General features: G+C 40.0%; 5 protein-coding genes and 2 long non-coding RNA genes across 8 annotated transcripts; 4 read left to right on the top strand and 3 right to left on the bottom strand.

Moving 5' to 3' along the window:
- The first annotated feature begins 11472 nt into the window (after positions 1 to 11472).
- Positions 11473 to 49067, top strand: LOC119891411. Its single transcript, XR_005442432.1, has 4 exons — positions 11473 to 11800; positions 33117 to 33164; positions 48042 to 48095; positions 48739 to 49067. It is a non-coding gene; the product is annotated as an uncharacterized LOC119891411 (long non-coding RNA).
- Positions 49068 to 72644: 23577 nt separating this feature from the next.
- Positions 72645 to 73749, bottom strand: LOC119891410. The gene is made up of 2 exons (XR_005442431.1): positions 73168 to 73749; positions 72645 to 72939 (listed from the first exon to the last, which is right to left on the bottom strand). It is a non-coding gene; the product is annotated as an uncharacterized LOC119891410 (long non-coding RNA).
- Positions 73750 to 113624: 39875 nt separating this feature from the next.
- On the top strand, positions 113625 to 117469 carry LOC119891409. Its single transcript, XM_038703040.1, has 3 exons — positions 113625 to 113762; positions 115144 to 115797; positions 116536 to 117469. The coding sequence occupies exons 1-3, from the start codon at positions 113714 to 113716 to the stop codon at positions 117033 to 117035; spliced, it is 1203 nt and encodes a 400-aa protein (XP_038558968.1). The 5' UTR covers positions 113625 to 113713; the 3' UTR covers positions 117036 to 117469.
- A 3965-nt stretch (positions 117470 to 121434) lies between these two features.
- rasgef1ba (RasGEF domain family, member 1Ba) lies at positions 121435 to 153337 on the top strand. The gene is made up of 14 exons (XM_038703039.1): positions 121435 to 121748; positions 129953 to 130135; positions 130473 to 130595; positions 130776 to 130913; positions 136805 to 137020; positions 138630 to 138704; positions 139653 to 139748; positions 140101 to 140203; positions 142124 to 142203; positions 143775 to 143870; positions 146923 to 147018; positions 147606 to 147729; positions 149158 to 149230; positions 151714 to 153337. The coding sequence occupies exons 2-14, from the start codon at positions 129959 to 129961 to the stop codon at positions 151736 to 151738; spliced, it is 1422 nt and encodes a 473-aa protein (XP_038558967.1). The 5' UTR covers positions 121435 to 121748; positions 129953 to 129958; the 3' UTR covers positions 151739 to 153337.
- A 4113-nt stretch (positions 153338 to 157450) lies between these two features.
- Positions 157451 to 191565, top strand: prkg2 (protein kinase cGMP-dependent 2). The gene is given in 20 exon segments (XM_038704055.1): positions 157451 to 157586; positions 158407 to 158938; positions 164763 to 164929; positions 170726 to 170839; positions 172634 to 172739; positions 173726 to 173789; positions 178286 to 178363; positions 181030 to 181124; positions 181737 to 181805; positions 182386 to 182484; positions 182629 to 182779; positions 184012 to 184148; positions 185282 to 185371; positions 185651 to 185792; positions 187547 to 187710; positions 187899 to 188021; positions 188323 to 188385; positions 188762 to 188828; positions 189345 to 189394; positions 189396 to 191565. Coding segments are annotated over 20 exon segments (2424 nt in total). The 5' UTR covers positions 157451 to 157519; the 3' UTR covers positions 189442 to 191565.
- A 1224-nt stretch (positions 191566 to 192789) lies between these two features.
- Positions 192790 to 200610, bottom strand: bmp3 (bone morphogenetic protein 3). Its single transcript, XM_038704057.1, has 3 exons — positions 199874 to 200610; positions 197655 to 198580; positions 192790 to 195771 (listed from the first exon to the last, which is right to left on the bottom strand). Exons 1-3 carry the CDS (start codon positions 200145 to 200147, stop codon positions 195580 to 195582), a joined length of 1392 nt encoding a protein of 463 aa, XP_038559985.1. The 5' UTR covers positions 200148 to 200610; the 3' UTR covers positions 192790 to 195579.
- A 1734-nt stretch (positions 200611 to 202344) lies between these two features.
- Positions 202345 to 283550, bottom strand: cfap299 (cilia and flagella associated protein 299). 2 transcript variants are annotated; one of them, XM_038704724.1, is made up of 6 exons: positions 283405 to 283550; positions 280602 to 280744; positions 264151 to 264241; positions 221434 to 221576; positions 207705 to 207834; positions 202345 to 205346 (listed from the first exon to the last, which is right to left on the bottom strand). In XM_038704724.1, the coding sequence occupies exons 1-6, from the start codon at positions 283510 to 283512 to the stop codon at positions 205254 to 205256; spliced, it is 708 nt and encodes a 235-aa protein (XP_038560652.1). In that variant the 5' UTR covers positions 283513 to 283550; the 3' UTR covers positions 202345 to 205253. The 2 variants fall into 2 exon arrangements, with proteins under 2 accessions (XP_038560652.1, XP_038560653.1); XM_038704725.1 differs by lacking the exon at positions 202345 to 205346 and adding an exon at positions 216641 to 216776 and having other exon boundaries at positions 207752 to 207834.
- Between the last annotated feature and the right edge of the window lie 4808 nt (positions 283551 to 288358).

Raw genomic sequence — 288358 nt, 5'->3', positions numbered from 1 at the left:
TTTCTTCTCTGTTTGATTTCATTATGCGCACAAAAAAAGAACTAAAGAAAATCATTCTATAATAACTGCAATCAAATAGATTATTTTTTACATGTTTTATGTATGTGTAAAAGCTGATTCATTAATATTTAAATTAACACTTCACCAAGTGTAAAGAACCCCCTAGAGGTGTAAAGTATACATACAAATATCTAGGCTATTTTCACATATTTTGGTGTCTAAATAGTAAGAACAAAAAGTCTTTGGAATCTGTGCAGTAGACGACTGCAGTGACTCCTTAGGGGGCAATTGTGCCCGTCAAAATTATGTCCACAAAAAATTCCTCTTTATGTCACTGACAATCTCAGACTGTTAAAAGAGGTATCTGACGACATTATGAAAAGGATCCCTTCGAGTGACTGCGGGTTTAACAAGAAACTGAATTCTCGCTCTGAAATCTCGTGAGAGGCGAGTTCTTGCAGTAAGACGACTGTGGAAAAATGAGTCAGAGTTGGAGAGGAGTACTGTTGGGAAAGTCTTGCTAGCAGTTTCTCTACGTACACAACAAACTCCCCTCCCTCATTTCTACCGGTAGAAAAAAAGTATAATCACCCTTCATGCAAAAATATGATAAAAATATTGGCATTAGCCTTTAAATATTAACATTGGTGTTCATATTTGAGACATGGTTGTCAAAATAAGTTTTAAAAGCAATGTGTAAAATAAGCAATACACCTTGACATGAATAACAGAACAAGCAACTAAATAAACAAATGCTTAGGGAGGGCAGTTGAATGTACATTATAGAGAATGGAAGATAAATGAGAGCCTCAGCCAGCTTTGCGTTTATTTGTACAGTCACATCAGGTTACAGTGAAGATGAGTGTGTCTCTGTTCTCATTTGCACAGTGGGCACTGCAGGGCTATAAAACCACAGGCAATGCAGTATCAACACATTTCACACCGTGTAATTAACACACACGTGCTCACCAGGCTACTCACCAGTGAAAAATAAAGCTCCTCAGTCTGGCATTAGAGAGACTTCATGATCTCATCATTTGTGTTCGTAGACCAAATCTGATTCTGAAATAGCCTGGATCTTTCCCCTGGAGGAGTCTAAAAAAGCTTGATTCAAATCCGTGTTTTATCTCATTGTACTTAAACAACAATACAAGTCTAAATCAATGCTAGCGGCCTTGTGGGGTTGGACACAATTTCAAAATCAATCAGTTCATGTCAATGCAATTGCTGCAACCAGTGAATTCGCTCTTAGAGGAAAAGTCAATTTGGATGAAGCTTTCCTGTGAAGTTTAACTTTGGTTAACTTTGACACACAAATTTACGGTGCTGACCAGTTGTATGTAGGCTGTGTTGAACCTTTGTGGGGATGGAGAAGCATCGTGTCCTAAATGGAGGAAGCTATACTTTCGCACCATTAAGGTTTACAAATTGCTGCAGCCTGGTCTACGTTTACTGTAGCTTGAAATTCTTGTAATGCTGTGGTTTGAGATAATGTCTTATAGAAACCTCAGACTTTTGTAGTTGGCTAACAAAAAAAAAGCTATTAAAATGGAGGAATCAAACCATGCTTTCAAATGTGTCTATGCTTGCTTACTTGTTATCCAAAGTTTAAGTGGAAAGCTTCACCTAAACCACCTTCACCATTTATAGTATTTGTTTCCACTCTCTAAACATGGATTGAACGCTCAAATTTGGTCTCTGCACCTGGATGTTATTTGAGAGGGAGCTCACCAGAGATGGATAAAAGAAAATAACACAAACACAGAGGCAATTCAAAATGGTTTACAGAGGTAAAGAAAATCACTAAAATGATATTTAAAAAAATCAATCAACCCTAGGATGGTCATACTGAATTTAGTGGAGAAACACTTGCTTTGAAGTGAACTCAAAACATGTCTTAAACACATTTACTGTATTTTTACGTCAGCATAAAAGCACACTGGGGTGGAAAAACTGTCAAAGAGAATTCTCTGGCGGGCCAAGTCAAGTGTATTTCCAGCAAACACATACATTCACTTGCACACACACACACACACACACACACACGTAAATCCCTCTATCCCAGCAGGGGGCCGTGCTCTGAAGCTGTGTAGATCATGTAGATTCCCTGCTCCCCAAGCTGTAACAACATATGGAGCTGTGTTTGCCAGCCAACATGGAGCATGTCATTAAACGACATTATTAAAATCTAGTACAACAGCGGGGTGTCAATGAGAGGCTTGGCTGACGCAGGCTGAATGCTTCATTAATTATGTTTTTTTTGTCGACAATTTGTTTCATAGGAAGCGCATGCTGTCAGTTTGGCATTTTTGTGTTAGAGGTTAGATAATGAATATGGTTTCTTCATCTCAAAATTGACTAATTAGGTTTTGGGGTGTGGGAGGTTCATATGTGTGTGTTTGTCTGCTGTAATGTGGTTCAGTTGGGGCAGCAGGTGGAACAGCAGGTAGTCACATCAAAGTCATTTGTGTCACTCTAATGCAAACATGCCAAACCTACATGGTGATCCAATGGTTTGAGATACTAATGCTGATACTAATTGCAGGTTTGATCCCCACAACAGCTACATTACCAAGTCGTGCTGATGTGTCCTTGAGCAAGACAAAAAGCTATACATGTGTAACAAGATAAAACCCACCTAAATCAAATCAACTTGACAAACAATACACTAAAAAAAAATATTCATTGGATGAACATGATTTTATCATTCCACCTATATTCCATCTAAACAAACCAAGTTAAGTCAACCAACCTTTATCATGTTATTTGAACACAAAATAGATGTGTTGGTTAAACATAATATTAATATTTCCATTAAACTCATTTGCATCTTTTTTGAGTTACATGTTCGTTCTTAGTTCATTTAGTGAAATCACTTTGAGTGTATTCTACATTGCTTAAACACTTCAGTTGAACAAAATTCAACCTTGATATATCAACTCATATAGGGTTTATCAGTTTTAGTAGTGCCAGTGTTATTGAATGAACTGATGTCAATCTTGCTGGTTTAATTAGGGTTGTTTTCATTCCTAGAACAGGAATGTATTGTGTATGACCAAACATGCATACAAAAACACAACATGCAAATCCATTTTACATTTTTATTTATGCAACCTTTTGCCTGTATTACATACAATTCAATTGTAGCAATTGGCTACTGACTAACTGGAAACAATTTACCAGTTAACAATGCAATGTTCGCCGATACCATTGGAACGGCCTCCGATACTGCCTAAAAGCTGGTATTGGTGAGTACTGGAGTTTATGCACAGATCCAACACCATGTAATTTAGCCAAGAAAGAAAATTTACTTTAAAGTAGTTTTAAAAAACAAGTCCTTTTACACATACTGTCAAACTTGATAAAAGGTTAGGCTTTCATTGTTTGTATCACAAGAAGTTTCACCTGAGCCAAAATTGGTGGGATTTTATGTTAAAGTTTGAAGCATGTAAAACATTTTATCAAAATATTACTAGTAAACATCCTTAAACAATCCAACACTAGTAAACATTATACAACCTCTCAGTATTTGTGAATGACTGTCATTTTAAGTTTTGACAGTCTGCATACATTGAGCAAACTAAAAGTCCTGTAGCAAAAATAAATTAATTAACAAAAAATTGCTTTGGAAAAGCTCTGCCCATCTAGATTGATGAGAATCTTCTGCATCACTTCAAAAGTACATTTAGGTGTCATGGGTAGCTCAGGTTCAGACAGTATATTAGTCCAAATAACAAAGCACAGGCATCCCTAATGTTTCCAAACTCGCCGGGGACCTCCACACCTTCAACCAGGACACCGATGTCCTCTGGGTCTTCTCCAGCACACAGTTTTCTCCATGGAAGCGCTGGCCTCGAGGTCTGTGTTCTGTGGGATGTAATAGGCTGAATGTTTTGTGCGTGCTTGAATATGAAGATACATACATGCATACACAAATTAAAACACTTGATTATAATTAGTTTATACAAAGTCATTTCTGAAAAAACACCAATTAATTTTACACACTGCACCTTCTCCTCTGATTTTATCATATCAAGTAGATATATCGATATACTCACCTCTCGATTTACGATACGATACGATTCTCACAATTTTCTTTAACAAAAAAAATAAAATAACAGACTCAAATATTCCTATATTTATATAAATTGTGCAAAACAAGAGATGTGTACTCTTACCAAAATACTATCCAGTCTCGTGTCACGGATCCAAGAGACAGAACCGTGACACACACGCTCATTGGACTGTTGAGCCCTCATTAGACAGTGCAACTGTGGCGGTGGCAGCCGGCGGGCTCGGTAGCAGTGTATATCGTATTTGTATTGAAAGTATGTTATTGTAGGTAATTTTCCACCTTATTTAAGTGTTTATTTACTACTTGAATCTGCTCCTCTCCTCTTCTCTTCTCCCCACTCCCTCTCTCTCTCTCTCTCACACACACACACACACACACACACACACACAAACAATTGAACTGAGAAATGTCTCTCAAGGGCCAAATAACTATTATTTATAACTCACCAGGTTAAATTGCATACATTTATGTTTAAAAATATGTAATACTTATGTGTAGATGAAGGATGACAAACGATGCACCTGCAGCATGTGTTTGTCAGCACAGACTCCACTTTTCTCGCCTCCCATTAATTTCTATGGGAGCAGCCGTGCAATGCATTCTGGTAGTGTCGCGGGGACTTTGGAGAAGTGGGGCGTCGAGTTGAATTGGTTGAATCCAGCCAACTTATTGCAAATGAGGAGCGGTCGGCTAGGCTCGCTGCCTCTAAACAAATGACTCAAATCTTTTAAACTGAACTTTGTCGATCTGAAAAGAAGACAGATTCAGCCACTGTATGGCCTATACCTCGCCTAAAATGTTTTCAGAAACAAGTTTCGGTGGACTATTTTCGTAGAATACGAGATCGTATTTCGAATGAGCTGCCATTATGGTCAGTTTTGAAATTCGGGAGCAGCCAGCCCCAAGTGATACATTCATCCAGTCTGCTGCCTGTCAAGGGCGTGGCGCATGCGCAATAGCTGACAGTACACGCAGTCGTTGTTTTGATTAATCTACTTCTCATTTGATTGATATGTATGTTTATAATTCATCTGGATCTGGGAACAATATGAATTTTCTCATCTGAAGCCCCTATTGTCAGAACAACACATAATCAGCAGCATAATGTTGCTTGAAACTTGCATGGCAAGTTATCTAACAAAGCTGGACAGCAGCCGATGCAAAAACAATCACAGCAACGTTACCCATGTCCAAGTATGTTATCTAGTAAGTTTGCAACTTGAGATTTATAGCTAGTGACTAAACCTTTGGCTGTGAAACCTCTGGCTGATTATATTGTTTTTGCTTCTTCTCATAGCTTGCTTGCTGAAGATTTTTGTTGATGCCATAAAGCACTACGCTGTTGATGATAAAAATCCTGCCCAGGAGGGGCATTGATAGAGAAGTCATTCACCCTATTACAAGTCAGAGTACCATCAAAATGACGAAGCTGTTATTTTAAGATAAAAATACAACAAATGTTGCTTTAACCATTTAAATTTTTCTGATCTACAAGGATGGATTCTTGCTTCTTTTGAGACAGATTTTTTGGATTCATCTGTTGATTTTCCTCAGTGGATGAACTGAAATGACCGGACCACTTCAGGTTAGATTCCCTTTGTCTGTTCTATTTGTAGAAGGATCCTGACTATTCAGTCCCTCAGGGAACATCTTCCGTTTCGTGTCCAGTGCTGAAAAGATTTATATGTTGCGTTAAATTAAGATAGAGTCTCCCTGCATGTGTACAGTATGTATGTGTTGAGTGGGTAGTAATCAATGTTGACACGTCTGTTAGAGTCATTTGGCTCAGTGTTAATAGTCATTTATGGGTGGAGGAGATTCCCTCTAGATAGATGTGATAAATGGAGGCCATTACAGGTCCAGCAATTACTGCAGGGTTAAGGATCCAGAAACACTAACACACTGCAGAGGGTGTAAAGAAAGCATGCATGAAGTGAGACAAAAATCTTAATCACAAGTCAATTTAATTGGAAAAAATGCTTGCACTAATTGTCCTGCAATTTGTCTTGGGGACACTGGTGCAGTGGTTTTGACAATTAAGCCTGTGGCAGACTTGGTACAAGGAGAACAGAACCTCATTACACCTATAAAGGGTCATTACAAGAAATACAAGTGGACAGACACATTGTGCACTACAGTACCCTGCAGCTCTGTGCACTGAAGAAATGTTTTCCAGTATGAAAAGTTGTACATAAAGGAGTTCTAGTAGATGTTTAGGATAAAAGCAGTTACATGCAATAGATGAGGACATGAGGACACATGCTGTATTTTTCAACACGAAACATCAGTCTGTACAAATTTGAATTTGAGAGAGTCTGAATATTTGGGTGCTTTACAGCTGTTTTTGCTAATTTGTGAGAACTCTGGATTTCTTAATTCCTTCCTAGAAAAAAAGACTACACAAGGAAAGCAAAGCATTCTTGTACTTTCAGGATAAAACCCCCAAGCATTCACAAAAACATGAAAAGCAGACAATACTTTGCCTTTTGAGAAGCTGTTTCTTCATGTAAGTATTCAGTCTGCTTCTGTCACAGTTTGCTAAACAGCATTGTGTACAATTGTGCATTGTGCACTGTGTGCCCTGTGTAGAGTTGATATCACCAGCAAGCTAGTTTTAACACTAGCTACACCCCAACATAAGCTTTTTTGGGAACTAAAGGCTTTAAAAAAAAAAAACTGGTGGTGCTTGGATGATACAGTTCAAACACCAAAGAGGAAGGGTGACGGTTTGAACCAGATTGACAACATTGCAACCACTTGAAAGTGTAGTCTGTGTGGAGACATCACACCATCACTCCTCATTAGATAATCAAAAATGTATGAATTATCATGTGGTTGTCAATCACGTCCTCTTAGAATAAAAAGAACTGGGAATGCTGCCTGGAGTTCGCATGACGTTTTCTCCTATAATTGAGCTGCTGCCTGGCTGTGGAAAGTACCGTTTATATTCTCATTTTGAGAAGGGGGCAGGCAATGTAAGATTCGTCCTCTCTCTGCTCCTTTTTGATCATAGAATGTGTATTTTGTTGTTTCATGTATACACATAGCTAAGGGTTTGTGTGTAGTTTAAATTCAAGAGAGAGAATGAATGAAAAATTAATTAGGAATAAATAGGAATTTACTGTTGCTGTCTTTGGCTTGTCAGAAAAACACCATCAAGAGTCTACAGTAGAGTATCCAATCTGTGTATATGTTACGCCATTTCACTTTTGGTATTGTCACACTATCCAGCGGCTGTTCATGGAGGACAGTGTTCACCTACTGTAATATGTCGACAGCACAATCTACACGGTATTCATTTCTCAAAAATGTACCTTGTTCAAGCTCACTATACACAAACACCTTGGTATGCAATCTGCCTTTCTTTCTCTCCTCACACTTTCCCTCTTCAAACTTCAAGATCCCCCATCTACCTCCTCTGTCCCTGTCTATATCAATGTCCCTTTTGGTGCAAGAGAGGAGAGGTGCCAGTGTTTTATTCACTTAAATCTATTCAGTTTGACATCATGCAGCCTGATCTTTGACCTCTCTGCTTCTGACAAGAAACATGTATGAATCCCTCGTTGCAGGGGAGACAAACAGAAAATCCTTGATAGATAGGAGAGAGAGAAACGTGGGGAGAGGTGTGGAGAGTTGTCGGGAATAAAGGGAAAATGTTTGACAGAATAAGAGCATACCTGGGGGAGCATGAGCGGCTTATGAACAGACGCCTGCTGCATGTCAGAGTAGTGTTCGTTGCTGAAAGATCAGCAGCAAATTGCAAAAGAAGGTTAGGCAAGGTCATGTAGATTTGAAAATAAGATATTTTTTCATAAAAAAGAGGTTTGAGTTGAAATGAATCAACACTGAAGTATGGTGGCCCTGAAGTGCAAACCACTACAGCAATTCGCCACAGTTTAGTTTGTAATAATAATAATAATGCTAGAATTTCCAAGGTCATCGGAAGATATAAAGGACTGGCTAGAAACCAGAGGATATGCAACTTTTGTAATCACAACCGTCTGGGAGACCAGTATCATTTTTAGTTTGATTGTAAGAATGTAAGCATATGAATTTCAGAGAAAGGTATCTGCCAAAGTATTATGTAAGGGACTATGTATAAGGTAACTTTATGGCTGAAAATAGACAAACCGAAAGTTATTTGCAAACTGGGTTTCTTTCTGAGGTATGTTCTTCCTTGCTGTTTTTGTTTACCAAGCAGTATGCCGTCACTATGTCTTTTTGTTATTTGTTATGGCGTGTTTGTGCTCCACACCATATGAGTATGGTCCTGAGCAAATAAATAAATTAAAAGAAAATGTATCAAATTTGAACCAAATGGTTTACAAGTTTTTAAATTAACTATTGAAATAATCATGGAGGCTGTAAATATTAATTCCAAAAAGGATGTTTTTGCATTTCATAAACCCCAACCAAACTCATCTATCTCCTCCCGAGGCATCCTGACTCCTGACATCCTGGGGCAAAAACAAAAGCTGTAAATGAATCATGGGTTTTTGATGAATATTATGAAAACATCTTGAATTTAACAACAGGAGACAAATATATGCATCACCGTTTCACATTATAACAGTCAATTTATAAAAAATAACAATTTAATAAGATGCAAACATGGAAAGAGAATATTAAAAACACACTGGTGTTCACAGCAATACCTCCTGATCCTCCTGTGATCTTCAGAACCCAGCCAGGTGTCCTGTGAGCCCATGAATATTCAATAAAATCTACTCAGCCCCTATAGTGACAGTTTAATTTGCTCATTGTTCACGCTGGATAGACTGATTTTACCATTGTTAGTGATAGATAGCCAGACCGATTACAATGGGAAACCACAGCATAGAAAAATGTTTAAAAAATCCTCAGTTGATAGATGAAAGACATAAAAATGTAAATCATAGATTGTTTTGACTCTGCTGTGGCAGTTTGACCTATTTGCTGATGGCAACACTGATAAAACACTACATACGCTTATGTCCAAATACATGTAGACGCCCAGACAATGTGGACTAATATTCAAAAAAACATTGGTATTAAAGGGATAGTAAGTGATTATAATCCAATACACTTTTTGTTTAATTAATAAAATTCTTCATCACAATTTGCTAACTCTCTCTCTTGTGTGTGCTCTGAAAATAAATCTGGTTTTCCTACATAGCCATAGCTCTGTAAATGGAAAACAAAGGAAGTGATGTGGACCTTCCCCACAATATTGTTCCAGCCAATCAACAGTTGGCCTTAATGCTCATGCACAGGAGTGAAATGGGCAGGGGGGCAGTGGGAGAGAGTTCTATACATGGGCACATTCGAATGCACTGTAAAGAAGGAGACATGGCTGAGAAACAGCCAAAGACAAAAAAGGTCTCAGAATTCGTGACTGGATGGTGAACTGATATTCCTGATTGGATAGTCAAATGACATGTTAATCAGAGCATCCCCATTGGTTATTCAGTAGAACATGTCAAATGTGGGACAAAAGTACTTGTAACTGTAGGTTTTTTTGTACATGTAGAATTGATCTGTACCGTAAACTTTGGGTTTTTCTAATATTGTTATACACATTCAAACATTTCCACACAGCTACAAAACATTTTCACAAGTACAAAACTTTTCCACACATTCAAACATTTGAATGTACAAGTACAAATTTTGACGAGCACAAAACTTTTCCAAACAGCTACAATACATTTGGGACAGTATTTATTCCATATATGACCAGGCTACGGTGTAAGCGCTTCAACGCTGGAGAAACCAAAGCAATTTTAAATTTGGAGGGCGGAGCCTCTGAGGTAGCACTGAAGGGATGGGTTCATTTGTTTGGCAGTTGAGTTCAAATATTAACAATCCTTCTGCAGAATCACCTACTCTCCCTTTAACATGCCACTCTTAAAGACTCGGACACACTCGCATTTAAACAGTTCAATTGTGCAAGGTAAAGGTAAGATATTTGGCAAGGTACATCTGTGCAAATTGTTCATGTCAGGTTTAACTTTGGTGAACTCTAACAAGAAAATTCGCACTGCTGACTATAGCAAACCCTTTTTACACAATGTTGACCTTTCAGGGAATGGGAGAGCTGGAGAGTGCAAAACAGAGTAGCTCAACCCTGTATGTATGATTTGCAGACAGTTGTGTCGACAGACATGTCTTTTTAATAAACTGTGTGTATGTGTGTCTGTGTGTAAACAACACAGTATAGAGAAAAAAAAGAAGCTATGTGACTGAGTAGCACTAGCACATTAGCTCGCCATCAGCAGTAGTAGTAGGGGAGACAGAGTATGGTTGTAACACTTTTTATTTCAGCAAATAAAACTCACTGAAATTTTTAGTTAAATGACTCTAACTTTTATACAAAGTACCCACATTTGTTCACTACAAATGGCACCAATTCAACCCTCTACAAGAATGTCACAGACCTTGTGAGTTGATGTCAAATGCATTGTGTTCCCTTGTTACAACCTACCCCAAAACCAGGGTAGGTTGTAACACATGCTGGGATAAGTTGTAACAATAAGACAAAACGAGCAAAAATAAATGATATGCTTCAAAAACAGGTAGTGATATAAAAGGAATGGACCAATGTTTCTCTCTTAGTCTGATGACTCATGCTTATATATGTGTATGTAAATACTGTATATCTAGCCTATAGAATAAACTTTCTTAACAGTATACCTAATAAATACTACTACAATGTACATAATTAAAGAACATCTTTGGACAGCCTTAGGTCTAAAAAAAAAGAGGTGTGTGTCTGTGTGTATCAATGTGTGTAAGAACTAATAATACTGTAATAAATACTCTTAATCAGAGTCACAGTCAGTGCTTTAAGTGGGCCGGTACTCACCGGTACGCAGTACCAGCACTTCTATGTTTTACTCCCTACACTTCCATCTCCACCAGCGGAGATGGGGTATGGAAAAAATCGAGTGCCGATACATACGCCAACAAGTCTTGGTGACACCAAGCACAATCTATTTCTGTAAATTAAATTGTTATTTACAGCTACAAGCCGTTTGTCTAACGTTAGTGTCAAAACTTTCTTCAAACAGCCAGGAAATAATATGATTATTAATATTAAATAATATTAAATAAGCCTATTAAATATTAAAATGCGTTTATCCTGGGCTAGTTTGTGGTCAAATTTTACATTGTTGAGTCTAAAAATACTGGTTTTAGTCTCTCAAAAAGTGTAACACATAATGAATTTGAGGTTTAAATGCTGGGGGGATTTCAGGTGCAGGATTACCTTCCATTTCATCTGTGAAAGTGGGGAACCCCGTAGATGAAAACCAACTGACAGCTCGTTGGACCGCCCACACCCCCTCTGCCCGGCCCCACCTGCGTGTGTCCACACCGCTGCTGAAGGCGAGACCATTCGCGGACGGAGGATTTTGCGAGCGAGACCCAAAGGCTGTAAACTGCACATCCAGCGGCTGCCCTGCGCTCGGCTGGGCGGTATTTTGGCCAGCGGCACATCTCTGCCTTCTCTCCGGTGTTTCGGCAGCTGGAGGAGAAGAAAGGAGGGATGCGCGCACGGTCCTTGAACGCCACAAAGAAGTTAACGAGGCTGACAGAAAGAGGACCCTCCTGTTGATTCAGCTCTTCTTTTTACCCCATCACATTTCAGGAGTATTTCAGGAACACACTTCTCACCTCTATATGGCAAAGTTCCTGGCTGAATTACTGGGATGCACACTTCCAGACAAGGGCACCCCACCTTTGTTCGAGGTAAGGATGCTTTAAAATATACTTCCTATTCCTCTAATGTTATATTGAGTTTTCATTTATTAAAAGGTAGGCTACAGGCTGCCTGTTCATGCATTCTCTATGGCAACAGGAGGCTGAGGCTTTGTTAATCAATATGATTGACAGTTGCTATGCTATAAAGCACTTCATTAACAGTGATCCCTGCGGGTTCAGCTTTTATAATGCTGCTGCTACAGCGCTCTGCTGTCTGTCTGCGCACTCACCGTTTCATACGGTGACAAGATGTTTATCCAGCGTGCTGCAGGCTGCGGATTATTGCGCATTATTTGCGTCTTTACGCTCAGGGAAAATCACTATACTTTCCCTAAAATATCCGCTTATGGTTTATCTCTGGTGCTCATAATGAGTTTGTAATGACCTTGTCTTACTCTGTGGTGTTTTTGTTTTTTTATTTTCTAAGTCGCTATATTGTTATCATAGTGTTTTTTCCCCGTGATATTTGCAGAGGATCCAGCCAAAAATATTTACGATTTTAAACACCATGGTGATCGCTGTAAGTCGAGCTGCATGTGGTGCCAGAAAGCGGTGTCTCGTAAGAAATGGCTGACACTCAAATGCTGCTCCTATTTGGGTCAGTGTGCCACACACTGTGCCACACACTGTTCCACAGACACACACACAACACACACACACAAACTACACTTGTTCTGTGCTTCCTTCTCTGTGCCTGAGGACTGTTCACATAGCTTAAACTCTACAAGAATTAATGGATACATCTGCTGTGAAATAACTGGGTTTTACTAGAAACTGTATTTTAGAACTTTTGCCCCCTTTTAGATGGTTCTCTGTAGGACTGTCATGTCAAATAATTGTACACTGAACCAAAACTGAATTGGGCTAGTTGTTTAATAGATTAGTGAATTGACAAAACATTAATCAATAAGTATCCAACGTAGGTTAAAATCAAGGGCAACTGGACTTGGTTGAAGATACTGGAAGACGTTTCGTCCCTCATCCAAAGGACTTCTTCAGTTCTGACTGACTGGCAGGGAAACTCAGCTATTTAATCTCAGTGGGGTCGTTGGTCCGGGTCATCGATACCGCTGGTTCGATAGTGTTCCTTGTTGCTGTGACGACAGTCGTTACAGTCGTTAAGACTACCTGTGGCCAAGACTGAACGACCATCGCTGGCATCTTCACCTGAGGCCAATAGGTTATGTTTGTTGAGTTTCCTGGGAAGTGATGAAAGGACAGCATTGTAAGTGGGGGATAAGTGGTGGCGTAGACCCCCTCCTCTGTTCAATGACGGCTTCTCAGCCCTGGTGTAGATGACTTCCTTGACACCTCTTTCAAACCATCCATCTTCTCTGTCTATCTTCTCTGAGGTTAAATAGCTGAGTTTCCCTGCCAGTCAGTCAGAACTGAAGAAGTCCTTTGGATAAGGGACGAAACGTCTTCCAGTATCTTCAACCAAGTCCAGTTGCCCTTGATTTTAACCTTCGTTGGATAACTATGACCTGGATGACTGAGAATCTTCATAGACATTAATCAATAAGACTTTTTATAGTGAATTAATTAAATATCAATAATATGCTGGTCACTGTCAAATTTGATTTCCGAAGTAGAGGTGTTCAGTACACGTACAGTACAAATGAATCTTGAACGGATTCACTTACTGACACACGTACTGATGTGCATTTGAAGGTGATGCGACCACTTTGCCTCATAAAAGTGAACAAATTACATAGTCAGTGACTGTGAATCTTTGAACTGAACTGAACAAATTGATTCGAATCAGCAGGGTCATTTGTGATTTTCACCCTCTGGGTGTTTAAAAATTGGTGAGAGAAGTAATTGGCATTTGCTGTTGTTTTATTGACTAAATAATGAATTGATCAAACAGTTTTAGATTTATTCTCATCATATACACACACCAACCGTAATCCACAACCACCACAGGATTGTTAATCCGTCAGGCATCATCTCAATCTGGCTAACACACACAGTGTGTATTAAAATCATCCCAGAAATGTGTCAGAGAGGATCATCATAGTAACTTCTGGGAAAACGAAATGATGACTTGCTCTATCTGGCTTTACAGGGGACAAAGATTAGATTCAGTCCATTATATAAAGCCTTGTTTCCAATTCCATCTTAAACCATGAATCTACTGTATTGAATAGGTGCACTGCTGACTGAACACGGCACATCTTTAGTGCTAAACAAGCAAAAAGCCCAGTAAAAGTAGCAGATTTTTTGGCATACAAACATTTCGTAGAAACAAATCTGTTTTTAGAGACAGAAACTATGTCATCAATTTCTGTTTGTTTTTATCTTAAATATAAGTATCAGGACTATACTATATTAAATAATATTGCTTATAAATGCATGAAGTGTCCCAGACCACAATGTTATACAAAAATGATGTTTGTTTGAGGGCTACATCTCATAATATTTGCTTTCTCCTTTCTGACCCCTTGCCTTTTTCAATTGTCTATAAACTTAAGCTCCACCCATTAAGGTTTAACCCAAACTTTGCCTTTTGGCCTTTTGAGAAACTTCAGTATAAACAAAACTTGAGCTTTAAATGCCAGCTTACCAAGAAGAACAGGAGCTATGGCCACTACAGGTTTTCAAAAAGAGCAGAAGCTCTAGGCTGATAACACAAAAAGGCACAGAGGCTGAGTGTAGAGAATGTCATTATGAATATCATGTAGGCGACTCATAGGATTCAAACTGCACCTCTACAAAGTAAAAACACTCCCAATTCTACTCAGTGTAATTGTAAGCTGGTTGAAGCAAAGAATAATTGTGTAAAGGAGAGAAGACATACATCCACAGCAGTGGTGACGATTATTCAGTGGTTCCCAAAGTGGCTTCAGTGGCCATGCTCAGACAAACCGCTCATTTATTTGAATGGAGCCAGGTTGTCGATGTATTGGGGCTGCCTTCACAAAAACGCAACATTGGCAAAACAGTTGAACCTGACTCAACTTTCGATGCAACCCAGTCCTCAGGCAAGACATGGTGTTGGCCAATCAATTACATACAAGAGCGCATTTGTTGTGGATTACTTTGTAACTTAAACAGCATAGGTCTATATACCTCTGTTTCTGTTAACCCCTTGACGCCGATTGTCGCAATTCGCATCACACCTTTTCCTTGCAGACTGCAAGCCAAGATAGCACATGGATTTCCCAATGCCTGTTGGTGCATATTCGATACGTACCTGGGAACCTTTTGCAAGCCCTGGTTTCTCATTTATGCCTGTTGTTGCTAATTTGCATCATACCTACACATACCTGAATTTATATCTTTTCTATGTTCTAAAGACAAATTAACAATCTTCACTTAATTTAACATCAGCTTGAAAGCAAATGAACACAAATCATTTTAAATTCAGGCGTTATGGGGTTAACTTTGTGCTCATTGATATGAAATATACGGTAATTGCCATGATAACTTGTAAAATCCTGTGTATCGTGTCTCTTGATGTATTATAACACCAAGTGTTTTGCCGTCTGAAAGTCCTTCGAATTCTGTTACTCAAACTGGACTTCCTGGATTATATTTTATGTTGTCCCGGAAGATGAAACAACATTGCACCACCAATACAGCACTGTTCGCCCGCTTCAGAGGTCCTTGAGCTAAATTGAGTGATATATACAGTCCAGGAAAAAGTACCTAGATTTCTGCATAAATTGTTCATAAATTGTGATCTGATCTCCATCTAAGTCGAGGGTTCACATACTTTTTCCTTGGAAGGTATATTTACTTTTTATTTACAGGGGCATCACAGAGGAATTACACATGAGGAACAGTTTACTTGTCATGTTGGGTAATATTTGATATGTGAAAACAAGACTTATTTCTGAATCATCAACATTAAGGCGTAACCTCTGTTTGGGGATTACAAAGGTCTAAGCTCCATAATTCTGAGAGCCTATGCCACAAATAATGATATTTTCAAAATAAGGGTTTTAATTATGTCCATGTAGTATCCAGTGATGGTGTTCCTGTTCGGGGAAGTTTCTCTTTTGTTATCCAGCCTAAGTTTATCCAGACGCAGTACACTACTCACTTGTGTTTTATATAACGGTCTTCTTTCTTAAGCTTAAAGGAAATGTTAAATCCTTATTTTAAATGTGCATTTATGACCAAACCTTATAAAATGATGTTAATTTATTCACAAATTAGCTTTCACTTCCATTAAATTAACTATAATCAAGCTGCAGCTGTTGCAAGATAAACACATGTTGTTTAATACGGCTGACTGTGGTGTTTTGTTTAGAATGCAGTTTAACTCTATTAACTGTGAATCAGCAAATGTGTCCCCTGGCAGGCACTTTTTTAAAGTCTACAAATGAGAAATTGGAGTCTTTTTAAGGGGAAAAAACTCCAGTAACAAGGGTTTATTTGCATTTTTCTTTCACTTTATCATTTCTGAATCAAAACCATCACACCTGTGTTGATAAATATGTGTTCTTATGACAACACTAAAGTGGAAGTTTTTCTTTTAAGTGCAAATGGCACATTGTACTTTAAAATGAAAGTTTTGTTTCATCAAAGTCATTTTTCTTTCATTCATTTTCCAACTTTGCCCTGTATCTATCTCCCCTCCCTCTCTCTCTCTCTTCTTCCTTGCACTTTGCGACATTTCTTCTTTCAGGCTTTTTCTCTCGTCATTCACTCACACACTGTCTGTTACTGCTGCTAGGCCTCCCACCTGTCTCCTCTCTCTTTATTCTCTGCAGCCTTTAAGTGAGGCTTTGTTCATGGTAGGGTACTTGTTTTTCAAGCAGTATGTGGTTTTTAAAGGGCAAAGAAAAAGATTAACATCACTGTACTCTCAAGGCCTGTCTGTGCGTCTGAAAAGATGCAGATTCAGAGAAGTTTTCAGGGGAGAAAAGTTACATAAAAATACATCAAAGTTGGGGAGCTGGATTGGGACATCAGAGAAAAAGTTACACTGCAAGAATACTAAAGTATATGGTGCACAAGCAGGTATTGTGCACCAATATGCTGTTCCCTGTGTTTATTCATTCAGTAGAACCCACAGAAATTTGTTTTTGTGTTTGTGCACTTACTCGTATGCAAGTGCACACACACACTGTACACACTATTACACACACACACACACACATTTAAACACATAAACAAAGACATTCAACTTCTCTCACACATCTGACGTCACTAAACTGTCAAATATATAATGAAGACAAGGATGTCCAGTGCAACAAATGCCAATGCTACATTTGTTGAGATTAATTTGTGTGGATTTGTTTGTGATGTTTAAAAATATGCTTTTGTAATTATTTATGACAAATCAAGGCTGCAAAAGCATGTTGTTGAATATGAATCAAGTGGTTATGGGTGGAAAATAGGGGACAGTAGTTGCTAGAATATCATTTGTACTTAAACATACTTTATGACACATGATCTTTCACATTGCCATAGAAATACAGATGTCTAGATTGAGGTACAGATATTTTTACGTACTAAAAAAGGGTGTCTCAATCTTTATAATAAGTTGAAAAATATTCTTTTCTTTTCTTCTCTTTTCATGACGCATATTCCTCACCACAAGGGGACCTTTACTACAGTAAACCTGTTCAGCACAAGGTTCAATTGATCTGTCATTTTAAACCAAAGGCTAAAAAACCCCTTACATATTCAATCATAGTCATGAGACATTGACACAAAGTTAATTATGAAAACGGTAGCTTTACTGCACAATAAAATTGTCTGATGTTGGTTCAAAGCCAACACCTATGTGATGTATGTGAAGCCAGAAATATCTTACCACAGTAGCCGTTTGTACTTCAAGGCTATGTGTGACTCATGTTAGAGTAAAAAGAATCCTTTGATGCATCAGTACTGCAGGTTTTTTTCGCTGGTTTCATGTAATGTTTGTGGTCTGGTATTTTAAGCCTGCATTTGGGCAGTGAGAAATATTTACTTTATATTAAAAAGCGCTCCTACAATTTTGTCACATATTTACAGTGAATGGAAGAGTGTTATACAACCCAGTACAGCAACATCAAGAACTCTTTATGTGTAAGTTTCATGAGATCATTTCAAGACTACGGTATGAACTGAGGCTGCTCCTCATCTCTGCTGCAGGCTAGCGGCTCACAGCTACATTAGCTGCTACTAGCATAACATACCTGAATCTCCGACCAAACTGTTGGTGGTCGAATTGCCTTGTGGGTAATGTGATAGTAAGGTTTTGACATAGAGAAGAATGCGTGCAATAAAAAAACATGATATCATTGGTTCTGCTGCATACAATGATGGAAAAGTCTTAAGTACAGTAGGATGACCAGATGTCCCCGTTTTCCGGGGACAGTCCCCGGTTTTGGTGGCCTGTCCCCGTCTGGAGCTGTCCCTGGAAATGTCATTTTTAACTGTGTGTTAATCATAGACTTTATAAGGTGTTAACAGACCTGAAATTGTACGTGGACGGAAAGACTGGACAGCAGAGCAAACAGGTGCCGTGCTGAAAAGTGATATTCCGCTCAAAACCGATTGCCGTCTGCGGGAGCGCGCGTAGCATGTTAAAGCTGGATCGTCGAGTCTCTTGACATCTACAGCTGCTTTTATCTGGATGAAACAGACATTACGTGCAAATAAACATCAATTTGGTATGGTATAGCAAAGGTATGTCTTTGTGATAGTTAAATGTTTCTTTTAATAGAATAAAGCTGTGGCCAAATAAGTGTTTGCAGTCTATAGCGTAACCAGGTACCAACCAATCCAGTCCTTTTTACCTGTTGAAATACCTTTAAATGACCAATACAACCCATAAAATGCAGTATTCCACTTGCCAGAAAGTGACTAATTTACTGAAAGGTAGATTCTGCCTCAAAATGACTTGATTTCATTCACAAGAGTTATATTTGACACATTATAAAACCAAAATTGTCACCCTTTTTAATTTCATATATAACAAATTACATTTTTTAATGACATACTGACCACCAAACTAAAAATGTCCCCGGATTTAATTTGAGAAATCTGGTCACCTTAAAGTACAGAACAAGCCAAATGGTTTTTGTGTTCTGCATACCTGCATTCAGTGTTTCATCTGGCTATCCTTTTCACCCTGAATGGTCTGCTAACTTGAGAGACACTACACTTCTGCTTCACATTATTAGTTAACTTCTGCTCTACCAATAGTCATGCTATTGGTGCAGAGTGGTACGCAACACTGTACACATGTTACATGTTACAGCATGCAAGACAGGACACTAATGTTAAATTATAGTAAAAGAACAACTACTGTGCAGTGTAGTGTGGTTCTTATATTGTGTTTGGGGAGATGTGGTATATAATGTTGCTTTTCTACCTGCATTTTTAACCAAAATTTATACTGTATTGATTTAGTTTCACTCAAGAGCAGTGTTGGGGTAGTTACTCAAAAAAGGTAATAAACACATTACTAGTTTCTTTTTTTAAAGTAATGACTTACTTTACTAGATTAATCACTGCTGAAAGTCACTAGTTACACTACAAGTTACATTACCTTTGGATTACTACAAAATCTGCCAAATAACAATATAAAGTTACACCTCATATGTGCCCAGATCAACACAAATCCTTATTATAATGAGGACATACGCAGGATCTCTCTTTAATGGTATTTAATAGGCTACTACAAAGCTGACAAAAAAGTTGTGAACATTTGTCAAAAGAAGAACAAGGCTACTGTACTATAATGCTTAAAATTTTAATTGGACATTTCATTGGAAACATTTATTTTTTAAATAATGAATTTCATTACAAAAAAACACAACTTAAGGCTGCCTTCCAACCATCTAGTGCAAATTTTAATTTGTAAATAAGACACTGGCCCTCATCGCAGTATCAGATGATGGTGAGACTTCAAAGGAAAAACATAGCATATGAAATGTAATTTGAACTCTGCATTTAACAGACCAAACCCACACAATAAACTTACTGTAGCTCACTAGCCGAACTATGGCTTTAAATTAGATTTTTCCCGGTTATCAAGAAGTGGTTAAACCTCATGGGCAGGAGTCTCTCAGATCGTTTGTCAGACAACCTGTTCCTCCTTGGAGTCAGCACAAGACTGGCCAGGCTAATGAGCCTCGCCACAGGTGCACTAGAGGGTATTGCTGTCTTTTTGCAAAACCAGTACGCAAATAACGCGATGATTTAGTTATTAGCAACTGTAATGTGATTTACTCAAGTTATCAACAGTAATGCATTACATTACTTTGTTACAGACCAAAGTAGTTTGATTACAGTAACAGTTCCTAACCCCAACACAGAGCAACTGAAATTGTAATTTCGGAGTTAAAAGCTTATAGAATATCTGTTAAAATGTATATCCTGTAGTTTTCAATGCAACTTCATCGCAGCTGCTCTACAGTATTTCACATCCGCACGGTGGTCATTAACTACTGATCACAAACAAATGTACAGATGAGAAAAAGGGTGAAACCAGAATTTCCTACTGTGTTTGAAGCATCTAAGAAACATGTAAAACGTAGGTATGGTGATGTTTAATTCATGCTGTATGTGTAAACAGGGCTGTATGAGTGTGTGCACAATATGTATTTTTACATTGATATATGAGTATACAATTGTGGTTTACACTGCGCGTGTGTGTGTTTGCTCTGTGTTGAACTTCCATTCAGATGAGTGTCAATCGCCGTTTTATGTCAAGTGTATTTGAGAAAAACAGTCTGTTAGGTGCAAATGTTTGCAGGCTTTCAAGTTTTTGTTTCGTTTTTTTGTGTGAGAGGGAGGAGGAGGAGGAAGAGTGAGAGAGGGAAAGTGTTTGGCAAGCAGAAAAGAAAGCCAAAGAAGAAAGCGGCTGAGGTAATGTTGCAAAAAAATTTTTTTTAAAGCTTCTGTCACTATGACAACCATTGAAATCACTGAATGCAGCAAAAACGCTGCACAGCTTCTCGGAGAACAGTAGATGACAGTGAGTCAATGTTTCCTCATCAGTTGACTGGTGAAACCTTTCACATTTTAACCATACAGCTAGAATACTTAACTTTTAGAATACTTTCATGTGTACCAATTCTCACTTCAGACCTTGAAGCAAACTTTTGTAGAGAAGATTTTACAGTCAAGTTGATTTTAAAAGTTGAACTGTTTGAGATGACAACTGCCAAAGAGAAAGGAAATGAAATCTGTAACGATAATACCAAGTTGTCCAGACAGAGAATTTGAATTAAGTTGACTAAAAGGAGAAGAACATATTTGCAGTTGTTGCTTCCTCCTGAATGTCACGGCCTATGAAATGCAGATACTGGGAAAGTAAATATCTGTATGTTCAAAAGAAAGACAGAGGAAACTAAACCTGTGAATGCCTGTCAAGATTTATAGTTTAGATCAGATCATTTTACACCAGGTGTTTCTTGGTCCAGTAAAACTCCTCAAAATGCCTCCTGTATATGTCTTCTCTAGGACAGTCTTTACATCAGCATGTTCAGCATACAGCTTTGGACTGACACACTAATCATTGTGAGATGGTTATGCAGTGTGATAAAGCTTGCACATTAATGATCATTACAAGAAACCGAAAATGATATTTTCATGTGGTAGCTCAACAAATATTATGGTACAAAGTCATCCAAAGTAATGCGAGCTATATATATGTTATAGATAAAATCACAAGCTTGTCTCCTTGGGCTTTATGATATCCTTAGACCGTCAATATGGATAGTCTATAATCTCCAGTAGAAGAAGAACAGTCAGTGCATATACATCGCTTCAGGGGTCACAAGTTGAATTGCTTTATTTTCAGGTGTTGCAGATTAAAAACTGTTGAGCTTTTCTGCTATAAATCAACATAGACAGACACTCCAGTATGGAGTGAGGCAGAGATCATGTTTTACTGTAGTTCCTCTGTGTTACTGAGTAGGAGATCATCCCGCGAAGTCGATCTATCACACTGACAGCTCCATATGTGTAAAATTGATGCTTTATGTATAGAGCATATAGGGATGAGAGGAACAAGTGAAGTCATTTTGTCAGCAAAGAGGAGAGTAAAGAAACAAAAGATATATAAATCACAAGTAAGACAAGTAATTAGTTTGAGTCTTGAAATTAATTCACTTAATTGTGTCCAGAATTGCTACTGCAGCTCAGATGTGTATTTGGTGTGGAGAAAAGGTCTGTGTGCGATGTCTGCTTGTCTACAGTGTATTTTACAGCTGCAGCTGTCTCACCTATCATGGAATGTGTGAAAAGAAAATAGGTCTCTGTGGGTTTGTGACCAGGAGATCTAAAAAAGGTCAAAAAGAACAGTACAATCCACCATGTAATGATAAATACAGGCATCTGCATTCACACAGCACAATTAAACACAGAAGATTGGGATTATCTACTACTAGTAGTTGTTTTTTTCTTTAACAAGGCATGTTGGATGGATTAATTATATTTGGTGATTTTTCTAATTGAACTAATTTAAATTTGTATTTTATGTGTAAATTGAGGTCAACAAGCTAACTAACTGGACTCTTCAATGAGGATAAATCGGACTGAAAAGAGCTGTGTGTTAGCTTAAACAAATGACTCTGTGGTTGAAAATCTCTAAGAAACCGCCTGTCCTCACTGAAAACTGGCTGTTGGTGTGTCCTTGAGCAACACAGTTGGACTACATAGGGCCAAACAGCACAACTTGGATTTGTAGGTAAGATGGACTTGTGATTTTCCTGTATGTGAGCCTGTTTAATTAGGACCAAAGTGACTGGTCTAAGCCACGGCAGTAGCAGAGGAGAGTTATCTTGAGTGCGGAGTCAATCAAACCTAACTGCTAATCAGGGAGTTTTTTTCTGCCCTGGCAGAGGAACGACTGTGTTGATGAAACTGTTATCAGAGCCTCCTTTCCCTTCATGACAAACAGCTGTGCTTCCTCTAAATGTGCCAAACACAAGAGCGACCAGCTTTCCCATTATCCACAGCTATTTGTGATCAATTATCAACCTCCACGGCTGAATGATGAAGCCCATCCGGTGGTCTCTCAAGATACAGTTTTACTAAGAACTAGATACCAGCTCCAAGAAGACTGTACAGAAATCAACAAAAACCCAACTTTCATAAAAGGACTAACTCTTCTCCAAAAACTACGTTTTCAAAGGCTGATTTGACGTCTTTTACTGTAAGTCTTGGAAGCAATTTTGAAAATTATTGTTTAGTGAAAGTTTCAAGAGAAGTGTATTTTGGGACATGATTGGCTTGATTGGCAGGTGTCTCAGGCTGTCCCGCTGGCCAACCTCAGCCTCAGACACGAGTCACCGTCTTACCCAGATTTGGATTTTCAAACTGGAGAAACAAAGATAGTAGCAAGCGGTAAATGCAGGTTCCACCACAAAAACATAAAAACAAAAGTGAACCCAAGTCATTTCTGAGAGATGTTCTCAGAGGGTCTTCATAGCTGAACCTTCATGAAATACCTTCTTGTAGTGTTGTCACAATAGGTCATGATTGGGAAAAAAATACTTATGTGGGGGATTTTGTTTGAATACGGGCTTCCACAGTACTCACGTAGTTCTGTCTTTGTGTATGTATATGTGATGATGAACATACTCTACATTTTGTGGTAGTGACTGAGATGCTGTTGGGGCTTCTTGTTAGTATGAATGTACTCATATCAAAATTGTTGTCCATGTATTTATCCTGTAGTAGTTTAACCACAAGGGGGCGACGCACAGCATGTAATCAGGTGCAGCTCACTGGTTAATTGTCAGCATGTGGTCCAGGAGTGAGTGGTGATGGACTAGGATTTTTCCAGTGACTCCAGAGAGGAAATGGACATTCAAAGTCCTGTGGCATTACCTTATTATTGATCCTGTAAAGACATTGTGAAAAGAGGATCTCTTCATATGACGACAGGTAGTGTATTATTGTGGTATTTATGTTACACATTTCTCCTGAGTTTAAGTTGCAGCATCAGCTGTAGGGTTAATATCCCAGATTTTGATTGAAAACACTGAATATGCTACTTATACAGCATATTAGCATCTGTATCCCTTCGACATTTGGATGGATTAAGAAATTAATGAAGCTCTTGGCACTTTAAACTACTATATATACACGATGCTGTCAAAACTCTAGTCCTTAGTCAGTCCCTTTTATCATATCTGTTTAAACATGGCAGGGGAGTGGATAAGGAGACAAGGAAAGGAAGGGAGGGGCAGAGGGAAGGAAACAAACACTGGGAGTCATCGAGGGGTGCAGGAGTTTCACACGGCAGTTTGGGGCGTCACCAGCTATCAGCCACTGTGTGAGCAGTCTGTTACTGCTGCTGGTCACTGGGTAGCTGAGGGTTCAGTGCCTTGCTCAACAGCATGGTTTTTGACCCTTCTTCAGGGGAAGGTCGACTAAATGTCATCTTCATTGTGGAATTTATCAGGGACTCTCCAGTCACTGTGTGTTCCCTTTATTTGTTGGTTTTTCATTTTCCATTTAATTTCTCCTCAAAACTTGTTGTAAATCAACGTAAATGAAGATGAAGTACAGATAAATAAAATATACATCTTGAATACTTGAATGATTCATTACATACATTTTCAATTCCATTTCTTTGTGTAGTGTAAGTTGTCTTGTATGTATGTGTGCAACATTTTTAATGAAGTGTTTTTGTATAATATAGTGTATAGTCAGTTTAGATGCATAGATTTGAGTAATGGAATTGTTACAGAGCATCCTGGCTTCACAACAGTACAAACTTAATAAGGAATCAATAAATGGCATGATAAGTCAAAACTTATCGTTGTTTATTTAGAATATTTTATTGTAATACAACAAACAAAATAAAACCCCTCCCTCAAACAAAGAAGAGTTGAATCTCCCTCAGTTGTCCCCTCCAGCTCCCTTACAGTCAAGATGGCAGCGAAGATAACAGAGTGGATCATAAAATATCAGGTATGGAATTAAACCCCAGATACTCCAGTTCAAGATCAAACTTTTTTGTGGATGTCAGTTTTTGAGCCAATACGAAGACCAAAGTCTGGCCTTCCCTGGTCATTGTGTCACTGACAGTAACTTATTCCCTTACACCTTTACCATCACAACTAAGTGCCTAAACTTAACCTTAACCTAATTCTAGCCCTAAAACCAAGTCTTAGCTCTCAAACAACCCTTTAAACTTGTGGGGTCCAGCATTTTAGTCCCACAAAGCTGTCAGACCCCACAGGTATAGTGGGCTTCTGCCTTTTGGACTGCGTCACGCACACATGCATAGACACACACACACACACACACACACACGACCAAGCACATAAATCATCTTACAGTAACAGAAACTTGACAGCTGCTTTGAGTTTGCTTTGATGTTTTTAATCAGGTCTGTAGCTCAAGAAAAGTAAAGTTGGTGGAATGAAAAAGACAGACAAAGTGCCATATGCTCAAAATACTATGTAAAGATGGTGGGAACATCTACATTGGTCAATAGTTACACTGTAAACATTAGGTGACTTGAGTGAGGCAGATTTCATTTTGGAGGAAACTCTGGTATATTTCTGTTCCAGCACAGCATGCATTTTAACTGTGCAAATATGCTTTTGGCTGCTGTTTGATTCAAGGAGACTCATTCACATGAATAGCAATGAGATATTCTGGATGCGCTCTGCATTCAGGGAGAGGGTACCCCCTGCCATTCATATGCACACAACAGCATCTCATACACACAGGCTCATTGGCAGTCACGCACACATACATACACAATCATTTGCCCATCATATGCACACACACACTTCTACATGGCCACAATAACAGAGGGGGGTCCCCTTGTCAATATGTGCGTGTTAATAGCAGATCCACTCTCAGTACAGACAATCAGAATGTTTGCAGACAGTGAATTTTTTTGCAGAGTGAGAGGAGTGTCAGCAAAAACAACAAAAATACAAATTCTCTTGTGACCCTGCACACACTCTGCAACCAGTTACAACAGATCACAACGCTCACAGCTGTGGACATTCAGAGTTTTAGACTGGAGGTGATTTTCTGACGTTTATTTGCGCTAACAAGCATTGACCAAACAGTACAACCTAGTCCAAACATGCCTTTCTTGGCAGGAGTAGAGGGTTTTAGTACTGGACAGCTCCCAGGTGTGGATGTGAGAGACTGTCTCGTCTGCAGGTGAGGTGTGATGCTACTGGTGAAGACCATGGAGCGCCATCAACTCTCATGGAACAGGAAAAGCCTAAAAAATGTAAGGCTATGAGAAAGTGCTTTATTAAATCAGTGCAAGGAACTCACGGAGGAAGCAAGTTATGGCACAGTTATGAGTTCTTCCATTTGTGCTGTATAACAGGTCACATGACTGTAGTACCTGATTTGAAAAGAAGAAGGATGAGGAGGGGGTCACGGGCAGCAAACTGCAATATGTATGATATTCAAGGATGTATGCAAGATTTACAAATGTCAAGAACATATGTCTTTTTTTTTTACTCCAGATTGTCAAGAGAAATCTTTCTGGGGTCTAAACTTGACATTCTTGAATTAAGAGAGCCCGTTAGTCAAACGAGTACTACAGCATTTTGTTCCCCCCACTAAACAGTATGACCTTGACAGTGGCTACATCTGTTTCAATTCACACACCCAACAACACTGACTTGATCCCCTTTGTCTAATTGTGTCAGTAAACCCACGTGACCACCAGCGCTGACGTTAATGCTGTTAGTCAACAACCCCGTTAAGAGGTCACTAAGTTCACCATCAACACCCACGGGATGGCTGTGACCCTGCTGACGAATCCTACCTCATTACTACGACTAATGCACCGAGGTCCCATGTGACCTTTATACACACATCCACACGCTCTCACTCTGCGGCTGACCTTCCACAGCAGGCGAGCACATTTCCTGATGAGTGTGTGACCCACTGAACGGGCTCACCTGCAGGGGTGAGGGGGTTCAGCAGTGAGGAGTCACCAAGGTCGCAGCCCATTCGGACAGTTTAGCAGAGTAGAGTGGCTGAGTCAAGATGAAGGACATTAACTTAGCAAGATGTCTATGAAGATTCTCAGTCATCCAGGTCGTAGTTATCCAATGAAGGTTAAAATCAAGGGCAACTGGACTTGGTTGAAGATACTGGAAGACGTTTCGTCCCTCATCCAAAGGACTTCTTCAGTTCTGAACTGAAACGTCTTCCAGTATCTTCAACCAAGTCCAGTTGCCCTTGATTTTAACCTTCGTTGGATGACATTAACTTAATTTTATCCACTGTTGGTTCCCAGACAAACTGCTGAATTGGATAATAAATCTAAAATAAATGTAAAATAATAAATGTAATGGAGCCAGACAGAAGATGTTATGTAACAGTCCACAGTGCACACAATAACACAATAACAATATCAATTTTAAACCCACATGGTGGTGTTTTTTTCTTTTCTTTTACAAATGTACAATCATAATATTCCTCAATGCATTAATGTGTGGTCTTAAAATATACCTACAATATAAGCCACTTGAGAAGCCAAACGTGGAGGAAGAGGTTATCCTACTATACCTGTTCAAGCTTAAATTAATTTATCAAAAAAATCACAGATATTTCACTGCATCCATTCTAATCAACCACTGCTCATTACCAAACATAAGAGATACTAGATAAATAAACACATCATAGGCATCATAAAAATAATAATAAGTAATAATAATAACAAGTAAGTGATAAAAGATCTGGTAAAAGGGGAACCATAAAAATAACAGCATAAATGTTTTTTAAATTAAAGTTGATTTACAAAATTGTTTTTTGTCTATCAAAGACAACAAGAGAAAAAGGCAGATGTTTTCACCTCTGTTAACTGGTTGTTTATTTGTCTGTGACCAACATCAAAAAACTAAGGGCACATTCACGCTCCCCAAAGAGAAAGAAACCAATCGATTTCAGTGATGCTGTGATCTTCCCTCCACTTTTCACTTTTGTGATGAGCATGTCCCCTCACCTGACTGTCATAGAGACCAAAAAATTGGTGTGCACATTCACAGGAAGAAATGCATTGGTTTGGGTGACTATGTGACCTTTACTGCAAGGCCACCATGAGGCCAAACTCTGGCTACCCTGTTCTATCATGCATCCACTAGATCTAACGGGGAAGGTTATTGAGCCTTGATGTTGTTTTCTCTGGTCTGCTCGTTGCTTTGACATTAAATAGTCAGATGAACAAGACCAACCTTGTGCGGGCATTTATCACAGAAATTTTACTTCGCCACTGTAAACAAATCAATCACTTTTCATTTCTGTTGGAATTAATTAATTTTGTCGATTTAATTGCTGCCGTGACTCAGCCTTTCTCCCATCTGTAGTATATCAGTAAGTCGGTGGTTTTTCCTTTTGCTGGAGGACACACATCAGGACACACATAACAAAGAAGACAGACTAAGACAGCCAGAAGCATCTGAACGATGAGTCAGTATATGGAACAATATGTCTGTTTAACTTGTAAATAATTTTTACTTTACATTACACAAAGGCAAAATAGATGTAAAAGGATTGGAGAGGCACAACCCTTGGTCCTTGGTCAGGTTGTGAACCATTCATCTAATCATCTGTTGTGACCTGGCTGACAATGCTCAACTTTTGTCACTGGATATTTCAACACTATCTGCCATTCACTGTTTAGCAGTAACCAAGCAACAAAGTGTCTTTTTATAATATCTTTAACAAACACTACCACCCTCTTTTATCTGTCTCTTGTTCTGCCTGTGATTCATTTCCTTCTTGATAAACAGTATCTTGTGTGTGATCAGACTGAAAGCTATTTTCCTTCACATTTGATTTGAATCTTCCAAAATGAACTGCTGCCGACAGGTGACAAAAAACCCATAAGATGCATGAGATGTCTGAAACTAAAATGTCAGAACCAAAATGTCCCCATGTGCTTGTGATCTGATGGAAAAGACACAAGGCGATTCTCTCTGTCTCACACCCCAGTTCTCATTTTCCTCGCCCATATCTTCCTATCAGAGATACTTTCACTCATAGCCACCGTGACTCTCTCCTCTCCGCAGTGTAATATTCCTCTAAAGGTCACAGCAATTGTCTGCTGGAGTAAAACAAGAACAAAAGTGATGAAACCAAGGATGAAACACTTCACACTTTTGTTTTGACGACAGAACAATCTGATCTTCTCTGTCTGACTTGTTCTCATATGTAGCTCGTTAAGTGTAGAGACTGCTCTGCTCGGTTACATCAGTAAAGTAAAAGTGTGTAATAGAGAAGAGAGCTTCAGACAGTATCATAAGTTATTGATGATATGATTGCTCTTTGATTTCTTTAGAAAATGAAGAAGATAATGGAACATTGTTAGTGAGTAGAGGTTAGAAAAGTACGTTTGCGACAGGAAGGTCAGCGACCATACCTGGGAGCAAATGCTCAAAAGAAATATGGATCTTGTATATCTTGAGATATGTGCATTTGATTCATAGTGAACCAAGCCATGTTTGTTCAGTAATGATATTACATACTGTGATGTATAATCATGGATTATCTGTGATTTTATTTCTGTATATTCAGCACTGTCAAAATTTCTGTGCAAATTACCTCCCACATTTTAATGAAGGCGGAGATCCCATGATGAAACTAATATTGTGCAAATCAAATTTGAGCTTTAATTTGTTCTTTGACATGGGATATATTTTGATGTATTGCTTTAAATTGTCTTCAAGTTAGATGTAAAAGTCTTTTTAAGTAAATGTGTGTGTGTGTGTGTGCATGTGTGTGTGCTCATATTGAGGGCTCAGAGTTGTCTCAATGTGAAAATCAATAAGCGCTTAAGGTGAATATTTTGTTTATTCATGAAAACGTTCTCTAGGTCTTTGAGCCTAATCCTTTTTGAAATGAATTGTGTGCAATTCTGTCCAAGTTTAAAAAACAAGGATGACGTTGGAGGCCCGAAAACCTAAAAAGCAGGAATGCATGTAACAATTGTACATATGTATGGCTCAGTAACGAGCACTGTGTATAATTTTCATTGTTATAATGTGATTGTTTTCTTATTAAGTGTGAATGAACAACACCATACATTACACTGTAACTACTGATGTGTTGACCCCACATCTCATCATTTGCTTGGATTTCATTGTTGAAGTTGCCAAATTCAACTGTACAGTTAAGTGCATGTGGCTGTGGGAATATTGGTTTCAGAATTTACCCAGAAGTCCAGTTCTTTCACTTATTTCCCACCTTTTTGTGCCTCCAGAAATTATTTAAACAGAGTTAATCAAAGTTAATCAAACTCCATCTAAAACGCTTTCAGCTTGAGCAGATACATCTTTGCCTCAATTTTTTGTCAATTTGTTAATTTCATTTATTTTGTGTACATAAATATAGCATATAAGAAGTAGAGTATTAGTAGTAGTAGAGTATTTTTACTGTCTGCTACCAAACAAAATCAGGGAGTGAATCCCCTCATGAGGAGATGATGAGGATGCAGTGTGAGGGAGGAAATTCTAACTGTGAGTTTGTGTGGTTATGTACAGCAGGTGTGTGCCTGCATGAATGAGAATATACACAAGCAGTGTGTGTGTGTGTGTGTGTTTTTGCGTTGACACATGTGGCTAAATGCATTTGCAAAAATTTTTTGAATCTCATTATTTTCCTTTGATGAAGGTGATTTACATACATGCGACATTTTACTACTCTCACTAAAGATAAGAGAAACTTTGAATACAACACTTTAGCTCCCATGTGTCCTATATATATTAAATAATCATTTTAATATATTAAAATGACATGGTGTTTAATTGTTTCTGTCCATTACAGTTGTAGAAATCAGAAAAGTCCAAGAACATGTTTCAACTTTTCATGAAAGAACCCATCCCTGAGATAATCCACAGAGTTACAGAAAGCTAGTAGAAAATTTGTCAGGCTCTTTGTATCAAAGGTAAATAGATCTTTTCCCCCAGTTTTCCCATCAATCACCTCTGGGATAAATAAATCCATCCGGCCATCGACTCGTCACCTGAAACCTGCTGCATTGGTGTACAGCAGAAATGTGTGCAGCATATGACCACCTGCTCAACAGTCACCCCAATCTCACACCTACTCTCCCTCATGCCCCCAAAAATCTCCAGATGGTGCAGCTCGTAAAATAAAAGCTGGCTTCCTCCTGAAGGTTTACTGCTGCTGCCTGCTTTCTTTCTTTCTGGATCAAATAATATCTTTGTTGGGGTAGAAGGGGTGTGTGTGTGTGTGTGCATGTGTTTTTTTTGCTTATGGTTGTGTTGTGGGTTAGAAAAGTCTTAACATCAAATCATCTACAGTTTGTGTGTAATTCCGTGTATGTGTGTGTGTGAGTAAAGAAAAAGCAAGAATCTCTCCATCAAACAATGTCTTTGCTTAACTAGAAGATGTGCGTGTGTGTTTGCATGTGTGCATGTATGCGTGCACGTACGCTTGTTTGAGTCTGTGTGTGTGTGTGTGTGTGCTGCATGTAAAAATCTTCGAATCTCTAGATCAAATAATGTCTTTGCCAGTGTTCAAAGTGTGTGTGTGTTCGCGTCTGGGTGTGTGTATGTGTGTGTGTTTCTCCCCGTGTGGGAATTCATTACCATTCTGAGTTTTTCTCTTTGTAAATAACCCCTTTGGGGGCTTCGTGTTGAGCCTTTTAAAAACTCATTAGGATTCGTTGTTAAGTCGTCTCCGATGTGAAAAATCTTAACATGTACATCTTTAAATACCCCTAATGGCTCCATTCGTCTTAGTGATCGCAGTTTAAATGCAGCCATTTACATTTGGCCTTTGCAACATTTAGGTCGTGGTAATGCAACAATACAGCTCGGAATGAGGGCAACCAGGAGGGAATCAAGCTCATTATCCATTGTTATAAGGGCAAAAAAGTCTTTTTACTTCTCTCTTCTCAGATGTTATTTTATTTTCTTGATACTTTTTTATCATAAAATCAAAAGCATTCATTTCGTTAGATCTCTTGTCACGATAATGAAGGTCTGGCCTCATTATAACTGGTGAAAGCTGAAGCCAGTCTCAAAGTATGTGAAGCTGCAGTGCCACCACAATAAAAATGTTCATTTTTAAAGCAATTTTCAAAACCTATTTGCTTTAAACAAAACAAACAATTAAAAACAAAGCTACAGGTATGAAGTCAATAAGACAGAAACCAGACACTATAACAACAGACGAGCTACTGGAGGCCACATTGGTGAAAAAGGGATTACTGGTTCTGATAGAAAGGTATCAGAACATTGCAGTTTGTTGTGTATGGGGCTGCATAGCCACAGACCAGACAGGTTGCCCATGCTGATCCTTGTCCACTGCTGAAAGCACCTACAACGAGCATGTGAGTTGATCAGAACTGGACCATAGCGCAATGGAAGAAAGTGGCCTGGTCTGAGGAATCACATCTTCTTTTACATCACAAGGACGGCCGGCTGCGTGTGTGTCACTTACCTGGCGAATACATGGCACCAGGAAGCACTATGGGAAGAAGGCAAGCCGGGTTCATGAATGGTTGGAGGAACTACAACAAAGAGTTGAATATGAGGGGGTGTTGACTTGGCCTCCAAAATTCCCTGATCTCTCCAATCGAGCATCAGTGGGATGTGCTGGACGAACAAGTCCAATCCATGGAGGCCCCACCTCTTAACTTCCAGGACATAAGAGATCCGCTGCTAACGTCTTGCTGCCAGATAAAACAGCACAACTTCAGAGGTCTAGTGGAGTCCAGGTCTTGACAGGTCAGGGCTGTTTTACCTGCACAATATTGGGCAGGTGTTCATAATGTTATCGCTGATCGGTGTAACGAAACATCTTTAGTTCTTTTAAATGTGTCTCACTGATGCTGTTATTCAGCATTATAGAGAGATGTGTTTTGGGGTGAATTTGATCACTTTAACTACGTCTCAGTCTATCACAGACATCCATAATGGTTATACCCTGGCTTCAGTACTTCACCCAAAAATAGATTTGCAGGTTTAAGTAGGTGGCTAAACTAACTTTAACCTACTTTAGGCTGCTATGGTTAAGCTGAATTCATCGGGGCTTTTAAAACAGGCTGGTTCCTCTGCTTCAAGGCATCACAACCACCAGTATAGACTGAAATCACAATTTTCACTACATAATTTACTTTTTTGTTGTTGTTTTGTTTCATGCTCAGCCCAGGGTGTGTAAACTCACACAAGTGAGTGAAGTGCATCCCTAATAATTGCTTAATGGTGATAGAACTGTCTCTAAGTATTTTATTATAAAGAGTACTTTCTAGACCTACTCTAAATGAAAAGTCTCCTAAGATAATTTCTGTTAGGATTTGGCGCTATATAAATGAAACTGAATTGAAGTACAATAAAATATTATCTTAAATAAAATATCTTTCTTTGTTTCCCCTTCCTCTGTGCAGTGTCGGAGCCAGCCTCATCTCAGACTGAGGCCTTCCTCCAAACAGCGGGTAGGTAAACACTTGAGACCTTGTTTCTGCTGTGTGTCTCTGTGTCCTCCACGCTGCAGGAACAGGATGTTCGCACACACAGCCGACTGTACAAAAAATCCCACATTTGGCTCACTGTACACAAAACAGTGTGTGCTGATAACTTTGCTCAAAACATGATAACTGTGATCAAGCAGACTGGAAAGTCTGTGTTGCTGCAACATTAGAGGATGTACATGCAGCTAATGTTGTGTGTTCAGATGTGATTTAACACTGCGTCACACCTCTTTATACATGAAGTTGGGTGGAGCCTTGCTTGGAGTTAGGTGAGGTCACCAAACTCATTGTAACCAATGAGAATGACAAAGGTAGAAGTTAATCTAAGGTGACCTCTTTGCACTCTACTGAATCTTATATGTTATTTATCTTCTCTGGTGATACAAAACGTTCAAGAACAAGAATAATTAATCATTATAAAAATTAGGGACAGGTAGAAATACAACGAAAAACAACGTATTATTAAAGTGTATTACTACCATCTACTTTTTAGAAGAATGCAGTTTTTGTCCAAATTAATGTATGTTAATGAAGCCTTTTAAAATGCAACACTGGAGCTAAATATCTGCTAGGGCCAATAAAACATTTAGGTGTTTATGAACTCATCACTAAAATGGCTATATTTGGTTATCAAACTCGTACTCAGACAAAATCTGACCAAACAGAAGACTGTTGGCAAGAAGGCACCTGTTATGTAAGATGGCTCTCTGTCAACCACATACTGAGGTGTGAATCAGAAAGTGTGTGTGTAGAAGGTTAGCAGGGACAGTGGGCAACTGCTGAACATCTTTGAAGGTGGCACATACATTTACACACACACACACACACACACACACACACACACACACACACACACACACACACACTCTTTCCACTCAGGACTGAGCACTGGAGGCCACTGCTTTGATCTTCTCTCTCTGTTTGACTGCCATCCTCCCTCCTTTCTCTTCTTACCCTTTATTGTTCAATGTCATCTTCTTTATGGTATCATATAACTATATTCAGAAAACCTTCATTAGCACAAAAACATCATTATATACTTGCAAACCATTTCTAATGCATCTGTACATAGTAGCTTTGACCAAATTAACCAGGCAAATGAGTCATTAGATCCGTACAACCAACAACATTAATGGGCTAATCCCCCCCTGTTCTTCTTTCTGTGTCTCCTGGCTAATCACAGGCTGTCTGAGAATGCAGCCAAACACATCTTTCATCTCACACTCTCCCTTAATTCCCTTTGTCAGTGTAGTGAGTATTAAACAAACCCGAATGAGTCTGTAATCCGGCGGTTTGTGTTTCACTGAGTGGCACTGTGAGGTTGGTGGGCATTGAGGGTTCGGAGGTGTTCGTTTGCAGTTACCTCATTCATGATCAAAGCAGAGGAAAGACACCCTGCGTTGATCATTTGAGAAGCATGGGGTCTGCGCTGGGCTTTTTTTTTTCTCTGGCTTGGTCTGCTGAAAGCCCATGAGTGCTCACGACACAGGGAGACAGGAGAGGATTCTTTAATGCTGGTGTTCCTGTGTCAAGTAACCATTCTGAATAGATGCTGATAGTGCACTCCTGCCTGTAAGTCGTACCTCCACTGTATCAACTGTGTGAAGATAAGATAAGCTAAGATCTACTTTTAATAATCCCCTGCAGGGGAAATTTGAGAACAGTATTACGTAGATGTATAAATAATATAAACACTGTATAGACACTATAAACAATCAATATACAATACCAATAATAATAATAATAAATTATAATAATAATGTAAAATCTGATACAGTCTTGTTAATTAAAGTCTTGTGATTTTCTACATGTTTCGATGTAACCAGACCTTGTTCTATTAATAGTGGATGAGCAGATACTGTGTCTTCTTCTGCTGTCCCATAGACCATCGTTGTGGTCTGTGGGACAGCACAACTCAGTGAGCCACACTGTTACACTTCAATCATATCTGCTTGTCTTCACTAAATATTACTGCTCCTCAAAAGGTTAGGCCTACGTCTAAAGCTAGTAAGCAACCCTGGATAAATGACAGCATTCGCAGCCTAAAAAGGGAATGCAGGAAAGCAGAGCTCAGATGGAAAAAATCCAGTCTCAAAGTCCATTACCTCAGTCTGAAGGATTTATTAATTAACTACAATAACATGGTTAAGGATGCGAGAACACACTATTTTTCTGAACTCATTACTACACATAAACACAATCCCAGGTTTCTGTTTAAGACTGTGGATCAGCTGGTAAACCCAACCCCTCCTTGTGCCTCAGTTGGAAGTAATGATGACTGTGAATTGTTTTTATCTTATTTTACCAATAAGGTGGTGTCAATCAGAGCCTCTATTACCCCCACGGCCTCTTACTCAGAGGTCCCTCACCAGCAACAAGAGAGTTTTAACCAGTTTTTTCCCATCGACTTGTCTGAGCTTTTAAAAACAGTATCACAAATGAGGTTTTTTAGGAAGTACCACAGCACTGAGACTGCCCTGCTTAAAGTCACCAATGACCTTTTAATGTCTGCTGATGAAGGCATGTGCTCAGTCCTGGTACTCCTGGACCTTAGCGCTGCTTTTGACACCATTGATCACAACATCATGTTAGACAGACTGAGGCACTGGGTGGGGATCTCTGGTACTGCCCTAGAATGGTTTTCATCCTACCTGTCAAATAGGAAGTTTTGCGTGTCTGTAAACAACTATGTCTCTTCGTTCTGTCCAGTTAAATATGGTGTGCCTCAGGGGTCGGTCTTAGGACCCATTTTGTTTTCCTTGTATCTGCTTCCCCTTGGACATATTACCCATAAACATGGTATTTCTTTTCATATTTATGCTGATGACACACAAATGTACTTGCCCGTCAGATCCACAGACCCTGGAATGCTGAGTTCACTTACCGACTGCCTTTGTGAAGTTAAAAAATGGATGTCAAATAATTTCCTCCAGCTGAACTCAGACAAAACAGAAATCCCGGTCATTGGGTCCCAGCAGATGGCAGATGGTTCCCTAGTAAATCACATTAAGCTTGTGGCAAAGAACCTTGGTGTCTGGTTTGATAGTAATTTAAATTTCGAGCAGCACACCACAAAGCTTGTTCAATCATGTTTTTGTCAACTTAGAAATATAGCAGAAATTCGATCTATGTTAACTTTTAAGGACACCGAGATCATTTTACACACCTTCATCTCATCACGCCTGGATTATTGCAACAGCCTTTTCACTTGTTTAACCCAAAAATCTACTGATCGACTCCAGACTGTCCAGAACTCAGCTGCCAGGCTTTTAACCAGAACAAAGAAATATGACCACATTACTCCTATTTTAGCTTCATTACACTGGCTCCCAGTATGTTTTAGAATTGACTTTAAAATTATATTGATCACTTTTAAAGCTCTTCATGGCCTCTCGCGTTATATTTCTGACCTTATAGTCCCATAAACACCAGCACGTACCTTGAGATCCTCGGGCAGAGGTCTGTTGTCTGTTCCAGAGTCTCGACTGAAAACTAAAGGGGACAGAGCGTTTGCTGTCAGGGCCCCGAGGCTCTGGAACAGCCTGCCCGAGGAAATCATCTCGGCCGAGTCAGTGAACTCTTTTAAGTCCCTTCTTAAAACATACTTTTATAGGAGAGCCTTTCCAGATCTTATTTGACTTTATTTTATCCCTTTTATTTTATTCTATTTTACTTATTTTATATTTATCTTAAATGTGTATTTTGGTCTTTTCAATGTTTTCTTGCTTGTATTGTTGGCTTTCCACTTGTTGAAGCACTTTGTAACTTGTTTTTGAAAAGTGCTCTACAAATAAAGATTATTATTATTATTATTATTATTATTACACTGGGTGACATTACATTGAACATCCACACTGTAGTTTAAATCAATCCCACATACACCATCCTGCTGCTATAAATGCTTAGAGCACAAAATGTAGATTAATCTGCTACTGAAAATAGTCCTCCCAGAAGTGCACTATATATTACTGAAAACTGTTCAGTGCCCAGCTGTTTTTTTTTTTTTTTGTATTTCTACACATAGCTCATATGCCATGCCATACAAGCATTTTTGTATTTATTTTAACATGTCTTCATACCTAAACAGAGAGAATAGGCTGTTTGCCAATAACCCCCAAAATGTCATATATGACCATTGGAAAGTACCAGCAACAGGCGTACCACTCTATCGTCGTCGTCATAACAATAAACACATGGGTACATGTTGGGAAAAGATCATGATTGTAATTTAACTTACGCAACTTCAAATAACTCAACACTGACTTTTGGTTTCACACAGGACACAAACCTCAATCCACCCTTGCCTCCTCCATATAAGGATTTTGTTGCTCTTTAAACCACCTCACCTGACTTCTTGTAATAAGTTACTTTTTACTTAGTACTCCTCCTCCCTAATAAGTAAAGTAATACTATTACTTTACTTATTACTGGGTATTAACAGTAACTAGTTATGTTTCTCATTTTGTTAAGACATTACTTTCACCTCCCCTCCCACCACCACTTTACTGGAACAAAACAGAAAACACTGCAGTCTCTCAGACCAGATGTTGCTTTACAGTATAGGCTATAGAAATATTAAAAAACAAAGCAAGTGACGACAATGTTCTTTGCCTCTTAGACTGTGACACAATAATGGCAAAACTTACAACTGTGGAAAGAATGCTTTCTCCTTCGTTCTCCATTCTTCCTTTAGCTTTTTGGCAAACCGCTGACTTGAATCATATAATTAGGTATCTGTCGAGAGCCTGTGATATTCTGAACTATGTTGAGCAGCTCATAAAAGTATGTTTTTAATATTTAAACTAAAAATCAATACATTCTTAGATCTTGCAAAAAGAGACCAAATGGAAGCACAGATCAAAGAAGATAGCTTTACCCTGTTCTATCCATGAAATTGACATTGCTTAGCTTTAATGTATATTTGCATATACTGTATATGCAGGGTATGTTATACTGCAGGCATTAGGTTTAGTTCATAAGCCATAAAACCGATATTTGAATTGACAGGAACAAGAACTTCAAAAGAGACGAATATGAGCTCTAGAGAGGACGCAGAAAGAAAACTGTAGAACTTCATTAAAAGGCCTCAGGCCAAGGCAGAGTGAAATAATAAATGTAGCTGTCAAACATTGGTGAAGGCAAAATACAAAACAAAACTAATTATATTACTCAATTATGACTCAATATGAAGATTAACCACATACAAACAACTAAATGAATGGATAAAAAATAAAGACAGAAAATAAATAATTGGCCCATTAAAAGTAGATAAATAAAACAAAAATTGATAGAGATCATCATATAATCTGTAAAAGATAGTTTAAGCCAAGGCCTTGATTCACATTGTGCATTGTGAAATCAGGGATCACAAGTGGGAATTGCTCAATATTTGGAGTTAGCTGGACACAAAGGAAAACAGAGTGTTTGTGTGAGTTTGGTTTAGCACAGAAATGAAGTGCAGGTTTGACATTTCAGGTGTTATATAATCTTTAGAAGTTAACCTTTCCATGATAGATTGAGTTAGTGGATATAGAACGGCTACTGTTCAGCTCTCTAGACTGATGGCTTCATGCCTGTTAGGAAACTCTCCAGGCGATAAACACAGACCAGCGGAGGAGGACAAACCGTTACAAACCCTGCTGACCACAAGTCAGCAGATATAGAAAACATTTCATGGGAAAATATCATTTTTCACACCAATGTCCTGGGATGATTTCACAAGAAACCTCCTCTGGTTCAGGCTGTAGTATTTATCAGAAAGGGACACGTGATCAAGACATTTACAGTAGTCGTATAATGGTGTCCACATTTCTAAATGTGTGTATTTTAATGTGACTAAAGCAGCACTAGACACCTCTGGATTATAACTAGTGCTCATTATTTTCCATTTTTGTTTAAAAAAATCCATATGGTGGCAAAACATTCTAGTTTCTAGATATATTGTTTTCTTTTAATTATTTGGAGGGACTCTGGGTGACTTGCAGCATAATTGTCTGTCCATCTTTAAAGTCTTTCACCCATGGTTTACTCATGCAGGTGTTTTTCTTTATTACGCCTGATTAGACCTCTTCAGGACTGTATGCATGTGTGCAAATGGCGCTTGGCTGACATCTGCGTCACTCTCCTGTTAGGACAGTAATGAACAGAGTGAGACACTTTTGCTCCTTGTCATTCCAAGTTAACTTTGTAGCATGTCTACATTGTTTTAATAAATTTATGAGAATTAATACCAAATTCTGAATTTTAATGTTCTGAAAATATTAATTTATAAATCTCTCGAGGGGCACCACCCAATATTTCGTTCGCTCAGGGTCTCGGGACTCCCTGAGTATGGCTAATAATTAGACAATTATTCACTAGTGATCAGTTAGTTAACAATCGCTCAATTATCTTAAATCAGTCAGTCAGTCTCATATCAAAGGGGTAAATTCTCATGGCATGTCTTGGAGACAGGCAATACAGACACAATTCCTTGATTACAGCAGAGTTTATTAACTAACTAAGGTGATATAAAAATGTGGTTAAATACATTAAAGAAATAAACAATGGCTAAACAATGAGAAGGTGGAGTTCTATTGTGGGGAGGATTTGACTCATACGGCAGCTAATGAACACAATTAGATGAAAACTTAAATTAAATTAAATTTGTCAAGGATTAAATATACTGGACTAATGGGACATCACTGATCACAGAATGCAGGGTTTTTGTACTTACTGCGTGTCGCTTCTCCCAGCCGGGTGCTGGTCAACAGCCTCACACTGGCAGAGATCCCTGCGTTCTTGGTTAGGACAGCTTAAAACCGTCGGCCAGCCGCTTTCTCTGCCAGGGAATTGCTCCGGAGGTCCGTCTTTTGTCGGCTTATTGAAGAAACTTGCAGTGGGGGCCAACCCTGGCTCGGGTCAGATGTTTGGTCGTCCTTTGTTACTGCTGGCGGGACCACTTGGAGTGTGGTTAGCTCGACGAATAAAGCTTAAAAAGGAAAGAACTTGGTCGTTCTTCAGTTAAACTAGTGTAACTTAATGGACTGATAACTTTTAACAAAACAAAACCAAAGAAAATAAAACGCTAGTTGCTGAAACGAGGGAAAGCTGAGGTTGCGGCACTTCACGTGTGTTGCTTGAAACGAACAAAGGACCTTCGTTGCGCCGGGCCCGAACTCTTAGGGCGTTGCCAGGAGAGGGGGCACGATGGCCACGTGCCGAAGCGCAGTTGGAGAGCCAGGAACAAACAGAGGACAAGAGAGCGAACAAGCGCGTGTGTGGCTGTTTTGTCTGTTGGGGCGTGGTTCCCAGAGGGCAGTCCTTTGTTCCCCTGAGGGAGGGCTTGTCTTCGGTGTGCCTGAGAGACTGTGTTCTTAACTTTCAATATGGCTAAGCGAAAATCTATTTGCGCGTATTTTAATCAAATATCTTCCCACAATCAAACCTTAATTGCCAAATGGTTATACCGTTCTTAGTTTAAGCACTTGATAAAAGGAAAACAATTGTCAGTAGTTCAACTTTGTTCAACATTTCAGACGCTGGCATGTAATACTTACTTTGTCCACTTGGGGGAGCTCAGGTTACATGAGGATAGCTCTGATTAATCCTAACACAATTTTCTCAGGAGCTTGGGAATTTAGTCATTTTTAACCTTAAATTTGAGCTGGAAAATTAATCGAGTATAGGATGACATTTCTTTATCATCATTTCTAAAGGAAGTGTCAGAAAGTATTGTGAACAAAGCATTGGTTACAAATAAAATGAATAAAGTCAGGTGACCTTGCTGAAAATTACAACACTGCAAAATTAACTTATTTAGATTCTTTTCAAAAATAGCAACAACAACAACATGGGAACATAACTACTAAAATGGAATAGGGAGATCTAGTTGAGTGAGTACTCTGTTTACACAAAGGAATTTAGGGCTGTCCCTGGGTGCCCTGGAGTTCCTCACACCTGGGCGTGATGAGGAGAATGTCCTTTAATGTGAGGTAATTAAACAAAGAGCAAGGATAGTTGCCATGGTTATGTGTGGGGGGGCAGTTTAGGGTTTCCTGCCCTCTCTTACGAGAGTTTTGATAGGCTTTTCATGAGAACGCTAATCTCTGGTCAGTGTTCCTTTGTCATTTTAACAGTCAGGCACCGAGGCTTATCACGGCTGCTGCCAAAGTTGACCACTTTTATGATCAGACGGCCCAGAAACAGCACTTAGGGAGAGAAACCTTTCACCTCTTCTTTGGAGTCGCTTCGGCTGTCTGTTGAGTTGATATCTCACCCCTCCTTTTCTTTCTCCTAGGGAGAGAGAAAGAATTTGGAGTAGTCCAAATTTATTTGATATAAAATGCACAAATCCACACTGTTGGTTCACAACAACTTCGACCTGCAAAATTGCAAGATTCATATTTCATCTTTGTCCAGCAACTTTGAGAGAGAGGATGGGATTGACTTGTCACTCAGAAAGTATTTGTTTATAATTTTGTTGATACATTGATGCTGTTTGGCTGCAGTGTGTGCAAGGACACTGACAGATGATAATAGCAACAAAGTGATAAAAATAGACAAAAAAAAAAAAGATGTATGCTTCTCAAGTTTTGGAATGCTGTTTGTAGTCTGCTAGCTTTGGAGCATGTAATGTGTACAACCGTTGTCATATTATTTCCTTACCCACCTGCATTTTGCCACAGCGCACAAGTAAGGCTGCATTTAGAGCGACATTAGCCTCACGTGAAAAGCACTGCCCCATCATTCATTTGAATGGAGTTAGTCTGTTGATGCAACGTACCTGCCGACACAAAAGGATCTGGCAAAAAAACGTAGTGGTTACGGTAGATAACAGTATAACATAAACGGCAAATTTCTACTGTTTATCCTCGGATTGTTGCTGCAACAGATAAAGTCACTGTCACCATGGATGCTTTTCACTGTGCTAAAATCCTCTAAATCTAAAGGTAAACATTCATGATACAGCCAATAGTAGTTTTTTTGTGTGTAAATTAATAAAGGCACTTGTTGTTGTTTCCAGGACATATCAACTGGTCATTGACTGCATTGGTTGACCCCCTTTTCCATCTCAATTGACAAATCTGCTTCCTACAAGGCTTTCTGCAAAGGCCTAATTCCATTTTAATTTCCTCCCAGACCTGCAGTACGCGTGCCATCTCCGCATTAAAGCCAACAAGATTATTTTCCAATTTAAACATTGTGTAGTCAGCTTTGTTTTCATTTTATAGCACAAGGTAAACACTTTCTGTTGTGATTATGTTTCCTCTGAGTCTGCCGCGAGTTATTTCAGACTGGGCCCGTAGAGGGCATTTAGAGTCGATGCAGAGAGAACAGGGACACTTATTAATTAGATTGTGATTTAAACAGGAAAAGACGTGCCTTGACAAATTTTTGTTTTGCACTAAGGAGCACCATGCTGTATTTGTGTTAGTTAAGCTAAGTTAACTTTTCATTCCATTCATTCAGTTGTTTTAAATTATATTGTGAATTGATTTAAAGTGTGTTGATTGAAAAAAAAGTGAATTATCTTTATTCATCTTTGACTGAAATCAGCATTTCAATATATCATTTTAAAAATAAGAAGACAATATCTTGATCTGTTCTTTTTTGAACAATCTGTAAGATATGATGGATTTCTGTTGTATTTTGATTAAATCGTGTCCATAAAGTCTTTTAAATTGGAATGAGAGTTTAGAGAACCAGCCTACATGGCAATTGAAACATACAGTAGTTGATCTCTGACTGATGAAAATGACACAACTGTCTATAAATACACAATCACTCAGCAGCAGTGCGGCCTGATTCACTCATGACCTGGTTCATGGTGAATGACGGGCCGAGTCACATGTTCCAGAAGTCTTTTCAAACTAGGGCAGGGGCAGCTGTCCAGAAATTACATAAACAGCATCACATGACACCCTCTCAAGACATGTGGGCAGCATATTGTACAGATAAGGCGAAAGTTATCTGACATCTCAGGATTCCATGCACTGCAAAAAAATGGCAGTACTAAAGTTGAAGAACACTGGCCTGGAAATTGCTTTGAGATCGGATGAAGATTACAATTCATTCAGACGCAGCATAAATGGAGCCAAAGAGATAGTATATAGTATTTGGGGATTAAGATGGTGTTTTGTCCTATGTACTCTTGACCTAATCTGTGCCGGCACGGGCTGCCCGTCTTTTTTTTTTTAGATGGTTGTTGTTACGTAAGCTGAAATTCCTTTGTAGTGGATGGTCCTCCAGACATTTAACTAAATCTGTACTGAACGGCTTGGCTTCCATTCTTATACAACACCTGACTGAACACTGTAACTTTTTATGTATAATATAGCCGTTGGAGCAGCTGATAACAGAGTAGCTCATTAAACATTTGGCTACTATTTAAAATTTTAAATCAGAATTGAAGAAACCTGACTGAAATATCATGTCATACACCAGCAACTTACTTACCACAAGCAAGCAATAGAAACAATGAAAACAGTTGGTCAGTAGACTAGCATTGAAGAATTCAGTCTGAACTCAAGGGGCTTTGGTCATATGCAGGTTAGAAGACCTCTTAATCCAAATTTCAACATTAGAGCCCAACCGATGCCGATTTAGATATCTGAGGATTTTAAAATCTGATATGCCGATATATCAGCTCATATTCTTTTTCCCCCTTCCTTTTAGAAACACATAACATAAACAAAGATTATCCCTAACATTTGTTCTTATTAAACCTCACCAAGATAACAACATGCTAAACAAAAGTACAACAAAATTTTGGATAAATACGTGTTAAAACTACAAAAAAAGATTTAAAGAACATCCATTATAAACTATGGAAGACTACTACTAATGAACATTAAAGGAAGCAGTGTATGTAGTCTATTGTGTGACGCTGCCAGAAACTGTAAATAAAAAAATACTAATGTACTACTACTAGTACTAACAATACCACATATTACTCATGTCATTACAATTATCTTACATTATAATGATAAACAGGGCTGTCCTGCAATATTTTTTTGTCGCGCAGTAGGTATTACCTTGCACATAATCTGCCACAATGACTATTTTCAATGTAGCATATTCACATCTAGTTTATCCCATCACCAGCACTCTTTAATTTATGAGAAACCATTTCTCGCCAACCATCTATGACACAGTGACCCAGAAGAAACGCTGCTCTTGAATGCATCTAATACTACATGACTGTCTACAGGAAGGACTTACAGTAAGCCATGCTAGATACTTGTTGAAGTGATGAACTAGGGAGAAATTATGTGACTGTTCACTAGAACTGCCCCATGTCTCAGAAATAGATCTATAATCAAGTCTGTCAGCAACGTAGCCTCCAACACTCAACTACTGTAACATTAATACTACTAGGACCCAGGAGGAAGCCGGGAGAGGGCAATTTAAAAAAGGAGGGTTATCAAGTAATGTTTTCAAGAGAGGAGAAGTGATGGGGGCTATATTTATTATTATTTAAGTCATGTATTTAACGTGACGAATGACCAACTCACCGCTAACACAGCCCTCGCGGTTGTTGGTGCATGCTCTGGTAGACCCCGGTCGGCTGATTCTTTTGTTTTGTGGTGCAGGTAGATAAAGCCAGATTGCCAATTAGACATAGTGTATGTGGACAATAGAATGCAACTTGACTTTGCAGGACTAATCATTTAGGATGAAGAGGAGTGGTCAGTGGGGTCAGAGGCTATGGGTTTCCATTTGGTTGTAAACATGAAAATCCAACTTTACGGGTTCACCTCGAATTCAGGACACGTCCCTGTCATCAAGATAATGATGCTGAGTTTATGTCACATGTCATAGATCAGAGGTCTCCCGGCGGTCATCTTCTTTCAGCAGCTTTGTGGTTGTAAGATGTCACAGGTCAAAGGTCACAGGTAGTAGTACTGCTTTGAGGGCCACGTCCCAAAAGCAATCATCTTATGACTGAAAAGGAAAGTGATGAGCTTCACGGCGGATGGTCTAAAGGGTTCCTGCTAAGGTTTGTGTTGTTCACTCTTGGTGTGTTTATTGCTTCCTCATGACATCTTTTCTTTGTCTCTCCCCGTTTTACTTTCTTTCTCTCAATCTCTTTCTCACTTCTCCACCTTAGACGACTTTGACAATAAAAATTGTCAGCAGTAATACTGGTGTGGAAATGGCCAGGGATGATATGCTTTGCTCTTCCAAATAACCCACCGGGTTGGATGTTTCCATTCGTTTAACTCACAGTCCATGTACCCAGAGTATGGGACTCTTTGGAAATATCACAATATCACCTTTTTTATAGAAAGTCATTACTTCTGGCTGTGAGGGCTGGCTTTGTGATGCAGAGTAGAATTGAATCAGTCCAAACATTTTATTACTGCACAAATTGTACAAAATCCAGGGAAATATTTTGTAACAATAACATTAGCTTTGCTAATTACTGCATGCGGTTTGATGTGATGTTCTGAGGACAGACATTGGATGGTGGCACAGAAACACTAGCTCTGTAACCGTGTTAATGAATTTAGCACTTAAATAGGATTACTTCATATTCAGGATGTTTATGGATGCCCTGCCAATGGCTGCAGTCCGAAAAAATAACCATGTGACTTTTCTTTCAACAGCCCTCACTGCTTCCTCCTCATAATTCCTAAAAAGCACACTGAATAGATGACCTTTACCACAATCTGTTCTTTCTTTTCAATTAGTCTCTGCACTACCCCATAAATTATTCATGGAACTCAGCCAGCGCTTGTATTAATAACTAATAAGGATAAGTGAGGGAACAGCTAGTATGCTGGCACAGCACAGGGTCAAAAAGGTCTGAGATTACACTGGTCACGCCAAGACAAAATGTCCACTCCCAACGCAAGAGGCCATCTGATAAAGAGCAAAAATGGACCAGTTCTGTGGGTATTATCCAACCAGCTTGTAATTTATATTGGTCATTACGTGCCTTTTGGTTTTGGGAATTATTCCTGCCAGCATGGTCTGCTGCAGTTCTGTATAAAGGCTCATGTAGGCTGCCTTGTACAGTGAAATGAGGCTGTATTCAGAATTTTTGAAATATTAGTTGATCTCTTGAGCCTAGATAATGCAAACGGCTTGCAACCTCCAGGATTTAATCAGTTAAAACCATGATTCGCTGATATGGTTTAAGAGGATTTCCTCTATACATTATTATAGCATCACACAAATCATTTCCTGAGAAGAATTTTCCTTTTTTTCTCTCAGCATCATACGTTTGACTCTATTATTCAGTAAAAATATCTTTAGGTCAATTCTTCTGCAGAAGCATGGTGACACGCAAACAAATGCATGTATGTACACACCTACACTAAACCCAACGCACACTCACACAATGCTACCTCTACTAAAAGGAGAATAAATACAACATCTTGTGTGGCAACATCAAATTGGCCTTTCCCATTGATTTCCTGTTTCTGTGTCACAGAGAAACAGGTTGGCTAACAGGCCTGAGTTATGCAACAGCATGCAGCTGTAGGCTTTTACCCATAAATCCCTGCCAGTGCTCAACTTGAGGAGATTAAAGTTGAGCAAATGCCCACCCTGACAGCAGACGATGGAAGTGGGTGCTGCAGGGTCATTTTCAGTTATTTTTCACTCTGCTGGAAAAGAGAGCGGAGATGGGAAAGTTTACTTTTGCGTGTGGACTTCTTCCTACTCAGGGAAAGGTGGTGTTAGGATTTTGTGTCCTTAAGATGTACAAAAAGAAGAATGTACCTTTTTATTCTGATTAATTTGTAAAACTCAAGAGTTGTGGATGCTAATCACAAGTGAGCTGAATCAGGAGTCTGTGAAATGGCTTTTGTTTGTGCTCCATTATTCCTCCATGCAAAGAGAAAGGAAATATTTGTTTATTGTCTCATCTCTTTGCCTCTGAATTCAGGGACAAATACTGTTAATTAAATGCTTGGTTCGGAGAGCCTGCCTTGTTTCTTTTAATCCAGTTATGTCTGTGCGTGTAGAGACTATATGTGTGGAGAAACACCCTGCGATCTGGCTGGTATACGTCTCTTTGTTCAGTGTCGGGTCAACGTCTGACTTGCAAAGGGAAGCAGTTATTTCTGCTCTGTCGGCTCTTTCTGTGTTTAAACTTCAACTAATTAGCCTGTACGTGCCGCCCACTTTCAGGTCCACATTAAACGTAGATGACTACCATTACTCTCGGCAAAGGCACCTGTCCCGCCGTAATAAATTTGGATTTTTTATTAGTGTCATTATTTTGCTCTAGCTAAAATGCCCACAGCTCAGCAGGATTCTGCTCGGTTGCTGCCTCGTGCCAAAAGATTTATTTGTTTTACCTTGTTGGATCAGTTTTGTCCGACAGACTTGTCTGAGACAAGAGCGTTTTCTTGCTCTGCTTCAGCTCCACCAGGCCTCCACCTTGAAGATTTTCTCATCAAAAAACCTCATTAAATGGAGATGCATAAACATACTTCAGACTGTCTGTAAAAGTCCACAGTCCTCTATGGAAAGTTGGATCTAGTTTGTAAAATTAAAAGGCACATGGACTTGCTGTATTTTCCCTCTCAGCCACAAAACTTCTATAGTATCAAAACTCAAAAGCCACTTCAGAAATCTGCGTGTTGTATTACAGAACCTAAGTCCAGGTTTAATTACTAATAATTGATTTGAAGGCTGTTTGAAGAAAAAGCAAGCATGCTCAGTTAACTTTCCTTGGAAAATCAATAACTGTGTGAATTTTCCTGCCACAGTGCATAAAATGAGCGCATCATACCTGATGTGTGAGAGGTTGAAAGTGTTGCTGATGAAAACCAATGATTGATGATTTCTTACCATGTTTTTGGTGTGTGCATGAAAGTAACAGAACCTTCTTTTTCCTCTCTTCAGTCCACAATTTTTGGGACATTAACCAGTGAGCGAGCACTGTTTGACAACAGACTGGTGAGTCACCTCTATATGAACTTTTTTTTAACTGAATTCAACAAATTCAGGACACTTGAGTTTTGAGGGTGTAAGGGTGGAGTTGGTTTTAATTGAAAAACAGCAAGTAATGGGGAATTTTAATTACCTAACATTCCTGAGGATAAACATTCCCCAAAGCAGCAACAGATGTCTGTGTTATTGTGTGTGTGGTTGTGTGTGTCCATGTGCTTTATTGTTTTCAGAGCTGAGTTTACCCTATTAATATGGTTAAGTGAGAGTTTTTGTTCATAGTAATACATTTTTAAAATAATGTCCTCTCTTTTAAGCACCATTCAAGCATTTTCCTTTGTGACAGATGGCGTAAATCTTGTCTCTTTTTTGACGATACGAAGACTTCCTTGGTCTCTCTGTTGTTGTGTAATGCAAATGGCGATCGCAGACGCCACAGAAAGCCAATTAACCAGCAACAAAGGAAATTATTAAGCTGCCCGGTTGTTTGCCCGGCTAGATCTATCGGAGGAGGGGAGTCTGTGGTGGGTCTGTGCCAACTGGCACAAGACTTATTTAATTACTTAGCCCTGCGGCACTGCATGAATAAGGCAGATTTATGGATTCATCCATTTCCCATTTATAAAAGTGTCCCTTCATGCTCTGTCTACAGGCCTCTACCTTTTCTTCAGTCTGGTAATGAACTGAAGCAGGTGGGTGGGCGGTCCAGTGATTCACAGGTACAATATGCATTGGAGAGCCTGATCCTGAAAGACTGTTTAAACCCTTTGAGAGTGTGAAGAGACAAAACTGGTCCAAAGCCAGAAAGGGATTATTGATGTTTGGCATTGGATGGAATGAGTCCAAGTGTTTCAGCTGCTCTGACGAACAAAGTCTGGCACTTCAGTCTTCATTAAGATTACTATTGTTAATGTGGTGAAAGATGTGAACCTGAAAGCCTCTGCTGATACAAGTTCAACAGATAAAGACATCTTTTCTCAGGTTAAACCAATATGTGTGACTGACAATTGCTTTTCAAGAGAAACAATCTGCCTCTCAATGTTTCCTCACTCACATGAGTATAATCAGCAGTTTCTGTGCAAAACATGTAGTGAGACCTACCTTGCTTTTGCCCTTTGTTTTTTTTTTAAAGGTTCAGTGTGTAATATTTAGGAGGATCTATTGACAGTATATTTTCAGTGGTGTATAAACCTTACATAATGAACTATTATGTTTTTATTACTTTAGAATGAGTAATTTCTATCTACATACACTGCGGGTTCCCTTACAAGCAAGTCGTTGCGCCGCCATGTTTCCTCAGTAGCCCAAACGGGCAAAAGTCTCTACAGAGCGCGTTTTGTCACTACATTGAATACGTACGAAGAAGAGAAACAATAACAAGAAGTAATGTTAGTAGTGATTTCCCATCTTGGTAAATGGGACCATCTGAGGAGCATGTGAATGCACCGTGAGCCACTGATTGCAATTCGGAAACCTCACCAGTAGATGCCACTAAAACTTACATACAGAACCCATAAGACATATACCTGAAGAATTGGCATACAGTATAGATGAAAAATCACCATTATGTGTGTTTCTCAATTGATCTTAAATGGAGATATAAGCCTGATTACACCAACACAAGACAATATCTAAATGTGTTAGCTAGTATTTTCTGTTCATGTATTCAGACAAGACATGTCAATCCAATTCCAGTTCTGTTTCTTGCAGAAATACATGCTCTAACTGCCATTTAACTAGGCCTTTTTAAAAGACATTTTTCTGCACTGTACACATACAGAATTTAGTAGGATATTCAGCAAAAACAGAACTCTATTTTCATTTTTAGATTGGCTGAGAGATTAACGAGCACAGCAACATATTTTGTCCTATGTCGGTCTGTGTAATTTAAGACTTGTCCATTTTTGAGGGATGCAAGTTCCACTCCTGTGTTTGGAGAATTTTGGCCCACTCCTGTGTTTGGAAAATTTATACACTACTGGCACAAAAAATAAGACACAATGTGCTCAACTCATGATTAAATCTTGAAGACTGGGTGCTAGATCCTTAATCTAGTAGTAATAAAAAAGAGAGAAACTAGGACAGCACTCCAAATCAAATTGGATTTCTGTCCTAGTTTTTCTCTTTTTATTACACTACTGGCACAAAATACCTTTTCAGAAAAGAATCCCAAATATATCACTACAATAATAATCTATAATTAAATAATTTCCTGTTTATTTGATTCCTAACGTTGGTGGCATGTTCATGATTTTGTTCAAAAACCAAATCTAAGCCCTAAAATAAATAATATACATTGTGGGGACCAGTTTTTTGTCCTCCATAATTGATACAAGTACATAAAGTCATTTATTTAAGAAGGAAAAGTAATTTTATCTAAGTAAATCCAGCCTATTTTGTGGTGAAAGCAAATCAAGATGGTCTCAAACGTGTGAAAGTGAAATGGCATAAAAAAGGCTAGAATATCCCTTTCACTCTTCACCCCACTCTTCATATGTGCACCCATTGGGGTGTCACAAATCAGACGTTTTACATGCTCATACCACCATATTGGATAATGTCAGGCGTTTGCTGGTTTGAGTCTTGCAGATAATGAGTACTATGCTAACATTATGCAAACCACATTATCACCACAAACACCACAGTGGGATTAATCTCATAATGAAGCCAGAATTGTGCCTAAATCCTAATTGTTTTTTCCCAACCTTATAGACATTGTACTCATCATTATTTATTAGATGATCATGTAACTGTTTTTGACTCTGATCATGTACCTCTACCATTGAACTAAGAAGTGTAACAAGGAGCACAGACAGAGGTTTTCTACACATTGTGTTCAGACTTGAGATGCACATATGCACAAAGTAAATCACAACAACGTCTAAAATGGACCCTGAGAAAAGTCTTTGATGCCACTGCCATTAACTTATGTAATTTAATGACAGATAAGTTACTGCAGTCATTTGTGCTTTGATTTTAATTAAAGATGAATAAACAGATGAATATAGCATTAAAAGGCTTATAGTGGATCACATTTATTATTTCAGATAAGAAGATCTACACCATTCCTGTGTCTGTGCTTGAAGTATGAAGCCAGAACCTGGGGACGATTAGCCTAGCTTAGTGTAAAAACTGGAAGCATGGGGAAAGTGCTGTCCAAAGTTCAGAACATACCTATGAACAACTCTAAAACTCTGTATCTTAGTACACTAACATAAATGTAAAAATGTCTCTTTGTGGTTTTAGACAGAGATACATGCTGGAACTACTTCTTGGCAACCAACAGACGGACACAGTGAGTTTCCAGAATCTCGTGTCAATGTGAGGTTGCCATGCAGCCAGTGAAGACGCTGCACAGAAGTGCCGGGCAAATGGATAAACTATTGTTTGTCAAAACTAGTGAAAGCCCATAACTTCCTCTAAAATCACAGATTCAATTTAACATTTTTGATTGTGGATGGATTAAACAAATGAGAGTCGGTAGATTTTTTTTATCTTGGACAGAGACAGGCTAGCTGTTTGCCCCTGCTGCCAGTCTTTATGCTAAGCTAAGTTAATTGCCTCCTAGCTCTAGCCACATACTAAACATGCAGACATAAAAGTGGTTGTCAGTTTTCTCATGTAACTTGCAAAAAGAAAGTAGTAAGTACATGGCACATGAATGATGTGTGATTTTAAAATCCAGGGTGGTTGCATAAGCCTGATATAAGGGCAATGGTTATGTAAACGTATTTCTCAAAAAAATCAGAAGCCAAGGTATGTTCCTTCAGAGGCCTGATCTTCCTCCAACATCAGCAACCCACTGCTGGGAACGTGGATGTGAGCCAAAACCAGAGTGCTGAATTTTTCCTCCTCGTCCATTTGTGTCTGTGTAAGACAGTTGGATGCAGGAATGAGCCAAGAACGCTCACAGAGTGTTTATTAAAGTACAGTCAGCTAAAGTGATGGACCCAAGATGCTGGACCTCGACCTACATCAGCCATGGTTACAACAAACAAACACAGCCTGTGTTTACATAAAGCCCAATAAAACTGTATCGGGGTTAGTTTATGGCTAATTCCAACGCCATGACCTTATATAAACACCTCGGTGAAGTAATTGATTGTGACCCAGTCAGACTGAAACATCTCTCAATTCCTTTCATCTAGGTAAAGTAGATTTTTTATTAATTTAATTATTGACCTAAATTGGCTCGAAAGATTCAGTGTGTTTTTAAGTTTTAGTTTCTGCATCAGTATATTTTTGCTGGCCGTTTTTAAATAAACGCTTGTCCTACAATTCCAGGCACACGTTTGTGTCCATCCATACTGCATTAAAATATATTAGCAGCTCCGACTCACTTTGTCAACAGAGCATCAAGTTGCAAGCGCAACATTGACTTATTATCAAAGTATAAAAGTATGGCTAACTTGTTAAGCCCTGGATATACTTCCTGTTTTACAATGCGTAGGCGTAGATAGGCATAGGCATCGCAAACGGCATTGTTCACATACTTTCCTGCGTACTTTGCGTGTACCGGATTATCTTCCTTGACAACCTCCAAATTTGCACATTGTAAACAAACTAAACATAGCGACACTGGAGAAGGTTTTGATTTTAATGAGACATCATAACGATCTCTGTAATTGCGGATTAGCTCCAGGAGTTTTATTGTAAACATCCTGCCATAAATCTTCCTTTTTAAAGTCTGCTGCTGACCTCCTTCTTCTTTTGCGTTTAATGGCGTTTGGCAAACCAACTGCTATCGCCACCACCTGGCCTGGTCTGTGGAGGAGTAGATTGCTGCTGACCTGCCGGTCAGATTGACATTCTGCCCCCATGTTCATGTGCTGATTGCATCTCGCGGACGCGTAGCGTTAAGTTCTGGAGACGTGCCCAACCTACACTCCAGTGGAACGCAGGATAGGCATGGCAGCCATCTTGCTTACTTGTATACTTGCTTTTAACTACGCAGACGTGTAGTTAAAAGCAAGTATATCCAGAGCTTTAGCGTTTTATACATCCAGCAGACACAGAGCAATATTAGCATTCATTTGGGGTTGTGTTTCTCGTTCATTCATTTGGAGAGGTGTTTAATGTTAGTCTAATATTTACTCTGCTTTTAGCTCTGTTTTGGTCTCTACCAGCTCCTGTGGGAAACATCAGACTCTGACGCAGATGCTAAATGCTCCAGTATGTTCCCCAGCAATATCACTGAAAAAACAAAACAATGAGCTGCAAGATGCTGAAAGGGGGAAACTGCAGCGTTAGTGATCATTCTTTGGGTTTGTCAAACCGAGTGACTCCTTAGTCATTTCATCCATTGTTAAGATATACATTTTAGAGCAGCTTTAAATGCAGACTGATTTGAAAAGTCTGATCTGCGTTATCGCAGGAATAAACAATAACAAAAATGAATTCAGACTTAATGTTAACTATGAGGCATTATACAACTTGAAGATTTTTCAATATGTTTCAGAACATGTGGAAACCGATGGATGCCTGAAACAATGGACAAAATAACAATGGATTTTCTAAATCACAGGATTATGGTTTGCAATATGGTAAATTGTGATATAAACAGGAAAAAGTAAAATAATCAGAATCTGGTTTATTGCCTAGTAGCTTTACACATACAAGGAATTTGGTTTGGTATATGGTAACACTAGACATACCAGTAATAATTAGAAAATTTAAAAAAAATATAAAACATGTACTGTAAGTCAAGATTCATAAATAGAAAATAGAAAGTTGACAATAATGATGAAATATAAAAATAATAAGTAATACGTATTTAACTTGTATGATCCTTATATTCTCTTGGTCTGAAAAATGGACGAGCAGCATGTAGGAAGGCAGCTGTCTATAAACTGCAAACTTTTGACACGTCACATGACATTTTAGTCACATTGTACATGTAATCCTGTTAGATCCCACATTTGATAAGTACCATTTGGAGGACAGATTATTCCAAGCACCATACAGTACCATGAGATATTTTAACATTGGTTGTCCCACAGAGAATTAAACTCCTGACCCAGGCTGTGTTAGTGACTGGGCTCCATATGGCTTTGTTAAATTAATTATATTAATGGCAGATGTTCATAAATATAGTGTGATGTCATCTAGTTTGCCTGGAATCCCCAGAGTTGCTCCACAGCGTAGTGTGATTACATGTTATCACCCACTTTGTCAATTAATATATTATTAAAAATGTTTCCAGACTAGACCAGCCATGTTTTTCATTTCATGTCATTAATCGCATCACTTTAGTGCCTCTCTATTACCCAAGCAGCAACCTCCGGGTAAGAAAAGTGAAGCCAATGTGCAAGTGCCTTAAACCTGCGTTCTTTCTTGTGGCCAGCAGGGAGCGACTCTACTGGTTGCAAAAAGATATCTGATTGCATTGGATTCTGACACAACGACTTTACTTCTCCCTTGATTTAGTACCTCAGTAAAAATTGTCTTAATGAGTTTATGGTCTCACTCACTAGTTTCAATACAGCGTGATGTTTATTTTGTAAATTATGGTCCCATTTAAAGTAAAACAGATGAAAAAGCAGGGGATGCTTTAGGGCGTGGCTACCTTGTGATTGACAAGTGCTACCACGGCGACCTGTCAGTCAGAATAGAGGCGAATCGTATCCACTGAACTGTGTAAATTTAATTAGCCATGAACTTGTTTTTGGGGACTGTCTGTGTTTTCGTCTAAGAACTTTAACACTTTCAGAGTGTGTTTTCACCTCATGAAAGTCTGCCTAAAAATTACTTGTTAGTGGTTAGTTGCACTATTAACTTACTAATCAAGCTAGATAGCTCTATCCTTTGGTCCAAATATGGTTACTTCTGGTTCCAAAAAAAACAAGATGGTGATATTTACTGCAAATGAAAGCATTCAACTGCAATTAAATCTTACCTTCCCTATTTCAGGTGGGCCATGATTGGCGAGATGCATTGCTGTAACGCAACGCAGATGAATAAAAAGGACATGGTTCTACTTTCCAGTCTCAAGAAGCAATTCAAGTCCAAGTAGCTAAGCTTCACAAGGCAAAGCTGTGTGCTGAACATGTTACAAATGTGAGTCAGTTATGGTTGGCAGTTGCTGCTTGTAGAGCATTTAAGGTGCAAATGTTTGCACATAGCACCGTACCCTGTTTATTAAATATGGCCTGAAATGCTATGCAAATACCAAAAAAGTTGCCTTGCCTACATACAATACATAAACAAGCCTCTTGTTAGCAAATATTAAGTACTCCAAATGACGAAATGTGCGACCATAAGCAGGACAAAGTCTGTTCCTCCCAAAATCTCTTAAATAAATAAATGTGTTTTATGATGTGAAAACACTATAAGCTTTGGTTAGGTTTATGTACAAAAACAACTTGGTTAGGTTTAGGAAAAGAACATGGTTTGGTTTAAAATAACTACATAGTTAAGTTTTTGGAAACATTGTGGTTTTGGTTCAAATTCGTCATCATGGTTACAATAAAAAACATTTGGTTAAAGTTGGAGAAATCAACCTGTCAGATGGAAACAGGAAACAAACTGTTAAAGCCAGATGTTGAGCTCCTCCCTTTGTTGACTTCTGGGACAATATCACCTTCCTTTTTCCTTTGCTCCTGATTACAGCCTCTAGAGGACTTTGTCGCATGAGGGTAAATTAGTGCATTTGCTGAAATGACTGATGCTGTTATTGTTCTTCGGAGAGCAGTCTCAGAAAATAAGTTCTCCTGCCTCCTACGTGTTGCTTTCTCCTCTTGGTTTTCAAGTCAGAGCTCAGCCTTTATGAAAGCTTTGACTTTGCCTTGTTTCTGTTTTCTGACAATCTGCAATTAATTAAATCAAGACCAACCACAGACCGGTTGCACAACCACCTGCTGCTGCCATTAAGCCTTGTGTGTGTGTGTGATCTCTGGTAACCTTCTTTTGGCATTAGACTGGACAATGTCACACACATACACACACGCCTTCAGATGTTACATAACCTTGTCATGGCAGGCTGCTCGTCTCGCCACGCGGACACATTAATGAACACTGAGCCACAGGGATGAAATTAGCTGGCTGGCTAGCAGTGGGAATATCGGGTGCATGTGTTTGGATGTGTTTATGTTGAACAGTTAGCTACTTGCAAGCACGTCTCAGGGCCTGCTGGTCTTGTGATCATTAGTCATGGGCCCAACATTGGCCTCGAGCAGGGCTTGTGCTCCTTTTTAATGTGTGTGTGTGTGTTCCCTCTGTGCTCATTTAATACCTGGTATTCAATGACATGCTGTATTATCCTCCACATGCCTGTACTTTGAACTAAGGGAAGGAAATGTCTGTCACATTTTGTAGACACAAGTTCACTCACATGCATGCAGTCACATGCACACACACACGTTCATCTCTGCTTTAAGTGGTGACTCTTCCTTCGTCCGGCTGAATATGATGATGTCTCCTTTAAAAGATCATTGCATTACCACTGATGATTTAATCCAGCTCGCTGATGACAATTATTAGTATCAGCTAATGAGGAAATATCTAAAGTTAGTGGACTTCATAAACTGCAAACATGAACGTCATTTCCGAGTTGTTTAGAGAACACCCAGCTTCTTTGAATAAAATACCCAAATACCTCAAATTAATCCATATTTCTCACTAAAGATGTCCAGCAATAAATCGGGGAAACTAGTGTTCAACACCAAATAACTCAACTTTAACAGAATATTCCCTATAATTGTGTGCATGCCTGTGTGTTTCACATCTAAAATGGAAAAAAGCCATGAAAAACTCAATCTCCCCCTCCGATATTTGCCGCAAACCTGCTGCCCAGTAGAGAGATTAGGGTGATCTTCCTCTGGGAATATTTGTCTTGTGGCTTGACAACTTGGTTGCTTTGATGCAAAGCTTGAGGTGGATATTTTGGCCTTAACACCTCACATCGCTTCCTTCCATTTGACTTCCTGGTTTGAAAACAAAAGAGTCTTATCTTTGACCAAACATCTGCAGATGGCAACCTGTGATACCAATGAAGGTACAACCAAATACATGTAAGAAGGGGATTCAATCATAGTCTGATTATTGCTAGTTGTTTTTACCTTGTAAGAATACTTTAAATTCTGGAACAGGTACAAACAACTAAGCAGTGAGCAGTGATCAGAGAGGAGTGGCCCTCTGTGTGGCAAATGATTTACCATATATAACAAACCTCACAAACTTGACCAATGGTAATTCACCTCACTTCCTGTGTGAGAGAGGGTCCAAATTACTGCATTTTATAATATTCAGATTTGCACTTCCCTGCCTCCCCTCCCCCTCTCCAAATCCAGTAATCCAAGAGGAAATGAAATTGGCTTAGTGACTTTCCGACCTGTCTGGGGAGGGAACGCCACACAGAACTGCTGTGAACAGTTTAAGCTGATTAACCCCAATAAGGAGGGTTATCTTATTAAAGGTTGACTTTAGAAACTATACGCAGGTTGGCTCTGTGAATATGAGTGAATACAGAGAGTTCATTAATAAATGTTGGCTCAACAAAGCTTGTGTAACTTTCTGCTCAGGCCAAATTTTAGAAATATCTGATAGGATTTTATGGTAGACACATTTTTAACTTTCTACTTTTATCAGTTATTTGTGCTGCACAGTTTGTACAGATGAGCAGCAGCACATTTATGAGGAATACATGTTTTTTGCAAAGTTGAAAGTAGTTGAAATTGCATTAAGCAGAATTTTTATGTAAAATTGCAACAGACTCGCTGCCAACTGAGATGCCATAGATTTGTCATATTTAGCTATGGTGTTCGGCCCACATTAAGTCACCACCACTACTTACGTGCTGCCTTATGTTTGTACCCTGGACATAAACAATTTGCCACAATACCAGATTTGTGTACTTTGATAATCATTGAAATTGATGCCAGCATCAAGAACGTCTAATTATAGGCAGTCGCGGTACAGTGGTAGAAACAGTGAGGGTAATGAGTTTAGGCAGTGATCCGTAAGTGCTCATGTTAGTTCTCGGCTGTTATGGGAGGAAACGCCAAGCTCCCCCTCCTGGTTCTTTCAACAATCAAAGCATGCCATTAAATATGTTGGTTTTATCTGAATCCCGGCTGTATGTGAGATTACAATATGCAAAAGTTTTTTGTGTCTTTGAATGTGCCTGTTTGTTTGATGTATTTCCTGCAGTGTTCTATAATAAAAGCCTGGCTCAAGTTGTAATAAAAGAAAAATGTAAGACAAAAGAAGTATGTAGTATAACTGAAAGGAAAATGCCAAAAGAATTACTGCAGGGTATTCCTACAGGGTATATGCGACTTTGACTAAAATATTTGCAGTTTCTTGTTATAATGTGAAACAATATCCTGTTTTTAACATTATCCTTTTAATATCCTGTCAAGATTTTCCTGTTATGAAAGATTTTTCTCATTATTACTAAATTCTGTTTGAACAAGAAACTTTTCCCTTTAACTTCATAACACTTGATCATGTTATATCACAAAAAAATCTCATTATTATACAAATTTAACAGATCCCGTACATTTCTACAGTGCTGTCTCATTAAAGGGGCCATGTGTAATTTTCAGTGGCGGTGAAGTTTAAAAACGCGACTACTACCTTTCCAAGTTTGTGCTTGTGCACCGTGGTGGTCCTGAAAATCCAGGGTTAACCCTGAAGTTACCCCACTAAGCTCAAATCCTGCTTCATGGTACAGGCCTCTGGCTACCCCTGTCTTGCATCACTATTGGTTTTAGGAACGAATCGTTCCATATTTGCTTTGTACCGTGACATCATTTTATGCAGGCTATAATCGACACTTTGACATAGTACACAGGGAAGTAATATGGATTGCATTAGCCGGTGAATATAGCTTTTTGCAACAGATAACGTAAGAAACTGGTCGGCGTTAGCCAGCAAGCTGATGTTATCCAACAATTTGTCCAATAGGATGAAAGCAAACTATGGCTGGGTTTTTTTATCCCAAAAAAAAAAGGAGGTCTCTCTATGACTCTCTCCGTGACTCAAACACCTTTCCGATGTTGACCGTGTTTTTTTCATTCTTGTTTGGCCTGATGGACTCCAGCACATAAAAGTATTTTTTAGATTTTCATTCATACGTGGAGATTGTGTTGGAGTCTATGTTGTGCTGGGTGCCGGTCGTTTTTTGGTGTTAGAGGAGTCCATTACGCATGAATATCACAGACTACGTAAGCCAATGGAGTTTACTAAAAATCCAACTCATTTTCTTCACATAGGAAGCATCATAAAGGCTATTACAACCCATTCACAAAAAAATATTTATTTTATTGTAAAACTACATATGGCCCCTTTAAAACAAGAAGTTATTTCACAGCAAAATACAAGTTTGTATGTTGTTACAGCAACAAAATGCTGAATAATGTGGCATGTACCTGGCCTGGAGGCAATTTAGTGTGGTACTTGAGATTCCGGGTAAGTTTTTTTTAATTAATTGAAATTATACTATTAGTTAACTGGTAGCATACAGATCATAGTTTGTGTTAAACAAACGTTAGCTCACTTTCATTAACAATGTCATCGTAATGTTTAGCTAGTTAGCATTACAAAGGACACAAGTCTCACAACTGTCAGATTTTTAGACTTAAAGCTGATTGTCAAAATGTCCCAGACTCATCCTAAATTAAGCCTTGAACTGACCATCATCCAGGGACCATCTGTTGGTAATGTTACTCCTCATGATTTCTCCTCTTTCTGAGGGTCCTATGTACAAGTATTCCTGTTTTCCTGTGTACAGGGTACTATTTGAGAGCTGCCTCTCACCCTCAATCACAGCCAGAGCAAGTGCCCCTGCCTGTCTATTTATCTATCTCTATACATACAAATCTGTTGGTTTACAACACAGCAAAATAACGGTTAGACTAAGGACAGATGATTCTGTGGTTGACTAGCAACAATTAAAAAAAAAAAAGGAACCACACTGCTCTTTTGTTTAATTGTAGGCTTTAACAAAAAAGTGTGCCACGTTTCTGCAAACCTCTATCTGATCGGGCCTTGCCAAAAATGCAAATAACAACAAAAGGAAACAAGTAGAAAAAGAGACCGTGTGTGACATACAGGCATATCAATTTATATGTACAGTATATAAAAATATATATTTCACTGTAGTTTCTACAGTTTTGCAGCCCTGCAGTCGCAATGTCTTTGTTTCTCTCTATCCAAAATGTCCATTACTATCAAAAGCAGTAAAAATAACGTGTGAAGCCCGGGGTGAAGAGGACAGCTCCTCTTATCATGTGCCAACACAAAGCCTCAAAAATCATTTATGTGTTTTAAATGTATGCATTAAATATGCTGTAGGCTGCACTGTGCATGCATCAGCTATTAGGCAAATGGCATTTCAGATCAAATAAGAAGCAGTTTGTCTTTGTGTGCCATTGTATTGTAATGAGACACAAATCATAATGTTGGCTTCAAAGAAGGGCATTTTCTCTGTTAATATTAAGGGGGCGGAGGGGGTGGGTCATGTTTTATTCATGATAAATCCTGGCCTGTGGCAAGTAAAGGCATTTTATTCAGTAAAGTGAGATTACATTTGTTAAGTCATTTGTTAAATTGTACAACAGGATAAGGCTGTGTAAATTTGCACGCTCTGGCTGGCACAACTGATGTGGTTGTTGGCAAAACTAAAATGTTAATCTGTTTTTGAGAAAAAAAAAAACTGAGCTACTTCACCACTGAACAAATATAAAAAGCCAAATATTATGTTCCAGTCATTAAAAAGGTAACCACTGCAGATGTCATAGTTTGTGTTTATGGTGAAATGGTAATGCATCATGGTATTTCTATGACGCCACCGAAACATATTATTTTGACATTAAACAGTAGTGTTTCTTAGCGAGTTACTCAACTGTATAAGTAGATCTTCTACATTAGATGTACTGTATGTGCATATATTATCCAAAACTTTATCCTCTAAACTATAATGATCACACAGCTGCCAAATTGCTTCTTTCAGAGTTCCCAGAGGTGTGGCCATTGTTTATTTATTTAATTTTCTTTTTTGGCAGCTCTGCAAAATGCCATCCAGGCTGCTGTCATTGATTTTAAAAGGTCAAGTGCACAGTTGTTTGCAGAGGCGTAATAAGGGCGATTGTTTTCAGTTCTCTGATCTAAAGGGCCGCATTGTAAAGCTGCCAGATAATTAATGACTAAGTAATTAGCAGGTTTATTGTTTGTGTTCATGTCACTGCAGGTTGACTGTTCCTTTTTCTCTGTGTTTTGATTGACGGGGCATTTTACAGGGGAAGGGTGCAGAATCATTTGCAAACCAAATCTACAGATCTGTGAGTTTTAATGAGATGGAGGAGCTGCAGAGTTATTTCTACATTTGTGGTGGTGTAAGACACAAATTGTAAGCCATATGTGAAGAAAAGGTGCCTTTAAACCTAGTGTAAAAAGTAATTTAAGTAATAATAAGCATTGTAATATATTTCTATATATTGTAATATATTATTATTGAAATAATATTTCTCTACTTATTTTACCTTGATGACATGTAAGAGGTGTGCTGGTTCTCAGTCTGTAGATCTTCATCTAACTGCTCTCTTGACTGTTCCATCTTTCCAATGTGAAAATTAAACATGATCCCCAGATGAAAATGACCATCTCTTGTTTTGGAGGCCCGTTGTTAGCGATCAGTGGTAGACAGCACTCAGCTCACTGACAAATGCTTTTCATTTCTTGTGGCTGATTTACAATAAAAGCCATGGTGTTTTGCCATTTGAACACAGTACTAGCAGCAATAAATGTTGCTTGTATTAGCAGTGACTTACCATTGTCCACAGCTGTAGAAGAGATAACGAACAGTGAGGCCTTCTGTCTATTAGATAACATTACGAACAATAATGTTTAAGGACATTGTGTATAATTTCCTGTGAATCCCCTGTGATTGTGTATATAATTTGAATTTATTGTGGGAAAGGCAGACTCGACCAATAACAATGAAATATACTGAATATAGAGGTAATTACTGAATGTAAATACATTGAATGTAAGACAAAAAATCTGGTTTAGAAAAACCTCAAGAATTATAACTCACTTAGAAATGTGGACCTGTTTCATACTCAAAACCTTTTACTCTGTCATTAAAACAAATTAAGACAAGCAGACTAGAATGCGTTATAATCCTCATCTGTTTTATTACTAAAAGTGGATTACTTAAAAAGAAGTCCAGCATAGACTGGTGGAATGTTTTTTATCCAACTCAACTATGCTATTAAAATACTTACTTAAAATGTTTTATCGAGTTTTCCTAGATATAATCACTCAGATGTCAGAGTCTCAGGTGGATTCTGACTCCTCCAGCTTCACCCTCTTCTTCTTCATCTTCCTCTAACTAACTGGTGTCTGAATTATTTTTCTTCTCCGGCTTTTCCTCAGAGTGTTTGATCTTCTCCAGTGGCACAACATTCGGTAAATCATGCAGGGAGTGTCCTTGTCCAGGCCTTTGGTCTTGTCCTTTTGCTTTTTTATGAGCTTAGTGAGTTCAATTCGGATGCCCTGACTGACCTCCTCCTCAGCCTGAAGCTTAGAGAGCAGCTCCTGGATGGTTGAGGTCTGTTTATTCAGTTTGTCTTTCAGGTCCTCCAACTCTTTGGAGAATGACTTCTCCTTCTCAGAGGTGTTTTTCTTCAGGCTCTGGCTCTACTGCTCCATTGGCTGAAGTTGAGCATCCTTCCCAGCCCTCAGATGCTTTATGACCTCCAGCTTCTCTAGCTCCAATTCTGCTTTGTCCTGAATCTCTTTCTCAAGCTGTTTCTGAAGGCTGTCGCTCTTTTTTCTTTCAGCCTTGAGCTCAGTTTTATACCTCAGGTTGATCTGGTATGAAACTTTCAGCTGCTCAAGGTCTTGCTGAGGAGCTTTATTTTTCTCTTTTTCATCCTGGAGCTCTGCTGAGAACCTTTTGTAGCTGATCATGCGAGCAACTTTGAGCTCCTTAAATTCTTTTCGAATCACCCCTGCTGTCCTCTGTTTTACTTTTGAAGGAGATTATTTCTCATCCTCTCCACTTGTTTCTCCAGAGAGAATATTTGGATCATCTGTTTCAGGTTGGTGGCAAGCTGCTTCACCTTCTCCTCCTGACAAGCACCACGGTTTTCAGCAGTTTGCAGCTGAGCCTCCAGCACCTCCACCTGCTTTTTGAGAGCCTCCTTTTCCTACTCACAGTCTTTCAACCATCGGACTAATCTGTAAGGGCCCTCGGGCCACCTGCTGTTCCCCTTCGAGGGAACTTGCACTGCGTCGGTGACAACACTATGGGAACGCCTCTGAGTTTGACAGGGCTGAATCATGAATGAAACTACTCCAATCCTATTGGTGTTGCTAGAACGGTAGCGTGTGACGGCGTAACTGGAGGCATATATAAGCACACTGGCACACAGGACACCTCAGCTTTTTTCTATTCAGCAGGCACTCTGAGTATGTTTGAAAGCTCCAAGAAAATTGTTGTCTTTCCTGGAAGTCCTTACGAAGCAGAAGAGACCATGTCTGGTAATCAGTTCCGACAATGTGTTTTTCCATGCCCACGCTACATCACGGCTGGGGATACTCGAGATGTGTGTTTCCTGTCTGGGGATGTCGCACGCCCAGACAGCTCTCTAGGGGGCTGCCTGCGGCCATTGTGAGGCCCTGTCCCTGAGGGTGCTGAGGTTTCGTGCGGCTCTCTTTTCGGAAGACGTTCAGATGCGCTCTCCCCGTTGCTCAGGCCCCACGGTCGCTGAGGCGACATGGGGATCGCAGCGTGATATCTCCAAGGGCGTCGGGACGGCTGAGGCCTTTTCCCGGTCCTCGTCCCTCTTCCCTGTTCGGGAGCCCGTTTCTCGGCTTCTCCCGCCCGAGGTATGAGTCCGGAGAGGTTCGCACAATCTGATTCTGAGGAGTTAGATGTGTTTAGCATCATAGAGGATTACTTCCGGGAGCTGGGCCGACGTCATCAGTCTGCACCCAGCTATGATGAACTATTGGAGGTGGTGACGCGGGCTGTGGCAAAGTTCAATATTGATTGGCCACAGGCGGTGCAGGAGTCAAGGGCCGGCAGTAAACTAAATGAGCGTTTTCTGCAGCACCGCGTGCCGCCCCCGCGCCGTTCCTTGCCATTCTTTCCTGATTTGCACAATGAGCACACTATGGCCATCCTGCAGGCTGAAGGACTGTGACCAAGGGTGGGCCCCTCTGAGGAGGATATAGCCGAGCTTCGTAGAGCTACGGATTTAGCGCTTCGAGTCACTAAGGAGACTGCCCGTTCCATGCCGCTTCATGGCAGCATTGGTGGCCACAGAGCGCCATTTTTGGCTCAACCTCTCGGGCATCCAGGAGAAGGAAAAGGCCTCCTTGATGCTCCCCTCACGTCTACTGGCCTGTTTGGTGAGGCAGTGGACACTGTTGTCAGCAGGTTCCAACACCTGGCAGGAGCATCATTTCTTGTGGCACATAAATTGCCTGGAAATGTTGGCAGTATTTGGAGCTCTGAAGAGTTTTCTGCCCGCCCTCCGCGGTTGCCACGTCCTTGTCAAGACCGACAATACGGCAGTGGTGGCCTATTTGAATCACCAGGGGGGTCTGCGCTCGCGCCCGTTATGCAAACTGGTGCATCAGATCCTCCTGTGGTCCCAGCAGAGACTGCTGTCCCTCAGAGCAATGTATATCCCTGGGACCCAGAATCAGGGAGCAGACCTGCTGTCGAGACAGGGGCTAAGGCCCGGGGAATGGAGACGCCACCCCGAGGTGGTGGAGTTATTGTGCAAAAGGTTCAGCCCTATAGACGTGGACTTGTTTGCGTCTCAAGAGACTACGCACTTTCCACTGTGGTTCTCCCTCTCGCCCCCAGCCCTGCTAGGGCTAGATGCCATGGTGCAGATGTGGCCGAGGCTGCGTCTGTATGCTTTTCCCTGAGTTGCTCTGCTCCCGGGGGTTCTGGAGCGGGTCCGTCAGGACGGTGTCAGCCTACTGCTCGTAGCGCTGTTTTGGCCGACCCAAGTGTGGTTCTCGGACATAATATCGCTCCGGGAGGGCCTGCCCTTGTAGGTCCCTCTGGGGAGAAACCTGCTATCCCAGGCGGAGGGCCGGGTCTTTCAACCGTGCCCCACCTTCTGGCAGCTGTGGGTCTATGTACAGCCTGGAGTGGAATGTGTTTGCCACCTGGTGTGGAGAACGGGTGGTGGACCCAGTTATCTTCCCGGTGTTTATGGTACTGGAGTTCCTCCAGGACCGTTTCTCTGCTGGCCTTTCCTCATTCACGCTTAAGGTGTATGTGGCTGCCATTGCAGCGTTCCACTGCCATTGCCTCTGGGGAGGCTTCCACTGGTTGTGCGCTTCCTCCGTGGAGCCCGGAGGATGAGACCCGTGACTCATTCCACAGTTCCCACTTGGGACCTGGCAGTGGTTCTCGAAGCGTTGGCTGGGGCCCCCTTCGAACCCCTGGAGTCGGCTGAGGCCAAGCACCTGACCCTTAAGATGGCCTTTCTCCTCGCTATCACCTCTCTGAGGAGGGTGGGGGATCTCCAGGCACTTTCGGTTTCTCCTCGATGCCTGGAGTTTGCCCCAGGGAGGGTCAGAGCCATCCTGCACCCCTGTCCAGGCTATGTCCCTAAGGTTCCGTCCAGTTTGGCACGGTCCACGGTGCTGCAGGCGTTTCATCCCCCACCTCATGTGACGGCAGAGGACGGGAGACTTCATCTGCTCTGCCCTGTCAGAGCGCTGAGTATTTACACTCTGAGGTCTTCCCAGTGGAGGAAGGCAGACCAGTTGCTGGTGTGTTTCGGGTCCCCCAAAGCTGGGATCCCAGCTTCTAAACACACGATCAGCCACTGGATCGTTCAGACTATTTCCCTGGCCTATCAGGTGTGCAGTTTACCTTCACCTATGGCCGTGAGGGCGCACTCTACTAGAGGCATGGCGGCCTCTACAGCCTTCCTCTCCGGGGATTCGATCCAGGATTTGTGTGAGGCAGCTGGCTGGGCCACTCCTCACACTTTCATCCGGTTTTACAGTCTGGACCTTCCTTCTGCACCTGGCACCCGTGCGCTCTCCTCTTAGTCGTGCCTACGGGTTACTGCATGCTGGGGGCAGGCGGTGGTTTCGGCGCGGCCTAGTGGGTATCTCGTTCCCATAGTGTCGTCACCGACGCAGTTTGAGTTACGAATGTAACCCTTGTTCCCCGAGAAGGGGAACGAGACACTGCGTCAGTCCGCCACACCTCACCCCGCCTGGAGTGCCTTGCTTCATAGCAAAGAGCTGATGTGTCCTGTGTGCTGGCGTGCTTATATACGCCTCCAGTTACGCCGTCACACGCTAATGTTCTAGCATCACCAATAGGATTGGAGTAGTTTCATTCATGATTCAGCCCTGCCACGCCCAGAGGCGTTCTCATAGTGTCGTCACCGACGCAGTGTCTCGTTCCCCTTCTCGTGGAACAAGGGTTACATATGTAACCCGAGACGTTCTCCATTTTTAGTAGATCTTCCTAATTTCTAGTGTTGATACTGTAGCCTGTGGAATTAGATGCCACACAGGACACAATTACTTCAGGGGTTCTTGTAGCTCCAGGTTTCTTTTAAAAAAATTTTTATTTGAATTTTCTCATTTCGATTTTTGGAAAGTTAGCAAAAACTAAACACTGAACTATCATATTGGCCCGTTACTGTAACCAGCCAAGTTTGTTCAGTGTTATTTCGGAGGCGTCTCTTATGACAGCCATTAGAGACGCAAGACGGCGTGCTGATGTCACACACTGCTGTAAGTGCTGCCCTATAAGGCTGTTCGAAATCAAAGTTAAACATGGTCCCTGGCACCTATTTCCAGGAAATACGCCTAAAATAACATACCCAAAATAAATCAGTAATATCTCCTCAACCATTAGGCCTAGATGCATAATTCTGGTCACCTTTGAAAGGTGACCAGAATTATGCCTGGAGATCCCCTGCCCAGCTAAGGAATTTAAATCCATTGTACATTAACATATTTATTTTACCATTACAGACTACATGGAGATGCGATACAGATAAAAATTATATTTTCATCCTCGCCTGGTAAAAAAAGCTATATTTTAATGCAATAAACCATCAAAACCATCATATGATATATTATAATGCACCTGAATATCTTCTAAATACACCTGGAATACAACTGTAACTGTAAATTTGATGAAAAGAAACTGATATACAACAGTTATTACACAATCTTTCAAAAATATACCTAGCGATTTTCCATGTTTTGGAAAATCAGAAAGAAAAGAAAATCAATATACATGACAAAAAGCACTCCCATGCTTTACAGGTGACAGCTTGAGAACAGAACACCCTACTGGGCTCTTTCTCTTCGTAGTGAAGAGACGAATCGATTGATATCTTGCATGCATGTCTGTAGCTCCTACAGGTTGCCAGCAGAGGCCGATAAAGACCGCCTCCGCCAAAGCAAACTCTTCTTCTCTACTTCAATCTCTACGACAGAAACGAAATTTACCGGCTAAGCCGACCTCACCAAGATGGTGGACTGCCAGATGGTCTCTGTTGACACAAAGGACCGCTGTTTTAGGACGGAAAAAAGCTGGGACAACTTGAACAGCTAAAACAGCGAACAGCGTTTACGTCCCTGGTATCGGGTCGGTCCGTTACCAATTTTAACCCAGAAATCTATTGATCGACTCCAGACTGTCCAGAACTCAGCTGCCAGGCTTTTAACCTTGAGATCCTCGGGCAGAGGTCTGTTGTCTGTTCCAGAGTCTCGACTGAAAACTAAAGGGGACAGAGCGTTTGCTGTCAGGGCCCCGAGGCTCTGGAACAGCCTGCCCGAGGAAATCAGGTCGGCTGAGTCAGTGAACTCTTTTAAGTCCCTTCTTAAAACATACTTTTATAGGAGAGCCTTTCCCGATCTTATGTGACTTTATTTTATCCCTTTTATTTTATTGTATTTTACTAATTTTATATTTATCTTAAACATGTATTTTAGTCTTTTCAATGTTTTCATCTTTTTTTTTTATCTTGTATTGTTTTGTATTATTGTCTCTTGGGTATTATTGTCTTTACACTTGTTAAAGCAATTTGTAACTTTTTTTTGAAAAGTGCTCTACAAATAAAGATTGTTATTATTATTATTATTATTAACAGAGATGCCTTCACTTGAAAGATATGCCTTCTGAGGCAGCTGTCTATTACGGTACCGAGGCAGCGAGGCAACTGCCTTCTGTTTAGAACACAGCCATAGTTGCAGCAAATAAACAACAACTTGTCTGTTTTTTTAAGTGTGTTGAGAGCCTGGCTTGCTGTTTTCCCCTGCCTCTAGTCTTTATGCTAAGATAAGCTAATTGCCTGCAGGTTCTAGCCCCCATGCACAGCAGTGGTCGACCAATATGGGTTTATCAATGGTCGATGCTGAAATTTAGAGAGGAGGGCAGCCGGTAGCCGATGTATAATGCCGAAATCAAAAGAAAGAAAAGTCATGTATAATTGCATTATTACGTGCAGAATATATGTACATGGTTATCTTAATTACATGTTGTTTTGAATGGAATTTTTTATTAATTAATGAGCTAGAAAAATACACTGAGTGTGGATTTCAGAACGTGACTGGTGTTTAAGGGAGAGTGGGGCACAGTTCTGTCAGAAGTGACGTCATTTAACTGCATTACTTTCTTCAGTATAACAAAATATATTAGCTAATAATGGTCTTAGATTAGATTTGCTGTCATTTAGGATGGGAGAAAGTTGGTAATATTTACAAAAGACAATGGTGACTGATGAAATTTACTACACCAAACATTGATCATGCTGCTTGTAGCTGTGTCTGCAGACAGTTTTTGTATATCGGCAGTTTTAGTAGCCTAAACTTAATCAAACGGCATTAAAAGTAGAGGAACATGTTAGTTGACAGCCAATATTTTGTGCCAAACATATACATCAGCTATTTACATTAGTATGGGACTTGTTTGTATCTGTACGCCCTCTCTTACTACACAAACTCATCTGCACTTATTTATTTAAAGTCATTCAGACCCGTTCATGGTGATCCAGATGTTTTTGGCACTCGACTCCATTAATATTCATATGACCTCCGGCTGAACTCTATTTCTTTAAATATTCCAGAGCAAGAAAAATATATTTATTTGCAGCTTTGGAGGGAAACTGCACATCCTAGTGACATAAACGATAACGGTCTTGTGGTTCGACACCAGGAAAGAACTGACATATTTCTTCTCACTGCAAGTATTCAAAGGAGCTTGATGTTTTGGCTGAGAGTTAAAAGAGTGGAAGCCACAGCATTGGACCAAAGTCAAACCTGTTAAAGTAGCGTGAAAACACATTAAAGATGAACTTATGAACCTTTACGTGATTCACATTTGTTTTTTATGATAAATCATTCATCAAAGATATTTAAATTATATAGACTAAAAATGTTAAGTAAGTTGAGTAATGATTACTAACATGTTCCCTAGTCATCATACAAAGGCTAGGCTAACTGTTGCTGACATGCATGAGTTACGTCACTGTCGGTACATGCAGATTTTAAATGCGGCTATTAACCCTTCTTCTCTCCTAAGTTAGGGCATAAACTCAACACTAGAGGCTGAGTAACTGCTAGTTAGATTTTAACAAAAACAGTAACCAAAATTGGATGCACCGTGGTTAATGTTGGGTATGTACTAAATGGAGTTCCAAAGTCTTTGAACATCTACAGATAGTCTTCAAAATGCATGTAAAATAGAGTCAATTTGAACCTAGACGAATTTTCAACTGCAAATCACCACAATCTTTATTAATGGGTTGGACTGTGACTTTACATTCACAGATATTTGAGTAAACTGTCTTATCTGTTTGATTCATAATTTCATCTTCAGTTATTGCCACCTGCATTTTGTCCCCATCAGCTAAATAAATCCAATGCAACATACAGAAGGATATCAGCACTTTATTAAACAATGGATGTGCTTCACTGAATCAAATGTAATAGTGTTAAATCATTAGTCCTTCCTCCTCTACAGTTTTTTAAGATAATTGAAATTGTAGTAAACCGACAGTGTGGATTTGTGCAGTTTATATTAAATAAGTTGGAGACTCAACTCCTCTTTTCTCTCCCAGAGAGATTGAGGAGAGGGGTTGAGACCAATCAGTCTTTGTTTTGTGCCACGACATCGATTTTTCCCTCGTTTAACAGCAACTTTACTTGTTTTTATTTTCTTTCTTTTGTTTGTTAAAAGTTCATTAAGTTACACTAGTTAATTCAAGAACGACCAAGTTCTTTTTTTTTAAGCTTTATACATCGAGCTAAGCCCACGGAGGTCGGACACCGCCAGGTGGCCTGCCAGTAGTAACAAAGGACAACTTAAACCTGACCCGAAACAGGGCTGGGAAGGCCCCCACTGCAAGTTTCTTCAATAAGCCTCCCCGAGACGGACCCCGGAGCAAAAAGCGACTGGCCGGCGGCTTGAAGCTGTCCTAAACGAGAACGCACGGACTCTGCCAGTGTGAGGCCGTTTACCAGCAACCCGCGGGGAGAAACACAAGCAGTAAGACCAAACAAAGCATTCTGTGGTCAGGGATGTCCCATAGTGCTAATATTGTCTCCTAAACTCATAGCTTACATTCATTAGTTCTCCTCTGCCGTATGAGTCAAATCCTCCCACAATCGAACCTCCATTCTCATTGTTTAGCCATTGTTTATTTCTCTGATGTATTTAACCACCTTTTTATCACCTTAGTTAGTTAATAAATTCTCTGTAATCAAGGAATTGTGTGTATTGTCTACTTCTAAGTACCTGCCAAGAGAATTTACACAATTATTTTCTGAATATTAAAATTCATAATTGGTTATTAATTCTCATAAATGTATTAAAATTCATACGTAGTTTAGACATGCTACAAAATGGTCCGTGTTAATATGAATTCATATTTCTAGCACCACTGGATTAAAATGGAGACTTCGCTCTTTATTTACTCATTGCCATGGTGAATTGTAGTTTTCTTTTCATTCCCAACTTACTTTTACTTATTCACAAACTTCCTTCAGATGCCTTCAGATCTCCAACCCTAGTCATCTTTCGTTCATCTAATGTCCCTACACCATCACAGTACTGTGATACATCATTTTTCACCTACTACCTCTATGATCCCAAAGAGGTGATAAAGCAGCTAAACTCCTCCACCTGCACCTGCACCTGCACCTCCACAATTTCTTTTCAAAGAACCCCTTAGACCCATCTATGATAAGCAACTACAGACCAATCTCCAATATCCTTTTTCCTAGTAAAATATTTGAAAAGGATGTCTACAAACAACTGCATAATTACCTATCCCTCCACAATCTATACGATGTGTATCTGGCTTCAGAACCAACCGCAGCACTGAAACAGCTTTGAAGCAGTCAGTGAAAACCTTCTATCCTAGTATTTCTAGAATGGACTGCAGCCTTAGATACTGTCAACCACAGCATTTTAATCAGTAAACTAGAAAATTAATTTGGGCAATGTGGCCGTGTCTTAAAGAGGCTCTCTTCCTATCTAACTGGCAGGACATTCTCTGTGTCTCTTGACAACTTTTAAACTGGCAATTATGACATTTTCTTTGAGGTCCCACAAGGCTCAGTTGTGTATTTCACTTTCACATGATATCCTCAGCCCCAGTAATGACCTTGACAACTGTATCAGTGACATCAAGTACTGGATGATCAAAAACTTTAAGGCTGAGACCCTGTTGGAGAAAACCATATTACCATTATGACCTTACTGCTGTTTACATTCTCCCTGACACAAATTTAAAAAAAGCACTGGACAATTACTTCCTGGGTGTATATGTGTATGTATATTTGTAAAGTAATAACTGTATAGGCCATGTTTTATGTTACCATATTCAAATGTATATCTAACTATCTGTTATGTTCTGTGTGCGTAGCATAAGGAGACTACAAACTTTCCTGCCCTATGGAATTTGGAGTCCAGGTTTTGTCAATAGTGCCAGTTCAGATCAATGTAAATGGGGGAAGAACTGGACTGTGTTAAATATATAATGTTGCTTCTTAAACTGCAAAACTTGGAAATTAGATGGTCATGGCTCAGAAGGTAAATATTTATATCTTACAAATAGTTTTTGAAAGACTTGTTTTCAGGATGAAAAAATGACGTCAAATAAACGTGTGCAGGTCAGGCCTTGTGAGATGACGTCGCTGTCTCTTTCTGTCATTACCTGGTGTAGGAAGATTCTATACATAATTGAAGAACACTGATTTTAACATTTTATTATCGTAAAATTGGAAGTATAATGAAATGTTATGCCTATTTCCACTTTTATTTCGCTGCCTCTACAAATTAGCAAAGACAGCAGAACAAATGACAAACTACATAATCATAACTAAAAGCCAAATTAGCCCTAATATCTTTCTAATTTCAGCAGCACCCACCACTAGAAGCAAATAAGGTATAGCCATAGACTGGGTATAGCACAACACTTGATCATAGAAACTGTGCAAGTCCATAGGCTGTATGATCCTGTATACTAGTTAAGATAACAGTACTAAAGGAAATTCAGGTGCAACAGCAGCAATTATATATGGTGAAAATAAAAGACAAGCAGCTTCTCCTGTCAGGCTGCACCTCTGTGGTATTTAATGCATAATATAATGAGCAAAATAAAACACGGTAATTATAGATCACATAGAAACTTTGCAAGATAAAATACAAGCCTTTCAATGAAGAGTAAATTATGGCTAAGTGAGAGATATAAGTCCTGAGTGGATCCAGAGGTTACTGAATCAGCTGTAGCTGTAATTTCCAACTTGTTGTGTGACCCAGTGGACAGGGACTCTGCTGCAGATGGCTGATCCAAAGCTGTGACACCAAGTGGTCCTTCATGTCCAGGTGAAACATCTTTGTCTGCAGGGGGGGAGGACAAGTCAGTGGGGAAAAACAGTTTAGCTTGCGTTAACCTCAAACACCTCTAGAGTAGACTTTAGGCCCTAATATGCAGCTGAGCAGGAGCCAGGAGACTGAGCATGGGGCAATAACAAACACAGGGACAGACGGGAACACTCGAAACACAATGAAGTGAAAGAACAAAAGGAGACACTATAGGAAAACACTGATGACAATCGCATTAATCACCATTCACTCCCTGGTCAATGACATCGGCAGTGATGAAGGTAGTGTCCTCTGTTTCTGATTAGCGGATGTCTATCAGGCCTCAACGTTACATCCATATGTGTGTAGTAATAATACCATACTAGGTCTGCCGGCTGAGACTTTATAGCTGCGCTGTTATGTTTTTCAGAGCACACAAACACTGTAAACACACACCTGTCACCTGCCCAGCATGGTGCTATTACCCAGAAACACAGCTTCTTCACCTTATCTTTACAGTTTATACACACAGCCCTCAGCGGGGTTAATAGCTGCATTTAAAACCTGCATGTACCAACAGTAACGTAACTCATGCAGTCAGCAACAGTTAGCCTAATACAGCTAACTTGGTAATGTTATCATATCTTATCTGCTGTACTGTCCGCTGCTTTCTCGTCAGATGGATAGCATTCCTTTCACTGTTGACTTTGTTTGTGAGGCCACATGGATAGAAATGCTGTACACTTTTAGTTATGGTAATATAAATGATAGTCCTCTCTCCAGCCCTGCTCACTTCCTCTGCTTGCTTTCATGGCAGTGTGCTGGCAGTCAGAGCTCCCCCTGCAGTCCATAAAGTGCCTCTGCGCCTCAGCCCTTCCAAACCCTCCCTGCAGCCTCTGGGACACGCCTCCTCATTTGCATACACGACTCAATCCTCAATCCCCAAATCCCCAATCCTCAATCCCCAAAACCCCAAAACCCCAATCCTAAATCCCCAAATCCCCAAATCCCCAATCCTAAATGGCTAAATGACTAAATGCCCTATCCTAAATACAAAATGCCCAATCCTAAATGGCTAAATGACTAAATGCCCTATCCTAAATACCAAATCCCCAATCTTAAATGGCTAAATGACTAAATGCCCAATCCTAAATACCAAAATCATTTTCGACTTCGACTTTTAGTTTTTTTAAACTTTTCATAATTCCCTATATAACAGACACTTAATAGTTTAGTCTGCCGTGAGCAGTAAATTGAGATTACAGACATTTATGAACCATCGTCATTTTGTATCATCACTTTTAATTATATTCCCTTAGATGCTCCATGGTATACAAACATGGAAATTAGTTTCTTTGACATATTCTGCAAATCTTTTGTTATTGGAATGGAAAGACATCATCACCGTCATTATTTCAGACATTTTGTTACGAAATCCTTCCGTTATCTCACCATGTAGAGCATTTGCAGCAGCTGAAGCTTGCATGCCAGTGGACACTTGCATACCACTGGTAGTTGTACTTTGGCCTCAGGATTACATGGGCATCCTTTGTGCAGCGCACCTACTCTTTCCCCACTAACCTCAGTGAAAGTGGAGCCTGCTGCATAGGAATGTATAGAAACACTGGCTCTTAACAAGAGAGATGGCCATTTAAAAATTATTTATGGATTTTTAATGCAAGGTTTATCAAGCAAAATAGCTGGATAAAAGAGGGTAACTAAAACTCAATATAAATCCAGCTTTCCTTGATTTTAACCTTCCTTGGATAACTGGAAATGACCTGATGACTAAGAATCTTCACAGAGCATTTTGGGATGATCACCCTCAGAATGGTATGGGAGTATGAAAGGATAGCCAGGAAAATTGCAGACTACAGAAACCACCTACGTTTAAACCTGAGATGCTGACAACATAGACTACATCTAGGCTCCGTGGAGAAAGGACACAGAGCTGGAATGATCCTGGAGAATACCAGCTACTGAAGAGAGTGAGACAGATCCACTTAACCACTGAAGCCTTGAGTAAAGCGTTTGACAGCTAACTCCACAAACTGGAAACACATCTGCCCAGTGCAGTACTAGAAAAGGTCACTGATTTCATCACAGCTATCTCAACACGCCAAAAGCAAGGAAAGTCCAGGGCCGCCAACTTTTCAATTTAGTTTGCGAGATTCGGTATTAGAGGTTAGTTAAATTTAGGCCTTCTGTGTCATATCCCAGGGGTCATCACAATTTAATCCTGCATGCACATCCACATGTATGTGTAGATGAAAAGCCAAGTCAATAATCATGGTCAGATCAGTGTGATCCAGATACATCCCAACCACCAGACATGATAGCCTTAATTTTGACCAACCTAACCATGTATTGGGGACTCTTCCCCCCAGAATCTATGTGCCAAACCAGAGACTGTGTTTCTTTTAATTCTAGGGAATGTATGTAATATTATAGGCTATTTCATATTAAGCAAACGCATAGGTTTTACTTTAGCAAAATTTTAGCATTAAACACTTAATTTTCTGCATTCTGGTGAAATTGTCGGCACCAATTCCTGCCTTTTCTACATCAGTTTATGGTGGAAATAATTTTATTATATCAACAGAAACACAAAACTCAGGCAGCAGGCGACAATTTAAAATATAAAATAACCAGAATATAATTCAGTGGGTGAATGGCTTTCAAGCATTCTGTATTTCTTTTTCTTTCATGATTTAGTCTTCCCTCCCCTTTGTCTTTGTTTGGGGAAGTAACCTCTTTAAATGTGGCACCTTTTCACCTCATGGATAAATGAATTCATTTTAATTCAGCTGAAAACTCCTGGACTGCTGTTCATTATTTGCTCTGCTGATATGATAGAATCCCAGACAGACAGACACAGAACCCGTTTGGGACTGTTTAGATGAGACCTGTGCAAAATGAAACTAACTGAAAACACTTCAAATCCTCACATGTTAACTTCAGCAGCTCTGTGCAGCTCACATTCCCAACAGAGCAAAGCTGTGCTTCAGATTGTATATAATTGCAAAACTCTTTCAGCTACGTTACCCGATCACAAACTGTCTGCCACTCACTGTGCGAGAGCGGGCTCGCATGATTCCTGTCACAGTGTCCGCTGGTGTTGCATCAGCTGGGTGGAGTGTCATCCCGCAAAATCGACGCTTTATAGGCTACATTAGTTTTTCCATTGCATGGGAAAATTGTTGTATGGCGTGAGGGCGTGTGAAAAGTGTCAATTGCGTGACTCTCGTGCTCAATGCGTGAGAGTTGGCAGCTCTGGACAGACCCGGCTTTCCAAAATCTACAGTCACAAGCCGGCAACACTGAGAAAACAGAAGAACTTACCTGGAGTGCAAAAGAAAGATAATTCCACACTGCATGAAACAAACAACAGTCAGATAGGGAACTTACCCAACTTGAGCACAACATCATTGCCAAAGGATTAAACTTTCACACCACAGCAGCTACCTATAGTGGACCTTAAAACAACAATGTCCAGTTGCCCTCGGATTTGCTGCCATAATTTTTGAACAGGCATGATGACTGAGAATTCCCATGATGCATGGTGGTGAAGTGAGTTTTGTTCAGATTTGCTAAGTTTCCTATTAGTTTGAAATACAAAATTTACTTTGTGATTAATGTTTTTTAAAACATATCTGCTTAGAATATAGTGTTTTTTGTTGGTAGGCTATTTGTCATTCTTGTGGTGGTTTACCATTGAAACCAGGAGTGAAGTACCTGTTTCATTTGATAAGAATGGCTGCACTGTTTAGTTTTTTTGACAGTAGTTGTTACTTACATGCAATTGTCTTGTCGTGTCCGCAAGCAACTGACAGAACATTTGCGGCCCAAGTAACGAGGCCCCTATCCAGCCGGGGCCCTGGGTCGGAATTTGTTCCGTTTAGGTTTAAAAAATATTTACGTTAGGACCGTGTGTTGCGTTTTATTGAATGTCAGTTGCTTTGTACAACTTTTGACACATTTGTGCTGATAACTCATGTAGTTTTCTCCAGTGTAAGGACGTGAAAGCAAGTCTTATGCAACACACATGTAACAGAAACAGACACATCAGATAACCAATATTATTGTCTTTATGTTATGGAGTAAAGGACACATGAAAAGTTGAATATCTGTGAAATTCCATTCAGTGAGGACATCAGCAAAAATATTTTGAACTTTCCAAGGAGGAGGGAATACCTTGAGGTCTGTCCTTACAGTTAGATATCAACATATCATCTTCAGTTAACATCAGAAACTGCTTTGACGATAACATTCCTGACCCTCGTCTGCCAGAATGTCCTCAGTAAACTTATAAACAAAAGATAACTGAAACAGTTATTCGTTGGAATATATTCATGAAATGTCTTCTAATGTAGTCTGTGTCATGAGTAGCTTCTTCTTTACAGGCTTATGTTGGTTGATTTTTTATTTTATTTTATAAAGACACACAAGGCAGAAGAATTGGTTTCCAGGGTTACTTTTGTAAAATAAGGACATCATAGAAGTGGTGGAAAAACATAGATAGAACTGGAAGGGATTTAGTCATTTCCCAAACCTCTAATAAGTCCCTTAGGTGGACTGTGGCGAGAAAAGTGCACTGTCCACAGCAGAATGAATAATGTAGGGGTTTGTGCATGTGTGTCTGCAACCCACCACACAATAATGATAATTGACCAATTAGGAGGTGGGGAGAAGCTTAAACACCTGGGGCTTATCCAGAAAGTTGAAACATTACGAAATAATCAGAGAGAAACAAGGCAAACATCCAATCAACATTTTTTTTTTGTCAGGTCATCAATAATGTCACGATGTTCCCCACTATCACATATTTTCAACATGATATGACATGACATGAACATAACTGCTGAGTGAGCCCTCTGCTGTGCAAGGAAACAAAGGTTTAGCTCTGCCATGAATTGTGTCAATTCCATGCAGCAAATGAGCAATAAAAACTGACCATCCTGCAAGGGATTATGGGATACCGAAGGGTGCACTTCTCAGCAAGGAGCCTTTTACCTGGTGTGACATAGTCAATCTCGAACTCGAGTTTATGGGAAATGTATTTTCTTTTTTCTTTTTGATAGAAATGAATACTAACAATCCCACTAGGGGTTCGACAGTAGCAGCCAATCATTTCAGCTGTGTTGACATTTTAAAAGAAACACACAGTCACGTTGTGCTTACTTCACTGTAGCAGTTAATGATGAAATGCCTTGCTCAGGGGCACCAGTGCAGCAATAGTTAATGACAGAGACGAGAAGGTTTCTGATTCACTTTCTCCCTCCCTGGTTTGAGCTGGTCAGGGATTTAAATTGGTGACCTTCCAGCCTTTAGTCCTGACTGACAGCCTCTAAGCCCTGTGCTGACACCACTATTGTCAGACTGCACTTTGATCCCGCTGAGCCAATAGCACATTCATGAATAAAGCAGAACCTGCCTTCCAATACTAAAATGTCTGTGGCACTGAGTGTTTTTATCAATAGTCTAGAGCAGGTACACTGTTTTCTTTCTTTAATCTGAGTTTACTGTACTTTTTTTGTCATACCTTGTATTGCAAAGACTTAAATTCAGCTTCTAAAAGTTTTATACTACTCTGTGCTGTAATGCTTTTCTGTTTTCTTTTCGGTAATGTTTCTACGATTCAGAGTACTTTATAATTTTGTGTATTTGGTCACAAAGAGATTGAAATCAGCACTCTCAGTCAGAGATAACATCTTATCAATTGTGGTGCTTCTGATTACTTCTACTGCAAATGATCTATAGTTGTTTTACATAAAGGATGCGTAAAGCCTTGGTGTGGGGCTAGTGGGTGCCCTCTGAGCTTGACTACCATTCTTGTCAACTGGCTAAAAAAAACAATCAAAAGTGGTCAAATATACAGAATAAAAACCTGTGTTTTCGGGGCCAGTGACTGTAATCTTCATCTCCTTTGGGATTTGGCTTCAAAGTGATGCCTCTTTTTTGGCCCCTTGATCACATCATGTGATATGTAATAATTATACATACAGTATAACATTACTTGACAACTAGCTAATATAAAATATTTTGCAAATGGGAAGAAGTTTTGGTTTTATATGAAGCCCAAACAGGACATAATGTCTTTGGATGCCTTTGTAAATTGAACAGTTCTAATCTTCTTAGCCCGAAAGTACTTTTTTAGAAGGAAGGATAGACGTTCAATTTTCAATTCAATTCAATTTTATTTATATAGCGCCAAATCACAACAACAGTTATCTCACAGTGCTTTTCATAAAAGAGCAGGTCTAGACCGTACTCTGATGTTATTTACAGAAACCCAACAATTCCCACCAAGAGCAAGCACTAGGCGACAGAGGCAAAGAAAAACTTCCTTTTAAGAGGCAGAAACCTCGAGCAGAACCATGGCTCAGGATGGGCGGCCATCTGCCTCGACCGGTTGGGGGTGAAGGGGAGAGAGAGAGAGAGAGAGAGCGAGAGAGGGCAAGAGAGAGAGAGATAGAGAGGAACAGAAAGAAAGAGGGCAGGAGAGGAACAGAGAGAAAGAGAGAGAGGGATGGAAGGAGAGAGAGGGGAGGGAGGCAGCCTACACAATATACACACAGAGATACAGACAGTAAAGGTGATGTTGCTGTAGACTAAATGAAAAATGGTACAGCTATTTAGTATACTACAAGTAGTGTTTATTATTATAAGTAGTGTTAATGATAATAATCACAATGTTAATGATTATAACAACAATAATAACAATACGACTAGTAACAATAGTTGTTGTAGCAGAGGGTGTCGAGCAGGAACACGGGGGCAGCAGGTGACTCGCAACCTCAGATCCAGACTCCACAGCTCCAGAGCCAGAAACACCTGCAGGAAGTGATAGGAGGAGAGAGGAGAGGGACGAGAAAGCACAAGACTACCGGAAAGGGGAGAAGTTGAGTTAGTAACATGCAATAATGGGATGAGGTTGCATACAGAGGGAGAGAAAGTAGAGGAGAGAGGAGCTCAGTGCATCATGGGAAATCCCCCGGCAGTCTAGGCCTATAGCAGCATAACTAAGGGATGGTTCAGGACTCACCTCACCTGAGCCAGCCCTAACTATAAGCTTTATCAAAGAGGAAAGTCTTAAGCCTACTCTTAAATGTGGAGATGGTGTCTGCCTCCTGAACCCAAACTGGAACGTGGTTCCACAGGAGAGGAGCTTGATAGCTGAAAGCTCTGGTTCCCATTCTACTTTTGGAGACTCTAGGAACCACAAGTAACCCTGCATTCTGGGAGCGCAGTGCTCTGGTGGGGCAGTAAGGCACTATGAGCTCTTTAAGATAAGATGGTGCCTGATCATTAAGAGCTTTGTAGGTAAGAAGAATGATTTTAAATTCTATTCTGGATTTTACTGGAAGCCAATCAGAGAAGCTAAAACAGGAGAAATATGATCTCTTTTCCTGCTTCCTGTCAGAACACGTGCTGCAGCATTCTGGATCAGCTGAAGAGTCTTAATGGACTTTTTTGAGCAGCCTGATAATAAAGAATTGCAGTAATCCAGCCTAGAAGTAACAAATGCATGGACTAGTTTTTCTGCATCATTTTTCAGGATGTTCCTGATTTTCGCAATATTACGTAGGTGAAAAAAGGCGGTCCTTGAAATTTGCTTAATGTGAGGCTTAAACGACATGTACTGATGAAAGATAACTCCAAGATTCCTCACAGTGGTGCTGGAGGCCAGGGCGATGCCATCAAGAGAAACTATATCTTTAGATAATGCGTCATGGAGGTGCTTAGGCCCCAGAACAATAACTTCAGTTTTATCTGAGTTTAACATTAGAAAATTACAGGTCATCCAGGTTTTAACATCCTGAAGGCACATTTGAAGTTTAGCTAACTGATGAGTTTCATCTGGCTTGATCGATAGATATAACGTAACGAGTATCATCTGCATAACAATGAATGTTTATGGAATATTTCCTGATAATATTGCCTAAAGGAAGCATATATAAAGTGAACAGGATTGGTCCGAGGACAGATCCTTGAGGAACTCCATGACTAACTTTGGCGTGCATGGAGGACTCATCATTAACATGTACAAACTGAAATCGATCTCACAAATAGGACTTCAACCAGCTTAAAGCGGTTCCTTTAATGCCAATGAAATGTTCCAGTCTCTGCAATAGGACCAGATGGTCAATGGTATCAAATGCAGCACTAAGATCTAATAAAACCAGTACAGAGACAAGTCCTTTGTCTGATGCAATAAGGAGGTCGTTAGTAATTTTCACCAGTGCTGTCTCTGTGCTATGATGAGCTCTAAATCCTGACTGAAAATCCTCAAATAAACTATTGCTTTGTAGAAAGTCATACAGCTGTTTAGCAACTGCTTTCTCCAGGACCTTAGAGAGAAATGGAAGGTTAGATATAGGTCTATAGTTGGCTAAAACATCTGGATCAAGTTTGGGCTTTTTCAGAAGAGGTTTAATTACAGCTACTTTAAAGTACTGCGGCCTGTTGATAAAGATAGATTGATCATATCTAGTATAGAAGTGCTAACTAAGGGTAAAACTTCTTTAAGTAGCCTAGTCGGGATGGGGTCTAAGAGGCAGGATGATGGTTTAGATGAAGAAATTATTGAAGTTAGTTGGTAAAGATTGAGAGAAGCAAAGCAGTCTAAACATATATCTGGTTTTACAGCTGTTTCTAAGGTTCCTGAGTTTAGAGATAAGTCTTGCCAGTTGAGGGCAGGTCTTGGTGAATTTTGTTTCTTATAGTTAGAATTTTATCATTAAAGAAGCTGATGAAGTCGTAACTACTAAGAGCTACGGGAATACTTGGCTCAATAGAGCTGTGACTCTCTGTCAGCCTGGCTACAGTGCTGAAAAGAAACCTGGGGTTGTTCCTATTTTCCTCTATTAATGACAAGTAGTACCCTGCTCTGGCATTACGGAGGGCCTTCCTATAAGTTTTAAGACTATCTTGCCAAATTAAATGAGAATTTTCCAGTTTGGTGGAACGCCAATTCCTCTCAAGTTTCCGCGATATTTGCTTTAATTTGTGAGTTTCAGTATTATACCATGGAGCTGAATGTCTTTCTTTTATTATTTTCTTTTTTGAGAGGTTCAGAGTCGAATGTCATTCACAGTGAGCTTGCAGCACTATCAACAAGATGATCGATTTGGGAGGGACTGAAATTAGCATAGGAGTCCTCCGTTACTTTGTTACTTGATAATGAATTTAGAGCTGATGGAATCGCATCCTTAAATTTAGCTACAGCACTATCAGACAGACATCTTGTATAGAAATTTTTGCCCAATGGCGTGTAGTTCAGCAATACAAACTCAAAAGTTATCAAACAGTGGTCAGATAAAGAGGGATTCTGTGGGAACACTATTAAATGTTCAATTTCAATACCATATACCAAAATAAGGTCGAGGGTGTGGTTAAAACAGTGAGTCGGTTCATGAACACTCTGAGAGAAGCCAATGGAATCTAAAAGAGAGATAAACGCACTACTGAATCTGTCATTCTCAATGTCCACATGAATATTAAAATCCCCTACAATAATAACTTTGTCCATTTTAAGGACTAAAGTTGACAAAAACTCTGCAAATTCAGATAAGAATTCAGAGTACGGACCAGGTGCTCGGTACACTGTAACGAAAAGAATTGGTTGCAGTGATTTCCAACTTGGGTGTGAAAGAGTAAGAACAAGGCTTTCAAATGAGTTATAATTTAGTTTAGGTTTAGAGCTGATTAGTAGGCTAGAGTCGATGATAGCTGCAACTCCACCTCCTCGGCCTGTGCCTTGAGGAATGTGAGTATTAATATGACTGGGAGGGGTGGATTCATTTAGGCTAACATATTCTCCATCACCCAGCCAGGTTTCAGTAAGACAAAATAAATCAATATCATAATCTGATATTAGTTCATTTACTGGTACACCTTTAGAAGAGAGAGATCTGATGTTTAAGAGTCCACATTTAATTTTCCTGTTGTTTTGCACTATTGCTCTTGTAGTTTTAATTTTTATGAGGTTTTTATGCACAGCTTTCTCCTCTGTTTACCTTTGATTTAAATTATTTCAATGGTCAAGGGGCAGACACCGTCACTATAGGATTTTCACAAAGTAACTCCTGAAATGGAGGAGCAGAGAAGTGTGTTAAACTTCGACTCTGCCTCCTGGTCTCGTTAAAGACACAGTTGTTATACTGTGGCTGTAATAAATGTCCATTGTGGGCAAAGACCAAAACAAGAAAGAAAACTAATCTAAGATTTCAGAAAAATGTTTTGAAGGACAAGCTTAAACTAAAACGGTATACTAAACTGGAACTAAACAGCAAGACTGATATCTACCTGACAACCATCCATCATGCAGTGACCCACTCTGACATGCAAACATGTCACCTAGATGTTAAGTCCCGCTTCATAACTCTGGCCTGGAAAAAGGATTACATAAACGGCTCTGGGTCATGGTGTGCAGGCCAGGTTCAAGACATCCGTTATGTAATGGGCCATTCATGGCATCCATGGATAACCAACACCCCGCGGCACTCAGAAACCTGCTCCTCACCTCTTCAGATAGTGTTTGAGACAGGATGTGATGACGTCAGAATATAATTTGTAAATTTGACTTACTGTAGGACACGTGATGTTTGGTACAGTAGATCATACTGATGATAGTTCTAGTGCTATATTTTTATTTGTTTTATTTTTTTACCTTGTACGCAGAACAAAGCAAGCCCATGTCTAATACACTTCTCTGCTCCTCCCTGACAGTGTAGGAGCACGAGGCAAGAAGAATTTATATTAGCGCCCCCCATCCCACCTGCCCAAACCTAAACAGTCTGTGACATTACCCACCGCAGTGTGTATAAAGTTCTGATGCCAAACATAAAAACCCAAGTCAATAGTCATGGTCAATAATAAGTATGATCAGCATATGCCTCCAGACATCATAGCCTAAATTGGGAGACCAAACCTAACTAGGTATTTGGGAATGTTCCCCTCATAAACTATTTATCAAACAGAGACTGTTTTCCTTCATTATAGTTAATTCATGGGGTACATAGTTTGTTGAAATACAAAAGCGTAGGTTTAATTTGAACACTGGTGGGGACAGTCAAGGGGGGGTCTGGGGGTCCTCCCCCCTTAAAATTTTAAGCATTTAATAACCACACTTTATTTCCTGCATTCTGTTGAAAATTTCTGCATCAATTTATGGTGGAAATGTCTTTATTTACATAAAAAGAAACACAAAATTCATTCCACAGGTGAAAATTCAAAATAGAAAAAATGAATAGAATATAACGCAGTAAGGCTTTCAGGCATTCTGTGGCTATTGCCTTTAAATATGTTTTCTCCTCAACTTTTCTCATTCAATAAAATCCCTGCTGAGTCAGCACACATTATTTAGTTTTCCCTCCTCTATTATGTCTTAATTTTGGGGAAGTAAGCTCTAAATGTGCAGACCTGGCACCTTTTCACCTCAATGGCAAATTTATTAAATTCAATAATAATTATTTTAATATTTGTTAAACCCCTTGATTGCTCCTGCTTTTCAGCAGGTTTTCTGCTGCTGTTCAAAACTTTCTGCACAATCAGAATCTCTCCCACATTTGTGTTCGTCATATTTGTAATATCACGAAACTAATGTCTTCATTAAATTAGAGTTCATAATATTTAGTATATCATTTTTTTAAAATATTTCCCCGCCCTATAGCTACTCAGTGCATTAGCCTGCGTTCCGCTGATACAGTCAGACCGTCTTACAGAAACAGAACTGGATGAGACAAGCAGGTGAAAAAACAGAAATCTCACCACAAATGTTAAATTCAGCAGCTCAGACAAAGTGCAGCTCACGGTCCCAAACAGAGCAAGTTTGCAACACAGTTATTACACTTATATATTGCAAAACTACCAGCTACGTTACTACTCTGTCACAATCTGGCTGCGACTCAGCTGCTCACAGCGCGAGTTGAGTGCACTTTGTTGCCATCACGGCGTACACTGGTGTCGCATCCGCTGGGTGGAGTTAATTTGGGCCAAGTCGAAAACCGTCTCTTGTGGCGCCCCCTGACATTTTGCGCCCTAGGCAACCGCCTATGCTGCCTATGCCACGGGCTGGCCCTGCCTGTACTGTGCCACTCAAGGAAGAAACAATGGTGCTAAGCTAACAGCAACTCTTGCTTACTTCCAGTGGATTTGAACAAATTGCACATCACGTTGTCATGTTTACCACTTCTCATGCCACCGCTTCTTGTGTCAGTACTCTCAAGTAGTCCTAATTAACAACCATTGTGCTAATGTGCAACCTACCACTTTTTCCATCATTTCATTATGGTTGCTTGTGTAATCATGACAGATGAACATGACATATGAAAAAAGAGATATTGGGCTATATAAATAAAAATTGACTTAAAGATAAAGTTTGAGATAGTGTAGAAATATCTTTCTTTGTTTATTCATGATTGTGTCATTGCTCACATTAGCTACCTACTGTAATTCTTTTCAGCCAGATACTGCTGGAAATGTTAAACATTAGGTTGCATCTGTGTTGTTTTCTCAGTCCGTCATAAAGAGCAGCCAAACAGATCTTTTAATCAGATCTAATTTTATAAAATGATCATGACTTTAAAATTGTACTCGGATACAGGCTTCACGCGAATCCCCTTTTTCTGCAGAATCCATCCTCATATTAAATGTTTCCACTGCACTCTCAGCTTGAAACTGCTAGTAGAATTACTAAAGCTGCAGTAGGCCAATAGAGGATTTAATACCTTGCTCAAGGGCAACTTAACAGCAGTGCTGAAGGAGATAATTTTCTCTCCTTAGTTAGATGCTCCTGGCAGGTCTGACCTTCCAGTCTCCAGTCCACCTCTACCACTTTAGGCTACCACTACCCCTTCTGCAACCCTCATCCCGTTTTCTTTTGCCGGCATTGGAATTCGAGTAGTTTTTATTACAAACTCACAGCTACATATTCATAGCTTACTGTGCAAGCTCAAAATGCCATGGTTCAGCGTGTCTGGCATTTGATGCCCTGAGGCGACTGTAGCTGTTTGATCTGTAAAGGCCGCATTTGAACCTCCTGCTGTCAGCTTTAAGCACAATCATTCCACGTTGCTTTTGAAGAGCTGACCACAGCTGCTGTCCTGCCAGACGATCAGCATGCACTGTATGTGATATATACATAAGAGTAGTCTGGTTCAGGGATGACGGTGTAATGTTTATCCTGTAATGATTTTTCTAGATGGCATTTTTGCTTTCTTAACTTCTAATATAAAAGAAAAAGACTAAACAAAACTAAACCTGTTTTAATGTAATGGGGAAAAAATTAGGCAGTAATGATTACAGGAAGTGCAGCATCAGTCTTCTAGGTCTTTGATTGTTTTTAATAATGTTGCAGCAGTTTAAATAATATCTGCCAGGAGATCTACTGTATATTTCTCTGACCCAAATGTTGGGAAAATACATGCCGTCCCCATAACCCCATTCTGTCTGTCTGTGGAGGTTTTCTGACTTGCAGCTGAAATAGTGGTTTGTATGAAAATGTATACAGTAAGTTAAATAAGGGTCTACTGTTTAAATTCAAATACATTAATACCTAAAACTATATAAAAAAAAAGATCTATGAGGGGAAATTAGGTGACTTCAAACACACATAGAATATAAAATAAAAATTAATGTTTATATGCTTTTGTGACTTGACATAATGTAATTATATAAGGTGTGCAGTAGAGCACAGAAACAGGTATGTCTGCAACAAATATTTCAGAATTTGAATAAATACATTGCACTGATATATTTCCATGTTTTGCTAATAGCACCTGCTGCTAAAGTAATTTGCCTTTCAGTCTTGTGCTTTACAAATATCACTGCAGTGCTTTTATTCTTCTTACTTTAAACATGAGACAATCCTTTATTTGTCTGGTTGCACATTATTTATATTATAGTAACACTGAAACACATAAAATGCCACCCCTGGCTTCATTGACACTGAAAACACTGAAAGTCAGTTTGGTTCTCTGTTCAAAGTAAAACACACGGTTCTCTCGTTCATCTTCTATCTATCCAGGTGATGGTGACTGAGCATGTTTGCTCTTCTCTGCAAAAGCCTGCTTCACTTTCAAAAAGGAGGTGTCCAGCCCTCTACCACTGAGCAGCTGTGGAAGAATTCACTCATCCATATCCGAGCGTAACGATATACCGTGACATCAAATGCTGTGATATAAAAAATGAAGATGTGCCTCTTGGAGCTGAAAGAGGTGTCAGAAATAGGGATCAATTTGCTCGCAGACAGGAAATACAAGTGATTAGAATTGGAGACTCTGCAATTTGGCATGTTTGCTTAAAAATGCCTGAGAATGATTCATCAATGATCAAAATAGTTGCAGATTAATTTTGTCTTGATAAATAAATTGTTTTTGTTCTAATTTACTTTGTTTAAAAATCCACAGAGGTACTGCTAATGATCGTAACAAAAGCATTCACTTTTTACGTTTTTATTTTCGCATGGAAAGGAATCAAATGGATCTTTTTGTTTTTGTTTTGTTTTGTTTGTTTGGGGGGAGGGGGGGTCATTTAGACATTCAGAGCTTCTTCCTTTGTCACTCTGCATGCTTTTTTCCCAAATAATGGAACTGATTTCAAAACTTACTAGAAAGTCCACTTTCTCTTATTTCCCTGTACAACCTCCGGTTTCTGCTGCCCTCTATGCATTCAGAGATTTTGTACATTTTCTGATTGAAACATTTTAACTCCATTGGAATATTGCTTCAGTTCTACCAGATCAGTGGCACCTAATGCTGTCTACGTCTGACCATGAGAAGAATTGCTTTACAGTTTGAGCCATTGTTGTCCCTTATAGAGAGTGATGAATCTGAACCTTCTGACAGTACCACCTTAGGCGTTTCGCATGGCTCATGTGCATGCAGTCAGATTACAGCTGTGGTTTTCTGTTCGATAAAACATCATTTGCTCAATCTTTAATTCCAAAGAACTGATGTTAAGCAGGAAATACTTCTATGTGATCCCATGTCATCTTCAGTTTTCCATTTCATTCCATTTCCATCTGTGCAAAAAAGAGGGTACCAAAATGAATCAGTTAATGGACAAAACACTGTTAGTTGCTGTATTTTAAAACAATATTAGTGGATTTTATAGTGTCAAAATATGCAAACACTGCTCACAGAAAAGTAAAACGTTTTTGTTCTGTTTCTATGGATCTTCTGGACCCGTAATTCAGTAGCCAGTCCTGTGTTCTGTAACTTCCTGGCTACTCACAGTCTGATTACTTCTAAGAGTTATTAGTTTTCTTTGAGGATGACATTGAGGAGGCTGGAAAACAGGGCTGTGTCAGCGTGTGACTCCCTTACAGAACAAAAGATGAACTCTTCGTTATGCAGGGGAGGCATGGATTAGCTTTCTAGCACAGGAACCCTGTCACATAAGGTAGAAAGCAGCTCATTTACACACATTGCCACAGGCATGAGAGAGGGTATGAAGTAGACAGAGGCAGATGAGGTTAATTATTCTCCCTGCAGAGAAGCAGAAGTATCCCCTGGCTTTCGGGGAAGGGGGGGGGGGGGGGGAGGGCTTGTCAGGATGTGATTCCCTAGGGAGCAAAGAAGAGATGCTGAGAGAGTGATGAGAGAGTAAAAGTGTGACAAATACAGCAGAAACAAGAACACAGATTCTCAACTAGCAGCCTTTCGCTGCATCTTTGGAGAGTGACAGTGACATACAAAACTGTTGTTTATATTTTCATTCCAAACAAGAAATGGTAGTTCACTATTAGATATTGCAATTTTCTTTCTTTCATTCTCCCATTAGCACCAACAATAAGCATTGGCTGTTCTTCCTGGGGTCCACTTAGTTGGATGTTCTTAGTAAAATACTGACTCTTGGGTCACCAGTTTTTTTTGTACAACTGAAAATGAATTATAATATAACACGGCTCAATGTTTCCCACAGAATGACAGTGTAATGTGGTGGTGGTGTAATGTGTATGCTCTGTTGAATTTCTTCGTCAGCAGTTCCCCAAAAAACACATCTCACTTTTAGGATTTTTTTTCACCTGCGATTTCGTTCTCAGCAGGTGAGCCGTCTGTGGAGGAGGCTTGTTGTTACTGATTCAAGTCGCCAGCTGTTCAATTGGTGATTGTCTACTTTCTATGAAATTATCTGATTTCGTTTTGTTTTTTTCCCTTTGTCAGGGATGGACAGATGTGACCTGAGTTGTTTTCAACTAAGACAGTCAAGTCACAAATCTTAATAGGCAAATTGCAAGTCAGTTGCAAGTCTTTAAGGTCTCTGAATCAAATCAGTAAATTTTAATTTATATAGCACCAAATCATTGCACTTTCCATATAGAGCAGGTCTAGACTATACTCGTAATATTATTTAAAGAAAAGCAGAAGAGTAGATGATCTGATTTGCATAAACTGACTGTCTCTTCTGTTATTTCTCCATAAAGGTAAACTAATATTCTCTTGGCTTGTTTATTCATGGTGTTAAAGGTGGGTATGCAATGATAATCCAAAACATGTCTTTTTGTCAAATTCAGCCAATATCTCCTCAGAGTCCGCTGTCCATTCAGTGTGTGTACTTAAAATAAATTTGGATTTTCCACACAGCCCTGGCTCTGTAAAGGTGAAACAAACAGACAACAACTAACAAAGTGGCCCGCAACCTGCCACACAAAGATATTTGAGCCGTTCCAGACATGATCTGTGTGTCAGGCAGTGTTGGGCAGTAATGCGTTACCTTAATAATATTACTTTTATATTACTTTTCCCAGTAACTAAGTAGTGTAACTAATTACTTTTCTAAAACAGTAATGTTATTACAGTTACTAATGCAAGTAACGCTGTGTTACTCGTTACTGAATGCACCATCCTTTACATGAATCCACAACTGTGTGGCAGCTCAGCGGCACCTGACTTTGTTGTTCATGTCCGCTGAGCCAAAACTAAAGGAAGAAAGGAGAACGAGGGACAGAGGCGTTCTTTCCACCGCTGTAAGTAGCTGCTGCCATTATTGTGTCACAGTCTAAGATGCAAAGAACATTGTCTAGTGTAAACCAGCAAAAAGCTTTCAACCGCGAACATTTCTACATCTGATTTGTTGAAGCATCTGCTGAAGCAGCACAGCAACGTGAAACTTACAGAAAGAAACTCCAGTAGCTACTTTCACTGATGCTTGGACTTGTCAGGAGAGAGTGGCGTTAACGTAAAGTTTTGTAACTACTGAAGACTGCTACATGTGCAGATATACAGCTGTTTAAAAGTCGGGATTTACTTGCTTTATTTTTTTTATTTCAGCCAGTGGTGTTAAGAAACGTTAGGCTTAGGCTATATGTTTTGTAAAAACCACACTCCTTGCTGCTGTTGAATATGATATTAGTTACAAAGTTGGGAGAGACTGCTTTGTTTGGGGGTGAAGGAGGGTGGTAGTGAAAGCAGTGTTTCCCACAATTAGCCTATAATTTGGATAATTGCCAACGCTGACCGCCACTTTTTGATTTTCTATTTTGTTTTACTAGGCATAGCCTATTTAAAATCAAATTTGATTTAGTTGCACCTACTCTCTCTCTCTCTCTCTCCCTCGTGAACACCAGGGCACAAACCTGTCCAAAGTTAGACCCCCCCCACACCCCCTGACAAATTTTATATAACGTCTAACTGTTTCACTATGATTCCAAAAAAAAGAATCCGTGTATACATGAGAGAAAATGATCAGAGAAGTTTTTTTTTGCCAAACCAAGAAGCATCATATGGAGACCTGATAATGAATAGGACCCCCCTAGGTTCTCTGCGACAACAATGCATCATCATGTCTGGTCAGCGCTGCAGTCTGCTGCACAGACCTGATTAAAACAGCCAGGAAGAACAACAACTTAATTCATGGGCATGTCAGTCCCTCTCAGACTGTAAAGCAACTTCTCTTTACTCCCTTTCATAAGAAGTTTGTTCTCTTTGAGACAACTTCAGACAAACTTTCCCCACAAGGGCACAAGTATTGACTCAGCTTTCTTGGATGTGATAATTAGCCTGGAAGTTCACTCGGGCAAACAGGGTGAAGCTCTAAGTTTAGGAGGATGGGATGGTTTTCTTTAGTGTACTCCAACTTTGTGATTTAGCTTCATTTCTTTACATTAAAACCTTGTTTAACACAGACACACAGAATTCTTTATGTGGCAAGACAGATTGTGGTCTTTGAGGGGCGAGTAATCTACAAGGATCATCCTCTCTGGTCTTTCTTTGTGCTTCATCTGACGCTTATAAACTTACAAGGGATTAACCTACTGCAGTAGAACCATAGTATTGTTAAATTGTTATTGACATAAGAAAACTAGACAAAAACACTCATTACCTATAAAGTCTGAAAGTACACAGCACTGCTTTAGAGGTTTGTGAGTTTTATACTTCTATTTAGGCTTTTCTAAGTTGATGATTTCCTAGGTTGATGGTTTTCACAGCTCTAAAGTTTTTTTGTTTGATTGTTTGCTTCTGATCCACAGCTTGTTTATTAGGCCCCGTTCAGTGGTTCAAGCATGGTTTCACCTGTTCTAGACAGAAATAAAAAAAAAGCTGAGCTATTGCAAGAAAGTATTTACATGAAAACAGATTTCTCAAGAATACCTTGAGGTTGCGTTACTTATTTGTGCTTTTTCTTCTGGTGACAAAACATTGCTGTCACGTTGCCACTCATCTTGACAGGTCACCAGAAAGGCAACGTAACCACATGTTGTCACCATAGAGCTGATTAAAACACATACGTACACATGGATAAGAAGAACAACATCATAAATTAAAAAACACAAATTGTTAGAAAGAGCACCGAAAAGCAAATGAGAGTTATTGGTGCATGATTAAATATGTATTCTGCTCACATCCTCATGAATATATTGTCGTAAAGGCAGTTGAATTAAAATGCACACTGGTTCATATTTTAGCTGAAATTTCAAAAAATCTGTTTAAAGCTTGCGCATGTTAAAGAGAGTTAGATTAAACTGATATCAATCAAACAGGGGAAGCCTGGCTCTGTCCAAAGGTAAAAGCATCAGCACATTCAAAGCTACCTAATTAACATGTTATATTTAGTTTGTTCAAACTCGTAAAAAACTAAATGGTTATATATATATATTGTGTGTGTGTATGGATGGATGAAGGACCCCTATATGTCACAGGTCATACTTACTTATACAATATCTTGCTATTCTCTGCTCCCACCACTAAAGAAAATGTGTTTGCATTTTGACAAGTCAAAATATGTACTTCTCAAACAGCCTTGAAAATGATGCAAATTGCTTTTTTGACTCATCTTTTGTGCTTTTCCGTTCGTGTTGATTTTTTAAACTGGTTTTCCCAGCTTGCAGTTGCCTCCCACAGAGTCTTTTGTTGGTTGAAAACAACGGTACATCTGTGGTGAGCCTGTTTTAAAGTGGAACTTTTATGGCAGTGTTTGCTGCGTTGGATGTGTGCCAGTGTGCAGAGTGGATGCGATGAATCCAAAAATCTCGAGCCATGTTCAGCGAGGCGTGTGTTTTTATTGTGAGTGAGGAAAACACTATATTGGCAAATTTCACTGTGCATTTTGGCATGAAAAAGAATCTTCCCTACAAAGAGGAAAAAATAGAAGAACAAACAGCCTGTGTTTGTTCTATACAGTCACTGGACGGCTGATTTAGTGTTGATTTTTTAGTTGTTTTTTCTCTGACGCGGGTTCATAAAAATGTTCAAACATCAAGTGTCAGGTCACTGCATTGAACAATAGATCATATCAGTTTTTCTTCAAACAGCACGTCTGTTTTTGCAGATGTCTGTCAAATACTTGCTGATGCTGATGCTGGCTTCAGCAGGGCATTGATGAGCTCACCTGTCCTATTTTATGACATGATGTCCACCTATTTAAATGACTTGTGTTTCAAATTAAAAAGTTCAATAAGGAAGGCAATTATAATGCCATGTCATCAGATAGTGCTAATGGATCACTGTACACATGTGATGTTTATGTCAGTTTTCCTCCGTCAGATCCGTCATGTTTTGACAATTGTCAAAGCTAAAGTGTTTAAAACTGAATATACAAAGTATCAGCATTTAAAAACACACATGCGTCGAAAACCTATTGTGTGAGCATGTGAATGTACATGTCAGACAAAATACAAAAGTATGGGCGTTATTGCTGTCAGGAAGCCAGGCTTCCTCTTTAACTCCGCAAGAGACCAAGGCAAAACATAATATCACCGACCCACACAGACTGGCAACACCTAAAGTACATATGGGTTTGTACAGAGAACAGGGTGAAACAGGATGCAGATGAAGGAGGAACGAGGCAGCACATTACAGTACAGGCGGTTACATTTTGATACAGTACAGTGTGTTCTGCCGAGACAGAGTACACATTCCTCCTATAAAAAGCCCAGCAGCCCCGAGTCTCAGTGCTGGAATGTGGCCCAGTTCTGCCTCATCTGCAAGGAATACTACTGCATCTTAATAATTCAGCCCTTATTCTACATGGTCTATTTTCTGAACATGTTCAAGAATCTCCAGCAGTAAGGAAAACTTAAACATTTCATTTTAAAGTTTGAACAAACAATCAGTTGATCAGTGTGTGAACTCCGTTCCAACCCATGTCAAAATTTGCATTCTGGGTATGCTCACTGGTGGAAAATATTTCAAACTTTTCGTAAAGAAATCCAAAACATTTTCAGAGAACAGCAAGCATGTGATTAGAGAGAAAGATTTTCAGTTTCCAGATGCTTTGTTCACCTGTCCACCTACTCCTTCCCAGGTGCAACATCGTACTAAGATCGTCATCCTACAGTTCCTTTTGCTTTGCTTGTGAAACAACCGTTGACTTAAACTCCAGTAGGGCTGTCCCCGACTAAGGATTTACATAGTCGAATCAGAATTGTCAAGTCCTGCCCATAGTTGACTGATAGTCGAATCATGTGTATTTTGTGTGTGGTGATTGCGAGCTGGGATGGTTACACAAGGTAGCTCCGCTTTTCTTGACAAGCTGCAGAGCTGCAGTCTCCATTCATTGTTACACTGTAAATTACCAGCTAAACTGAGGCTTTTTGAAGACACATCTGTCTCTTTCTGTCTCTCTCACCTGTCACTCACCGATCTTGTGCAGAGTTTTGCGTGCATTCAGTGCTGCCGACAACTTCATGCACGTCATGGTTCCTCACGGGTCTATTTCAAGTAGCCGGCTATTTAAAAACGATAAAATATTCTGTGTGTGGCTCATCAACATTGATAGATATCCAAAAGTCCCACGAGGTGCGGACAACTCGGCACAACACCAGCAAAGCTGGAGCTCCGTCTCTTCAGCAAGTGTTCCTCTTCTGCAACTACATTCACGCTACGCCTACACATGCGCACCTACGACCCAGGGTTATGGTTACAATTTTGGATTTATTTACACACTTTAAAAACATTTATTGAAAGTTTTATTATTTTATTTACCGCATTAAATGTTTAAATATATATAGTAATAGGCTGTATATTAACTTATTGGGAGAAAACTGGTAGTTCTATGTAAAATCAGATGTTGAGCCCCCCCATATCGCCAAAATGGCACGATCCTCATTTCGCTGCGAAGCTTCGACTGTGAGATTGACAGTCAAATCAGGCTCCGCCCATCGAAGCATCGAATCTTCGACTATTTGGGGTCAGTCCTAAACTCCAGTATACAATTTTGCTTACTAAAAGAAACCCAACTTTTTCAAAATGATTGGATTGCATTTGAGAATGAATTCATTATTGGCAAATGACTTTTGAAAAATGTAATATAAGCTAAAATCAGTCTAAGTACACAAGTATGATGACCGTGGTTTGGCTATGTTGTGGTCGTGGAAGACCCTTATATGTTAACATTTATTTTTTTGCTAATATGAAGGTTAATCTTTTCTTGGTAAAGAAAACCAAAGTGTCACCCTTTGCTGCCCTCAGAATAGATATATATATAATATTCATTTGTAATCATACTACAGAGATTACTATGGAGAGTCTGCGCTGATGGACGCTAATTGCAAGAAATAGCTCGTCTAAGAATAGAATGAGCTCCTCTGTATTTTTATTTGCAGGGAATGTGAAATAATTTGCTAATTGTCATTAGGGAGCTGTAGATTTCCCTCCTCACTTGAATGGAGAAATGTAACCTTTAAAACGCAGAGCTATTTTTCAAAGGTTGCGCAATGCCAAATGTCAGCACCGCACATATGTCCCTTACAGAGTCCACTCAGAGGCATTCTGATGAAAAAATCTGTGTGCTGTTGTCACATGGAATTCCTGCCGAAAGCAGAGTAATTCCCTGCACAAGAAAAAAAATTCCGAATGAAGCTTCTATCCCCGGACGCTGCCTTGAAGGGTGATTTGTAAATAACACTTAAACACTCCCAGCCGTCGGACAATTATATAAGCATGAGATGGACTTGCTTTCATTTTCTCAAAGGAGTAATTTTCCCTCCCTCCTTCCTTCTGTAAATGCCACTGGCTTCTCAGGGTTGAACTGCAAGCAGCTATCAGAGGTCTTATCTGGGTGAAATGGAAATGAGCGAAGAAGAAAGAGTGACACTTCTGTTTCTAGAAGCTGATGCTAATTTTCTCACACAATTTGCTTCCCCCACCTGTATATATTCTCTAATATTAACTGCCACTAACTTTGCAGTTTCCACCTCTGTTGTAGAGATTTGGGAATGGACAGCTAGTTGCATTAACTGGCAAGTTGTCCCAGAAATAAATGTCTGTGCAGCATTAGCATTATTATAGCAAAATTAACTCAAATTTCTATATTTACTTTTGGTCAGACAAGTGACATGTTATATGTGAGTCCAGTATGTATGCTGTGCAAGCTTCCTATAGTGTTCCAAATAAACTTTTAAGGAATAGTTCAGGATTTTTGAAGTGGGGCTGTATGAGGTACTTATCCATAGTCATTTACCTGCAGTATTGTGTCCCCAGTTCGGAGAAGCAGAGAGTTGTACCAGCCGGGAAGCTAAAGCCGCGTTTCAACCTAAGGAACTAGCCTGGAACTAGGAACCTTTGGAGGAAGTCACTGCATTTCCACAGAAGGGACCAGGGTCTTGATTTTACCCCCAAAAAGTCCCTGCTTGGGGGAGTAGTACTTTCCGAAAGTACCGGTACTTTGCGGGGGTGGGGCTTGCCTTACAGTGAATTTCTGAATGAAGTAGAGGCTACTGGCTTTAAAATGAGCACGTCAGGTGTTTTTCTACGACTGCTCCTCTCTTTTCCACCATTGTTTGCAAACCAATAAATCACAATCAACAGTCAGATAGCACACAAGTCTAGCCGATGTCCGCCTGAGATCGTACGTCAACATTAAATGTATTACTCGGAAACAGCAGCCAACGTGCAGCGGTGTGATTACAGTGAACAGCTGATGGAGTTACGCTAAATACTGGGTCCGGAGTTTTTACACAGAGCCGCAGTTGGTCTCCTCCTCTCCAAAACAAGCGGAACAGCTGATTACAGCAGGTAAAAAATCACGTTCCTCCGACGCCCAGGCGACACAGACAAGTTCTGCAGCTGATCTGCAGCTCTTGTCGGCTGGAAATGTTGTAATAACCTTCCAAACTGTCGCAATGTTATTTTTGCGTTGTTCTCTCTGTGCTGGAGGTATTTTAAGAACTTGATGGCTATATCCAGTTTGTTATTAAATGTGTAACAAACTTTATTGTGGGTCTCTCCATTTTACTCCCGCACAAAAGTACAAAAGCTGTTTTAATTGTCACGCAAAGCCTATAGTTTTTCATTATATTCCAATCAAATCTGATGTTAATGTATAAAAAAATGCTCATGGATAGTTACTAAATAATGATGCCTGTGCATCGCTTTGTACGGCATATAGGCCTACGTCAGCTGGTTATTTGGCTAATCTTCACAGGTCTTTAGACCACCGTGGAAACGCACACAACAGGCAATAGGCTTTTAGATTAACCTTTTACTTCCTTGAAAAGAGATCCGAGGACTTTAAAGTCCCCGGTACTTTTGGTGGAAACGTGGCTTAAGCAATGTACTGCTGTGGGCAGGGTCAGCAGCAGCTACTAAGCAAGTGACAGCAGCGACTATGACAGCAACGACAAAATACTGTTTACTGTGGACATAAGGGGATACCTTTTCGAACCATAGTATACAGAAGAAGAACTTTTCCAGAACGACATTGAATAGGCTGAATGAGAAAGTGAGAGAACGAGGGAAAACTTCTGGGGAAACTTATAGCATACACTTAAAATGATTTTGTCAGTATGCCTTATTTTAGGTGGCTAAAACTTTTTAGTTTGCTTACCCTGTCCACAGTAGTGCATTGCTTAGCTTTGGTGCCGGTCTCTGTTTTCTCTAAACTGGGGACACGCCCACACCCAAACTATACCTTTAAATTTACATGAATCATGTCAAACACACTGAATCTGAAACAGACCCTTCCAGATGAGGTCTAAAATGCTGTCCTTCACAGAAGCCATCCGTGAAGACCACTAACCAGATAGCATCAGGTTTCTTATAACACAGAATGGCTCATGCAGATTGTTGTACATAAATTACATTTTGGGGGAAACAGGGTCAAAAACACAAATTCTAACATTAATTTCTGTAAAAGCTTGTGAGGTATCCAAAGAGGAAGGGGAGGTTTAAAAGAAAACTTAAATAGATTAAATAAAGTAAAACATGTCGAGCTGTGGTTAGTTACTCAGTTACTGAAATCATTCCTCTTGCTGCAGATACCCTATCTGTCGTATTTCTTTCACATGATTGACTGGAGTCAGATAATTCTGCCTCAGGCATAATTTTGTGATTCAGCTCTGGAGCTGAGAGGCTGGTGGTCATTTAAAGATGCAGATGGTGGATTGCTTTGAGAGTAAAACACAAAAAGTGGGCAGATGGAAAGTTAGCCTGATCAATTTGTTTATCTTGTTTGCCATTTTACACTCCCACTTTTCCTCCAGATCTTTTTTTCTTTATTCTTTTTTTATTTTTCTCACATTGTAGGCAAGCTGTTGCCTCTCTTGCTGACTGCCTCGCTGTTTTTCTCTTTATTTCTATACTCTCCTGTCTTTCTCCCTGTTTATCAACCATCTATTCAAAGGCAAGAATAAACCGCGAGTCCATCTGGACCTGTTGTGGCATGCCATTTGGTACCCTGAATGCCGGTCAGCCCTGGGCCGCCATCTGTGCCATTCTTTGTCACAGAGGTACCGCTATGGGGCATTGCCAGTGGCACACAAACATCCATCTATCCATTCGTTCATTCCTCTTCTTGTAAAAGGAAATAGCGAGACAGTCGCAGAGAGAAAAGAGCCCTAAAAGGCCTGTTCCAACTCACTGACTCGCTCTTGCTGTTACATAAAGTGTCCAAATTATGTAATCTTGGACATCTTGTCCAATCTTCCATTTTCTGTGTGTGGGTGTTTCCATCTCTCCGGGCTAGATATTAGGATGAAAGGAGGTGTAGAGAGTGTGCATCCGTCCAGCACGGACTCAGGCAGATTAGTGGGCGCTTGTTTTTCGGACAGTAGTGTTCCTCTGCAGCTGTAGCTGACAATGACAAGCCCCAAGTCTCAGTGTGGCACTTTACTGAAGGGCCTCGACCACGGGCTCTCCTCCAGATCAACAAACGAGTGCCAGTGGGTGATGAAGTGGCAAGGGTGAATGCATATGTGTGTGTGTGTGAGAGAGAAAGAGAATCCACACATGAGTTTGTGTGTTTGTTGGAGGGTGTGTTGTGTTTGAGGGAATTGCAAACCGCTGGGCCTGAGACTCATTAGCTGTGATGCCGAAAATTGCCTGCTAGGCTGCACACACACACTCATGCACACACGTGTGCACACACACACTTTTACATGGAGATGTGACCATGCTGAGAATCCCTGATTCTGCTGTTTACCCAATGTTTCCTTCTGTGCGTCACCAGATTAGTGATTCAAAGAGAAGGGAGGATCCACCAAGGAGGCCTCTGATAGCTCTGATATGTTCTGCAGTTTACGTCATGTCATTTATCAGTCTGGTAATACAAAACGGGGGTGGGTGGGGGGGTTATCTTTCTCACTTTTTTCTATTTTTTCTATTTCTTTTTTCTATTTCTCCTCTAAAGTATGGATGTAAAGAATGTCAAACACTTGAACCACATCTGGCCAGCAATAAATACTCAAACAAATGATGTATAGCGTGTCCATCTCCTCGTGTAATATTGGCTGCTACGACCCGGACAGTATGGGAGTGTTTACAGTACATTTTCAAAAGTTTGAACATGACTACACCATTTTTCAAGGGGTACTCCAATAATTTAATACAGCATTTTTGTAAAGTGGGTGGCAGTTAGGCCCCCAACTTTGGAAAACAATGTTTGAAAGCAATGACGCAGAGACCCGAATATACATGTCACATGTCGCTGATGTGTGCTGACCTTTAGTCCTGGCAACTCTATAGCATCCCCGGTTTGTAAAGCAGGCTTGCTGTCATAAATTTGTTGTCTCTAAGCCCAGGCTTAGCTTGATGACATCATCAGGAAAAGCTCCTTCAGGGCCACAGGAGACATAAAACAACTGTTTACACAGGTTGAGTAGTAAAAGAAAATTGAACTTAATGTGTAAAATTGGCAGACTGCCGCTTTTATTGATAGCCATATCAGGATTAAATGTATCAGCCCTGCCAGTCCAAATAAATAATAATAAATACTGTGCTAATAGTTGAGGGATTCTTCTTCTTCAAATATTTGCAGTACATCCTGTTTGACTTTGATATTTTATTAATCCAAACTCAAATTTATAAAATCTGCTCATCAATACATAAAGTGTTGATTGAAAAAAAGAATCTTTCACTCAGATCAGAACGCAGGATCAGCTCCATGATGGAGCTTTCATGCTATTCATCCCATCTCAGAGAAAAATGGAGCCTTCAACAACTGTCTCTCTGATAAACTGGACAACTTCAGATTCATTTAACAAGAAAATTGGAAAAGTCATTCTTGTAATGCCTGGACTGACCTTCAGTCAGCACTGACAGAAACACTCCCATCATCTGTCACCTATCAAAAACGTTTGTGTCAAGAAATTACTTCTCTCACTGTCACTTCCAACTGGATCACCTTCTCTCACAGTTTTTTTCCTCCAATATTGTCTTACTTCATGTTTTGCTTTCTCATAACTTCTGTCTTCCATGATCACTTTAGAGTCACAAGACTGCTGTCAGGCCAATGAGCCTCTGACTCTTGACAAACCTGCTCCAACCTGTAAGGTCCCAGGTAGCCAAAATGGCTTGGACCCCATAATCATGCCACATTACCACACAAAATTCCAGACCCATGATGAATGTCCAATTCTCGTAGCTCAAGAAAACATTTTTTATTAATGTATTGTACCACTTCCTATGCACCCCATATTGATTGGCCAAACAGTCTAAATCCAGCAAACCAGTTTACCAGATCCATGTACAACTTGCAATGAATGATGTGAATTAGCTTAAGTACATTTAGTTAGTTCTGGGTGCTGATGTTGGCCTAAGTGATGCTAACATTTGGATTATCAGCCAAAAGTGGTCCACTCCCAAAACAGAACCGAAACCCAAAACAAACTTGGCAGCCACATAAATGCCAGACAGGGCTGGATAAAATTTGATCCTCTGCTGTGAGAACACAGGAAAGTTTCCAGCTAAGGTGAGCCACAAATTAAGACCTGGAAAGACCTGCCTGACACAGAGGTTTTACATGTTTTTAAAATGTTTAACATATATAAATATGTATATTTATATAAGAACCTTTTGTGCATGCAAATCTGCTGTTTCTTATATATTATCTGATCCAGGGAGGGGCATCCTCTCTCTCCCTGCTGTTCTTGTGAAGGGAGGAGGGCAACAGGGAAGTAAAGGAAAAGGGGGAGGTGGGGTCGAGAGTGTGTGTGTGTGTGTGTGTGTGTGGGAGGGGGCAGTTTGTCTAGGCGGTGGCTCATTGTTTCCCTGGTTTCCTCAAGTCACTTCCCCCCACAATGCAAACATATGAAATAAACAGAGAGACACAGACAGAGTAAGACAAAGAGCGAGAGGGAGTCAGATATTCTCTGACATCAGCAATCTCTTCAGAGCAAAATATGTGCAAAATATTTGAATGGTTGCCTAGATAAGATGAAGGCCAAAGATGCTGACAAACTGTTCTTTTATTGGCACTGTACAACATCTTTAAACCTGGCCTCGACATGTATGCCCGAATTGGAGCACGTTACCGAATGTTGCAGATTTTTTTAATTTCATCATGAAATGTAACTTTTAATGTTTTTGATTTACTCCTTCAGGATTTAAAAAATAATAATTTAAATGTAAGACCCTTTAAATCTATGCTGCACTACAAAACCCCCCCACAAAAAAATGTATGGTTGTGGTTGGGAATGTTCCTTGATCCAATCAAAGGTGACTAACTAATTGGTTGACAATCACAAATGTAACTTCAAAAAAATCTCAATTTTCACATTTGAGTTGGCATCAAAAGAAGAATTAGATTTGAAACAATCAGAATCAGAAGGAGCTTTATTGCCAAGTAGTGTTTTACACATACGAGGAATTTGCTGTGGTGATAAGGAGCTACACGTAGACAAATATACAGTCAACATAAATAAATGTAGAAATATATAAATATGCAATGGAAGAACAACGTTGCAGGTATATACATGTGCATTATTTCACGAGATTAAATGAAACAGTATTTACATGTGCAGAGACATTTGTATGTAGACATTTGTATTTGTAACAAGATATAAACAATTATTTATTTCATTCTTCAGTGAAAAATGAATTCAACACCCTCTATTGTATCATTGTGTTAAACCAATAAAGGCTTCAGTGAATTCAATTGAACTCAAATGAATAAAAATGACAAAAAGGGAGAGAAAACACACACACACACACCTCAGCCTCCCAGCTGCTCAGGCTAATTACAAGCGCTCCCAGACCAGTAACCCCCATCCCTCCAGCCGAGCGCCTCTGTGTTTTTATGCAGTTAATGATATTACTGTTTGGCATCGTTGCTAGGTCTTCACCGCTCCTCTTAATGCCACTGCACCTGCTTCCTCTAACACTGCTGACGGCAGGTGAAAACATGAGTCTGGCAATCATTTATTATTGGCAGAGCAATCAGGAACTGGGCTGAATGTTTCTTATTTCTGCCCAGATGACGAGATGTAGGTGCTTTACTACAGGAACCTTCAAATGTGTCTTCTCTTGCAGACGAACCACATATGAAAATCACCAAATGCCCAAATGCTCAGATACCTCATGTATTTATATGGAAATCCATTACATGTGAAAAGTGTGTCCGGCAGAGATGCAACCCTGTCTACTATAACCTACATTTACATTTGTTTTTTCCGTAGCAGTGATTCACATTTAGTGGCAACTACAAAAGACCTCACTGCTATTGTCTTAGATACCGTTTGTGTACAAATCATTCCTCACATTTTTTAAATGACATTATTTAACCATTACTTCAGTCTTTCTCTAATGGTGACCAAATTATGTTAGTTGCCTAACCCTAATCATAAGTTTATCATATTTTAGTCATCGGCTGCAGATGTAGAAAATGAAAAGAGCTTTGCAGATATGTATCAAACAGGCATTTGGTGAATACATATTTAGGAGCTTGACTCAAAGACAAGTAGTTGTTGGCAAACTATCAACTAACAGGAATTTAAACAATTTAATTTAAATTTAATAATTTAAACAATAAACTGAATAACTAAATTAAGAAATGCTAAAACCAAAACACAGTTTACAGCCCCCTTCTTCCTGATCCTTTCAATCTAGATGATGACTTTCCAATCCCTGACTGACAACACTTTTGAACAGAGTCATTCTGAGCAGTTTTAGAGTAGAATTCAAAGTGTCTAATCTTCAGTTAAGGGTTTTTAGTCTTCACTCATGAAGTTTGTTTGAAGAACAATGCCATTCAAACTCAGGTGGTACCAAATACCCGCACCAAATGCCTGAAATAGATGTCTTTGTCCTCCAGCTATCTGATGCTGATCTGTACAAACGAGTGCGTCTGGGTGGGATAGACATTGTTCAGAGGGACAGTCTGCACACTTTGTGAGTCCAGACGGGGGTGATGACAGCTGGAGAAACGCAGACAGGCGAGCTTGGAAACAGATTTGATTCACAGACTGTCACTCTCTCCCTCGTTTTTTTAATCACTCAGTTTCAATGTCTCTCTGCAGACTACTAGCGTTAAAATGGTTTGCTCCCATACATCTCATTAACCATAAAAACACAAACCCTTTACATAGGGAGACAGAAAATATAATGCAACATTTTGAGCATTTAAATGTAGACGTAAGGGAGTGTGTCTCATTTTGAGGAGTGCATTAAGAAGGACATAGTATATGCAGGGATCTCTAATGAGAGGCAGTGCTCCAGTTAACACTGTACAACATCGTGTCAGTGGGCGAAGACACATTCAGCCACTGACATAACAGAGGTTGTGCTAAAGTATCAGCTTTCTCTCTCTAAGGCAGAAGGAGTGATCTGTTTCTTGTAATAGTGATTTCTGCCTCCCAAGGACTTGCAACACTGTAGAACCTTTAAAATTGTATTTTATTACATAAGGAAAAATATAACATCTCAGCCCCAAGTGGGCTCCTCATCAAGTACAAGTGTATTAAACTTGTGTGTCATATTTTCAATACAATTTTAATTTTATAGCCATGCTAGCAGTTCCTCGAAAGATTATAAAGCTCATTAAACAAAATTGCAGGATGAATGAAAATGAAAACAGAGCCTAACTTTTATTAAGACTGAATGTAATGCAAATGAGATGGAATGATTTCACATTTATTCCACATTAAGACTCTACGTCAACAGCGTACACAGACGTGGAAGGTAAATCACAGCAACAACCGGGTCTGAGTTGTCATACAAACAACCACACAAGGCCGCACTCCACACAGTTGGCTAGCTACAGCTGACATTACTACATTGTATGCATTAGCTGTTTGTAATGAATAAACATCAATTGTAAAAACACTCCAGCTGTCAAATTTCCACAGAAAAAACAAGCTATAAATTTGCTTCAGATCCACCACTAGTGGAGCAAAGATGTAAAATGTGTCCTGTGTGTGGCACCAGAAGAGACTCCATATGTCAAAAAGTTGTATCTTCTGCTGGCAGTGGTCGCTAGCATAGGACCTCAGACCTCAGAGTTAAGTTCTACATTGTAGACTCGTTGTTTCTGATCTGAATATATATCAGACTTTGTCGGCCTTATTCAGCCCAGGTGTTCTTTTAGCTGTTCCGTAGCATTCTGACGGGGTTACTTGAGAGCAACTAAATGTTGTTTTTCTTGTGAGCATTATTTAACTAAACACCCTGACAATCAGATAGATTTGTTGTCCCCAGGTTGGCTCTGATCTGATCTAAGATCTAAAAAAAATGAAGAAACATGGAGAGAGTAATAAGTTTTTACCCAGTGATCCAGAGCCATAAAGCCTCGTTTGAACACCAGTTTAGGCTGATTACCACCAAACCACCAAAATCCTGTGGCTTTAGTGAAATGTTCACAGTATGCCCTGTCGAAACTGCAAACTGAGATGTTAAAGTAAGTAAACAATGAGCAAAGCTTTTATTTTAGAGATGCACACAGTCACCATTATCAAACAGACTCCACTGACCTCGAAAATGCCATTGTGGTGTTCCTATAACACCTCCAGAATGCTTTACGGTAACCTTTGGCATCATTGACTCAATTCCAGCTACTACTCTATCCTCATATTAGACTTAAACTCATCCCCCCAAAAAACATTTATTCCTCCAAAATATTATTTCATTTTCTCCTGTGTTGGGTGATATTTCCAAACGGTAAATTTTTGTGCTTCTCTCCAATTCACCTCTGATGTTGTGTCACACAGCAGTCAGCGGTCCAGGGATTGAGGAGGCCATGAGAATATTCATGCTATTTTAAAATGATTTATAGAGTTAAAATTTAAACATACCAATATACTGTCTTATTTTGAAACCTTTGAAACCTTGGCCTCCTCCAAAGAATGACTGAAAAAAACTGCCACAAAGATGAAGAGAAATATCCCCACATGTACTGTTTATCATTCAGCTTGTTAACGATTGCACACTGCAAAAGTTGAGAACTGTTGCTCTGATTCTACTTAATGCTTCATGTCTTTGATCGCTACGACTGTTTGCTTCTTATACATTCAAAGCCATAGAAAAACCACTCCCACAGCCGTGGGAATGGCCCAGTTTTTACTATTATATAAGCACATTCTTGGTTCAATTGGAACCAGCAGTTCCTCCACGTGGTTTCGATCAGCTGTGCTTGGAGTATTAGGTGTTGATTGACAGTAGTGGGGGGGTTGGATGTGTGAGAGGTGGCTGTACAAGGAGGTGGGGAGGAGAGGGGTACCTTCTGTGTGGTCAGGATCAGTTTACCAGAAGATATGTGGACGCTTGTTTGCACTGTGAAAACAGTCTGAGCAGTGAAACGCCTGGCATTCCTTGGCCACCAAAAGGGGGTCGCCTCTGTGACTTAAGTGGGATGCATTCCTCGCAGTCCCTGGGATCCAAAAGCAGGGGGAGGTGGGGTCCGAGACTGGGAACTGGAGCACTGAATTTCAGGAGTTTGAGGTCTTCACAATAGCAAATTTAGATCCCTAAGTGACTGACATTTTCTAGACATCAGGAAACTTTTCACTTCATTAATACATTTATCCAAAGTGACATTTGCCCAAATTTTACTTTCCGCATCTGCTTGGCCAGGAGGGTCTAAGTGACAGACATGTTGTTATATGCCCATGTCCACAAGGACTGTAAGCTCTGACAAACACACCATGTGGGAACAAATCTGTGTATGCAGACGCGCACTGCAATAGAAACACGGCTGTGTTGGGGATCAGTGTCTTGCTCAAAAACATTTTGACATGTGGACAGAAGGAGCCGGGAATAGAACCACCATTCTAGTCATTGAAATGCTGTAAAAAAAAAAAAGAAAAGAAAAAAAAGCGGTCTAAAAACTAATGGTAGTAGTAAGTATTCTGATGTTTTCCTTAAGTAGCAATATTACAATATAAAGATACACTTTAGGGTAAAAGTCAATAAAAATTCTTCAGTTCATAGAATTATTATTATTAAATTTAGTGTTATCTTCTTGGTGTAATTTTTTCAGATAAATGTTGCCTAGTTGAGTAAAAAGCTCATTATTTCTCTCTGAGGTTCAGTGGAGGTATAAAGTGGTGTAAATGGAAACTTGTACTCAAGTACAGTACTGGAACAAATGTGCTTAGTTACAGTACTGTCCACCACTGTTTTGTTCAATCTAATCCCGGTTTTTAACCTTAATGTGTAGATGTTTAGTTAGACTGAGGGCCCGTTGTGAAATGCGGGCCACATTGTTCTTGATCCAGGACACTGAAGTATTTTTTCATTAACCTCAGTTGATGTGCTTTTTCCACCGCAGACCACTATGACAGGTCGACAGTGTGGAAACACGGCAAAGAAATCATTCATTCAGCTGTTTACATGTTCTGTCCTTTAGTCGGCCTTGTCTACACGGCACAGTGTCACACCGATCAACCCTTTGGCTTATGGACAGACCGTGGACATTTTCTTAGAGCACTGACCAACAATTACCATTTATGTAAATGATCACAGCTTTCCTTACATAAGAATGTCCTACCTTTTTTGGTTAAAAAAACAACTTTGTGGAATGTGACTTTTTGTCTGACAAGTGCAAATATGTGCAACAACAAAGAGTGGGCTATTTTTGGAGTCTTTTAATTCTTTGTTCCACTTTTAGCTTAGTTCCTGTTTGAAGCTGCTGCCCATGCAAACAAAGGAAGAAGGAATTTAAGGTGGAAATGCCCGTAGAGTTACGCAGATTTGCAGATGACTCAAAGAAGGCGTACGGGAAGTGTGGCGTGTGACTGAAAACAGTTTTACCCTTACATGCTGATAGTGTGTAGTTCTAAAGAACTCTGTGTTCACATAGCTTTCTCACAGCCAAACCTTTATTGCGCACTTCCCCAGATGGTCTCTTGCACTTCATCTCAAATTGATTTGTGTTTTTGAATATATTACAGTGGACGTGATGTTTTTCTCATATAGGCATCTGGTGCTCGTAGGAAATGTTTTGAAGCGCAGATGCTATGCCATAAGTTCGCTGTTGGTCAAAGTGGCCTCTGCAAATTGGTGGCTACTATAAAAATGCAAGCAAATTAGAGGGCGTCCAGGCAAGGGACCAAGACTTCTGTAATTCATTTGAGAGGCTGGAATAAAGCTTTGAAAAGACAGGGGCTCCCAACTCCACATCACAACAGCTCTGAAACCCACTTTTATGGCTGATAAATGACCTGCCGTGGTTCTTCCATGTGTGTTTTCAAATTTAGTGGTTCAGCATCCCACCCTGGTGCAGAGGCATATGCTTGGCAGATGCAAATCACAGCTATAGGGTGACATTTTCTGCATGGTTTGCTGTAATATCAATAGGCGATGATGAGCTTATACCACTCAAAGACATGAGATTCCCTATTTAAACATCTGAAAATGAGAGCACACATAGCCTTCAAAATGAACTTTTTTTTGTCTCTTCTTGGTTGGAAATCTTACTTCTAATTGATCACTTGAAAGGCCATGATTGTGTGGGATATATGCATTGCAAGATTAATATAAATGGGAATTCATGCCAAAAATAGCACTGTATTTAAGAAATGCAAGGGGCTTCAGTGATTTGGTCTTGTCCTGCAGATGCTGGTGAAAGGATGCATGAAGCATGATCCTCTATGTTCAGTTTGAGTAACACAAAGGGGTTAATAATACTACGAGACGGGATTTTACAACATTGGAAAGTTAAAACAGCAGGCAGCAAGCGTTTTCCCTCTGTCTCAACAATAGGCCTTTTCACAGAAGACTGTGCTGAAGTTTGCTGTGTTTCCATCAACGTTTTTTAATGCGCATTTTGAAGTATCGCATTAGAAAAGGTTGCTGGAAACGGCAAAATTCGGGGGCGGGGAATCCTTAATTTAGCAAAAAAAATTTTACGCTTGCTTAGGGTGGTTTTTGCCTGAGTCAAAAAAGAGTAAATGCAATTAATGGGAGATGGAAACACTTTTTCCAAATAAGTTCTGACGTATTGAACTTGTAACTCATGACTGTTTCTGCTGTCGGCGTCTTGCCCGGTTGTGCAGAGTTCTGCATGCCTGCCGAGAATTTCATGCACCTTGCGGCTGGTAATGCTCATTTAGGGCAGGCAGGCAAGCAAAACTCTGCATAACACCAGATATTCCCATAACGTGCGGAGACATGGCTGGCAACTTGCCTGCTTGAAACACATTTCTGAGGACCTCTCTCCATTTTTCTAAGATCAGTGGCCATCAGGTTCATGCGACTGGTTTTGTTTGGAAACCATGCGTCTTGTTTATTACAACCATGTGTAACGTCAACTGACCTAACTACGCTTGCTGTAGCCTGGTTTATTCGCTCCAGACCAGCTCATGGAAACACACAGATGTCGCAATGTCTTTTTTTTTCTTTTTTGCGACAAAAGTACGCTTAAAATTCGCATTACAATGGAAACATGGCTATTTTGACTTGCCATACTAGGAAAAACATTGAGCCGTGACAATGCTACAATGAGCCAGCATGCACAATACCAGGACCCTGAAACTGGACCTGCTAAGTGGAATTCAGTCACCATTGATTTTTTTATTTACACCTGTGCTTTTCCTACTGTATCATGTCAAGATGTCTTCTGAGAAGTGTTGAGGTGAGAAATCAACTGTGTAGATTTTGAATATTGACAGAGCTCACAGAGCCCTCTGGTTTCACAGCCACACAGGCCGCTGCAGCCAACACAGCAGAGACTCCAGTAACAACAGCAGAGGAAAACACAGCTGTAAGATTTTCATACCGCTTATCTGTCTTTACATTCTGAGTAATGTTGAAACGTTTTAACTTAACATCTGGTGTATGTGGGTCGCGTTGAACTTTACGTTGCGGCAGTTGTGTGTGGCGTTGCTACGACGACCAGCTACATTGTAGGGTACTATCTCTAGGTGAGTCAAGGCCAGATGAGCTGGTACTGGTAATGGGAAAAAAATGTCAGAACTACTTGCTTTCTGCAACTTTAAATCACAACTTGGAGGTTGACTTGAATGGCTCTCCCCACTTGGCCACTCTTAATTATGGTCTATACAACATTTACCTTAACAGCTTACCAAATATAAAAAAAACATCTGAAGGCTTTCTGTCCACTTTAAGCTTACATTTTTTCCTCACCAAATATGGTTCTTTACAAAAGTATTTCAAAAAGTCCCTAATGATTCTGGTGTTGATGTAGGTGGATTTTATATGTAAACAGTATTCATATCTATCAGCCTTACCCAATGTGCAGACATTTGTGGCTCAAAGGCACCACAAACTGCAAATTCAAAGAACTCAGCAGATATTTAGTTTCACTTGAATTTCAGAAGAAACATATAATTATATTTTCAGCAAGGACGGTGATTGGCTAGTCACATCACTGCAATGCCAGCAGCAACAATAGTCAAAGTGACTGAACTTTGCAAGCTGTGCACCAAGCCTGTTTTTATTTCAAATGGCTCAGGAATGGTTGATGCTTTCACTTATGGAATGTGGACATTGGAAATTTGCTAATAAATACTAATTAAGTAAAAAAATGTGAAAGGTGTGTGAAATTAGCCTGCAGGAGTGCTTGCTCCAGCTGACATCACTCTAGGGTCCACAAGCTGAAATAAAAGCACGGATTCCATGAATTGCTGCACTGCTCCCATGTTGAGTCTTTGTTTGTGTCTGGTGTGAAAGTTTTGCGAACCACTGATCTAAACAACACGACTGCTGCTGGTTGTCAGGAGACATGAAAGGGGGGAAAATGGAGCCACGCCAAAGAGCAGCATGCAGGCAGGGATCCTGAGCTTCCACAGTGGGATACTTCAGTTCTCCTCCAGCCTCAGCTGACGTAACCATCTCCAGCGTGTGAGTCGTCTGTACCTCATCTTACCTCGCTGTGTGCTCGCTGACCTGGTTTTCTGCACTACAAATCTCGCTGAGAAAAAATCTACAGCCTGTCTCTCTCCTTTGAGATCAGGAAAGAAGATCCAGAAGAGGAGACAGTGCATGCTCTGCAGTTATTTATTTATTGTGGTCATATATCAGAAGCCTAGCTCTTTCTTTTGGGTGTACCAGCTATTTTACAAATTTTCCACCCACTAATCTCCAAGAGAAGATAGACTAGTAATTAGAGCTTCTTCCATTCCAGAAAGATCACAGGTTTGAACCTTGTAGCACCAAATTGTTCCTGTGTCCACCAGGTATCCTTCCTTTATGCCTTTCCTGCATACACTTTGTAAGGTGCTAAGGGGTCATATAATGGTCTAAATTTAGAAAATATACAAAACTGTATGTGTATGTGTATGTGTATGATGTAATTAGGAAAAATGCATCAAGCTCTTGACCCTGACTGTCCAGGTGTGTCGTGAGTATTTTGGAAAGGATATGCCAGCTTTTGTTTGTGTTTCCGTGTGTGTGTGTGAGAGAGAGAAGTGTGTGATGCAGGTCAACGGGGAACAGCCTGGAGGCATGCATGAGTAATGAGATGAATGTCCAGTCGACTGTCTCGGCTCCCCTCTTCCTCTGTAATTACCTATGCTGTGGCATAGGCTCATTATTTGTATGTGTTAGTAGTGTAGTGCTCCCAAGCAGTCGGCGCTGTGCATTGTACTGTGAAGAACAGTAGCCTGCATGCCCAGGAAGATTGAATCTACAAAATCTGACTTTTTCAGCCCTGTGCAAAATGTTCCCAGCATATTGTGAGGGTTAGTAAAGTTGTTGATAATTACTTGTCTAAAGATTTTAAATTTCAAAATGGTTTATCCCACTTTTGTGGCCTTTCTGACCACAAATAGTCCCAATTCAGGAGCTCCAGGGACCAAAGTCAAGACTTCTTAGGAAACTATTCCTTTAGTGTATACATATTTGTGTTTCCACTACAATTGAAAAGCTATGAAGATGAGGCAAACTGGACCAATAATGGATTACAAAGCTTTGTTTGAACTGTATTATTTGAACATGAGAAGACAACAGTACATTTATTGTATTGTTTGTAATTTACTGGAAAATAAATAGAGATAGAAAGCTAAGAAAGGTCCCCAAATTACCGTTGTGCTGCTGGTACTTTTTACTTTGTAACTATGTTAAACCAGTTAGCAAGAAAAAAAGGTAAAGTTAAGGTTTTTCTTTTCCACTCTCTTTCTATCTCGCTGTATTTCTCCAACAGTTGGGAAGCAGGTTGTTCAGTGGTGATTTAAATGTTAGTAACACAGAAAATAATTCCTTTCCCAGTTCTAATAGCCAATACCAGTGACAAACAGTGCAACTTCCAGTATTACTAACTCCACCCCGATAGTGCCTGTGCCATTGGAAAGTCCCACCCCAGCAGCAGTGTCCCTAGAACCAAAACTAAAACGTGGTTCCTGTGGCTGAAAGTTCCTGGGTTCCAAAAAGGTTACTTAAGAAGAAAATCCTTAAGCGGAATTGTTTGTTGGTGGAATAAACATTTGACAGTGGACCCCATCTTCCATTACAAGAAGAGGAACTTTTCTTGTACTCTTTTATTCCCCTGTATCCTTCTACTCAACATGTGCTAATATACTCTACAACACTCCTGGAGGCTTAAAAAACCCATTGCCTTTTCTTTTCAACTCTTATTTCCTCATTGTGACATCATGTTTTATTCTCAGTTTCTGGTGCTGAGTTGAGTTTCTTCTGAAAGTTTCCATAATCTTTCAAAAAACGTCACCACCAAAATCTGTTTCTTCTTTATCTTGTCATCTAGGGCATCATTGTAATTCAGGTAAGATTTGACTCTGCAAAGTACTGTGGGAATAATAATTTAACAGAGATTTGGATGAGAAGATAATCACTTTTAACCAGACGGAAACGGCTGTCCAAACAAAATACACCTCTTCCATCTCCCAAACTGTCTTATTTACATGCAGTTTTCTTGTTAGCTAGTAAGATAGATCAGTACATTCGAGGGCTTGGTTTTATTCTGAGTTCGGTAAGTCTAACCATGAAGACAGGCAAACAAAGTAGTTGTTCATTAAACCAAATTTCAAATTGTCTGTGTTAACAACACACATTTAACGTTAATGTGATGACATTTTTATTTGCAGGACAACGCCTTTAAGAAAGCTAGGCTAGTAGTTTCCCCCCCTGATCTTGTCTTTGTGCTGAGCTATTGCTAAGCTAGGCTAAACAATATAGAAATCGATGTATTAAACACACAGAGATGAAGTTTGATCTTCTCAAGTTATTCTTGGTAAGCCAGTAATGAGAAAATAATCTAAATGTCTCCATCTCATTGCAACACAATAAGGACATGTAGAGATAATGAACTTAAAGTGTAAAAAACACAGGCGTTCTCTTTCAAGATTACTGTTAAACACATTCCAACTGACTATAAAAGAACAAAGGCTGAAAACTCAAAATGCAAATGTGACTGCTGGAGAGCAGACTGTTTCTGCATTAGCAGCACTTTAGGACTCCCCCTTGCTAATTGCTGTGTTTGTGGATGAAAGACCGACGAGGTGAACTGTTGAAATAGAAGGAGGGACACAAGAGATCCCAATGCTCTCAATAGACATCCAGAGAATGCACAAGATGACCCATTAGCACCTCACAGCCTCTGTATGAGCCGTTTCCCTGGACGGTTTCCTGCTTGGTATTCAAAGTTTAGATTGTGGTCTCTAGGGACGTGTTCACACTTAGCAGTTAAAATGCACCTTGGGTGATCTGATCGCTTGTAAATACAGGTGTGACTGAAACCAAATAACAAAACCCCCAAAAATTTCAATGAAGGTTCTGGTCAAGGGAAATTGTATTTTTGAAACAAAGACACATTTCAAAGTCATCCTGGTGCAGTGTGTGAACTGAATTCTGTCTCAGCTGGACCCCAGAACTTTCTGAATATAACTGTGTACAAGAAACTTGGTCCAAACAGAAACTTAGCAGGCATTCAGACCAAAAATAGCACTTTGTAAAAAAAAATCAAAGGGCTATGTTGGTGGCAAAATCGCTGCACACTGCACACATTAGATACTATGAATGGCTGCAGGGTAAACAGTAGAATTACATTCTTCACAATACAAAGGAATGCACGCTTGCATGTATTTGATTGCCCTATGCATTGTGTTGCCTGCTGGATGACATGGGATTGTGTTGTGGCAAAGGTTGCTCTAGATTAAACTTGTTTGCTTTACAACACTGTAGTTTTTTCCCTGAGACCTCTGGGTTGGTACCCCACTGTGCCAACTGCTGTCTCATTGAAATAAATGAGGTGGCTGCATTTATTCATGCACTGCAGTTGTCTGTCTGAAATCAGCCTTACCATGTATGCCATCAAATTAACTCAACTGCCCAAACAGTAACAAACTGATTTCAATTTATTTAATATCTGACAGTATCAGTATAGTTTTTTATCATACATGTATTATGCTGATACTCAGCACGTTATGTGTCAACACCTGATCAGAAGTTGTTTTGCTTGTTATGAAGAAACCTATCACATAAAACTAGAACACCACTGAGATAATGCTCAAAGTGTTATTTGGGTGTGCAAAATAATATTAACAGGATTTATAGACACGAAATTCGTGCAGAATGATATTTTTTGTCATAATTGTCATCACACAGCTTTTCAATTTTCTGTATTGATTTATGTAATATTGTAATATTGTAACGCTACAGACGTCACGCGCTGAACTCGGCGTCACCCGGAAGAGAGGAGTGTCGGTGTGTGTGAGGATTGTTTACATTTCCTGCTGCCCGTTAAAATGAATCCTCTGATGATCAACTCGACCAACTCCGTTTCAACGACCAAAAGTAAGTATCCCTTAAGCAAGCGACACGTTTTGTTTGCTGTTTAATAGGCAGCAGAGAGTCAGAAGCAGACAAACAGACCTGTAGCTAGGGCAGCTAACTGTTAGCCGCTAACCTTTTAGCTGTGTTTGCTACATAGAGCAGGAATGGCTTTCTAGTTTGGGTTCACTCAGTTATTAAGCTGCTGAACCATTCGTTGCTATTTGTCTTGCTTGCCCAATGACACTCTTTTGAAGCCTTCCGAATTGGTCAGTGTTATCAGGCGTACTTATTTTGAATGTATGTGAACAGCTTGGTGGCTATCCCTCAACTTTTCACCTAGTGTGGGCATACATTGTTTCTGTACCTAAAATCTGGATAACATAACATGGATTGATAGCACAATCCATGTTATGTTATTGAACTTAGTTGAAGCTTAGATCCTTACAGCTGCAAGGCATACACATCATTTACACAGGGATGTAAAATAGTTAGCCTTTATTTTACTGAATAGTTAGGCGTCATCTTAGTTTACCTGAGCTGATTTAGCAGATTAATTCTTACTAGTTTGAATCTGTTTACTTCTTTTCTTGCTAGTGAGTATAATGGGTGTCCTGAGTTACACATCTGCAGCAGCCGGCACAATTATTAAATTATATTCTCAGACCAATGGACCCACTCAGTTTGTCACGTCCATCTAGCTCAAACTTATGCCGTCTAACACAGCAAGCTGCAATGAATCATACTTTCATGAAGTTTTAATGTTCAGAACATGTTTCATGAGAGGTGGTGTTGTATTGCATCGTACTGGAAAGCGTATCTAAAATTTTTCACAATTGAGGAAGGACTAATTATTTAGGAAGTAACACTTCTCTGTATATCTTGAAATACAGTTCAACAACGGCAAAAAATTACCAAACGGCTGAATCAACACCTCTCCAAGACAGTTTCAGCAAAAATGTGAAAACATTTTAACCTCCAAGAATGAATTATTTCAGGCTGTTTGATTTAAAAAGTGCACTCAGTTTAGTACCAGCAAAAAAGTAACTCCTGCACAGTGACTCAAATTTTTCAAAATGTTGTTAAATGGACCGCAGTTTGATCATAAGTCAACACCAAATTGGATTTCAGTTTCAGAGTCAATGTTTAGGCCTTACATCGATGCTGTTTTCCAACAACCTTGCACCTACACATGATGTGCATTTAAGTAGCTTCCTTTTCTTCATAGTTTTGTGCAAAGTTTTAGATTTCTACAAAAAATCGTCTTCGGAAGGGAGCCTTTGCATTATCATATCGAGGCCCAGTGGTAAATGTTCATTTAATGCTTGTCGCAAAAATGTTGATGAACCATAACCCCAGACCACCAGCTTTAACTGTGAAGTTGTTCATGTTTCTTTATGTACAGGAAAACGAGAAGCTGAGCGCTCAGTTAACTGGACAGTGGAGGAAACTCAGGTGCTGCTGTGCGCCTGGAGTGATGAGCGCATCCAGAAGAATTTGGCAGAAAACCTTCGCAACCGCCATGTCTTCAAACACCTCTCAACCCGCATGAGTGAAATGGGTTTCTCTCGGAGTCCACACCAGTGCCGGCTTCGGGTCAAAACTCTGAAGGCTAACTATGTGAGAGCCAAACTACAGAGGAGCGTTGACGTCACGCAGCCTTGCACCTTTAAATACTTTGCTGAGATGGATGCTGTGTTGGGCCGGAGACCTGGGGGAGGAGAAGGAGGGCCCTGTTTTGTTTCTCCAGAACGGATGGCAGAGCGTCACCTTGACTCTGGTGACAGGACTGGAAGTATCCCCTCAGATTTAAATTCTAGTACAGAGATTAGTGGACACCATTTTGGTTCCTTGGAGAGGACAGGAAGACAATGTTTGAGCTCTTTAGAGGAGAGAGGAGGCCGTCAGTCTTGGCAGTTCGACTCTGAAGTCAAGTTGGAGGAGAGAGAAGAAGATTCAACAGATGAGTTTGAGTTCAGCAATACAGGATTCTCACAGCGTCTGAGAGACAGACAGCAGGAAGTTTATTTGGAATCACCCATCCATCGGGAAATTAGTGGTAAAGTACTGTGATTATTATATAAATCATTAGAGGCTAAAAATATAACCCACCAAATTAGTGTTGGATTTGACACGTGATTTTTTGTTTTGTTTCTTATGGCCTCATAATTGTGCTGTTTTGCTAATTATGATACAGACTTCCCTTATTATTATTATTGACTTATTGAAATATAAACCTTTTTTGTCCAATTGATTTTTTCATGGCAGGTATTTATTTTAATTTTATTTTAGCTTAGCTCATCTTAGCTTTTAGCAGACGACCCTAACATCAATTGTTGAAACTGTACTTGATAAGTACTTGACTTCTAATGATGTATAAACCATAAGTACACCTTGTATTTATGCCTGTGCACATTAGCCTAATTGTGAACCTGAATCATTTTTGTTTTTGACAACGCATTGCTGTAGACAACCAGATTATAACCTGACCTAATTTTTCTCAATTATTAAATTGGTTAGATAAGATGATAATCATTAGAATATGGAATATTGACTAATATTTGACAATATATAAAAATATGATTATAGTGTAGAATGTTTCATAAATGAGCAACACAAGAATCCCACCTCTGTTTCTCAATTCTGTGAACATTTTTGTCCTACATATTTTTAAAATAACATTTTCTTTTCGATAAAAATATTTTTAAGGTCAGCAACTATCGTTTCAGCACCAAATACATTCCTGTCCTGTCAGTAATAATCTCTTCCCTGTTCTGTTTTATATCCTGGGTCATAGGTACACTAGTGGAAAACAGCTTGAGCATTCCTTCCCCACATGTAGTACCTCCTCCACCTGCTCCTCCTCCTCTTACCCAATCCAGGGCCTCGCCTGTCCCTGCACCCCCAGATCCAAGCCCCAGCACCATCCCCACCTCTGGCCACCATCGCCCTGTGTCCACCTGCCTGGAACCCGACCTCAGGCGCCTGTCGGAGTGCTTCCAGCAGCTGGTGTCGGAGACCCGTTGCTTGCTGGTGCAGCTGGAGAGTCAGCGGCAGGAGCAGGCTCGCTGGCATCAGGAGCTCTTGGTCCAATGGCTGCAGAGGGAGGAGCGCCGGCAGAAGGAGACTGCTGAGAGGGAGGAAAGGAGGGAGAAAGCTCGCATGGAGCATGAGATCAGAGTCCTGGAGCTCATCACATGTCTAGCCAGAGAACACAGGTGTAAATGTGGAGGCAGCCAGACTGTAGCAGAGGCACCTACTAGTCCAAATCATACCACGAACAAAGATGGGAAGTAGGATGCGCTCACGCCAAGGATTTTTACAGTGGTTAACCCAGAGAACACTGATGCATTCAAGCTCGGGTGGAACCAAAAAAATGCACTGATAATGATTATAGCCACAGACAGCAAACCGACACATTCAGGGTGATTGGGTTAGGCCTTAACCCAGAGTGACATGGAGTGAAATTTTAATTGAACCAAATTCACGAAAAGACCCTCAATCCTGGAGTCTGTGGGTAAAAGAGGATCAATGTTGATGATGGTCAGTCACGCTCAAAGAGGTTAGAAAAGGAAAGTACAGTTGAAGTGTAAAGGAGAAGTTGTTCTTCCCTCTATTCTCTGTTACAACATCTGTCAGGGGATTTCTTAGGTGTCAGTTGGTTACCAAATGTAATAGAATTGTTTCAGGCACTTTTATATAAATAAAAAAAAAAAGATATTTTCAACCAGTTTCGGTTTTCTGCTGGAATCTGTTTGTCAACAGGGCAGCCTTTTGGTACTAATGGAAAAGTCTTTGTCTGTACCGATAGCTGTCAACATTGACACGTTGTTACAGTCTCAATAATCCAATTGACGACTTCATCACTTCTGTTAGTGTCAGTGCAACCTGGGCAATAGCGCAAGTTAACTGCTCCAATGAGAAAACAATGATGTCCCAGCTATAAACTTGACATGTACCATCTTGGCTCTTTGCTGTCATGATAACATTAGATTATTTAAAACCATTTTATACACAGAGCAACAGTCTGAAGAAGAATAGATTAGAGGACACTTTATGTTATGGCATTATTTGAATACACAGCCATTTATTTAAATAATTTATTACAAAATACATATGGTAAACAAATAAATAACTTAATGACATATTTTTGTATAAACTTACAATGTGTTGCAAGTATATGATATATTCCACAGTGTATTAGTGTAAAAATCTATTAAATTAGATATATGTGACAAATTAAATTCTTTTATGAAAATAAGACATACTGATACATGAAATATGGCCACAGCAGTATAAACATCTTGACTATAATTTCTCTCAGCATAAAAAAAAATGTTTATCATTACTCATGAGCAGGACCAGGCTGCTCCAGGGGTGGCACAATGTGGGTAAATTCCTGATGCCGATCTTCACTGCTCGGCGTTGAAGCTATATGGGGAATGTAGCACAAACTAAAAGTTTGTGTGTATTTATTTTCCCGCTGGAAGATTTCAAATCCAGCACATCAGCCTGGACGCCACACTTGCATAACAGACCTTTAGCATAGTTCTGACATTCCAGTCAGGCTGTTTCTCCAAAAGAGTAAACAACATCTGATGTCTTCAGTCACACGCATGTCAGTGAGGCGTTTTGCAGTACCATGTCTGGTCTGATTTGTGATCTTTGCTGTTAAAGCTCTAAACCCGTTAGTGCTATAAACGTTATCAAATGAGCCACACATCCACAGCACCCTGCTTTACATTCACATGTAGCGGGATCCTATTTATTAAACCTTCAAGCAGTTACCTCATGCTGATTGTTACTTGAATAGACAAACTGGATATCTTTCACTCAGCCATTCAACACAGGCTGCCCCGAAGGTAGAAGAGTGTGAACGAGTTGAATTGGAAAAGCCCCACTTCCTTTAGCTTTGGAAATGCTGAAAACAGACTGTAATCAACACTGGTCAGCCTGGTATTCTGTTATACAGACACGTTTGACACCAGACACAGGAATACTTGAAGGATGGTCGTATTCTGTTTTGGGGTTTCTTGTCATCAAATCCCATGAAAAGACTGAAACCAACAGTTAATGGATGCTACTAACAAGTATTGTTTGTGCATCCAAAGCCTGATATATCTTATTCCTTTGTGCCATAGAGCTCCTTTGTTGTCCAAATATTATAACCCAATATTAAAACCCAACAATGACCCACACCTTTGCAACAGGTGACATGTTGAACCTGTACCATTACTTTGGTTGCAGTATATGAGAAAATTGAAAGGCCAAACTTTAAGACCTGGCCATTGTTTGTAGTGTCTGCCAACTTACCTTGTGTTTGTGTCCCGCGATGTACAACACAATGACGGCAGACCTGATCTTTGTGGTCGAACTCTGTGCACTCATTTCAGCGAAAAGCTGGATTAGTGCATATACGTAAATCTGTGCTAACACCAGATTACATAATACCTCTGGATGTTGATGAGATCTGGGATGATTTCTTGTTATTTCACCAAGGCTTATTACTCTGCCCGGAAATGTGGAGAAAGTCAGCTGAGCACAAACGAACATGCAGTATGAAGAAGTCACATTTCTTTACTGTTTATAGTAACTGAACTACAATGATGTTTGGCTTAAAGAAGAGAGGAGCAGTCTATAGTTTTGTTCCATTTTCTGTTTAAAGAGAAGCAGAATAGTCAGGGAAATTGTAACCAAACTAACATAGCATTTGTGTTGCAATAAAAAATGTTTTGCAGATCTAAAAAAGTAAAAGCAGTATTTTTTGTCTCCTCTTTTTTAGGTTCCAGGAATTCATTCTTAATTCACCTACCTGGTTAAATAAAAGCTAAATAAATAAAAATGACTAAACTAATAATTACACAATGGCCATCCATAACTCAGCAGATAGAACACGGTGACCCTGCCAAGATTAGGGTTTCAGAGAGAACACAGCATCAAAGGATTTAATACAGTTGACGTTTAAATACAACTGCGTGCATGTTTTTTCATTTTTTCTTTTTAGAAAATCTATGATTCGATCCTGTTCTGAACTTTGATATAATGTGAATCAAAATTTTTCATTTTCCCCATTTGTCACCCACTTATAAGTTGTCATTAAATTATTTGGACAAACAATGAACATCAGTGTTGGTTTGAAGAACTAAACAGGTTGTTTTGTTGTGTTGGGGACAGAAGGAGACAGCGCTCTTCAGTTTCATTTTATACCACAGCCTTTTCACCAATATAAATTCTACAATTATAATTTGATTTCTTTCGGTGGTCAAGAAGCTTCTGCTTACATGACCTGAACTTAGAATGAGGCACGTAGACATACAAAAGAGAGAAAGAGGGAGAGACGGAGATGAAGAGAGGGGAGAGAAATTGGGAAAAAGGAGGGGTACAGGGGGAAGTGGGCTGTGGAGAGAGAAAGGTGAACAGAATAAATTGGGAATATTTATGGGTGAATGTGAAATTGTAATCTTGTTAGCATAGAGCCAGTTTTCCTCAGTAGTCCTTGGCAGGTCACAATTAAAACATACAACACTAAATATACAGGACACATGGCCTATATTATTGAGAATTTCATCATAATGATGGTAGTTATTGTTATTATTGTCATGTGTTTTGACTGGATTAGAGTTTTAACCACAGCAGCATGGCTCCAGGTCCGTTGGTCCACCACTGTGGTCCAGACTGAATCAACTGTTATATGCATTGCCATGAAATTTGGTATAGACAATCATGGTCTCCAGAGGATGAATCCTATTGACTTTGTGGATCCCCTGACTTTCCCTCTTGCGCCGCCATGAGGTTTGATTTTTGTGTTTTTGAGTGGAATGTCTCGAGAACTATCCAATGAATTGTTATCATATTTGGCACAGACATTCATGCCCCTCTCAGTTGATCCCTGACTTTTCATCGAGCGTTGTCATCAGGTCACAGTCTTAATTTGTCCAGTAGTTTGGTTTATGAACACCCTGCAAAACTAATGACAGTCCCATCACTTTCAGCTGTGTTCAATCCATAGTCAATTTTAGCATGCCAACACGCTGAACTAAGATGGTTAACATTATAGGGTACCCGCTATATCAGTATGCTAGTACTGTTGGCTAGTTGTAAGCATTTTAGCATTCTGATTAGCATTTAGCTCAAAGCACACAACCTGACAGAGCTGGCTGTAGACTCGTGTTTTTATCATTTCTAGGCAAGATATTTGTGTAGATGTTTCATTATAAATAAATTCAATGTGCTTCACATTATTATACACAAAAGATTAAACAAAACACAAGAAACATAAAATCCTCCTACAGACATAGGCTAAATCACAATAGCCTACAGACAGACACAGAAGTCTTACATCTGAGAAAATAATAACATATTCAATTAGCTTTTCATGCCTTATGTTTTGGTTTTGCTTTTAATTAGAGATGGTTGTTACAACCCTTCTTCTGGTATGCCTATTCCTGTATCCTAAAAAAAAAGCACACTGATTTGAGAATTGAAAGAGGAAAGATGAGAAAGATACTGATGGAAAAAAAAACACGTCATAGTGTGAGAGAAAGAGAGAGTATGGATGGAGAAGGAGAACTGAAATTGAAAACCAGAAAAGAGTGAGAGGATAAACGAGGTGGGTGGGTGTGGTGGGGGTTAGTTCTCTCCTCTGATTGGCTGCTGCCTCTCCCTCACGCTGAAGTCTTGAGGCTGGTCGCGGCTCCGGAGCTCAAACACACAGAGAAGGCGGCGGAGGAGCATCAACACAACCGGAGCTCTCATTCATTCATGCGGATTGTTCTTCTCCGAACAAACCCGCTGCTGCTGTGAAAACGACTGCTCAAGTTTACTTTCATTCATTTACGACCGCATAATGCTGCACTGATTGACCGGAGCAGGGAGGGATTCCTGGGTTTCACCGTCTCGGTTTTATATTCGCATATAAAAGGAGGAAAGTCTCGGCTGTTGAAAGGTTGTTTGGCACGTTTCGGGAAAAGGATACGACGGGAATTCGCACCTGGATTACTTCTGGTTGAGGTGAGCTGTGAGGATTTATTGTGGGAATATTTAGTAGGCTATTGTTGCCTATTTGAGGAGTTGAATTGAATGTTATGTTGTCTGTGCCCATGGAGACCCAGAGGAGCGTGTCCAAAATGCGCGCAGGTGGTGGAAAGAGCGCACTTTATTTCGGACCAGCAGACTTTTGTAAATTAACTGACCACTGACTAAATGCTCTGCGACTCTTTCCCCAATTTGACTGCGATTTTTAAGATTGCATCTTCAGTCTGTTTAAATTGAACCTTTAGGCTACTGCATGGCGAGTGCTGGCTGTGCGCATTTATTGACTATCTAAATCTTTATCCTCCACAATCAAAACAAACAAAACTAATGGATTGCCTGTTATACTGTGTAGCTGTCTTGACATTTTCCCTGAGTGACCCCTAAAATGTACTCCAATAATAGGATTTTTGGAATCAGTGTCAGTGGTGGGCTATTTTTAACCCCCACTACCTTCTGGTTAAGAGGATTCCCCCTCCCTGTGTCTCCCTTCTGCAAGACAGTGAGGGATCAGTAAAGTTAATCCCACATCTCTCCTGAATAAGGCTGGCTTGTTCCCTTTGGCTTTCCATGCCACTGCTCTGTATTACAAGTATGCATTGGGTTTTCCTTAATGTGCTGACAAGTTAAATCCGTTTATTGGTGATTTGGCAGGACTCTGGCTGGCTGACAGTGTGAGGGTGCCTCCTCTGGAAACACTTGAATGAGTTATTGTTGCTGTGGATTACATGGCTGCTACTGTATACGCTGGGGTGCTGTAGTAATGAGTGTGGCAGTCTTTGTTTGCACAAAATGCAGACAAATAGAGACTTTAGGGAAAGTGGAAGTTTCCTATCATGATATATGGGTGCTAGAAGTCACAGGAGCTTGCCATTTGGTGCAGGTGCTGATGTTATTGTAAATGAAAGGTGTGTAGTGGTTTGGGAATTAAAAGAAGTGTGCTACAGCACAGCTGTGTTTATTGCAAAACCTGGACCAGCACTGATATATTGGTGAATTTGAATAATAATTGGTGAATAATCTCACCACAAGATATTTTGTTTTTACTGGCTGTTTTGGTGATTTCGATCACGTGATTTCCATCCGCAGAAGGAGTTTTCCTGGTTCTCATAGAATTGCAAATTTTCAATTTTCCATCTTGTAGAGAGCACTTTCTGGTTGAAAAGTTAGGTGTGGTTATATGTCACTGTTGCTTCGACAGTCTCTAAAAAGCTTCTGACTACAAGTTGAAATACAGTGAATCAGGGGATTTATAACTCAGATGTAAAAAAACAAACAAAAAAACCCCAACAACTTACATTTAGCCTAGTTTCAACATAGGTGTCTAGACAACTTTTGTCCTTGCGAATTGTCAAATCGGTGCTTGCAGAGAAATCTCTGAGGTCAGGAATTTCCCAGTCCAGACACCACTTTAATGAAGCCTCAATACGCTAAGCTTAATGTTAGCCTTTTTTTTTTTTTGTTCAAAAAGTGAGGGTCTCACCTCAAACAACAAGGGTAAATTGGTCAGTTTGACATTTCCAGTATCGAATTCCAGCCTGTAATTGTTGTTAAATCTTAGCAATGTCGTTTACTTGAAGTCGTTTCTTGACGATTCAGGGGACGAATCAGAAATAGAAGCCTTGAAGGTGTTGTTTCTGCTGTGGCATCCCTCTGTGCAGGGTGATTTGGTGTCCGCAGGGGGCATTCATGTTCCTGTCAACGACTGATGACGCCAGGTGACAGAATTCTATATGAAAGCTGTGATTTTTCCCACTCGGTGCAACAGCTGCAAACATTACCCTGAGTCAAAACACAGTTGGTAATGTAACACTCATTACTGGTGTGGAATTTGTATTGTACCAAGGAAGTGCTTGGAAAAAGTCCATGTTCCTCTGTTTCCGGCCATCATAAGGTGTAAAGGAAGGTTTGGAAGGTGTCAGTTAGAATAGCATTTATCCTTTCAGTTTAGTCTGCAGCATTTTATAGCATTTGCAGACTAGGGGCTATAGTGGTGATTCCAAATAGTCCTTAATTGCTACTATTGCATGTGTAAATGCTAATCAGGCTTGTAGATGGGGATATTTTGTTACACAGAGGAGAAAAAATGTGCTTGAAAAAGCAGTAATATAGAACTGAGCATATGTGTGAACCCATTAACATCCACTTCTTTCATTTTATTTCCCCTTAAGTGTCTTTAAATTTGGACAATAATCATTTTCTCTGACACTATCAGATATTTTATGATTTGGGTGTTCTTATGAAATATTTAAAGCTAAGATTCCTATGTTTAGCTAAATTTCAGCCTTTGGAAACTCTAGAATCGCCACTAAAATTTAAAGTAAAGTTTTAACAAGTCTTAGCTGCATGGTGTGTGAGTTTGTACTGGCTGAGCCACTGGTGGGTCAGAGTGGTTGAAAAAGGTTGACAGAGCCAAAGATTTGTCTGAGGTGAGCCCTCTCTTTTCTGGTGTATGTATGTTCTTGCTCCTGTTGTGATTTTCACTGTTATGTCACTTCTTCCTCTGTGGTAATGCGTCCCACCTTTTGGTTGCAGCCCTGTAAGACAGGTGTATTTTTACTCAATATTCTTCAGCCCTTTTTAGTTTAAAGTACTTCTGAGCAGTGACCACACACCAGCTTCAAACGACACTATCAACCAGGCATCTTAACGTACACTACTTCCACTATTCCACTGCGGCCTCTTCACCCTCTTGTGCAGCCACTCAGCTATCTCTCACCCTCATTTCCTCAAGCCATGGATGAGTGAGATTCCTCATGCATTTCAGTGTTTACTCAGTGTGTGTGTGTGTGTGTGTGTGGGGGGGGGGGTGATTTACTGCTAGTCCCCCAAAGTGTCTCTGTGCCTGCACCACATTCCCCCACTGCTATAGCCTGCTTCTCTAGCTCCAGTAAAGCAAAAGCAAAACACCTTTCGACTTTTTCTCATCAGCTTTCAATTCTGTGGATACCACTTCTCAGCCACATAGCTGTTGTACATTTTAAGCTGCAACGGATGTTTATTACATCACAAATCACAAAGCTTTACTGCTTTGACCTGTGTTTCCCTCAGTGGTAGCAGGAAGATCTTAGGAATATCTCTGCAAAATAGCATCGCAAGTGTTTAAACAGTAAATGTGAGCGCCTGGCTGCTTGTGTACATCTAGTGTGCCACAGGAATGATTTTCTGTGGGTTCAGGCTTTTTCCTTTACAGCCTCTGAATTGCTGATGGGCGCTCATCACGAGCGGTCGTTAACACAGCGGGCAGGGTGGGAAGAGCCTCTATCGGCTCTTTGATAGCTTGTATTTTGAGCAAGAGAGAGACCAGTCTCCATCGTTCTCTCTCTGGGGAAGCAGCCACACCCAAACACTTGGAAACCAAATTACCTGCAAGGTTATGTCATTGATGACTCTGCAGCCTGAAGGTAATATTACGTAAATTGCAGGGTTTAATATGACATTTGCCCGGGGAGGTTTGGTGCTTTGTAAGCTGCTGCCCTTCTGTTTCAAAATTCCCCCACAGACCAAAAGAGGGAAATATTTTGACATTTCTATAACCTGTCAGTGAATGATGGCCTGTAACTAAAAATTACTTTTTTTCCTTCTCAACTCGTGTTTCACCTCCAAATGCTACAGCACATGATCAGGATAATATAAATGTGTTCGTGTGGGAGTAGGGGAGAGAGTCCCAGGCCCTCAAGACTACCACGAGACATCCTTGAGTCAGCTTTGAGACAGGCAATCATCTGAGAGGTTCACTGCCATCATGTGATAATCAGTTTTTGAGTCTTTAGCCGAAGTGGGAACGGTCTCTGAAAAACAGACAGACATTTGAATATTCTCTGTTGTTAAATCCAATCTAAGTCCCAACCAGACTCCTTTTTTACACATTGAGGCAGATGCCCCCCCCCCCCACACACACACACACACACACAACCAGCAAGGCTATAATTAAAACCATCCATCCAAGCTAAACAAAGTGGGGATGCTGTGGCATTTTATTTGTTTACATTCAGCTGCCACCCAGACTGCGGCAACGAAAAACCAACAGCAACATGGTAAGAGTTTGTTTTGGACGTGTGGTCCCCCCCCCACCCTTCCCCATTACTACTACTACTACTACTACTACTACTACTACTACTACTACTACTATACACAACACCTGAAAGCCAAATGTAAATCAGTGTCTCTGTGCTTTGTTTTTAGGATTAAGTTAATTGCTGCAGCTGGCATGTACAAAGCACAGCAGAGGAGGATAGACACTCTTGGCTTTAGTGCTGAGGTAGTGATGGTGGTGTTAGTATCCTCTTGTTGCACAAAGCTGAGAATTTGGTCTGGTTATAGCAAGAAATTGCCCTAATCTTTCAAAGTTAAGTTAAACAATTTTTAAAAATGATTCTTTATTTCAATTTAATTTTGGAATTTGGAAAGTGCCACATTAATAAAGTACATGAAACAAACATGACGCTTAGACAGCCAGGGTGTTTTAAAAAAACGTAAAACAATCCAGGACAAGCAAGAGCATCAATAAAATACCTTAAAGTACAATATGAGATTGGAAACCCTCAATACTGACCTGCCTGTGCTGATAGGTAAAAGTGCTGGCCTGATATAAGAGACTAGAGATTAGAAAAGAGGACTGAGTGCAACAACTGATCTCACTGTGTCCTCAGTCTATGTTTTTTTTTTTTTTGGAGACACAGCTTTTCTCTTCAAAGAAACCCACCTGCCCCGGGCAACATGAGAATTGTTCGCCTTTTCAAAGACATCAGAGAGGGAGAGCGCCATCACTGCTGAAGATTCAACACAACTTGTTGCAATATTATATTCTTTAAATCCAGCTCTTTCACCGTTACATGTTCTGCGATCTGAGGTTCATTTCAGCCGCACCTGTAGATGATGTGTATGTGTGGATTTGAGTAGTTTAGTTGACAGATCTGCAACATCAAAAAGTCCAAGATATCTTGAGATGAACACCAGTCCAACTAAACTTGCTGAAGTAACTGTTGCCAGGAATTAAATGAACTTGGCACCCAACTAGGGCAGCAACCAGGCACCGATCCAACTTTTTTCTTCCAATATCCAAGCTCAGGTCGACTGCTGATACAGACTCTCGATTTGATACCTGTGCTCTTGTTTCCTATATATAAAATTGGTAAACCACACTGTTATGTAAGGTAAAATAAGGCCAGGGATTGCTTAAGCTATAATGACTGATGAATTTTATAATGACACTGACAAAGACACTGTATTTAATTAATAATACAGTGGATCTGTGCATCCCTGTCTGCACCAATGTCTTTTTAAATTATTGATGAATGCATCAGTATTCCTTTTTGCTACATCAATTTGCTGTTTAGTCTACAAAATATAATATAAATAAGGAAAGGAAAATAAGGACACATTCCCCAGGCAATATCCCAGAGCATCAGATGTCCTCATCCAATTGCTTATTCTGTTTGAACAACAGTTAAAAAGCCATTGGGATTCAGTTAATAATGCTTTGAGATGGAGAAAAGCTGCAAATCTACACATTGGAGGAGATATAACCTATAAATGTTTACCTAATTAAGAAAATCTAAAATAGATTAAATAATTAAATAACTTAAAAGAGTGAAACGAGGATTCAAGTTGTTGATTTATTTTCTGGTGATGGACCAATCATTTGAGCTATACATCCAACCAAAGCAAGCTCCCCCTTTATGGTAAGAAAATCAAGCGTGGGATCTGGGAGTTAGTGGTTTAGATCCCATCTGGGAAAAGTGAATGAGACGTGTTCTCAGTCCTCGATCACCTGCTGCTGTTGATGCGCTCTTCATTTTAACCCCAGTGGTGTGTTTTCAGCTGCATTGTGGTTGTTCTTGGACGGGACTAAATAAGAAACTGCAACTAAATGAGTCTGTGGTTTAATGCTGCTAAGAAAAGAGCACTTTAGTTTGGCAAAAATTGTCAGTGGAGTAAACAAAGACCCTGAAACAGTTGCATTTTATCAGAGTATCCCTCCTTCACACCCTCCTATCAGACCTGTGATCGCTCTGTCTTTCTGTGGAGAAGCCACATGGTGCAGCAGATGCTCGGGCCGCTGTGCTCTGACTCCTCACACTTGCCTTTCTCATGGAAATGTCCATGGTTGTCTGACTGAATAATAGCGATGGTCTGTGTGTGCACATGTGCATTATGCAGCGGCATGCGTGTGAAAGTGGAAGGGTGGATGGTTTGCCTCGTGTGGGTGGAGGCTTTAAGTGAACTTATGAATAAACAGGGCTTGTTTTGGTATCTATATCGAGTTCTGTGTTCGTCCAAAAGCAAACAGAACGGTGTCTTGTGGTGAGGTTAAGCTCAAGGCATAGGCTGCGTTAGACCATAAAATGCTATTTAAGTGACATCTGTTCATTCTCTCTCCGGTCTGATCAGCAGATGTTTATCACTATGAGTTTCTTTTGTTAGCTTCCTCTGCAAACCAAAATTACATCAGCCCTGAATGTGTTTGAACTGCTCGTGTCCGAGACCCTGAGTGTGAGCAGGTGCCCTTTACACCTCCTGGCATCCCTGTATCCATCCCTGGCAGCACTGCAGTGCATCAACCGTAAAGGCTTCCTGATTCGACAGGCAGCCATGGGGTAGCATATTGCCAAGGAGGTGGGGGTGTGGAGGTTTGTGAAAAGACTCTTTGTGTTTCCCCAGCCATAAGTCCGCCTGGCATGGAATAGAACCAGAGTGCCAGGTTCAGAGGTCAGGAGGCTAGCAGAGGAAAGTGAGTGTGCGTGAGGTTCTTGTTGTTGTTCACAAGCAGGAAAATGCACCTTTGCTAAGTAGATTTTGTCAGTCCAGTAGTGCCTGGGAGCTAATTTCAGCAAACTTTAGATTAATATTAACTCTGACTTTTTGTATTAGTGTTAACGTATTTGTGTAATGTTCTATCTTCTAGCATGTACTATTGTTCTGTAAGTGAACAGCAGAAGTTACAGATGCTTGCTTCAAAACTCCAAAAAGGATACCAGAATTTCACTACAGACATCAAACAATACTTTGTTTGTTTGTTTTGTTACTTGTTTACATTGTCTCAATCTGTCTATATTGTTTGTGTTTATAGTGTGTGTATATATGTATTCTCATGTAAAATGTCTAAACACAAGCAGCCATACAGCTTTGACAAATACAATTAGCTAAATTTTTTGTAAAATCGGAAACTATCTGATCAGAGAATATGTTAACTGGGTTACAAATCTGACCAGGCACCGAAACTTTCTCTGCTTCAGTTTTCTGTTATTTACTACAATATTTTCCTGTCTGCCTTACAAAACACACAGAAGTACCATGATTATTTGGAATGTATAGATCAATGCAAAGTGGATTATGCTGCAGAAATGGTTAGTAGACGAGTTTGTATGCAGTGTTTTGATCAATGTTAACATGCCGTGAGCACCCTAGCACAGGACCACGTGGACACGTGCTCCTCCACTTGTAGCCTGCAACATGATTTGTTTAGCCTCTTTGAGACACAGGCAACGTGATCACGACATCCTGCATGGCTACAGTTTTGCCCGGAATCTCTCACAAGCTCTTACACGTTTTTCTTGTACTTTCATTTTCATGTATGCATGTTTAAACAGATATACAGAACTTTCTTTGTAATCTCTGTCATTAAATACCAGCTCTCTGTGAGTCGGAAGACCTTTCGAATGAATGAATGAATGAATTGTCCCATTAAAGACGATACACACTATTAGCCCACAGTTGTGTTTTGGCTATTACTTGCCATGGTTCTGTAGAGAAAGGCACTAATACTGGCAGGGTTACAGGTTCAATTCCCTGTAAAGCTCAGTGGGGTCAAAACGGAAAAAAATTGTCTGTCCGCTGTCTGTTGTAACGCAGATGACTTATGAACCTGCTGCTTTTCTTTTCTTTCATACTTTTTGTGTCTCAACCACAGTTTGCTTTTCAACTTTTTCAGTCAACCATTTGTACATCCAAATAAACTAAACCCAAACCCACAATGCTTAAAATGGACAGTTGAGAAGGAAGGGTGTTGACCATGTCCAAACCATTTCCCAAACAAACCTTAGCCCTTCTGTGTTTGTGTCTGTGGGCTATTTTGGATTTGTTTGGCCGCCCTGCATCAGCGTCTGCGGTGAAATATCTACCGGAGAAGGAGTTAGAGTCCTGACTGACTTTTCCTGCGTTTGTCCTCTTTCTCTTTGCAGGACAACATGCCTCAGACACCACCGTTCACGGGGCAGCTGAACTCTAGCGGCTACAACAAGAACCTGTACCAGACCAAGGAGGAAGGCTATCCCGGCCTTTTTTATCATGACAACAACCTGGTGTCCGGGTCCCTGGAGGCCCTCATTCACCACTTGGTCCCAACTGTAGACTATTATCCAGATGTGAGTATTGGTTCTTTTACATTTACTTTTTAATTTTAAATCACTGGTGGTTTCTTTTGACTCTGCAGTTTCATCAAAATAAGGAGAGAAACTGTCTGAGAGACCCTGTTTTTTGCCAAAGTTGCTTTCATTTTCTTTTTGTCTTTCTCTCTTTCTTGCGTCTCTTTCTTTCCCTGTTCAACTCCCCCTATTTGTTTTTTTTTAAATATATTGTTCGGTATTATTGCCCTAAATTAGTTTTAATCTCATGAGGTTAAAAGCCCATTTCATCTTAAATTATCAATGTGTCATCATGATGTGGTTTTTGTAGTAAACATATTTTCTTTTCTCCCGACAGAGAACGTACATATTCACGTTCCTGCTCAGCTCTCGCCTCTTTATCCACCCATATGAACTCATGTCGAAGGTGTGTCACCTGTCCATGGAGCAACAGCGGCTCAGCGATCCCCAAGCTGACAAGGTATGCACAACAAAAGATCCTTTCTTAGCTATATCAAATGTCATGCACTTTAGAAATCGGTGGAATATTGTGTTCCAACAGGACTCTTAGCTTTTAACCTAATACAAAATCTAATTAAACATCTTAGTTAAGGTTTTTCCTACTGTTTACTCAGTACTTGTGTTTATCCTGCATTGTCAGATGAGAGTCAGGAAGATTTCTCCCAAGATCCTCCAGCTGCTGACGGAGTGGACGGAAACCTTCCCATATGACTTCAGGGATGAGAGGATGATGCGGAGCCTGAAGGAGCTGACCCACAGGCTGGCCAGCGGAGATGAGGTCAGTCCTTGCTCTTTTTATTTCTTCATGCCGCTCATCATAGATGTGCAACAAAAACAGTTATTTATACGAAGTGAGTTAAGTCCCAAGTTAACTCACAAGTTAATTTAAGTGTTATCCCAAGTAGTGGAGTGCTGTTTTGTAGACCGCACATGCAGCAAAGCTACTGGCACAGGCAGATTTTTGCTGATAGCAGTGGAGGGAGGTGGAGGGGGTATCTCTGGCAACAAAGCAGTTTTTGAGGCTGGATGAGTTGAGAGAAAAGCCCTATTGTTCATAGGCTAGGTGGCTTTTTTTGTTGCGCTCTTTCCTAGGCAGCATTTGAATTGTTCCACTGCTGCTGAGATGAATGTCACTGGCTTAGCACGTCATTAGCCTCCGCGGCACTTTTTGGATAAAAGTTTTTTTAGTGGGGTAGAAATGTTTTTGTCCTGCATCCTGTTATCTTTGTTGCACATGCAGACCCTCCACTGGTAGACATTTAGATATAGAAACGAGATTAGCAGTTTACTAACAGTCAGTGCACAGCTAAGCTAATCACCTCCTAGCTCTAGCTCTGTACTTAAAGTATAGGTATCAAGAGTAGCATCAATCTTCTCATCTAACTCTCGTATATTTCTAAAATGTCAGTTTCTACACAATGTTTTCACAATTTCACATCTCATTCTGTTCCCATTGGGTTATGATGACTACACATCGCGCATTCTTTTCCCTCCATGTCACCAGTGGTAACGATGCCAATTCTTTTCTTTTTGGTCGGGACTAGGGATGTTAATGATTAATTGATTGAAAATGTGTGGAACTCTGTCTCTGTCCGAGTTAAGTGTGTGTATTTTTGGGGAGGTTGGGGGTTGGTGTTAACGATAAGGCAGCGGGGGCTTGTTAGGACTAGACAGTGATGGAAGACACAAACATCCATCTGTCCAGACAGAAGACTTCACCGCTCAACACCAGAAAAACACAACCCTCCCATCCCCGCTGTTTGTAACGCAGGTTTCTCATGACTCATCAATAGCATTATCCTGATATAATCTAGACTTTTCTCATATGACACATTTACAGCTCCCCATATCTACTCTCCCTGTGCAATCCCTGGACATGAACACATTTACTGACCAGCAGTAATACACACACTCTGTCTTTTGATGGTCACACAAACATGTTTTGATTTGACAGCAGATTGGCTGCAGTTGGCATAAACCCCCCCCCTGGCTTGAGGCAACAGGAAGCCGTTTAGTGCGTAATTGCCTGGTACTTTCCTTTGAGGTGTTATCATGCTTGGTACGTCTTAACAAAATAAGATAACACATGCCACATGCCAAAAAAAAAAAAATCCCGCTAATTGATAGCCATGCGTTTGTTACAGCTGATCAACAACAAAGTGTCTTGGTAAAGTTGATCACACTCGTTTATTCAGGTTTACTCTTTAATTTCTCTCCCATTTGTTTACTATTAATATGGCCAGGACTCCCTTTATAGGTCTCAGTAAAATAAAATGAGGTGATATTGAAAGTGATAGCACCCAAAGAGTTGTTTATCATCTCTCTGATTACATGCAGCTATGTTGTGGTAGGTAAAAGTTGAACCAGAAAGTTGGTCTAACCGCCAGATTGTGTAATCCATTTTTATTTTTACTTTCAATTTTTCTTCTAAGTAAGTCTTAGAATTTTTTTTGATAAAGGAATCTGTGTGGCTGCTCTGATTCCTATGTTGTTAGTCTCTGTTGTAGCAATATCACTGCATCCTCAGAACTCAGCAAATATTCTAATTAGTATGTTGTAATAACTGAAAGGAATAATGGCTTCTCAAAAATACCATGAGATTTCCTTAAAATCAGGGACTATCCTTAAAAATTGTGTGGGAAATCTAACTGAGCAAGATGCTGCCTTGCCTTGACACTTTCATTAACAGAAGTTGTGAGATAAAGGCATTCTCAGGAAAAATCTCTTTAGATGACCGTTATGAACACTAGATGTGTGTACTGTGTAACCTTTTTACAATACTTGAACACCCTGCAAATGTGCTGCAGTATCGTGTAAGCCACGGATGTGTGCTCATGATTAGCACTGTGACCAACAACATATTTTCAAGTGAATGGTTTTTAGGGAAGCTTTGGTGCCTCTGGTTCACAAATTGACACAAGCAAATGTTGAAGTAGTCAAGTTGTTTTATTGTTTATTCATGTATCCACAGATGATAGCCCGTGATAATAAAACATGGGACATGTCTTAGAAGAATTCCTGGAAGTAGTCTGACGATAACAGGAGGGGTTTGATCAGAACTAATTTGCATTCGTGTTTCTCATATATTCTCCGAAATCATGTTTTGAAAACAAAAGACAAATGTCTAACCATAAGCAGGTCTTGAGTTAGATTCTGATTCTTCAGAGCGTTGACCGCAGCTCTCTGGGAAAGGGTTTGAGTCCAGAATAGATGTCCTGAACATCTGGTCAACGTCGTATCCAGACCACACTCACAACATCCCAGGACCTTGATCTGTGTAGTAAGACTATCATTATGGATGTGGTTGGATATATAGAGAAGCAGCAGTCGAGAAGAAAACAAGCGCTGTGATCTTGATCTGACCTCATTTGGTTTTCTTGCGTTCCCTAAAAATGTGCAGTTTTTATTTTGCACTAGGCCTCGTACACTGAATATAAAGCAGACATTATTGGTTTTAATCCAGATGTTGCATACACAGTACCCTTTTTTTGACATGTAACCCTGCACTGTATGTTTTAAAGTTGCTCTGGGAAGTTCAATATTTTGTCTAGGTTCTGATTGCTTTATTAAAAAAAAAGGTCACAAAGGATGTAATGTTAGTAGGTCCACTCTGCTCTGAATGAACACCTAGTCCTGTTAATAGAAGAAAAGGATGAAATAAAATAATTGTTAATCAGCATGGAAAATTAGAAGACCTAACATGGACAAGGGAAGGGCAATTGGCACCATGAAAGAACACCAGCACACTAAAATATCTAACCAAGGACTGGAAAAACATAGAGTTAAAACACACAGTGCTAGAAGAGCAGTTGTTGCAGGTCCGGTTTAAATACTTTGAATAAAATACTTAAGGTAGACTCCTCGCTTCCGCTCTAAAGACTTCAGATATGAGACTTCATTTATGAAACCAAGGACTTGAGTCTGTTTTGAAAGGTGACTCTGATGACTATTTAAAGTCAGGTCTGTATTCAGAGACCTGCAAGACTTGCAGTTGACTTGACATGGACTTGTCTCAAATGGCTTAAGACCTAACCTCGACTTGGCTGGAATGACTCGCGACTTGGCAACACGGATGCTTTGGTAGATCATATAATCCTGCACAGGGCACCTTTTACTATCTGTTCATTAGTGCTGCTTGGCTAACCTGCTAAAAACAGTCAAGCCTTTTGTGTGGGTCAGGTGGTGCTCCACAGGAAGTAACCGCATTCAGCCAAGAAAAACAGGACCTCCAGTGATACGATGGCATGAGGAAACCACACGCTCAGTCATGGTGACTTGTACTGCGAAGCCGTCTGCCACCTCAGGATCACTGCCAGGGTCGGTAGCGTAGGGAACGGCATGCCCCTGCTAGGCCCCCTCTTTCGTAATGCCAAAAGGTTTGATGAACAAATGTGTCTCCCTCTGCTTTGAAATGTCAGGCATGCTGTTGTGTCCAAGATGTGTGACTATATTTATCCAACCCTGGCCCAACTGCAGCGATTTTCACTGGTGGCGTGTTTCACTGTTGTCCAACTGTGCATGAGTGTGGTCAAGCATTAGCTAAGTGTGCACAGTGTTTACACTGATGTTACAATATCTGAATGAAGCCATTTCATGTAAGTCTACTACTAATGATTATATTCAGTATATTTTAGTCTATCCATTAATTTTGGATTAATCCCATAATTGCAAATAAAGAACCCATCACATGAGGCTTTCAAATGGCTCACTTTGTCCAACCAACAGTTCCCAAAACTGAAGATAATCAATTTAACAAGAATACCTATTGGGTTAGGTTTAGGAAAATCCTCACATTTAAGAAGCTGGAACCAGGAAAAAACATCTAACTTTACTTGTTTGAAACATTAATTTGATTTGACCAGTGCTGAATTGGTTGCCTGCTGTGTCCAGGACTGGTCGTGCAGTACCAAAACGATTGGTTGGTCGGTCGATAGAAGATCAATCAACTTTTGATACTCAATTGATTATTTAAACAACTTTTCCAGCAAAAAATTTGCTCATTCCAGCTTCTCCATGTGCAGGAGCAGATATTATCCCCCCGCCCGTGTAGACTCCCACTACTATTTAAATTGTAGCTTTCCTCACCCTACAACTTTCTCTCTGTGCTGTGCTCTTGCAATCACCCCTTGCCAAAACTGCAATATCTACAGAGTCGCAGTTGATTGGCTGACTTGTGAATGTGACTGTTCATGTGCCACCACACCTATCGCTAGTTGCAGTACTCGAGACCGGTCTTGGGGCTAAGCTTGGAAAAGGAGTGTTGAATAAAGATGCTTACGTTGATTTCAGCTCTTAGTGTTTGTTTGCGGGTGTTTTAATGGGAATGTGGATCTTTCAGATCAATTTGCGAAGTTTGTCATGTTATGTGGGGAACTGGTCTTGGTCTCAGTTTGGGCAGTCTTGACTACGACGCTACCTATCGCAGCCACATCACCAACAGACCGATGCACTAGTCACTCCCTTGGGAGCGAATGCTGTTTCCAACGTAGTGATGAGAGTCCGCTCATTTTTCCCAAGTGCCTGAGCGCTGCACCGACTCATCACACTTGATCACTCTTCTAGGCACCAGGCCTCCACATCTGTTATAAGACTAGCTGTGTTTCTTCCCACCCTGCGGAACCAGAGTCATATTTGTAGAACCCAGATTCAGGAGGCTGAATTGGCAGAAAGTTCAGGGAGGAGGGATGTGGTCATGAGAAAAGGGGCCTCGTCACCCCAGATTGGGCAGCTCATGCTGGTGGTATGGAAAGAGGCCACGAACAGGATCCTTCACACATGCAGTAACACACAGTCTCCTCCACATGCACAAAATCAAACACACATGTCCTGCTTCTCTCTACAGAGCCCCTTATGTAACTCCTGTGCTAAACTGTGTCAGTGAGGGAACCATTATCTAATCATGGCCTGTTTTAAGTCCAGGGGAAGGTTCAGCCTCTTGACCTCTGGGGGGCAGGGAGCCAAGAGCCTCACTCCTCTGTTGAGCTGAGAGACCTGAATGAGCCTGGCAGGAACAGCGTAACATTGTTACCACCCAGTGCATAACCAAAAGGACGCTCTTCTACAATGTAAATATGGTAGGCGTCGCACCTTGAGGGTCGTTCTGTGGTTTGGGCTGAGAGCTGGCATCAGTTTGCAGTCAGTTCTGCTGACATGAAGTCAAGATGTGTGTTGTAAATTCCAGTGAGGTTGTTATCACTCCTTGCCACAGATGAGTGGTTAGGGATTAACCAAAAATTCCTACAGCTGAGCTAATCAAAGTGGCTGCATGCACGCTGCTGGAGATTTTAGTCAAATGGATATCACACTCCACTCTTGTTCTTGTTATCTCAGTTATAGTGTTTATTGTGTGCTCAGTCACCAAACCTAATGGAAAAGGGATGTAACTGAGCCTATCAGCAGTGTCTCCATCATGTTTCAAACCTGTACAGAGCAGGAGAACAGGAAAACAAAGCCATTTTCTAGGGTTACTCAATAACCTAAAGAGTTTGTCATGTAAAGGGAACCTTCATATGCTGGAGTTTTGTGGAACCCTTTCTGAAGATGTTCATCAAGGAATATGTTGGAGTCCCCAGTGATTGTCTTTTTGAAGTTCCTAAACATTGACATCTAGCTAAAAGATTGTATTTTTTCACCTCTTTCCACCTCTCCCCTTCCCTGTCCATCCATCAGGTTTACAGAAAGGCGGTTAGCCAGATGAGCCAAGGCCTGATCAGGAAGTTGACGGTGCTCAGCCAGTACGAGGAGGCACTGGTCAAGATCAACGCCACAGCGGCCGAGCGACTGGCTGCTCTTAAAGCGAAGCCCCAGGCGGCCATCCAGAGAGACATGCTGTCCATCTGTAACGACCCATTCACTGTCGCCCAACAGCTCACACACATAGAACTGGTGAGAACTATCCAGATGGTGTAGGCCTTTTCTATATATTTATGTTACTTTTTTAATTTAGATTTATTTTCTATTCCCTTTTTGTCAAGGACATTGATGTACAGACACCTGTAATTGAGCCAGACTTGGCCCAGAAGGCAAATTTTCATCTGCCTCATCTTAAAAATCAGTTTAAATCATGACATCATATCAATCATTTGCTGTGTATGTCAAACCAAATTAAGATGTAAATGTTATCTTCCAAAGAACAATCAAAAATCCTGCCAATGACTCACACTCATGAGCCAAAGAGAATCAATACTGGAGAGGAGAACACGTGAGAGTTGACATGTATGATGGATTCAAAATCAGTGAGGTGGTTGAGGTGAACCGTACGCCACAGCTCCTCCCACATATGACCTCTCACAGCATTGATTTTAACCAGCGGTGTTTGACCGCAGGTTTATATTCATTACATGTCAGTTTGCTATTGAAAAAACAAAACAGTCAATATGAAAAACCAGAGGCTGATCAGGGGTTTCTTCCAGGATGCAAAAGGTAAACTTTCTATTTTCACGTTTTGTGCACATTTTTAGTTTGTGCATGAAAAGAGTGCAAGCTCCAGAAATTCAGAAAGAAAAAACTTTTTATGCTTACTTGAGTTGGAAAAGTTGGCATATCAAAAAAGAGAAGACGCAATAACGGTTTGTGTAAATTTAAAATCCACCTTGGCATTTGAGTATAATTCCACTTCTTCTACTGTAGTCAAAGTATTCATGTCCTGCTGCTACTATGTTCCACCAGAAAGCCCCAAAAATGAAGTGTACTTAACCATAGTGTGAAATCCTAGATAAAACCCCCATGTGGATCAGAAGAAATTTATTCATTAAAAAAAACATGCATACTTCTTCTTCTTGGTGTGAGGCTGGAATGAAAGCCCATGATATATCAGAATTACTGGTTCTGGATTAATTATGTAATCCTCCTGAATATATCTGAATAAAAGTAGCTGATGGGGGGGGGGCACCTTTTCACATTTTCATTTGCAGAAATTTCAGAAATGTGCTTAAATGTTTTAATGGAAATTCACATATCAGTTATAGGATCCAACCATCATAGAAGGGATCTATTAAGAACCATTAAGTACCATCAGCCCTAATTAACTCTTGAATTGATTAAAGCAGGCCTTTTTTAATTTTAGCTGAACAGCAGCTCTTGTTACCACAAGTTACAACTAAAGGATAACGGTGAATACTAAAATGTAATGTTTACATGTGCCAGTAAAGAAGAGCCTTGATGTCAGTTAAACAACAAGGCTATCTAAAGAGCTAGCAAAAGCTAACACTAGCCACCTGGTGCTATGGCTATACTGCTAGCGTGCGATTTGTTGCTTATGAATTCAACTGAATTAAAGAGAAAGAACATTTACTTTTTTCTTTTAGAACTTTCAGTCTCTCTTTAAGGGGGAACCATGTCCACTCCTTTTTAGGCAACAATCATAAGTTTCCTAAAATCACCTTATGATGCCATCTTAAAGAAGGTGATGCAAAGTCTTGCAGAACAATTATCAACATTCACCCAACTAAAGATGGATGCAGGGAGTTGATTTTCCCTTTTCTTTCCTTCTCAGGAGAGACTGAGTTACATCGGACCTGAAGAATTCGTCCAGGCCTTCGTCCAGAAAGACCCTCTGGACAACGATAAGGTAACGTCTGCATTCTTTTCTAAGAATAATTTGGCAGATAAGAGAAGCATAGACAGTGGTTATGCAACCTTTCTTTTTTTTTTGCCCGAAATCCTGTGTGCAGACCTGTCTCTGTCTGGTGTGGGTTAGAAGTGAGATGGCCTAGTTTCCCGTCCAGACAGATGTTAAGTTTACACAACACAGAGACTGGCCCGCCGCACGGGTCAAAGTGAGGGCAGGGGATTGCTAGACTGTAGCGGCAGACCAAATATCCGCTCCTCACGCAAACACACACACTTAGACACACCTCACTGACAATTTCTTCAAATCATCCCAGTGTCTGGATGAGAAGGGCATACATGCACCTCATCTCCTAGCAACCCCCACTGCCAAGGGTCTGTTTTGGGGAGGGGTGTGTGTGTGTGTGTGTGTGTGGTGGGCTCTCTTGTCTGGCATTCGGCTGCTAGGCAACAGCCCTTTTTTTGGAAGCGAGATGATTTGGGGGGGTTAAGGCTGCCTTTGTGCCTTAGGCTAGCCTGCCTCGTACCCCCAACGAGCCACTTGGAAAAGATGGGAATAACTCTTTGTGTTTGCATGTTAAAATGCAATGTGTCCACTGGCGGGAAATACTACACGGGGGCAAGTGGCATAAGGCCAAAGGAATGTGTGGAATTAGATCAAGAGGAATCCACACAAAGGACAAGCATGCATAATGTGAATAACATTGTCCACCATTTCTATTGCTTTATAGAAGCGAATGAAGCGAGTGAAGTTGAGCGTGATTGGCCACACAGGTTCACTTAGCCAAGAGTTTCTTTTTTTATGGTCAGTGACTAAGGGAAGAAGAGTGAAGGAGGGAAAAAAAAAAAAAAAGAAGCAAATATCAGCATTATTTTTCCCATTCAGCACTATATATTTTTTGCTTTGCAGTTATCTTAAATGTTAATTGAAAGTCTGTTGTTGTTGCAGAGTTGCTTCAGTGATCACAAGAAGGCCAGCAACCTGGAAGCTTATGTTGAATGGTTCAACAGACTCAGTTATCTGGTGGCTACAGAAATCTGCATGGTGAGTAATGAGCATGAGGCCTGGTTCACTCTTGAATGAGAGAGTGCTTTGCAATTACCGGTTGTTGTTGTTGTTGTTGTTATTATTATTATCATCATCAAATAATTTCAATGAATAGTTAATAAAGAATAATATGTATGGTATTGGTAAATATGCTTGAAACAAAAAAACAAATGTCCCATTAAGTACAAGAAAACCTAAGAACTTTCTGCATTGTACTTTAATGATGATACACTTTTTAGAAAACAACCTGATTTCAAAAACATTTACGTGACAATTCAAGTGAGTCCTGAGGACTAAGTTTTTTTGTTTGTTTGTTTGTTTTTTTTAATGTTCCCGATGGTGTTATCAGCCTGTGAAGAAGAAGCACCGAGCCCGAGTCATCGAGTTCTTCATCGACGTGGCACGTGAATGCTTCAACATAGGCAACTTTAACTCCCTCATGGCCATCATATGTGAGTTGGTGTTTTTGTCCCCTTCCCTCTATGATAACATGGCATATGATTGTTGCCTTTATTGTATTGTCAAACAGGACAGATACTTAAAGGGATTCTTTGTATAATAATTTTGTTCTAAGGTAAGTCTTCAGTAGTTCATGCAGCTAATCGTCTTGATAGAATTTGGTCAGTTTCTCATGGCTTTCTGGCGTTGACATAATAGGTGTCAAGAGAGTTATTTTGTGACAGTGTCTTTATGTAGCCTACCTGTTCTTAAATGTGTTGGTTGATATAAAAAAATAAGGTTATAGGATACAGATATCAAACCAACCAGATGCTGAACGTGTCTTCAGTCAGGAGAGAAGTGTATTATGGTAGAGCCCTAAAGTACCTCAGTCAGTTTAGAGCTCTCACTGGAGGTCCAGCCGACGGGCTCCGGGGACACCAGAGATGTCTCAGTACTTTGAGGAGAGGGCATCTGGCCATCCTCACAGGCCCGAGGGTTGGGGTGGGTGGGGTGGGGCAGCTGGAAGAGGATGCAGAACAAACCATCCAGGCAGATGGTCAGCACTGACCAGAGAGAGTGAGGTTACACCAGGGAGGAGGGGGATGATGAGGGGGTAGAACAACGCAGAGTAGAGGATATTGGAGTGCCAGCTGTTCTGTCTTTCTCCCCAGAGAGAAAGAGAGAGAGCACGCCACAGGCAAATCCCTTCTCTACCAGCCTCGTCTCCAGGGAACCGCCAGGGTTAGACAGCGTGTTAGTGATGTAATAAAAGGGTTAGTTCATGCAAATTATGAAAACCTAATTTTTTAATTCACCTTAAGCTGTATCTAGCCAGGCTTTGGTTTTGTTTTTCCAGGTTTTGAGTTTTTAACCCTCAAAGCGGATCTGATCCAGTAGGGACAACTGATCCAGAAAATAGAAATGATATTTAGACTTAATTCAGACCCAAACAGAGGGAGAACATAGGAAAAGAAAAAAAGCAATACTTCTCGCTAGTAAATTGAATTTATACTTGTTACAGGGCTCTCGCTTGGGTGAGAGGACATGATAATGAAATCGCAAACATGAAAGTTGCAAATTTGGTGAACCGGATTAGTAAAGTCCTCTAGATGGATAGCTCAGTGTTTGGGCAGAGAATCTTGTGTGTAATTTAGGTGAAGTGACCATTTTTTTAATAAAAAAAGTACTCCTTCTTATAGTGTCTCTTTGCTTCTGCGACATTGTGTCGGTGCTGAAAAGGAGAAGTTATCAACAAAATATTAATGCTCTCTTAAAGGGGAGTGTGTGTCCCAATGGGACAACTACCACAGCCAACACCTGTCTTTTAAACACACACTGGTGTCTTTGTAGATGGAGTCGTTTCCTAGGCGAGACACGTTCTGACACACGCTGTCACATGCCGCCATGGTTGGGTTTTCATTCATTTGGGCCCTGCAGCGCTGAAGTGTCATGTTAAATCCAAACTTAGTCCTGGGAAGTGGAGTGAGTTCAGGATAAAAATGAGGTGTTTTATATTTAGTTTAGTTCTTTTGTTGACTACAGGGTTGTTCTGTGTTGTTATTCTGCTCTGACGGTGACCCTCAGTGCCTGAATCTGCACCAGACACACAAACACACACACACACAGAGGATTACCATATGGGAAGCAGAGCGCTGGGAGGGGAAACGAGGCGTGTGTTAACGCCATTGTTCCCGTGGCCTTTTGGCTCGCTGCATCAGAAGAAACAACAGTAGAAAGAAAGAAAGAAAGAAAGGGGTGGGGTGGGGGTTAAAAGATGACTGTCATTGAAGGAAGGGTGGAGGGGGGGATGTGCGTATATCTGGCTGTATGGGGAAAATGCCATGTGTTAATGCGATCATGTTTGGGTGTTTTCTTAGACGTGTGACATCTCTCTCACTGTCTGTTTTTGTCTTGCTGTGTCCGTCTTGCAGCTGGGATGAACATGAGTCCTGTGTCTCGGCTCAAGAAGACCTGGAGTAAAGTCAAAACAGCCAAGTTTGACATCTTAGAAGTAAGTTTGCCTGAAAAGATTGAAATTTGGCAGTTTTGAACTGTTTATGGACATAATACATCTATCTGCCGACATATTTTTATATCTTCTCTTCAGTTTTAATTGTCCGACTCTGTGCACTGTGGGTGTTTTCCTGTGTGCCCACACATATTATCAGCTCTGTTTTGTTGTGTTTGACACTGATGACTAACTGTGTTGTGGGCATGTGGGGGAGCTTCTTCTTTTCAGTGAATTGTTGGGTTAAGTGTAATGACAAAGACAGATAAACACAGTCGTGCTGAAAGCTCTTGCAAACATGGATCTGAGTAGGAGAGCAGAGATTTGCTGTGACTCACACAGATAGAGAAACTCAATGTGTTTGAGTTGAACATAGATATTGATATTCTGGTTGGAACTGCAATTACCAATCAAAACATTAGGTTGTACTGTATAGTATTGTATTTTACTTTATAGGAAGTGCACAACGAACCGGTCCCAGAAAAGCATTACTTTCTCCCCTTGATAATTTAAAAATGAACATTATAGCAGAATGTTGTTGCACATGGTTTCATGTGCAACAATATTGAAACTTCCCAGAGTGATAGTCTCAGCTTTCTATGCAAAATCTTCTCAACTTTCATTTGACCCAAATGGTCTGTGGACTCTTGTTGACTCCTGTTGTTTTGACATCTAATAATTACCACAGGTTTGGATTGTAATCCCTGCGAAAAAATCACAAACTATTTTACTTTTTATTGAAAATACAAAAACCCAAAGTAGCAGTAATCTAAAGAGACTTGTTCCTCAAGCCACGTCCAGAGTAAGGCATCAGAAATGACAACAAACAGGCAAATCTGACACCCAACATGTCGAACTGACGAATCCATGGGGACGAAGGCAGGTGGAGGGAAAGTTACCTGAGGAAACCCCAGATACTGCAGGGAAGACGCTCTCTGAGCCCAACCTTTTGAAAGAAGAGATCTGAGGTGGAGACGAGTCAGGCTGGGAGCCTCTGTGGGATCTGAACGCTTTCAAAGACTCCGTTCTTTAGGTTCCCTTCATGCCTCGTTGGAGTTCATCCCCGTCTTTCTCCCTCTCTTTGTCGTTCTCTCTGTCAATCACACACCTACTCACCTCTTTACTCGTTTGATGGTTTCCTTTTACTCTCCTGTTTTGTCCCTGTGAGCCCTATTTGAGGTGCATCCTGAAGTTTCTGTCCCACAGAGTCATAATTTGCTGTGATGGCTGGCTGCGTGGAGTGAATGTGCTCCTCTGTTTGTTCGAGGTCATAGACTTGATGGCTACATCAAATCACATGACTCAGACAGGATTATTTCACTGAGGGTTTGAATTACTAAATTGTGGTGCGCCACAGGGGTTTGTAAGAGTTTGTGTACAGGACGGAGGTAGTTCATTTGACAGTATTGTCCGAGTCATAGCATCACAACAACAGGAACTAGAACTCTCAGGGTAAATGCAATGAATATAATTACTTGATTACTTGACCTGGCCTCAATTCCACTCCACTTTCAGCTACTCTCCTCGTCTGTGTTTGCGCTCAAACTGACGCTGTATCCTTTTTCTTTCCGCAGCACCAGATGGATCCTTCCAGCAACTTCTACAACTACAGAACCGCGCTGAGAGGAGCCACACAAAGATCGATCACCGCCAACAGCAGCAGAGAGAAGGTGAGGCCGCCACACACACTGTACAGTACATACACGATTGAGCTGTAGGACCATCACACCACCATCATAGAAGGGGAATTTCCTGAATTTCGAATATTTGAATATAATCTAAAAAAAATTGAATTTGTTCACCTGTGGTTCTGCTCCTATCTAAATGCACTATGCTGGGCAAAACATTTTCAATTCTAGCACAACTACCACCACTGAGGAATCAGGTCAAGGTTTGGATAAAGTCTGAGTCAATAGAGTCCAATTTGTCAAAAGGTTCATGCACATTTATTTTGTACTGACACATCCAGCCACCATTTATATAGACCCCAGAAGTTTGAACATCTGCACTCCAGATTTTGGTTTACGTTTCAAATATTTGGCAGCAGCTCTCATCCAGACCCACTTAGAGTGAATAATCTGGGATTTGGTGTCTTGCTAAAGACCGTTCAACAGCTGCTGGAGGAATGAAAAGTGACCTTTCAGTTTTAGAATAAGCACTCTGACCGCTGACCCGCCCTGAACAAAGTGTTGGTGACGCATGTTGCAGCAGAGATTACAGTTATGTAAAAACTTGAGACAGTTATCACAGCGCCTTTTATCTTCACTTGAACTTGAAGGAAAGGAAGGCAAAGCAGAAAAACAAACCATAGCGCTGCCACTCGTTGTGCCTTGTTATCGTCTGGGAGCTGCGTTCCCATCATGTTTACAGCATCAGCAGCCACTGGACTTGAGTCCCACTGAATGCATCCTGTTGCATAACAGTGTAGCGCAGAGGTCACGTTATAAGAGGAGGGTCTTGGTTTCCTCTTCATCAAACATGTTGAGGGGGGGGGGACAAAACACGGTCGCCTGCCAGATCACATAGTGTTCTCTGCAGCTCCTTGAGTTACCCGCCCCTGACCGAATCTGAACCAGCACAGAGCTCGTGTGCTTCCAGACGTTAGTGGTTAGTCTCTCTTCACACGTCACATGTTGAATGAGTGTGTTTTGTAAGGAGACAGTGTGTACTGTAAATATGTATCTGGCTCCCTGGGGTTTGTGAGGGATGTTGTTTTGGAGCTCAGAAATGCAAACTCGTACGCGCACAAGAGGCCGGGGTCATGAAACGGAAAGTTCCCAAGAAGTCTGGTATGTTCTTGCCCTTGTGACCTCTTCTTGTGGGTAGGGATGGGGTGGGTTGTTTATAGTCTTAGGCATCCTCAATGCTGTTGACTCTCAAACAAAGCCTGTTTTGCTTGAGTTTTGTTCTTTGCTGTTTCTGTGTTGCTTCATTTACTTGAAATAACACTTTATAAAAGAAGCATGTAGAAAATATTTCACTTTACACCCAGATGGGCCACATGCTGTTGCTTGTTTTAATCAAAGTACTGCAAACGTGGATGATTAATTAAAGATTTCAGAAGAAGCTCTGTTTGACTGACACACTGGGACTATGGATATCGTCTTTATTGATTCATCTTTATTTTTATATAACCATTAAGTTTATAAAATGTCAGAAAATATTGAAAGTTCACAAATCACAAGTGCGCCAGAGCCCAAGGTGACGTCTTCAAGCAAAAAATCCTTAAGCTGCTCTATCAAATCTTCTGCCGAGTAATAGTTTGAAAGTAATTGTTTCAGCTCTTAAGAGAATGATCAAAAAGAACGGACTCTAACAAATGTAAAAAAAACTATTAACAGCGCAGAAAAAAGAAATATGGACCGATTACAGTCCTTAATTTCCCACTGAAAAAGGAAAAAAAATAACTTTGACCAGCTCTTCAACAACTATTGATAACCATCAAAACTATAAAGATCAATTTTTTGCCTGAAATCCAGACCTGGCGCCCTTCTGTCTCCAGCCCCTCAACATCCCTGATGTATCCCGCTGTGAAAACGACTTCCTCTCTGCTCCTGTTGGGCACTTTTCCCCTCTAAAAGTGGAACACGGGTGTACAGTCGTGTGTACATGCATGACAACAGTCCTGCCCCTACAGACCCCTCTGACTACACTATGTGCAGACTCTCTGACTTCACTGACTTAAAGTTAACTGGTTGTGCGCTGCGGGATGGTGTGGAGGCACGCAGACAAGCTTACAGTGCAGGCCCAGCCAAGAACAGAGTTAAAGAGAAACACATCAGATGGATTCACTGGCTTGGCAAAACATCTATTTAGTAGAAAGAACTAATGAGGAGAGGGTGTGTGTGGTTTATTCGAGTGCAACCTCCGACACAATCAGAGTGACTTTGCCTCAATAACACACACAGAACGCAACAAAAATGTGCATCTGCTAAATTGCTCGGTCTACTGCTTTCCCTCTGGTATTTTAACTTTTAAAAGCTCCACCATCATGAATGTTTGATAATCATGGGTGGGGATGTGTTGGGACTGTCAGGAAAGAGGTGACACACCGAGTTCTTTTTATAGGTCACTGTGTCACATTGCAGCATCTCTCGACACTCACACAAAAGTCTGTGTGTGTGTTTATTTATCTGCCCTAGCAACAGATAAATGTCAGCTTTAGCCAGCCAGCCGGTTTGATTTCCGGATGGTTCATTCCGTGCCAGAGGAGAAGGAGAAGAAGTAAAATTTGCTTTTATTTGAATGGAGTCTGGTGCTTCGTCCCAACCGTGCTCTCCATCAACATCTGTGTTAGTGCACAGACATGCAGTGACCTGGATCATTGTATGAGGGTGGCGATGAATTATTTAAAAAAGGACTTTAAAGGGGAATTCTTCTTCTCTGGAAAACATCCTCTCTACTCTAGTCTCACTTCTCCATTTTTGGTCGGAGAAATGTGTACTAGGTAATTTCTTTTAAGTTATTACAGATTGTATTTATAAATGCTGCTACAGGCCTGTAACAATAAGAACCTAGCGGGTTTCTTTTGATGTGATCAGAACAGAAGAGGCCCCTCCCCCTCCGGAAATTATATTAAGCATGGGAGCTCCTCTTTTTCAATTGTAATCCTTTTGCTTTTAATCAGTGTTTTTAGAGATTACACACCTGTAAGCCATGTGGAAATCCCCCTTGCATCTCCTCAGTGAAATTAAATCCCTTTCTCTTTCTGTTGTCTTGCAGATAGTCATCCCTTTCTTCAGCCTGCTCATAAAAGACATCTACTTCCTCAACGAGGGATGTGCCAACAGGCTGCAGAACGGACACATCAACTTTGAGGTAAACTGAATTTGAAATTCCCCAGAGGGAGTTTCCCCGGCGACAGATTACAACAGCTGACTTCTCTGTGTCAGAAAACGTTACTGCGTTTACTACACACGGCAACGGATTTTATTCTATTTATTTCCACTTCCCTAAAGAGCGTCAGGAATAGAGAAGTCGGACTTGCGTGTGTAAAGTTCAGCTGTGTTTCCATGGAACAAACATAGCATTTCCACTGGTCTTTGGTCACAGCTACTCTGAATCAGACACTATTTTAAGGATTCATTCTATCCTGGGAAACTCAGCTGATCCCTTTTTCTGTCCTGCCCTGTTATGACTTATAAAGCACATCATCATCAGCACACATTAACACTTCAGAACAGCTGGCTATAACCACAGTGTTGTAACTTTAGGTCACTGAGCAGCTTCAGTTCGTATGCATTGTTGAAAGGCAGCATGACAATTTTACCATCTAGCTCGTTGTTTGGAGCATGGACTTAGTATATGCATATTTGATTATTAATACTTATGTATTGTACACCCTTAAAGATAAACAAATGTCTGAAATTTAACCTATATTGTCTTGTATTTTGGTTTTATTTCAGAAATTCTGGGAATTTGCCAAACAAGTGAGTGAGTTCATGACCTGGAAGAAAGTGGAGTGTCCATTTGAGAAGGATCGCAAGATCCTGCAGTACCTGCTGACCGCCCCAGCATTCACTGAAGATGGTATGTTTATCGATGAATGAGTGGATTATATAGGATCACAATCCAAGACTGTTAAAATAGTTTGACATTTGGGGAAAATCACACTTTCTAGGATGTTCAGGTTGGTACCACGCTGTATGCGTACAGGCACTAGCTAAACAATGTGGACTGGCAGCAAGGGGATGGTTTCCGTGACTCTCTCAAGTGGAAAAACATGCCTACCGGCTCACTTACTCACATTATATTTTGTAGAAATTAAAAATGACAAGTTGTTTTTTAACCTTTTGGATGGAGCCACACTATCCATTTTTCCATGCTTCCAGTCTTTAGGCAAATCAGCTGCTGGCAGTATCTTCACATTTACCTTGGCTGTAAAGATGGAAATAAGTTTAAAAACAGAAGCATATTTAGGAAAGTTACATGTACATTAACATAACTTTGTCATATCAGTAAATACTCTTTAACTACTGTTATTATTATATTATATTATATTATATTATAAATAGCTGATTACCGTCTGTAATAACAGAATGTAGGTGTGGATTAAAAAGTGTTTTGGATATAAATAACCGGAGAAAACACGGTGGTGTACTCTGTGTCCTCTGATACAGTAGACCACAGAATGACTTCCTTCCTACTAAACATCACACACACCTTGTTATCACCCGTCAGCACTGATAGTTTCTGTCTCCTTTAATCTACACCAAAGTCGTGTGTCACTGGCTCCGGCTCTTATCACCTACTTATCAGAGAGACGGGGAGGTCTGTAAAATCCCCCTGCAATGAAGTGCATCGACCGAACTGACCAATCAGCTGTGTGCGCTTCTTAACCACAACACTGTCATCCATGGGTGTCAGTGTTGGGTGATAGTGAGCATCAACCAACTGCCTGCCGCTGCTAAAAAAACAAACAAGGAGGTTGACGTAAAATAAGTCTTCAGAAACCAGTAACTTGATTTTCAAGATTTACTATGAAGATTAAATCTAAAGGCTACAAAGTTCCATCATGTGGGACAGTCATCAGCCATTAGGACTTCAGTAGACGTAATGGAGCATTGTCATAACAAATATTCAATAATATTGCTTTTATTTTTATGGATATGCATAAACTAAGTTATTTTTTTTTCTACAGATTTCCTTTGAAAAATAACCCCCCCAAAAAAATTAAAAACTGTGTTTATGTCCCCACCCATCCAAAATTAGTTTTTCCTGCAAAAACACACCATCTATCACATACAATACTTCCAGTATTTGAACACCTTATGAAAGTAGAACTATTAAGTATTACTGATTTTCTTGACTTACAGTTAAGGCTCATAATATTCAGGGCTCTGGCTCACATTAGCAGTCTATTTGCATTTTCTTCTGCTCCACGTTCTGAGTGTATGCCATGTTTAAAAACAAAATCATTCAAGAAAAGCTAATGATGTTTTGATTTTCTCATTGCAGCTTTGTATCTGGCATCATACGAGAGTGAAGGGCCTGAGAACAACATGGAGAAGGACAGATGGAAGTCTCTGAGGTGTGTATGAACCCCACACCTCCCTCTCTTTACACACACACACTCACCCCTCAGGGCTTTGGAGTCTTTCAATCACGGCTGTCACCCCACGTCCCCTCCTGCCTCCCCGCTGACCAGGCAGACCCGGCGGGATGTAGGTCACACGCTGATGCTGACCTGCACGCTATTCAATAAATGCATTAACCGTACGCACACAGGTGCTCATCATTCTTCTTGGTCACACCATCGCTTGCATAGACGCACGCAAAGGACATCAGTCATTTTCACACAATTACGTCCTATGAACACACACCGTACCCCCTTATCGTGTGTGTGTGTGTGTGTGTGTGTGTGTGTGTGTGTGTGTGCGCGAGAGAGAGTGAAGATGGATGGGAGAAAATTGTCTTTGTTCATTCGGCTCTAACTCGTTGAAGAAATCCCCAGAGAGCTGACAGAGGGATATTTCCTCATGCTTCAGCATCACACACTACACTTTAATTGACAGAAGCTGAGTCTGGGACGTTTTGGTTTTTCTGCAGCGACAGAACAAGAAATCCTGTCTGGTGCATCACTTCCATTAAGGTTTTAGTTTTTTAACTCTATGGAATAAAAGTGTGTGTGTGTGTGTGTGTATCTATCTAACATGTGAATAGTTGTGGAGTTACAGCCACATAAAGTAAGGGGGCAGACTGTCCTAAAAGATATCGCTTTAAACACAGATGATGAGCTACACATTAGATTGGTAAATAAAACCACAAAAGTTTTGAAGTCTTTATTTGGATCTGCATTAATGTCAACACAAATACAACAAATGAATGTGTTTCTCAGATCAAATTATAACAATGCTTTAACTAATTTGTGAAAGCTCAATTGTTTCTACCCTCGGTATGTCTGGCAAAGAAGTGGCTGAACAAAGGTGATGTCGCCACCAACAGAATCCTGTATAGCAATTAAATTTTTTTATTTTTTAAAGATAGTAAAAATCCAGCAGTTATGTGAAGAGTAGTGAGTGAAACTTGGACTACAATAAGGTACTCGCATTTCAGGTCTGTGCATCCGTCAGCTTCTTGTAGAATTCTTCTGCCCCCTAGTGGTCAAATATATTAATGAATGTATATATATGTGTATATGTATGTATATATGTATGTGTGTGTGTGTGTGTGTGTATATATATATATATGTATATATATATATATATATATATGTATATATATATATATATATATATATATATATATATATATATATATATATATATATATATATATATATATATATATATATATATATATATATATATATATATATATATATATATATATATATATATATATATATATATATATATATATATATATATATATATATATATATATATATATAAAAAGTTGCCGGTTATTGTTTTTAAAGTCATCCAAACCCAGTTTACTCACAGATTATTTTATAAAGACATACATAAATAAACTGAAGCAAAAAAAGATACAGAGAACATGGAAACTGGAATATGAAAATACAACAGTCAGACATTATTTAGACAGTGAACACATGATTCATAGCTGACAGTCATGCTGCAGGTTGCCAAAAACAGACCACCACACGCACCCAACCACCCACATGTAGATGTATGACTCATATCTGCTGGCAGGGGTCAGAGGTGAGAGCAGGTTTTGGACCCAGAGCCCTGTGACTGTTTGGTTAAGGCCCAGTAATGCTGAAGCTCTGTGTGTGTGTGTGAGATTGGTCACGTTTCCTGATCGCCTGCCAACCCTCTCTGCATCCCCCTGAGCTTCGCCTCCGCTGCGACACGATCTGTCACTTTATTGTAGCCGAGCTGCATCAGCAGAACGTGCTGCTCAGCTATGCAAACTGTCTCTTCACAAACACACACACACACACACACACACACCCAGAAATCCGCTAAATACAAACTGTTGCTACAGCTTAGATTGTGTTTTTTAAAATCTAAAATATCCTTGTTTGGTGGAAAGTGATGTGTTGTTTGAACATTGTATCCTCCCATTAAAACAAGAAGTGTGGGCTATTGTAAACCAGCTTTAAACAAGCTGTCATTAAAAATGTTACAGTTGACACTTTTTGTTTTTTGCTGCATAGTTAGAATAAAAAGGGAATAATCTGAGCATTACTTGTCGGCACAATATTTTGTAGTTTGCTCAAAAATCTAAGAATTAGTGATGTGAGTTGCCTTGAAATTTTAGGTTTGCTGATTTTTTTTTAATTTTTTTATTTAATTTTTTTAGTGTATTCAATTTTCTTATTTCTATTCTGAACATTTTTAGTTGTAGTTTGAGCCTCAAGACTAGAGTAAATTGTAATGAAATTTTCTACAGAGTACCAATTAAAATCATGTCTCTTGAATTTAAATGGTTTTTTTTAAAAACAGCTGTGGTGAATGGATATGCATTTACATTTCTTCATTTAGCTGATATGCACTTGATTCTTTCGGTCTTGTGACATTAACAGTGGTTTCTTTCTTTTCTCCACAGATCCACTCTGCTAAGCAGGGTCTAAACTTCTCTGCTGAAGAAACCAGAATAAAGACAAAACCCTGACAAGCGAGCTGTTGTCCAAATGAAGTATCCCCATGTTAGAAGGGAAATGACAATCTCTACTTTGGCTGGCGAGGATCTTTTGTGTTCCCCCCAGCTTCAGATTTCTATTAAGCTCTGCTTTTCCTTACCCTCTTGCTCTTTGTGCTGTATATTTCAGGACAGCTCTTTTTTTCATCTCTTTGTATGACTTTGTAGTCTTTTTAAAAAAAAAAAAAGAAATGCTACAAACCTTCAGAGTAAAAGCCGAGGGGTGCCAAGGTGCTTTTTCTTGTCTGAAGCATTTCGCCCTGATAAACTTTCTGTGAGTGTAAATGGAGACATTGGGCTTGTTTGTTCCCCTGCTAGTCTAACACATTCTTTTTCCACTGAAGCTACAGAGTTAGCTGCTGGTTGGCTAACTCAACAGAAACGCTACTCATGCTGGTTCCATAAGCCAGCATCCTTTGTATGGAAAACTCAAACTGTGCCCGCAACACTTGTTTATCATTAAGCTAGCCATTATTTGTAGTTTTGCGTCATCTCCTTCCTTTTGAATGATACCTGAGGATCTCTCATGTCATGTTTCTGAAGGTTTTGTTTGTTAATTGTGATGTGTAAGAAAAAAAGTGCACTGGCTGCAGTTTAAAGATGATGTATTAGAGTATTATGTTTGTGTTGTATAAAGTTGTGATTTTCTTAAGCAGGAAGCAACAGTGTTCCTTGTCATTACCTTTGACACACTCGAGGCCTCAGTGTGCTTCGAATTAAGGCATCAGCAAGCTTCAACCTAAGTGTGTCACGTATGGTTGAACATCATCCCAAACCCCCTTTCCCCCACATCTCCCGAGCACTTCATTTGAAGCATACTGAGGCATGCAGTAGTGTTAAATGGAAGGTGTGATGGTGTGTTTCCTGTTGCTCCTGATCATCAGTGTTAAAATAGCTCTGTACTGCTGAGAAGATGAGCCCTGCTGTGGGCCACCTTTCGTACTTCCCCCTTTTGTTCCTGCTCTAACTTAAAAAATGTGCGGTTAATGCCCCCCCCCCCCCCCCCCCCCAGTCAGAAAAGTGAATGGGTTTCGTGTGGTTGAATAATGTGAACTGAGGATTTCTGTTTAAACCCCTACAAATGCTAAATGATGTTCTTACTGTGTTTTTATTTTTCATACTATTAAGTAAAGTTTCTCCATATTTGTTTTATTTATAAATCTATGTGTAGTCACATTGTGTCATGCCAATATGTACTTTTATTTTATTGTTATTTAATTTTGTACTAGGTACATAACATGCTTAAGTAGTAGTCAGATTTGGCTTAACTATTATTTTTTACACAAGATTGTATGAGACACTTATTTTTCAAGGTACCAGCTCACAGTATGAAGTTAAATAGTTTTGACTGACGTCTGCTTTGCCTTGACTGCTCCTCCCTCAACACAGAGTGCTGTTGTGGTTTATTATGTGTTCCCCCCTCCCTGTGTTCATTCGTTTGTATTTGGACTGTTATAATGGAATGGAGGAACTGTTTATAAATTAATTAGTAGTGTTTAAAAGAGTTAATAAAAGAATGTTTCGATTATTATCATGTGACTGTGTTTTGTTATGGACGTTCAATCTTGACTTGTGGATGTGTAACAAAACAAATCTACGCTCATGGGTTCACTTACTGGCTTTTTGAAGCTTTCTACCGCATCGCACTGATGGTCCAAAATTTTAGTATATTTTAAATTGTGATCACATGCTACAGATCAAACATTGTCTTAAAATGACATTGATTAAGATTCTCAGTTTAGACACTTATCAGAAAGATAAGTCCATTTGTGTGTGATATTTCAAGAAAAGCTACCCTTTCACAGTTATGTGAAGAGTAGTGAGTGAAACTTGGACTACAATAAGGTACTCGCATTTCATTGTCAGCTTCTTGTAGAATTCTTCTGCCCCCTAGTGGTCAAATATATTAATGAATGCAGAGATGATGAACAATCATTATCATTCAGCATGGGTTTTTGGATCCACTATTATTTGTTACAAACACTGAAACCCTTCACTGAGACACTTTAGGTTTGTTTTGTTTGCTTAGATGAATTTGGTGTCAGTTGTGGCAGCGTCACTGAAGTGATGCATCACATCAAGTTTGAAGCAAACCTGTTGAAACAGCAGTGAATGAGCACTTCATGCAGTGGAAAGTGGACGCGCCAGTGGTGAAATGCTTTGCCTCTCTGGTTCCTTTGTTATGAAGAATCACAGATCATCTGGATCCAGGAACAGACTGCATGAAAAGAAAGTTGTGGGGTTGGAGTTAACAGTGAATAACACTTCACACTTAAATTACATAACCTATAACATAACACAAAGTGCCGTAATAGACAATTCCGTATAAATCAGAGACCTGAAAAACAAACAGTGAGTGAAACTGACTTATTGAAAGTACAGAAGTTATATAACAGAGAAAAAATGAAAAGCAATAAAAAAAAAACACTTAAAGAACTATATGGATGGACAACATCATAAAATAAAAACTGTACAATCAATATTTCAGGAGGTCAGTGAGGAGACAGTGAAATAATGTGATCATGTTTTGTATGGAGGTAGAAAATAAAAATACATATTTGGCTCCACCAAGCGACCAAATTAAGTTAATGCAACTGACAGTGCTGCTGAATTACACTTCTCACTCACAACAATGCATAAAAAGATTTGAATCAATAATGAAGTGAGATGAATAGTTTTTAAAACTCATTATTAATGTAAAAAAAGATTCATACGTGCAGCCACGATCACATCACGCTTGCCATCCTGCTGACACGTTGCGTGTTACCATATGTGCCAAAAAACGACACCAGCGTGAGAGTAAGACAGCATGTAACTGTTTTCTCTGATCATGTGTGCTCCTGGAGACAGAAAGATAAATCATTGTTCTTCTCCATTAATATTGCCCTGAGTTTGACATTTACTGTCATGTTCAAGACAAATCACATACGATTATAAGAAATATTACTTAGCGCGTAAGAAAAAAAGTGTGAGTTTACTCTATAGCATTAAAAAATGACACCATATTTAAGAACTGCACCTGGAACTGATCATAATGTGAAATTCAAAATAAAGTAAGTACACTATCATACTATGGTTTTTAACATGCAATTCATTGGGGGTCAAATAACATTTCAACATACAACAAATTAGATCAGTGTTCAAATCTGCATAGTAACTTACAATATCCAGCCTTACTCCAGTGTTAGAAAACATGGCATCATGCAGAGTCGTGGCCTGAAACGCGTCATCTTTTTCTATTCAGTGCACAAAATGATGAGGATGACGATGCATTAACGTAATGACAATAAAACACTATTAGTCAAGAACGTCATCATGTCAAATGTGAAAGTAGTAGTGCCAACAAACAAACAGTTACTTAATAACATGACATTAAAAACTCTCAAACTATACACTCAAAATATTTTTTCCTACTTATAAATACTATCAAGATATCACACAGGTGTCTAGTTGTTGCTGTACTATAAAAAGGCAGTTAGCGTAAACATTTTAGAAAATAATACACCATATTATTAAAATAACCAGTAAAGAATTGTTCTGTGGCATTACCTTAAGAAAATGTGACACTAAACATACCACATGCAGTACTTTAATATGTTATCTAAAGAACAACAAGGCCATTAAACACTAAACCTGTGGTTCCCAACCAAGGGGTCTCAGAAAAACACCTGTGCTACACAAAATATTTATTATATTGTTTATCTTCACACCTTCCTCTAATCTTAAATGTTATTTTCTTGTGAACAGTTTTATATTGTCAGGGCCTTAAAAATTAAAAAATTGTGTTGGTTGACCCGTGAATAACCCTCTGTCTGTCTGCACTAAACTTTAAAAATGTCATATTTTATCATGCCATCAATGCCATGTCAACATTTAGAGACAATTTAAATATTATCATGTCTCATCTGGAGTTGAGCAAAATAACAAGCCTTCTCGTCAACATCTCATCATAAATCACCACTTATTGGATTGATTTGAGGTCTAGATAATGTCATCTTGCAACTTATACGGTTAGAAAACCGGCACTCTAAGAATGTAAACACTGTAAACAACCAGAGCAAACACACGTAAACAAGAGAACATGTAAACTACAAACAGAAAGCCAGCTGGCAGGCAAACCTTCTGGCTGTAAGGTCGCAGGGTTAAAAACTGAGTCATCGAGCAGCTAAAACAGTCAATTCTTCCAGTCTGAATATGTGTTATGCCAGAATGCCCTTAAGTTACTGAAGCCCTACTCAGCCACTGGGAGAAGGCATGCATCAGAGTCAGCTACATGCCTTTAGGGTAAACATGTGTGCTCATTCAAACCATGTCCTCAGATCATTTGCCAGATTCTCAGTTTCCTCTCAAGCTCAGGTTGGGAGTCAGTGACCTGGATTATTTTGTTGTGGTCCGTGTCCTGCAGATGAATTGGCTTTGGCCACCTGCCATTTTTGTTCTGTGCCTGTCAATAAAATCTGCTGCAGGCCAGGCTGCTCTAACTAGCGTCACAGACAAACACACTGGGAAAACCAATTAATCATTTCTGGATGTGAAAGACTGAAGCTTTGGGTCTCGACATTTTCGCTTGTCCAGAAAGTAAAATGCATATGGAGACCAAAAGAGGAAAAGGATGCGATTAAAAGACAGACTGAGCATTGCACTCACATGATTTAAAACCATCTTGTACTGTCTCTCTAATCTCTTCTTTATAGCTGCTCTAATGAATATCTCTAACAACTGCTACATGTTAAAAGGTGTCACTCAGAGCAATGACCCCACAGTGAGCTTTCAGCAATGGATGTTGTGTTTTCATTTTGTTCCACTGCCCAAAAAGTGGCCCCCCAAAAACAAACCTTGATGCAGCTTTTTAAAAGTGGGTCTATGTACATATTGCCAAACAGCAAAGGGTAAAGGCTAGAACAGAGCCTAATAGTGGCACCCATAGTGTTATGACACATTTACACAGCAATCTCTGACCAAAATTTAATATCAGCTAACATTAGCCACCACACGCTACTGGTCATACCAGACCAAGTAAAGCTTCAGCAGAAAAACTATTTATAGAACACCTGACCCGAACAAGGTTGTGTTTATTTGCTTCTGAATTTAACTTTTCATTTGCAAGAGGAAGAATGTGTTGTTTCTTCTTTTAAAAGTTACATAACCACCACTTTCAACATATCTATTTATTTAACAAATAGCAACTTTAAACTACAGGCTTGAGGCAGGATTCGTAGCCAAGTGAGGCTGTTGCCATCTCAGGCACCACAGCCTACACGTTTGAAGTTGTGAACGGCTATACTTTTTGTTCCCTGGACAGTTCCTACAGTCTGCACTGACCCGGTAAAAGAACTTTTAAGTATGCTGCTCCATCTTCCTGCAACCCTCTGCAGTTAGATATAAGACTGCAAAAATAAACAAAGGTTAATAAAATAAAAAAAAGTTTAAAGTTTGTTCTCAACTGATTGCCAAAATGTTAAGTTTATGTTAAAATTTAGCCTTATTATTACAACAACTATAAAGTTTTGGAGTTTACATAACCCTTTAACACAAATACACCATTCTTAATTAACAATTTCAAAACGGTGTGTATGCAGCACACCTGACCTGCCAATCAAACGGGTTGCCGCGCACGCGAGAACGCGCACAGCAGAGGAGGATAGAGAGCGCGAGAGAGGGACAGACAGAGGGAGAGAGGATGCGACCAGTGTTGTAGACAGCCTGTTTACGGATGCTCGAATGTACAAAGAAATCTTTTCTTCTTTTAAATCGTCTTCCAATCTCGTCTGAAGGCTCCGGTAAGTACCGAGACTCTCCGAACTAAACACGGATTCAGTTATCACTCCCATCAGGGGAAGAATGACGAGGCATCGGAAGTTGCAGGTGCACGATCCTCATAGGAGACGTTTTAATTAGTAAACCTAACAGAATTAGGTTTTAAATGACCATCATAAATCCGTTCCTGGAAATCTTTTATGTGCAAGTCAGTATGTCAGAGAGTTGGAGCTTTAAAACAAAGGGGAAAAAGAAGAGGGTTTTCCAGTTGGCTTTCTATATAGCTTTCTAAATGACGTCAGAAAATTTCGATTTTCAAAAAGTGTTGGAGAACAGTCTGATCTTTATGCCAGCAGGAATGCCATGAATGAAGTCTACTGTATGTGTGAGTGGGCGACAAACAAACACAGGACTGTTCTCTGACATTTCCCCCCCCCCCCCCCATATACACTCTTACTATGTGGACAGAAGCATGCTTTAAAGCCCAGAATGCAATTATATTATTAAAGTTACTGTATTTTTTATTATCACAAATTCTCTTTTTTTATAAGCTTCCTGATTTCCTTTACTGCTACTGGCAGATAGGGGGTGACTGTTGATGTAATGTAATACTTCCTGCCTTCTGAATAATAAATGGAGAAGACACACTCTTTGGCCATGATATACTGATTTGCTCGCCTCTCTTTTTACCCAGTTTTCTCTCCTCACAGCGTCAGCTATTTTGTTTGAAACCTCACTCCCAGCTTCCTCAAACAGACCTTTTCGTGGTAAATGTCAGTGTACTGCTGGAAAGGCTCACTCTCTCAGCAGATATTGACTTTTGAATCTCTCTTGTCTCTTCAGGTGAAAAGATGGGGAATGGTTCAATGAAATCAAAGCGTTACAAACACACAGACGGCTCAGCTGCTGCTTCCAACAGCCGAGCTCATAAAGATAACGGTGGTGGGTTCAAAAATGTGTCCCTGGAGTCCCTGAGGGCCCGAGTGGATGAGCTGGAGCGTGAGGGCAAGAGGAGGGATGAGGAACTTTGTGCCAAAGACCAGCAGATCAAAGGTCTCCAGGAGCAGCTAGCCAAACAGACGCGAGCTCTGGCCGAGCTGAGCGAGGAGCTGCAGAACAAGTGCATCCAGCTCAACAAGCTGCAGGACGTGATGAAGAACCAGAGGGGAGCATCTGCAAGTCTGGCATCCAGGCCCCCTTCCATCAAAACCAGTGGCAAGAGCAGCCCCAACCTCAGTGTTCGCATCAAGGAAACCCTCAATAGAAGGAAAGGGGCTAAAGCTGGGGTTTCGGCTGAGCCTACATCCAGGACCTACGACTCCAGCAGCCTTCCAAAGTTCTCTTTCGAGAAGGCTAGAGTACCAAAGGATGCAAGGTGAGATGTTTGTCTTTAGGGGAGGTGCAAAATACAATTGGAGGAGGAATATGGCCATGCACAATGCAGTTAAAGGTTCATGATAGCCTCAGGCTCAGTCCATCTCAGCCAGGTGGAGGAGAGTAAAAATGCAAGCAGCAGAAGGAGTGGGTGCAAGGTGGGCAAGAAGCTTTTAGCGTAATGACATGCAAAAAAGCAACAGTTTTCAGTCTAAGATTTTTTTTTCGGCGGCTGATCAGTGACTTTTGGTGCTCTGCGCTTTAGCTCAGATAAAGGGAAATCTTAATACCACAGTGTGCAGTAATATTTTATGCTGACAACAGTTTATGTTGGGCCCTTTCATGTTTCTACATGGCAGTGCCCCCGCGCTCAAAGCCAGGTCCATAAAGAAATGGTTTTCCCAGTTTGGTGTGGAAGAACTTGACAGGTCTGCACAAAGCCTTGACCTAAACCCCATCCAACACCTTTGGGAAGAACTGGAACACAGACTGTGAGACACAGACCTGATCACCCAACAACAGTGTTAGACCTCACGGATGCTTTTGTGGCTGATATGGGAGCAAATCCCTGCAGCCAGGTTATAAAATCTGAGCCGGGGCAGCAGCAGATTAATGCCCATGATTTTAAAATATGGTATTCAACAATAACAAAAATAGGTGATTTTTGGGTATCCAAATACTTTTGGCCATTTAGTGTCGATTTGCTACTGTCATGAAATAAAAAAATGGCCTTTTCAGTTTTGAAGAGATTATGTATTTACAACTACTGGCAAAAATAGACACAATGGTATTATTCTGTCATTTATTACCTACAACAGTGATTATCTCTGTACCAGCAGGTATAAACATAAATCTTAATTTCTTTCCAATGAAAGAGGAGCTCCAAAAACAATTACCTTTCTCCTAACTATTATTTCATTGATTTAGTCTAACCATCTGTCTTACACTATGTCTCACCCGACAGGAAGTATATCAAATTAAGGAAGTAACTGGATCTCAAAGTGCTGCCTCATGGGGACGTTATTGCTTCATGCTTGAAGAAAGGACATTGAGGATCATTTAGTTCGAAAAAAATCTCAAATCTCAAGGTCCAGTATGTAATATTTAGATAGATCTACTGACAGAAATGCAATATAATATCCATACCTAGTATGGAAGTAGTAGTAGTAGTAGTAGTAGTAATATTTGGCGGGTTTATCAGAAGTAAGAAGAGACAAGAAATTTGGACAAATCAAGGACTACATGTAGGGCTGGGCAATATGGCCAAAATATTTATCACGATAAAAAAATGTCATACATTCCGATATCAATAATTATCACGATAAATGTCAAATCATTATGTCTTTCAAGTTTAAAGGCTGATTTTTGCTCCTGAGTGAAAATTGAAGAAACCAGATGATTAATTGTATGATTAAACGTTTCTTTTTGTGGTCAGAACGTGATACTTGATGCCAAACAGTGGATCACTTCACAACTCTGAGGTAGAACATTCAAAAGTATTATGATAAAATCTTTTCTGAAAAACTATGATTAAAATATTTTTTCAATCCCTTTTCCTTAACAAAAGAAATATCTTAATAGAAAAATTAAGTGCTAATTCGTTTGTGATTCAAGTGAATTAAATCAAACATTTATCGATGATATATTGAAAGTTTTTTATATTGTTATTGAGGAAAATTATATTGTGATAATTATCATTAGTGTTTTATTGCCTGGCCCTAACCACATGTTTTATTTAGCACAAGAGCCGACAGAGTGTGTCCCTCGAGGCTTCTCCTGCGTGCTTGGAAAGGGAGGGTGAGCGGTGACTGACGGTGCATTCATGTGGTGTGGAATAATCTGATTTTTTTCATCCTTAAATCTTTATTGTAAAAAGAGAAATACAGTGTACATAGGACACAAGTATACAGAATATTACAAAAATATATAAGAAGACACAAATAATAAAAATGTTGCCGGGGTAGTCTATATTATATAAATATATTAAAAGAGGACCATATGTTGACAGTTTTCACAGCCTTTTTGTTGTTGGATTTATTTTAAATAGTAGTTAGTTAAATGATTTCCTTTTGTGTCCATTTTAACCGTGTTTATTGTTGCGCCGTAGACGGAGTCAGTGGATTTTAAAAATCCACTGCGCATTCCTGAAGCGTTCCAGAAGCGTCCTAGAAGTGTCCCAGAAGCGGCTCTCCGCTCCGCTCCGCAGAGAATAGGTAGCAGGTCTATTTTTGCCGCTAGCCGCATCAAGCAGCACAAAGATCGAACCTGGCAGGAAGTCAGACAAAGATAAAATAAAACACCATGTGGTAAAACAACAATAAACACAGTTAAAACGGACACAAAAGAAAGTTATTTAACTACGTAGCCTACTTAATCATAGTAGAAGCACAAAATACAAACACTGATTACCAAATCAACAAAATCTAAACATCAAAATCAGACAGGCAAAACGCTCTCATTCTGAAATGCTCTTTGTGGGAAATGCAGCCTGAAGTTTACGGAACAAAACGGGGTCGCATAGAGCTGTGAAGAAGGTAGTAGATGCACGAAAATGACAAATTAATAACAAGTCAATAACGTGGGGCAGGCTGCATGCTCCACTGCTGAAACGCTTCTGAGACGCTTCCAGCGGACTTTGACGCCGGTCTATGGACGCATCAAAACCGTGTCTCAGTCGTAACGTCCCGTAGGCGGAGTCAGTGGATTCATGAACACACACTGAAGTCAGAAGAATGTCTTCACAACTTCAGAAATAGGACCATCCGAGGAGTACGTGAATGCACAGTGAGCCACTCGTTGTAATTCGCAACCATCACCACTAGATGCCACTAAAACTTACACACTGAACCTTTAAAGAAGCCATATTCTAAACTAAGATGTTAAATATTAAGCTTGTGTCTGATTCTCGTGGCTGTGAGCACGCACCAAGGTGTATCCACTGAAACAGGATTATTTTCTGATAATTTGCCTGTAATACTGTAATAATACTGTAATACTGCTGTGTGTTGAATGCCAAGACCTCCAGCAGGTGACTTCAAGGTCCTGCCCTGAACACACCACACAGAGCTCTTCTCCATCATATCATAGCCCTTGAACATTTGCGATAACCTTGCTTTGAGTCATTTCTATTTTTCATGTAAAAAATATTTAGACAACAATGACTGCAAGTTTGTTTTGTATATCTAATATGTAAGGTGATTTATGGTGATTTTTTAAGTCACATGACCATTGATAAATGGTAGGGATAAGAGCTGAGTGACATGTGCCCTCCTTAAAGTGGTGAATTGTAATTTTTACACTTTGGGTTTTGTATGGATAAAAACAAGAAAAAAAAAACATATTTAACATATTAAAGGAGAACTATTATACTGCATTTCCAGTCCTATATTGTAGTTCTGTGACTCCTGTGTGGAAGCTTTGCATCAATCAAAGTTAAAATCAAATTTTCTATCTTATATAGGCCCCATATGTAGGCTTTCATTTCAGCCTCTGTCTGAAACAAGCTGTAGATGCTCCTGTCTCTTTAAGGTCCCCTCTCTCAAAGCCCTCTGTATTCTGATTGGCCAAGACCTGAAGTCTGTTACCAGGTTGTTGCTGTCACTGAGCGGTACAGACAGAGCGTTGACGTGCGGAGCAAATGACCATATATGGAACACTGGCTCTGTGTAGCTCCTTGTGTCGTAGAACGGAGCAGTTAGTAGAAAAAACAGTTCAAAACAGAGTGTTCAGAACAAGAGGAAATCTGAGGATTTGGCTCACAGGGATTTCTTTTAAATAGTTTACCCTCATTATTTGAAGCTTTGGCCATGTTTAACATGAACATCTGACATTGTAACATTGTAGATGGGTCATAAAATATGGAAAGGCAAACAACACCATTGCTTTTTAATTAACACTCTGCAGACGAGTCAACACATGCGGCCCACATCACTTCAACAGCTCTCTCCTCTGATTGGCCGTTCAGTCGCTTTTGTTCTTTTACTGTAGTAATGTAGTAAATGAGTGCAAACACAGCAAGTCTTGAGAGCTGAGCTTATTTGTCATTTTAAAACAACCTGGCAAAGAAAAAGCCATGTTTGTTCTGGTGGGCTGACAAGGTGAAGAGCGATCCATTAGGATCAATCCAAAGGTTGAATGTTCTTTAATGTGTGCGCCCCCCCCCCCCAGTAGTAGTAGTCTTGTTTGATTTCACCAACATGAAAGCCAAATTGCATGTCACAGCAACTGTTCTTTGTATTGTACAACATAAATACAGCACTCTGCAGTGAATAAATGTGAGCATGCAGAGTGTCCATCTCTTAACCTGATCCTCATGTTTAAAACATATGTTGCTAATAAGCCCCGCATGCATTATATAACCAAAACTAATGTAAATGAGGCACTCTGGTACCCTCACGCAGACTGGCCCTTGGGAAACAGAATACTCATCTTCTGTGAATGACAGTGTAACATGTTGCAGACTCTGGCAGAGTTGTGACACAGCTAGGTGGGAGGAAAACATGTGAGTTGAAAAATAAAGGGCCGGATGTCATCTGCTCTCGTTTTATAAAGCCCAAAGCGATAATTTATTACACACGATAAGGAGGATAAACAGACCACCCACCACCTGCACCGCACACCTCTCTGAGCAGCAACCGGGTCTCATGATCTATAGTTAGCATTCAACCGTGGCTCTTAACCTTTTTGGTTTACAACTCCCCAAAGGAAGTGATGTCTTCTTCTTACGGCCTCTTGCTGCAGCTGTTAAAATGCACACCGGTGAACTTTGACAGCTCATGATGATTTTATGTTTTCGCTGTTTCGCTTGATTCATTGACGGAAGAAGCCCAAAGGCTGCGAATAGTCATCTTTTCACAGGAGACAAAAATATTTATCACGTAGACTAAAAGCAGGGTGAGTAATGTGGACGTGGGCGCCCTGGTGGCAGCATTGGGAGAAGTACTTAAAAAGTAGCCTTTATGTAAGGAAAACAAGTATCAGACCTACAATGGAAACGTTACTCCATTACTAGTAAATGTTTTACCTCAGTAAAAATGGCCAGAAACTATGAGTAAAACATACTCTAGTATGAAAAATACAAAATTGAAGAACTCACAGTAAAAAACGCTCTTTTGCTGTTGCGTGGAAAACATGCATCTCCATTAAAAAAAAAGAGAAGGTATATAGATTAGTTAAAGAATGACAGAAGGAAGGAAAAAAGTAAATTACGAAAGTAATTGATAGGGAGACAGGACGCAAAGTAATAAAAAAATTGGAAAGAACATAATGAAAGAAGGAAGGAAGACAATAAAGTAGTAAAGAAAGACAGAAAAACAAATATTCACAAATACGAAAGCTGGATGCAGATTCTTTTCATTTTTGCTGGGGTAAAAAAACATTACATTATTGATCAAAATTCTTGATGATTAATTTCTGTTAACCAACGATATGTTAGTAGATATGTTGAATTTAAAATATGTAAAGTAACAATTAACTACATCTGCAGTTAAATATAGTTTAGTTGTAAAAAGAAAAGTCCACCTAGATGGAAACACTGAAGCTGCGGTACCTCTAAACTTCACTTACACTAGGTACAGTACTTGATGTAAATGTATTTAGTTATTTCCACCTCAGCCTGCAATGTCCTGCCCAAAGATCTTTATTTCTTTCTGGTTCTCTCTCCTCCCTGCTGAAGGCACAAAAACAAATCTAAAGCAAAGAAATGTGAGAAATGTGATGTCCCACTATAATTATACAATAGCTAACAACCCAGCAACACTCAAAAACCACCAGTTATTTTCACAGCAGAAGTCTCATTTCTAACTCTTCCTCTGTGGCGGTGACAGTGTGAAGAAGCTGCTAACAGATGCCCTGAACAAGAACCAGTACCTGAAGAGGCTGGAGCTGCAGCAGATCAAAGACATGGTGGAGTGTATGTATGAGCGCACCTACCAGCAGGGAGAGTACGTCATCAAGCAGGGAGAGCCTGGGAACCATCTGTTTGTCCTGGCAGGTAGGTTCAGTCCTGTTTGATCTTTGTCTTAGTCTAGGATAGCTTTTATTACATGTGATGTCCAGTATGTGAAAATAAAGCACATTGCCTGCAGGTGATTGGGTAACACCTCTGACACACCCACCAAATGAGAGAAAACATACCTCGAAGCCCGTTGAGAACTGTTGCACACCATTTTTGAGGAAAAATAAGCAAACCGGTGCAAAATGTTTTGAGATTGAACGTGTCCAACAAAGGTTGAGGTCAAGGGCCACTGGACTTGGTTGAAGAACGTCTCGGGTTATGTATGTAACCCTTGTTCCCCGAGAAGGGGAACGAGACACTGCGTCGGTGACGACACTATGGGAACGCCTCTGGGCGTGGCAGGGCTGAAATCATGAATGAAACTACTCCAATCCTATTGGCGTTGCTAGAACGGTAGCATGTGACGGCGTAACTGGAGGCGTATATAGGCACGCCGGCACACCGGACACATTAGCTCTTTGCTATGAAGCAAGGCACTCCAGGCGGGGCGAGGTGTGGCCGACCGACGCAGTGTCTCGTTCCCCTTCTCGGGGAACAAGGGTTACATACGTAACCTGAGACGTTCCCCTTCGAGGGAACTCGAACTGCGTCGGTGACGACACTATGAGAACGAGAATACCCACTATTCCACGCCAAAGCCCCCGCCTGCCCCCCCCAGTGTGCAAAAAACCTGTAGGCACGACTAGGAGGAGAGCGCATGGGTGCCGGGTGTAGAAGGAAGGTCCAGACTGTAAAACCGGATGAAAGTGTGAGGAGTGGCCCAGCCAGCTGCCTCACACAAATCCTGGAGCGGAGCGCCTACGAGGAGGGCCCTGGAGGCCGCCATGCCTCGAGTAGAGTGTAAATACTCAGTGCTCTGACCGGGCAGAGCAAATGAAGTCTCCCGTCCTCCGCCGTCACATGAGGTGGGGGATGAAATGCCTGCAGCACCGTGGACCCTACCAACCTGGACGGAACCTTAGGGACATAGCCCGGACAGGGGTGCAGGATGGCTCTGACCCTCCCTGGGGCAAACTCCAGGCAATGAGGAGAAACCGAAAGTGCCTGGTGATCCCCCACCCTCCTCAGAGAGGTGATAGCGAGGAGAAAGGCCATCTTAAGGCTTGGCCTCAGCCGACTCCAGGGGTTCGAAGGGGGCCTCAGCCAGCGCTTCGAGAACCACCACCAGGTCCCAAGTGGGAACCCTGGAATGAGTCACGGGTCTCATCCTCCGATTCTGATTCAAATAGGCCACCACCGCCGTGTTGTCGGTCCTGACAAGGACGTGGCAACCGCGGAGAGCGGGCAGAAAACTCCTCAGAGCTCTGAAAACCGCCAACATTTCCAGGCAATTTATGTGCCAAGAGAAATGATGCTCCTCCCAGGAGCCTCTCGCAAAGCGGCCGTCCATGACCGCGCCCCATCCCGTGAGTGAGGCGTCTGTCGAAATAATTGTTCGGCGACAGATCGCTCCCAACACAGGACCTTGGGACAGGAACCAAGATTTCCTCCTTACAGACAGGGAACGAAGGCATCTGCTCGTAACCCATATCAGACGAGCATGGAAGGTCTTCTCCCTCTCCTGGATGCCCGATAGGTTGAGCCACAGGTGCTGCTCCGGTCGATGGCACGGGCCGTCTTTTCCGTAACTCGGAGAGACAGGTCCATGGCTCTGCGGAGCTCGGCAACGTCCTCCTCAGAGGGGCCTCCTCCCGAGTCCATGTCTTTCAGCAGGTTGGCCTGGTATGCCTGCAAAACCGCCATTGTGTGCAGGCTCGCACCAGCCCGGCCCGCCGCTGTGTACGCCTTGCCCACCAGAGCAGATGTCACGCGACATGGCTTGGTAGGCAGCGCCGGCTCTTTAAAGGACGACAAAGTGTAGAGACCGGCGTGGAGGCGGCGCGCCGCTGTAGGAAGTGCTCATCCAGCTTACTGGCAGCCTGTGTGTCTGGCATGGGCTGCGGCCAATCAAGCTGGAGCTTGCCCACCGCTCGTGTCACCACCTCCAACAGCTCGTCATAGCTCGGCGCTGACTGATGACGTTGCTCCGGTACCTGGAAATCTTCCTCCTCCAAAATGCTGAGCACATCCAGCTCCTCAGAGCTGGACAGCTGCAGCCTCTCCGGGCTCACACCCCGAGCGGGAGAAGCCGAAAAACGGGCTCCCGAACGGGGAAGAGGGGAGTCGGAGCCAGCAGACGAGGAACGGGAAAAAGCCTCAGCAGTCCCGATGCCGTCGGAAATGTCGCGCTGAGAGCGCATCCGGCCGTCTCCGGAGAAAAGAGCCGCACGGGACCTCAGCACCCTCAGGGGCAGGGCCTCGTAATGGCCGCAAGCAGCTCCCTGGTCATGCGGCATCCCCAGACAGGAAACGCACAGGGCATGAGTGTCCCCAGCCGTGATGTTGCGCGGGCATGGAAAGACACACTGCCTGAATTGCTCACCAGCCATCTCTTCTGCTTCTACTTCCAGGTAATCTTTCCGTACTGTGGTAGCTTTCTTCTGCGTAGTCTCAAATATGCCAGAGTGCCTGCTGAATAGAAAAAAGCTCATGTGTCTGGTGTGCCGGCATGCTTATATACGCCTCCAGTTACGCCGTCACACGCTACCGTTCTAGCAACGCCAATAGGATTGGAGTAGTTTCATTCATGATTTCAGCCCTGCCACGCCCAGAGGCGTTCCCATAGTGTCGTCACAGACGCAGTTCGAGTTCCCTCGAAGGGGAACTGAAGAAGTCTCCTGGATGAGGGACGAAACGTCTTCTAGTATCTTCTCTAGTATCTTTGTTGGATAACTCTGTCCTGGATGACTGAGAACCTTCACAGACAGATTGAACGTGCCCCCACTGACTGTTGGCCCGCCATTAGCCACCTCTGTTCTAAAGGGCAGAACAAGCATATCATGTAGAAAATCCTGGGAAATTATGAGTTGCCTTTCGGCTCTGGGCACGTTTTGCAGTTTTTCTCCATTTATTTGTTGCTCTTCTGCCAACTGTGCTCTAAGACTGTAAATTAACTCATTAACTTTAAATGCTATCTATTTCTCTTCACACATTTCTCTTCACTTTTCACACAGTCGCATAGAAACCACAGTTTGCAAAATCATCACAGACACTGAGTGAAGATTTCATCCAAGAGCCTGGTGCTCACAGTATTCTCAGTGTTGTTTCCAATGAAGACAAATTGTGTTGGCTCATTCATTGTGTGAAAAAATGTGGAGGTAGAGAACCTTTGACTCCATAATTAGTCTGAAGTCCAGTATAAAGAGACACCGTGTTTGTTACCAGGTGCTATAAAAATAGAAGCAAAGAAAGTTGGGAAAAAAAACTGTGATGTAGGTGGAAATATCTGTTGCACAATGGTCTCTCCTCCCCAAAAAAACATTCTTTCAGTGTGGTGTTGGAAAATTTACAAACCCAAATCTCATGTCTACATCCTGAGGTCATGAATTTGGCCTGTGAAGATATCACTGTAGTCATACCAAGCTTGGATTTGTCACACAAATGATTTTATCTAAGGTGTCTGGATGTCACTGAAAATCTATGACCTGATGTAAACGACAAGCCAGATATGGAGTCATGTTAAGTTTACATTCAGTTTTGTGTATCACTTGATGATTGCAGGTGTAAACTTGATTTAATGATAAACTTGAAAAACTATTTAATGGACTGTGATGAGTGAGAAGTGTTTTCTTTATGGGATTTTGATGATTGTGTGAAGAGTTTAAAGAACACGACATCTTTTGGAGCAGTTGTGCTTGTGCAAATGAAAACACAGTTTGTGTCACGTATTCTTAAAACCAGGCCTGTTGTGCCTAACAATCCATCAAAGAAATAGAGAAAATGACTCAACCTTACTTTTCATCTCTTTATCCACATGTATCCTTTGCAATATGCATATTATCTTACATTTGACTACATTTTAAGTGACCAATTACTGAGTTGAAATAGTGCTGACTGCGGGGTTAGAGGGTCTGAAACTAAAATCTCAATTTGGCAGAGTCACCTGCCACAATGGCATGTAGCTGCTTTTCTGACTATTTTGGATGTATGTTCTCAAACTTTGCCCTTACTGGCTACTGTACAGCCTCTCTGACCACGAGCCAATCAAATCAAAGTGAAACAGCTGCTCTGCATCCAGCAAGATTTTGACTGGTTCCACTGCTCTACACAGATTAATGGCATCTGAACTTTTGCAAACCTTTATGCCAGTTTGAAAGGTTAACTAGCCTAATGTTCTTCTTTGTGGAAAATGTGGATTATAATTATTTTGGCCAGTTATTCGTAATTCTTGGAAGTTGTATACAATATAAATTCCTCCTGTTTATCAACTCGTGGCAGGAAAGCAAAAAAGTAAATTTTGGATAGTTATTATGTATTCATCTAGTCACCCAGACACAGTCTTATGAAGTCCATGAATCTTATATGCACCAGTTTTTATAATATAAATATGTATCAGTTTTGACTTATTTTTTACTTCCTTATTCGTGAATTTATTTACTTAGTTGTTTAATAAATTTTATGTAGATATGTAGATTTAATGGTTGAGTTGGTCGTTTTTTTTGTTGATATAGGAAACTTACCGCTAACCTTTTAATCATTTATTGGGGTGGTGATGGTGCAGTGGATAAGACAGATCCTTTAGTTTGAGAGACCCGGGTTCAATTCCCCACTGTGATACATCCACTAATGTGTCCCTGAGCAAGCCACTTAACTCCTAGTTGCTCCAGAGGTGTGCAATGCAACCTTTGACATAATTAGCAACTGTAAGTCGCTTTGGATAAAAGCATCAGCTAACTGTAAATCTACAGTAACTGGTAGGTCTCGAACTTCACTGACAACTCTCTCAAAGTAACCAGGCAACAGTGTTTTTTTAGATGACCACATGGCCTCTTAACAATGGTTGGTCATCTGCCAGTGTGGTTGGTGGTGAAATGAGCCATTCAGAGACAAAATGTCCTTGCATTAATTCTGCTGCTGGGTGTTACAGTGATTTCTCACCCACCAGGAAAATGCAGCAGTTCAGTAGAGTAACTGTAACAAATGCAGTCCTGACACATCCAGGTATGTCCAAATGTCTTTAGAAGGACGAATTTTCAAGATAAATAATGAAACAGAATCTTAACTCCGATGTTACTCTGAGAAGTAACAATGAATCTGTGACACCAACAAAACTGAATCCAACACAGCTTTTGCTTTTCTGATGTGAATAGTTACTAAGTAATTAAAAAAACTGCTTGTGATGAATGATTATTCACTAGTGAAAGCCCTTGAAATAATCACACAGACGTCAGGAGCCAGTGACTGTAATCTCATTAATGAAGTCTTTAATTTGAGTCATAATTTCTGCAGCAAATGATTTCATTTCAGGGTCACTGACCGACCAATAGCCTAAAAATATGTCTTAAGTTACTCTAACAGTAGGTGGGCACAAAGGGCAGGGAGGAGGCTAATTACGACAAAATTTCACACAAATGTCTAATAGGAAGTATGAAGCGTGAATTATTATTATTATTATTATTTGCGATACATCTGAGAATTTATATTGTAAAGAAGCTCTTAAAATTCACAAAACCTGCAGGTCTCTCTAACACATGATTGCTTTCAGTTTTTTTTTTTTTTACAGACTCTATCCAGTAACCTAGCCTGATGTTCTGTCTTAAATCAAAATTAATTGAATGAAATTTAACTGTCATTCGAATCTGCCGTTAGCACATGTCCGTCTCCTGTGTTTTCATCTGTGTCCTAATTGTGGGTTTAAAAAAACAATTGATTGTCCTCGTTTCATATTTACAGATGGGAAGCTGGATGTGTTTCAACATAACAAACTGCTCACATCGATAACTGTGTGGACCACGTTTGGAGAATTAGCCATTTTGTACAACTGCACACGGACTGCATCAGTGCGAGGTAAAGACTTTTCCTTTTATACAGTAAAGACTAAAACTACCTCAGAACTCAAGATCAGAGTGTACTTTTACATTTTATGCATCGGGCAGAAGCCATTCTCAGATTGCCCTGACTGAATGAAGTAGCAGATGCCAGGTACCAGGTGGCAATAAGCTGTCATCTCATTGGTGACTAAGACCTAAAGCTGAAACCATTGAGCAGTGGCCAAGTGTAAAGTGCAAGGTTCGGCATCTTCACTCATTAGGATGACAATGACTCATCCAACACAAATGCCCCTGATCTAATGTTTTAGCCATACCCTTACTCCATGAGAAAGGACATTTCTATCACTGCTTTAGGCTTTTAGAACTACCCATAACCCTTTGCAGATAACTAAAAAGAAAGGATGAATAGCAGTACATAATAATTAATAATTTAGCAGGCACTCACTTGGTAGTTCGTTCCAACAAACACAATTGGTTGTAATTATGGGTAGGAAGCCAGTCAGTGTTTCTCGTCCTGGTTGCTGTGATAGCGGCTCCTTCTGGAGATAAAACTAAATTAAAAAAATCATTCATTAATTTTATGACACAGAGGAGCAGAATGCATATTGACAGTTATATAGGTGTAGTGGATTCATTTAATTTTGAGGTTCATGGGATGGTGATGGTGCAGTGGATAAGACACATGCTTGTGGTGTGAGAGACCTGGGTTCAATCCCCCACTGTGACACATCCACCAATGTGTCCCTAAGCAAAACACTTAACCCCTAGTTAAGTTAACCCTGCTCTAGAGGCGTGCGACCTCTGACATATAAAGCAGTTGTAAGTTGCTTTAAAAGCGTCAGCTGAATGAATAAATGTAATTAACAACAGCTGCCACCTGATGAATTTTGACTGTGGTAAACGATGGTAGCTACCTTTTGTATTTTCAGCCACAGTGACCAATGAAAATTTGTTTCCCATCCTGTCCGGTACCCTTTAACATCATATTCTCTTATATGTTCCAACGCACCCCTACTCCTAAATGTAATCACTTCTCTGACCTTCATCTGAGTTGCAGTGACTTCTTAAAGTTGAGGAATCACCTGATAGTGAGCGCAGGAGAATCAGCAAGGGTGTGTTGACAAAGGCATTACATGATATCCACAGCTTTGCATTCTGATTGGTTTCACCTCCTTGGCATTTGGAAAGCGCATACCGTGTATTATGTGAGTGCTCTTTGTCCGGGTTTGTATATTTACCCAAGTAATTGACTGGTGGCCCTTGGGGGAGGGACACTTAATTGACCTCAATATTCAGAGTGTACTGGAAAAACCGTGACAGTTTGACACATCTCTCCGAGTGGGTTTTACATGATGACAGACAAAGTGGCAAACTCTTTCATTGCTACCGGTTTGTGTCAAACTTTCACAGCTACAGTACTTCCTCATTGTACCAACAGAAGCATGTCTCAGAGTTTCTGTAGATTTGATGTGACTCACCATCAAGATAGGGTACAAATTTCAGTGTTTTTCCTCGCCTCCTTTGTCCATCTGACAAAAAAAAACAATAGGTAATTACTTTGTGGTGATAGAGGGCTGTAATTACTATAAAATGGGAAGAAAGATAAGGGAAGGGAAAAGAAAATGTTTTTGTTGTCACTCACCATTCCATCATGGTTATCAGTCTACAAGCTTTCTGCGACATGCTATTGAAAACAGTTATGGCTCCTTTAGTATGTACTAACCAGGGACACAGGTTAACCAGTTATTTGTTGAACGGTCAGAACCATGACCATGCCCACTTTCTGATTGATATAATGGTGTTTTTACAGCTGTGAACAAAGTGAGGACGTGGGCTTTGGACCGAGAGGTATTTCAGAACATCATGAGGAGGACGGCTGAGACGCGACATGAACAGTACCGCAACTTCCTGCGAAGGTTAGCCTCAAGCAGTAACCAATCACGCCACCCAATTAGGAAGTATTAAGAAGTACTTTTTAGAGGACATGGTAGAAATATGGTTACCGAACATCTACATCAAACCAGCTGATAGTTAAGGGTACATAGTGACCACCAGCTGGTAGCCAGTCAACAAGTCACTCTGTGATGTGTTATGTTCATCACTGTACAAATCTATTTGACTGATTATATATAATTAAATAGCAAGGTCAAATTGGGGGCGCTGTTAGACACGATAACAAAATGAAGTTTATCTTTTGAACAAATTTAAATTTGGATAAACTAAGTAGTTTTTCTTACCGCAGCAAAAAGACTGTTTTACCTACATTTAAAGCTGCATTAAGCAATTTTGGACCACTAGGGGGCAGAAAGATTCTAAAACAAACTCATAGCTACAGATTCTTGACACACCACTGGTTATCAAGTGATTGTGGGTAATTTGTTATCAATCAGCTACTTACAGGCACATCTCACAGACACAGGGCAACATGGGATCCTGTTTCGTTTGTGTCCTTCTGATGAGTTGAATATTCATTCAGCTTTTTGGCTCTCTTTTAGTCTGGTTTGGGTAGGTCTCTGTCTACACTGTGAGCTTGGTAATGGAGAGCTGACAGAGAGGCGAAAAGAGACCAAAAGAGAATAAAATCTGCATAGAGCTGCAGAGTATGGCAGCAGATATAAAGTCTGAGAAACAGCCTGACACAGACTCTTTTTAGAGGTCTAAAGTATATAAAAGCATGGTTAACACATGCACTGCCATAAAAATCTTAACTTTAGAAACAGATTAGATTAAGTCTAGATCATATAATTTATCAGTTACATTGTCCTGGTGCATTACTTGATTACAGTGACACAAGAAATATAGTTCTACATGAAAGGTCCCTGGCAGCATGTGTATACTAATTTTATTATAATGTACATGCACAAATTAATGTTCATCATATATGTTTTATCTTTTCTGTCAGTGTTTCCCTCTTGGCTAATCTACCAGAAGACAAGTTAAGCAAAATAGTGGACTGCCTCGAGGTGGTAAGTTATTTTGTCAAACTATCTATATTTCTACTGGAGGGACAATTTGACTTTTGATTGCATTGCCTCGAAATTGCACAACCCTCTGGCAGCTTGAGGGAGCCCCAGCGTTGCAGATAGCTGCTGTCAAAATATCATTACCATTTGGCCATATACCATTACTGCGTGTCAGCATATTTTTACTGCCTCCAGTCGGCAAGACCTTACAAATTACCTTGTTGATGAACAGAGCTGATATTATTCCTGTCATAACCGGGCACTGTATATTGTTACCATAATTATTTGACCAAGGCCCCAGAAAGTGTTTATTCAAATGGGGGGACGAGTGATTTCTTAAAGATGTGCGAGGGACAGGCTTTTGGTGTGAGAACATGCAAGTGTGTAAAAGTGAATGTGTATGTTAGTGTGTATGCTGAAACAGGCAGGAGAAAAGCTTACTTCAATTCGCCTCCATAAGCATTGTATTTCAACAGTGAAAGAGAAAACGGAGCGGAGCTTGTCAGCCTCGGGTCAAAAACAGCCTTTATCAGCGTCTATTCACAATGAAAACTTCAAGGACGTTCTTTGCTATCGTTGGTCGTCTCACTGCTTTTCCACTTCAGGAGAATTTCCTTATTCAGTCATCTCTGATGGAGCTGATTCTGTTGCCCTTTTGGGGGGGGGGGGGCAGCTGTAACTTAATAGTGGTGCAGATGTTCCTCGATAATCTGCCAGATAATATTAAAGCTTCTTGTCAAACAGTGGGGGAATGGAATTTGGTGTGTTCTGGTGTGAGTGTTTTGCCTGTATAGTATGTCTGTGTGTGTGCGTGGGTGTGTGTGTTTGTGTGAGTGGGGATCGGAGTACCTTGCTTTAAGGATTCTCTGTCAGGTGTTCAGTGTGATCTGCAGAGTTGCAGCCTATGGTATGGTATCTGAACTCAGCGAAGATATACAAGCTAATTTAGGATGCTTAAAATTGCTTTTTTTATGCAGTAGCTTGCTGCTTTGTGACCCCCTTTACTGAGCCAGAAATTTTGATCTAGCAACATGTTACAGCTAAAGAAAATGATGTTTGTCTCAAGAGGCGGATCAATTGTACTTGCTGACATTTTTATTACCTTATTATATTGGAAATGAAATACACATACACACAGCACCCCTTAAATATATCTTATTGTTTGCTAAAATTCTCTAAGACAAACACAGGCTTTGAGAGCTAGATATTAGATGCTCTAGTGGACAGTGTGTCAGTTGGCAAACCTGAACAATATCATTAACGTGCTTTCAGAGAGTGAGCATTTACCGCTGCATCTGTTTGATATAATGTGTGTAATAGTTCAGCACATACACGTAAACCAAGCAAAATGGCAAATTGTCTTTGTTCAGTTTTTGTCTGGATTAATCAAAACAAGGTGTAGGCTGTAGCAAGATGATGATGAACAACAGAATAGGTTGTTTGGCGGTAAACGTCACATGATCCATATGACTCGAACAAGTGCTTTCTGATCTGCCACCTCAATGGTTAAGGCCTAGTAAAGTTTAGGCAACTAAAGCTATTACATGTTTAGAGAAAGATCGCCTTCACGGTTAATAGACATTTAAATTGACCGTTGGTAAGAGATGGAACTGTGCACCCAACCAGCAGCAAAACAAAGACTTATTTTTTGCATAAATGGTAGAGGTTGCTTGTCTGGAAACCATAGGTGAATTTAAAAGTTTGACACATTTGGAAATACGGTTATTGGCTTACTGGCTGAGAGTTAGACGCAATCACATGTGGCCGTTAAATATACGTCTACAGCCAGCAGCTGGTTAGCCTAGCCTAGCACAGAGACTGGAAACAGGTGGAAACAGTTAGTCTGGCTTTGTCAAACAAAATCCGCCGACCAACAACTCTGAGGCTCACAAATGAACACGTTATGTCTCGCTTGTTTAATCCATACAAACAGTTGCAGGGCAACCAGCAGAGACTCGGAAGTTACTGTCGATCTATTCCTTCAAGAGTGTGTGTAAGACTGTCATGACCAGGCTCGAAGGCCATGACAAAAAGTGGGAAAGGCCACAGCGATTTAATTAACAAGGTTTATTGTAACATAAGATGATCAAAATAACGCTTAAATTATGGGATGGGTTAGTCAGCAACATCAGTAGTGTAAGTGTGGCTGAGTGATCGTGGTGTAGAGTGTTGTGGTGTTCAAATAAAAAAGAAATACAACGAAAACCAAAAGGTGTAGCTGCTGGCAGGGAGGAAGAGAGAGAGAGATGATCTTGGAGGTGGAGCTTTTATTTCCTGTGGAGCACTGGGAACAGGTGTTCCCGATTGGGGAGGGACCACTGCAATCAGCTCCTCAAACAGAAAACTAAATCACCATTGCAGTACTAACAAATATACAGTCAAGCCACACAGGTGCGTCACAATTAGTACTGTAATTTAGTTGAGTGTACAAAAATGCACAACATATTTTGACCCTCTGACTACATGAGCCACTTGTTTACAAGATTTCTTCACTCTTTGTCCATAAATGCTACTTCTCTGCATATTGGCGATGACTGAATGTAATAACTGTCACTGTCGTATTTCACCCCTTTTTAAATCATTCATGCATGCTCATGTCATAACTCATCTTTCATCCTTGAAGGCAGTTACTGTGCTCGCACAGGACAACCGGCCACCTGGGGGCTGCTGAGGACTGGGGTGGTCTTAAAAATAGGTTTAGTCCTTCCTCTACTTTTAATGTTTCTGTCACTGGAAGCAGAGGGAGACGTGCAGTTGAATATGTGCTGTGACTGGTCGATTGACAGTCGCCAAAAATAGGATGGCTGCAGCCAACATAGCACATGCACACACAGCAGAAAGTGGCTTTGCCTAACACCGACATGAGCAAACCAAATCAGAGCAAGACGATAGTGAAGATACAAAGGGGATATACGTGATTGTTAGGTGTCAAGGTACTTGATGTATCTTGTGAAGAGACATGCTTTTAAGCGTTTTAGTGAAATGTCCTCTTTCTTTCCAGAAAAGGTAAATGTTTGGCTGTCAAATTCTGTCGCTCCCCTGCACAGTCACTGTATCATCCAGACAGTCTTTATAAACAAAACTTTGGCATGTTGTCTCTGCTGTCACGGACGGGTGTTAAACTAGGCTCTCCTGAAGCGTAAACGGGACGTAAACAAGCTCGGACGCTCAAGGAAAATGCCACTTGTGTCAAGAGTTTTGACAGTAAACACCAGGGAATGTTTACGCGTGGCTGCTCTGATTTGTTTGTTCACTTTTCGCCAAAGTCCTCTATAGTCAAATGGATTACAGCCGCTGTCTCAGTGGTGAGAATTTGGCATCTGTCCCAGAGAACATTTCATCCTGGTCACCTTCACTCTTTACACTTCCCCTTCTTCACCTAAAAGCTTTAAAAAAAGGAAGGCGATCCAGCAGCTCGCTGATTCAGCAGCCTGGCTTTAGTACTGTGGTTGGGATGGCGTGTTAGGTTGGGTGTGAAGAGAGAGTGAGTGACAGCGTGAAGTGAAGGAATCTGTTTCTGAATGAGAGCTCAGGGGACTGAGAGAACAAACTGTACATCAGTGTTTAATTCAAGAATATTTGTCATTCAGTTTTATGATGCTCGTAAAACTAAACTAAACATTGAAACAACCTTTCTCAGTCAAGCGTGATCTTTTACTTCTGCACCAACTGGAGTGTGTCGGAGTGTGCAAATGGCCATCTTACCAAGTCTGAGTCTGTGAGTTAATACCATGGCCAGTGGAACTACTTGTGTCTGATTGGCTGACATGGACCTTTATAATCAGATCAAGACAACTCAAGGTTAAAACACAAATTTAAATCAGTGCACGAAAGATATATTTAATCTACAGGCAACCACAGCAACTATACTGATTCTTTAGGCTCTGTGACCATTTAAGTCTCACTGGTGCCAGTGATGACATAACTACAAACAAACTTAAAAAATGCAAGATGATTTGAACAAAACATTTTCTTTTTGCCTGTAACAAGTGGCATATGATATAAGGATGAATACACTCCTGAAAGGTTACTTGACATATAAAATAATGGACTTGGATAGGACTTTGAAATGTGGTCTTCACTTCTACTTTGCTCATTATTTCAAGATATCATATATCAAGGCCACTGAGAATTCTCAATTTGTATTGGCTGGCATTCATTTCTTGTAACAGACAGTAACTGGACACCAAATTCATCATATGACCACGATCATGAAAGGCCCACATGACAGACATTAAAAGCATCATAATTAACATGCACTTTTGACCTATATTTCATGTTTCATTAATCCCATGAGCCCCTTAAATCTCCTCCTGATCAGCAGGATGAGAAGCTCTGAATGAGAAAGCACCATGGATGGCTGAACTCCAGCTCTCACCCCGCAGGGGACTGGCTACCAGGAATCAGACCGGCCGGGTCGATGATTAAATCAATGTAATGCTTCAGTTCTGACTACTGTCCTCCCCCTTCTCACCCCTTCTCTCCCCCTATCCCATTAGGAATACTATGACAAGGGAGAGTACGTCATCCGGGAGGGAGAGGAGGGCAGCACTTTCTACATTATTGCACATGGAAAGGTAACGTATCTTTGTAACATGTAAAATCAACAGGTGGACACACGCACACGCACACACACACACGCACACACACACACACACATGCATATCATTTAGCTTGTAATTTATAACTCAATCACCTGTTTAATAGTTGCAATATATTAAATGTTACTTTGCACAAAAACGTTACTTAATAAGACTAAGCATCTACAGCCATGCTAGCAGCTGTAGCTAGCCGACAGCTAGCGGTGCTTTGTGCTTAATGCTAACGTCGGCATGCTAACATGACAGCATGACAATCCTAACATGGTGATGTTAAGAAGGTGCAATGTTTTCCATGTTCCCATCTTAGTTTAGCTTGTTAGCAGGCGTTTGCCCACTAGCACAAAACACAAAGTGCAGCTGAGGCTGATGGGAACGTCATAAAAGCACAGTATGTAATTATTGCTGCTAGGGGTCTCTCTCATCAAAACAATAACAAAAGACATAGTTTGATGATGTTGTGAAGTAGCGTGGAATCATGGGAGTGTTGTTAAATAATGGTAATGGCGGTATCATTGAAAATCTATCTGCTATGACTCAGGCAGAAATCATGTTCATGGACAAGGTAATGTATGAAAGTTGTATTCATGTTACATTTAGTCACGTTCCCCGACTCCCTTCTTCACTCTCTGTCTCCCATGTTTCTCCAGAAGTTTTAGAAACTTGAGGGGGTAAAGAGGATATGACGCCATTGACAGGCGACCAATTAAAATGCACCTTGAATAAAATTACGTAGTTTAAATATTGCCTCAAGGCACAATTACAAGGTGTTTATTTGTCATTATACGGCAGGTTGTATAACTAAACGGAATTTGTAGTCCCTTCATGCTACACACATGACATATAATTAAGTGTATATTAAAATACGGTACATTTAAAATAACATAAAAACATATAAACAGTTATTTATACATATATACAGACACATTTTTTGTAGGAATCTTTGGAATAATGTAAGTATACTCATCAAAATATAACATAGGGCTGGCGTTATTAAACATTTTAATGTGGAAATATTATACCTTTAATTAAGCAAATATTTGGTCAATTTGATCAACCTGATGGTGGTGCTAGATGGTTACCAAAATGATTACAATTCATCCTGAGGGACAGACCGACATTTCTGTCCCTAGAGCCACGCTGCTCATAACTGTACTCAGGGAGGAAACTTTACTTTATGGAGAATTAACAACATGCAAATATTCAGTACTTACTAGGAAATTCAGCTAATTATTTTTAAATAGTTTTTGCCATTATTCCGCCTGGTTATGATAAGATGTTACATGGGCTGCACTGCAGAGATTTCCGACAATGACAGTGATTGGGTCCAGAGACGCAAGCCTTAATCCTGTCCTCACAACAATAAAATAAATCTTGGTGTCTCGGTTAGACAATACTGGGTGGCGTCTCTGTTTCGCTGATCAGGATGCTGCTCCAGTCTTTGCAGCTTTACTCATCAGTCAGCATGAATGTTGAATGGCTACAGAAATACCACTACTCCTAAAGACTTGCAGGTCCTGGACTCATTCTTCCTCCATCCCCTTGAATTTGGTTTCCACATGAGCATAAACCAAAGGGCATATGACATATATAGCAGGTGAATCTGTAATTCAATGTAAAGTAATTTCCTGATGACAACTTTGAACAATTAACTTGTTGATTCACTGACGCAAGTGCTTTTAATCATTTCAGAAGTTTATTATATCAGACCCTAATGGTAATTGTTGTGTACCTGACCCCATGTCTGAAATCATGCTTGAAGGTTATCATAACCAACAGAAACAAAATACGTGTATTTCACTTCAATCACAGACCACATTTGGCCAATACTCCAACAAATGTTGGTCATTCTGTATATGAGTGTGGGAGGTGTGGGACTATGACAAACTCGCCCGTCTGTCCGTCTGATAAGTCAGCAACCTGACACCAGGGAGCGAGGGGAGATGGAGAGAGGCCAGTGCTGTCCACAGGGGACTTTCAAAATGCCATTATGAGCCGATGTGAGACAGCAACTCCTCAGTGCTAAGCTAACCAGAGGGCAACACATGTTGTATAGGAGGAAGGGGGCTAATACAGGAAATGGCTCTACTACCCTCCACCCCCTCAACTCTGACAGAGCCTGCCACCAAAACAAACAGTGGAAGTGAAGGTCGCTGAGGTCAAACGGGGCACTTAGCTAAAACACAACCCGGCCGTTACGGCTGTGATGTCATTGTGCCATTTCTTCGGCAGGATGATGCCACAAGTGGGATGTTTGACCTCGACCGGGGTGGGCCACTTTAAAGCGTCACAAATTAAGAGGAAGTTTCACAACATCCAGGCTGCTGGAGTATTTTTTGTTGAAAACTGCTGCTCTACATGCAACGGTTTTAGGAACGACAAGCAGAACAAACAGCTGATTAAAACCCTCTTACAGCACATGTGTCTATTTTGACAGCATGTCAAGAAAACATCATCATGTATCAACGCCACTCAATCACTGAGTGCCCATCATGTTCCAATTACTAATATTGAATGTGTCAATTATATTAATTTCTAAGAATAGTAAAATTGAAATCACCTGTAAAAGCTACAGCAGTGAGCTGGAGACACCAGTGTGAAGAAGTTAAATGTGCTTTAAAGATCCAGCTAACTGTGTTGTGCAGGTGAAGGTGACCCAGACCACCGAGGCCCACAAGTTGCCGCAGATCATTAACACACTGCAGAAGGGGGACTACTTCGGGGAGAAAGCCCTTATAAGGTAAAAGCAAACATCGATTACCACCACAGCATTTTTTTTACTCTGCTCACGCCTGTTGTTTTTTGGTAGTCTGGTGGTTTTACTAGTCAAGTCAGGTTACGTAATTTATATATATATATATATATATATATATATATATATATATATATATATATATATACAGGAAAGCAGTGCCTGCTTACCATACCAATAATAATGAGAGGAAGAAGCAGGCTGAAAAAGCTTCTGGTGAATATGCAGCCTTTCCAAATCTGCAAAATAAGGAATTGTGCAATTTAATTTAACCTCATTACCTGTAATCTGCTGAAGGTAGCTGCGTTATTTCTCACTCATCACTGTCAAATTCAATTTGAAAGTAGGTTTTAAAGTAATTTTGGTTGTATCTTCATCACCTTGCTTAAAAATATATTGAACATATTTCAGGGATCCAAAATGTTTCATATATTGATTCTTTTAAAGGAAAACCAGCTGTGACTATCTTTAAAAGCTCTTTCTGGATGCTCTTTAAATACAGAATTTCCACCTATTCCTAAAATAAATTATCAAAACCGTGGGCGGAGTCAGAAGTGTGTGTTTTCATGTATGTGACGTACATCTCCCTGTCTCTTTCAGTGATGACGTCAGGTCAGCTAATATCATCGCTGAGGAGAATGGGGTGGAGTGCCTTGTCATCGACAGAGAGTGAGTATTGTGACATTTGAATTATAGTTTTCTGTTTGGGAAATTAACACCCACAAAATGTTATTCCTTCAGTGACAGAAGGTTATCAAGTATCACATTTGATTTACAGTTATTAGTATAATGAGATCATTTTGTTTTTCCTTTCCTGCCTATGTCATGTTGTAACTGAATGTGGTTATGACAGAAAATTATAAAATGTTTTGTGTGGTGACCTACTGAGACTGAGCAATAGGATTTGTATTTGTTTTTGTTTTTAAAATTATCATCATGAAGCAAACGTTGGGTGAGTTTTCTTCCACAATCAGTTCTGGAAAATGCATGAATGCCAGCTGAAAGTGGCCGTTTGAGTAGGCCCTCGCATTAACACAACCTAATGTGATGATTAGGAAACATACAATTGGGTACTTTGGTATCTATCAGCTGCTGTCGGCAGTGTGTGAAAATCTTTTCTCTTGCCCTGATGTCCTGCTGTAAAATGTAGTTCTTTACCCCAGTGGGACACCTCACTTAAATCAAAGTTGGGGTTATGAAGCCGATCATCCGACATTCCACTGTTGACGTGCGGTTGTGGTTTTTCTAGGACATTTGATCAGACAGTGGGCACCTTCAATGAGCTGCAGAAGTACCTTCAAGGCTACGTGGCAACACTTGATCGAGACGACAAGAAGAGACATGCCAGGTAGGTGCCGCGCTGTGTGTTCAGGACAGAAAAGTTAATGAAGAGCTGCGTTAAATTTTGGTCTGATTAACAGGCATTTTTGAACCATAAAAAAGTGAAAATGTAACCATGACATGCCGTATCCATGTCTCTTTTGAAATCCAGGAGGTCAGTGTCACGCCACCAGAGCCAACCGCTTTCAGCAGACGTCATCCATCTGAGGGACATGGTGTCAGCGTTCCCTCCATGCAGGCCCTTCGACCACCTGGAGGTCATCGCTACTCTTGGGGTCGGCGGCTTTGGACGTGTAGAACTGGTGAGACCTGAATCTATGAATTATTATCATTATAATTTTCGGTAATAATTTTTAATAATACAAACTGAAAATCCAGAGGGGAGGTTTACTATAAGCCCTTGGGCGGTTCTTACCTATCCTGCATAATCCTTACATTGTATTTTTATATATATTTATCTGTCTTTTGTGCTACTAAAGAAAAATTATAATAATAATAACTATGGATTATCGTTTAGTTGATAAATGAAAAAAGTCATTCCCATGTACTTTGTAAAAAACTACTTATTTGTTATTCTAGCCTTTAAGCTAACATGGTTAGCTAACTGGAAAAAAAAACTGGTTCGTTAGCTTTGCCACTGTTATGCTGCATGCAAACCATATAGAGGTGGCGAAGATACCATTTCACAAAGACAAAGGTAATTGTGACAGCAATTTTTCTGCAAGGTCTGACATATGCAACTTTGCAGTAAACATATGCAACTTTGCAGTAAACAATATAACAAATAAAAAAAACACAAATCTTTCAGGGGAACTAAAGAGTTAAACTGGAATACAACCTTATTAACAAACTAATTATTCACTGCGAAGATTACACTTACTAACACTGACAGTTACATCCGTCACACATGACAGGAAAATTCAGGCATTTTGGCAAAATCGCAGCTGTTATCAGTGACATTAATGATGGCTGCATTCCATTCAAGTGTCCCAGTAAGATACTGTATACCAGTCACTATGCATTATCCCATGGCCGTGGATCTGGAACACCTAAATGGAATGCAGCCTTTATTAAAGGATTAATTCACAATTTAAGTCCGTCTGAAAGTAAGGTGTCCATATGAACAGGTTTTAATTTCTGTAATCATTCCTCTTTTTCATACTGGCCTTTAAAAGATCCCCTCCTAAAGCGTTGCCAGTGTAAGTGATGGGGAATCCACAATGCTAAATTTGTGCAAAAATGTATTCCAAATTTGTTTTGCAGTTAATATCAGGCTGTGGCAGTCTTCAGTCTTCAGATAAACTTTGGTCAATGACTGTAGATTGCGACCCCCATAACTTACATTGGAAGTTCATTAGGATTTCTTAATAGTCAGTATGAACATGCAGAATGGATATAGCTAGCAAAACCTGTTTTAATGTTCATAGGGGACTTGAAAACCTGTTGCTATCCTATACCTTAATGTTATTTACAGCTGTGCTTATCCTGCTATGACAAGCGAAATGGCATCTCATCCTGTCATTTCCATCTGCAGGTGAAGGTGCGTAACGAGGACATCACCTTCGCGCTAAAGGTCATCAAGAAGAAGCACGTCGTGGACAACAGGCAGGAAGAGCACATCCACTCGGAGAGGAAGATCCTTGCTGAGGCTCGCTCGCCTTTCGTTGTCAAGTCAGTCCTCCTGCTCAGCCTCCAAACCCATTTCCATTTCTTATCCCACATGATGAAACTCTGCTCCATTGGTCTGGGAAAACAGTGTGGCGCTTATTAGTTTTTGATGAGATCACAGTTGAGGCCTCGAGCTGATTAAATCTTCTCAATGGGGCAGAATGGCAAGGGATATTGAGATGTCTGCTATGAAAATGTAGTTATTTGTTATGAAATATCGCAGCAGAAGCTTCTCTTTGCCTTTTGTGAGATTACGAAGATCCAATTTCACTGAATGCAGTGGAACAGACTGTGGATATTAAAGCCATTCTTCACTTTCTGAAACACTCCTCCTACTGACATCCACTTCATACACTCTACCTATGTATTTATTTTATCTTTTTCATATGTTTTTACTATTATCTCTTCATATTTCTAATTGGTTTTCAAGAGTGATGTAAGGTGATCTAAGATTGAAAACTGTGTGGGGTGACAGTGTGTTGGGGCGGTTAACATCCGCTCAGCTGTCTTTTACAATCATATTGAATCTGTACGTGCTCCTGGGTTAGTCTTTACCACAGGGGTCAATGAATATCACATTAATTCACACCTTAAGCTATAATAATAATAATAATAATAACAATAATAACAATAATAATAATAACTTACAAAGAACATTGAAAAAATAACCACTGGGGCCACATTAATTAATTTAAGCATCCTGCTTACTGTTTGTAATCTGTTTTGCATCATATGTTCTCTCCCTGCTGCTCTTTTATATGTAGTTAATCAGTTTACTGTTTAATAGTAGGAAATCAAGTCTGAGTAATGCTTTATTTTACCAGTTAAAACGTGGACTATTTTGGCAAGTGATTATTAAATCTGACTGCTACTAATCTTACACTGATAATTAAATTAAACAGGAAGACTAGAGGAAGCAGTACATTAGAGAAAGTACCTGTACCCTAAATATTTTATAATCAGGAAAACAGTTTTATGTTTGACCACACAGCCTGAAAATGAAATAATACTTTTCATATTTATAATAAAACCAGAACAAATGGAGATCCTAAATGATAGAACAGGATGTTCATTGATCTGTTTACATGAAAGCTTTTACTTGGAAGCTTAACTTGTCTGTGCTTCTCTCACTCCAGACTGTATCGCACGTTTAAAGATAACAAATATGTGTACATGCTGCTGGAGGCCTGTCTGGGTGGAGAGATTTGGAGTCTGCTCAGAGACAGGTAGGAGACCAACTGACTGATGCCACTGATGCTGTTTCATTGAAAATGTTACAAAATCCCCACATTTAGCTTGTCATCTAATGAGGAAGCACAGACTTATCCTGTCTTGCAATAAGGAAACTCAGGTCCAGTTGTCATAAATCATTGAATAAGGACTGCCTGTGGTTCAGTTGCTTTTGTGTAATGAGACCACCTCTCCTGCTTCTCTGCCAACTGAATGGTGTCAGATCTGACCCTGCTGCTCAGCAAAAAGTTTAAATTTGGCTTTCATGTCTTTAGGGGGAGTTTTGATGAGCCCACTGCCAAATTCTGCGTTGGTTGCGTCACAGAAGCTTTCGATTACCTCCATCGCAAGGGTGTCCTCTACAGAGATCTGAAGCCTGAGAACCTCATGCTGGATAGTGAGGGATACATCAAACTGGTGAGCATGCTGCCAGCGAGTGAACATCTTCCATCTTGAAAACATGAAATAGCTACAGTCACAGCTGGCAGGATATATTTTTTAGATCCTCTCTATAAAGAGTTTGGTCCCCATTGATGAATAGTGTGTTTCTAGTAGCTCTAAGAATTCAAGTCCAGTCACATATTTGCACTGTTGACAACTAAGGAAGCCTGCAGCTTCAACTTCACAAGCCACAAACATTATTCTTGTAGCTTTTATGTATTTCAATGACTGGCTTTTAACCTTACACTGACTGAATAGTTATAAAATTATGAGGAGAAGACTATGCACTGTGATGGTGTGTTTTTATATGGCCCAAGTGCACAATACGGACAGGAAGCGTTAGTAAAAAGTAACAAGTTTATTTACAATTTCAAGACGATGTGCATTTATGAGATCTTGCTAGAAGTGAAAAGGGGCATGTACTGAGAGCAGGGCAGGCAGCAGAAACACACAGATTAGGCACTAAGGTAGAGTGGCAAAAATCATTGGCCGTAGTGCAGTACAAGACAGAACAGATGATCTGGTGAAGACTGTAGTGAAGACCTGAGGTTTAAACGCAGAGGAGTTTGATTACTGGGATATGCCTCAGGTGCGCAGAGTTGGAAAACCACACACACACACAAAACCACCTACACGTAGAGAAGATAGGGGAACCAGACAGAAAAACAAGGGAGGGGGAGAGAGGCACAGCAGAAGGAAGTGGAGGAAAAGTACCGCTGACCATGACATATACTCATCTGGGGATTTTATGAGAAAGCCAATAAGCACCTCAGTGTTACGCAATAAAAATGCAGGCCTCAAAGGCAGTGTTGGGCAAGCTACTTGGAAAATGTAGTGAGCTAAGCTACTAGCTTCTCTACATTAAATGAAGCTTCACTACACAGAAGCTACCCCCCCAGTGAAATGTAGCAAGCTAAGCTACAGCAAATTTTTTAATATTTTATAGTTAGGTCATTATATATATATATATATATATATATATATATACAAACACACACACACTAGTTTATATTGAACTTCATTCCACAGTAGCAATAGAAGCAAAACCTGCTCCAAACAGAGTGTGCGTGCAAGAGAGAGAGCTAAATCACACACACTGAAACTCTCCTACTTATTGCCACATCATTGCAGCTAAATGTATTTCCTCATGCAACAAACAGAGAACCATTGTTGTTTGTATAAAGTTACTTAGAGAGAGAGAGAGATCTCATCTCATGGAAACAAGTTTCTGCCACTACATATCAAAGTTTCCTCCTCACTAGAGGACGAGCTGTCCAGGCTGGACCCTGGTCCTTCTCACAAGGTCTTACAGTAACTATCACAATAGAAAGTAAACTCTATCGCACGTGTCTTTATTCCCCTGCAGCAAAGTCGCAGACATCAGCCCAAGGATCGGTACATGATGTCACCGTCACACGGAAGCGCTTCTGCCGGCCGCACACACAGGTCCGTGTGTGGCGGTGGCGTCACTTACTGACCCTTCAGAAACGCTTGGGGAAATGTAGCGTGTGTGGAAGCTGCCGCACTACTCGGTCAATAAAAGAGTTTGGTTACTGAAAAGCTATTTGATTCAGAAAATAGCGACGCTACCACCAAGCTACTGAGAAATGTAGTTAAACTAGTAACGGCGCTACTTGTAGCAACGCTACTGCCCAACACTGCTCAAAGGCTTGAGTTCTGGGAAAGCCCTAAAGGTTCCCTGAGTTAACTGATCAACTCTGCCTTCCCAGGTTGACTTCGGTTTTGCCAAGAAGATCAGATGTGGCCAAAAGACCTGGACCTTCTGTGGGACACCGGAGTATGTGGCCCCTGAAATCATACTCAACAAAGGCCACAACTTCAGTGTGGACTTCTGGTCTCTGGGCATCCTGGTGTTTGAGCTCCTTACTGGCAGGTTAGTGCATGTGGTCATCTGTGCCTCTACCTTATAATCATCCTTCTTCTATCACTTCAGTCTCCTTGCTGATCTGCAGCAATTACTGTTTGCCGACATGAACACTGAGTACTTCGGAAAAGCTTCACTCCAAGAGATCTCAGCCAAATCTCTCAAAAATCTCTGCCTTTTTTTTCTCCACTCCACAGTCCTCCGTTCACTGGGAGTGACCAGATGATGACGTACACTTTCATCTTGAAGGGCATTGAGAAGATGGACTTTCCCAAGAAGATCACCAAGAGACCTGAGGACCTCATCCGCAAGCTATGCAGGTAGACGATCACACAGGCAGAGCTGCATTCAAAAACGAAGATAGAAAATCCTAGTAGCTTCTAAATTTCCAGTTCAGCACTTTTACTACTTTTCCTTAGCTACCGACTTTCTCAGAGCAGAATCTGATGGTGGTTAATGACCTGACATATTGTGTAGAGGAGAAGACAAATGTTTGACTAGCAATCCAGTCTAGGTACCTGAGATGAGTCTGAATTATCATATCGGTGTCCAGTATAACAAAGCAAGCATGACTACATATAAAAACTGTAATTTCCCACCCTGAATCCTACTACTTTACAGGCGAAATCCCTCAGAGCGACTGGGCAATCTCAAAAATGGAATAACTGATATCAAGAAGCACAGGTAAGAAGAGAAGAAGACTCATTTTGTTGCTGATCTCAGTGGAAAGATTAGCAGTGCAAATTAGCACTGATTGAACATTATGAATCTAGGCCAGTGGTTTATGACCTCAGCAATTAGATAATCACTGAACACAATGTACAGCAGTGGGATGCTAAACATATTCAAAAGGCTATTTACAAGGGTTCCTTGTAACAGAATCAGATCTGACGGCATTCGTCAGAGAAAGAACTGGTATCAAGCTTTGATTTTAAACATTTGTTGTTTATGTGTTTGTGCTGGCAGAGTCAAACTCATGATTGGGAAAAAAACACACTATACATAAAGAAAATGATAAATGTACTCGTGTTTTTATGTGTTCTCTATAATGTGTCTGAAGGTGGTTTAACGGTTTTAACTGGGAGGGACTGAAGGCAAGGACTTTACTATCGCCACTGAAAAGAGAAGTAAGTATACATTCAGTCAGTCACTTGTAGAGCTACGAGTATTTGCAGGTTTGAATACAAATCAAATATAGTGACAGAAAAGCACAGAAAGAGATTGAACTGTTTACTTAGTTTTACTACTCAAAAGTCACATTAAAAAAATACCACTAGCATTACGTTATTAATTTAAATAATACAAATACAGTGATTAAACGATTGTGTTGAGCTTTTAAGTTTAGCATTATTGTCTTGGAGCTTTACGTTTCAAAAAACACTTAGAAAAGAAGGAAAAAGTTACAAACCTCTGCTTTGCACATGTCAACAGGGGTAGCAGAAGTAGCAGTGAACCCCTAATTATTGATTCCTAGTGTTCCTCAAGGCTTCTCAGAAGAGGCTATCAGTTACTACTACTTTTTGATCGTGAGAATAAACACCGCAAGAATTTACCCTGAACTTGCTCTTTTGAAATTAGGTGCTCCAATTCCAAATGTCACTCACTCACCTTTTTCTACTTGATTGTCTTCTCTTCCACAACAGCTTACAGGACCGACAGATCACAGCTATTTTGACAGCTACCCTCCAGATGAGGGACTCTCCTCCTGATGAGCTGTCTGGTTGGGACATGGACTTCTGAGACCTTCTGCTCCATCATTTCTGTTATTTTCCTTCCATTGCACACCCTGAAAACCAAAACTTAATGGGCAAAGTGACCATCACCTCTGGCAGCCATGGTGGAGATCCTCAGGTTTTGGGCAACATTAGCTGCAATTAGCTGGTTACTTTATGAAATTATGATTGGCCGTCTTAACACAAATGAACAGCTACAGGAGAATTCTCCTTTGACAGTGAAGTTAAACAGCTTATTATGTAACCATCACTGTCCTTTTGGTTAATATATCTGACTGGCACTCTAGCTAATCATGTACAATGGAGTGCTAATAATGGTACAATAGTAGTAGCATGTTAGCATTAGCACTTAGAAGCTACTGAGGTTCTCCACAATCTGCTACTGAGAAATGTTGCACCTGTGTAGTACAGTGGATAAACACTCAACTAAATCAAACACAGCTGACAGTGTTTGTGGGTTGGAAGCCAGTGAGGGATCAAGTCCTTGTTGCTGTATTACCGACCCTTTCTGGATGGTTGAACCAGCTGTGCATTGTAACCGGTTCTGAAATGTTGACAACCTAGAACTCATGAGAAAACTTCCTATTTCATTCTGAAATGTGGATTCCCAAAGATATCTTTTCAGTGGCAATGTGTGGACTTAATACGCTTCAGTTTACAGTTCCAGTTATTCATGTGTTAACGCTCATGTACAGTGTTTTCAATATGGCTGCACGGAGTTAGCGCCCAAAAGTGTTGCACAACAGAAATCAGTGAAAACAAGTCAAAAGGCTAATGTTGGCAAATTAAATCACTTAAGTGAGAGAGTGGTACATCCATGACATTTTTGCCAACATACTGTACTAACGGTGAAGCAACTTCAAAAATGCAACATTAGATGCTTTGTTATGTTTCAAAGTTCAGAATGTCGATTATAGTTTTAGCATTGCTAAATAAGCCCGCAGGCAAGTTCCTCAGAAATAGTAACCAACTGTGTCCAAGATAACTAGGCTGGACTCCTCAAGCTTCACCTCATATTGCTTTGGAGGGAGTACATCTTGAAACAGATAAGTGTTCTGTGTCACCGTGTTATGTTTTTACATTCTTTATATATTAGAATGATCTTTTACAGATACCTCAAAAATATTGTTTTCAGACACTTTTCTCTGGGCACTCATGATGGCTCCAGAAGTAGTGGGTAGTGAAATGTGTGATGCAGCTGCAAAGTCTTTATTTCTTACAGCTGAGAGAATTTGTTTACTGCTGTAGAGGAGTGGAGGTGATTGGCGAGGAGAGATGTGTGGAGACGACACTGCAAAAAGGCAAGCAACTTGAGAACAAACAGACTTGGGAGAATCAATTCTACTTAACTGCTTAGATTGCATCTGACCGCACTGCACGTCCATCCCAAAACAGTGCTAAGAAGCATCAAGAGTTCCTTGTGCCAACAGTGTTCTCCTCAAATTCCCACTGCCTAAACCAGACACACAGAAAAACATGAACACCTTCTCCTCTTAAGTTATAGAGTGTGATCATCCCGTGGCAGGGCGCCTGACCTGAAGAAATATTTACCTTTTTGAAATTGAGTCAACTCTGCGGTTGCCAGCTTCCCAAGAAGGGGAGTTCTGCGGCGTTGAAGATGTGAGGAGGAACAGCAAAGACCAAACCTTCAGGGTTTACTATGAGGGGGGTTTCAGGCACGTAGGGCTAAACAAGATATGTATTTCCATTTTCAAACACTTGAGGATTACAGTAAATTGACTGTGTACCATGTCTCTATGTATATACTGTATACTATAAAACGCAAGCATCAAAAATACACAATTTATACATTCCAAATTACTTTTTCCTTTATGTACAACTTAAAAACTTGGTGAGTGAAGTTTGTAAATATATCACATATATATGTATACATTGGCTGGTGAATGTGTGTGTACATTATGTACAGAGTATGAGACGGTCTGTGTATGAAAGCACCTGAAATTCCTAGAGAAGCTGTGGCCTTAAAATAATGACTACTGATTTCAGGATTCAGATGTGTTTGTTATAATTTCAGATAGAGTTAATGTTTTTTTTAAGGTCTTCTTAGAATTGGTCAATTTAAATTTTGTTTTACACCACAATAGATTTATTAAATTTCTTTTCTTACAAATATGTGCAGGCTTTTCTCAGTGTGGACATTTTGACTTGTCAAACACAGTATTATTATTTTTATAATAGCATTAATAATAGCTGCATTTTATTGAGTTCAGTGCCAGGCCTAGACCTAGCCTGACAATCAAGTGCAACTTCATATGCTCATCTTGACATCATGTTCATGTTAGCCATTTTCTGTTTCATTGTCAATTTCTGGCAGGGGGTTATGTTTTGTTTTGCCCTAACCAAACAGTAGTGAGTGATATATTACCTCATTACAACAACTTGTAGATGTTGTTATCCAAACTTTCACCATTTTGTGGCAATTTTTGGTCACTATTTTTCAAGACTGTAGTTAGCTAGCTAGCTGTAAAAAAAAAGAAAAAAAAAGATGACCCGCACATTCTTAACCCCGCCTACAAAGTTCTGGTTGGCTGATTGTTTCTCAAACCAGGGAAACAGACGTCAATGAGCAAGCACACCCGTCCTATTTGAACAGCTGAAGAAATCTGGGATTTGGTAAGCAATTCAGAGGTCTGCAACCACATCCCTGTTATTGAGCATACTAGCTCACAGGGCACCTACATAAGACTCATATCATTAATGTCATCACACTTGCTTTGCTGTAGTCAAAATGTCTGCCACCAGAACAGTCTGTTGCTTGATTCGTGTGGAGTCATGATTGAACTGGATCTCAGAATAAAGTTTTACAAAAACAGAAATGTAACCAAACTGTTCAAAGCCTCAAAATATATTTAGACCTCATGTTCACTGAACAGTGTTAGCTCTGGAAGATATCAGATGTCTCTAATCCCATATTCTTGGCACTGGTGTTAAAATCTCAAAAACAGGAAAGAATTGTTAAAGAAAGAAAACATTTGTAAAATGTAGTACATCCTATAATTGTATGCATACATTTTTGGCTGTTACAACACACATACTGCCTCTGTCTGGTGCTCCTACACAATATATACTGTACCTGTTTATAAAATGCATACTGTTTTTTTGTCAAAGTTGTAGACCAACAGTTAGACTGTACATAAAGGTATTCTTCTAAGTTTTGCTATTGCATTCCAGAAATAATTATCTTTCATTCTATCTTTTAGCATTTTATGCAGAAATTTTCCAAGGGAGAGATAAAGTAAATACATTTTAAGTATTTTGCTTTGTTTGTGTGTCGTTTTGTGCCACTCCCACTCAAAACCTTTAGGTTTAGAAACCATAAAAAAAAATTGATAGATCTGAGTCTTGCATACTTTTTATTCATTTCTTTGAATGCTTTGTAAGGATGGTCGGCTCAGAGGGGGGATACCTTTAAACAGTTCACCACACTTTCACATTAGTAGTGACATGTCCATCACAGATAAAAACCATCAACACGTCAGAGCTTTGTTCCCCCTTTCCCAGACCACACCTCTACAAGATATGCAACATACAGAAAATAAATAGATGCATGTTAAAGGTCATTTCCATATACAAATATATTTTATGAAGCTTATTGTACAAGCATTTCTTTTTACCTACAGCATAACATTTACAAGATAGGCTTGAACAGTGAAGTAGAGTAAGTTCTTATAAACTGCTGATATACCGTACTTTATATTTGATCTTTGCACTACAAAAAACATTAGGGAAGTTTAGAAATGGGTTGAGTATCAAATGCAGCAAAAGCAAAGGCCCCAGAAATGACCCGTCATCAGTCATCATGTCTGCAGTGTTGTACGGGCTCAACCAGAAGGAGCCGCTCCATTCTACAGCATGCATTGCTAAAATCTGCATTGGCACAAGATAAAGAAGCACAACCTTGAAAAGTGTCAGTACAAAATATATAAAGTTAAAAAATCTGCCCTTAGCTATTGACACAAAATAAATGTCTCTGAAGTATCAAAATAGTGAATTATTTGAAATACATTTTAGAATAAATTCCACTGGCGATCATACTTATCAAAAGAATATGCACTATGTTCACTCACTGTACTGACTATTTTGTACCATAAAATAACTATTCTCAGCTTTTTGCTTTGACTTCAGCTTCATTGCAAACTGAGCTCAGTTCTCTGAATGACCGAGGATCAATCAAAGTTTTTAATAAGCAGAAATCCACCCATTCAAAAGGCACTTCTACCTCAAAGAGACATTAGAATGTCATCAACATATAGTGAGCTATATACAAAAACAATGTACAAGTCTATAGAAAAAAGGTTTGCTGCTGCATTTCAGTCTACTTGCTCTGAATAAATATTTGGTTTTATGAACTCTGACAATAATGCACAACCCAAAGCAACATTATGACATGTTGCCTGTTGTTCACTTTTGACCTGACAAAGTACAAGTGATGAAATAACACACCCCCTTATGATTTATGTAATATCTTCTCTATACAGTAATAGTAAAGGCTTATGTGACAGATCAGCTCTCCCTGATCGTTTAATATAGTATATAATGCTTATTATTTTTGATTTTTATTGACTCTGGCACAAAATGCACAGGCCATTTTTGTTTTCTTTCTATTTTCCTTGTCAATTTCTATTAGCAGAAGCATTTTCTGAGCTGTCCTTGCCACCCAGAGGACACCATGTACTGTAAACTACAATTAACTGAGCTGAAAACAGAGCAGCTTTAGATGCTTAAGAACATAAAATCCAAGTGAAGGTCTGATCAACATCTCAACCTTTTAAGAAAATCCAGGTATATTTCAATGAAAATTGTTAAAAAAAAACAAAAATGATGAGCCTTAAGGATACGTAAAGCAAAACTGATTCCAGACCAGCAGTGAACACTGACTTGATACTGACTTTTTTTTCTGGAATTCTGGCAGTATCTAATAGTTTATCTTCATAAATGTCCTTCTATGCTGTAAATACGACACATCATATTAAACATTATGTAATAGCAACATGTTCCGAACTTTAACAATGCCAAAAACAGCTCATTGAAACCACTAATAGTAATCAGTGATGCCTGCCAAGTCCCATCATTTATTTGATTTCTTTCTGAACTTACCAGGTCCAACAAAGGTTTCCAAATTCCACACAAGCATCAAGTGGCTTTTTGAGTCCTGTGGTTTTAAATGTCAATGTACTAGTTTCTCTTTTTGATATGCTTTATCCCTTTATCTTTCAAAATGAAATCTGAAGTTTATTTGTAAAGTCTGAACATGTTCTTGGCAAAGCAATGGTATAATAAGGTCTCCTCAAAAACACCCCATTCCCAACTGTTATAGAAGACCACAAATGAAAAGTAGCTTACTCTTCCACATATAATAAACTCTAAAAGTGTGGGATCTGACTGTACAATGACACAAATATGAATGGCTATCTACTGTACCGCCTACATCACAATTCTGGCTTTGGAATCTAATATATCTCTCTATAGCAGCCAAGCCAATAGTTACAAATAACTTCTCATATAGTGAATAACACAGTGATGGTACAGACATAAATACATACACATAGTAACAAAAACCATGCAAGTGCGAGTCTGACTTTGTGGTAATGACCAAAGACAACTTCAAGCTATGAAGGAGTGAAAGATGAGAATGACCCCCCTCAGAGGCATCAGTTCAAACTGAGGTCATTTTTCCTGACAAAGGGGGGTATTTCCTTCAGTTTTTGTCTCTCTTATGCCTCAATTAGTATGTGAATATCTTGATAGTGAGTTCATGACTGCATTCACCCTGCTATGGCCCAATTGATAACTGAGCAGCGATGATAAAGACGTAAACAGTGGTGCCTGTGGTGAAATCGGAGCATGGAGATTTGACTTTCCATTCCAGTTATCTTCCAGGAGGATAACTCACACGATCCATTCCTTCCCATGAACAGACCAGTCTCCTCTTCATCTGGAACAACAGGAAGTACTCTCCTCCAGTGCAAAAGGGAAGTTGTGTTCAATGGGTGTTTGTAAGTAAATTAGTGTATTATTATAGGAACAGAAGGACAGATTGTCGTTTAGGCTGCATGTGATGATTTTTTTTCTTTTCTGTATGACATGGGTTTTGTGTGAACAGGTGTTGAAGGGGGAAAAAAAACTATCTACAGGCGCATGAATCTACAGTCATGTTGGGGTAGACTTTCAGCACCACGTTCTTGTCCTCGTCAAAGAAGAGGATGCTGAGGGAAGACATCTTCTCTGGGACGCAGCACGGCTCGGGGATGCCTGGGACGACGCCCACTGCCCGCACAATGCTCTGGATGGTGGCATGGTTAGAGGGCTTCAGAGCCTAAACCAAAGGGACAAAAAAACATTTAAAAATTTATCCAAAAAGAATATGCTACAAAATGTTTTGCAAAATTAAACTATCAAAACCAATCACTTTAAGTTTGACCTTGACGGTATTCAATAACGCACTTTAATTCCTGGTCACTTTGTAGAATGTTTTCCAAACTTATTTGGAAGAGAACAGGAAAGTAAATAGTATAATTATTAGCCAAAATTTCCATTGCTAACATTTGTCACAAGTGCACTTCACCTCCAAATAAAGTGGTTTAGATAATCTTGATAAACTGTTGGCTTGTTTCCAACCTGCCTGATCATCTGACTGCTCATTTGCTGTAGCGATGTTATCTGAGCAATTCCTTTTGTGAGTACAGCGGTATCATATCCAATAAAATGATGGCTAAATCTACGAAAATAGAACCAAAGACACACGTTGTTATATACCAGAATTTTCCATTAACAGTCCTGCAGAGCATACTGATCACACAGCAACCACCAAGCTGACACACAATTAACAGAATGGTTCAGGGCATTTAACAAGCAGCTGCAGGCAGCTCAAAATGTGAGGGCCTGAGTGCTAGCTCAATCCCTAGAAGTTCACACACCTGATCAGCTGCTTCATGTCTTAGCAGGGTCCAATGAGTGACAGGACTCTTCCCACACATCACAATAAACTAGGCAGAGCAGCTTTTAATAGTAGCTATTTAGCAGCTTCTAAAGGAGAAACATCCCAGGATCACAGGCCTGTCTGACTGAGCAGCAAACCTGCAGGAGAGGGAGGACGCTGCCTTACGCCCTAGGCCCTACTTCTGGGACTAATTACATCCGACTACAAAGGCTGGTGACTCCGAGGTAATGAATTAAGTGGATAGAACTTGTACATTCCGGCCATGTTTAAAATACCTGTGATGTTATCTCGTCACCGGGGCCACGAGCTAGGAGGGAAGCTGATGTTTAACATCGGTTGAAGCACACATTTCTTTGTCTCTCTTTGGTAAAACTATGTTATGTTGAATGCAACTGAAGAGAAAGTTTCAAGAATGGCATGAATTATGATTTTCAGCCACCTGCTCCTCACAAACTTGTACCTCTGAGAAGGACTATTTTTTACTTTTTGTTACAAAGCCATTTAGATGGCATCGTCTGCATGTTTAGTACAGTATGACTTCACTTACTCACTTATTGTACTTTTTTTTATTATTATAAGCTTAGCTCTGAAGTATATCTTCAAAGCCTTAGTGATCTTATTTCCTATGATATACTGCAGAAGATAAAAGCATGAAGGAGAACTTCTAGCAGTGCTACCACTGTAACTATTTTATCCTGGCAGTTGAAGATTAAGGCAGATGGCATGCATTTCTGTCAGTTTCTTAAGCATTATCATCTAAAATATAAGACAGATAGGCCTCAGGGACTTCTGATGTTAATGCTATCCAAGTGAAAATAACACAGAGCACTAACAGCAACAGTAAACTATATTTACATAATATATACCATACTGTCTGGAAAAAAAACACAGTTTTTATGTTAAACATGTAGAGTGATGTTGATTTTCTTCTGTACTGTATGTTGAGTTCTCATGTTGAAGTGAAAGGTTGGACCACAAGATGGTGCTGAGGTAAAGAAAAAAAAAACCTTTCAAGTGTCACGTCTATGGGTTATAACCAGTTCAACTAAAAAGTTAAATTTTCTCCTGTTTATCTGAATAAAGTTTTGAGGTAGAGTAAAATAATAAAGTAATTCCCTCGAAAAAAAAAAGCCTATATTTGTGGAATATCTGGAGAAATAAATATAACTTTGTGTAGCATTAATGTTATGTCTGCTTTCCTGTTACTGACTCAGGTTGGGAACCACTGCAGAAGTGCACTACAAGACTCTGAGGCTCACCTTTGGCATGGGGAACTGGCAGGACCCTGAGCAATAGTAGGCATCAAACGACTTTGGTGATATAATCCATTCACTCCATCCAATGTCAGCAAAGTCTACTTTCAGGTATCTCCTAGCGCAGTTCCTAGGCTCGTTCCACTGTTTCTTTCGCGCCTTTTTGATCGTCTGCTCGTCGAACTGCAGCAGGGGCATCTTGTGCCGCTGATTCTTGCGTGTCTTTTTACGTGGCCGGCGGGCCTGCTTGTTTTCAAAAGGTTCGTATGGGCTCGTCTCATCCCAGCCGGTCGTCTCGTACGGATACTCGGGCCCGGGAAGTTCATTGTTTTGCAACGGGAGCAGAACATTTACAGAGCGCTTGTGTCTGGGCTCCGACTGTTCTTGTTCAGTGTCGTTTCGCTCTAGCAGTCTCAGTTTATGGAAGCTGTGTGAAATGGACCCCTCCCCTCCCACCGGGTGGTGTCTCTGGAGGGTGGCTACCACACTTTCAGGTTCTGAAATGGCAGAGTCATTGGCGTAGACCAGGATGTAGGGTGAACGGTCCGACAGGAGCTTCTTCCACGACTGGGGCCCTTGTGAAGCCACATCGATCCCAATGAGCAGCTCGTCGTGGTTTTTGGCCTGGTTGACCACACGAGTTATGTCCTTCCACTGCCAAGATATGAAGTCCCTGTAGAGGGTGGACACATTGATCCGAAAGTGTCCTAGAGTTCTCATCTTGTTATCCACGGAGGCAAAACTCCAGATGACCATGTGGATGTGGCTGTGCCTCCGAGGACCATGGCGGCCACAGCTTTTGGACCTGGAGCAGCCCTGGGTGCTGTTCTGAAGGTCTCTAATGTAATAATGAAGAGTGGCTGACAGAACGTCTTCTGACTTGGTGAGGGACGTGAGGTTGAAAATCTGCAGATGCTTCTTGTTTATCGTACCTGTGTATATAACGAGCAATATTATTTACACAGTGCAACACAGTTCGGCATGTTTTCAAAAGCTAACCATGGCCTTCCTGTAGTAATTAAATCTACAAAAATGATGATGACGATAATAATAATAATAATAATAATAATAATATGTATGTTTACACTTTTCTGATCCAACATTTTGTCAGCCATGCAGATACCATAGTTTTTGATGTGACCACTAATTTTTCTGTCTCCACCCCAATACAATGGAAGCATTCAAAAATTACATTTTAAAAATTCAACAGAGTAGCTGTGGATCATCCAGAGTAACCAGAACATTGTTTCTGGAGATGTTGCTATTTTAATGCTTTAAGATGCACAACTGCTATATCTTCTTTATAGTGGGATGGAAACAGAAATCTCAACATATCTCAAAAACCTGGCAAATAAAATGAAGTGGCTAGAAATCACTGGGAGCTTGAGAAAATGTGCTTGTAAGTTGGGTGAACTGAGTCTTTATACGCAATGACATACAGCTAACAGGCGATAGGAGGCAGTGTAATCTAACACACTTTGGCTCAGAGTGGAAAGTGGTCGACTTTAATAGTGGCTATGTCCAAGTGATGATAGCACAGCGTAGCATGTAAGCAATTTAGTGCTTATGAGATTAAAGTTACTATAAAGGTTTCTGGAGATAACACTAATAAGAGCACCTTAAATGCAGAAGCTCACTGCAGTGAAAACTCTCCCATTCTGCCGTCATACAAAAAGGCAGAATGGCAGCGGCCAGATGCTGCCTCGAGGGAATATCTTTGTAGACTATCTGACAATAAAATCTTAAGGTGTGAAAACGATTGTGTAGGCAAACGATTCTGAGTTGCATGCAGAGATCTGACGCGGAATCTCTGTTCCTGGCACAGAGAAGGGGTAACAGGTTAATCACATTTCCATGACTGGATCAACAGGTGTATTTCAGTTTCAGCTCAGTAAACCAGCACGTGAATGGCACCAGTTTCTACGAGGTTGTGAATGTTTGTTTTTTTTGTTAGTTTTTTTGCTTTAAAACCCCCAAACAGGACAATATAACATTTTTTCTAATCATTTTTTTTTTTTTTAATATGCCTAAATTGCGCACACATTCTGTGGCCAGACTGCTCTTTGCACTTTTAATGTGCGGATAATTACAACTGAGCACGGCAGGAGACGTTACCAGATCCTGTTAACATTTACCACAATTAATGCAACAATGCATGCATGTATGCTCTTTCTAGACCGGCAGAACGAAGTGTTTTTAACATGCGTAAAACGTTGGATACCTACCCCAGTGCGCTTTGAAACTCCGGACAGTGTTGCCGTCCTTGAAGGGGAATCCAGCCCGGTTGTACTTTGCGTAAAGCATCTGCATGTGTTCCGTCATTGTATCCTGTAAACGGACATCCTGGTCGTCTTTCGCGGGGTGCTTTTTATCCACCGAATGCGTAAAATCCACCTTTCGTCTCTCGGGGAAATCGTCTGTTTTCAGCATCACGCAGTATCCAACGTATAGGTAACTCCATCCGTAAAGCAGTACCACAAACCGAGAGTAGAGAGCCATGCTTCAGCCAAAAGCGAAGATAGCAGCAGAAAAATATAGCTGTGGAAAAACTAGCACATGTGTTCCCTATCTCCAAAAAGACAGACCATCACCTGAGGAGTCCTCTATTAGAAAATGATAGCATCACATTTGACCAGAGACGAAGGTGGACAGGGAGAAAAAAATAAGAGCGTTATCCAAGTTCTCTCTATGCTTTTGATAAGCTGCAGGTCTAAACGTGCTACAGTCAGTAAGTGATAAAAGTTCCGGCGCACAGCAGAAGGTGTAATGTGGCAGATGCAAGAGAACTAAGCTGCTAAAACATCGACGCTCCTGGTTTTGTATCCGAGCTCTGAGCTGATTTCAGGACCAGCAGTCAACCGTCCCCCCGTCTCAGCTTTCATTGAAGGTAAAGCATGTTGTGCTTGGTATTATAGGGCTAGTGGGACCAGCTGGGTATTCCTCTCACACACACACACACATACACACACGCACTCAGCGAGGGAGAGAGAGAGAGAGCGAGCGAGAGAGAGAGAGAGAGAGAGACCGAGAGAGAGAGAGAGAGAGAGAGAGTTTCCTGTTCGAGATAGTTTTACGCACATTCAGCCTGGGGACAAATTATCTCATGTTATCATGAGCCGAGGGAGGCTGTTTTGTCAGTTGATTCGAGACGGATTTAAAAAAAAAATTGTTTTATTAAAAGGACATTCCGCCGACTTATTGAACTGATTTCAATATCTGAACTGCTGCCACAGAACAGCCCCTCCGTGCGTAATTTCTACTCCACAGAGCTGTGCGTCTGGGCCGCGCTGCTGAATGAAGCGGCTTATTGTCGGCATTAAAGGCTCTCTCCCCTATTTAGTTTAGTTCAATGGAGTTAAGCACACACATCCTGTACCATCACGATCCGATCCGGATGCTGTACTGTGCCCACCCCTCCCCACCGCCCCACCAGCCCCCGCCACTGGGCTTCTCTTTCAGGGGCACTCGGGAGGAAATGATTAGGGCATTTCCCCGCCCTTAGACATCTGATGGCAATAATATTAGCATGCCATGTCCTTCATAGCAGTCCGCACACTGAACGGGTTAACCCCTTCAACTGGGAGGAGATGGGCAGGAGAGAATCAATCTAAACAACAGCAAAGCAGCAGCAAAGTGAAGTCAGCTGGCGGCCTGACTGGATCAACTCAGAAGAATCAATCAATAAGTGTAGATTTCAGACCAGTAATCCATTAAACAGACACAAAAGAGATAAAAAGGTAAATTAGATTTAAAATAGGCTATTATATTTTAATATATCTGATCATTTCTAATATCTCTAATTGGCTTAATAACAAGACTATACAGATTAAAATTGCTACATTGCACTGCCTGGTTAGGGTTACACATGTAAAATGCTGGATAAATGTCTGCTGCCGAAATACTCAAAAAAGAAAAACAGTAAAAAGTTAAAAGCATTACTGAAGAAAGGGAACTGAAATGGTCCGTTTAAGCCAAAAAATATGGTGCAATTTATCAAAAAGAAAAGTAAATTGGTAAATGTATCTTTATGAATCTCTTGAGTGTGCCATGAATTTGAAAGGATTGCAAACAAGAAGAATTATCACAGCAAGCAAAAACTAACCCTAACCCTGCACACCTAACCATTGTTTTAAGACAGACATGGAAAAAAATGTGAACCTATCCGTTAACATATAACCTGCTTAACGTTTTGAGATGCACATGCCTGAAAATCTGGTTCGTCCAATAGGGGAAATAAATCAAGAACTAATTGGAGCTCATCTGAAAAGACTGCATTGAATGAGCTAATCAACATACTCATAAATCATATTTGTTTCCTCCAGGCTGATGTTCATGTTTTTAAAATCACATGATAAACTTTTCCAGTTCTATGCACTTAACTAAATCACAGGACACTATAATAAGAACATTTAATTTAGTTTAACTTATACCTACTTGCTACTGTATCCTATAAAATATGCAGGACCATGTATAGTAGCATGATTTAAATCCAGCTTGTTACACCTTTTTTTTGTTTTACTGTTGCTGCAGTCCTCTGTTGAAAAAAGAACTTTGACTGAATTTACCTTTAGTGAGATTGTTTATTCAGTCAAGCACAGTGATGAATTCCTACAGTTTAACATTCCAGGCCACATGTTTTCATGAGATTCGGACTTTATTGTTGGAGTTGTTGTCTGACCACATAACTGTTACCAGCCCTCATTGGTAGATCCAAGTAGGTGCCGGTTACACCTGTTCCAGTGGCCCATTGTCATCCATCCATATGCTAATACTATGTATTAATCTAAGTCATGTAAATTTAGTGTGAAACTTAAAGGGCTGCAGCCATCAAAAGCTGCAACATAAAATGCTCATTTGCTCAACATTTTAATGTTTTCTCAAACTTACACAAAGAGACATCAAATTAAGTTGAAACGGAGCTTGTTACATAGAGAAGGCTAAATAGTGCCTGTACTGTCAAAGGCCCACTTTAGTCTGAATCCAACGCTTTACCTCATGTTGTGTATATTAGGGACAAGTCAGGCCTCAAACTAATAAAACCACACTTCAGTTAAAACCCCAACAGCTTAAAAGCCCAATAAAAGAAATGAAGAGGGATATAACCATTTAAATGAGACTTTATTGTGAAATCATTACCATTGACAGACACATGATCTGTCGGGGTGAGTTCTAGCAACTTGTTTTTGTGAGGTTTGGTCTAAGGCACATGGAAAGTAGCCTGTGAATTTCATGAGTTATGCTTGTTTGTATCTAAATTAAATTGTGTATTTTTCATTCATGTGCACATCTGCTGTTTTGATTGGTGGGCTTATGCCACTTTCAGGGACACATGCATGAGCTGCAGCCAGTTATCCTAAACAGCTGTAGGTGATGTTGAAATGTTAATTTGCCACACGGCCAGTTTGAGGATCTTGCAACACAAAAACAAAACCAAGCAGGGCAGATAGTGAGATAGTCAGGTAGACGGTTCGTCGATTGCGACAGGCCTTCACCCCGAGGTTAAATCTGGCCTTTTAGAAAGAGGTTAAAAAGGGAATGACATTCCCAACACAGTCCTTCTGACAAATTTGAATGTGTGTCTCATCCTTGTTAGTCCAGTTGGTTTTGTTGAAACAATGAATGAAACAACAAAGACAAACCAGTTCTTTAAAAGTCATTATAACACGAAAAGCTTAAAAGAGAACCCAGTCAATCACATTGTTCCTTAAGACTTTTAAAAACTTTGTTCATCATTATTCCAAAACAGAAACATCTTCTTATGAACAAACAAACAACCAACCAACCAACCAACAGGAATACACTGACTAAGAAAACCCAAAACTCCCGACTCCACTCTCCAGACCCCTGCTTTTACAGAACCAGAACATGTCACCACACGTATTGTTTCAATGAGGCCAGCAGTCAGTCAGATGCACGCAGTGGAAGTCTGCTCTGGTCTCAGGGTAGATGACGACATGGGATGTACATGGTAAAAGCACCTACTTGGTTTAAACCTTGTACATTTCAGCCTAGTGGATGCAGGGGAAATGAGTACAAGGGCATGTTAAGTATGACGGCCACTATGTCAGTTTATAGGAATAGTTCAACATGTTGGGAAATGCAGATTTGCATTCTTGCCAAGAGTTAGATGAAAAAAATGTATTCCACGGGAAGCAAGGGGAAAAAGCTAGCCTGGCTCTGTCCAAAGGTAAAAAACACATACTCCACTCTCTCACTCTCTCTGCTCCCAGCCAAGAAATAGTCTGGCACAAACCCCTGTAAAACACAGCATTTTTTGTGTATAACATTGATAATTAGTGAGCTTCAGGGGTGCCGATAGGCGGATTTTGTTACCTTTGGAGAGTCTAGCTGTTTCGCTGTTTCCAGTCCTTATGCTAAGCTAAGCTAAGCTAACCAGCTGCTGGCTGTAGTTTCGTATTTGCCATAGAGACATGAGAGAGGTCTCTTCTCATCTAACTCTCAGAAAGCAAATAATCAAATTTGTCACAAAATGTCAAATTATTCTTTTAAAGACAATTCTTTTTCCAGTCAAATGAGATTTTATTATGTCCTCAAAAAACCTACATTCTTGTTGATATAAAGTACATCCACGTTGAATACCTATATTTTACATTTTCATTCAACAGCACTTTGGGGAGCAATTAAAAGGATGGGGGGAAAAGTGCATTGCTGAGTCAAACATTGATGTACAGTATGTATAAAAGTGGATATTGTACTCCATGGTTGCAACTGTACATTTGCAGGCAGGATGTATCTTTCTGACTAAATGGAAAAAGTATGACTATGTGTCTGCAGAGTCTATAGACAACAAATTAATGAACAAATAACAAAGACCCTGTAATTTGTTAACTTATAGACATAGATAATGTTTCTTGTGGTGGGACTGATCCTTACCATGTGTTTCATTAACATATGCTAAAAAAAATTAAATACAGAAATTAAAAGGGAGCAAGTTGCTAAAAGTCTTCGGAACTTCCTAAATAATTCTTACAGCAGGTTATTTGTAGAGTTGTCTTCCATTAAAAAATGTCATAGTGAATGACTAATATGTAAATGATAGAGCACTTTGATCTCCTGTAAAGTGTGCCTTGCATTTGGGAACATGCGGAATGCTTTAAGCCCATTATCCATTCTTCCAGTCCAATTGGAGCTACCGCAGCCTGGGGAAAGACATAAAAGCAACCCCCATCATCTTTCAAAGCTCTTACGCCTTTAATTTGTTTAGACAAACAGCCTAAAACATGCCGTGCCAAACGATGGGACAAGGGCCCGGGGTCCCTGAGCAGGTTTCTGCCCCTAAATAAGACTGCTGCTTGGGGAATGCCAAACAAACTGAGCTGTATCATGTCACAAAAAGTTATATTTTCTCAGGTTATTTGCAAGGAAATGTCCATGTTGTCACACAAGTCCATCCACTTCATCCTCTGGGAATCCTCAGTTTAGAGATTTTTTCACTGCAGCACCTCCACCCAGATGGCATGCATGATATGAGGGGAACAGTTTGTAAATGATGGTGCAACTACAGCAACTCAGTCAAATTAGAGGCTTCCAGTGATCTCCAATATGTGCCATATGTATAAATGTGTCAGTAGCAGCCTCTGAAACTTAGACTGTCCTGATGTTGTGGTCGTAGATGACCACATGGATATAGACGTCCGATTGTAGGAACGTCCTGTTGGAGTCCTCACCAGGACCAGACTGGAACCAAACACAGTTAGAGAAGTTAGTAGTTCTTGTTTGAACACTGTTACCTACAGTATTTAAAGGTGCATTTAGACTAGATGCAAAGTGAATTTCCACGTTGCTTCATTCAAATAAATCAGTGTTTTTGCTGTGTGCAATTGTTCACCAAAGTGTGTTTGTGTGACAGTTTGGACTTAAATGAAGTCCAAACTATCACACTTGAAGTCCCTTCTGTTATTTTTCTCCAGTTTCTCTAATGTTTCCTCTTAAATAACATTTCAGCCTGTGTGGACGTAGCACCACTTGTGCCTTTTCATTGACTATATGCATTTGCACTTTCTTAAAATTTGCTTCACTTTCAATCTGAAACACCTTGACTTGTGGGGCTTTTAAAGTGACATTAAGCATTTTTTTACCATTAGGGGGCAGAGAGTCAAAGCAATAACACTCTTGACAATCTACTGAAGGATGAAACATGCTTCCCTGGGTGGCATGTAGGTCTGGTCCGGAGACGTGTACAGGTCTGTTGCTTTTATATTTGTATGTACAATTTGTATAATGTTGCTTTTTTTCTACTCCATTTCGAACTTGCCTAATACGCTTCTCTACATAGATTTGTAGAGACGTTTACTATATCTTCAGAAAAGCAAAATTCAGCGTTTATCTACAGTACTAGCTGGTGCTGGGCAGGTAGCGTGATCTTGTTTACTGAAAACAGCTGCCTATGGTTTTATACAGGGGTTTAATGAGAGCCACGAGACCCATTCATACAGTGTATTTTTAACTGGAGAAGCAAAACTATGAGCTAAATAAGCTAAAAGCTCCATATAGTTGGTGTTGATTCTCAGTGGGTTTGGAACTACGAACACCTTTGTCATTACAAAGAATCATTAAAATGTGAAAGCTGCCATCGAAAAAAAAGGATGTTAGCAATGAAACAAAACCGCACATATCCAAAACACATCTTTTTTTAAAAACAGGTATATTAAAGGGGAGGTCAAGTGTATCATAATCTGACTGTTCAATTTCCAAGATGTTTTATGTTACTTTGAATCTCAAAACTGACACAGCCCTACCACTAAGATGTGAAGCCACTACCAGCTGGGAACATTTATTCAAGGCTAAGTGTGTCAAAAGCTTCTAGTGGGAGTGGATCCATAGCCTACCATTACACTCAATTTACACTTTTACCTCAAACACACTTGTGGGTGTCCTAATAAGTGAGGCAGTCTTCCTTTGCAAGTTCAAAAGAGTGTCAATAAAAATAGACCAATAAAAAATGACTTCATAGACGCATGAAGAGAAAATAGGAAATGTTGGGTGAACTAAATAAGCATATATTTTTACAGAAACCAAAATATGTCATCAACGTTCATATCAATCAATCAAGTTTTGTTTTGTTTTATTTTTAAATATCTTACTTAGATTGATTAAAGCCATTATCATAACTGAAATATGACAACCCGTTAGCTCTCATCCCACTTTTTGGTTGGGACAGGAAAAGTGGTCATGGTATGACAAAGGCAGAACAACAAACAAACCACCCAAAATTAGTTGATATGAGCCTGAAGATTGTGCAAGGATCCACTGTGAATCTGTGGCCACGTGAGCAGCTAGTGAGCTCATGGTGGGTTAAAAGCCGGATGGTTCCGGGCTTCTCTATGCCGTGCCAATCTGGGCTGAGCTGAGCTGGGTTCTGGGCACACGGGTGGTTTGCTGTGTCTGGCTTCCTATGCCTTCTCTTGTGTTTTTAATAGACAGCCTGGTCGGGGCGGTGCTCGACCACAGCTAGAACACTGTGCTGCCATTTTGGCGCTTGGCCTCAAAAACGCAGTCCCCACAGCTCTGTCTGCAATTTCAAAATAGTTCAGCCCCACCAACTACTTCCCTACCCCCCAGCGAAGAGGGAACTTGAGAGAAAAAAACACCGTCTGTCAGTCGTTATTCTTCCAAGGCCCCTGTCGGACTGTGAGTGCGGAGGAAGCACCTGTCTCGACCCTTGATCCTCCATTCTTTGTGCAGGTGGAAAGCAAATATCTTTCTCTCCCACTGATTTCTTATTCTCTCTCAGGCTCTCCAAGTACCTCTCTTATAGTGTAGGCTCCCTCTGAAAATGATTGTCTCTGATATGTTTGGTTCAGTCAGACTAGTTAAAAAAAAATAGGCACTTAGTAAAGTTGGCAGGACAGTTACAATTAGTTTTTTAGTCCCTGAAGCAGCAAAAAGGATTTGAAAAGAGTTTTTTTGCCCTATAGCCTTTTTGCTTCCATGGGACATTTTTACTGCTGTGGAACAGGTGAACTGATCTAATTAGCAGTACCATTTGTCTCCCTGGGGGTTAAAAACATAGCAACAACAGCAAAAAAAACCTACCAAGGGGTCCACATTTAGGATCTTTTTGTCCCTCTTGTTCTTAAAGAGAAGGCCGTTCGGGTCGTCATAAATCACTTCAAAGTTAGGGCTTGAGTTGGACGTGGACACCTGTGTCTTCCAATTGTAGTAGCTGTAGAAAAAAAGTAACAGTAATTATTAGGTGACTGAGGTGAAGCCGTTTTTTGAAGCTTTAAGGTGCTTTCAAAAGCTAGCGTTTGCACTGGTTGTGCTGCCAAACCATTTGGTTTGTTTTTACTTTTCTGGGACATGTTGCTTTAGAGCAATACATTTGAGACCCAGTTTTGTTTTAGGTTGGGCTGCGATTGGCTTGTTGTTGACAAGATAGGACATGGTTCTATTTCCCCAGTCGCAAGTAGCAGTGTAAGTCAAAGTGGCTGAGCTTTGCAAGACAAGTACTTTTTTGGATTTCAAATGAGAGTTGGTGGTTGACACCTGGTCTGTAATCCGTTTCAGCTCCAAATGTTTGCACATGGGATAACAGTGGATTGAAATGTTTTGAATATAAATGCTCTTCTTAAGATACAAATGATATGAAACTTGGTAATGATACATATGTTTTGCATGACTGTACAGTTTTATACCTAAGGTAGAAAAGACTGTTGCTCAGTGGTAGTGGTGTGTGCTACTTGACCATTTGGCATTCTGCTTTTCTGGAACATTTTCCTTTATAGACTCACACAGCAGGAGGCTTTACAATAACACATGAGCACCATATTGAGGTCACGACTTAGCGTGTTTCATGGAGGAAAGAAAACTTCACGGATTGCAGCGCATTACACAGCCATTGTTATCATATCAATATTAAACAGCAGGTTATAAAAGAACTTTGCTTTGCAGAAAAGAAAAGAAAAGAAAGCAACTTGCAGAGTAAAGTATCTTTTCTGAGAGACAGAAGGTAAAAGTCTGTTTCCAATTTGATTGTGAGGGCGCTGTGTTGGAGTTCGCCAAGCCAGGCATTAAAGTAAAGCTGTGGCTAATAAGCAACTGAAACCAAAGAAAGGGTTGAATTCCAAAATAAATGACCGATTAATATACAGCATCCGATTGGAACCTGCTCTGCTTTTAGATTTTCTGTTATTTTTGATACAGCAGTGCAGTGGTGTGCAAGTTTGTGACAGAGTCAAAGGTACAAAAATGTTAGGACATTCAGGTTAAATTGATTCATTTAGCATGTGCATGAATTTTGAGGATTTGTGATTTATTAACATTTGATATATTATGCAATTAGGTAGTGTTTATACCTGTCAAATCATTCATCAACTAAAGAGTGCTCAGGCAGTTTGCTGGACGCAACACGTTTGTCGAAGAAAAGAAAAACAATCCATAGCAGCTTGACATTTGCTAGCCATAAAATTGGCAGATCTTCTCTCTCCTTGTTGATGTGAAATACCAGGTGGGTTGTGAGTTAAAAACATCTCATTAAGGTAGTGTTGAATACTGCATTGTTCCAATGTTAAGTTTGGATTCGGCACAACCTTTCACCTGAGAACAGCAAGGCACTGAAATGAGAAAACCATAGACACAAGTCACAAAATTGGTTTAATTTGGTTAAAAAAAAAGAAGAAGCTAAATCAATAGTAAATGAGGCCCAATTGAGCTTTAGTGCCATCTTTGTATTGTCCAAATTGGTATTGTTGTTTTCTATTTCTATGCAATCTTGCTTTGCAAACAGTTATACATTATTATTCTTCCACGACATGTTTGAAACATTTATCCCTACCGACAATTTCAATTTCAAAAGTTCTTTGATAAAAAAGCCCATCAAGGTGTTTTAACATGCAAACTGAAAAAAGGCAACAAATGCCTCAGAAACACAACTGCTCTAACAGGTTTAAATGTTGTTATACCAAGTGGTAAGTAAATAACCTTTGCTTCTTCTGGCACTGTGCTCTCCGAGCAGTAATGACCATTTTCAGTCGTTCTCATCATTAGCTGTTCACGTTACTAGTAACACAACTCCACACGTCACACTCTGAGGCACTAAAGGTTGCTTTAGCAGGTCTCGGCTGTTCCCAAGAAGCAGTTTGTGGTCCACGGACAAAGTTGGACCTCGGGGAGGAGGCTCCGTGTAAATCTGGGAAGAGGTATGTTATGTTGGGGGTTGAGTGGGCTGAAGTTGCAGCAGCAAGTTGTAAATATGGGACCATAGCGTAATGGAGAGGTGCCAGCATGCTGCAGGTTATACATCACTTGCTGTGATGCTTTACTGGAGCCAATATATGATGAACAGCAGGTATAGAGTATTAATGACCCACACTATGTACAATACATCCCAAAATGTTTACATTTACATTGTGAGACCTCTGTGATTTTTGCAATATTTTGGCTATTCGGCTGTGTCAAGATGTTTTCTGCAGGATCCGTTTCGGAAGTAATCACTAGTGGCACATAAAACCTGTTTGCAAATAACCATTTACATTTGAACCATAAAAATATTTTCTGACTGCAACATATCAAGCATGCTTGCAACAAATTACAAGCAAACATATAGTGCAAGCAATATTAAAACGTACCCATGTGGCCTTTCCAAAACCCACAGACCCCCACCATGCAATTTTGGGAAATGTAAATACATATTTTTTGCAGAATGGTCTGTTTTTGAATAGCTCTGAAAAGGGCCAGGTATTCCAGCCAGTAATGAGAGCAACTGACTTTACTGCTGGTATCCAGGCAACATGGGTTTTTCTGCTTTGGCCATTTGTCATATTCCCAAATACAGTTATTTTGAACAAGGGAAACAATCGATCTCCATGGCAGCCTCTGGATGCTCGCACCAAGACTCAACATCTTCACATAGAGACCCAGGATCCTACTCCTAGGACTCCTAGCCTGATATTTGTAGACCACACATAAAGATAAACAATGTTGACCAAATTTCTGAAGACAATTATTAAAAATGCAATTACCGTAAAACTTTGAATAATAGCCCAGGCTTTTATTTGCTAATATCACTAAATTGACCCTGCCTTTATTTGGGACAGGCCTTTAATTCTTTTTGCACAAAACTGAAACTACTATAAAACAGTTTATTTATTTCAAACAGAATAATACTTATGTAAAAATGATCAAATATCAAATACACGTCATTTATTTGATCTAGCTCCGACAGACTGCTTATGCGCTTTTATTTTGACGGCAGCAACCTCACAAAAACAACAACATGGTGCAGGATGAGAGAAGTTAGCAGACAGAGAGCGATGGACTTCACATGACAGGATTCACAACTTGGATAAATTTTTCTGAAAAGCTGTTTTGATTCTTTTGATGGGTGGACCCTTAAAGGCTAAAGGAATATATTAAATAATCAAGGAAAGGACACATTCGGGCTTAACGAGCGCTTCAAAGTTAACGTGTCAGCACTTTCCCCCCCTTTTCCTCTCTTGTAGCCATGCAGGTTACACCGGTAAATCTAGAAGAATTAGACTTTGGGTTTTGTTGTTTCCGTTAAATGAACTTAACAGTGGTATACATCCAAAGAACTTCTATAAAAACCAGACCAGGCGTTTAATTAAGGCAGGCGTTTATTTGTCAAAATGTGTTCCCAAACCAGGATAGTAAAGGAGGCTATTTGGGACTCTGCTATTAATTTAAGTTTTACGGTCGATAATTAAAATAAATGTCTTGAAACAAATATTTGATTAGATCTACAGATTAAAAAAACATGGTCTTAACGATGTAAAACACTATAACCACTGTTAAAAGAAAAATGATGTGTCACTTGCCATCACTATGTCATCAACTTGAAACACTTCATACTTGCTCTGACAGACAAATGACAAATGAAAGGAAAGAAGACTTGACTCTTCTCAAATTACTCTTACTTGAGACCTTCTCTGAAAGACCTGAGACTTGACTTAGACATTTGAGTTTAATTTGACATGATAGTGCGGTAGAGAAACACATAAACCATGGTAGAAAATATTATCCATGTCGTCCACTTCTAGCAGATTCTACTATATTTTGATACAACTAAAAGATACAACAAATATCAGAACATGTGAAACTGGACTCCATCTGATGTCTCAAATATCTGTCAACCACCCCCTGCCAACTTTCGGAGTAATCTTCCTCTCCAGGAAACACATGCGCTGGAGGCCTCTGAACCGTCCACACAGTGTGGGGAAATACACTGATGCATAAAATTATAAGGTATGATAGGACGAGAGGTCTGGCATTTTTTTTTAAGTTGCTGAGAGCTGAGTAAAGCAGATTTAGAATAGACTGCTGCAATGCCCCAATTATGAAATACAAATTGAGGTTTTTCCCTTAAAACTCAGGAAAATTATATTGTCTGAGACTTGCTTTCAGACATATGCATACTTCTTCTCTTTGTAAATTAGATCTGACAGTGTTTCAGTGACTATTTATACCAAAATGCCATACAACAATTAGCATTTTTTTGGTTGACCACTTTTATTCCATGGTGAACCGCTTACTTTTGCTAGAGAAATGGGACAGATGTGAGATATTTTAACAGTGAACATGAAAAAGACTGACGAAAGTGTGAAAAAAATATTTTTGAAGCAATGCCGAGAATTTCGTTCATATGTTACTTGGATGTGTTTATTGGACCCACCTCCCTCACCATCCCATATGAACTGTCACCAGGGCAACTAACTGCACGGTCGGTGCACATTTGGTCACAAAGAAAGCTCCAGCAGCTGGATGGCACCACACCCAGACACATGGACCAGTAAAAGTGTGAGAACCTGGATTTGGTGGAAACAATGACGGTGCTTTCATCACCGGTTCCTGGTTCCCTATGCATTTACCATGGCTGTTTGACACGTGCACTGTGTCCTTTCACTTTCCATAGTTACCGTGCTTAGCTCTATTGTCATCTCCAGGCGGTCATTTTCCAGGGTAATGTCAACAGTCTCATTATAGGGCTCAGAGGAGCAGGACTCTCTGCGCTGGATGATATATGTCATAAAAGAGCAAATACCTAGCATGTGTATTCGTTCAGTTTTTTTCTGTAGTGGCTGAAGAATACAAGTCCGGTAACTGTTTCTGAAGTTAATGTTTCCAGTGTAAATCACAAAAGGCCTCTTCAGTGTTGAGAGTGTTACTGTTAGGCCTTCTGGGGGTGTCATGAGTATGATTCAATGACAAATCACAGATGGGCCATGACCAGCTGACAACCCCATTAACAAACCCATATCTACGCACCTACACACCACTTTAACTTATTTTCTCGTTATTTTTGGTTTCATCTATGAATTTATTAATGTTTATTGAAAATGTTAAATTAAAGTGCATCTGTCTTTATAGGTTGTGAAAATTGGGTCATCACTGCTCCTGAGTTCATGTTATTCAGAAGCTTATGCTGTCTATTTTGTTGCATAACATAAAAAGACTGAGATCAAAACATGAGGGTGAATCAGATTTAAGTAAAAAAATGTCAATGTCACTAAAAGATAATATAGAGAAAATAAATCAGCAGCAATCAATTAATTGTTTCACTGGTTTAATTGACCAAAATACCAAACATTCTGTGGTTTCAGCTCCTTAAGAAAAAATTATATATATAAAAAAAATTCATTGTACAAGAGGACCTATAGAGGTAAGAATATATTTTGTGGAAAATATGTACAAACCAAACAATATGACCGTTATACATAATATAGATGCTCCCTCTTATTACCAAAATTGATAGTGATGCTCATATTGCGTGGTACTACACAATATACAAGGCCATTGCAAGTTATAGTTTTTGTTTCTATGTTAACAATCACGCAGCATTACAGCATACACTCATGTCAGTTTGACACCATTTTGCATACCGTAAAACTTCAATTAATAGCCGAGTCCCAAATAGCCACCTACCCCTTTTACTGCCCTGGTGTGGGAAGACATTCTGACAAATAAACGCAGGTCTCCATTAGACGCCTGCCTGGTTTTAATAGAAGTTCTGTATAAAACCTCTTAAACCCTGTGGGGTCGCCTGCTTTAGCTGCTTCTAAGCTGCTTAGATCGTGCATACAAATATTAATGTTTAAACAACTGATCGATATAAACATGCTACACATCGTTAGTTCTGTTAGATTCTCCAAAGTTCAGTCGTTCAGTTCATTTAACAGAAACGAGAGCCAAAGTCAAATTCACATAGATTTACCAGTGTAACCGGCATGGTACAAGAGAAAAAATGCAGACTCCCATTACCTTTGAAGCCTCTTGAAGTCCACTTGTTAAGTCTGAATGTGTCCGTTCCTTGATTACTTATATTCCTTTAGTCTGTAAGGGTCCACCGATCAAAAGAATCAAAACAGCTTTTCATAAAAAGTTATGAATCCTGTCATTTGAAGTCCATCGCTCTTTTCTGCCACACTTCTCTCATCCTTCCCCCGTGTTGTTGGGTTTGTTTTCATACCATTGCTGCCTACAAAATAAAAGTGCATAAGCCGTCTTTTGGAGCTAGATCAAATGAATTAGTGCATTTGATATTATTTGATATTATATTTTTTATACAAGCAATAGTCATACTATTTGAAATAAATTAACTGTTTTCATAGTAGTAGAGAGGAATTAAAGGCCTGTCCCTAATATAGACAGGGTCAATTCAGTGATTTTAGCAAATAAAAGCCTGGGCTATTAATCAAAGTTTTACTGTATTTTAAGGATGTTTCAATTTGCCATCAGGTCTTCCATCAGACCTACACACGCGCACACACATAGGCCAGAGCCATTACATAATGTGGTGACACAGCTGGGTGTTATCCCCTATTCCATTGACTGGAGCTCAAGAGGCTAATAGAGCCTTGACTGAGGGAGGTTAGGGGTCAACCTCTATTTGTAAAAAGGGCCTAGGAAAATACAGGCAATCGGCCTAATATCATATTCAAAGAATGCTCACTAATGACAACTTATCAGTCTGGTATGATAATATCTTAACAAAAAAGATTTATGGTTACTGATAAAAATTTTGTGTCATTTTACAATCCTACTTTAAATGTTTGACATCCAGACATAATTTCAGACGCCAAATCTTAATTACACAGCCAACTTGGACAGAACAGCCCATCAAACTTGGCAGGAGGTCTCCGATGATCATACTGCTGGTGGAACACTGAGTTAATCTATCAAACACAGTCCAAACAGTATCAGCAGTGAGAACAAACAGTCCAACTGGATTTAACCCTAAAGGTTTCAGCTAATGAAGTATGTGTGCGCCATGTGTGAAGATCAACACACATGTCATGGAATGTTCCAGCTTACCAGCAAATATTTATCGAGCTGGCAAACTGTACTGCGATAGAATATCCCACCACCCTCCATTAAAGCTCGGACACAATGCTTCAGGACGAACTGCCAAATCACCTTTGGAGGTGGAACAGTTTCTCTTTTGTATTAAAAGTTAATAAAATAGGACAGCAGTGCAAATATTTTTACAGCAGAAAACGAAGCCAGACACACAGGTGCCTTGCAGAGGCTGAGCGTGGAGGCAATATGGTTTTGGCTTCAGAGTAAGCACGCGCTGTGTTTCAGCCGAGGAGATCCTTCAAGTTCTGTCAGTCTGTTGTATTGAATGCATGCACGAAATGAACGCAGGACAGGGTGAGTGGGCAGCTTTATGTGATCCAGCATTTCAAAAAGTTGTTTGAATTAAAAAGATTCACTGAATAATACAGGCAATGTATTGGTTAGTTTAGATGAAAATCAGCGCATTTGTAATATGTAAAAAAATATCTACTTGGTGAACTGTTTTTTTTTTCCCAGTACGAGGCTCATACATTTACACAAAACACACGGTAACAATTTAAAGAGGAAAATAATCAATTAGCACTACCATATATGTCAGATGTTGCCCAGTCTCTTAAAAGTCTTTACTAAATACAGGGACTGAAAAGGCAGAGAGATAGAAAGAGGAAGGAGCGGAACAGCCCGAGTGCATAAACAGATGGTCACTTTGCTGAGGAACATTAAATAGACATCAGAGATGCTGTAGGCACATCTGGAGTGGCAGGAAGCTGGGTGCAAGGAGCTACAGATCTGTGGGATAATTATGAGGGTCAGGACTTTAGTGTGTGTAAATGTATGTGTGTCTGTGTGTGTGTGCGCGCGCGTGTCTGCGTTGGAAGCTCACAGTAAAAAAAAAAAAAGGAGACTTAATGTAATGAAAATTTAGCCTTTTTAACGCATGCTATTGTATTTTTTAAACAGTTTATCGAACCTGGATGTGAAGCATCAGTGTCAGATTTTGGTTAAATTCATGTGAAGGTTTCACCCAGAGTTTGCCCTGAAGTAACAGGAACTAAAACAGACCAGTCTCAGCAGTTACAGTCTAATAGAGCTACAGTCAGTCATCTGTTGTTTTGCAGTTTTTAACAATTATTTTCTCTTGATATCAGTATTTATACAAAAGTTTGTCAAGAACAGTGCAGTTGTGTTAATATTATTACCAATATTGCTTTTATTGTAATACGGTTTGGTGTCATTAATGGCTTCTTAGATGTAAACTTTAATATCCTGTGCTTGATTTATTTTAACCAGATTTCCCTGGAGGTCAGAGGCTCACAACATATGCCTTTACAAATGATGTTTATATGACCCACCCACCCAGTAGGCCAGCGTTCAACTGATTTTCACTCCTTGCAGCTCCTATAGGGTCAATGCAAATGCAAAGATCCTTAAGGTGACAGAGAATGTACTGTAAAAAGCAAAATAAATGAAATATTATTTCAACATGTATCTATGAGTGCAACTGTCTCCTGATGTGTTTAATCTTTAGCATCCAGTTTGTGTCGGTTTTCTGTTGATTTCGCAAAGAGATAGATCACACCCATTATACAAAGTTTGAAAGCAATTACTTGTTGTCCACGCCATACTGCTGGAGCAGAGACATGCTGTACATTTTAAATAATTACTATTTTCCTTAAAGACCTCCAACCAATTCATAGTCTTTAAAATTCACATACTTTGCTCTGCTACTGCTCTTTTTTTCCGCTCAAGACATTGCAGACTGTGTACGTGAACCTATCCACCCTTCCTTGCTGGAGGTGGGAGGTGGTGGCCGGAGCTGGCGCTGGTGTCACTGCTCTGTGTTCTTTGTGGCTGTGGAGGAGGAGGAGGGACAGGATTCAGAGTCCTGCGGTGGGAGGTTTAGTGCACTGAGTGGGCAGCAGCTCCAGCATCTGCTCCCTCTTAGCGGCAACCACACTGGGTGTTATTGTTCCCGACAGAGATGAAAAAACAAGAGGGGTTGGGGGGGTGGGTTGGTAGAGGTGGAGGATGACATAGATGGGGAGAGGTAACAAAGCATGGAACTCAAGGATAGAAAAGCTGAAACTAACGACAGAGAGATGAAGTAGTTTTAGCTGGTGAAAAATGAAAGACAGAGAGAGGGAGTGTGAAGTCAGATGTCAGATGGAGTGAGATGCAGGGAGACCCGTGTAGGGGGGGAAGCCTCATAAAAGCATCATTATGGAGTAGGCTGTACCTCCAGGCATGCTCGTCCAATGACTCACACCTACAACTTGTTAGGGCTTCCACTCACCAGAGGGGAGGCTGAGTTCAAGGCCACAAGCAGAACACATGGTGAGAAATGAATAAATAAAACAACAAAGCTTCACATGTCTGACACTTTGGTTACAAACCACTTCCAAAAATAAAACAGACTTTCATTCTTTTTTAACTGCTATAACAAAAAACAAATTTATCACGTTTTTAATATTAACATGAGTATTCTGCATATAAAGCTGGGGATATCTGTATTCTTAAATTACTGACATGCATAATTGTGCTCAAAAATGTAAGAATGGAGATATTCTCAAAAGGGCTGTGATTATTAGCAAAATATGGATGACAGCTATGCAATGCACATCTTGTGAAAATGCAAATGGCTGTGTTCGAAACAGAAGGCAGTTGCCTCGCTACCGTAATAGACAGCTGCCTCCGAAGGCATAACTTTCAGAGTGAAGGCATCTCCGTTTAGATTGGTTTCGACAGCCTTCTAAGGCAGCACTTATGGCACTTATGTGACGTCAGCACACCGTCTTGCATCTCTTCTGGCTGTCCTGTTAGACACCTTCTGAGACAGCAGTTTAGCCCGTTTCGAACACGGCCTATATGTTTGTCATTATTCAAGAACATTAATAACAGGGGTATGGTTGGCTGGAACTTTAATGCTTGCAATTATTGTGAGTTCCATGTGACATGAGAAGTCGGAATTTCCAAGTTCAAAGTCAAAAATTTCAAAGGGAACGCCCCCTTAAGTCGGATTTCCGACTCAGAGAGTCGGGAGAACCGCACTACCCCCGAATTTGTGATCCAAGATGGCTGCTCTGAGTATCAACAGTTAGTGAAAGCTGTAGTTTATATTGTTTATCAGCACTTCTGTGTACTTGTGTCTCATAGAAATGTTTGTACACAAAGTGCTGTCCAATTGCAGTCTGTCTGACATGTTGCTACTGTTTAGAATGCGTAAATACTGCACAATACGTTTTTTTATCAACTGGTGTTGTAAACAATGGCTGACCGAGGGCTAATGTCTACACACTCTGTACATTAGCAGTCTGAGGTGGAAACCGGACTGGAAAAACATTCCAGCAGTCTCCCTAAATAGACCCCCCAAAAAGCTTTCAACTGCAACTGAGATGTGTTTGACAAGCTCTGAAAAAAATCTAGTAAGTGGACCTTGAGTTTATCTTTAAAAAAATCTGTTTTTATTGGTTTTCTAATTTCAGTCTTAATTTTTCTAGTTTTGGCCATTGTTCCAACAACAGTAAGCCATGGTTTCTGTTGTAAAGTGTGACTCATGATTTGTTGCTTATTTAAACCAGAGAGTAAAAGCTCAAGCCATACAGGAATGACGGTCAAAACTAAGAAAAAAGACCCAGATCACGAAAAAAAAGCATAATTTACCTTTAGAATCTGTCCACATTAGGACATTAGAGACCATGTTCTGCCCAGTGTCAATGAGGTTATGCAGGGTGCATGTCATTTGGCTGAACTCTGAAAATAACCGTGCAAAAATTCCCCCTGTTGTCTAGGTGTGTTTGTCCTGAAGAGATTTTTCGCACATATCTGAAATGTTGGTAATATGTTACTATGCACGAGCATGTGGAATGTGGGAATGGTTTTGGCTCTGGTAAATTGCTGACAGCTCTCTATGTACACTGTTCTCCTGATAGACAACGAATTATAAAGATGTTGTCTGCCCCACTGAGGGATACAAACTAGATTTTAGCTTACACCTGTAAGGTCAGCAGTTCGCTTGTGGCTTGGCCTGGAAATGTGCGACTGGCACTGATGCATTTAGTTGTTCAACATACTGTACATGGTCTTGGCTTCAAATTTAAAGATCTATGTGTAGAATTTATTATGGGATTATAGCATTTTCAAATTATTCAATTAATATAAGTGTCTTTTTAGATACTACTACAGTCAGGTCCAGGGGCTGTTTTGTTCATTAGGGTGATTGGGGTCATCACTGACGCACCGCCAAGCCAGGAAAGGCATGGGATCTTTCTCACACTTTCTACAACACTGTTAGTTAGTTAGACTGTTTTTGACAGACAAGTTTGTCTCTGAATATCGTTGTACAATCAGCGTCAAGTCGTGTTCCGTGGAGTCCCACCTCTTTTAGGGCGATTTCAGTCTGGTTATAATTCGTCCCCCTTTCTCTCTCATAGTCTCTCATGTAAAGGCAGTTTTTTTTCGAACTGCAGGCGCTGCAATGCAATCTTTATGGGTTCCTGGAGGGCTCGCACTTACGTGTTTACGTTATGCCCCCAGAAGCAGAGCTACGCTTCTGCCACCTGAAAACCACTCGGCAGTCCACCAGCTTGTTTCTGTCACTACTATCAGCTGCTGAAATGTATGTTCAGGCTGAAAATTCAACCATAGTGTTGTGTCGGGAGCTGCAAGGACTTCACCAGCGGTGAGTAAGACACAGTATAGCTTAATACATGTCATTTGTTAAGCTATGAGGAAAGCTGAATTTTATGCTTATGTTAAATGTGATTTATTGTGTTATTAAGCTGTGTTTTATGTGTGGTAGTGGAGTCAATTTAAAGTTAACTTTACTGCACTTAACCAGTAACAATTATTTTATGAATTGTTTTTTTTATTTATTGCCAGAAACCAAAGAAAAAAGAGGAGGTAGCATGATGTAGCCATCACTGGCATCTTGGTCAGAGGAGGATAAAAAGAAGAAGAAAGAGAAGTAGGAAAGCACCACAGAAAATAAACCAAAAACAATACAATATGCCTTTTATATTTCCCCTTGCATGCACATAGCTCGTTGTTACTGTGTGATTATAGAGTACGGGAGAACAGTGGATGCTTTTAATACAGCCCACACCCCTAATAATACTGTGTAACTACAGGGTAACAAGTGGAGAACTTTCAAGATTTTTTACAACTCTCTGCTTACCCTATTAATCTTGTGTAACGTAAAGAATGAAAATAAATACTAGGTTCATCTGTACCCCATAAAACATTTATGAATAGCTGTTTGATCCACCTTCATATACAGAATGATATTATTACATTACTGTAGCCTATTACTTGAGAGGGGTCCCTTAGCTGCAATCCAAGATTAACTGTAAACAATTTTATTCCTTGCACATTATCAACCCCTATGCGCTTTATTCTGGATTTGTTGTACCTAAATAAAAGGTTTGTCACAGCTAAATCAGATGATTAGTCCATTGAACTGGTCACCTTAACCATCCTTGCAACAATTGACCCACCCTGAAAGATTTGGCAGGAGCCGCCACTGGTCAGGAATTTTCAAATTCTAAACATAGCAGCTTAAAAATGCTCTAATCCATATATTTTTATATTATCAATGGACTTGTAATGTTAAAGGTGTCACCCGAAAGTGACCCAACTCTGTGGAACGTTTAAGAATCTTTCAGCTCATTGGTTTTACTGCCGACAAGTTAACTGTATTGCTTCACAATCACCACTTATCAACCTCATTTCCAGAAGCAGCGTGGCAACTGTAAGTGGCCAAACGCTGATAAACCCCCACATGGAAACACATGGAAACACCTTACTAGTGCTACAACTAGCAGTTATTTTTATGATCGCTTCAATTTTCTATAGCAAGAGGTAACATTTATAAATGATTGTTCAACCAAAAATATAAACCCCAAATATACTGAATTTAAAATAAAATAAAAAATAACCTTCCAAAAGAATCCCACCAAAAGAAGACCATGGGCAAACCCCCCCCCAATCAGAAACCTCTAATATGAAATCACTAGTATGGCACATCCTAGTGTGCCAACTTCAATTGAGTTTTCAGGGCCTCTAAATCAATCAATAAGCTGATCTGTTTATCTATTAATGTATCTAATTTTGAGGCCTCCACATGGCCATTAAATCTTTTACATTCATATGTGATGACAAATTTACAGCACATCAAAAGAAGATCAAAATATCACGGTTTAAACCCACTTTAATCCTGACTTTAATCATGTCTGCCTTGTCCAGACAGGACACTTTGGCAGCTCTACTCAGCTTTACTTAGAAGTGTATATTTATTCCACATCTATGCTGAGGCCACAAGGGCTGGTGCTGTACATACTAACTAAACTGGCCCTTTACACAGCTCCTTCCAAGATTATATTGGTCTCTCACGTCAACCTGAGTCTTTAATCCTGGATAATAAGATTTCCTTACCCTTCAAATCTCATCAAATCCCACTCGAGTCAAGGCTTCCCCAACCAACGTGGACATGTTACAATGGAAGGAGACTTACCATAAATCCGAGCGTCCTGGCATGAGTCTCTTCTTTCCGCTGAAATATGGTTCAAAATCTTGGGTCTTGAGTCTGTGGGCGTAGTCTATATAGCCAGATACTTCCTGTCCAAGGGTATTATGATCCCTTATGAAAATGACCGACTGTAAAAAGAGAGAAAAAGAAGGAAACCCTCTGTGTAAATAATTATGGCCATCAAGCCTCTTCTGAGTAAAAGCCAGGAAGGCCAATGTCACTTGTTAAAAGTGGACAGATAGAGGGGATCTATTACAAATCCTCCCACTTTTAAATACAAAGGCTCACGTTATACTTTGAATCGGGTCCAAAGCTGAAACAACTCCAACTAATGTTGTCCTGCGATGGCCCAAGCTCACTGAGGTGGGCTGTCTATAGAATATCATGCTCAGATATGTGCGTGGGACTTGAGCTGAAACCTTACAGTACAGACTTACAGTAACCAGAGTCTCAGTTCCGTTCCAACACACCTACAGACCGGGCAGGAATGTAGCTTGAAATTACTTGAAATGTGGGTTAAACTTAATACTGTAAGTTGTGTAAATAGTTAAGGGGAAAAGTTCAAATATAGACAAAAAATGGGTCTAAAAAGATCCTTAAAACCAACAACCTTCAATATTCAAAGGATTTAGAGTAGAGTTAGGTCATCATTACATTTATTCATTTAGCGGACACTTTTATCCAAAGCAACAATTGCTAAATTTCTCAGAGGTTGCACGCCTCTGGAGCAACTAGAAGTGAAGTGTCTTGCTCAGGGACACATTGTTGGATGTGTCACAGAGCGAATTGAACCCGTGTCTCTCACACCAAAGGCATGTGTTTTATTCAATGTGCCATCACCACCCCGTGACCACATTGTATAGTTTTAAATTCCCCTAAAACCACGGCACTACAAAATGTGTTGTAGCGGTGTTCAACAGTTCATTGTAAAGCCCATTCCGTTACATAGAATAATCATTTTGTTTTTATATAATATTTCTAAAATTGACTTGTCTAGACTAGAGTTAGTCAGTAAAATGTAAGACATATATATCAACGTTTATTTTAATAGTAAAACCACAGGAAAATGGTAAACCAGTGCCTTGATATTGAGGTGTTTGGACCAGATATACTACAGAAATATCCAAACCCTATCGGCATAGATTCATGAAACCCGTACCAAAAGAATGCAGACAGTTAGGCTTGTCTGATGTAGACCCAAGGATAATTAGACCCAGCCCAAAATGGGGTCAACCTGAACAGACCCAAACAGAGAGAGAACACACTACACCCAGCAGCATCATGTTCCACCAATTATTGAGCAGTCACATCCGTAAAGAGCAGCAATACATGTCATTTTCCTACACTTGATAGATCCCACCTGAAAAAACAAATGATTATACTGCAATGACAATGATGTACCATATGATCAAACTTGATAGTGTGTATTCATGGTTATTAGACTACTGACAACGAGAATGAACAGGCAAATATTAGCTTTTCAGACTGATACCTTGCCCTTAGGGTTTAAGATACCGGCCATGAACGACCTACCCTGCTTGAAAAAGCCAGAGAACTTTGATGCATCTCTCTCTCTCCCTTATTTCCTGTCTCCTCTGTCTTTACAATCACTGTCTAATAAAGGCATGAAATGGCCAAAACATGTATTGAAAAAACAACAACAAAGAACTGCTGGCTGTGAGGGTGACACGTTGGCTCCCTATAATCCAAACACTGATTTCTGATAAGAACTCAATGAGTAACAACAAAAAAGGCTTGGATTCTCCAACGCAAACAAAACTCATAAATCTAAAGGCAGTTTCTGGGCTGCTCATCAGAGACCAGGTCTTTGAAGCGAGCTCAAACCAGGCATAACCTGGGGAAAAAAAGATGACAAATGGTTTTGTCACTGGATTCAGACAAAGCAAATGAAAGGCATGTTGTCCAAATCCCCTCAGGGGGCAGCAGAACATGAAATGATCTTTTCATGTGGATTGTATGGTTTAGATAACACATGATGACAATGGATGGGAAGAACTCAAAACAGAGGACACACTCAGGTGTGAAGAGGTTGTTTTGTCTGCCAATGATGAAAAGAAGCTTTTTCTTCTTTCTTTTCTGCCTCATCTTGAGAAAAATGAGGACTCTTTTTGTGTCTGACAGTGTCTTGTTTACTCTGAGCATGAATGATCCCCATTTGTCGGCGTACAGTAATACAGTAAGAGGATCCAAGAGGAATACCTCAGCAAGCGTTATCACATTTGTATCACTGTCAGGACACAGGCCATCTGTGGATCCCTTTACTAAAAAGGCGAGAGATAACTAGCTCCAGAGCAGAGACGAGGACTCCTTTCTCTCAAACATTTAAAACCGGTGCTATCAGATTCACAGGGCCATAGACCCTATCTACTGGCTTCTGTCCTCCTGCAGCCAGCCTTGAAAAGACATCATCAGCTGGACCCACCAACGGCAAAGGACGCAAGTAATGTTTGGCTAGTGGTGATAAAAATATCAGTTGAATTAGTCTACAGAGGATATGTAAATCAATAAGAAATGAGCCAGTACCTGTTTCACACTGTAACAGTAACAACATCTTCCATCGATACGGTCTACAGTCTGTTTTCAACAACTGTATCTTTTTCAGCTGTAAGCCAATTTTAACAATAAATGGCTTTATATAGAAGAGGCTGTTGATTGGCTGTTTGTTATGCTCTTCTATGCAAAATGCACCATCAAAGCTTCTAGGTTCTCTGCTGCCAACCTGATTATCGTTCTGGTCTTGTAATAACACAAGTACCACAAGATGTAATAGTGAGTCAGTGTAACTTAGTTGTCCTCAGTCCAACAACACTAAGGTGTTTTTCTTGCCGGATTGGGCTACTGGCATCCCAGAGTCAGAGCCGCTGTAAATCAATGCAAAACTGTATTCGTTGTTGGCAAATTTGCCTCCGTTGATCTCAGATGCTGTGTTTGGTTCCAGTCTGGCCGTTTTCATTGGGTGACTGCTAAGCCTATCTCCCTGCCAGCTTGCCTGGCTCTGGTTCTGTTTCAAATTCCAGCACTCCTCCCTGCTAGCATTCCCTGCTGGGTCCTAACCCCAAGCATGAAAACCTCCTCTTCCCGGTGGCCCAAAGCTCCCGTGCTAGCGGTGCAAACACCAACACTTCCCAGTGCTCCGAACGGCCAGAATCAGCCAAGAATAGCGTCGTTAGCTGCATGGCTAACTGAGATAACTAGCTAACAGCAGCTATAGTTAGCGGTTTCTCTGGTTATAGGCTGCCCCATATATGTTTGGAGTATGAATTCAACAGGGGGCCATTTCTTACATATTGCACCTTTAAGGCTTATTGTTTATAATAAAAAACAATACAAAACGAAAAATAAATTACACAAAGATCTGTGGGAAAGTCACATTATAAAGACCATCTGCAGTGTCTGTAACATGTTAGGGATCATTTTTATTTATTACAACTTCACTTATTCTGATAACTGTGGCCATCATTTCGAAGTTATGATTACACTAAACTCACTAAAGTAATGACTGAGATCTGGGAATAAACAGCAACAATTTTTGTGTGAAAATAATAACTATTATTCATGTATATCACACAGAATAACACTGCCTACATGAAAATCCATGATAATGTTTTGTTTTACTAACTCACCTTTGACAGGTAAGCCAACACATGGAAACACTCTCAGGGAACTGGGGGATAAAATGATCGAGTCAAACTCGCTTATTTGCTGCAAACAACCAACATGACTTCAATGTCAGCCTCAATGTTGGAGGCAGCCATGGTGACCTCCATCTTACACCATGGAAAACAAGTGGAGGCCTTACGTCACCTGCCAGCAATTACCAAGAACAGGTGCTGTGACCTCACAGGGCAACAAGGGAGAGGCCCTCCTTTATAGCAAACTTCAGTCTGGTTAGTGCCTGAGAAGCTGAGCGCTGCACAGGTCCCATGTAAAGATTGTGTCTCTTTGTGATTGTCAAAGTTTGCTCCTCTTTGAAACATGTTTTGTGTTTATAGTTGAAATTTCATCTGGCTGAAATGAAAAACACCAGTGACCTTAAGTTGAAGGTTACATAAACCTGTAAAGAACAATAGACCAGGAGTTTCTTTTAAATCCATGATCCGTGCAGTTAATAAACACAACAAAGCACCTCAAATCCTTGTGGGTACCCAGCCCTCAAAAAATCCACTATGAACATGTTTATGCGCTCAGAAACAAACGGTGAAACTTGAACAGTGTTGACAATCATAATTATTGTGGTCTGTGAAAACCGTGGAGGGATCCCCTGCCTCTTGACAATAAAAGCCTACACAGATGTGAATTACTCGACAGACCTTTGGCTAATCTTTCAAAGCCCCACGGCTGAAAGAGGGGGATTTACAAATTCGAGTCAAACAGAAGCTGACAGCAGGCTGACACGTACTGTGCCCCTCCTTTGTGCTTTGACAATGTCCTACAGGTGGGGTCACAATGGCTGGACCACCTGACATCCTGTGGCGTGAGGAGTGTATGTCTGAATGCGTATGTTGACTGTAGGTGTTTGTTTGTGTGCTGTGTATTCAGAAAAAGCCAAAGAGAGCTAACAAGAGCTAACTAGCCACAAGGACTGACTATTGAACCTCTATGCTGTTTTGGTAACAAGATGAAATGTGTCCTTATAAAAGGATCCAATAGCTGGTCAGATCTCTAATCTTGTTAACCTTTGTTTTAAAAGGGTTCTATAAAAGTAAGATAATGAAAAAAGTATTGTTTTAGTATCTGTACCATATTTTAGCCCTAGTGTCAAACAATGCCCAATCCTACAACCCATAATATCAAAGTTAAAGATTATGTTCAGTATTTCAATTATTTTCCCTTTAATAAATTTATCTTTTAGCATTTAAACAGACATAATTATATAATTCCTCAAATTTTAAAAGCACTAGCAAAGTTTTGGCATTTTTGCTTAATAATGACTTAAACACATTTGTCAGATTTCTTGATTGGCTTTCTGTCAATTGAGTTGTTTAAGTATTTTATTATGCAGTGGACTGCAGATACAAACGACCTCAAAAGCTACTTCCTGGTATGACACATAAAATGGCAACATTTATGTTTAATATTATACTATTAAGTTCCCTCACAAATAAATCAGATAAAATCAATGATTACGTCCATCGATTATATGCTATAAAGCGGAAGCAGCAGAAAGGGGAGGACACACACAAAGCTGGTTTGACTCTGCTGAGATTTTCCATTGCTGCACATGAAACTACATATATGTGTGTGGTAAGTTTTGTCACCAGCTCAGTGAGACTAACGTGTACAACACCGACTGCTTCTAGATTGACTACACACATGCACTCACCGACACCAACAAACTGTCTGCCAGCCAGCCCCCATGGCCCCCTCCTCTCCCCGATCTCCAGCCCACCTCTGCCCACACCAACCCCCGCCCAGTCCCTGGGAACAATCCTGCAGTGTCAGGGAGCTGTGCAGGTGTCTTGCGGTGTCAGCTGCCATTCTGTTTATTATTTGTGGGCTGCGCTTTAGGAGGAATCCCGGGCCATCACTAACAACTGTGTAAATTTGTTGGGGTAAGGAAAATATGGCCCATACTACAGGAATGTTTTTAGGTGGGAGCCCTTTTTCTGGCAGGCTTTATCCATGTCCCCTTTCTGGATATCCTTTGAGGAGTTTGTGTGTGTGTTTGTTTAATGAGATCCCCATTAGTAACTGTAACAATAACAGTAGCTACGTTTTTCAATGTGCACATAATGTATTTACAATACTAATGACAAATGCTGTGACAAAACAACACAATAATTCAGTACTAGTACAATAGATAGCTCTACATCATTAGATCATCTATTACAGATATTAAGTAATCAAAAAGGCAACATACATCATCGGATTACAAATAAGATGGATAGCTATCTCAATCAATATCACATATTTAGGAGCATAACCAGGACTATGTTTAACGACTCATTTTTTGTGCCAATAAACACAATCTTATTATTTGATCAAGGCATGTTTTATGAATTCCTTGCCACCATAGCACCATGATTTACTGTTTTCTGTATTAAACCAGTTTTTTATAGGGATATAAAAATGACCAGATGACTGTCTTGTAAAATAATGATGTCAGGTTTCTTTAAAGTATCTTTCATATCTTTCAAGAGCTTTCATAAAGTTCCCTATTCTCTATACTTGACAAGACAAGTGGTTATTCTTTATAGCTTCCTTTGCGCTATGGGCAGTGAAGTGTCATGCAAGCTGCTTTGTTCTGCGCTACCTGTAACCTGTTCAAATGACTTTCTGCTGTATTTGTAAATATTCCTGAACAACAAACTAATTTTGATAAAAGTAACGCTTGAACCAACTAGAAGAAGGCCTCAGTCCACAGAGCAGACTGGAAGTTAGCATTTAACGTACATCATGGTTGTTAGGTGAGATGAAGCCTAGCAAAGGTAAGGCACAATTCTTAGTTTTAAATGTTTAAACTTGTGTTTGTTGTTATGGTTCTCTGACTGGCTATTCCATGAGTTTGGGTTGTACAGTGATATGACTTACACAGCTGCGCCAAGTAATTCTATCCGATTACTCAATGAATCGATGGAGTAATCTGTAGAATACTCGATTACCGCTGCCCTAATCCTAAACAACTCCTTTGAGGCACACCACACTTTCCTACTCTTAACTCACAATTATAATAACTCATTTGCTGCTTCCAGTTTTGTAATTCACCATATTGCACAATCATCCTTCAGTCTCTCCAATTTTCTCATTACATGCAAATAAATCTTCTTTAAAAGGCACTGAACTGCGGTTGCAGTGATCTATCACCCTACTTATTTCCTCTCTAATTATAGTGCAAATCAGAGAAGCCAAGACTTGATAAATGTCCCATCTTCCCTGTCATGCCCATGGCAGTTACCTGCTCAGCAAAATCTTATTTATCCTCGTTCTTATCTTGCTCAATGGCATAACCCAAGTTTTGTTGGAGCATGGCATTCTCATGGCTTGTTCAGCATGTGTCTGATGGATGCTCTGTGTGTGTGTGAGTGTTTCGGGAGCGGTTCAGGAGTATGATGAGGATGTTTACTTATTTGACTTGGAAGTGACTTCACACAATGGAGTCACTTCCAAGATACTTTTGGATACGATGCAACAGTAGAAGCCATATGTGCTGAGGGATCTACCTGAATTACACATCCTGCAGGATATCTGTTCCAGAGCCAGAGCTCACTTACTGAAGTGTTTGTAGGCAATGCGTATTGTTCATACTTCTTCTGATCTTTTTACTTTCAACAATAGATTGCTGAAAGTAATGATACCACACTAATAAATTGTGAGTAATGCAAGAGGTTGCCTAATGTATGTCTTGACTCCAGGTTTCAGGGACAAGTAGTTGCATTTCAAAAGATGGCTGTTCAATGATGTCAAAAGTTATCTATAAATATGACAAATAAATTTAAACTTCCCTCTAAAGCAAAGATTTTACTTATCATAGCTTCAAAACATCTATAAAATGTGCAATCAAGTCATCCATAAGTGTGGAACTCACAAACACACAACACAGATGGAAAAACAGAAGAGTCATTTTCTAAAAGACACTAAATAGATGTGTGCTTCAGTTAGGCTGGAATATGGAATAATGCCCCACAATTGGTGCAGCATTTCATCTTCAGTGGCAAGTTCAACATATGGGGAAGGAAGGAGAAGGAAAAGTTAAACGCAACTCCCTCTAAAACAACAAATTGACATCTTTAAATGTCGTGTACATGTGCTATAATTTTTCACAAACCAGGCCAGTTGTTTCCTCCTGCTTTCAGGCTTTAGGCTAAGCTAAATTAACCACATCCTTTCTCCAGAGAGGTATCGCGAAAAAAAGCCTGGTAGTGATCTTCTCATCTCACTCTGCTGATCTCTGAATGATCCCAATTTTCTGCAGGACTGCTTTGTGACCATACTGGATTTACAGGATTTTTGCAATAATTTGATTGGCAAATTAATTTATTGGGATTAGCCAAAAACAGACATTATTTTATCTATAAATGGTTACATTGATTTCATAGAATTTGTGGATTTTGGAGGTAATATCAATATAAAGAGGGAAAAAAATTCAATAATGATATACTGACCAATATTAAATAATTATATAAAAACTGAAAATTAAACTTTTGGCGGCCTATATACAATGCAATTCAATAGAAGTTTATTTATATAGTGCCGATTAAGAACAAAACAGAAGTTATCGCATTGCACTTTTCATACAGCAAGTCTAGGCCATACTCTTAACAGAGACCCAACAATTCCCACCATGAGCAAGCTCCCAGCAACACAGACAAGGAAACACGTCCTTTTAGCAGGTGGAAACCTTGAGCGGAACCATGACTCAGGGTGGGCGGCTATCTGCCTCGTACGTTTGTGAGGGATAACAAACTATGTAATAGAGACACTTTTTCTAAATGTCCTAAAACATATCTTCGGTGATCCTGTACAGCCTGTTCAATTAGTGCTACCAGAGATACACCATATCAGTCTATCTACTGGCAACAGCACTAAGTACAATCAGCACTTCCAAAATGGCTGTGGGTTGTTTGTACAGTGCTGTGAGTCCCCATAATCTGTTGGAGCACCTTTTAACATACTCTCTCATCACAACCCTCCACACGGGTCGCTGATAGACTGCAGCCACCCTCGCCAGACTTCCCTACACTCTCTCTTGGCAAACGCTGCTACTTTTCCATCCACTAAAAAGCCTAAATTCAAGTTTAACTTTAAAACAAGTCTATATCCATGAAAATAAATAAAGACTAGGGCTTTGATTGTTTCCATCCTGGAAATAGATGAGCACATTTCAGCTTCACCCCACAGATTCAGTGGTCACTGTGACTTCAAATATTTTGTGTGTTTACAATGCAAACGCAGTATTTTAAACCTCGTCATTTCTGTCACCATCTAAGATTCCACTGTGTTCATGTTACTGTGATACCTTAGCAAGAAAGACTTTCCAAAGCTTTTGGTTGTAATTGTCCTAACAGGCCTCATTGTGTGTGCATGCAATAAGGATGGAAATAATCAAAAGACATTTCTTTTCCTTTCGTTTATAATTATAGGGTGTGTCACTACACAGATGTCTTGGCACCGGATACAAAAATGCACAAGTTAACTGTTCAAAAGGACTTCTTGCCCTACACTGTGGTTTAATGTTATATCTGTATTCTCTTAAAGTCCTGCACAAAGGCTGACCAGGCCACACAAACTGGTGCAAAGAAACATTTGTCTTTATTCTATGCAGTGCATCATTCCATTGGAGGAATTTCTCTTCTTGTTAAATTATTTTTCCATTGTAGCTCACTTCTATTCATTTTTTTCCAAATATTTGAATTTACTCTATTTAAGTTAATAATCCACTACAAGAAAAAGTTAATAATCCACTACAAGAAAAAAATATTTACTGTCAAATTTCCATCAGCTCTGTGTTTCTTTCCTTCTTCCCATGCTGTAAACCAAACACGCAAAGCCCCCCACATAGGGGGCCCCTTCCCTGCAGCATAGAGCAGGCGAAATTTTACATCTTTCATAGTGAGGATACTGTCTCTAAAATTGTCCTTAGGTGTGAATGTAAGTGTGTGTGGTTGTTTGTCTATGTGTGGCCCTCTGATGGACTGGCGGCCCGTCCAGGGTGTACCCCGCCTTTCGCCTGATGTCAGCTGGGATTGGCTCCAGCCCTCCGCGACCCTGTACACAGGATAAGTGGTTGAAGATGGATGGATGGATGGATAGATAGTGAGGATACTAAATAATTTCAAATGCACAATGAAATTTAACAGACCACTTTAGGACACAGATTATGGATTTGATTGTATTATGCAAATTTTAAAATGTTGAAGCTTTTTAAAGTGTCACAACCACTGTCAAGGTGCTGATCCTGCGACAGCCATGATTGCGGGAGCTGTCCACGGTACTCCGTATCTGATTCCACCTTATAACTTATTGTGGCAGAGGTTTTTATTTTCAAAGTTACTGTAAAAAACCCATGTGCACACTCATCTCAGATTGTTACACAACTGGACTGTGAAGTTAGATAGGACAAACCTTTCCTTTAAGACCAAAACATTTTTTAATCTCAAATGGAGCAACAAAGATTACATCAATTGTGGATACACACAGTACCTGTTTTCTTATAGCTCATTTATTTTAAATATTCAGTCCCAACAGTCTCTCCTGTGCTTCTCAGACATGTTTGAATTAGTTTCAGTTTTGAGCATGGACATGGGAAGTAGGGGTGCTGATGGAGCTGCAACACCCCTACTATAAAAAAGTAATGAAAATCTTTACTCAAGTAAAAAGTACAATTATTCCCATACAAAATTAACATTTAACAAACCCACTCATGTAAAATTATAAAAGTACTTGGTCAATAAATTACTCAAAATACAAGTTAATTTGTGTTTTAATGTTGTTTAGTTTAGGGCCAGATCTCGTCACAAATCATTTTAAGTGTCCAAGTCAAGTTTCAAGTCTCTTTCTAAGTGTTTCACCCACTGTGCATCAGGTTAGAAACAGCCACAGTGCAACATGGTTCTATTGAATGCACTTTGCTGTTCGTTATCTCTAATTTACCAGTTTTCTGTTCGGTACAATTATTTTACTTTATTTATTATTATTATATTATTATAATTATTACTTTATTTACTTTATTTTACATGAAAGTATCGATAAGATCACTAAAATATTATACTTGCTGCCTATCCTGTTGTTGCCTTTATATGTTATCTATCTCTTACCTTGATATGAACATATAGCCAACAATACATAAATTCAAAAAACATCAGGCAACGCTTAATATGACGTAATTATATAGACTGACCTTCTCTCAGCACCCACACCTTTGACTGACTCTCTGGCTTTGAGAAGGGCACGTTCGTCTCGCAGGGGCTGCAGGGGTATTCTTTACAACCCAGACCTGGGTGTATGAGCATGTGGTTTTGCACATATAAAATGAAGGGCATGTTAGTGTATGTACTATGTAAGAGTTTTTTGTTGTTGTTTATTTATTTGTCTTCTGGTAAATTGAGGTTTATATTAAGGACAGAATGACAAGTATAGTGCTTGGACATACATGCAACATAGCACTTACAGTACATTTTGGGTGATGCAAGGCAAAAAAGGATACTAGAATATGGAAATGTCTGGTTGTTATTTAGACGTCATTTTAGCAATAAGACAGATTTGTGCATTTGTTTACCCCAAGTGCTCTCCATCTGCATCCATAAACGGATTGCATGGGTGTTTGTGCAAGAGACGGAACAAATAAATCCAGAAGCAGGTGTCCTCCTATTGGGCTTTCTAAACACCCAATGGTGGAAGGCTACGCCCAGTGAGGTTAGCCATGAGAGCAGAACAACTGTGGCCAGATACCAAAGGGGAAGCTGCTCGGTCAATCAGTAAGGAAGGCAAGGCAGCTAGCTCAACCCTCGGCTGCGTTGGCCTCTGTCTTTTTGGAGAACTCGCCAGTAAAGCCATCACCACAAAATAAGTGGCTTGAACCCACACACTTGAAATTACAGGGCACTCAGAATCAGAAAATGCTATCCTGCTTTTCGCAATTGGTGTTTTAGAAATTCTATTAAAACCTCCTTAGTTTGGCCCACGGTGCAGCTTTGCTGTTTTTCTCTGACAGCTCACGTCGGCTGGAGGAACAGTGCTTTGTTTGGAAAATGTTCATTGTCCTCACAAATGATGCATTGCAACAATAGGCCAACATACTGTAGAGTAGGCTGCATGAAAACATTATAGTCTGACAGAAAAAGCAGCAGCATGGTTTCTGATCTGAAAGTTATGGTTGTCTTTGGAAGACATGTTGGATGTGCCTATTAAACTCTGAGTCCACTGGGAAAGAGTAACATAGTCACACTATGCTCTTACTGTAGTGGTGCCAAAGAAACTTCCTGCAGAAGCATAAAGCAGTGTTGGGAACATGAAAACATGACCTGGACCGGTTTCCTAAAGCAAACACTTAGCCACCCAGTCTTTGTACCAACAATTTTAATGTCACAAGGAGCCTGAATAAAAGTCAAATAGTCCTTTGCATAATTTGTAATTCTACATTTTTCAGTCAACTATAGTAAAGTATTACTCAAAACTCAAACCTAGAAGACAGAAAAGCAGAAGGAAAAGTCTATATTCAATAAATACAGACCTATGATGACAGAACCAGCAGGGTGCTTTTGCAAGATTTGAACAGACCCTAGACCATCTGCTGTGCAGTTCAACACGCTGGAAATGAGTTCTGGAAAGGCACTTTTTTTAGACCTGCTTGCTTTTACTACCACATCAACTAACTTAAAATGTCCAAATCTCACTGCTCGCTCAATTAACAGACAAAAATACAAAGTGAATACTAAATTAATGGAATCGCTCTAAAGTGGGCAACCTATTAAAGAAAAGAGTTCAAGGTCTGAAATCCTTGGCAGGTGGCAGACATTTTCCAGGTCCCCACAACTGCAGTTGATAAAGGCCTTCCCCATATGGAGAATAAGCTGTCAGCCTGACAGGTGGCATCACTTAACAGCGCTTGTGCAGAGCCCTGTAACAGAAAAGGGGTAAAGTTTCTGCTCCCTGGAAGAAAAGAAAATCCTGCCCCTACAGTAAATTAGTCGCATGCCTGAATTCAGAGAGGAATTACGGGTTGAGAATAGCAGGCGGGTCTGGCACATGTGGTCAAAACACAAATCAGTCAAACGCCATCTCAGCTACGGATTTCAGACACCAAAGTGACCAAGCAAGGCATATCTTTTCCCTCCCCTCCACTCCTACAATCATTTTCCACATTCCACTGGCTTTTAAATTACCAGTTTGAAGAAGAATACAAGTTTAGCCTAAAATATATGTGAAAGCAGTGCAACACAGTTGCTTGTCCACTGGTGAGCTTGCGAAAGCTTGTCTGAAAAAATTTAAAACCGGGATTATGGAGTCGTTAACTTTGTGGACAATTGAATCCTTTCTGTTGCATTTCCTGTCCTGTTAAGGGACAGAGTCTAAGGGCTGGTACATTGCATCAGCAAGATTTACTTGTGTGTTAAAAATGATGTTGCAAAGTGAAGATATAAAGCATCTACGCTGAGGTTTCTTAACTCAAAATACCCTGTGTCAGATAGATGAGCTAGGCCCTGTTTTGTCCTGCATCTATGTCACATCAGTGGATACAAATTCTGCTTTAAAGATTGTAGTGCAGAATCTAACAGAATATGGCAATAAAACCCCACAAAATCTGGAAGTCTACAAACTGCGCAAAACCTCTGTTTATCTAAATTATTACTTTGAAAATACCCCAAAATATAGCCAATGGGGATCAGTACACAATCATAGTGTACAAACTGAGACTAAAATTGCAATGACTCTGTGGTATGCTGGGTTTGATATCTTTACAGCCCAGATGGACGGCCCTACAATAACCTACAACCTACAATAATACACGGAGAATAACATAAGTTTATGCTGACTTTTTATATCATCTTGAACTGCAGCACCATGGATTACAGGATGTTATAGCTCATGTGTCTAGGCACAGTTTGTGACTGTCAATACTGCATGAAGAGGAGTGCCGATGGGGCAGGAGCAGGGCTTAGCAGGTGCCAGGTGAACTACTGAGTTGATGTCAACTTGTTACTTTACATGCTGGGAGATGCAGTGACTTAAACCAACAGTAAGAAAAGTATAAATGAGTATAAATAATACGGAATTTGTTAAGATATTAGAGCCAAAATCATAATTGAAAGTGAAATTTCAATAATTAAACAGCCCTATCTCAAATATATCCAGAGAAAGGTGAACTCAACTCAACAACGGTGGCGACAAAGCCCTGCACCAAAATTGGTACCCCTACCGTAACTCCTTGACCCTAGACACCCTCTGCTAGCCTTCTTTAGCAGAAATGCTAAATACTATGAACCACTGATATGCAGTTAACTTTCAGTCCATGTTCTCTATCTTTGATTATATCTTTAAATTATCTTTTCTTTTTTCTTGTTTAAGAGTATGAATAGACGGTTCAACTGTGAGCTTATGAAAAAAGTATTTTCTTAACCAAAATTAGCAGTATTCGTCTTTCAAAGTACAACTAAACACACAACTGCTTACACACAGACATCTGCTTATGCAGGTGCTAAAACTGCTAACAGTTTGTGAATTGTAAAGCAAGCATTTACCAAGCTCTGAGTCGCTGAGAATTTGTTCATGAATGCCTGACATTAAAGTCTTGCGGTTTTCTTGTCTTTGTTTTTCAGTGGGGAGCCGCTCAGAATCTAAGCTACTGTGTTTTCTTGGGGTAACAAAGGCAAGACCTTGAGGTAACCGTAGCTTTGTTAAGGATTTTATTTCTCATACATCTGTGTGAAACAGGGGCATGCAAACAATGTTACCATCTGTGGTCGACGCCATATCATCTGTGGCAACTGATTCAACACTGTGAGGGAACAAGGTTGTTTTTACTGAAACTGATACGCTACGAAATTAGCACAATTAAGACTGTCAATCATCACTTTGGTCTGGAAAAAATTTTTAGGTATCTATTACACTTTACACAAGCACCGTGACTTTATCTATTGTGACTTCTTTATGCATTTGTCCTGCATCTATTTTATGTGCCACTGTTAGTAGCTTTTTAAACAATTTTACCAAAACCACAGTCTTTCCCCTAACCTTAAACAAGTAGCCTAAACCTAAAAACATGTGGGACACAGGATGTGAACCCCAGTTTCCAGTGTAAAATTCTGGTTCTTTACAAACAAAAGTAGCCATTAAATGTAGCATTTCCTCCAAAACAAATGTGGAGAAGCAAATTATTCGCTTACAAAAATATGTTGTAGGAGACAGGACTTTTACAACTTCTGTGAGGGGTCAGATTAAAGTACAGCAGTGGTTCAGCAATCGTATGTCGTCTTCCAATTCAATATTACAAACTGGTAGTACACACTCACCAGCCACTTTATTAGGTACACCTGTTCAATTGCTTGATAACACAAATAGCTAATCAGCCAATCAGATGACAGCAACTCAATGCATTTAGGCACGTAGACATGGTCAAGACAACATGCTGAAGTTCAAACAGAGCATCAGAGTGGGGAAGAAAGGGGATTTAAGTGACTTTGAACGTGGCATGGTTGTTGGTGCCAGACCAGCTGGTCTCAGTCTTTCACAAACTGCTGATCTACTGGGATTTTCAAGCATAACCATCTCTAGGGTTTACAGAGAATGGTCCGAAGAAGAAAAAATAGTGGACGAAAAAGCCTTGATGTCAGAGGAGAATGGGCAGACTGGTTCAAGATGACAGAAAGGCAGCAGTAACTCAAATAACCACTTGTGGTGGTATGCTGAATACCATCTCTGACGCGCAACACCTCAAACCTTGACGTAGATTGAGCTACAGGAGCAGAAGACCACACCGGGTGCAACTTCTGTCAGCTAAGAACAGGAAACTGAGGCTACAATTCACACAGGCTCACCAAAATTGGACAATAGAAGTTTGGAAAAACGTTGCCTGGTCTGATGAGTCTTGATTCCAGCTGCGACATTCAGATGGTAGGGTCAGAATTTGGTGTAAACAACATGAAAGCATGGATCCATCCTGCCTTGTATCAACGGTTCAGGCTGCTGGTGGTGGTGTTATGGTGTGGAAGATATTTTCTTGGCACACTTTGGGTCACTTTAAACGTGAAAGCCTACCTGAAGCTGATGATGCATGGGGAAAGTTTTTGAGCAATGTTGCTGGGCAATGTTGCCAAACAATATTTCTCAGGCACTTTCCCACAGAAATCTTTACTCCCACACTGTGTTCGTAAATCATTGTCCAGTTCGCAGGTATCTACAGTATTTTTAGGGGTGTGTGTGACTAAAGTGGTCACATTGTAAAACCCAATAGATTTCTAGCATTTTGAAAGCCGACACATAAAAAAAAAGAAAGCTGGAATGTATGTATGCATATAATAAATCTGGCAAATTATCTCAGTATCTCAGTTTTGTGCTTTACGTGATACTTAACCCTTTAACGCCTGAATTTTTGTGTTTTCATTTGCTTTCAAGCTGATTTTAAATTAAGTGAAGATTGTTAATTTGTCTTTAGAACATAGAAAAGATATAAATTCAGGTATGTGTAGGTATGATGCAAATTAGCAACAACAGGCATAAATGAGAAACCAGGGCTTGCAAAAGGTTCCCAGGTACGTATCGAATATGCACCAACAAGCATTGGGGGAATCAATGTGCTATCTTGGCTTGCAGTCTGCAAGGAAGAGGTGTGATGCGAATTCGCGACAATCTGCGTCAAGGGGTTAAGAAAAAGAACTGCCATGATAACAGTCCCAGCTGCACAAGTTTCAGTATCCATCTCTACAGTGTCTGTTTCCCTGGCAATAGATTTGCACCTCTGATTGGTTTTTGCCAACTGTCCATTGCCCTAATTAGTTGCACTGTCTCACCTGCCCAGCAACATTGCTCCAAAAGCAGCTCCATGTATCATCAGCTTGAGTATTGTTGCCGACCATGGCCATAGCTTTATGGACAGACACAGTGTACTCATTCTGATGGGTACTTCCAGCAGGATAATGCACCCTGTCACAAAGCTCATATCATCTCAAACTGGTTTCTTGAACAATGACAATGAGTTCACGGTACTCCAATGGCCTCCACAATCACCAGATCTCAATCCAATAAAGCACCATTGGGATGTGGTGGAACGGGAGATTCGCATCATGGATGTGAAGCTGACGAATCTGCAGCAAGTGCGTGATGCTATCCTGTCAATATGGACCAAAGTCTCTGAGGAATGTTTCCAACACCTTGCTGAAAGTATGCAACAAAGACAGTTCTGAAGGCAAAAGGGGGTCCAACCTGGTCCTGGCAAGGTGTACCTAATAAAGTGGCTGGTCAGTGTATAGTATACTATTAATTTAACAGCACAATGGTTTTATATTGAGTATATATTATGTCAATGTAAATATACCATTTTGTACTAAAATGGAATGATAAAGGACTATCAAAGTACAACTCGCCACTGTCATTTAAACATAATAAAGAAAGCGAAATGTTTTTCTAAACACTTCATACTTTTTAATCATTATTTTTACTATTATTTGTGGAGTTCGTGGAGATGTGTCACCATCATCAATAATTCATTAGCTTCCCATTTTCTTTCTGAAATGCAGGGACAATAGTGTCCATCAACAGGCTCACATAAAGAAATCACAGAAATCACATGGATTTAGCATGCACATACTGTAGAACTTGATGAAGCAAATCAAAGCGAAAAAGGAACACAGCTACAGCATGCATTTGGTATGGAGCTTCAATAGTTGCGTTTGTACAACTTATTTAATACAGAGATGACCGGCTAAACTGCACATTACAAACATCTTGTAAGTCATTTGAAGCTAAGCAGAAACAAATTCATCTTGGTGGGTCCAAGTACTTGTCATTGTCACCTTGGAAACAAATCATTATAATGTGGTTCAAATTATCGGACGGAGTTACCCACAGTGCAGCTATGCAAAAATTACACAGTACCCTTAGTTCTAAAGTGGGCACGAACAAGGCTGCCACAAACAACTTTATTTTTGAGTGCACTCCCTTCCTGTTATTTGAGGCGGATGTTTTAACAGATTTTTGAGTGGAGGCAAATACATGTTACATTGGTCAGCTGCATCTGCAGCTTAACAGATACAGCAGTGCCCCAGGCTCACAAAGTTACTACTTTAGGCATAGATGTTGGCTACAGTAACCTCATGACGATGATCCGGCAGTAGTAAACACATACCAATCTTTCACTCACTGGAGTGAGTGAACACTCACACTTACTGGAACTAAAAGTGTAACCAGCACCTTCCATAGGGATGACTGGAATCTGAGGATGCACAGCTTACAGAATTTAACTCCTGTCTTTGTGAGTAGTGTTATCCAAGTTCCTGACATGAGCTCGCTAGATTTAAAAACTTATTAGGAAAGCCTTTTTTTAAATCAATTCAAAAAAAAGTAAAAGTATACATTCTCAAACACACACACACTTCTGTAAATCAGTGCATAACAATTGTGTAAATCATTGCATAACACATAGGCGGGATAAAATTAATAACACATTCCTGTAAAGTGGCGAAGAAGCTAGATTGAGTTTTCCATTATGTTATCTTAAACTGGTTTAATAGCAACTACTCTGTTACATCATAGAATCAATATACTGTAAATGAATAAAGTAAATAACAACTCCTCCAACTAATTAGTTTAAAATACTGTTGTAAAGTTAGAAAGTGGCAAAACATAACATGCTCTGAGAAAATCTGAGAAGAGTCAAAACTCAATGGATCCAGTCAAACAACATTTCACCACAATGCGGTGTGCAATGGGTTTAGGATTTAATTACATTAGTGATCCATTCATTGGCAGTTTAAAATGCACTCTAAAAACATTTCAAAGAAGAGTACAGGTGTTTCACCTGTCCAACACTCCTTTCCCAGTCCTGCACAGTACGCTGTGACTCAAATCCACTCAAGCTTCACAAATTAAAAGCAAAGACCTCACTAATGCAACACAAACATGAAATTTCCTTTCATCTGTTGCACTGAAGCCACACAGATGCCTTGCCAGGTTTGCCAGTTTGTCTGATTTTGTCAGTACACAAGGTAATGTCCACTTACAGTAAACTCATAACCATCATTATGAAGGGGCATGAAAAAAAGGTTGGCAAATATGAGAAATATTCAATATCTGTACTTAAGTATGAAATCCAAGTGACTTTGATGTGCTCGAAAGCCAACACAGGTGTAAAACGTCACTTCAGCTCAGGTGTGGAAATCAGAAGGCAGGGGAGAAGAAAAAAAAACAAGGACGTTGAGAGGGAGTTGTCCTCTGAATTACCTCTGTGAAAACACCCTCACCAGAAAGCCCCTGAGACATTATTATTGTTTTCCTTCCTTCTTTGTCTTGGACAAAGTCTGGTTGAGTCTTTGTCAGATGAAGTGAGACTAAGGGTTTCAGTGTCTTTATTTCTCACGTTTATTACTGACTACATGTCTGTGCTGGGATCCAACTGCGGTGTAGATGTTCAAGACTGCCTCTCTGTGCTGTATGTACAGAGCAAAAGTACATGGGTAGCCATTCCTGGAAACATTGTGATTCTGACCGATCTGGTTATTCTTTAATATATTTAAACAATTTAGCTACCAGGCTATTCTTGGTACTGTGTGATCGCTAAAAGGAGAGAACAAGAGATACTTTGTGTTCTGTTTGCGTAATGGAAACATGATAAAATTCAACATACCTGCCATAAGCAAATAAGAGATACCCAAGGATTATTACAGGCATAGGGCTTTATGATCAAGTAATGGCAATGTGTTTTATACCAGACTTTCTGCTGTTTTGTCTGAGTGCTGCTGATGCAGAATGTTGAAAGGCCACATTACTGAAGTCCATGACCAACCGCATAAAGCTGTAAAAATGACTGAATCTCAAAGTCATTTCCTCAACATCTTGCATCCTCCAATACAGGAAGCCACATAGTAAATGCTTAGAAAGGTTCATCTTGATACTGTTTACCACAATCCAAACACCATGCTTTAATTCAGAAACCCATGTGAGGCTACGACTTTGTGGGAACAGAACACTTGACCGTCTACACCTTCTCCAGGTCGACAGAGGGAGTCAGCAGCAACACCGACTGTGGTCCAGGAGAACTGGACTTTCCACACTGGGAGAACAAGGGAAATCTGCAAAAGACCTAAATACTAATATGTTCAACAACACCGTGGACCAGATTTGTGCTAAAAGTAAAAGGTCCTGCACAACAGATTTGAAGTTGGAGCTTCAACAGCATTTGACTCTAATGGAGTCTTATTGACAGGTGTGTAAGATCAGAAACTCTTTGGTGAGAAGAATCCCACAAACGTGTTCAATTGAATTTTATAACCTTGCAAGTAATTATTCAAGTTATTAAGTATTTATTTAAAATTCTTATAATTTTTTTCCACTTTAGGATTTTAATGTTAGACATATGTATAAGCAAAAGACAGAAGAAACAAAGTTTGCAAAATTTATAATAAAAACAATAATTTTCTGTAGAAAAAGAGAATTTAGATTTAGTGGATTTGAGTTCCTTTGTGTCTTATCTTGTTCTATAGTCCTCATTTAAAAACAAAGGCAGTGTACATTTTAGGCATCTTATCCAAAATAACTCTAACTGTTAGATCACTAAAATTATAAGCAATTACAGCAATGCGTGCAAAGGTTACAGCCCCTGCCCACTGGACATTGATCTACCAAAATGTTGTATGACTTGATGATTATAAATCAACTTTAGACGAAGTAGACAACTTTGCTCCAGAACACACATTCTCCACTCCATGAACTCCCATTTAGTTCTCGATCCCACTTGTTTGTCATGTTTTAGAATAAACTGTCAATCCTTTGACAAAAAAACAGACTTCAAAGTCACTGGGTGGGGCACAATTTCCTCCTAAAATGTTTGGAGATTAGTCTGATCTCAGCAAGTCTTCCAAAACGTAATTTGCAGACATAAAACAATTACCTTCCTGTTCAAAGCAAGTATGCCATGCATTATTGCAAATAGTCTTCTGAGACCTTTCAACATTTTACGTCTCCGGGATCCCCGTTGGAAATGTTAACATTTGTGGTGTGTGTCTGTCACAGCAGGCTTCTCTTTGAGGGTTTGAAGTGAACAAGCACTTTTCTAATTGTCAGCTCTTGCTCCCACTGCACATGAATCTGGGTTGCGCAGCTAGGGATTAGCTCCAAACAGAGGGGAAGTCCCTGCCGGTTGATCTCACATGAACCACAAATACACACGCATCTGAATGTGGTTGTGCATGCGAGCACACACGAAAACGCATACTGCACGGTATATATATGCATGTGCGAGTAAAAACACACACATTCACGTACGTACACACAATATTGATTCCAGTCCATGGGCTAATGAGAACCAGCTTGTCTAACCACTCACTGCATGTGACATGATGGAGTTCCACTGTATTAAGCCTGTTAACATTTAAGAATATAACTGCATCAAGCCAGGAACCACCGGCGTGCTAAAGGCAGCAGGGTGGCCTCATGGTTACAGCAACCACCTTGTAACTAAAAAGGTCACAGGCCTGAACCCTGCAATGGCTCATATGTCCATCAAATTAAATTGAAGCCAAACCCTTTCGTTCACTGTAACGGGCTCTAAAATGTCAGCTGAACACCAAATGTGCAGATGACATGCTTCGGGGCTGGGCTACAGCCTTTATAATACAAATGAAGCTTTAAAGTAATTCATTAGCACTTCACTTAAGTTCATCTGAAAATGATTGTGAGTCAAGCTTTACTTTACAACTATCCCTTTTAGAAGTATATATAGTGCATGCATTAGGCATTAGGTATGTGATTGGTTACATGGTTACTCGTAGGAATATACTCACAGAGAACTATGACGGACTGTGCAGTTTCCCTCAGCACTATAGAACTTCATTATGTCCATCAACTCAGCCCTGCAACTTACTGTTTTTACATTCATCGACTTCATCAGAATCGTTTATGGTGGCAGCAGGTAGCCATATTCTGTGAAGAAGCTCAAAAAAGAAAAGGTTCGAGGCTAGTTGGTGAAGATAGTGGAGCTCTAAGATATTTCCCTCTGGAATTAGCCGAGAGCAAAACAAACCAATAAAAAGAGAGTCACTTACATTCATCAGGTGGACAGAAACATGACTTCAAATGAATGTTAATGTCGCTCCGTAACTGCTGGATGTGTAAATGGGCAACAAGGTATCCATATCCCCTTAAAAGATGCTCACAGTTCGTCTCCGCTGTCCCCAAGTGGCCAAAAATATTGCAGATTTCCATCAAAATTAGAATGATGCACTAATTATAATAGGCTTGTTCGGAGTGAAACATTTTGTTTGTCCGTCAATTTGAATCAGTCTGGTTTAGGCTCAGCTTGGAATTAATTGAGCTAATGTAGGTTCTAGGACAAGAATGAATCGTGCTGAGTCAGACTTAGTTAGATGACGCATAGTTAGAGCATAAACCCCTAAGACAAAAATGTTTCAAATAAATGAATACTTGCATTAGAAAACAGAAAGGGTTAGGTTAACTCTTACTTTAATAATGTGACATCAGCAAACTGCACACTCCTCACTCATATAATGTAAACCTAGACATCAAAGGATACTAAAGGGGCGACAAAAAATCTGTTAACTCTTACTTTTCCTGGAAGGAGCACTCCCTGATGTTTGACAAGTTCTTTTATCTTCCTCATAAATTTAAATTTATCACAGAAGTGTAGATATCCAACACGAGACGTAAATTCAGTAAACATGCTCAATCTATTGCGTCTCAGTTAGAGGGAATAATGGACGGCTCCCTGTGCTATGATTTAGGATGATTACGCAGGTGCATTTACACATAAAAATACACAGAGGGAGGTTGATTAAGACCAAAGTGTCTGAACTTTGCTCTCTGTCCCTCTTTATAAGAGATCACTTTAGTTTTTGTCTGTTTTGAAAGCCGTACGAAGGCTTTTCACCACTATACTCATTAATATAAAAAACCTGCTTAGTCCAACTTCAAATAGAAACTTTGTTTTTCGAGCTTTTGCAGCTGTATAAAGAATTATATGCCTATGAACTGAAACTAACACACACATAACTGCTCTAATAGCCCTGCTCATGGCATAATGATGAGTTGTTCTGTGATTACTGTTTACCCTGCTTAAAATAACTTATTAAACAGGTGCAGCGTTATCAGAGCCTTGTATTTGTGGACACATTCCCAGGCAGACAAAGCCACAGGTGTAAGGCTTTGAAAGGGAAAGTGTACATAGCACAATCAGTTCTTAAGACAGACAAATGACTGCTGGGCAGAGCTCACGGAGAATGTTTGCACTAAATTCAATTACTTTTGTTCATGGAGTAAGTATTGGAAGTGTTTGTTAAAGGCAGATTCCTACAGTGCATTATTAAGTTGACTATAAGAGCAATGCACAACACTCACTGGGCCTGGGTCAGTTTTCCTATAGCTCACATACAGCAACATTTGCAAACTTCAAACAGGAGGATCTGCAGATATGCCTTGTAATTAAGTCTTATGTCTTTTTAGACAAACTATTTGAGGAAGCAAATGAGGTGACAGTGTGACCGAACTTGCTACAGACATTAATGCTCTTATATTACCACTTTTTATCAGAGGGACAGTGGCGGAAACTCAGTCTCCCAATTATATCTATCTCCATATTCCCTCTAAATGTGGTAAGATTTTATTGGTGGCTAAATGCAGATAATAATTTAGATGGTCAAAAACTAACAAATGAAAGACCTGCAAGAGATTGATTTTTCTGTTAATTAAAGATTGAGCAGACAGAAATAAACAGAGCAGAGGAAGGTTATGATTAGGCCTTTGAAGATGGAGATATGCTTCAGGATAAAGACAACTATGTTTACAAAACTGCATGTGGTGATATGCATATAGAGGACTGGAATGGAAAAGACCTGTACTTCAAAGATGCACACACAGTCCTCTCAAGTGCTGTAACTGTTCAGGGATGTTCAGATTGTATATCAGAATGGCATGGCAGATGAGCAGAGGATTCAAAAGAAAGAGAAAATGGTCCAACTGTAGCCAACAAGTCATCCAAACTGTTTTTGATTGCCTTCCAATACTGCACAAAACCATAGCAAATGGTCATAACAAAAATGCTTTAAATGTGACTGTTTCCTGGTCTGCTCTCTCTACAGTTAGTGTATGGTTAGGTTAAGGCGGAAAAAAACTACTTTGGTTAAGGTTGGGGAAAGGTCATGGTTTGGGTTGCAAAAAATTACTTGGTTAATGGTCAGGGAACAATCTTGATCATGGTTAGAAGATGAAGGTCTTGGTTAAGGATGTTGTGGTTAAAAGAAACCAACATTGGTAGGAGACGAAATGCGAACAGCGGCTTTTCATGTCACTATTGACCCATCCGTCCCCCCGAGCTCCTCCCAAAGAGGTTTTGTGGTTCTATAGCAGTGTCATGCTAATTTACATGGCCACTAGAAGTCCTTTATTATATAAGTGTAAACATAAGTCATTTGAACAAACAACTAATGCTGCCGTTTTTCTCATGTTGACACACTGATTATTTCTCATACTGTGCTTAATTTATGCATTTTACTGACTTCACTGTTTGTCATTTAAATGTAAATGAAAATTCCTGGTCGAAGCCGAAGCCGAATATAATGAAAAAATTGCAGAATACCGAAGTACGTTATTTAGCAATTTTTTTTTTTACCATTGCATAAATTAAATAATTAAAATGTGCTTTACTCTGTGTTTCCCATGGGATTTGGAGAGACTATGGTGGGTGGGTCCGAGGCCTGAGAGGGTCCAGTAAAGTAAATTACATGTGTCCATTTACTTTTAATGGACACATGTAATATATTTTATAACAATCTAATTACAATTATTTCCATACTGTATAGACACCCTATTTTGAAAACCGGACGTTGTCACATGTATTCTTGCACTAAATTCATCAAGTCCAACCCCATTTGATAAATAATGATGATGTGGTACTCGTATCGCCTAACATGAAGACTTCACAGCCTCTCTTCAGGTAGGACTCTCATCCAGCAGCACTTGTCTTTGTCTTGTCGTAAAAAGAGAAAATGACAGGATAAAGTCGCTAACCTGCCTGTCAGCTTGCTCTGGTCTGTTTTAGTGGATTTACTATAAAGGCTTTAATATGTGTTCACTCAAAATTTAGGTGCAGCTAGTAGGGCTGCACGATTTGGAGAAAAAGTAATTTTGCAATTATTGTGGACAATATTGTGATTTGCGATTGCGATTCGATTATAATGGAACAAATAGTACTCTGAGTCTACTTGCTTGGTTATCAAGGAAAATGCACAAAATACTGACATTTTGAAATGCCTTTTTGAACAAAGTTAAACGATAAACAACTTTTATAACAATAACTAGTAAAACAAAACTAAGCGAGCGTGATGCTATGTGGAGGAGGCAGCTGGACGAATTACTGGCACACTGGCGTCCTGGCTCTGGCTACATCTACATCTGTCCACTGCAGAAACACTATCTACAACCTACATGAGTGTATTAGTATAATATTATAACATTAAATAAAGACTATAATGTTCAGGTAATAGTCTACTGTTAGTATAACAATAATAGCCTATATTAATTACTATATTCATTATAATTTCATATAATAGTATAGCTTACTATTTTACCACTAGTTGAATATTAAATCCAGTTACAGCTGTTTCATTTCTGTGGGTTTGTATTTATTAAATCCTTGTGCAAGAAAAAGGCTCAACATTGGTTTCTAACGTCAAACTGTCTCAAACTCTGTCCCTCGGTGCTCCAGTGGCGCCTCTGACCATGTTTTGAATGATTAGCGGCGGGGTGGGAAGGGGGGTTACGGTAGGTTGTTTTCTTAAAGTTACAGGCACACTGCTGATGAATAATATTTCTGATTGCAGGTAGGCATATCTGTTTTTAGAGGCACATGTGAGAGCCCGGTGTGGGTGGGGATAATGATCAGTCTGCAACACACACAGAGAAGAGGGTGTCACACACACTTTTTCTGTTTATTAAATCACACACTTTTTGCGGTTATGTAATCGCACATGACGACATCGCGATTAGATTAATCGTGCAGCCCTAGCGGCGAGCTTAATCGCCTTCTCACAAACGAGAAACACTCAAAGCGGTTCAGATGTTTTTTTGCCTTTTCTAAGAAGTCAACCACAGATGTATGGAATGTGCTAAGAGACAATTCAGCAGAACAGTGTCTGCAAATGGCAATTTTTGCGTCTTTCTTGGACACTTTAAAATGCTGCCACACTGCGGACATGTCAATGTAATTGTTTGGCAAAATTTCTTTGGTCTTTTCATTTATTAGGCCGAACACCGAAAGTGCTTTATTTGCTATTTTTGGTCGATTAATTTCGGTGGCCAAACATTCCTAAGAATCCCTAATTTTTCGATTACATTTTTTTAATAATGACAGTTTTGTCTCAGCAGCGAAGGCATAAGTAGTGTGACACACATAATGTCTCACAATGCGTACAGACATTTGCAGCTGACATGCACTGCAAACTGCAAGTCAAAGCATCAAACATCATCGACTGATGTGGAAAGAAAAAATGGTCTTGGCTTGTAGCTTAGCCTTGCGGAGCTCAGCTACTTTGACTTGCAATGCTGTTTGCAGAATTCAGTTAAATTTTATTTATGTAGTACCAATTCATACAAGGAAAGTTATCTCATTGCAATTATCATGGATCAGGAAAAACAAAGAAAAACTCATTTTGGCAGGTACAAACCTTGACCAGAACCATGACTCAAGGTGGGCGGCCATCTGCCTTGACCGCTTGGTGTTGCATTGCAGCAATATAGCAAGCTAATCACTGCCACTACTGAAACAAAACAATGATTTTGTGATGGTTGTACATGTTGAACATACCAGTTTGTGGTGTGTTTCAACCACAAATGTCTGCATGCAGGATTAGGAAGAAAGTTGGGGTGGATGGTTGGGAGCACAGTGTGTGACTTCAACATGGAAGACCACATTTTGCGTCCTGTCTGCAACCAACAGTCCACATTGTTTTTTTTTAAAACCCTGACCACAATCGTTTCCTAACTGTAACCTTAAAAGTGGTTTTAGTTGCCTAAATTTAATCAAACCTTAACCATAGAGGTGGCAGATCAGAAAACACCCATGAGTCATTTTTGGAAAAGTCATAAGGGTCATTTTGGAAGGCACTGGCAAAAACCTTGCGTACTGTAGGTGTGAGTACCTGTGATTTTTTCCAATTCTAACATTCTTTTGAGGTAAAATATTCTGTTTTCCATTTTCACAGGATGAATTTTTGTTGCCATGTTTCCCCAAACAAAAATCTAAATTATAATATATGCAGAATCAAAAGACATCATATAATAAATTGTGTACCAAGACTTAATGCGTCTGAAAAATCCCACAGGCATTTCAGTAGCCTGTCCCTTTAAAAAAGCAACGGTAATTTCACTAAGCTAACAAGGCAAACACGTCCTGTTAGTGAAGCCACAATATACCCCAAAGCATTGGTTTCAGCTAATCTGAAAGTATGCTGAGTGTCCTTATGTGGGGAACAATGAGGGTGTGTGATGGGAAGAGGAGGAAATCTTACACATACCAAGCAGGCCACGCAAAATTAACTGAAGTGTGTTTTTAAGAGTGGGAGGGACCCAAAATAAATCTTGAAAGACCTGACTATCATGCTCCTTGTCTGACTCTTATCCAAGTTTAGCCACGCACACAACTAGAGGTTAATTCTTTTGACCTGAGACAAACTCTTTCTACGTTATTAGGCATTTCTGCCGTTGACAGAAGCTTTCAAAGCCTGTTCGTTACAGACCAAACATGTCAGAGAAAGTACCAAGAATGCCAACCATCTCAATGAGGCTGCAGCCTCCAGTTTGGTGGTCGAGATGACTGAACTGTTCACAGTAGTGAGATTAACAATCAGAGGCAATAGATCCATTTCTTTAAACTTGTGCTCCAACCACAATGCCACAGTTTCAACACAAAACATGTAGATTTAGATTTATATTGGCTATTTTCACATCAATATTTAACAGTGGGTGTTTTCCAAAGCATGCATTGATATATTTTTTCTTCCACTGAACTGCTTGCTTTATGCTAGGGTCACTGAGACACTGAGAAAATCAAAAAGACATTTTTAACCATTATTTTACCAAATACTCCATATGCATACACAGTATATCCAGTGTTTCTAATGCATAGAATCTGTTTAGACAGCCAACCAAATTCAGATTTTCCCCAGACATTTCTGTGTTATGTGTTACTTTCAGACATGAAAGTGAGATACAGTGATATGACTAACCTGAGTGATTTACTGGCTAACTGGCCTTTTATCTGTTTATCTGTCCTTCAACTATGGAAGTAAATTTCAAGTTGTGAAATTGCAAAAACGATATGTCCAGTTTAGATCTTAATTTTTTAATTTTTTTTTTTAATTGCACCACTTAAAATTGAAAAAGAGGGCAAATCACATAAATTCAGATATGCTTTTCAAAGTAAACTATTTATGTGCTATACATTCAGTTGTATTTAAATTTAATCAAGTATTGTGTTATGATTGTATTTCACAAGTAGGTATTTGCTTACAAGACTCGCACCATTATGACCATCTGACAGCTTAAATCATAGTAATCATAGTAATGCCAGCCACTGACAGCTGCCCAGTGCAGACCAGTCTTCTACTGGTGCACACTGGGATCCATTGGAGCAGCCGGGGTTAAGTACCTTGCTCAAGGGCACCATGGCTCTAATTAAAAGGAGCCCTTGGGCACTTCTCCACACAGATCTTTTCAGCCTTTTGCAGGGTTAAAAACTGCTGATCTCCTGGCCACAAGTGCACAGCTAACCTTTAGGCTACTGCTGTACTTATTCCTCAGCACCTTTTTTATGCAAGCGCCTGTGTGTTTATTTAGAGAAGTGGTTATTAGTTGTGTTTACTCAGGGCGAAGGTTAAAACATTACATGCCTGGATGAACTCACTCTCAACACAGGGTTAAGTTCCAGCGAAAACATTTCCGTAACATTGTCAGGCTCTCGGAAGTTAAACCAATCAGTGTTTGGAAATTCAGATGAGTTGTTTATCTTGTGAATGGTAAACACCGATGTAAAAGCTGTAAATCTAAACATTCAATGCACGATACGTCACAGCTGAAGCTTTAAAACAGGGTCAATTATATATGTGTGTTTGTGTGTTTTGGCCATGAATCCGGAATTATTAACTATGTTTAATAAAATATTATAACAATGTGTATTACAGGTGAAATTCTTCCAGATCTGGGTGACAAATTGCAACGAGCAGCAGTCATATAGCAGTAAATAAATAAGGTACGTTTGACTGTGTTGAGTTGGCGCGGCTAATGTTCAGTGATAATGGGGTCAAGTGCCACAGAGCTCTTTACCAAACAGCTCACACCTGGCGGCCCTTAAAAGTTGTGACACAAGACAGAGCACCTCCACTCCTTATAATTTGAAAGTTATTTTACAAACCATTATCGTAAATTTCTCTTTGCAAGCTCTTTCTTTAGTATCAGTTTATGATCCGCCAGTTGGGCCTGAGGGGGAAGGAAAGGAGGTGGGCTGAACTTGCTCCATGTGGGCTAAGTGGCAGCTCAATGTGTCATGCGAAAGAAAACATGCCCCCTGTGGCTGGCCTGTTTAAGGTATCCTTTCAGAGGTTATCGTCTCCCTTTAATGCCAACATCACAGGCTGGTCTGGCCCCAAGCTGGTCACAAACAGGAAGTCTCTGCTAATACTGGTCTTCCCTAATGACGCAGAGGAATTCTCAATATCCCCATTGTCTTCCAGGCTGCAGTTCCTCTTAGTCTTCAACGGCAGTGTTTGGCTTTGATTCTTTTCAAGAACTATTAACTGGAACAATTAGTATCACTTACATCCATATTCATTATTAAAGGTGATGGCTCAGAATAAGAAGCTTAAAGTTTTTGCACTGTGTGGTACTTTTTCCACTAATAATCTTTCTTCTGTGTATATAGGGCTCTTTTTTCAGCTGTTCAGCCATTGTGGCTTTAGCTGCTCATGCTAAGTCGCCAGTTCTTCTGTTTATTCCAAACAAACCGCTTCTGCTGTCACTAAAACATCATTTCCAGTACACAAGAGATTTGGTATGTTTTTTTTGTTTTTTTTACCTGACACAAAATGTTCAGAGATACAATTGTAGCAGCTAGGTTTAGTTTGGATTGCCATGGTTTTAAATCAATCAGTCTGATTATTGATTAAAATGTAACTGTATGATAACTCAACTCTGTGCAGAAGAAGTGTGCCAGTGCCTGCTGCGCTCTGAAAGCTGAGGCACAGATTAAAGCTGAGCCTGTCGTGGGTATAGTCCAGTCCAGCTCAGCTCCTATCAGCATTATTCCAAAGCACTCAGGCATGACATCTGCCAAGAGGCCTGCTGCAGGGTTTGGCCTCATCACCAGGAACCCGTCCAAGTCAAATATTGTTGCCCTCGCACATTGTGGGGCAGCACCCTGTCACAGCTCCTATTTAACCAGGAGGTGATGTTTATGACAGCACTCGGAAAATTAATGGCACTGTTTCTGTGCGGGAGGAGAAAAAAAAAAACGTGGGAGGTACAACATACCACACACAATCGTGCACTTGGATGTGTTACTGCGGGGGGACGGTGGGGTCAGGGCTCTTGTTTTTTTTTCTTTTCCTACATCCCAACTTCACCAGTGTGTTATCGGCAACAGAGATATGTTCGACACCGTGCTGCAAAAAAGTAGGATCAAAGTGGATGACATAAGCCAGCAGAGCCTTCAGAGGAATAAGATAAATGTACAGAGTGGAGTCTTTATCAAAGGCTTGCCTGTTTTAAGATCCTGATTAAAGCTTGCGGAGCTCCCCCTCACCCCTTCCCAGTGGAAATAGGTGTTCAAACATGATTCTGTTTTAGTTGGCGTGCAGCTCCGCTGAGAAGCTCCCCCTTTGGGGCTGCCATGAGACTCCTGCAATCGCCGGCTGTCACACTGCAGCACAAGGAATTCACAGTGTTTTTACTGTGTTTTTCAAACCATGAAATGCACTTTAGTTCAGCCCAGCAAGAGGAAAAGAATAATAGAGACCGTGATTTCGTTTCATCTCCGCTCTCCGTGGCTCTGAAATAACTAAAAAGGGGGCTTGTGGTTTAAGACAACTCTTCCACCGTTCAAAGCAATAAGAGCAACGCTACATGTCTGGTAGTGCAAACACGTTTATCTTCTTCGCCCTTTTCCTGCTCTCTGCTGGATGATATCATACTATCTTGCTACAACAAGATGGGTAGATTATGTTTTGTTTTTTTGTCATAGGGGATAAGATAAATGAGGGGGGTATCCATATTAGAAACGGGCCACCACTGTGATATCAGCTGAGCCAGATGGTGGCAGGAAATACGTAGCTGATAAATACAGTCAAACTGGAAGGACTGTAAGGGCACAAAACTGAAACAGACCAAGAGGGCAGGTTGGAAAGTAAATACCAGTGCTCAGCTAAGTACTGGGAAATTCTGGCTGTGGTTTGGAGGTTTATCTACTGTACCAGCCACTTTGTTAGGTAACTAAAGAAAATAGTTAAAGCAGCAGGTGAGTTCTGGCCAGCCACTGTGGTAACTGTGGCCAAATGTTAGTTTGGATATGTGTGTGTGTGATTTGGAACGGAGACAAAAAATGTGCTGTAGTAAGCTCCTGTAATAAACAGTATTATTTAGTCATTTGTGAGACCAGTGGTTTCTGTGCTGGACTTAAGAGAGATTTTAAAAGTGAGCAGTGGTGCGATACATTCTTCCCTGGCTTTTCTGACGATTGAGTGTGAGTTTCTTTAGGCAAATATTTTTTCATTTGTTCTACTGAAGCACTCATGTAAATGTTCAAGTTCTTCCTCTATTTATTCCAACCAAACCAGTGCAGCCGGAAAATATAGCACTTCCTGTTTGAGGATTTTTTAGAACATGTAAACAAAATGTAAAAGCATCTGGCCATGTGTTATTGACATAGTTAACCAAAATAAATGGAGAAAAGTAAGACAGCAGCTATGTATTTAGGCTGTCTTTCCTGAGTGAGACCATACCCAGCCTGTTCCTGTGGCGTTAAGAACGATCAGCCCGAACCCGACAGGTACTGCCAAATTGGGTATGACCTAAGGGAGACTAGGCAAAATGTTTTAATTAATACCATTCTGGTAGCCTACTACTTTACTGCTGAAATCAGAAAATATAATCATTTAAGGTAAAGTGAAGAATCATAGGGGATAAGGAAAATTCCTTAAATGGTAAGATTTTATAATGTATTTAAGAAAAACTGCACCTCAGTGAGACTATCTGATTATGAAGTCATTTATAGCCATCCAGAAGAATTCAAAATACATCACAAACAAGTCATCAGCGCTCACTATCTAATATAAGATAAATAGGTTACATATTGCTTTTCTGACATGGGTGTGCACATTTCACACGTTTGCCTTTAAACAAAGCACTTTAAAGCAAAATCAGTTTCAACACTTTTGTGTGAAATATAGCAGCCAGCCAAGTGTCAGATAAACATGATACATACATTTTGATTCATTTTACATGAGCTGCTTACAATTGGCGTTTATTTTTTCATGTTTCATCGTCTTTGAGTAAGGCTCTGGGTAATTTATGTGTGTGTTCATTTTCTTCTTCCTCATTACAAAAACTGTCTAGCTGCGTTATTTTCTTTTTTGTGATTTTCCCCCCCTTTTTAAGAAACCATCCTCACGCTCAATACCTAATGTAAATACCTAAAATGTCTAATAAAATATGAACAGTACTTAGATAACATATATGAATAAGTTAACTTAATGAAAACAGGCCCCAAACATTGAAAGGATTGAATATCCTTTGTCTAATAGCAGGTAGCCCAAATGTAAATCCTTTGTCTTTGTTAATAGTCTCAAACGTAGACTCTGCATTTCTCTCTGGCAAGAACCTCATACATGTGTCAATATGCATTACAAAGACATGAAAATATGCTGAGAATGTGGCCCGTCTAGATTTTTAGAAGCTTGAAAGTTAAACCATGAGCTCAAATCTTTGGCATTTCAGTGGGACGGTGTGCAGGAAATGGAGAGACACACTGACATTGACCTGATGAGAAAGTGTCCATCAATAGCAGCTGGTCTATCAGGATGCTGATCAAAAAACACAAACTCCTGGACTTGCTTTTAGATGGAATGGAGGGATGAGACTGTAGGGCCAAAGACAAGGAGAGAAGGTGCAGGGGCTGAAGCCTGGATGCCTCTGGAAGACATGTGCACTGCTCTACGTAGCAGAGATGCCGTCCAGTATTTACTCAGGTGGAATAATACACAGCCGAAGCAGTCCAGTGTGTAGTGATAAAACAAAGAAGACTCTGAAGAATGTGCTCCATATGTTGCTAAGAGCGGATAAGCATTAGCTGAATTCCCAGATTGGGTATCAATGTTTTGACCATAAATGGATTCCTTCATGACTCATGGGGCTACCTTGTTAGCCGAAATGATTACCTAGTGAGCCTTGGTAATGCTTTAAGAACATACCATAGCCTCCGCATAGCTAAGTTTAAAGGATTTTGCACACCAAGGCTGATTTTTTTCACTCTTGAGAAGAAAGGAATCAGCAGGGAGCATTTCACAGGCTGACAAGTGGAGCTGCAGAAAGGCTTCAAGATATCCTTTAGCAGGTTGGAAGAGCAGTTGGATACAATGCTATAGGCTAGAAGCTCACATTACTTTCATCCGGTTGTTCCTAAACAGCAGCCAACAGACACAGATAATTGGCTTCTCTGCACGTCGCCTTGTGAAATCATTATCTTTAAAGTGCTCTTGTCTCTCCTACAACTTAAAGGTTTATTCAGAAATAAACATGGAAGAGTTGTGACAGACGGCAGAACTGCTTTGAAAGCATAACAGCATTAATATGAGGTATGTAAATTAACTTTGTCTGCACAGGCCTTAAGATGCAGCTCAGCCAGGTTTCTGAAAAGTCTGAGGCACTTCAGTGAATGGAGTCTTACAAGATGTTATACCAAAAGTTGGTCGACAACTTACTCCTTATTACCAACACAATTTGTTGACAGACAGACAGACCTTTGGCACATTATTTGAATAGTTTAGATTTAAAAGTACCCATTAAAGACTCTAGATCAACTGACGATTTGTGATATCTCCTCCTTTAGATAAGTTGATTATATGTATTCTCTTCTTTAAAATGGATACAGTAGTTAGAAATTGCTTAACAGCACCTGTAGCTCAAATGATTCTCACAAGTTCGCCTCAGACTGTGAGTAACCCTTGGCTTCCCTCACTGACAGCAGGCCAGAAAGAAGATGGGTCCAGACACAATCTCCAACGGTCTAATCATTGTTTTGGAGGAAAATCCAAAAGGGATGATGTAAGAAAGATGGGATGCAGAATAAATGTAAACAAAGGGCGATGCATGACTGTACTTGCTGCATTAATAAAACCATCTCTTTTAGAATGTGAGGCTGTAAATTCATCTGAAAAATAAATGAATTGTCCAGATAAATCACCCAGTTTTATGCAAGATGTTTTTGTGCACATCCATCCACTGCTGTTGATTTAAGGGTATTTTAGTGACTATACTTCAGAGTGTAGCAGGTTTATTATAGGACATGCTACACAAAGTGTTGATTTTGAGCCTAAGGAGTCTAAGAAACACCGCCTGCACATGGCAGGTGCACATTCCTTCATGGACAAGCCAGAAACTTTTAGGTAGTATTTAACACAGATGTTCAATCCTCCCTAACATATAACAAGCACATGAACCTCATGTCTTTCTAGTAGTAGTAGTAAAGTTGGAGTAAAATTAGTCCAAGAAAAGTGCAAATGAAAGGAATGCAAAAGTTAATATGCCAATGGATGATTTCAACCTTGCAGTATAAGATTATATTAAATATCTCAGACAGGGAGCAGCCTGTGACCTTGATATGTCAAAGGAAAATATTCAGGCCACAGTATGGCCAAACTGAACAAAAACTCTGCAAAGTAGTTCTTTTTTTTTTTACAAGGGCATGCATATTATAGGCTTTCTGTTACTTTAAACTGACTAAACATGTATGATCAGGTCTACATAGAGACAAGCCCTAACTGAAATGGCTTAGTATCAAACTCCCCTTATAGCAGTAGAAGAAAATAACCCCCATCCATGACAAAATGACAAATCTATCTATCAATAGCAAAATACAAACTCTCTTCTGAACATAATATGGAAGTGTTTAGTTGGTAAAATGATGAACTGTCTTGGATGATTTATGAATGTCACAGCATGACCACTTACCTTTGACCTACTGCTATTGCTACTAGCAATGTTTTCAAATTCTTATGATGCGCCCATGATTTGGCAACTGTTATTTTAGTTTCCTAACTAGTCCTGCATCAAGATTCCCTATTTGGTTGTAGATTTATGAACTTGTATCAGATAAATACGTTCAAAATAACTTGCAGGAAGCCTTTAAAGGGCTAACTTACATGATAGCCTGAAGAAACAAAGGGATTCAAAATAATGGTAACTAATAGTCATTTCCCATTGCAGGAATTAATGAAACAACATTATGTGTAGGAATTGTCATATTGGCACTAAATTTCAGCACTGGGGTGATACTACAGTAAATGGATGTTCCACGTTGGGAGTTGCTGGCAGTGCCGCCAATAATGATTGAGCAAGCACATAAAAATGACGTATGGTCAGTTCTGATTTTGCCTTTATAATGCTGTATATCCACAAAGTCACAGTTTTTAAAATACACCGGGAAATTGAGGTTCTTCAAACCATCTTTAAAGCCTCAGATTAAAGGGTGCAGCTTTATCAGTGGAAAAGGAGTAAAAGGATGTGAGTTCCTGTGTAAAGTTTTTGTTGCCTGTCATTTAGGAAATATTAATCCAAGATAAAGCACAAGAGACTACCTTAATACCAAAAGAAAATAAAGTAATCCCTTCAATAATCTTCTTCCTAATAAATCTTCATCTGTGTCCAAACTGAGAGCTCTTAAAGACTGGTAACAAAGAGCAATCGCAGTTAATCCAGATTCCCAGATGGTCTCGACTTAAATCAAGACTTCCCTTGATACCAAGAAGACAGTTTTATATGATTCCCCCTCTTCCCTGTGGCAAATCAAGTTGATGGATGTTTTGATGGTGACGGTTCACAGCTCAAATGTGTTCCCAATGTATTTGAAAAATCCACTAAACACATTGAGAAAAAAAATAATAAAATCCTGAGAGATTAGATTAAGTGTATCCGTTTTTGTTTGCTCTGAACATGGTCCAGGGGCCACATTTTTGGGGCAATGTCTCTGGACAATAGCAGCTGTTCACAGGAGGGAGGGGCGCAGAAGAAATCATTACAGTGGGGCTCATCCAGGCTTTCATTGGCAAAACAGTGAGGCGAGTAGTGCCACTTGCATTCTGGGATGGGACTGATATATTATGTGATATTTGATTGCATGGGTAAACAAACCTTTCATCTGACCTGGATTGGCTTCCAAATGGCCCACAGCATGTTCTCACCGGATTTGATTTTTGTAACTTAACCAACTCATTATGCTTTCATTCACGAAAATTCTGCATGTCTGAACTCTACTATTGATAGCAGCTGCCTCTCTCAAAGGAAACCCTGTCTAAATAATTCAAATATGTATGATTCAGATTAATCATGTATGTTATTATCTTTCGATTGTCAATTATTGATCTGATGTCCTCTAAAAAACAATTGTATATAACATGAGGGCGGTTTAATCTTTCTTTTCCTCATTCCTTTCCAAATCCCTCAGTGGCAGACATGGTGCATTGAGAGACAGGGCACAGCTGCCATGTTGGCAGTGTGGACTAATATAACACATAATGCTTTGGCAATCCATTTTCTTTTTATAGACTAAGATACAAGCCATGACATCCACATCTTGTAATCAGCCAAAAGTAATATTTTACAATAAAATGTGATGCTTTTCCTCGAGACCTGCAACTGTGAGAAAGTGCAGCCCAGTGAGTTCAAAGCTCAGAAGAAGAGTGGTCACATGAAAAAGCAAAATAACATTAAGAACAACAGCGTTGGTTTCATGTAATTTAGGGTATATCATGTGGATTTCCGTGACTGTTTCTGTATCAGGTGAAATCAAGTCTTAGAACTAAAAAAGAAAATAGATGCTGATCAGGTGATTCTCAAATATCACAATGGTTGCTTCTCCAGACAAAAAGTCCTTTTTGTCCACTTGATAGATGGTTGCAAACTGTTGGGGCCTTATCCCCACCTCTCCACAACTCTGTGACACCATTCAAGTCAAGGTCATATGATAGCCCTGCAGGACTCTTTCCTTTCTAAAGGCTGTCCACCTTGGTCCTGCTGCTTTGAAATCAAACTTGCCATTGTTATTTTTACTGCCCATGACAAGGACAAAGGGACTGGGCAGCGGGGACACACACACAGCTTGTAACGCAATAGGGCTGGGAATTCCTCTTTAATTTCAATGCTATACTTGATCTCTGGGCTGCATGACTGACCACCTTATTATCTATAGCGACAGGGGCTTATCAATACAAAACTGGCTGGGTCCACAGACCAAAGACAAACACTTCCTTTATGCAGGATGTCCCCTCTGGGCATGAGACACGCAGCGCAGGCCAACAAGCTGAATTCCACAACCAAAAGGGTGGGAGACTGAAAATAATTTCTAAACAGCCAAATTAGTCTAACAAAATTGTAAAATTTGGAAAACTCCACTTCTTCCTAAGAGCTTTCCTCAGTGCCTAATAAAAAATGCATTCATATTGAACAAAATGACCATCTATTTCTGACAAGAATAATATATATGGTAAGTTTAAAATCTCCACATTGGACTACCATTGTTCCTTAGTGAACCAAGAATGTTATCAAATATTGATTCTTGGCCAAGTTTACTATTGGCTAATGCCAATCCAAACCATAAAGCATGTCCTTTCGTGTGATCGGTGATGATGAATAAAAGAGTCATATTCAGGAGCTTTGGAAATAAGATAAGATACAATGCTATTCTTCTTATACATTAAGAACAGTTCCCTTTGGAAAATGCCATATCTCTCCATTACTACCGATAAAAATAAGTCAAATGATAAATTTCACAACCTAATGCTACACAACAGCTATATATCACTTACAGCCCTCTAGAAAACAACTGCTATGTAGTCCTGTAATTTGAAGGAAAAGAATTTTTCAGATTTAGATGAACAAACAGCCCCTGGCATTTTCTGTAGCAGATCTGATGTCATGGAGATTTTAAACTCACTGTATATATTATTCTGAAACTATTGACAGCAATGGATTTCTCAACCCAACCGGTCGAGGCAGTTGGCCGCCCATGAGTCTAGGTTCTGCTTGAGGTGTCTACCTCTACCCCTTTCCTTGCCACTGTCGCCAAGTACTACTTCATGGTGGGACTTGTTGGGTCTCTGAAAATACTATTACATTATTTAAAAGTACGGTCTACACTTGCTCTATATGAAAAGTGCAATGTGATAACTTCTGTTATGAATTGGTGCTTTATACATAAAATTAAACTGAATTGAAACCCTGACAAAACAGCACAGAACTCAAATAATAGAAGTGATCTTTTTTTTTTTTTTTTATAAATTTATATTTTTTTCTTGTTCACGTTTGACGGGTTGAATGCGACTCCTCTTGGGTTTTTTCTCCTACTGACACACCAAACTAACCTTTGCGATTGCCCTGCTGCTTGGGAATGAGCTGAGAGCAAAGATACTCATTCACTCTTTATGGCAGGGCACTTTGCCAGGGGCATTGTTTTAATGAAGTTCCCTCTTGTTACTGAATGAGTGATGGCTTTACCAATAAAAAGGAAACATATTTATTTGCTTCTTAAGGGCAGTGAATATTTACTTTCAGGGTACATTTTGCTATTTATCATGCAATCATTCAACAACATTTGATGAAGCTGAAATACATTATCACTGATTATCCCAATCAATCATCATGTGTATCATGTAATGCACCACGCATAGCTTATCCAAGTATTCACTGATGAGTAAATGATTCCATTTCATACTATAGGCCTAATATAATTCATTAAATTTGTTAAATGGATTGGGTTTGGTTGATATGACACATAATTTAAAGAAAAAAAATTTCATCTTGGGCAGTATTTTTGGTTGACATGCCAGGGCAATATAACATTTTATTAAACTTCTTGGACACTGCCAGACACAGCTTTAAAATGACATATGTTTGATGCATGAAGAACTTATTTCAGACAAGTTTTAATCCAATCCGTTGAATTAATATTGGAAGTTTCTGAACATTTCCACTATTTTCTTACTTGAAGAAAAATTTATTCCCATGATAAATTGTCACTATATGTATTGTGATATAAGGCTCACTGCCTCGCATATAACTGCTTTTAACTCTGCCTTTTCATCACTTTGATATGTTGCAATTTCCCATTGATACCATCACAACCTCTCAACAAACAACTGAAAACAAACAGGTATCAGAGTGGGTGGTAACAGCGCACCTTAAGTTTCAGATCTGAACCTCCCAACAATGGACACCCTCAGGCACCCTGTGCAGGTGTGACCTGGATTTGATAAAAAACTTTACTTCTTACCCAATGCAAATAAAGCCAAAGCTGCCCAGGTGCAGCTTTTGTTTGTGTGTGACTTTTGGCAGTGAAGCAGCTTTTACAACACGGCCAGTGAAGTAAAATCACAGTGAAGGCAAGACACTGAAAGCTTTGCAAGTTCAGCTGATAAGAAAGATAGTGGAGGGCTCCTTCTACAGAACAAAACCTTAGTGCTTATGAGAAAAGAAGAGGTAAAAAAAGTATCAAAATCCCTATTTTGAATGCAAAGTAGGCTTCAAATCCCAAATCGTTTGACTCTGTCCCAAAGAGAGGGAAACAGGAGGGGGGCAGGGGCCACTCACAAAGGGAAGACAAGCTCCGTTCATCAAGAGTCATGGCTGCTATCAATCTTTTGTAATGCCATTTGGGGCAGGACCAAAAAGACAGAATAACCTAAAGTGTATTAACTGATAGGTGTAATTTTAACCTGACTTAAAAGGCTGAGCATGACATGAAAGGACAAAAAAGTGACCCCTCTGATGAATGAGAAGGAAGATGACAATGAATATGTCATCCATTTAAAGGAAAGCCAATAACTCAGCTTTAAGCATTTTCTTTCCCTCCTCCATTGTGCGCCTAAAATGGATGATTTTCTGTGTCCTAACAGACCTTCACAACAATGATGAGGACCTTTATGATAAATAAGTAAGTGTTACTTGAGATAATTGTCAGTAAACACTGGTTTAGTTTACAATAAAGACAGAAAAAATGTAAAGTTAAATGAAACAAATTAGGCAATATGTGTTTGATTCAGATTTTAAAGTCAATAAACTACTTGTGAAGGAATATTATATTTTATATTCATAAATGTGTGGTTGGTGTCTGTTAAAAAATCTACTATAGAGTATAGACTTTAATGCCTAAAATAAAAATAATGTGAAGACATGAAAGAAATAATGAGAAAAAGTGAAAAACACATGTAGGACAAGAACTGCTTTGCATTAGAGTGCAGTAAAAATGTGCACATTTGACGACCTGGAATGTGTTAGTAGGTTTGAGTAGCGTGGCAGATAGGAGCTTGCCTCTTGTGTTTCAAAAGGCGCCTAGACAGCCCATGCTGAACAGTGTGAAAGACACCTTATGATGCTGGGTGGTCTTATTATTGTACCTTATCAAAGATTAACGTAGGTAAATTTGACACTTACATATAGAGAGGATTTTAGAGAGCAAATTTGCCCTTTTTTGTCGTAATTTTTTTAGAAGACGTTAGTAAAAAGAAAATACAGCACGTGTAAAATATACATATAACATGGATCAATGCATACCAGCAAATTAAAAATATATTAAAGAAATTTACATACAGGACACGTGTATCAAACAAGGTACAACACATGTTTTACTGGATGTCCACATGTGCAATTGCTATCTGGAATACATCTGTGTAATGCAAATATACCAATGAGGTCAAGCCTTGTCAAGCTGTATAAAGATTACCTGTTACTTAAACAGTTTCAAAGAGAAGAGGTATTAAGCGCACAAATGTGGGTTTAATTTTAAACAGAGTGCGGCTCAAAGGAAAATAAACATCTTCCCGATCCAGTTTTTCAGCAAAGGAAGCTCTTAAGAGATGAAATATAAGAAGAGGTGGGAAAATGTAATGTCAGCAAAAGAATGTTGGTAATACACAACATGATATTGTGCTTGTTTTGATTCTGGCTCTCTTTTCTGTATACAGGAGGAAATATTTTAAATCACTTAATTTTTCACTGGGGGTTTCTTTGAAAGGAAAAGGCGGTAGTTACATCTCTCAAATGGCTTAAGTTATGAAGGGCTGAAAGAAAGAGCGGGGACTTTGCATGGTAGTGTTTACACAGTGAACATCCAGTGGGAAAACTTCTGGTGTTAAAACCTCTACTCCCCTCAATGCTATTCATGTGATCTCATAATTGCAAAGCCCACAGGGGCAGGTAAATGGAGGTCAAACTAAACTCCCTTTTTGTACTCCAGCATCTCGTATGTGAATCATTTGAAGTCTATCAACACTAACACTCCCTGAAGAACGATAAACTGTGCTGAGTATAATCTCTCAAATGGTACACATTCCATTCATCATATACAGTAAGTAGAGACGGAGAATTGTGTTTAAAGTAATGTTTGTAGTGAAAATAGTCAGCTTCGTGGTCAGAGGTTAAAATCTCTCCCTGGTGCATCTATGTTTAATTAAGCATGCAGGCTTTGTCCGTGATTTAAGCTCTAAGATCTAAGCTTAACTTCAGACAGGTGCAGATGTATACGCAAGTTGGACATGTCCAGAACATCTTGAGCAGATGCCCAAACCACCTCAAATTAAGGAGCAACCCTTCTAATCCATGGTCCCACCAGATGTCTGAGCTCCTCTCTCTATGATTTTGGCCGCTTCTAGATTCATAATCTGACGGTTTCTGTCGTAACCATAGTTTAGAGTTGGAGATAGAGATAACAGATAAAAGACTGGTAAAGTAAGAGTTGAGCCCAAAGGCAAAGCTCCACCATCACCATCATGTGTGCTGGAGGTCACAGACTGACTCTTATTCAAGAAAGCAAATGTAGAATAAAAGGGTACACCTCCACCTCCCAGCATTGTCCCACAGGCAACATTAAAGAGATGTGCCAAAAAATACTAAATATCCAGAGCATTCAGCATTTCAGGGTAAATCTTATACATCCCTGCCACCTTACCACTTCAAAGCTTTTAGACTACCTCCGTGATCTCTGCCAGAGAGATGGGCAAAAGAGTGCTTATCTCAATATACTCAGCCAGACATCTACTTGGCACCTCCCACGCTTGGCATTTCTGTGCAAAGACGTAAGCCCTACTACCACATATAGCTGGTCCTCCACCCACACAAACACTTACAACTCCTCAGCCCGAAAGTTGATGCTTCACAGACAATTTTTTGTAGCCAAGGATCAGTTTACTCTTGCCAGCCATTCGATTCACAATAGACCTGACCCTTACATCTCTTGCAGGTGATGAGATAAATATACAGGTCTTCCATACACTCCGCCCAAATCTTTGCACTGACAGATGAAAAAATTGACATCATACTGACCGTTTCTGAAATGAAAGAAGAAACTATAAATTGCGCTCTCTTCATTATAGTTACATCTTCAAGAATGAAAGGAAATGTGTTTTCATTCTAGTAAATCAGGAACTTAGTCAATCAATAATTTTGAAAATAAGGCAAAACTGTTGTTGTGCAAGCTTAAATACAGAGAAATAGTGGGAAAATTGAGTCATAAATGCTCCTAGGAATTGGTAATACCCCTTTAGGCTTCTACTCCAGCTTTAGAAATTATCTTGGTGGTTCAAACTGAAAGGCACACCTAGGACAAGGTAGTTGGGAGTTTGGTACTGTAAATGATTTTATGGATGGAAAAGCAGCGTGAAGCTGGCTCCCATGGTATGGATTTTGTTCCCATTCTAATGGAATTGCAGAAATATTTGAAGGGAATCCCATTACGTAGCAATTGGAGTGCTGTAATAATGTACTCACAGTCATTTTCCCACTGCGGTTGGCCTCCTCTCGCTCTGCCAGGGCTTTCAGGAAGTAATCTTTGAGTTCTTTTCCTGCACTTGCCAGTGTCCTGGAAAAGACAACACTCAAACGGTTTGAAATGTTTCTCTTAACCTGAAAAAAAAGTCAAGTGAAGCCTTAAAATGTCTCTAAGGAAGCTTTTCACCCTTTAACATATAGTACAGAAAGTGAGCATAACATGCAAGTCATGATGTAGACTCAAGACAGCATCTAGTGTGTCAGTACACAACACTTCACCAAACTGCCAAGCTCCCACGGCACTCCCAAATACTTTTTAATTTTTAACAGAAATGATCATAAATATTGTTGATAAGTCAATGTTTTTAGAAATCTAAAAAATGACACAAATCATGAAGAATGTCAGAATGTCACAGCTCCAATGAGCTATTTCCAGTATGCAGAGCAATATTAAATCATATCAGAGTTTAATGACTTTATATGACACTGTGGCAGCTTTTTACACTTAGGCTGGCCTGTTTCCATGGAAACATGGTATTGGCGCACACTAATGCATCCACACCTGAAAAAACATTGGCACTAATATTTGAACAGTTAACACTGCAGTACGAGCAGCTGAACTTTGGCTTGCATCCAGAATTGACTGTGCAAAACATTCATCAGATCCACACCGAGTTAACATCCTAAAGGCAGTAAACAGGTCATTGGTAACCTCTCAGTTGTGGTTAAGAATGCAGAAGGAGAAAGGCCGTAAAAATGTAAAAAGGCCATTCTTCAAATCAAAGTTACAGTACAGTGGAAGAAACGTAGAACACAACTGTTTCTATTGACTTCAGAAATCTGAAACGATGATCAATGAATTTACGGTTCAAGTCTTTTTTCTCCTTTTCAAGTTTTTTAATCATAACTTGAGGATGAACTATGTGAGCTAATCTGAATCACCTAGATTAAAATTTATATTCACTTTTTTTCATTTTATCTGCGGAAACACTGGTGTAATTCAAGCCCTTTTCTCAACAATACAGGTGCATTTTGTGACCATCTCATGTACATGCTGGAGATGACAATGACGGCGATGCTGGAGATGAAAATGGCAATGATGATCTGACCAGATATTCAATTTTAGGTTTCAGTACCTGACAGTTTTCAATACTTGCTGCTGTGGACACTTTTGCTCTGCACCAAAAAAGTATTGAGGTTCAATACTTCACAGATGTTGTTCACAGAATATTCAAAATTACTGAATCCATTTCTGTCAGCTTTACCATCAAAGGAGAAGACAAGTTCAGTTATATTCTACATTAATGGCTCCTCAAATCCACTTTCCATTCCCAAAGCACTTTAAAAAAGCCACAACAAGCACAGACAAACGCCAAAGCCAATTTCTGCTCTTAGCCTAGCTTAAACATTACAGAGAAAGGGAACAGGATCTGAATGTTTAAATTTACTAGAATTTGGAAAAGGATTGTAATTTATACTAGTCGTTTGGCCCGTGCTCCATAATGAAAGTCTTAGAGGAATCACACAGTGGTAAAAGTGCACGGACAGCACATATTTGGAGGCTGGAACCTCACTCCATCTTCTGAGTGAGTGAAGGATTGCTGCTGGGTCATGGGCGCCGAGGCCCCAAAGTAAACACAGGTGTTGAGGAGGCAAGTGACTGGGGTTACCCCATCCAGTAGCTAAAGCAACACACACAGTCACGGAGAGTGAATAATAATTCAGCAAAACATATGGGCCGCTGCAAGTTTCAGTTTTCCGTCAATTAACAAATTTCTTATCAAGCCTCATTTAGGAGGGATAACAAGAACTGCACTATTAAATGATGGTTATTAGTGGGTAATGACTAGGTATTAAGTTATTTGTGATGTAGCCATGTGTTTTAAGTATCTTGTTTTTGGATTGCGGTCAAGGCAGGTGGGCCATGGAATTAGTAGAAAAGAAGTGAGCAAGTAAGTGTCAGTGTATCTGCTTCTTGGATACTTCTAGCTTTCCTAATTTTGGATTTCAAGATCTTTTGAGACCATTCTCAGCAAAATAACGTTGGTTATTTGTACAAATTCTTTGTTTCAGGTTTCCTGACTAGCAAGTAGTGTAGCAGGTTCAAGAACTGATAAGCCAAACCAAAAGGCAAGTTTCTGTTCTTCGAAGTTTGGAACTGGTTTCAATTCAAAACCGGTTTTGGACACCTAATTTGATCTGGCAAGATACAGATTTTTACACAAGCACAAAAGCTACGTTCAGACTGCAAGGCTTAATGCTCAATTCGGATTTTTGTCCCCAGATCCGATTTTTTGTCTTGACAGTTCACATTATTGAAAAAAATGTGGCCTGTGGGCTGTGACAAATCGTGTTATGCCAAGAGACTACAATTCACGTCCATTTTTCAGCTAACAATGTTGGTTTGTTTTAAGCTTAACCACAACCTTAACAATAAATTGCATATCAGAAAATGCTAACAAGTAATTTTAAGAGGTACAGGTGCATCTAAAAAAATTTAATATCGTGGAAAAGTGCATTAGCACCAGAACCAGACTGAGAGATGGCTCAGGCAAAGCTCAGGAAACCTTTGCAGGTCTTTTGAGTTCATTAGCTGATTCGTCTCTTCTCAGGTCGACATTTCTGTATTAGGGCTGACCCCGAACAGTCGAAGCTTTGCAGTGAAACGAGGATCATGCCATTTTGGCGATATGGGGGTGCTCAACATCTGATTTTACATAGAACTACCAGTTTTCTCCGAATAAGTTAATATGCAGCCTATTACAATATACATTTCAACGTTTAATGCTGTAAATAAACATGTAAAAAGTGCGTGAAAAAATTAAAAATTGTAACCCTAACCCTGGATAGTCAGTACGCACGTGTAGGCGTAACGTGTATGTGTGTAGTGGCAGAAGAGGAACACTTGCTGAAGAGACGGAGCGGAGCCCCAGCTTCAGCGGCGTTGTGACGAGTTGTCCGCACCTCGCAGGACTTTCGGGTAATTTCTCACCGTTGATGAACCACACAAAGAATCTTATATTATTTTTAAATAGCTGGCTACTTGAAATAGACCTGCGAGGAACCGCGACATGTATGCAGTTGTCGGCAGCACGGTATGCACGCAAAACTTGATGACAGGCGATCAGAGAGAAAAGGGTCAACAATAAGCCTCAGTTTAGTTGTAAATTTACAGTGTAAGTTGAAAGAATACAGACTGCAGCTCTGCAGCTTCTCAAGATTAAAGCAGAGCTACCATGTGGAGTGGTGTGCAGCACAGATCTCTTTAGCAGTTAGTCTACAAAAAATATTTCTTAAGTGTTAAAATTACAACTCCAAAGCATAGGTATTAACAAACGATTCATCGATTAAATCGATTAATTCAATTACTAAAAAGCAGCAACGCAAATTATTTGCATCGATGCTTTGTTTAATCCATATATCCATATAGCACACTGTTTCGCATGGACATTTATTACGGTCGCACATCGCGCTTACGCTGTGTGAACACAACGTGAATATGATGCCGCTGTTTGCAAAGTGGAGGAAGAGAGAGAAAATAGCGAGGGACGAAGAAGTGTCCAAAGTATGGGATTATTTCAAGCTAAAGAAAACAACAACATGTGATGTTAAAGTCTGTCCACCCTAAAACAAAACGTATGTCGCCTACCGCAACAGAACGACGGCACCTGATCAGAAAGCAGCCGGTCTATCAAGTCCACAAAGCAGACAAGGTAACAGCAACAGCAACTTTAGCATTTAACTGAAACCATGATTGATTGATGAGTTGAATGCCATCAAAAGTAAGCCACAATCCTCAGCTGTAACGTGCGTTTGATATTCCCCATGGTTGGGCCATGAGTTTGGGTTGTAACATCACATTCATGAGTTAACTTACACAGCTGATCAAAAGCAAAAGCACTTCTTAAACGATGCATCGATGAAATAATCTGTAGAAGCTTTGAGTTCTAAAATCATCATTAGCTGCAGCCCTACTCGAAACAAATGCAAACTCCAGATGTTACATTGCAGTCAGTCAAGGACAAGAGATACACCTGCCATCAACCCACCAGTGTTTCCAGGCAGTCAAATTTTACAACTATGGAATGAAAATGTCACACAACCAGAAAGTGAATAAAAGATTAATAAATGTGCCTCTTGTCATGGAACTCCTGTTCACTGTGTTTCAAACTAGAGTTTATGTAACGCTTTGTCCACCTCTGTTGGGGGTAAACAGCTGTTACTGCACAGCAACTATCCACCAAGTGTGTTTACACTTGTATAAACACGGCATTGCAGTGAAATGTACTCAGCCATACCAAATCCCAGGGGCCTTCATCCTGGACCATAAGCCTACTCAACTGATGTTTTAAACTATTTATTCTATGCTGTAATATCTACTATCAAACCCTGTCAGACATGTTTTGGATTTCATGTTTCCGTATTTATAATATCTTTTAGTTTAAATTGTTCTATTGTGCATTCACACACTTTTGTTTTTGCCTCCATTCATCATGAGCTGAACTCAAAGATCTAAGACTTTCTCTATGTACACAAAAGGCCCATTTCTCTCAAATATTGTTCACAGATCAGTCAAAATCTGTGTTAGTGAGCACTTCTCCTTTGCTGAGATAATTCATCCACCTCACAGGTGTGGCATATCAAGATCCTCATCAGACAGCATGGGTATTGCACAGGTGTGCCTTAGGCTGGCCACAATAAAAGGCCACTCAAATGAACAATATTTGAGAGAAATATGCCATTTGTGTACATAGAGACAGTCTTAGATCTTTCAGTTCAGCTCATGACGAATAGGGGCAAAAACAAAAGTTTTACATTTATAATTTTGTTCTGTATACTGTAGGTGTATAAAAATAAGCCATGGTGTGACAGTTCTTGCCATCTAATAAACAAGACAATGTGACAAAGTGTAGATTATTCCATGAGCCACTGCTTCACTTGAAACTGTAAAAAGGAGACCTTACAGAATCATGACCTGTCAATTCAACAAGCCACCCACTCAGAGGAAAACCAATTATCTTCTCTTCTTCATTTGGATATTTTCATTAATTTACTGTGTGTTAATATGAAGATTAAAAGACAATCAATACAGAATCTCATTTTGTTATTATGGCACCCCAAAAAACTTTGAACTGCAGTTAAATTGAAAAACTGCAATATGAAATGTAAACTTTGTTGTGTTAATATAAGGCTTAATATTTAAAAATTGCAAGCCATTCAGTGAAAATGTGTTTGCAAGAACTGCCCAGTTCTTTGAAGATTAGGAACTGGTTCCAGTTCCAACACTGGTTTTGGATCCTTAATTTGACCAGGCTGCTACCTCTTACATTCACATCTTTCACCTTCCGATTATTGTTAACCCAAGTAAGCTTACACCTAATGATTATTTTTTAAATTGATTAGCTAATTAATTTAACAACTAATTTATTGATAACTCTAAATATTTCTTTATTACTCAAACAATATAACTATCAAAAACCTGTCTCACATTAGAATAATGATAATAATGGTATATTTTAAAATTAGTCTGATTTCCACATCACTGCTGTGGTATGATATTAATAATGATAACAGATCCTAGTTGTCAGATATTGGAAGAAAGATCTGGAAAAATACTGGATTTACCATTCAAAAGGACTGCTGTGACACATATATTACTTTAAACACTGTATGTCAACCCTTCTTTGAACTGGAGAATCAGTATTTTTACTTAAGTACTTGACTTAAAACTTAGAATGGTTATGACATGACACTCACCGAGTAACATGAGACAAGATAAACACTGGCAAATATATTTTTGCATCCCTTTGGGGCATGGAAAATAACTGAAATGATTTACAACAGACTGTAACAGGCTGTAAAGTTAGTTTAACCATTTTCTCTCTCAAACATATAAAACAGCCGAACATTAGATGACGCATGGTGTAACGTTGGTAAGGGGGTGTTACCATGACAGAAATTAATTTTAACATGGGGGCGATGAAGCAACAGTTAGAAAATCTGTGTGTTGAAAATACTCTTTATCTTTATGTGGTCGTAGGTGAGGTTTTTGTAGCTGCTTGTTTTTGGCTGCTTGCTCTCCAAGGGTTTCACTGCTTAGACAAGGCGCTGCACTTCATTGCGACGTGCCAACGCACATTATGCAAATAGCGATGACGTTGATGAATCGCCCCAGACCTAGTGTCTTTGACCTACAACAGTGATTCATCTCTTTGCTGGACGCAAAGACAATTTCATTAATTCGTAGCCTTCGTTTTGAAATTAAATAATCAGCAACTGGACAAATTGTGTTTTCTGAGAGATTTTAATTTCATGACGGGTACCAGATGTGTATTGAAATAATTTTTTATTTTATTCTTGAGACAGATGAACAGATTTAAGGTTTCATTAGCCTGCAGCTTTCGAAGGTATGGCAGATGGGAACTTTAAATAATACAGTGATTTCTTAAGAAACAACACATACTGTACCAGAATATTTTTCCTCAGACTGCTTGGGAAAATGAATCTTATGGAAAATATTATTTTGGGCTGGTGGACGTCAAGGGAAATTCCACACAGCATGACAATTTACTTTATTTTGGGCTTTTTCTAAAATCCTCTGTCACCTCTGATTACAATGAGCTGAATGTATCAGTTACACATGTGCTACGCATGATATTCTACCTGAGTTTTCTCTGTGTATTGTGGCCACCTTGGCTTTTGGGGGTTGGGGAGGTTGCACATTGTGCATTGCCTGCCTGAGAAGTGCATGTTTCTGAATGTGGATCAAAGGAGTCATTGTCATCTTTTACATACCGAGTTCTTATTGAAGCAAAGTTACATGTATTCCATTTGGAGAAAACACAGTACAACTCCTCTGTATTCATTGATGGTTACTGTAGTCCAAACAGAAAGATTAATGTTTTGAAGTGGAATCTGATGTGTAGATTTGCATAGAGCTACAGGAAACTACTCCAGTGCAAGTCCTAAAATGAGAGGACAAGCCCTCATCCCTGAATGGCTGTCTGTCTTGCATATGTGAACAGTGTGGTTTCCTCCTCATCAGTTTATTAGCTTACATTGTAATGCACAGCAACACATATGAAATCATTTAGAAGTATTTTTCATCTCATTTCAACTGCTGATTAGTATATAATTTCCTCAGCAACAACTTTCTTACAGGTTTATTTCTTATTTCTGGTTATATACCAAAACTATGGAGTCTGAAATCAATAAAAAAATGGTGGCAATAATTAAACTACATATTAGAGACCTTGTCCTCAAGACCTTGACTCAAGGAGAGCCTTCAAGGCCACTTAATTCAGCATACACATCCTCTATCAACAGCACTTAGAAGTACAAAGAAGGAGATGACAGTTTAGCCTGGTAGCCTGATGGGAAGAACTATATGATGTGGAAACCACTTCCTCCCCTTCATCAGGGGCACTAATCTACAATGTACTGTGTGATCAAACATCAGAGACCGACTGAGTCAGAGGGTGCAGGATGTGAGAGGTAAAAGTAATAACATCCACAGTCACTGCTGCAGAGGGTCATTATAAATGACATACACTAGGTCTATATGACGTAAAGAGGAAATTACTTCAGGACCAGCTGGATCTAAGGATGAAATGGTGGCCAGAATCAATAGTATACAATACATTCCTAAGTGTATATTATTTTGGGCCTCCCTTTGATTTAGCTGCACACTGTAAAAAAAAAAAAAGTAGGGTGTAAACTGGATTATAACAATCAAGATTCAGTGTGATAATTTTTCTGCAGCAATAAGTGTTATAAGTGTCACAGTTGGGAGTTTGGGTGTTTTGGTGTTCATATTTCCTGTTTTGTTTTGAAGCTTTGCTTCCTGTCTGAGTGTTTCCACCTGTGTCTTATCACCCTGCCCTTTCTGTTTCTGTAAAGTCTGTGTGTTCTCTTTGTGCCTTGTCGTATCGTCTGCTTATGCTGTCAAGTGGATGTATTCTTGTATTCTGAGCACATTTTGTACCTGTTATTGGAATTGTTTATTTCCCTGCTAGTGCCATCTGTGCTGTAAATTGCAATCCCTTGGCTTAAATAAACACTGAGAACTGTACCTGTTCTGCCTAAGTATTCTGTATTTGGGTCCGAATCACTTATTTCTGTAAGTGCGCTTGGCAATAACCTAACAATAACACTATTGGCCATTGGAAAATTGCTACTTTTTGGGTCCTTGCAAGACTTGTCCCAATTCTTATTTTTAAGCAATAAAGCAGCATGAATAAATATGATACTAAATCTAAATAATTTAAGGATTATTCAGTTTTTGTTTTATTGTGTGTATGCAACAGCATAAACTTTCTCTATACATATAGATAATGAATGTTGAGATGATCCTATGGAAATAAAAATTTTGTACATGCAGGGCTAGGCAATAAAAAATTATTATTATTATTATAAAAAATGTTAAATAAATGTTTCATTTAATGCATTTGAATCACAAACAAATTGGCACTTAATTTTTCTATTAAGATATTTATTTTGTTGGGGAAAAGGGACTGAATGAAGATTTTACTTAATTTTACTCATTTTAACATAATTGTTTTCAATGTTCTACCTCAGATTTGTGAAGTGATCCACTGTTCAAGTGTTTGTTCTAACCATAAAGCACAATTAACCATCCGGGTTGTTTCACTCAGGAGCAAAAATCTGCCTTTAAACTTGAAAGAAATAATGATTTGACATTTATCCTGATAATTATCTATGAAATGAATATATTTTATCATGATAACATTTGTTGGCCATATCACCAGCAATTTGTACATACACAATGTGTTTATAAACATGAATGAATAAACATATGTAGGAGGATAGTAGGGGTGGAAAAATATTCTAATGCTCTAAGATTCTGAATCGACTCACTGTCTATCATCTGTCTAGTATAGTATAAGTATAGTTAAAATTTTCAGTTTCAGTTAACTATTTAGGTGTCAGTTAAAACACATAAAAAGTAGACTTAAATTAGGATTATAATAAGTAATAATATTTTGGTATATTGGCAGAGGTTTCATTAATCAAGTCATTAATCTGAAAATGGGGAAACACCCAGGTCAAACGACAGCTTGTTATTTACTATCTGCTGCACCAGCTGGTCCTAAACTGGTGTACATGTGCTGAGTGGTGGGATGTGGTGGCGAGCTTAAGCCTGGCAGGATGTGTGTCTCTGGACAGAGCTTGCAGGGGAGAGCTCCAAAGTTACACACCCGTCCAAAATCACAAAGTGCAAGGAAGGCAATTGGCTTGACAGCACATGTAATAGAGACTGCAAAACCTCGCCGCCCGAGGGCCCTCTCCAGAGTAGCCGTCGTGGAGAGTGGCGGAGGTTTGGCTTGCTAAAAATGAGCCTGGGATCAGCTTTGTGAGGCTTCTCATGTCAGTCACATCCACAATCTTATTTTCGCTAAGCATCTGGAGGTTGGATCCGCAATGAAATGTATTCACTGTGCGTGTTCGTGGCACTGGTTTTACTTGGCACAGCAAGTGATAGCTCACTTTTAATATAGAGTAGAGAGTTAGAGAGCGGAGAATTCTTGAGGCAGACTGTAAAAACGCAGCAGCACAATGGACAATGAGCATGGCTGTGGTTTGGACTGCGGGGAGATCGCGGGGAGCCTGATGGAAACCTCGCTGGGCTGCTGTGAGCACGCGAGGTCAGGACATATGCTGACATGGACTTCTGGGCCCGAGCCAGAGCCGGAGAAGAGAGGAAACCGAGGCCTCACGTCTGCTCAGCAGTGCTCCTCTTGTTTGTCTCTAACTTTATATCAAATGTTATTCTTCTCCGAGATAAAACGTGAAACTGTCAAAACTTCAAAATCGGGATGTATTTTGTTTGCATTGAACAGAATACAATATCCAACATCTGACAAGTTGAGAAGTTTAAATAGTTTGGGAAATCTAACGGATACATTTAAGTTCTGCGAAAATCAAAGTCCAGAAAATACTAAATAGGTTCACATTTCAACACGTAATAAAAGTTACAAAATCATTAACATTTTGATAGCTAAAAATGAAAGATTGATAATCAACAGACTAAAATAAGATATTTGCTAGCTAGATAAAAGCTACCTTGGTTTACACACCACTTCTTGCTAAAAACAAAACACAAGATTGGATGAGACTCAGCTCAACAAATCCAGGTTTGCTATCTTGAAATCTGATCCAAATTTTAAACTGACAGTCAGAACCCAACCCTGTTCTTTTGCAACTATTTGTTGATTCTGACTCCCCATTCAGCTTCCCCCTAACCAAACAACTGCACAACTGACCAAGCATCCCATTCATTCAAGTTTCCTTTTTCAATCATGTATTGAATTTCACTTATGTCTGATGAGAGCACCAGGCCCTTTGTTTGGTCTTTTTGTGATGTGCTGGCAAAGCCCCCCCTCGCCCCTTTTTCACAGCCAAGCTGTCAGGAGGAGCGTGTTGTCCTTAAAAATGAGGCAGGGCAACAACAGGGCAACATCTGATTAGCATTCACGGCACTATCTCCACTCCCTTGGTATTTTATTACCACAGGTGCAGGGGCATTCATTGATCAGATGCACGCTACAGGCGAGGTTAGCCCTTAATTGAAAACAGCTCTATTTATACACCTGCAGGCACTAAAGGTCTCCAAGAGAGCACAGGGAGGTTGAAAAGAAGAGAAAGGAAGGGGGGAAAAAACACAGAGCAGTGACAGAACAGTGAAAAAAGACATGCCTTGGGAGAAATAGGTTAAGGCCTTCAGGGAAGTCATTCCCAAAACATCATGGCTACGCAGTGCCATGAGGACTATGCAGGTGCCAAAGTCTTTAGGGATGTACACATTGTTGAAAAATAATTGACCATTTGTTGAAAAGAGGCACAAATACATGCAAATCCAAATGCATGGTTATTCCTAACTATCATTTTAAGATTGGATGGACCGACGGATTTTTTTTTTCTATGCTAGCCCAAGCAACAACCACCAAAGCCAGTTTTGTGCTGATTGTGCTCGGTCACTTCGCAGGTGGTACATTGCATTCTGGGGCTCGTGTTTTCACAATGTGACCACAACAGGAGGTCAGGGGGTCAGGTTGGTGGAAGTCCAATCAGAAAACCACAGAGGAAACGGCAATCTGCATTTAGACACAGACGAGGGGGGGGGGACTGCTCACACTTGACACTTTTGATGGGAAAAGTCTGCAAATGCTCTGCGGTTTTTGTGTTAGTTGTGTTGTGGTAGTCTTGTCAAGGTCTTTTGCACAATGTCAAATTTTGAAGTGTGGGAAAGCTATGAAAGCTGTTAATTACTTCAAAAATCATATATAAAATAAGACTTAAAATGCTGTTGCCTACAGGTTGTTGGCATAGAAGCAATAATCTAAACAGCAGGTGAAATGTACTTAAATTCTTCACCCACACTTCACTCTCCGGTCACATAATGACTGACAAAAGTATGAGAAAACCTCAAAGAGAGCAGACGTATCAGATGATTATTTAAGGTTTAAACTGAATATGAAAAATGTACATTCATTTGCTATAAGCTATCATTTACCCAGAACGGGATCACATTTAATATGAAGTGTTTTTTTCTTTTGAAATAACATAACCCGGCTGGTTAATTACCTTGGAGAGGATTCAAAAACCACTTGCTGGGGTCCAGCCAGCTCAGAACAACAGACTGCAAAACTGAGTGATGTCTTTCCCAGCAATGTCCGATTATTAACAGGGCATTTTCATCTGTCTACTGCAGGGCATTGATGAAAAACAAGGTACTCGATAATTTATACTGGCAAACATTACAAAGGAGTCTGCCAGAAAGGCTATTTTGAGGCTATTTTGTATTTGAACCAAATATTTCATGTAGTCTCTCTGTGTTTCTCGAACAGGTGTTTTAGTATTTAAATAAAAAATCATTAAAATGACCCGGGCAGATGGAAAGCAACTTAAACCTGGCACAAAAAATCTATTCTCATTGTTTAAAAGTAATGTTTTTTTTGTACATGGTTGCTGTCAAATTCAATATATAAAAGACCAAATGGAAAGAACTCTGCTTCCTTATTACACTATTGCACTTACTTCCTTATACTTCCTTAGTGCTGACACTCATTAAACACATGTGTCTGGTTAAGACAAAGTTACACAGGCTTTGCAAGTTAGAATGTGGCTTTGTAAAGGCTGTGGCTAAATATTAAAGGAATCCTCCACAGAAAATGTTTTGAGTCTCAAATATTAACCCCCCGTATGTTTGAAAGGTGTAGAACTGGTAAAATTGCTTATCATTTAATTCTCTTTATAAGCAAAAAAATCAAACATACAGTCCCCTCCAAAAGTATTGGAACGGTAATGCAAATTCCTTTGTTTTTGTTGTTCACTGAAGACATTTGGGTTTAAGATCAAAAGATGAGTATGAGACAAGAGTTCCGAATTTCAGCTTTCATTTCCTGGTATTCACATCTAGATGAGTTAAACAACTCAGGACATACCACCGTTTGTTTGAACCCACCCATTTTTCAAGTGAGCAAAACTATTGGAACATGTGACAAACAGATATTTCTTGTTGCCCAGGTGTTGCCTTTTAGGTTGATTGTCCAAACGTTAAATAACTCTGCATGACTAGTCTAAGTTTTCATCCTTGGTTCAAACCTATAAAGACTGCATTTCCTGTTAAAGAGGATGAATAAAAAAAGAAAACCAGAAAGCTGTCTATGGGATTCACATCTAGATGTGTTAAGCCATTGTCACGCTGAGAAAAGAAGGATAATCGACCAGAGCCACTGGACAAACATTGGGCATAGCAAGCAGACGTCGAACAGGTCGGCCAAGGAAAACAACAGTAGTTGATGACAGAAATATCGTGAGAGCTGTGAAGAAAACCCCCAAAACATCAGTAAGTGACATCACCAACGACCTCCACAGTGCAGGAGTGAAGGTATCACAATCCACTGTTGGAAGACTCAGAGAGCAGAAATATAGAGGCAACACCACAAGATGCAAACCACTCATCAGCAGTAGGAACCAGAAGGCCAGATTGAAATTTGCAAAGAAGTACAGAGATGAGCCGCAAAGGTTCTGGAACAAAATCTTATGGACTGATGATGAATCTCTAGCAAAGTGATGGAAAGGCCAAAAAAAAGAAAGAAAGAAAGAAAGGAACTGCTTATGATTCGAAGCATACAAGCTCATCTGTGAAGCATGGTGGAGGTCATGTCATGGCTTGGGCGTGCATGGCTGCTTCTGGAACAGACTCATTAATATTTATTGATGATGTAACTGATGATGTTAGCAGCAGAATGAATTCAGAAGTGGACAGAAACATTTTGTCTGCCAATTTACGGAGAAATACATTGAAACTAATGGGGAGGAAGTTTATCATGCAGCAGGACAATGAGCCAAAGCACACTGCCAACAAAACAAAGGACTTCATCAGCGGGAAAAAAGGAAGGTTTCAGACTGGACAAGTCAGTCACCTGACTTTAACCCAACAGAGCTGCATTTCACCTCCTTAAGAGGAGACTGAAGAGAGAAACACCCCGAAACAAACAAGAAGTGAAAGAAGCTGCGGTAAAAGCCTGGAATAGCATCACAAACGAAGAATGCAACAGTTTGGTGATGTCGATGGGTCGCAGGCTTGAGGTAGTTATTGCAAGCAAGGGTTATGCCACCAAATATTAAATGTTATTTACTTTAAAATTATTTGTTCCATTACTTTTGCTCACCTAAGAATGCTGCGGTCTAATACAAACGGTGATATGTCCTGAGTTGTTTAACACATCTAGATGTGAATACCAGGAAATGAAAGCTGAAATTCTGAACTCTTGTCTCATCCTCATCTTTTGATCTTAAACCCAAATGTCTTCTGTGAACAACAAAAACAAAGGAATTTGTTCCAACACTTTTGGAGGGGACTGTTTTGCTGCTTTTCTTTGTCCTTTGTGAAAAATAATATAATATCTTTGAGTTATGGACAGTTTAAAATTAAAATTTCTTTTAATGCTAGTGTGGATAGTGTTTTTATGAATGTTTAGATGCTTTATTTCACTTTGTCACAATTGGAATCTAATGCAACTGCTGTGAATCAAAACTGACTACTACCGTCGTTCACAAAAAAAGCAAGCCACAAACTTTTCAAAACTACATGGTGGAGTATTTAATACTCAAATGACAGATTTCTGTGGAGCATTCCTTTAAAATCACTGAGACGGGATGTTGTCCATGTGGCGTTTTATGCCAAACATAGCTTGGACACATACAAACACATTTCAGGATAACAGCCTTTGAAACAGACTCTACATGGATGTAGATCTTGGAGACAGAACAGACCGCTGTGTATATAACATCCCAATGTTCCTGTACAACATTGCCCTGGATCCTGTTGGGACAAGATGAAAGGCTTTGTGGCCTAGTATCACTGTAAGTGCAGGTGTGGAGGCTCCCATTTCACCAGTGTCACTGCTGTTCACAGACGTTTGGGGAGGGGCGGGAGGCAACAGCGAGACATCTGCACGTTTGGATAAGCATCTGAGGGTTCAATCAAATTCAACACCTAGCAGGTAAATGTTTGGATACCTCCAAAACCCTGTGTGTGTGTGTGTGTGTGTGTGTGTGTGTGTGTGTGGTGAATGGTCTTATTTGGAGTCTGTTCTGGCTTGTCATCAAAGGAGATACCACAACCACATGGCTTCATCAAGAATGAGAACAATATCTGTGTGATCACTTTTCTCTAGAGGGTTAGTTTATAGAGCACTCCAGATTGTAGTTTTGTCATTCAGCTTGTTTATGTTAACAATTTTTATTTGAATTTAGACAGATGGACGGGCCTTGTTCAAATAAAAGCCTTGCTCATGTAGGACATGGTCTTGATGAATTACTCCCATTTATCCTCTATTTTGTAAAAGGCAAAAGGATTGTATGAGCTCCCGCACCGGATATAACTATAAAAGATTGAGATTTTATGACCGGTTATGCTTTGATTAGCTGAGCAGAACTTCAGCCAAAAATGCATTTTACATTTTCCTCTAGATACTACCGCTGCCGCTCGTTGCAGAAAGACTGAAAGAAAGAAAAAGATGTTGTGAAATACATTGTATATATTTAAAAAATATATTCTCTCACACTAGTAAGCTAATGCCATATATCCCTGGGTCATATTAATACAATGAATATCTTTAGGCTTTTGGTCTGTTAGTCGGACAAAACAAGCAAATCGAAGGCATCGCAGTGGTGAGTGGTATCTGATCAAGCTTTTTTAACATGTCATAGACGAAACAATTAATCCACAATGAAATGAATCATTAGGTGGAGCCCTAAACTCTACAGACATTAGCTGTAAGCTAGCTAACAAACTACACACTGACTGTGCCTTTGTGTTCAGTTCAGCCTCTGAATGAGGGCTTGATTTTTAACTGGCACAGGCATTTGCAGCACCTTGAATTTGCATCTTCAGTAACTATGTCTTTCCATTGACTTTATGCCTGTAAAATTCACATTCTTAGTACAGTGTCAAAATTGCAGACTTCTGCACTGGCAGAGTGAGGATCGTGACATCGAGAGCCCTGGCAAAAAAACCCACAAGGTTGTACGACAAAACCGTTGAAGCTGACTCAACTTTTGCAGCAATCCAACGCAGTATCATTCGGCAATCAAACAGGTGCACATTCCTGGAATACCTAATAACAGGAATAATTTTACTGTTTACCCCACAAGAGTTAAAACAAGGATAGAATCATTGTCTTTGTGATAACTTCAGCCACGCTGCTAATTTTTCTCAAGTGTGAGTATTATTTACTGTACATTGCCAATACAATAACAGAGATATAACAGTAGTAGCAATCTTGAAGCTGCTAGCTAGTGTTTTGCTCAACAAACAACAGTCCACCAGATGAATAGTGGCTTTTCTTTCTCGTCGGGCACCGCTTTTTATCTTGCAAATTTGAAATCACACAAAACACCTTGATAGCAGAGAAAGATAATAAAGTACATGAAAAGTTCAATTTAAAATGTGTGGATAATTCACTTCATGGCCATATTTTTTGTCATATCCTTTGACAAAAATATGGCCTGAGATGGATCTGGTTTTTAACTGGAACTGGCTGAGGCATCACAGCACTAGTACGGAAACTGATGCACGGGGAGCCCCAAGCTTCCACCAAAACAAACACATTCAAGAGAGAGGAGTGAGGATCACTCATTTAAAATATTATTCCTTCACACTGAATGAGAAGTCATTTCAGTGAACCACAGAACACTAACATAGAGAGGCAGAGACCAGGAGAGTAACTTTTCTCCTCCTGGCTACAGGGACTGATTGATTCCAAAATCCACTCACCACAGTCGGACTTTAAAACAGCTAAATTTAATTTTTCAGAATATAACAAAGTCTCCTGATGTTCTAGCATTTGACTGGTGGTTGGTGTGAATTTGTCTCCCGTGTTAGTCAGTGAGCACGGTGGGTTGGTGAGAATTTAACTCACACTGGCCGGCTCCTGTTGTAGAAAGTGTTGCTCTTCGCGGCCTCTGCAGCCTGTGCAGCTGCTTTCTTCTCCTCAAATTCCTCCCTGCTCAGGACCGTGCCCTTGTGGCCGTGCTCTACCAGCTTACGGGCCAACTCCCTGCTCTGCATGAGAAAAGAAAAGGAGAGGAGTCAGTCAGGGAGAGGGGACACGGCCTGCAGGCAGGGCTGAAGATTGTAAGATGTTGACAGTCTTGAAATCTGGCTGTGATAAGCTGTGATTGTTGCGATTTATTTTTACACTACTCTTCTTAGAGGCCAATTTAGGGGTGCAACTACTATTATCTAGTATTATTAAATGTCAGAGAGTAGTGACAATTTCCCTGAGCCCTTTCAATTGTTTTGTCCAGCAAACAGTCCAACAGCTAAACATTAACAGTGATATAAAACAACACATCTAGAAACTGGAACCAGAGAATATTTGACATATTTGCTTGACAAATTAAAAATTATTGACTGATTTTCCGTTGTTGCACCAACTGTTCAATCAGTGGCTATTTTTGCGAGTCTCCCCGCTCTGAAATTTGGTTTAAATTTGCCATTACACTTCCCTCCCCCAAAATATGGAAGTGACAGCCTGCTCTGCATCGCAGTGGGTTAAGTGTGATTTCATGCCTACAGGTCCATTCATTTTCTGAGTGTGTGTGAGCGTACATGTGTCACTTCCTCCGCAGGGATTATTAGCTACATTAATCCAATCACCGTTAGCAGAGCCGCCGTCATTAAAGCCAAGCCATAAAGTCATCATCTAAAAACCAAATCTTGCTGTCAAATCCTGTGGCTTGTCAGATCAAAGCTTCCGCCACATGTCCTCCTACCCAAAATCCCAGCAGCCGGGCCTGCGTCCGCACCCCAGAGGAAAAGTTATATTTTCCTTTAACTTTGATGTGGCTCACCAGAAATGAGTCTCAGACATTTGCTGGTCCTAAAATTGGCCTGAAAATCATTGTCTACATTTTCAAGGCTCATTGAATAAGTCTATTTGAATGAGCTGCTTCTAACAGTCCACACACCATGCAGGACCTGGACTAATACTCTACAACATCTAACCTGGCAAAAGCCATACTGGCTTTATAATACAAACCTATTTAACCACTTTTTTTGAGTTTTATATTCATAGTTTGTGACAAGTCCTAAATGTCATCATCCAGGAAAAACAGGTTTATAATTAGCTGATTTATCAGAACTTAGACCTTATCAGCATGACTGCACAGGTTAGATGACCTGGACTGACTGTGTTATGTCACATAGGGGTGATTGAGTTTGACTGTGATTGAAAGCAGCTGATTATCAGGTCAGATATAAGTTGTTCTCTACTCTGTGTGGACACAGGTGTTCAAACAAAGCAGACACAGACACTACACATATCATTAGTAAGTGTGCCATCTGCTGGGCAAAAGCAAGATTGCCCATTTCTGATAGGCGGTTTCAATTCAAGCCTATTTAGAAATAGCCAACTTGTTTGCAAGTAAGAAAGAAAAACCTGAAGAGATCTAAGAAAATCGAAATATGATTCCACTAACAAGAAGATATAAATTCTAACTTACAGCCTGAAAGAACATCTATATCTTCATTTATATAGTTATAAATATTTTAAAAAGACCTCTATCTGTGCTATGAATCACCCTTTTCTGTTAAATAAATCAGTGGACAGAATAAAGACAGAATGAGGCCAGCATGTTTTGGTCAATCTAATGGTGGACACATTTCAGGCAATAACAACATTTACATTTCCGAATTCTTGAAACTATACAATTTGAATAATTTTAAAACTTTTAAAACGTCTGAATATCTTATCATAAATTTTGGATTTTCACTCCATATTGACCATATTGCGGTATAAGTGTCTAACTTGGATTTGTGGAGTTTTGTGAACTCTGCTAATTTGCTAAATAGCAGTTTCACTTACACCAATATAGGACAAATGATTCATTTAGACTTTTAGGTGTCTTTTGGTCTTCATTTTGACAAAGACTAAGGAAATAAGTGCATTGTTGTAGCTGCTTAGTGAATCCATTGTTTAAAGCTCTATTACCAAACCTGTGTGTGACTGCCACCTAGTGTACAACGACAGACACTACACCAAGAAAAATTTCCCCTATGGCAAAGCCAGCATTTGGCAGATCACTGCTTTATGTAGCAAGAGTTATTGCGTGCTAATGAAAAACAACGATAAAATAAAATAAGAACAAACAAAAACACGTTGTGTACTTTAACGTGACTTCACGTAAGGCAGGTAAAGTAGCCACTTAAATACGCTACGTTGTTTTGACTAAGAGGACTATACGCCAGATTCCATTCAGAGTTTTGACAATTGTGTTACCTTGCTTACGGGTAAGATAGGCATACCTCGTAAAAGGTCCCTTAAATCAATATACTCATCTTAAGGACACAATGTTCACTTCGGCACATACAGTAATAAAAAAGTCAACTTTTAAAATCGAGATTTTTGCTTCATAGCATTCTTGCTACAGTAAGTTACAATTATTGCACCAGTAACTTGAAAGCAAGGAATCTCAACCAAAAGAACGTACGTTATTATTAATAAGAATGGGCTGGAGGATTTTGTAAATGCCGAATGGAAGAAGGGGTCTTGGTAATTTTGAAAAGTCCAACGTTATGTTTTAATAGCTTGAACTGCTACAGACTTGCAAAGATAACCTTAAACTGGCATCTTAATTAATGCGGTTCTGACGTGGTGTACAAAACAGAACCTAACGCTACATGGACGGCTAAAATCAGTAGTTTGTAACAGAGAGACTCACTTTTAAGTAAAATAAATCCATCGGTGTGACTCTGGAGTCTAGATAGTCTTCGTACACTTTAAAATGTGTTATAGAGCCGTGGAAACGGGCGGGTGTGCTGTACTCCATCTTCACGCTGTCTGTGTTGTAAAAGGCTGCTATGGCAACCGTCCTACCTTTACTAATGTTGGCGGCACATCACAGGAAGCGGAAGTCAACAGGTGAAGTGTGACTGATGGACCTAAGAAGACGAAAAAGAAGTCTGATTTGGACCTCATCATTGACCTTATGTCATTAAAATTAAAAAATACCTCATCCCTATATCTTTGTATGTATGTATAATTAGCCGATGTGTGCCTGATAAACTTCACTGAACTCAATTTACACTTCATAGACTGTTGGGCCTAAAGCTGGAATAATGTACAAGATGACAAAGTAATCCACTCCCATGATGTCATTCCCCACATCCTGGCAAATATACACTATTTGGCGCCTTTACTGGCTGTAAAACACAGAATAAAATGTTCAGTGGGATTGTTCCCCGCTCCATTTAGGCTACAGAAACACTGTGACTCTTGGCTGTCATTATCATCTTTTATTATCATTTTGTTTAAAATGTCTCATTCCGCATGACTTTTAACAACTCTGCAATGATGTCCACGGAAAGTGAGGTAATGATTAATAATTTTATTATAATTTCTACATGAACTCTAATGCAACAGCCATGTGACTTAAGGCCAAAAGGACCATATGCAGACAGAAAATAAGACTAAAGGAAGTGGCAGATGGCAGGCATGTTAGGTGGGCAGAGCATTCGAGATGTAAGTTGGTCAATAGGGGATCCCGCTCCTTCAAGTTCAACTCAAAAAATAGACTTTCTTACCTCAAAATAAAGACTCACTTCATTATTTAACACCAGTATGAATAAGAAATGAAAAACTTCTGTTCTTATTCTGTGTTCTCTCTTTTTCTGTCTCCTGACTCATTTTAGCTGACTTTCAAATAAATGTTTATCAAAGGATATTGGTAAAGGTAAACAGTACTGTTAAAGTTATATAGCAGTTCAACTGTGTTAAGATGATTATACAGCACAATATTAACTTATAAACAGTATTTTCTTCATGGTTATTTTGCTTTTGTCTCAGTCCTAGAAACAACATTTAGCCTAGCCGTTACTACAAAATGTCAGCTATGAAAAAGGCTAGTCCAGTAAAGATTTTTGCAGTTTCTCAACTGCTGTTTTCAAAGTCAAGAGTGAACTTTGATCCTCAAAGATTTTTGTAGTGTCAAATGTAAAAAAGTATTTTATTGCATTTTTCCTTACAAAAATCAATCCAAATTTAAACTCTTTAAGCTAGTAGGCCTATGTGTTTCTAAAATGTTCACAATATGCTCACCATATCCCCGTGTGTCACTGAGAGATGATGAACAGCCCACCCAGAGCCTGGTTCTGCTCAAGGTCTGTGAGTTTTTGCTTGCTCATTGTGAGACAGGTTCACATAAACTAAATATAGCCTACTGTACATAGGCCTACGTTTTGAAAAATTTAGAAGATTTGGATAGACTCAGGGCCGGTCTGTGGCATAGGCGACATGGGCTAGGGCACGAAATGTCAGCGGGCGCTGCAAGAGAAGGTTTTCGACTCGGCGCGAATCAACTCTGCCCAGCTGCTGTATCCACAGGTAATCGGATATTATATTGAAACAGTTTTAAAGAGTCATGTAGTGTTTTGCAATATAAACATCTAAAACCTGAGGCGCATACTCTGTTTGGGACTGTGAGCTGCTGAAGTGAACGTGTGTGGATTTGTGGTGTTTCAGTTGGTTTCGGTTTCACATGCAGTCTGTGCACTGTGACGGTCAGACTGTCTAAAGGATATAATTCCAGCGGAGCAATAAGTAATGCACAACAGAGTATAGAGCAGGTAGACTTAAATATTATGAATATTTAGTAGTGATGACAGTCTCGTTATGTTACGACTTTTGGACATGTCAGAGAACTAAGATATGTGGGACAGATTCTGAATGTGCATTGAATGTGAACATTTTTTGGATGTAATGAATCGTCACCTGCTGTCTGAATTGTGCGTTTCCCTTTACATAAATTGAGAATTTCCCACCATAATTGAGGCAGAAATTTTCCCCAGAATGCAGGAAGTCTTCAATACTTAAAATTTTCCTAGGGGAGGACCCCTACACCCTCATCATTTCTGTCCCCTCCACCATTGAAACTAAATTGTTTGGTCTCCCAATTTAGGCTATGATGTTGAGGTTGACAAGTATGCGGATCACATGTATTCATTGACCATGATTACTGACTTGTTGTTCATCTATACATGCTAAAATTGTGAGTTTGGCTACTGAATGTTTCTTCCTGTGGATACTGATGACCCCAACCCCTGAGGTGGACTTTAGGGTTGGGCATGGGGGTTGCCAATTTAAAATCTCGCCTAGGGCTCCAACATTGTCAGGGCTGGTCCTGATAAGACTTGTGAAAAAAAAAAAAAAAAAAAAAAAAAAAACACACAGATTACCGGAAGGCGCAGTAGAAAATGAAAACTCATGCGTAATGGTGGATATGATTCTAAGATGTTGTCACGCTTCAGATAAGACCCAGGAATAGACTGGACACTAGGGCTGGTTCTCAGAGATTTATTAAACAAGAGAGCTGGTGGCGGCTGCGGAGACCGGGGCAGGCAGAGCAGACAGGCGAGGGAAGCTGACTGGGATCAAGGCGGAGAAGCAGGCAGGCAACAGGCAGGAGAGAGATCCAGGAGGTGGGGGAGGAGTAGGTTTTCCGAACACAGGAGACACAGGTTAGTTAATAAGTTTTGCAAACGGGCAGAATACAGGTACAAATTCAATCTAGCAAGCTGGTAGCCAAGACGTACGAAAACGACTTAAAGATCCGGCGAGGACAGGATGTCAGGCCGCCACTTAAATAGGACAGGAACCCGAGGGAGTGCAAATCACGTGCAGGTGTGTGTAATCAGCTCCCCAGGCAGCAGACACCTCCTGGCAACCTGCAGATGAGGGAGAGAAAGGAAAAAAGGCCCAAACACAAACGCAGCCACACCAAGGGGACAACAAAAACAAAGCAGTCTCACACACCTCCAGGCTGATAAAAAAAAGTCGGAGCAGGGCCGTACGCCTCTCAGTCCACAAGACACTGAATCCTCTGCACGGTGTAGGCGGGCTCGTTGTCAATGATCCTGGGAGGAGGAGGAAAGAGCAGCAGTGGGCTGGTGGGGACAGGCTTGATCTGGGAAACATGAAAAGACGGGTGAATCTGGAGAGAATGGGGCAATTTGAGTCTGACCACTTCAGGGTTGATAACCCTTTCGATGACAAATGGGCTAATGAACCGGGGTGACAGTTTTTTTAGAGTCAGTCTTAAGGGGGATGTCCTTGGTGGACAGCCAAACCTTGTTACCCGGAGAGTATTCAGGGGCAGTGGTTCGTCGGCGATTGGCCTGTCCGCCGTAGCGATCTGAGGCTCTGAGAAGGGCTGAACAGGCGCAGTGACAACGGCGGATGTGAAACTGGACAGAGGGCACGGAGATCTCCTTTTCCTGAGACGGGAAGAGCGGAGGTTGGTATCCATAGATGTGCGTCTATGGAAACGATGACAAACCTGTGGCTGATAATGGCAGCGTATTCTATCCAAGGTAGCTGTGAGGCCCAGGTTTGTGGGGTTGGAGGAAGTCAGGCAATGCAGTGAGGTCTCCATCACTTGGTTGGCCTGTTCAGCTTGGCCGTTGGATTGAGGGTGAAAGCTGGAGGTCAGGCTGACGGAAGCCCCCAAGGCACGGCAGAAGGATCTCCAGACCGCAGAGGTGAACTGGGTTCCTCGATCAGAAATGATATCTGTGGGCAGACCATGAATGTGAAACACCTCCCTCACTGGTACTTCAGCGGTTTCTTTGGCAGAGGGTAGCTTGGCCAGAGGGATGAAGTGTGCAAACTTACTAAAACGATCAATGACAGTGAGGACCACAGTCTTACCCTCTGATGGGGGAAACCCAGTGACAAAATCTGCAGCAAATGGGACCATGGTCGACGTGGGATGGGTAGCGGGTGCAGATAACCAGAAGGGGGCTGATTGGAGTTCTTATTTTGGGTGCACACCGGACAAGCTGAGACGAAGCTCTTAGTGTCAGCTTCCATGGTTGGCCATCAGAATCTTCTACAGAGAAAGGAGAGAGACCGGGCAACACCAAGGTGGCAGGTTAGTTTAGAGGCGTGAGCCCATAGTAATACTGAGGACCTCACCGGTTCGGGTACATAGGAGTCCTGCCGGGCAGTTACTGGGGCGACTCAAGAGAGCTGCATTGACCTGCCACTCCACCTGCCAGGCTACCACCCCAAAAACACAGGAAGTGGGCACAATGGTATCCGGGGTGCTCGTCGGTCCCTGTGCTGCAGAAGGAAAGAAGAAAGAAAAAAAAAAAACACCAGAATGCCCACCTGGCTTGCCTGGGGTTCAGACGCTTGGCGGACTGAATGTATTCCAAATTCTTGTGATTAGTCCAAATAAGGAATGGATGCTCCGCTCCCTCCAGCCAGTGCCTCCACTCTTCCAATGGAAGAGTGACTGAGTAGCTCCCGGTTTCCGACGCCATAGTTACGCTCTGCAGGGGACAAAACGACGGAACAGATAGGCACAAGGGTGTAGCTTACCATCAAGGGCGGAGCGTTGAGTATGGCCCCCACGCCGACGTCAGAGGCATCCACTTCAACAATGAATTGCCTGGACATGTCCGGCTGAGTGAGAACCGGTGCGGATGTGAAACATTGCTTAAGCTCCTTGAAGGCAGCCTCTGCCTCAGGGGGCCATGCAAATGGCTTAGCCGTGGAGGTCAGACGGGTTAGAGGTGCTGCGACTTTACTGAAGTTCCTGATTAAGCATCTGTAAAAATTAGCAAAGCCCGAAAACTGTTGCAACTGCTTGTGATTGACAGGCCGAGGCCACTCCA

Source organism: Micropterus salmoides, unplaced genomic scaffold (assembly GCF_014851395.1).
Source record: "Micropterus salmoides isolate LMB-PRFRI ecotype aquatic unplaced genomic scaffold, ASM1485139v1 Ms_hic_scaffold_7, whole genome shotgun sequence".
NCBI classification, from domain to species: Eukaryota; Metazoa; Chordata; class Actinopteri; order Centrarchiformes; family Centrarchidae; genus Micropterus; species Micropterus salmoides.
The sequence above is the reverse complement of the archived record's forward strand: the minus strand, read 5'-3'. Positions and strand labels throughout refer to the sequence as shown.

What these genes read in the sequence shown, in the direction of transcription:
- LOC119891409 (XM_038703040.1), top strand. Translation starts at nt 113,714, where the DNA reads ATGAATCCTCTGATGATCAACTCGACCAACTCCGTTTCAACGACCAAA. An exon ending in CTCCGTTTCAACGACCAAAA is followed by an intron (nt 113,763 to 115,143) that starts GTAAGTATCCCT and finishes CTTTATGTACAG; the next exon opens with GAAAACGAGAAGCTGAGCGC. An exon ending in CATCCATCGGGAAATTAGTG is followed by an intron (nt 115,798 to 116,535) that starts GTAAAGTACTGT and finishes CCTGGGTCATAG; the next exon opens with GTACACTAGTGGAAAACAGC.
- rasgef1ba (XM_038703039.1), top strand. Translation starts at nt 129,959, where the DNA reads ATGCCTCAGACACCACCGTTCACGGGGCAGCTGAACTCTAGCGGCTAC. An exon ending in GCGATCCCCAAGCTGACAAG is followed by an intron (nt 130,596 to 130,775) that starts GTATGCACAACA and finishes CTGCATTGTCAG; the next exon opens with ATGAGAGTCAGGAAGATTTC. An exon ending in CCCAGCATTCACTGAAGATG is followed by an intron (nt 147,730 to 149,157) that starts GTATGTTTATCG and finishes TTCTCATTGCAG; the next exon opens with CTTTGTATCTGGCATCATAC.
- bmp3 (XM_038704057.1), bottom strand. Translation starts at nt 200,147, where the DNA reads ATGGCTCTCTACTCTCGGTTTGTGGTACTGCTTTACGGATGGAGTTAC. An exon ending in GAGTTTCAAAGCGCACTGGG is followed by an intron (nt 198,581 to 199,873) that starts GTAGGTATCCAA and finishes TTATATACACAG; the next exon opens with GTACGATAAACAAGAAGCAT. An exon ending in GCCAGTTCCCCATGCCAAAG is followed by an intron (nt 195,772 to 197,654) that starts GTGAGCCTCAGA and finishes CCTTTGGTTTAG; the next exon opens with GCTCTGAAGCCCTCTAACCA.
- cfap299 (XM_038704724.1), bottom strand. Translation starts at nt 283,512, where the DNA reads ATGGAGTACAGCACACCCGCCCGTTTCCACGGCTCTATAACACATTTT. An exon ending in TACAACAGGAGCCGGCCAGT is followed by an intron (nt 264,242 to 280,601) that starts GTGAGTTAAATT and finishes TGTCTTTTCCAG; the next exon opens with GACACTGGCAAGTGCAGGAA. An exon ending in ACCGCAGTGGGAAAATGACT is followed by an intron (nt 221,577 to 264,150) that starts GTGAGTACATTA and finishes CTCTTTTTACAG; the next exon opens with TCGGTCATTTTCATAAGGGA.